The sequence below is a fragment of the Syngnathus acus genome, chromosome 19 (genome assembly GCF_901709675.1).
Source record: "Syngnathus acus chromosome 19, fSynAcu1.2, whole genome shotgun sequence".
NCBI classification, from domain to species: domain Eukaryota; kingdom Metazoa; phylum Chordata; class Actinopteri; order Syngnathiformes; family Syngnathidae; genus Syngnathus; species Syngnathus acus.
This window is the reverse complement of record NC_051103.1, coordinates 5892147-6162639: the sequence shown is the minus strand read 5'-3', so window position 1 is coordinate 6162639 and position 270493 is coordinate 5892147. Positions and strand designations below refer to the sequence as shown.

At 46.9% G+C, this 270493-nt stretch overlaps 31 protein-coding genes and 4 long non-coding RNA genes across 60 annotated transcripts in view; 17 read left to right on the top strand and 18 right to left on the bottom strand.

Moving 5' to 3' along the window:
• The window catches only part of nog2 (noggin 2), a 16975-nt gene extending 10194 nt beyond the window's left edge, over positions 1-6781 (bottom strand). The window contains exons 1-4 of one of the 2 annotated variants that reach the window (XM_037278551.1): positions 6448-6726; positions 4349-4400; positions 2064-2306; positions 1-1010 (exon numbers count right to left, since the gene is read on the bottom strand). The exon at positions 1-1010 is cut by the window's left edge and continues 979 nt beyond it. In XM_037278551.1, the coding sequence (XP_037134446.1) occupies positions 1-381 (381 nt within the window). In that variant the 5' untranslated portion in view covers positions 382-1010; positions 2064-2306; positions 4349-4400; positions 6448-6726. Of the gene's footprint in view, positions 1011-2063; positions 2307-4348; positions 4401-6447 lie in introns of both variants that reach the window. The other variant, XM_037278550.1, reaches the window with a different exon arrangement.
• A 3512-nt stretch (positions 6782-10293) lies between these two features.
• On the bottom strand, positions 10294-57810 carry LOC119138444 (ankyrin repeat and fibronectin type-III domain-containing protein 1). 3 transcript variants are annotated; one of them, XM_037278472.1, is made up of 24 exons: positions 57655-57810; positions 56572-56664; positions 49484-49662; positions 48706-48935; positions 28656-28696; positions 25628-25750; positions 21814-22033; positions 21444-21651; positions 19722-19919; positions 19102-19215; positions 18855-18952; positions 17865-17955; positions 16070-16177; positions 14206-14305; positions 14008-14140; positions 13826-13945; positions 13542-13757; positions 13294-13460; positions 13071-13221; positions 12822-12990; positions 12569-12735; positions 12295-12502; positions 11521-12236; positions 10294-11460 (listed from the first exon to the last, which is right to left on the bottom strand). In XM_037278472.1, exons 2-24 carry the CDS (start codon positions 56586-56588, stop codon positions 11158-11160), a joined length of 4077 nt encoding a protein of 1358 aa, XP_037134367.1. In that variant the 5' UTR covers positions 56589-56664; positions 57655-57810; the 3' UTR covers positions 10294-11157. The 3 variants fall into 3 exon arrangements, with proteins under 3 accessions (XP_037134367.1, XP_037134366.1, XP_037134368.1); XM_037278471.1 differs by lacking the exons at positions 56572-56664; positions 57655-57810 and adding an exon at positions 52650-53135; XM_037278473.1 differs by lacking the exons at positions 56572-56664; positions 57655-57810 and adding an exon at positions 52853-53134.
• A 3149-nt stretch (positions 57811-60959) lies between these two features.
• capn15 (calpain 15) lies at positions 60960-72115 on the top strand. The gene is given in 20 exon segments (XM_037278481.1): positions 60960-62498; positions 65719-66016; positions 66019-66189; positions 66191-66319; positions 66321-66488; positions 66490-66544; positions 66547-66594; positions 66597-67117; positions 67119-67313; positions 67967-68175; positions 68818-69001; positions 69073-69296; positions 69565-69690; positions 70090-70242; positions 70802-70963; positions 71031-71266; positions 71328-71497; positions 71565-71743; positions 71808-71892; positions 71894-72115. Coding segments are annotated over 20 exon segments (3591 nt in total). The 5' UTR covers positions 60960-62313; the 3' UTR covers positions 71987-72115.
• A 1084-nt stretch (positions 72116-73199) lies between these two features.
• On the top strand, positions 73200-76794 carry LOC119138467 (putative protein MSS51 homolog, mitochondrial). Its single transcript, XM_037278524.1, has 6 exons — positions 73200-73579; positions 73638-73787; positions 74705-74829; positions 74886-75452; positions 76081-76174; positions 76261-76794. The coding sequence occupies exons 1-6, from the start codon at positions 73422-73424 to the stop codon at positions 76457-76459; spliced, it is 1293 nt and encodes a 430-aa protein (XP_037134419.1). The 5' UTR covers positions 73200-73421; the 3' UTR covers positions 76460-76794.
• A 111-nt stretch (positions 76795-76905) lies between these two features.
• On the top strand, positions 76906-79241 carry LOC119138471 (putative protein MSS51 homolog, mitochondrial). Its single transcript, XM_037278532.1, has 6 exons — positions 76906-77058; positions 77372-77518; positions 77587-77711; positions 77785-78348; positions 78412-78505; positions 78577-79241. The coding sequence occupies exons 1-6, from the start codon at positions 77042-77044 to the stop codon at positions 78779-78781; spliced, it is 1152 nt and encodes a 383-aa protein (XP_037134427.1). The 5' UTR covers positions 76906-77041; the 3' UTR covers positions 78782-79241.
• Positions 79242-79346: 105 nt separating this feature from the next.
• On the top strand, positions 79347-83940 carry cog7 (component of oligomeric golgi complex 7). The gene is made up of 17 exons (XM_037278495.1): positions 79347-79798; positions 79919-80067; positions 80167-80283; positions 80350-80518; positions 80615-80697; positions 81033-81155; positions 81292-81490; positions 81554-81681; positions 81745-81899; positions 81979-82095; positions 82176-82241; positions 82345-82531; positions 82598-82738; positions 82808-82891; positions 82986-83100; positions 83176-83319; positions 83434-83940. The coding sequence occupies exons 1-17, from the start codon at positions 79633-79635 to the stop codon at positions 83598-83600; spliced, it is 2310 nt and encodes a 769-aa protein (XP_037134390.1). The 5' UTR covers positions 79347-79632; the 3' UTR covers positions 83601-83940.
• Positions 83941-85267: 1327 nt separating this feature from the next.
• On the top strand, positions 85268-91167 carry LOC119138445 (ubiquitin carboxyl-terminal hydrolase 31-like). Of its 2 annotated transcripts, XM_037278475.1 has the most exons (16): positions 85268-86049; positions 86526-86663; positions 86731-86819; positions 86910-87002; positions 87063-87198; positions 87271-87421; positions 87488-87668; positions 87773-87884; positions 87955-88049; positions 88135-88212; positions 88282-88411; positions 88477-88596; positions 88664-88889; positions 89003-89161; positions 89225-89377; positions 89448-91167. In XM_037278475.1, the coding sequence occupies exons 1-16, from the start codon at positions 85492-85494 to the stop codon at positions 90896-90898; spliced, it is 3870 nt and encodes a 1289-aa protein (XP_037134370.1). In that variant the 5' UTR covers positions 85268-85491; the 3' UTR covers positions 90899-91167. The 2 variants fall into 2 exon arrangements, with proteins under 2 accessions (XP_037134370.1, XP_037134369.1); XM_037278474.1 differs by having other exon boundaries at positions 87271-87668.
• Positions 91168-96993: 5826 nt separating this feature from the next.
• Positions 96994-101223, bottom strand: LOC119138473 (heparan sulfate glucosamine 3-O-sulfotransferase 2-like). Its single transcript, XM_037278535.1, has 4 exons — positions 100963-101223; positions 99903-100592; positions 97293-98100; positions 96994-97261 (listed from the first exon to the last, which is right to left on the bottom strand). The coding sequence occupies exons 2-3, from the start codon at positions 100355-100357 to the stop codon at positions 97482-97484; spliced, it is 1074 nt and encodes a 357-aa protein (XP_037134430.1). The 5' UTR covers positions 100358-100592; positions 100963-101223; the 3' UTR covers positions 96994-97261; positions 97293-97481.
• Positions 101224-105397: 4174 nt separating this feature from the next.
• lrrc4bb (leucine rich repeat containing 4Bb) lies at positions 105398-113568 on the top strand. Its single transcript, XM_037278499.1, has 3 exons — positions 105398-105849; positions 108843-109453; positions 109534-113568. The coding sequence occupies exons 2-3, from the start codon at positions 109211-109213 to the stop codon at positions 111517-111519; spliced, it is 2229 nt and encodes a 742-aa protein (XP_037134394.1). The 5' UTR covers positions 105398-105849; positions 108843-109210; the 3' UTR covers positions 111520-113568.
• Positions 113569-125711: 12143 nt separating this feature from the next.
• mybpc2b (myosin binding protein Cb) lies at positions 125712-139888 on the bottom strand. 10 transcript variants are annotated; one of them, XM_037278490.1, is made up of 31 exons: positions 139745-139886; positions 136362-136379; positions 135882-135905; positions 134649-134672; positions 133182-133205; positions 132574-132636; positions 132361-132509; positions 132173-132290; positions 132012-132060; positions 131694-131753; positions 131448-131611; positions 131197-131329; positions 130516-130640; positions 130314-130419; positions 130018-130187; positions 129782-129947; positions 129572-129678; positions 129451-129480; positions 129226-129368; positions 128493-128652; positions 128301-128405; positions 128045-128233; positions 127836-127970; positions 127562-127729; positions 127365-127453; positions 127102-127297; positions 126896-127035; positions 126667-126826; positions 126467-126603; positions 126158-126344; positions 125712-125799 (listed from the first exon to the last, which is right to left on the bottom strand). In XM_037278490.1, exons 1-31 carry the CDS (start codon positions 139767-139769, stop codon positions 125774-125776), a joined length of 3390 nt encoding a protein of 1129 aa, XP_037134385.1. In that variant the 5' UTR covers positions 139770-139886; the 3' UTR covers positions 125712-125773. The 10 variants fall into 10 exon arrangements, with proteins under 10 accessions (XP_037134385.1, XP_037134377.1, XP_037134378.1 ...); XM_037278482.1 differs by having other exon boundaries at positions 126467-126826; positions 139745-139888; XM_037278483.1 differs by having other exon boundaries at positions 126467-126826; positions 134649-134669; positions 139745-139888.
• Positions 139889-141652: 1764 nt separating this feature from the next.
• LOC119138480 (stonustoxin subunit beta-like) lies at positions 141653-142909 on the bottom strand. The gene is made up of 5 exons (XM_037278542.1): positions 142824-142909; positions 142709-142750; positions 142572-142634; positions 142361-142503; positions 141653-142282 (listed from the first exon to the last, which is right to left on the bottom strand). The coding sequence occupies exons 1-5, from the start codon at positions 142873-142875 to the stop codon at positions 141875-141877; spliced, it is 708 nt and encodes a 235-aa protein (XP_037134437.1). The 5' UTR covers positions 142876-142909; the 3' UTR covers positions 141653-141874.
• On the top strand, positions 142831-155590 carry si:ch211-234p6.5 (pleckstrin homology domain-containing family A member 4). The gene is made up of 26 exons (XM_037278492.1): positions 142831-142996; positions 148512-148645; positions 148702-148752; positions 150041-150110; positions 150177-150275; positions 150342-150414; positions 150497-150597; positions 150666-150784; positions 150847-151059; positions 151121-151367; positions 151431-151484; positions 151552-151650; positions 151832-151882; positions 151955-152035; positions 152098-152250; positions 152329-152427; positions 152504-152612; positions 152703-152770; positions 152859-152960; positions 153024-153108; positions 153195-153217; positions 153580-153708; positions 153825-154154; positions 154226-154332; positions 154432-154499; positions 154621-155590. Exons 4-26 carry the CDS (start codon positions 150042-150044, stop codon positions 155421-155423), a joined length of 3282 nt encoding a protein of 1093 aa, XP_037134387.1. The 5' UTR covers positions 142831-142996; positions 148512-148645; positions 148702-148752; position 150041; the 3' UTR covers positions 155424-155590.
• LOC119138483 (tripartite motif-containing protein 16-like) lies at positions 144464-148290 on the top strand. Its single transcript, XM_037278549.1, has 5 exons — positions 144464-144624; positions 146032-146094; positions 146181-146323; positions 146461-147325; positions 148143-148290. Exons 1-4 carry the CDS (start codon positions 144576-144578, stop codon positions 146860-146862), a joined length of 657 nt encoding a protein of 218 aa, XP_037134444.1. The 5' UTR covers positions 144464-144575; the 3' UTR covers positions 146863-147325; positions 148143-148290.
• A 656-nt stretch (positions 155591-156246) lies between the features above and the next one.
• Positions 156247-167920, top strand: LOC119138448 (liprin-alpha-3-like). 2 transcript variants are annotated; one of them, XM_037278478.1, is made up of 31 exons: positions 156247-156531; positions 157407-157585; positions 158464-159168; positions 160350-160451; positions 160605-160769; positions 160942-161016; positions 161107-161166; positions 161331-161459; positions 161663-161755; positions 161844-161896; positions 161981-162209; positions 162280-162363; positions 162446-162577; positions 162643-162705; positions 162815-162894; positions 163010-163196; positions 163265-163455; positions 163523-163766; positions 163838-163977; positions 164132-164280; positions 164348-164444; positions 164522-164603; positions 164670-164870; positions 164943-165005; positions 165349-165626; positions 165703-165800; positions 165864-166039; positions 166121-166189; positions 166254-166416; positions 166498-166566; positions 166659-167920. In XM_037278478.1, exons 3-30 carry the CDS (start codon positions 158821-158823, stop codon positions 166548-166550), a joined length of 3804 nt encoding a protein of 1267 aa, XP_037134373.1. In that variant the 5' UTR covers positions 156247-156531; positions 157407-157585; positions 158464-158820; the 3' UTR covers positions 166551-166566; positions 166659-167920. The 2 variants fall into 2 exon arrangements, with proteins under 2 accessions (XP_037134373.1, XP_037134374.1); XM_037278479.1 differs by lacking the exons at positions 156247-156531; positions 157407-157585 and having other exon boundaries at positions 158821-159168; positions 165349-165375; positions 165451-165626.
• A 1588-nt stretch (positions 167921-169508) lies between these two features.
• sncgb (synuclein, gamma b (breast cancer-specific protein 1)) lies at positions 169509-171587 on the top strand. Its single transcript, XM_037278552.1, has 5 exons — positions 169509-169823; positions 170426-170467; positions 170532-170659; positions 170783-170824; positions 170952-171587. The coding sequence occupies exons 1-5, from the start codon at positions 169703-169705 to the stop codon at positions 170958-170960; spliced, it is 342 nt and encodes a 113-aa protein (XP_037134447.1). The 5' UTR covers positions 169509-169702; the 3' UTR covers positions 170961-171587.
• On the bottom strand, positions 169640-170532 carry LOC119138495. The gene is made up of 2 exons (XR_005101158.1): positions 169964-170532; positions 169640-169885 (listed from the first exon to the last, which is right to left on the bottom strand). It is a non-coding gene; the product is annotated as an uncharacterized LOC119138495 (long non-coding RNA).
• Positions 171588-178347: 6760 nt separating the features above from the next.
• LOC119138492 lies at positions 178348-182080 on the bottom strand. 2 transcript variants are annotated; one of them, XR_005101155.1, is made up of 3 exons: positions 181959-182080; positions 180260-180371; positions 178348-178571 (listed from the first exon to the last, which is right to left on the bottom strand). It is a non-coding gene; the product is annotated as an uncharacterized LOC119138492 (long non-coding RNA). The 2 variants fall into 2 exon arrangements; XR_005101154.1 differs by having other exon boundaries at positions 181953-182023.
• LOC119138465 (double C2-like domain-containing protein alpha) lies at positions 181966-192689 on the top strand. The gene is made up of 11 exons (XM_037278522.1): positions 181966-182058; positions 184964-185325; positions 185747-185826; positions 186461-186535; positions 186872-186981; positions 187581-187707; positions 187980-188039; positions 190153-190343; positions 191151-191232; positions 191403-191499; positions 191702-192689. The coding sequence occupies exons 1-11, from the start codon at positions 182033-182035 to the stop codon at positions 191836-191838; spliced, it is 1347 nt and encodes a 448-aa protein (XP_037134417.1). The 5' UTR covers positions 181966-182032; the 3' UTR covers positions 191839-192689.
• On the bottom strand, positions 183152-189416 carry LOC119138490. The gene is made up of 6 exons (XR_005101152.1): positions 189164-189416; positions 188066-188201; positions 187566-187705; positions 184735-185334; positions 184006-184180; positions 183152-183753 (listed from the first exon to the last, which is right to left on the bottom strand). It is a non-coding gene; the product is annotated as an uncharacterized LOC119138490 (long non-coding RNA).
• LOC119138459 (kinesin-like protein KIF22) lies at positions 190765-204394 on the bottom strand. Its single transcript, XM_037278515.1, is given in 18 exon segments — positions 190765-190777; positions 200280-200522; positions 200601-200660; positions 200734-200934; positions 201064-201122; positions 201300-201474; positions 201545-201620; positions 201743-201863; positions 202098-202470; positions 202862-202882; positions 202884-202927; positions 202930-203071; positions 203174-203301; positions 203304-203318; positions 203392-203519; positions 203675-203736; positions 203738-203870; positions 203984-204394. Coding segments are annotated over 16 exon segments (1761 nt in total). The 5' UTR covers positions 203864-203870; positions 203984-204394; the 3' UTR covers positions 190765-190777; positions 200280-200492.
• Positions 193715-199866, bottom strand: prrt2 (proline-rich transmembrane protein 2). 4 transcript variants are annotated; one of them, XM_037278547.1, is made up of 5 exons: positions 198302-198514; positions 197457-197764; positions 197058-197347; positions 196794-196919; positions 193715-195282 (listed from the first exon to the last, which is right to left on the bottom strand). In XM_037278547.1, exons 2-5 carry the CDS (start codon positions 197701-197703, stop codon positions 195274-195276), a joined length of 672 nt encoding a protein of 223 aa, XP_037134442.1. In that variant the 5' UTR covers positions 197704-197764; positions 198302-198514; the 3' UTR covers positions 193715-195273. The 4 variants fall into 4 exon arrangements, with proteins under 4 accessions (XP_037134442.1, XP_037134441.1, XP_037134438.1 ...); XM_037278546.1 differs by lacking the exons at positions 193715-195282; positions 198302-198514 and adding an exon at positions 199761-199866 and having other exon boundaries at positions 196237-196919; positions 197457-197711; XM_037278543.1 differs by lacking the exon at positions 193715-195282 and having other exon boundaries at positions 196237-196919; positions 198302-198515.
• Positions 204395-204692: 298 nt separating the features above from the next.
• Positions 204693-206704, top strand: pagr1 (PAXIP1 associated glutamate-rich protein 1). Of its 2 annotated transcripts, none has more exons than XM_037278537.1 (5): positions 204693-204850; positions 205288-205495; positions 205594-205927; positions 206006-206097; positions 206258-206704. In XM_037278537.1, exons 2-5 carry the CDS (start codon positions 205306-205308, stop codon positions 206491-206493), a joined length of 852 nt encoding a protein of 283 aa, XP_037134432.1. In that variant the 5' UTR covers positions 204693-204850; positions 205288-205305; the 3' UTR covers positions 206494-206704. The 2 variants fall into 2 exon arrangements, with proteins under 2 accessions (XP_037134432.1, XP_037134433.1); XM_037278538.1 differs by having other exon boundaries at positions 204693-204907.
• A 140-nt stretch (positions 206705-206844) lies between these two features.
• Positions 206845-212024, bottom strand: tlcd3bb (TLC domain containing 3Bb). The gene is made up of 7 exons (XM_037278536.1): positions 211604-212024; positions 210342-210544; positions 210193-210276; positions 209895-210120; positions 209532-209627; positions 208801-208910; positions 206845-208650 (listed from the first exon to the last, which is right to left on the bottom strand). The coding sequence occupies exons 2-7, from the start codon at positions 210464-210466 to the stop codon at positions 208401-208403; spliced, it is 891 nt and encodes a 296-aa protein (XP_037134431.1). The 5' UTR covers positions 210467-210544; positions 211604-212024; the 3' UTR covers positions 206845-208400.
• Positions 212025-212441: 417 nt separating this feature from the next.
• maz (MYC associated zinc finger protein) lies at positions 212442-218625 on the bottom strand. 4 transcript variants are annotated; one of them, XM_037278529.1, is made up of 8 exons: positions 218461-218625; positions 217503-217628; positions 217188-217383; positions 216799-216905; positions 215338-215585; positions 215196-215259; positions 214744-214915; positions 212442-214680 (listed from the first exon to the last, which is right to left on the bottom strand). In XM_037278529.1, exons 2-8 carry the CDS (start codon positions 217542-217544, stop codon positions 214337-214339), a joined length of 1173 nt encoding a protein of 390 aa, XP_037134424.1. In that variant the 5' UTR covers positions 217545-217628; positions 218461-218625; the 3' UTR covers positions 212442-214336. The 4 variants fall into 4 exon arrangements, with proteins under 4 accessions (XP_037134424.1, XP_037134426.1, XP_037134423.1 ...); XM_037278531.1 differs by having other exon boundaries at positions 217512-217628; positions 218461-218624; XM_037278528.1 differs by lacking the exon at positions 218461-218625 and having other exon boundaries at positions 217503-218384.
• Positions 218626-219205: 580 nt separating this feature from the next.
• On the top strand, positions 219206-222016 carry LOC119138463 (tubulin alpha chain-like). The gene is made up of 4 exons (XM_037278520.1): positions 219206-219332; positions 220215-220437; positions 220549-220697; positions 220790-222016. Exons 1-4 carry the CDS (start codon positions 219330-219332, stop codon positions 221762-221764), a joined length of 1350 nt encoding a protein of 449 aa, XP_037134415.1. The 5' UTR covers positions 219206-219329; the 3' UTR covers positions 221765-222016.
• Positions 221932-233561, bottom strand: taok2b (TAO kinase 2b). 2 transcript variants are annotated; one of them, XM_037278477.1, is made up of 20 exons: positions 233006-233561; positions 232668-232808; positions 232513-232584; positions 232337-232438; positions 232130-232175; positions 231952-232048; positions 231750-231863; positions 231566-231657; positions 231407-231500; positions 231256-231337; positions 231020-231187; positions 230734-230940; positions 230419-230663; positions 230173-230350; positions 229964-230092; positions 229692-229895; positions 229388-229627; positions 225744-225956; positions 225488-225670; positions 221932-225366 (listed from the first exon to the last, which is right to left on the bottom strand). In XM_037278477.1, exons 2-20 carry the CDS (start codon positions 232797-232799, stop codon positions 224476-224478), a joined length of 3489 nt encoding a protein of 1162 aa, XP_037134372.1. In that variant the 5' UTR covers positions 232800-232808; positions 233006-233561; the 3' UTR covers positions 221932-224475. The 2 variants fall into 2 exon arrangements, with proteins under 2 accessions (XP_037134372.1, XP_037134371.1); XM_037278476.1 differs by lacking the exons at positions 221932-225366; positions 225488-225670; positions 225744-225956 and having other exon boundaries at positions 227113-229627.
• A 768-nt stretch (positions 233562-234329) lies between these two features.
• On the top strand, positions 234330-236262 carry cabp5a (calcium binding protein 5a). Its single transcript, XM_037278553.1, has 7 exons — positions 234330-234482; positions 234574-234623; positions 234699-234729; positions 234819-234962; positions 235056-235165; positions 235244-235391; positions 235523-236262. The coding sequence occupies exons 2-7, from the start codon at positions 234576-234578 to the stop codon at positions 235549-235551; spliced, it is 510 nt and encodes a 169-aa protein (XP_037134448.1). The 5' UTR covers positions 234330-234482; positions 234574-234575; the 3' UTR covers positions 235552-236262.
• A 634-nt stretch (positions 236263-236896) lies between these two features.
• On the bottom strand, positions 236897-238404 carry LOC119138477 (gap junction delta-3 protein-like). Of its 2 annotated transcripts, XR_005101149.1 has the most exons (3): positions 238197-238404; positions 237092-238072; positions 236897-237058 (listed from the first exon to the last, which is right to left on the bottom strand). XR_005101149.1 is itself a non-coding variant. In XM_037278540.1 (2 exons), the coding sequence occupies exon 2, from the start codon at positions 237925-237927 to the stop codon at positions 237142-237144; it is 786 nt and encodes a 261-aa protein (XP_037134435.1). In that variant the 5' UTR covers positions 237928-238072; positions 238197-238404; the 3' UTR covers positions 236897-237141. The 2 variants fall into 2 exon arrangements, 1 of the variants encoding a protein (XP_037134435.1); XM_037278540.1 differs by having other exon boundaries at positions 236897-238072.
• Positions 238405-238517: 113 nt separating this feature from the next.
• Positions 238518-246979, bottom strand: top2a (DNA topoisomerase II alpha). 2 transcript variants are annotated; one of them, XM_037278470.1, is made up of 35 exons: positions 246805-246979; positions 246136-246285; positions 245963-246056; positions 245813-245876; positions 245567-245712; positions 245350-245447; positions 245063-245275; positions 244811-244984; positions 244586-244690; positions 244363-244500; positions 244154-244292; positions 243919-244076; positions 243689-243814; positions 243508-243618; positions 243213-243318; positions 242998-243107; positions 242829-242921; positions 242632-242746; positions 242424-242545; positions 242169-242317; positions 241862-242093; positions 241657-241791; positions 241355-241555; positions 241091-241286; positions 240910-241001; positions 240691-240834; positions 240528-240611; positions 240226-240420; positions 240051-240153; positions 239801-239962; positions 239469-239640; positions 239339-239397; positions 239191-239271; positions 238889-239097; positions 238518-238808 (listed from the first exon to the last, which is right to left on the bottom strand). In XM_037278470.1, the coding sequence occupies exons 1-35, from the start codon at positions 246820-246822 to the stop codon at positions 238689-238691; spliced, it is 4614 nt and encodes a 1537-aa protein (XP_037134365.1). In that variant the 5' UTR covers positions 246823-246979; the 3' UTR covers positions 238518-238688. The 2 variants fall into 2 exon arrangements, with proteins under 2 accessions (XP_037134365.1, XP_037134364.1); XM_037278469.1 differs by having other exon boundaries at positions 244586-244984.
• Positions 246980-247257: 278 nt separating this feature from the next.
• nif3l1 (NIF3 NGG1 interacting factor 3-like 1 (S. cerevisiae)) lies at positions 247258-249292 on the top strand. Its single transcript, XM_037278527.1, has 7 exons — positions 247258-247300; positions 247596-248104; positions 248214-248361; positions 248435-248552; positions 248629-248767; positions 248832-248915; positions 248982-249292. Coding segments are annotated over exons 1-7 (1185 nt in total). The 5' UTR covers positions 247258-247298; the 3' UTR covers positions 249167-249292.
• A 767-nt stretch (positions 249293-250059) lies between these two features.
• Positions 250060-253574, top strand: lrrc3ca (leucine rich repeat containing 3Ca). Its single transcript, XM_037278541.1, has 2 exons — positions 250060-250452; positions 252169-253574. Exon 2 carries the CDS (start codon positions 252212-252214, stop codon positions 252980-252982), a length of 771 nt encoding a protein of 256 aa, XP_037134436.1. The 5' UTR covers positions 250060-250452; positions 252169-252211; the 3' UTR covers positions 252983-253574.
• LOC119138491 lies at positions 251454-256005 on the bottom strand. The gene is made up of 3 exons (XR_005101153.1): positions 255925-256005; positions 253640-253703; positions 251454-251524 (listed from the first exon to the last, which is right to left on the bottom strand). It is a non-coding gene; the product is annotated as an uncharacterized LOC119138491 (long non-coding RNA).
• Positions 254787-256787, top strand: LOC119138482. Its single transcript, XM_037278548.1, has 5 exons — positions 254787-254944; positions 255254-255435; positions 255930-256037; positions 256137-256277; positions 256384-256787. Exons 1-5 carry the CDS (start codon positions 254929-254931, stop codon positions 256603-256605), a joined length of 669 nt encoding a protein of 222 aa, XP_037134443.1. The 5' UTR covers positions 254787-254928; the 3' UTR covers positions 256606-256787.
• A 292-nt stretch (positions 256788-257079) lies between these two features.
• Positions 257080-263240, bottom strand: med24 (mediator complex subunit 24). The gene is made up of 26 exons (XM_037278493.1): positions 263127-263240; positions 262811-262941; positions 262653-262735; positions 262538-262576; positions 262390-262463; positions 262079-262302; positions 261880-261991; positions 261643-261793; positions 261459-261572; positions 261330-261383; positions 261184-261266; positions 261023-261109; positions 260767-260878; positions 260490-260632; positions 260367-260404; positions 260207-260289; positions 259924-260102; positions 259673-259772; positions 259258-259433; positions 258779-259043; positions 258498-258679; positions 258340-258433; positions 258158-258257; positions 257822-257902; positions 257582-257730; positions 257080-257360 (listed from the first exon to the last, which is right to left on the bottom strand). The coding sequence occupies exons 2-26, from the start codon at positions 262938-262940 to the stop codon at positions 257244-257246; spliced, it is 2970 nt and encodes a 989-aa protein (XP_037134388.1). The 5' UTR covers position 262941; positions 263127-263240; the 3' UTR covers positions 257080-257243.
• A 2676-nt stretch (positions 263241-265916) lies between these two features.
• kcnj12a (potassium inwardly rectifying channel subfamily J member 12a) lies at positions 265917-270080 on the bottom strand. The gene is made up of 2 exons (XM_037278523.1): positions 269708-270080; positions 265917-267734 (listed from the first exon to the last, which is right to left on the bottom strand). The coding sequence occupies exon 2, from the start codon at positions 267580-267582 to the stop codon at positions 266269-266271; it is 1314 nt and encodes a 437-aa protein (XP_037134418.1). The 5' UTR covers positions 267583-267734; positions 269708-270080; the 3' UTR covers positions 265917-266268.
• Between the last annotated feature and the right edge of the window lie 413 nt (positions 270081-270493).

Below are 270493 nucleotides of genomic sequence, written 5' to 3'. Positions count from 1 at the left end.
CCACAGCCACTGCAGGAATTTCCTGCGCGCCTTCTTGCCCACCTTGACACGCTTCCCGTAGGGGGTCTCGCCCAGCTCCAGCTTCTTGATCTCGTTGGGCATGGGGCCCTGAAGCTTGACGTCGGGCGCCGAGTGGTTGCCGAGCGCCGGCGCGGCGACGGACATGAAGTTGGGGTCGAAGTGGCTGCCCAGCTTTTTCCTCAGAGTCCTCTCGGACAAGTCCTGTTCCCGGGGGTCGTAATCCGGGTCGGGGTCCTCCTTGAGGTCGGGTACGGGCAGGTGGTCGCTAGGGGATGGACGGAGGCGAAGGAAGTGCTGGCACACTCCGACGTGGACGCACAGCAGCATGTAGAGGAGCAGCGGAGGGTGAGAACTGCCCATGGTTCCTCTTGGGACTTTTGTATTTTTTCTTTTTTTTTTTTTTTCCACGCACAACAAAATGACACCTACTTCAGAGGGGCCGCCTGACGCTTCATATATTTGACAAGTTCACCCACGGGCGACACTTTAAATAGACCACTTGACGGTCTGCCGGTGAGCGCGTCAGCCTCAAATGAATAACAAAAAGGTGTTTCGATGTCTTCGCCCGGATTCACTTCGGGCTCCTCTGGGTTGTCATGGTTACCACCGGGACGACTTGAAGCCGCGGCCAAACAGTCACTGGGTGACGGAGCTGCATGGAAACAGCTGCTTCCAAAAAGGTGCGCGGCAGTGAGGGCTGCGTTTTTACGCACGCTCCGCGCACTTGTCTTAGAAAAAAAAAATTCAAAAAAAGGACAAGTTGTAGTATTCCAGCCGGAGTCTCACGTCAAAAGCCCATTTCGCTCCAAACAGCTCACTCTTATTATTCCACGTAATAAGCCGCCCAAAAAAAAAAAAAGAGTTGAGTTCCCTTTCAATGTGTTCAAAGCTCCTTCTCATGCATGGCGAGAGTTCCCAAAATGTGGAAAGGCTGCGAGCAAAATCCTGCTTCTCCTTCTGCTCCGGTGGCTGCCACAGAAGCTCCCCCACTTGAGTGGCGAGTGCGCGAGTATGCAGGAGAGAGAGAGCGTGCGAGAGAGAGAGAGAGAGAGAGCGAGAGAAAGAGAGAGAGAGAGGTAGAGAGCGAGTTGGCACCCCTTCTTCTGAGCCGAAGCACGCAGCGTGCGCGGGTGAGCGTGTCTGTAAGCGAGCGGGTGCTCAGTCCCAAGTTAAATATCCCCCTCCGACGTTACAAAGTGTCAGAGGGGCCTGCCCACCCCGGGCCACTCTCACTGATTGACAGTGCCCCCTTTGGAACACCCCCACCCACCCACCCACGCCGAGCCCTCCCCTCGCAACGTGGAAAATGTCAGCCACAATCACAGACCCGACTGGGTCCTAACCGACGCGCCGCACTTTTTCATGGGATTGATTCGAGCTCGGCTTTCAAGTCTTGCTGCGAGTGAGCGAGATGCACGCGCTAATAGTTTCAATACGCTGTCTATATGCCGCTTGAGCTCCGAATGGATGGGAAACGTTTAAGGAGAGGAGGAAGAGGGTGGAGGGGGGGAAAAGGGGGCATCGCATTCCACCTTTGTTCATCAGGATTTGGGTCTACACAGGAATTGGCCCCGTTGAACTTAGGGGTCACAAAATAGGCGCGTAATTAAGGGCTATAAATGGCCAGGGATAACCAAACGGAACTTTTCCCATGCTAAGCACTCATTGTGGCCCATGCGAGGCTAATATGAATATAAAAGAAACGCTTTGCAACTATAGTCATTTTTTGCATTTTTTGGATGGTCTGACACCCCCCCTCCAATTAGTGAGTCCCCCCTTTTGGGTTGGTCACTAGAGGGCGTTCATCTAGCAGAGTGTGAATGGCCGGATGCTCTGTATGGGGTGCTTTCAGTACATGCAACTCAATTAAATGTCACTGTAAGACAACACGACTATATATATATATATATATATATATATATATATATATATATATATATATATATATATATATATTTTTTTTTTTAGGGGGGGGCTAGAACAGAAATTAAATTAATTTGTTTGTAAGCAATATTTAAGTCATAGAGGAAATTCCTGCTCACCCCTCCCTGGATGTGTCTTGGTGATCCATGGTGGCAGGGTAGACGGCTCAGTGGGCAGCGGGGACAGTCGGGCTGAGCCGGTTACTGTAGGACGGTCGGTGTCCATTGTCTTCCCTCCACGGGCCTTAGGATGTCCGCGGAGCGAGCGAGCCCACCCCATGGGGGTCAGCGGCACTCGCCCTCCCCTCGGTAAAACTCATAGTGAGCGGAGGAGAGAGGTGTGCGCTGTGGAGAATCCGAGCACTGCCAAAAAAAAGAATGTTTTTTTTTTTTCTGCCACAAAATGAAATAGGTATTGCAATTTGAGGGGCATGGGCCTGAATTTGATTTGAATATTTAATTTGAGCGGGCACCATCTCTCCTGCACACCTGGCGATTGACCCTCGCATACACATTAAAAAATGCCTGCTTGTTTTTCTAACCGACTCGCTGGGTGGCGTTCGATTTGGAGTAGATTGGGTTACTTTTCCCTTTCGGTTGGGTTAATTATTTTGACCCAACAGATTGGGTTTTAAATTTTTTTGGGATAGCCAGTGGAATCTGGCCTCACGTGTGGAGCTTCGGGAGAGAAGGTGACGAAAAGTAGGAGGGGGGGGGGGGGTGGCGCTGGTGCCGAATGGCAGTTTACTGTGGAATGGCTAATTAAATAAGACCATAAAAGGAGCCCGGTTCGCTTTAACGAAGCCCGCCGACCTCTGGCGAGCGGGGCCGGGCTGTCGGTAGGCAAGGGAGGGGGGGGACGGGAGGTCGGCGGGTTAGGTTCGCCGAAAATTGGGCTTGTATAACAAGAGGACTTAGCTCTTTGGTTTTGCAGTGATTGTTCACGCTCCCTTAGGTCTCAATAGGGCGCATGGTGAGGCTGCGTTGGAGGGGGCGGAGTGGAGGAGGATGGAGGGGGGGGGCAGCCCTTAGGCACAGATAGGACCCCCCTTCTCCCCTTTGGCTGTGAATGCTATACACACATGACACATACACAAACACACACTAACACCCCTATGGCTCCATACAAAGGACTCTAGCCAAGGTCCAGGCAGGAGCTTATCCAGCACGGGGGCACAGCAAGGGGCAGGCCTGGCCAGACTGGCTGGCTATGCCCACTGGGGATTGGTAGAATGGCACAGGGGGGTGGGAGGGACACTGACAGCTTGAAGAAGGAACGAAAAAAAACAAAAAACGTCATCCTTTGAGGCAATGCCAGATGAGAAGATAAGTCATTTAAGTGGAAAATAGTTCAAGCGGCCTTTAAATCACGTCAGCGGCACAAGCAAATACTTTCAATTGACAAATGCAAGCACATTTTGGATGCACAAAATTTGGATGCACAAATAAATGTCTTTCCATATCGTTGCCTGTCAATATTGCTTTGGTCATGTTCTCCAGTCCTTCTCCAGTTCTTTTCTCTCTCCCCCGTTTTGCTCTCGGAGCGCTAACCCAAAGCAGATGGTTCGGGTAGCGTGTCAAAAATCTGTCTTCCGTTAACGCTACTTTTGAAGCCCTTTCTACATTTTTGTCTCTCCCCTAAAAAAAAAAAAAAAAAAAAAAATGATCGCTAAGTTATTTATTTTTTTGCAAAATGGCCAGTAAACAGCATCAAAGTGTTTCTCGCTTTTACGATGACAAGCGGGCGATTAAAACTCTTGTCCAAGTCAGCGAGAGACTTGCGCCAGTCTGATGTAATCGTCTCCAAAGCGTGGCATGCTTTGTTTAGTTTCCATGCTGTTGTGATGGAGAAAATGTCTAGTTGCGATTCCCAGTAATCACGTTGTAGACGCCTTGTCGATTTTTTATTTTGGATTTGAGATTTCACGCGCAATCAATCACGTTGCACGAGCCAATAAAAAAGAAAACAACACACCCTGACTCCTCCTACTATTATTTCGACCGGCAACTCCGAACCGGTGTGACCTCATGCCATTCCATTACTCACATCTCCAAGGAAAAAAAACCTAAAAAAAAAAAAAAACCATGCCATGTTCTTTCTTTTTACTCATCATGTTCCCCAAGGAGCGATGAGGGTGGAATTAAATTGATCACCGCCTTCCGGAAAAAAATGGTGCATTCCGAAACGGCGGGAGGGCGTTCCCGCTGGTCTTGCCTATGGCAGGATGACATCATTGGCCCGTTGCCCGATTCCCATCGTTCACAATGGAGTCACTGTTGCCGTCTCCGCGGTGGCACAACAGCCGAGAGGGGACGAGCGGGCAAGACGGAGATAGAAAGCAACAAGGGGGGAAGGGGGGGGAGTGGAAGAACGTTTCCACGCCAAAGATTTCCCGTTGACTCACCTTTGCGGGAACAGTCCGAGATCTCGTGAAAGTCATCAGGTGATCAGTTAACCTGAGCATAAAAAAAAAAGCAATAAGTACAATTCATTAAAATGCAGCCTGGCAAATGATGAAGGCAAGCGAGGTGAAACCCGACCACAAGGCATTCCGTGCGACCGCAAAGCCATCGTGCCGCCGCCGCGAGCCCAAACGAAGCCGCTGACCACGACAGATGTTGCATGTGCGTTCTGTTGAGTCTGGAGCCAAGACACTTGGTAGACCGGCACTGGCTAACAAAAACAAAGCCAAGGAAAGTTGGTTCTGTTTAAAGCCGGGCGGCCGCTTGAACCACTTTAAAGACCGTCCTGAAAAATCCAGAAAGTATTTGTACTTTGGCCCTCCCGACTGCGAAGTACGCAGGAGGCCGAGACGGCGACGGCTTGCCAAGGTGCCAGGCAGAACTGGGACGTCTCTGGCAAATGTCTCGCCGACATGTGAGCGCGCACCGCCGCCCGGGGGTTGCCTCGACGCTTGGGAACCAAACGGGACGGGGCGGCGGTCCGACAACGGGCCGAGTGTGCGCCGATAGATAGTTTGTCTAAGGGATGTAGCAGATGTTGACTCGTACTGGTTTGCTAATCGGGAGCCGCGAGCCCCCGGAGCCGTCAGCAAACACCAGCGTCTGCCTTTCTTTCCCCCGGCCAGGGGGGGGGGAAGATGCAGGATGAGGTACGCTGAAGAAGAGTAATGAAGTCATGAGAAATTGGACTGGCTGGTTAAAAAAATCAAGAATAAATTCACAAATATAAATAAATAAAAAAATGGAATTAAAAATAAATAAATAGAATAAATAAACTAATAAATAATGATAAAATAACGCCTCCCTCGGACTTCAAGCTGCTTATGTCTCAATGAAGGATGAATGCGTCTTTTTTTTTTTGGAATGGGAACGACCAATTGATCAAATGTGACCTCATCAATCGCTCAAGAGGGAAACAGCACGGAACGGGCCACAAAAGACAACCTATGTGGCTTCAGACACCAGTCAGCATCCACGGGGCAGCAGACAGAGGCCGTTAAACGCATTCACACTCCAATAACTTTCACAAGTCCCGGACAGAAAGCGAGAGAGAGAAGTCGATCAACAAGGAGCTATTGATAGCCGACATCGAGAAGGCAAACAGAATCACAATTGTGGTTTGTGCCAATAACCTTGTTGACCTTATTTAACCTTGGATTTGGCCGGCCGGGGAGCTCCGAGAACAAGCGTGACCATTCACAAAAGAAAATTGGGAAATCCATGTTTGTGCTAGCATGAATATAACTATTGACATCTCGTCATTTCCATAACATTCGTTCCAATGACCAACCATCAATCCAAAGTCAGGCCGCGGACGGTCTGAAGGGCGCTCGGCCATTCGGGCCGCAGACCTGCAATGAAATATTTGCCTTTTTTATTAATCAAAACCACAATCATTCCTTAAGCTGAGCCAAGTTTTTTTTTTATTTATTTACCCGAAGCACAGCCTCACTAATCGTTTATTTTGCCTTCCCTTAAATGCGCTTTTTCAGATTTTTCCGCCGCCTTCTGGCTGCAGAAACATGTCAACATAACACTGATGTACAGTTTGCACATGTGAAATGAGCATTATGTTCCTACGGGCTTGGCAATAGTCACGTTGAACCACTGAAGTGTCTACGATATGCAAGTATGAACTTTCTCTACGTTTGCAAATACAAATGTCTCCTTAGAATTTATTTTCGCAACATCGCTTGTAATTCTCACTGTAGTTCTGGTGCAATTTCAATAAATGTTTTCATATTTTTTTTAATAGCCTCTTATTTACTTAATATCAACTTAAAACATCTGAAATAAAATAAAAATAAATATTTTAACCTTATAATAATCATAAATTAATAATAAATAATAAAAATAAATTTTACAACACTAACAAAAAATAGAGGCGCTCTTACAGAGGTGTCTGAGATAACGAGGATGTTATTTATGGTGAGAAGTCCAAACGTGTGGTCAGATTGAAAGCCATAAAGACACACTTGAAAAACCTCAGTCTGTCTAGTAACAGTGTGTGTGTGTGTGTGTGTGTGTGTGGTGTAATTACAGCCAGGTTCCTGGTGTGGAGCCCAGTACAAGTATCGTCAGTCTGTCTGTGGCATGCGGCGGTGCTGCCGACCTTCTCCCTCTCTCCTCTCCTCCCTTCTTCATTCCTTCTCCGTTGCCTCCTGCCATAGGTTCTAATGGCACGGCTGGCACCTTTCCAGACGATTTCCCCCGTGCGTGCATCTGCTGTTTACGAGCGACGTTAAAATGAGTCCTTCTCAATGCTCTGAGGAGATCATAACATAAAAAAAAAAAAAAAAACACCGTGTGTGTGTGTTGAAATTAGTGATCCTGCTGGCTCCAGATGCTGTTTACCTGTCTTGTTTACCGGGCCATCCCAGGGCTAAGTCTCAATGCTGCGTGTATGTGTGTCCGTCTGTTTCCACATCATGGGGACACACAAGTTGAACATTTTATAATACAATTTAAAAAAAAAAAAAAATGCATACTCACCCTGGATAACGAGTGATGGACGAGGAGAAGTGTTTTGCGGGGACGTCGTCAACAAAATAGAATTTGTTGTCGGGTCTGAAAATGACTGGCAGAGATGAATCTCTCTATCTGCCAGGTAAACACGCTGTGTGTGCGAGCGTATAAGCCCCCCCGCCGCCGCTTACTGCATCCAGGGGGATTTATTTGACCCCTTATTGCCAGCGGTGAGCCTGCGGTGGAGATGAAAGCATGCCTTCCCAGTGTGGCCCCAGTTTCTATAGCTATGGACACAGCCTCACACTGCTCGGGGACAATGGCGGGGGCCCTGCCACTCGCCCCCCCCTTTTGCCAGAGTCCCCCTTGGCTCCCCCATCCCATCCGTCACCGCAATCATATTTTCAAAACAATAACACAGCCTGGGGGAGTGTGTGTGTGTTTGAACTGGCGCTATGTGTTGTTATTTTTAGGCACGCGTTTATTTGGGGCCGGGTGTGAACATGCTTGTTTAACTTGTGTCAGGCTGGCTGTGGGCTCCTACAGTCACTTGTGAAGCAACTGTTTGCGTGCACACATTTTTTTTTCTTTTTTCTTCTTCTATGTGTGTGTGAGCCAGGCCTTTGATGGCGTGGCCGGAGCGTGCCTAATGTGACTGCTCGCCGGGGTGGGGTGACACGGGGCTCTGCGGCGTGGATGAAGGCGTTGAGCTTCTTGCCCTGGTACCGTCTACCCTGCCGTGGTCCAAGGCTCCCCCTGCAAACTTGAAAGGAATAAAAGGAATCCCCGCCCCCCTGACGCCAAGCCCCCCCCAACATGTTTTCACAAGACATGACATCATCTCGGGTTATGTTCAGTTTTCAAAAGCGTCCGTTGCGGAATGTGGCCTTCCTCCGTTTTGCTCCCGTTCTGCAAACCGTCCAAACTCGTTCATTGTTAGGCAAGCAAAAAAAAGTCTTTGAATGAACTTTGACCCTAAGCCATGCCAAACAGAAAATAACCGATGCTGCAAAATAAACCCGTCCATCTACCTGAAGGGGCGGAGCTACGCGTGATGATGCCTGGACAGAAAACGGAGGAATGAGAAGACAAAGAGAAAATGCAAAGATCACGTGACATTATTTACGCAGACATGTTGAGGATGAAACACAAACCAGATCAGGTTACACGGGAGGTCTTTGCTTTATGACACACTGGACCTGCAAGGTTTCATGCTTGTGATGCAATACCGGGTTCCAGAACAACGTTTGACTGCACGCACCTTCATGACAGCGCTGATGCTGAAGAGCAGTCAAAGTCAAGTCCACGGATATCTACACACACTTCCACACACACATTTTTTTTTCTCGTTTAATGGGCCGTCCCCGTTTGCCAACTGTTCCTTTGAGGGGGCCAGTGCGTCGGGTTGTCGGAGCTGGGATTTGGGAGGGAGGGTCGGTGCCGCTGGATCAGACAGATGGAGGGGGGGTCCGGCTCCATTCAGTTAGCTCTATGAGAACAACAGAGCCCCACTTCAAACAACAAACCACGCAACCTGCTGGCCCCGTCGTCTGCGAACGCACACAAAAGGCATACGCAGACACCCACATGGCGCAACACATGCCACCGCTCATGTGCTTTCGTTACAACCTGCGTCCATTTCATTAAGGGCGTCTTAAATGTTAAAAGACCCGAGCGAGGAAGGGGGGGGGGGGGGGATTCCAACAGCGGCCAAGCTACGGCGGCACAAAATAAACTTGTCACCGTTGTTGACGTCGCATCTGCGGCTCATCTGCTCGCTTGACGCACAGTGGGACATAAAAACGCAGGCTCCACCGTGCCCCCCCCAACCCCTCTTTCCCTGAGACCCGCACCCAAGACCCCCCCCCCCCCACTTCTTGAATTCACTGGCACTTCCAGAAAGCTCGGAGGCGCCAGCGGAGCGGGGCTCATCTCTTGGGAACAATGAGGCCAGATCTTCATAAAAACTTCAAAAAGGCCTCGCCAAGTGTTTTATAGGTGCTTTAAAGGTTTATGGGCCCTGGGGAGGGAGCGAGGGAGGCTAGAGAAATGAGTGATGCCGCAGCAGTGGCAGCCTTCACTTTTCCCACCCACTGCATACACACACGCACGCCATCACTCACGTACAAATATGCCTCGCAAATCTGCCAGTAAGTACCAGGCTGGAATCAGACGGCGGTAGGCAGGATGGAGTGAGCTTAGCTTTAGGGGCGGGGTTGCATTTGGGAGAGAAACAGGTGAGCCGTCCTTCTTTGGGCCTCCAAATTCCAACGCTGGTAAATCGACGGCATTTAGCGGATCTGTGCTGGGAAACACATGGAGAACTTTGCCACTGTATAAAGTGATCATCTACCGAGGGCACTGCAGAAGAAAATCGGGAAGCTCACAGTTGGGGGGGAAAAAATAACCCACATTGGGTCAAAAATGGGCGATTCATTTGTACACTACTCCAAAACTTCAATTGATACTGCCTGATTTGTGATGAGTCACCAAGCTGAGCGTGCTTCCCTCCATGCATGAATGACATGATTGACTTTTTTTTTTTTTTCAGGAAAGTTTGCTTTATAGCTACTCCGATATATGCCAGCCGGTTATATTTAGCTCGGGGCCTTCGGGAGTCAGAAGGTTTAAAATTAGGAGGTGCCAGAATTCCAGTACAATTCTTAAGTTACTGTCAATAAACAGCTAAGGGCTTAAAGGAGCAGTGTGTTGGTGTGTGTCTGTGTGTGTGAGATAAGCTGCATCAGACAATGTTGGTCTTTGCGTTGATGCAAGACAAATGTGTAAATCAGCCTCATGCTACACATCATCAAGATGTGTGTGTGTGTGTGTTTTTGTGCACATTAGTGTCTACAGGATCTGTTGACAGGGAAGCATGCGACATTTTATTTGCTCAGGAGCTGAGAAAACATGTGGCGCTAGCAAGGCGAGCGCTGTGATGTGAGCCTGCTGAAAGCAAGCTGGCCAGCCGAGCGGCTCCGGCTTGTCGTCGACGGCAACGCGCGTGCTCCAATCAGAGGGAACCAAAACGTTCGCAGGAACCGCGTGTCCTCATCGAGGTCATGGATGAGCTGCAGCTTAGCACGGCGGACCTTGGCCGAAAGGTGAGCAGCACCCAGGACTGGTCGCGTGTTGTCAAAAATCAACTGTCACGTGGACATCCAAAGGACTGGTCGCCGGTCAAGGTCAGGGCAAACATAGACAAAGAACAGACTGGTCGCCAAGTTCGGACACACAATGGAGTGGTCGCCATTCGAATGTGATGGCACACAAAGAAATGGAATGGTCGCCGGTTCATGACAAGTCGAGACAAATGATTGGTCGCCAGACAATGCGATGATGGCACAAAGAAATGGACTGATTGGCAGTCGAGAAATCACGTGTCGTTTCCCAAAAGGAAGCCACAAGAAAGTGAGCGGGATTGTTGTCATCTTCATTTATTGTTCAATAAAAATAGATTTTAGCAAAAAAGTGACGTAATGTCTCCTTCATCCTTGTAAACACGAGGCGAGCAAACACATTTACGGGACGGGACGCTCCTCGGCTGCGCGCCGTCTTTCCTTTACGTACGATACATTCAACACCTGCTCGGCTGGCTCCATTTGCATTGTTTTTTTTTTTTTTTTGCAATTGGCTCTCATTTAAAAAAAAAAAAAAAAACACTTAAAACAACAAAAGAAGCTAAGCGCTAACACATGAAAAGAAGCCAACGTTAAAAGCAAATAAACTATTTTTTTCCAACATACAGTAGAAGCACAAGAGCACACTTTTAGTAAACTTTGTAAACACTTTCCTCACGTGAGCGTCGTCATGGTAACCTCCTCCAGCTGCTACAATAAGTTTGCGATACCGCCGAGCATGAAAAAAAGCCTATTATGTCCCGAAAAATTGCTTGTAAACACGGAATGTGAAAAATGTCAAAGCCACAAAGGTTTTTTTTTTTTTTCTTTCTTAAACTTATTGTCACCTCTCTAAAAAGAAAAGCACCTTTCAAATCCTTTGGTGGGGGAAGGTTGCATTGTGGGAAATATCAAAACGGCAAAACACTGAACTGGTCCACTTTTTAGCACGGCAGGACACCATTTCAAAAGATGCACAATTGTTGGAAGATGCTTTGTTGTTCGTGGAAAAACAAAACAAAAAGTATTGCTTGTTGTTTTGAAACTGCAAATCCGCTGGTTTGAGTTTTTTTCTTTTTTCAAGATCCGACATTGGAGCTACAGGGTGTCGTCGTCAAAAAATTTCAGTTGAGAGTTTTCCTATTTTATCATTTGAAATAAAAACATCACACGGTAGTGGCTCGGCCGTGTTTGAGTGCGAGTGGCGAGTAGGCCTTAATGCGCACGCACAACTTACCCCTCAGCCAGGGGTTCTGCAGCTCCAAAGGGCAGAAGTCATCCTGCAGCCACTTTTCTCGCTCGTCCACCACCAACACCAGGCCAAAGTGCTTCAACTGCTCGGGGCCGTGGTAGGCGTCCTCTTCCGGATGGCCGCCGCCGCCGGCGAGCATTTGCCGCGACACCAAGTTCATCTCTTGCACCACCAGTTGGACCATCTCGCCCGCCGACGTGCAAGGAGTCACGCAAAGCTAGCAAATAAATGAATAAACAAATAAAATAAAATAAATCAATAAAATAAAAAGCATTACCTTGACACTGGTCTCCTTGGGAAGTCCCGTGCGGTACTGTGGGTACACTCTGAGTGTGGCGTGGGAGCCTTTCCGGTGGGCCGCCGGGCGGGGGGTGGAAAGCTGCTGGGTGCCGCTGTCCTCCGATAGCGTCCGAGCGGGCGGGCGCTGCTGCGAGCCGCGTTCGGCCGAACAACAGCGGTCCACCGACGAGGGCCTGTGCCAACGTTGCTGCGGCGAGGTGGCCGGCGAAGAAGCGTGCCGGGAGTACGAGTGGTGATTGGCGGAGGTGGCCGAGGGGAACTCCAGGCTGCTGGTGCGCACGCAGAAAGCCTGCCGCTTCTCCGTGATGTGTAACAGCTCAATTTGCCGACTTGGCAGGATGAAGTCGCTGTCAAAAAGTTCCGGCGGCCCCCGCCGCCGCTCGCCCCCGCAGCAGACTCCCCCTCCGCACCTCCCCAACTCCCGGCCTCGCTGCTGCTCCGAGGCCTGCAGGACGTCGGGCGTGGAGTCCCTCAGGGCTCCGTTCCCTCCCCCTTGTCCGCCTCTGCTGACTCCCGAGCCGCTGCCGTCGCTGCGGAGGAAGCCGCGGGGCTCCAGGGGCGCCGAGGTGGAGAGCGGGGACGGGGGCAGAAGGTCCAGCTCCCGGGGGCTCTGAGCCCGACTGGAGTCGTAATCACTGTCTGTGGTGAGGAAGACCTCGGAGGACCCCTCCTCATCCGACAGGCCTGCAAAGTCTGAAGAGTAGAAAGTTTGGATTTTTTACTCGAGACTGGAGAAAGACGAACGTCAGACCTGAGTGCTTGCGGCAAGGTTCCGGTGAAGGCGAGGGGGAGGGCATGAAGTCGGGCTGGGAGGAGATGGAGGTGGGCTTGTCAGGCATCACTTCCTTGGAGAAATCGATTAAGCCGCTGATGGAGATGCCTCCCGCGGGCTGTTTGTAGCGGGCGTACTGCAAGGCCTCCATGATCCACCTGGCGTCACGCCACACCTCCTCCATTTGCTGGCGGAATAAACCAAACATTAGCCACTTGAGTCCGAGGTAAGGAGCCCCGGTTATCTCCTGCACCTGAACGTGTTCCTGAAGCTGCTGATGCTTTTTTTTGGCAGCGGTGAGCTCTTCTTCCGAGAAAGCCTCCCTCAGGGCCTGCTGGGACATGAGCGACTCCAGCTCCAACATGGCCGACACCCGGCAGTACTGGCCGATGAAACCGGGGTAATAGACGTTGAAGTGGACTGGGCGGGGGGAGGGGAGAAGAGGAGACAGTCAACGAAACCAGTCCATCGCAGTGGATCCGATTTTTTTTTTTTGATACGCTCACCCAATTCAAAAATCTGCAGGGGCAGCATGAGGAAGCCGGAGCGGGGCGAGTAGGGATTATTCTGACCGGGAGCTGTGCACACTTCGTCGCAAGGAGGGAGCAGAAGAAGGAAGGACACCTTGTCCCCAAACTCCAACACTTCCTGGGTGTAGATCCGGAAATCTTGTGCCTGGAAACAGACCGACAACAGGTTTTTAGAATCAAGTGTTGCAGATTCAAATCTGTCCAGAAACGTGTTTTGACTCTAACCTGATTGCCGGGGACGTTGATGTGGGCGACCAGATCCTTGATGGCGCTCCTCAGATCATCCAGGAGTGGCCGTGGGCCGCTTTGCACGCCGGCCTCCGTCTCCATCGGCTCCTCCAGAAACCCGAGGGCCCGCAGCCATTGCCACTCCTCTCTGAAGCAACACACGGAGATTCTTGAACCTCCCCGACTCCATATTGCCAATCGACGACGAACGGATCCCAACCTGGAGACGTTATTGTTGTCTCGTATCTTGGTGTGACAGAGCACGTTGGGGAGCTTCTGAGGCACCAGCACTCTGATCTGCTCCACGGAGGTGCAAAGCTTCAAATAGCCCAAGTACAAGCCGGGAGACAAAAGCTTCCTGCTCCGACGGTGATAAGCAAGCTTCTCCTGTGGGCACAATTCTTATTGTCGTCTGAAATTGTCTGGGAACCACCCACAAGCCCCAATCTACTTATGCTGGAGACTTACGTGCAACGTGATGAGGAGCATGTCCAGAGCGGTGGGTTCCTCAGGTGAGGAAATGGACTTGCGTTGAAGCTGCAGTTTGCAAAGTTGCATCCAACGCACGCCGTCCAAGTTGGGAGAAGCGTTCATGTCCTTCAGGAGCACCAGCAAGGCGTTGCCGTGCTTGTCCTTGATGGGCTCGAAATAAACTTGACCCAGATCTTGCGTTCCCAGCATGCCCTGAGAAGACACGTCAGAAAGGCGTCGTTGGTGGATTTGATTTTTTTTTCGGAGCGCCCGAGGCCTACCTGGAGATGAGAGACGGCTTGGAGCATCTTGAGTCGCGTCTGCAGGGTGCACGAGCAAGACGACTGTGTTGGACTGAGACTTTGCTGCAACCAGGGGATCTCCTCCCACAAGTAGGACACCTTTGAAATGGGGAACATATCATCAGTGGTGAGCACCAGATGGATTTTAGGATGGTGTGTACCTTTGTGAACCAAAGGAAATCCTGCATTAGAGAGCTGGAGTAGGAATCCTCAACCTCCACGATGGGGATTTGGTCCTCGGGGGTCACTAAGATACTGTCATCTCTGTAGAAGATGGACGTCAGATAGAGTCCTCTGGAAAGAAAAATGACAAATTTCATTTGTGGACACCTTTTGTACAATCCGCCAAGCTCATTTACCTTTTGAGGCTTTTAACAAACTTGCTGTTGGGTTGAAAGAGATGACGCAGACTTTTGGAGACGGAATGTTTTCTGCCTTGCGCTGGAGCTTTGCACTGTTCTGTGAGGACGACAAGAATGAATCAATGATGTGTGTGTGTGTGCCTTTTTTTTTTTGCTTTTCAAAACTGCTGACAAATTGTAGCCATTACTCTGACTGGCTGCCACATCTCCTCCGGTGACAGGCTGTTACCTAATTGACAACAAACCTGACACGTTCAACAACACGCTCCAAAAAGTGGAATGTTTTTTGACATTTGCTACGCTCCGGTGGCACGGCACCATTTGACAGCCAGCGGCAGACTATGGGCCTTGAGGGAACCACTAGCTCTCAACTCCCAGAGGGACACTAACTGCATGTGTGTGCGCGCGTGTGTTTACCTGTGCATACTTAAGCCGCCGGGAGCCTGGCACGTCTTGAGCTACGGCCGTACGAGCGGAGCCAAGGAGCCCTAGTGGTTTGTGTGTGCGTGTCTGTGTGCGTCTTAACCCTTCGCCGCTCACTGACAGGGAGGTCAGTTAAGTCTGTGGGGACGTGTTTATTTTTAGTGGGCCTTCCAGGGGTTGGAGGCGAGAGAGGGAGGTGTGTGCGTGTGGGTTTGTGTGGGCGCCTGTTGGTGAGATAACGCACCTCCCAACTCATTAGACACCCGCCGCTGATTCCCTCCCCCCCTCCCAGGTGATCACCCCCCCCCCCCCCACGGGCCACTTAGAGTCAATAAATCCCCTCATTCAGGAGAACTAATTTTCCCTTCAGGTGAACGCGACGAGGTGGAGTAAAAACACCCCCCCTTCTCTCCATCGCTCCCCCGTCGATTCCCGGGCCTCGCGAGCTCGCCGCTTCAGTCGGCGCTTGACACTGAGTAAGACAGACAAGTCGGGCTGACTGCTGGGGTGCCAGTGTTAGTCAAGGCCTCTTTCACAGTTTAATTAATTGTGTTTGGACAAGGGGGCCAGGGCGGGAGCGGCTTGAATATTTGTGTCTGTTCCTGTACATGTCTATCTTTACGCGCACGTATATGTATGGACTGTACTGTAGACGGGAACGCGCCTGCTCCTGCGTGCGTGAGCCCGCTGTAATTTATGCCCGACTCCAGCCTAGCGCTCGTCTCGAACAAGAATAACAAACATGACCCGGGGACACGGCACCTCAGCTACCGTGGCTGAACTTTGGGAGCTCAATCAGCCCGTCGTCTGAAGAACGGCCCGCGCGCTCAATACCGACTATTATACCGAGTATCCCGAGTCGCGCTCCACAGTGGACAATAGTAAGTGTGTTCGGGAGAGAAAGAGAGCCGGACGAGCCCGTCAATGCTAAATGCGTAAAAGAGTCAGTGTGGACAGCTTTTGACACTTATGGGAGCAGCTTACAGCCGCCAGTGTTTGGCCGTGTAAACAGTTTGGAGTGCGCGAGAAGCCGATCTGCACTTTGTCACCGAGGGAGGTATTCGCCGAGGGGGGAGAGGAAGGGCCTGAGTCATGGAAAGATTGTTTTCCGAGATGAATTTTGTGCCTCTATCAAGGAATGAGTAAAAATACTTGTTGTTGGGGGGGGGGGGATTGCTGATGTCACGCTGCCTCCATCGACGCTCGGGAGTCGCCTCCACGTCGCAGGTGGAGTATATTTGCAGCTCTCGTGTTTTAAGTCGCTTCTTGTTAAATCGAATGCCGTCATAAACCCCCGAGGCGGATTAAAAATCACACGCTCATCCATAGTTGATTGGTTTAAAAGGGCTGCGGTTTCAAGTATGTAAATCACGGCGGCTATCGAGTGACTGCCGAGTCTTTCAGCAGCCAATAAATCAATCTCGAGGGTTTATTATACCGTGGCAGACGCAGCTCTGATGGGCATCTTTTATTTGGGCAAGCAGCTGGTCCAGAACCTCCTTCTGGCCTCTCTGCCGGGGAGCACGGCCGTCGACGTCCCTCCAACCTGCGGAAGGTAGAGCGGGACATCTTTTCATGATTATGAATTGCCAGTGAAAGTAACCCAAACCAGCAAATCACCTTTTTCTTTTTTTTTTTTGTCCCGGGTGAAACAATACATTAGGCGTGTCACGTTATCGCAAACCTTTTCCATTATGATTTAACGTCTGTATACGCTTTCAAGCATGACTTACCGAGGTCTAAAGAAGACATGTCGAACACAGCGCGAGCTCTTTGAACTGTCACATGAGTTATTAAGGCCTATCGGGTGTTACATTCAGTCTTTGTCTTGTCACAAAACTTCCCACTGCCCGAAGGACAAAACTGTCACTATGACAGATGGGCATTTTTTGTTCCAAATGCTAACATGACACGGCTTAGAACAGCCTGCAAGTGTGTGTGTGTGTGTCCATGTACTCTCTTCAATATGCTCCGAAAGAGAGAATGTGAAGGGACAGAGCAGAAAGAATACACTCACTATCAAGTTTTCCATTTTTGGATTCCAGTCAGATTTCACGGGAAATATTCCGTGGGAAATTGGATCGTCCCGAAACGAGACGTCGCCTTGTTTGTTTATTTGCTGCCTCACATTTAGGCGTCGTATATAAAAAAAACAAAGCATAAATATATATATATAGCCGTAGAACACTCGGTGCACACATGCAGATACACACACACACATGCAGGCACCACGGCTGGAACATAACACAACACACGTTCCCTCCCAAAGCAATAAAAACACAAGTAGTAAAAGGACATTTAGGAATGCATCAATGAAAAGTCTGTATGTCCCATTAAAAGAATACTGAAAATCTATTCACTATCTCGGCCTGCATTGGAAATCACACAGACGCACTCTTTCTCCCCCCCCCGCCCTCACAGAAAGTGATCCTGCATCCCTCGCTTGCTCCCTGAAGGATGTGTCAGCGATAAACCCACCTTCTCGGACCATCACGCACCACCCTCACCCCAACTCCCGCTCGCGGAGCCCCCCGGAGGGCGAGCGGGTCCGAAACACGGTGAGCTCTATTCCCGGAAAGGTGCCTGTCCAGACAGGACAAGCGGGCCCTTTAATGGGCGGCCGCGGCCCGGTATAAGGCCCCCACTGTTGGGGCCGCGCCGCGCGCTACGGCACAGACATGCAAATATTTCCAGTGGTAGGCCCAAATGGAAAACACAAACACGCTACATCGAAATTAGCTCGGAGCACGGGAGGAAGGTGGACAGTTGGGAAAAATAAAATGGAAAGCCCGCTCTCTCGGAGAAGACGACACTGCCGATGAGGACAAATGTGTCCCCCAGATGTGCCCGTAAATTGCCGATCGGGCAAAAAGCGCGCCAGCGCCGGCCGGCCGGCTACGCTGCCCTCAACACCTCAGCTGTCGCTACGCCGTTAACTTCTGGACTAAACCCGGCCGCGGGGGGCTACGGTTACACTCGCTGACGTCTGCGGCGGGGGTCCCGCCGAAGGTCCAGCTGTCAGCCCGGCCGATGATGTCAAAGCGACGTAAGGCGTGACGCTGGATGGCCCGATAAGATCAGTGACTCAGCTGTTTTTAACGTGTGGGAAAGCTGTGACGCGTGTACTCATCGGAGGTGGCGAAATTACTCATCTGACGTCTTTGAAGGGAAAAAAATGTTTTGGTGACCTCACGCTGATTAATATTGTGTTTTTCTGTCGGATGGAGACTTACTGGACGGAGTAGCGCAGGCGGGGGTCGAAGCGAGCGCCGGCCCCCAGCCCTTCATATTGTAGGCTGACACCTGGGCGTAATAAGGGGTCCCCTGGAAGGACAGAAGTTGGGTAAGGTCACACAATACACAAAAAAAGAACTATTTCGTTTCAACTGGATGACGTGTATCTGTGGCCAGTGTGCCGACAGCAGGCCTCTGTCCTTCCCTTTCTCAGCCAGATCAATCACAGAGCCGCCGCCACTTCCTGACCTCGCCTTGACCCCTGTCATGTGACAGGAGCGAGCTTCGGGGGCTGGCAGCGGGGTTCTTGGGAGGAGGAGAAAGAAGCTCTCTCTCTCTCTCTCTCTCCCACAAACAAACGGACGGGATTGTCCATTAGTCCACATGGGCCAGACATAAATCAGGTGGCAGTCAACCAAGCTGCTCTTTTTAGCATGTTGGTGGCACTTTGGCAACTGTTGCTTCTCAGTGGGCACAAGCCATTTGGAACACTCGCAAACTGGGCTTTGCCCAATTGTGTGTGCGTGTGTTTTGTGCCAGGTCATAAGTCTTCGGTTGGACCGGTGGCTACTTGAGTGGGCCGTTTGATGCGGGTAATAAAGAACTTCGGGGATGTTGTTTGTGTGTAAATAATGTGGGATAATAGCCCCTAAATTTCGAGCTTTGGCACCAGCAGCTGGAGGAGTGGGATCTTGCTAGTAGTTGTTTTTTGGTTTTTTTGGGGCCACATATTAAACCAGACTGCATTCATAGTTTGTCTGTTGAGAAACAACTTGCAGTCTTTTTGACAGAATCCAAGCCTTGATTTTTAAAACAGCAGGGGCCCTAAAACTGAACCCTGTGGAACACCATACGAGTATGCCAGAGTGGGCAAATACAAAAAGTGCCAACCCGGTCAACCATACAGGCAATAATAATAATAATAATAATAATAATATCCCATTTTGATTCCTAATTGAGCATAGTACAGAATCCCATGCACAACTTACAGAGGTGAGTCCAGTGATGTTATACTGCAGCACATTGGTGTCCTCCACCACCGCCTCTCCGAGCACAGAGCCGAAGGAAGGCGTGGAACTCCAGCTCACTGCAAACATCCACAATCAGAAACTCGGCTGTTGAATACTACTGTATTTTGTGGTTAGAGGGGGGGGGGGTCGGGGTTGCATTCGTCAAACACTTGGCAGCTTCTCAGACAACACTGTGACGTCGGCTCGATCCGGCACAGCGCCTGACCTTTGTATTTGGTAACCACAGCCGAGTTGACGCATTGGGGTTCCTGGAAATCAAGCGTTAGACTGGTGTTGCTGCTGACAGACAAGCGTGCTGCGCTAGGAGCGTCTGGAGGTTCTAAGTGGAGAAACACAAAGAGATACAAAACGAAGTTAGTCAGACGCACCGATGAGATCTTCCGCTCCGTACACGTGTTTGAATGGAGCCGGTTGGCCGTGCAGCGCCGCAACGGATCGCTTTAACGGCATCATTTGCTCGCTTGCACAACGCCGAGCTCGTTCTCGTGTGAAATTGGAGCAATTGCGATGGCAATGACGCAACGAGATGGAGATTAGTCTGAACAAGATCACATCAATTGGACATACGGAGAATATATCTATTTTTATTTATTAGTGTGCAAATGTTAGAGAGGAAAAATCACTTTCACATCAAAGTGTAGATTGGTTTGGCTTTAGGGGCGTGTGTGCGTGTGAGTGTCTGTTTTTGCGGGGTGGGCGTCTCCCCAGCCTCTAAATGTCTCATGAAGTGCCTATAAAAATCAACACACGACGCATATGCACATACACACCCACACGGCATCCGAGTGTGGAAGTCATTAAGTGGGCCCAGACAAAATAGCTCACTTGCGTGCTCGAAACCCGTCTGCATGCGTCTGAAGAGCCGTAGCCGCCATTCCCAGGCCTTGAGTTGCCGTTCCCGCTCCGACCCCTCCCGCTCTCCGGGACCGACGCTGCCCACTTGGGTCTGAAGCTCGGAAACACGCTGCTCGGCCTCCTGCACCAAGGTGGCCAGATGGACCGCTCGGCCTTCCGAGCTCACAACTGCAAAAAAATACAAATATTAAATTGCACATCAATTCTTCTGTTTTGTAACAATGTTTTTTTCCCCATAAAGCTGACTCGGACGAAAAAAACAAACTCGGTTAACCGCCAGAAAACCCGAAACACTCATCAATGAATGAAACAATAAAACATAACTGTGGGAAATTCTGTGAAGTCATTTTGCAGGCAACTTTTTTTTTTTGCCCCGATAAACGTTTTAACCGAGCTTTCCCTCGTCGAGGGATGACAACATCCACAGGGTTGTGAAAAGCGAGAGCGGTGGGCGACAATTGCTCTTCTCGGGGCAAAACAAAATGGTGGGAGCATACATTGAAGTTGCCGCTTTCATTTTTGTTTTTCCAGTGGTGGAACATTTTGATCTATTTAAATCATCAACCGCAGCGCCAAAGAGCTTCCACGAGAGGAATGTTTGGTCTCCGAGGGGCTGCAGCTTGACGAAGACAATGTGAACGCTCACCGCCGTTGATTTCACCCCAAATGAACCGAAACAAAACAGCAATATAGGAGCTGTGACACTTAGCACTTTTCTTCCTAGAATGGAGTCCATTTTGATTCCATTGCAATCAACGCAGAATTACAGTATTAGTCTGAGGAAAGACAATAGCGTATTGTCCTCCTTTCGCCGGCCCCTCCCTCACTCGCCGAGTGTTTAGGACTGCTGTGAGTCTGTGTTTAGTCTGTGTGGCCTGCGTTTGTTCACAGTGGATTCCACTGTTGAGCGTTAGATTCCACTGTTGACAGTAAGTTTAAAGCTCTGTGTCAAAATGTCCATCTGGCTATTTGATTGCGCCGCCCTCTTTGGTGTCTCCTCGCTGGTCGACGGCTCGGTCGGAGCTTTGATTGCCCCAACACACACACACACTTCAACTCGCTAATGCAACAGCTGAGGTTGAAGGTCGAGGTTCAAGCTAGGATTTACGAAGGGGCAGGCTCCAAAAATCCTAATTTGGGAATTCGGATTGCTGGGAATAGCTGCCGACGGTGCAGAAAGTTCCAAGACGTCCGATACAAATCTAGGGAAGTGTGTGTCGTGTGTGTGTGTGTGGCTCCGTACGAGTCGAACAGGCCAATCGTGAACAAAAGAACGGAGCGGCAGATTATGCGGATGACTACGCAAACACTGCAGCGCGATTAGCGCCACGCCATCGTTTCCAATCGAGCACAACACAAAGTGTAGCAAACACAAACGCACTCAACCGTGCAAATAGACACACGCACGACCACATATTTACAAACAAACACAACACACAGACAACCACACGAGTGACACACGAGGTGGAGTTAACGAACATGACTTCTTTGCTTCGAGCTATTTGGGAGAATGGGCGTTGTGCGTCCTCGGCGACTGTCGAAAACAAATCAGTCGCCGCTATTTGCTGTGTCGTGACCAAAGTGTAGCACGGTTGCTATAGCGACACTCCCCCAGTCAAGGTTTGTATGGATTCAGCGCTAAGCACCGTATATGTATGCATGTGAACTTTTCCGGCGTGTTCCTCGACTCACAGTGGGGGCTTTCTTTGGCGCCGGCGCGAAGCAACAGCTTGGCCATGGGCACGTTGTTGGTCATGATGGCGATGTCGAGGGGCAGGAGGCCTTCGCTGTTTGGCGTGTTGAGGTCCAGCTCTTCCAAGCTGTACTGGGAGAGCAGAAGCTGCACCAAGTCCAACTCCTGGTGCTCCACGGCTTCAAAAAGAGCTTCGTTGCTCTGGAACTGTGACACAGAGACAGTTTGTGGAGCGTTCAAGAGCGCTGAGTCGGCAATTCACACACCCACAGTGTTTAAAGCTGCAAAAGTCACCGGCGTGTCATGTTAGTACCTTCTTACCAGTCTATTTTTAGACAACAAGGTTGCGGTGATTCTTTTTCGACTTACGATGGCGGTTTTGCGCAGCCGCTCCTTGTCTCCTCCCCGTCCCGACGGCGCGCTGTCTTCCAAGGCAGAGGGGTTGGTGCTCACGCGGAACTTTCCAGACAAGTTGCGGTAGAGGCGGCGAGCCGCGCTTGGCGACGACAAGCTGGCTGACTTGCGGGCCGGGGTCGGCTGGTGGGCCTGGTCCCCCCTCATGGGCTGAGTCATCTCGCTTGAATCAGCCCTGCGAGGACCAAGAATCAATCATTCATTTGAAAAAAAGTATTCGAGGATGTAGTTTTATTTTGTGATTCATATTTGAGCTGACACCCACTTCAGTGTCACCTCTCGTGCGTTTCAAACAGATAAGCATCTTCTCCTGTCTCGGCGGCGGCCGCGATGGCGGCTATGCCGTCGACGAACGTCTGCTCAGTGGTGTCGGCACGCACTCAGCTGCTGAAGGAAATGTCAGCAGGAGCCTCCAGGCGACAGTGACAGACTACGCGATAGGTCCCGCCATCCCGAGCGGGAGGCGGCGGCGGGGTGGGGAGATAAATGAAGCCCTCAAGTGGGAACTTTCAACAGCTTCCTCTCCTTCCTTGCCGGGTCTCATTCATCTCCCCCTCCCACCCCTGACCAAGCGTCTCACGTTTCACATCTTCATCGGCATTCAATTAATCTGTTCCGGTGATTGTGACAGTGTGTGTAAATGACATGTACGACGTGTCGCGCATCTTTTAAACATAGCGGAAAGAGCGCCGATTCAAAATGTAAGCAAATCTGTTAAGTCGAGAACATCAGTAGGGCAAAATTATTGAGGGAAAATAAAATTATCATTTATATTCCCGCTCTGGATGTGTACGACAGCTGACAGCGGCCCGAGCCTTTGCAACAGGTCCGTTTTCACGGGGGCCGATACACCTAAAATACCCCCCCCCCCCCCGCCATCCCTTCCCGCTCTCTCCCATCCATCTCCACTAATCATCCATCTCCAGTAATAGACGCCTTATTTTAGACATCCTCGTGTTCCCGGCCGAGCCGAGCCGAACCTATTCCGGTGTTCCAGATAAAGCGTGGCAGGTATTTGGAATAATTTTTCCATGGGCCTGGCCCGGAAGATAAAACGAGATATATTTGTAACGCGTGTGCCGGTATCCCATTTCAAAGAGAAAGCCGGTCGGAATCCGGCCCCGGGCTTATTGTTATTTGCCTGAGATGGAACAGATGACTTTTTTTTTTTTTTTGTCGGCGGGACGGTGCCCCATCACTCTCTGACGACAAGTTTTTCAAAATCAAAACAGTGCTCGTCAAGCTTTGCTTTTTTGCTGCAGTTTCCATCAATCATGCTTTGACGTGGTGGAATTTTTAATCTATATTTTTCTAAATGCTATTAAAAATGTTTATGTTTTTCCCCCCAAGTGTTTAGCGAAGGTCTCGTGAGGGTGGCTTGAACGTTGCTTAAATGTTTGTATATACATTAGTAATGGCTTATTCCTCATTTTTCTGATTGAATTACATGATGGTGTTTGCTAAAATTATCCGTGGCTCCGACTTTCCACCGGTCGAGTGCGCTGCACTGATTTTCATTCCCAGTGAAGAATGGAAAGATTACAAATAAAGATTAGTCCAAACGAGCGAGCCCGAAAGGCAACGCGTTGCACTGGAACGACCGAGTCAACTGAAAACAGGCTGGCGGGGGGGGGACGAGGGGGGAGACAGTGAGAGGACAACGTTGCAAAACACACACACACACACATGCTGAGAGAGTACGCTGGCCGCTCTAAATGTGGCTTGTAGAAGGAAATTCTGAAATCCGAGTCTTGGCACCAGACAGACTGGAAGCAGGCAGGCTTCTGGACACAGAGCGCACACACACACACAAATACACACACAGAGAAAGAGAGCGAGAACGAGAGAGAGAGAGCAAGAGCACGGTGGGATGGAGGCCTTTATTACTCGATTCATTTAGGCGTCCGCTCTGTTTGGCTCTTATCAGCTTATAAGCGACGTGAGGCCAAGCTAACACGGTGACCTATGGCATCTCGTTCGCTCCGTCGGCATGGCAACACAACAAACTTTAATTTTTTTGCTGGATATTAAAAACGCAGGCATGTGTGCACCCCCCCCCCCCCACACACACACACACACACTTAAGCAACAGCATGTGAAGTTTCACTTAATGCGCCGGCCAGCCAAGACAATCAGAACGACTCCAACGTCTCGGGTCGCATTTATACGGACGCCGTTTTATGGAGCGATGTATCAGGTGCGTGTTTGGGTTTCAGCGTTGCGTTTCACTTCATCCCCCGAAGGTGTCTTTACGTGCGGACGACTTCCCCACATGTGACCCGGAGGTCACGTACCTGACCGGAGACATTTAAAACGAAATCACAGATACGCAGCCCTTTTTTTTTGTTGTTTTTAAATCAACTAACAATTCAGCGCGGTAAAACTTTTCCCGCCGTTTTGGCCCGAGCGGCGCATCTGTTGCCGGTCACGGTTATTAAAAGGGTAACACAACCTTGTAGGTATTAACTCATACATGACTCGCTTTGAAGTGTGAGCCGTGTGCATAATTGGAGAGCCGGAACAAACCGCGAAAGACGGGCGAGAGCGAAGGCCGGGCCAAAGGCCGCGTCGCGATGTTTATCTCTTTGCGCCTCTTTTTCCTATCGCTCTTTTTATCTTGTCCTCGCTCAATTTTTTTTTTTTCCGGCTCGGGGGGAGAGTAGCAGAGGGCGGTCAGTTGTATGTTTAACCTTTGAGGTGGGCCTGCTGTGCTGAGCAAGGCTTGCCACCTGTTGGCTCCATGTGTGTGTGTGTGTGTGTGTGTGTGTGCAAGCAGAGGTAAATCTCTTAATTTTGATGAGCAGAGACAGCGGAGTCGCCACGGGGATGCGGCCGTGGCTCATGGCTGATGTGAAAAGGGGGGCGGGGCATGTCGCGAGTCCACAAACGGCAGAGGCTCGGTGACACCGCGTCTCCCACGGGCGATTGAAGGCCCAGCCTGGGTGGCTCCAGGCCTTGTGTGTCTCTCAGTGTGAGCGTATGTATCACTCCAAAGGGGTCCCCCGCCTGGGCCGCCATATGCCACCCAGCCAGCGGCGGACGAGAAAAGGGGCGGAGGTGACCCTTGGCCGCCGACCCAAGCCGCCAGTTGGCCCGTTCTCTCAGTCACACGCCGGACGGGCGCCATGTTTAAAGTCCCACGGCTGTTTATCTGGGAGAGTGATGAAGGGTGGCGGTCGGGTGGGGCGCTTCGTTCACGTTTGCAATTTTGCAACTGTCTGTGGTGCTGAAGTGGTCAAATGCTCTGTTGAAGATTTATATCACCGTGACTATCACGCAAAATACATTCCCAGCTTTTCTGCCTCCATAAAGCCGTCTTCCTTATTCTATCAATGCCGTTATTTTTTATGATAGCCTTGACATTCCCTCAATGGCCACAGGCGGAAACGTCAACGAGCCACTAAATATATCGTCAAGCGCTTGAGCCCGCTTTACTGCCGAGGTCTGTCCGTTTTATAGATATCATCATAAACATTTTAGTCTTTCTCGCAACATGACTAAGCATTTAAGTGCTGATCGCTCAATCGTCCCTTATTTATGATGTCACCACAAAAAAAAAAAAAAACCTCTCGTTAAATCGCAATCCAAAAAAAAAACACGAGGACCTCACACCGCATGTACACTTGAACGCACGTACACTTAACATCGCCACGGACCACACATAGATTCCCGACATGAACCCCGAGACCACACAGCGAGTCCCGTAAGGTGGACAAACCAAAGACCTCCTAAGACCCGACGGCGGGTCCTTACGTGACTTTTGTCTTACCAATCCACGCTAAGAGAGCGTCGCCTGTAGGAATGCGCTCGTTCCGACGCGCTCTTCTCGGCTTTGGCCGGACGTTCTTTGAGGGAGAGACGATGGGTAAACTTGGAGATTCCAGACTCCGACCTTGTAAAAGAAGAAGAAAAAAAAAAGTCATTTTCTACTTCTTCTCAGTCAATTACAAACAAGAAAACAAAGCAATAAAAGTTCATTATTGATAACTCCGCACCACAAATTGGTGTAAAGTACTAAAACACATTGGAACGGCAAATTATTCAATCAATGTGAAATATGATCGTTTTTTTTGAAATATATTTCCGCTAAAGTTACGAAATACTGCAACAAAGCCAAAGCTCCCGGAGGACACAGAGAGTTGGAGACTGCGGCTTGTATTTTCCGAATCATTTATACGAGGGAGGGGGGGTCACAAATACATGTTAATCTACTCGAGATTTTTGCCAATGTTCCAGTTTGACTTTGAGCAGAAAGTAATACGGGTAAAGTAAACAAATGTTCCGTCTTGGCCATCAGGGGGCAGTATAATACATTGACACGAACAAAGAAGAGTTTCACAACTACTGTAAATCAAGGATAAAGAATGCCAAAGAGCTCTTGATGTGCTTTTTTTTTCTTTTCTCCCCCGTCCAAGATTTTAAACTCGATCCTTCTGGGAATATACTTCACACTGGCACCTGTTTGTGTATGAAGAAATTGCAAAGGGCAGCTTTCTCATTGAAATGACCTCATAGGCGGGCTTATCTGTTTGAACAACCCCTCCAGAACTCACTGCTTCCTTTCTCACTCCCACAGCCCCCCGCCCCCCCCCTCGACTGACCCTGTGCCAACGTCTCCAAAGACTTGGTCGACCTCAAAGACAAGGAGGCATATTTTCCAGCATGACTCACATAAACGAGGTGTGGGATTTTCATCAGATGGCAAAAGAACCCCTAATTGGTGGTATTAAGTCTGGACTCCTCCTTCAAGGGTTTTTTCTAAATTCAATTAGTACCGCTGGCTTTTCCAATGCCAGCTACTGCCATCCACGCTAATGCCCCTTGACATCAACAGTGGTTTAAAAAAACACAAATTAAAAAGAAGAGCGATTAGTTCGTCTCGTCGATGGTTATCGTTAATACTCGTCTTGGCTTACAGTCGGCTCCGTGTTTGGCCGCCGACCAACGCTTGCATTAAGAGCGCTGGGAAGACTTCAAACGTTGCAGATCAAGCACATGACAATCGGACGATGACTTCGACGGCGGCAGAATATGCAGCGGACATAAACGAGGGTGCGGGGGAATCCCTTTGAGGGAACATGTGAAGCAGGTGGGGGTGGGGGGGCTCGGACCTGGCACCGGTCCAAGCAGCTGTCCCGGGCCAACGTCCTGACAGCAAGCTAATGATGCAATCGCCTTGGAGGAGGAGAAAGCACCAGTCCGGTACTTGGTGGCAAATTTGAAAATGAGCCCGATTGTTTAAATTAGGAGTGTTGGAAGGAGTGATCCGTTGAAAACATGCATGATTCAGATAGATAGTTGCTTTTCTCAAGTATCTGAAAAGCAAAATTCCCAACAGACATCGGAGACCACTTCCAAGGTCATCCATCCACTTCTCGGCCTCTGTGTTATTTTGCAAAGGCAGCAATTAAAGCTGAGCTTCCTCTCCTGCCACACAAAGGACTTTGACCAAGCTTTAAACCCACTAAGCCAGTTTCCTTGAGAATGTGCGGCATTTGAGAAAAAAAATACCAATGTTGAGTTGATTCATATTATCAGGGGACACCATTATAAATTATCAAGGCAGACAAATAGCTGACCTCGTTTCAGCAATTATGGCCAGTGGCTGCGGACCTAAAACAACACGTTTGGAAAGGAGGAATAACAAAAGCTTTATTGCCAATATGTCTGGAACGGGCCAAAAAAGAATGGAGGCGCCCATCGGTAGAACTGTTAAACGCAAATGCGAGCGACCAGCGCGCACGCTCGCACGCACGTACGAAAACAAAGTTCAATTCAGCAACGTGAGCCTCGATACGTTTCATTAGGCCAACAAAAAAGTCTTTCAGTGGTCCAATCATAAAAGAGGCTATGAACGCCAGGACTCAAAGAAAGCCTTGTTTTCCATACGCCGTCCAAAACAAAATGGCCGATCTGCGCGTAAATTCATCCGGCGATAATAAAGCTGATGAACACAACAAATGATCAGAAACGGTAGCTCGGAGAGTTGGAGAAGGGGAAAAAACTTTAGCGTTCCACTCGGCTATGCTTAGGCGGCTCCGGATAATAACCTGGATGTAATTTGGAGGGAAAATGGCGGAGAGTCATAACAGTTATTACAGCGGTGAGAACCCCCTGCCGAACAAGTCTATAATATCGGCAACAATGAATACTTAGTATCCAAGATCAACCAACAATATTTCCAAGAAGCAGGCACTCATGCCATCACATTGTAACGACAGCCAATCGGATGGCGGGACGACCACAAAAATCTCCAGCTGGGCCTCTGCTCATAAAAACTTTCACTCCCGTTTGGTGTTTAGAGTTTACGAACCTCTTGTCGCAATTTGCAACATTTTGAGGTCTTGGTGGAATTCGACGCAAGTCTCTCTGGATCCGGTATTATGATTGCGGCCTTGAAAAGAGAAACACGCGGGGCACCCCCGCGCTAGCCCCGTCCAGCCACAATTGAGGACGGCGTCAAGATTCCAATCAGAGCCGAGCCAGCAGACTGTGGGGAAGAAGCCTACGTGTTTTGCATTTCATGTGAGCTCCAAAGAACTTTTGTTGCACGTCATTTATCTTTCTCTACGCACTGCAAAACTACGGCTAGGAACACACTGGTTTATGATTCAATATTATGGATTATGGATGTCATAACATCGTCCTCAGATAGTCAGCCAACAGCAGAGGCCTCAGTCCTGCTGAGTTTGCGTCATTTTCTACCAACGTTACCGCCGATTAAACCACAATGAAAAAAAGAAAAATCGATTCCATTTGCCGATACAATGACGATAACACAAATGAACGGGACTCACTTCTTGTGATGATTCTCCTTGCGATCCACCGAGCCCAGACTCTGAAAAGAAGAACAAAATAAACGTTAGAACCGGAAGATTTTGCCTCGTCTTCTCTCAAATTGCTGAATCGCGAATCGTCCACGTTCCGACTCGTGAAAATTCATGACGTCTCCCCCGTTCTGGACTTTTATTATGGTGCTAAAATGTAAGAAGCAATTACACGGCTAATGAAGCTGTCTCCAATTTTTTTTTCTCTTTTCTCCCAAGCGTATTTTGCACTGAAGATGTTTCAAAATAATAGGGACGGCTTGCTAGCACATAGTAACACAAACACACACCTCTGTGGATAAACGCATATTTTCCCCCTGCTGTCACCATCTTGTGGAGCTTTATAGGTCTCAGATGGGACACACGCTGAGGCAGACACACACACACACACCTACACGTTGACACACACAAGTGGCCTGAGGCTAAAGCCACTTTTGGAGCAAAATTCCTTCACTGCTTGGGATTTCTATCATGCCACAGTGTTGTGATCCATGACAAGTCCCACCAGTGCCAAGATGGCCGCAACTTTCATTTAAGCAGGAAGTGATGTAACGAAGGAGAAAGACAAATCGATATTGCAACATTTCAATCCACTCTAATTGTGTCACTTGAGTCTCGGCTCCATCAACTAAGTCCCGTGCTTAGTTACGGTTACTAAGGTATTTTCTTAGACGAGCAAACATTTTAAACAAAACGTAAAATTCCAACACATTCAGCATTGTTCCAAATGCGTCCATGCATGAGATTAGCACAATAGCATTTGGACTGCTAAGTGGCTTCAAATTCTTGTGACATGTGACTTGTGCAAAGCATTGTGGAGGTACTTGTCCTTCATTTGAAAGACAGCTGGATCAGCTTCTCAAAGTTTTTTTTTTTTTTTTATGCAGAACACTGAACATCACTGTCTAAAAATCAATACGATGAGACCATGACAATTCAATCATAACATGGTGATTTGTATCCGTGGCACGTGCCGAAACAGAACCACTTAGCAATTACGGAATCTATGATTCAGCAAATTCAAACATTGAAAACCCTCGAAGAAGATGCTGAAAAAATAAAAATATTAAAGTACAATTCAATTGAATACACCGGATATAGAGATTACTATGCATAGTAGTCACTTACCTTATTAGGGCATCTCAATTAGTGATGACACAATCATCAATTAGCCTCCCCCTAACCCCAAAGCTCAGTTACATAAATCCAAAGTGCCAATTTGGTTCCACGTGAGCAGGAAGCAAAACACAATTGTCATTATGAAATGCGAGTGCTGCCTGGCAGCCAAATGCATGCAAAGTATGAGCTGCTTATGCAAATTCTGCCTCCCTCCGCCGCAAATAAGATCCTTAAGCGCTCACTAGGAAACCGTTGACTGAATACCTTCACGCTGCCTCCGTTATTAACGTACCTGTTGAGTCTCCTCGCCTTTCAGCCCCCCCCCCCCCCTTCTAAAAGCGCTCTCGATGCGGTTCCGTTGCCACCTCTAATTGCCGTTCACCTGCTCACCCTCTTCAGCCCCGAGCCGACCGGTCGCATTTTCTTCTTCCTAGCGGTTTCTTTTTTTTTGGAAAAAGCTCGCCTCGATGGCGGCTGCAACCGCCACTGACTTGTTGTACTTTAATTGTGGTTGCTAGGCGATAAGCTTCTACCAATTCTGCACAGAGTGAAAACAGGGGGAGGACATGAGTGAGAGGATGGGGAGGGGGGGGGGGAGTGAGAGAATAGGTGGTGCTGAGGGAAGGAGGGTTGGAGGACATACTCATTATAGATACAGTTGCTGGAGGAAAAGGATGGAGGTGGGTGGGAGGGTGGGGCGTTCCGGTGGGATGAAGAAGTTGTGAAGATTCCGGGATGCGCTCTTTATTTTTAACCTGCAGCATTAAACTGGATTAACCACACAAACACGTAGGTGTTGCGCAATCGATAGATCAATACGATAAATCCGCCTTTCAAGTGGCTTAAAATGACCATGACATTGAAACCCAATCGGATGAGTTTCTGACAACACACCCGGATCAATTCCCCCCCCCGGTGACCTTTTTTTTCTTTGGTAGCGTACGTTTTCTATATCTGTACGTTTGACGGTCGGCGTGCTGGATGAGTCACGCGTTCTCGTGGTGGGCGCGCATACGCGGAAAAAGGAAAGAAAAACGGAGCCATCTTATTGTCCGTTGAGTGAGCGCCGGGGGATCATTAGTCATAGTTGGCGGAAATGTCAAACACGCCGGCGGGCGCTGCTGTGAAACACGACGCAGGAGACACCTTTTTTTTTTGTGTTTTGTTTTTGACATTTCTTGATGCAAACTTCGCTTTGATCAACAGCAGCGAGCCAGCGCAACGTGGTTTGGAAAGAAGATGCAAAGAAAAACAGACGTGAGTTAAAAGAGACAATGGAAAAAGTGACAAAAAGCGGCTGTCGGCAAAATTTCGCTGCTCCGAACCCCCAAAATACTTTTCGGGCATCCACGGCTTTATCGTGCTTCTACTCAGCCTTAACGTCTCCTTTGGGATGAATAAAGTGTCTGAGAAAAAAAAGTCACTGCTGAGCTAAAATAGTCCAAAAATAACAACAAGGTGTTTGAGAGTTTATGCAAGGCTTTCATAAGCCGGAGAGGTCAAAGAATTTATGTTTTATGGAACGCAAAGCGTAGTACGCGCCGTAAACGCACAATTCAAACAAACCCCGAAGACGGCGAGGAGGTGAGACACTGAGTTCTTTCTTTTGATTCCGCTTCATCCATTTTTCAGCCCGGTTATTAACATTAATTGCGACTCAGCGTCACGGTCAAACATCGGAAATGACACGTGGATTGTTCGGATCTTAAGTTTGTGTCGACTGACAGGTTGCTCTGTCTACCAGACCCGAAACACGTTCCATAAATCAACAGAGCGGCGAGAGATGCATAGTCAGCTATAAATCACCGCGGCGGAGCCACCTACAATCACACTAATGGCTCTGGAAGACGTGCTGTCATCCAAGCCATGATGTCACCGAGTCTGTGGCTGTTGATGTTGGTGGTGGGCCTGGGGGAAGGGGGGGTCCGCATACGCTATGTATGTGCCTGTGGTGTGGGCGAGGCGGGCCCGTCTGTTTATGTGGCTTTGCGCGTTGTAGCGGGGTGGCCGCCACGCGTGTGCGTATTCGCCGGGCCGTCGCTATACACTTTGGGCATTTACGCTGGACGTAGAAAAGTTACGACGCCAGATTTATACGCTTGCGGTCAGGCCCCGGCTTACAATGGGCGTGGGATTCCTTCGAAGAGAATCAAGCCGGCGGTTAGCACGAGTCTGCCACGTTTCCAACACTTGTTGATATAAATAACAGGGGACTCTGCGAAACGGGACACCCATTAATGTCTCCGCGGCTGATAATTGCCCATTAGATCTTGGAAGAGCGACGGATTGAGAGATAACTCAACGCCAGCCCGAGCCGAAGGCAACTTGTAATCGTAAAAAAGGCACGACGTGAAAGGAAAAGAGGGAGGGGGGGGGTTGCGTGTTTGGAATCCGTTAAGACGGGCTGGCGGTGCCCGCTATCATCCGCAGCCAAGTTCTTGGAATCGCAACAAAGGAAATGATGGAAGGCTCAAATCGGTGCCTAAAGTGGCAGTTTGGGGGGGGGTGGGCAAGTTGTGATCCATATCAAGTGAGCTTTGCACCCAAAATCACAGAGAAAGTCAGACGTTCAATTTTAGGGCATGGGACAAAAACAAAACAAAAAAACAACTAAAATAAAACACAAATCGAACATAAAAAAATATAAACCTATAAAATAAATAAATATAAAATATTAAACTAAATGTCAACTGTCGACTAGAATTCTCACGAGGGAATTTTAAGTCTGAATCCTAGAGAGTCACTTTAAAAAAAAAAAAAAATCCTCAGTTAATGAGCGAGTAAGAGGTCACATTATAGTAATTAGAAAATTGAATGATATTATTATTATTATTAGCAAAGAACATGGCAAGACAGCTCATGTGGTTGCAGTTAAAGGCTCGCCGGGCGGTGACATCACTCTTCTTAATCAGTGTTTTGCTCTGATGTGCGCCAATACGCCGAGATCTCTGCATGCCGACGGCCACGGCGCTATTTATTTTCCCTCATTAGTATTAAATGGCCCATCCAAACATTAGCCGTGGCCCCTGCTTTTAATCAGGGAGAGATCAGCTCAGCGCTGCCTCTGCAAAGTCTCTTAAGCCCAGCGCGGATGTAGCGAGACGTCGATACTAAACGCCGGGTGACGACAAGGACGTTGTTTTTGTATTTTTAGTTTTGTTTTTTTCTTTTTTTATTCATAGTTTTTTTGGGTATTTTTTAGTTTTTTTATGTATTTTTAATTTGAGAGTTTTTTTTTTTATATATATATTTTTTTCTTTTTAGTTTTGGCTTGTTTAAAAAATATGCACTGGCTCCGGTTATAATGATAATGATGATATTGATAATAATGACAGTTTGGTCTGGCCCGTTTGCTTTTTTCAACACTCTTGAATGTTTTATGACTTTTCCGAGCCAGACGGAGCCATCCAACTGGCGTATCATTTCACACTCGATGAGTTCCACTCAAAGCTCCCAAGTTTTGTGTTATTCCAGATTTCAAGTGCAACTGCCCGCGGCGACATTGAAGGGGTCAAACATGGATCAATTTGAAATCCAATTGTCTGGACTTTGGCGGAAAAAAAAATGACAGAACAATTTTTTTTCCACACAAGCCGATTCATTCACCGAGAACACATCCCGCCTGTCACAAGTCATTGCAAGCAGGTGCCCCGTTTACTGCTTAATTACACAATCATTATTTTTAGAAAATCCCCCCCCCAATAAAAAAAAAAAAAGCACATAGGCACCAAACAAGCATGGCAGCCGTGCAAACATCTGCCGCTGACGAATATGTTATGCTGCAACTTTCATTAGCTTCCATTACAATCCTCCACTCGACTCGGCATGGGCGGACAAAAAGTACTTGTGTGGCCTTTCCATAGGTTTAGATAAGTAGTGGGGAAAAAAAACACACGCTCAGACACACACTAAACAAAACAAACATAATCAAAAAGGTCAGGTTTTCACCCGCCCCCCCCTCCCCTCCTCTAATAAAATGTGGCAAGGTTGAAATATTTGCGTAGGCTTCCACAAAATAAATAGCAAGTCTATACAATGTCCTCATGGGTATAGAAAAGTCAACAAGTGCGTCTAAGTGTGACCTACATGATACACTGGCTTCACAGTGACTCTAATGAGAAATGCGAGGAGAGGGGAGGGGCTGAGGAGAATCGAATAAAATCCGATTTCAATGCAGATGACATCACCGCCGCTGCGAGGATCTGACTTTTTTTTTTTTTCATTCCACGCACGAGGCCGTCGTTTAGACAACTGGGGGGAGCCGCGACCGATTCGAAAGGCCGACCGATTCATTTGGCTTGATGTCATCGCCGCATTTATTTCATAGCCGGGGGAAAATATTGTCTCTGAAAGCACCTAGGAATGACGCTCTGGCTTGAAATCAGGTGTGCGGGCGGCAAGGTCACGGTAAAAGTTGCTGATACGCGTTGGGTGGTACGGCGTTGCTCGGGAATGCGTGTGCGCATGTGTGTGTGTGTGTGTGTCTTCTGTCCTCGATCCCGAGGTGATTTATTCAATTTTAATCTGCCGTGTTTTCTTTGGAGCATGATATGTATTTGGTCATGAGACATTAATAGAGTAAAAGACATGTTGAAAAATGAGCTTGAAAATGTGTGAGTCCTCGCCGTGTGCGCACGCGTGTGTGTGTGTCCTCGATGTGTGTGTGTGTGTGTGTGTGCGCGCACTGCGAGTGTCTTGAGGCCCATGCTGTCACTCAGCCCAGCTCGCAGGGTGGTCCAAACACTGAGCCCTCTTTACTCGCTCACACACACACACATAGAACACACACACACACACGCGTATGCACAGACACACACACGCATGCACACACAAACAAACAAACACTCACTAGTGTACATGTAATGACATACATAACAAAGTATACATAAATACATGACCATATATATGACCGTAATGAAGCAATCAAATAACCTCAACGCTTGCCCCTCTTCCTGTCCCAAACCAGACACCTAAATATACGTAGCGCCACAGGCTCCATCACACAGCATCGGGCGCAACACAGCCAGCCTTTCATGGCCCGGCTCTCCGAAAAACGAGAGCGTCCGTGAGCAACGTCAATTAGCAATTTTCTCCAACGGGATAAGTGGAATTAGCGTAGTGGGAATTTGAACTGGCTGACTAATAATGTTATTGGAAGCGCTAATAAAGCGGGACGGATTCGGAATGTGATGTTGCCTTTTTTTTTTTTCTTCGATATTGACTCATTTGAAAGATGCCTCGACGTTATGACTCCACGGTGACGGCAATTTGAAAAATCTCCAGTATTAACCTCCCCTAACCCCACTTAGGACTACAAAGCACGTTGGCAGCGCTATAATTACTAACAGAAGCAGAACGCGAGGCAAGGAAAGGAAAAACCAACGCTTGATCACGCGGCGGGGCCCCGAGCGAGCCGCGCCAAAGCGAGCGCCGCCGCAGGAATGCGCCGCCAAAGTCCATGGTGAGCTGTTTGTTAACATGTCAAGAGCTGACGGTTCTTGTAAGCCGTTACCGATCGGGACAAAAAGCTTTCATGTCTGCTACGCGGGCGGAGTCTTCATGTAAGCAAAGTGCGCCAAACCATCGCTTGATTAAGCGTTTAATGTTCATCTCCAGACAACAAGCCGCAGCGTCGTTATTTATAATATGACGTATCTGGATTATCACAGGGGGGGCGGGGCTAATCATCTTTCCTACATCTCCTGCAGTTCTTCTTGTTGTCTCTTCTTCCCGCCATGAAGCTCACATTTAAAAAAGACAAATATTCCGCATCAGCGCCGGCGTCGGCCGCAAAACGCTCGTAAAGCAAATGATAATACGAACGTCATCTGGTGAGCGAGCGTGCAAGCGTTTGGAGGTGCTAAAAAAAGCACTTTTTTTTTTTTTAATTGCTTCGTTCACTCTCTCCTTGGATGTAACGTCGGAGGCGCCATTGTGTGCCTGTGGCCTGTTTATAAGGATAACTGATTCACCCACTGCGGTTTGGCTTGGGGACTGAGTAATAGCGGGAGGAGGAGAAGGGGGGGGGGATATGAATGAATTTACAAACCGCCTTCTAACCGTTGATTTCTCCCATCATCCTCTCTACATGTTCCTTAAACGTCTCCAGTCACACTTTTCCACTGCTGTGTGTGTATATTTGTGTAAAGCCAGAGGGGCAGCCAACGTCGGCCGGCCAGGGGCTCATTTTTGTGGGTCATCCAATGTGTATCCCGACAGCTCCGAGGCGTCTCGGGGGCCGGCGCTATTCCCTCACTCGAGGGTCTCTCCAAAAAGGCTTTGCAATGAGCCGTTGCTTCGTCATCTCAGCGCGCTACGAGACAGCGCCGGGTTTTAAGTGCGTCTGCTTATTTGGAGCCTATAGTGAAAACTGAGGGCGGGGGGGCGAGGGAGGGAGGGGGGTGTGGTATCCAAAACTGGAATGAACATCTAAATTGAGTTTCATGGCTGGGTAAGTGATGGGAACTCTTGGACTAAATTGTAACAGTATCTCTCCAAAAAATGTCAAGGTTAAAATTGTCCGCCCGCCTGGCTTGGCTGCGGACGGCCGTGTTCTCCAGTCTCGCTCATGCGTGCTGGCTGTGGTTGCCATGGAGACCCGCAATATTACCTCGTCCGGGAGAAGGGCTTATTATTAAAACAGTAAACTAAATGGAACACACTAACTCAAATACGGCCGAAAAAATGAGCACGGCGATCTATGTTTAAATATTGGGCAAGATCGTACTACTTTTTTTTTTTTTTTTCTTTTTTAAGATCCATGACCTCATTTTATTTATTTATTTTTCTTTCCAGGAAAGGCAGCCAAGGATTTGACTTAACGACGCTAGAGTAATGAGCTATTAAATACAGTTTTTTTGTGTTTGACTTCAGGCACGGAGAACAAAGATTCACATTTTTTGGCCGCTCGACACATTTGATCGTCGGAGGTCGTTTGAATTTTTCGCTGACATAAGAGGGAGAAAAAATAAAAATTATTGGAAGAGAGTATGACGGTGCACGGAGACATCATCTGCTTTCATCTACGGACAAAAGTATCCGGACGCTGACACCCAATCTCGCCGACGACCTTCACTGACATCACAACACCTCACAGAAAACAAAAGTCCCCCCCGCTCATTCATATTCCCCCTTTTACCACCTCCAGGCCTCTCTGATTTACAGTGTTTGTGTGTCCAGAGATATCCGTGAACTGCCGGCTATTCTGGCTATGTCGGACACGGCATCAATGCCGGATCCCATTCGTGCACCCCCCTTGGCACCTCGCGGCGGGCTCCAATATCTCACAAAGTACGGTAACGGCGTCAAGTCCGAGATTTGTCTTAGGGAAGTGATAACAGGGAGGAATTAATTGCAACCGAGCGAAATTGAGCTTTGCGTTAGATCATCACTCCCCCTCTGTCTTCCCGAAACAAAGTCTTAATGCAAGACATACGCTTTTATACTCCTAAGATCGTAAATGACTCCGAGCGGTAGTCGCGCGAACGCCGTAAATCTTGACGCCGGCGAGCCAAAGAGAGAGAGAGAGAGAGGAAGTGCATTGAGTGAGAGAGAGTGACGGGCCTTGGAGATTGTGTGTTCCCCCATCACATGCCTTCCCTTCCAAGGCATTTGGAAGAAGAAATACCACAGCACAGTCTGTGCAGCGCTACAGCTCTTGTAAATAATCCCAGTCTGGGCGCCACCTCAGAATCCCGAGCCTGGTCTCCTGCCCGATGGGTGCCATGTCGGTTGGGAGTGGGCTGAGAAAGGAAAGACTGAAGTCAGGGAAGGGAGGGGAGGGGAGGGGGGGTGGGGGTGGCCTGCAATGTGCTCTTGCATCATCACTTGAGTGAGTGGAGGAAGCAGAGGATCGGCATCGAGGTTGACCTTTGGTGGGATTAAAGGGGCGCTTCCCCAAAAGTGTCTTGTCGTATTTTTTCCACGCTAACGGGAAATGCGTGATGTTTGGAACAAGTGAAGAAACTGCCCCCACCCCTCCCCTCCCCATTACATAGGATGCGAGCGCTGTCACTTGCTCGTGTCTGGTTCATAAATTCCAAAATAGGGAATGTTTATGGGCTAGACAAGGGTCTAATTGAGTACGGCGAGGAGGTCCCGCTTACGACAGGTCTGGTGCAGTTGAGAAGCAGACAGAAAGAGCAGGCCGCAGCCAAATGGTGTAAAAAAAAAAAAAAAGGGAGACGCTGATCACGTCTGGCCTTGTGCAGCTACTGGAGGTCATTAGTGGGGCGGAGGGAGGGCGGGAGGGAGGGCGAGACAATATTCCTTCTTGCGTCCAGAATATCGAAAACAATGAAACATTGACGTCTTAGCTGTGTGCTGAAACTTCACATTGCATTCTTGAGCTAAACCTTTGGCATTTGGACTTGAGTGGCTTATGAAAACCGAGAACCAAACGTCAGATGGCCGCGCTACGATGGAAAGATCCAATGTAGGTCAACATTGCATAACCGTCGCTGCAATGCAAACGGCATTTGGTGAAAACATCCCCCCGACCCAAATGAGGACAGTCCGAAAATCTTTCCCTTGGACCAGGGAGAAGAACTCAAACTGGCTGTGATTGTTCTCAGCAGTTTGTCAGCCTCTAGTGGCCACCTGGAAAAGGATCAAGCCCTGATTTTATGAACGATATCGTCTGGAGACGATTGATGATAATCTGTCGCCTCCCACGTTGATTCATACATGGAGCCATCCGTCTTGCTCACTCATGCCTCCTTGTGTTTCACATTTGTGCGTCCCGGTCCCCGTCCATCTGTCAGCACTATCTCGGAGGGTGACGGTGCGTACGAGACCCCCCGGGGAGTGACATCAAACGCGGCTATTTGCGCGGCTCCATCTGTCCACGCGTGATTTCGACTCGGGCGTCGCCAAGGGACGGCCTTCCCGCCAATGACGACCTCAGAATAAACACCGGGTGAGGTAAGGCGGGCAGAAGAACCGAATCGCCGTCCGTGCGGCCGTGGCTAGCCGGCATCAGCGCAAATTGTACTTGCATACCAAAAGCATGCCGACTCATTCTCTACTCGAGCTCTCAGCACCGGCTAAAACCCGCAGCCAACACGCAGAGCCCCGGCTGATCCCGCTGCCGACTCGGGCCTCCACGCGCATGACAGATGCCTCGGCTGCTGCGGTGCAGGCATTCGGAGCATCTCCTCCACCACCATAGGCATATTTCGGGGATGGGGGATTGGGGCCCGTCGCGGGAACCCAGAGCGTCCGCCGGCCTTAGGCGGCTCGCGGATAAAAAAGCATCCCAAATTGAATCAATAACCACCAGCCGCCGACTAATCCCGGCTCACCCTCGAGCAAACCGCAAGTTCAGCCCTACAACTTTTCATCTTTTTATAACCGCGCCCCCGCCGCGCTCAGGTGAGGCCATTTGGGCGCTTGGATATTCAGAGCAAAGGGGAACCAAAGGGCACGGGTCCAGGTAATCCTCGCGCAGACAGCCCATCTTTGGGCCGCACGGCGACTGGCAGCCGGAGAAAAGTGAACAGCTGATGTGGGTCAAGCCCAGCCACAGCACGCCAGACGGGATAAAGAGATATAAGCCCCCAACCGCCCAATACTCCGCCTTTACCCACCTCGCCGACCCGTGTCGTCCCAAAAAAAAACCTTTCATCTTCGAACCCGGCGGGTGCAAAAGCAAACTTTCCACTTAGGCTCTCTCGGGGCAGGGCATTGCGGGATTTAGAGAGAGACTTCCGCGCCCCGAGACCGCTGCCGGCTTAGCGGCAAAGCAGAAGGTTGTGCAAGTTTGACATGCAAATCCTGCCCGAGGAGCACGAAACTCAAGGCCACATATAAAAGTCAGAGCAAAGCTTGAAAGAGGAGGCTTCCACGGTGAGATAACGCAAAGCTTCAAAGTCATAACGGACTGTACGGGGCAGCCGGACAGTAAATCAAGCAGAGACTTCAAAGCTTGCCATGAGGGGCTCAGATATGAAGACGCAAGAGCATCTTCTGGCCCGAGACCAAGACAAAGGAGGGTACAGTAGTGAACCACGGCAGCCAAGGGAGACTTCATTAGTGAGGTCAGCGCCCTGGGGTACTTAGCGTAACACTGGAGGCCTATGCAGAGGTGGATATTGCATCTTTGCGATAACATCTCCCTACATAGGGGGGGGGGCGGCATCGCGGCATAAAGACCCCTGTTTTCGGCAAGTTTGAAATAAGGCTTTGTTCCCCCCCCCAAGGCCTCTGCTCACTTGCCCCCCCACCAACAGCAGCAGCAACACCAGCTCCACCTCCTCCGACTCCTTCCTCTTGGGTGGGCCGGAGACTTTCCAAAAAACTGAGCAACTTGTGTCTGGGGGGAAAGACACCCCCCCCCCCCCCACACACACACACACACACACTCTCCCCCATCTACGTCCCACACGGTTCCTTCTGCACATTTGCAGGCACGTGCGGGTTCTGTCAGTGGCATCCGCTGGCTTTTGGCCACTTCATTGTGGAGCGCTGTATAAGGGATGTGAAGCTCAATGACAGCTGGGGAGTTGAGGGGTGGGGGGGGGGCACATATCTCAGTGGGATGACTTGCCCTGGTCAAAGAGACCTCGGGGACACCTAAAGGAGCTCCAGACAACCACGGTACCTGAATGTAACAGTGGTTGGGTCTGTGAAGGTCTTCTGGCAGGATCGACATTATAAATATCCTGATGGGTTGCCAGGTAGGATAGACACGCGCGCCCCCAATTTATACCCCCATCAGCTGCTGGATTTATAGGACACTTAAAGCGGATCAATCATTTTCCATTCCCAGGTCTCGACACCTCTCATCGTCTCGCTCTCGCCACGCTTTTGAACCTGCAGTCGAGGGGGGGGTGCACCTGTGTTGCAGAAAGTGCACATATGCTTTTAATGTGGCTTTCACACATAGCCAAAGGTGGGGAAGTCACGAAGAACTTTTATTTACGGGACGAATCTTAAAAAAAAAAAATAGACGATAATAGACACTTTGGAGCGCCTTGTCGATCGCCGCGAGTGCACGCAATGTGCACGGCTGTTGGCGCTTAGCCGCGCGGTCAACTAGCAGCACGCGGCGCTTTTCATGTTCATTACCGCTTGTTTTATAGTGGAATATTTAAGTCTCCGGGCCTTGGCACGGCTGTGGCTATAGTTAGAGAACAAAGGGGAGTGCAAAGAGAGGGGGGGGTCGGGAGGGTGTGGCATGCCGTAAGTGTTGTGCGCGCACTTCATGGAAAGCTGGGGGGGGCAGACGGAGCTAAATTCAACTCATTCCTGTATTAATGGGAGCTTATGTGCCATTCCACCTTAGTGAAGAGGGCATTAGCCAGGGTGAGATCCACCTTAAAATATCTCCTCTCTCTGGTCTCCTCTCTTTGATTCTTGCGTTGTGTACTCGTGGCTTTGGCACGGGTCCGATTAGGCTTTGATGGGAGCCTGTTAAGTCGGCGGGTGGAAATTGCACGGCGATGCTCACGCCGTGGCTCGAGTACGATGAAGGGCTGCGCGCGAGATAACGCCAAGCCTTCGCTTCTGGAAGAAACCCAGTCCTGAAGATAAGACTGACTTTGAAGCGAAAAGGTTCTAAGAAATTAACTGAGGTCATTGTAATCTTAAACTTAATAGAAGGAATGAGATTGCTTCGTTACATAAAGCGAGCAGACGGATTGACTGCGGAGACTCGACGGAAAATAACGAGAATTAGCTAGATTCGCTTTCTGCTAAGTTTAGCGAGTTTTATGGATATGTGAACACAAATGGAGGAACAACACATGTAGACAGACAAAAAAACACTAGTCATATATTCTTTATCCTCTGCAAGGAACATTGCAGCCACATATATTTAACTTGTATCAATTTTAGAGGGGACGTTCATTATTTGCAACATTTTACGATATGGGGGTTGATGGCTATTTTCCTCCCCGGATACAAACGAGCGTTGGGAAAGACATTCATTGTGCAATGTGTGTGTGTGTGTGTGTGTGTGTGTGTGTGTGGGCATGTATGCGTGTCAGCATGCGCGCTGTGCGGTGGAACGAGGCGAGCAGTTATTAGTTGGCAGGGATAATTGGGCTCTATGTAGGTGGCATGACCTTGCTGTCTACAACAGGAAGGCCCAGAGCTGAGCGCGACCTCCACCGCTGACCTTACAAATGCAATACAGTGACCTTTCACCCCAGCCACATTAAAGAGAGACAGTGTTGTCTTTCTGCAGTCAGTCAGCCAATTAGGGGACGGGGCCCAAAAGAATCTTGCTCCTATTCTGCTTGCTCACTCATTTGCCGTTGTATCTCATTAAATTGTGACATGAATGTGCTTTTGAGGAGGGAAAATTCCAATTCGCTCCCTCTTGCTCCTCCACCTGTCACATATCAACATTTCTGTTATTGTTTAGTTGGGCGGCCGATTTGTCAATTGATTGAATTTGTCTTGACTTGTAATGTGTTCAAAAAAAACCCCAAAAAGACCTCATGTGGAAAAAGTGATTAGATTACGATTAATCGAGTGACTGCCAAGCTCTAATGGACGCAGGTATCTGCCAAATAGTCTGATCTTCTATAAAAGCCCCGAGGAAATAAATGAAGAGTGAAAGGGAGTGAGAGTGTGGTAAGCGTGTTCTTTGATGCCAAAGTGCGTTTCAAGTCAAGTTTATTTGTATAGCTCTAAATCACAAGCAGTCTCAAAGGGCTTCACGTAGACAAAAATTGACAATTATTCTCAAAGCATCCCCTGATCTTAAGCTCCCAAGTTTGATTCGGGTCGCTCGTGCGCCGGGTTTGAAAAGCAATCTAATGAGGGCACATGTGGGTGTGTGTGTGTGTGTGTTTCACACTATGCCATGGCGTCTAAGTAATGACAGGTGTGTGTAGCCAAGCCAGTGTCCACAATGTGTACATATGTGTTTGTTGGGTCATTAGCGCTGCTTTAAAGGCTTGGAAATGTGCAATAAAGCAGAGCTATGTAAAAACTCATCAAGGGGTGGGGGGGAACTGTTTGGCAGCCAATCCATCATGGAGACGCCTGCAATTCCAAAGGCGGAAGAAAAAAAAATATTTGGGATTTTTTTTTTTTTGGAGTATTTTTTATAGCCAACTTCTAATGATAGCATGACTTTTTTTTTTTTTAAAGCTATGGGGCGACTACGTTCTGCCCACCCCCGGCCGGCCCAGACGGCGTAACGATGGACATTCACAAGCAGATTGCGCCGCTGTTTTCTATTTAAGCCGCTGTATGACCCTTGACAACTAAACACCGTTGTCTCCCGAAGATCAGGAAAAGGGGGGGGCGAGATAAGCAGAGCGGCATAAAGGATGTTGAAAGGCAAACAAGTGGCTTCGACAAAAGACGGCAGACATGAAGAAATGGCTTGCGTGCACGCTGCGGGCACTGCCCAATTGTTTCAGCCTAATTTAATGGGATCAAACCAAGAGCGCAGGCCGCAGACGCAACCACGGCAATCTGCTGGGAAATCTCCCGTCTGATTGCCTGACGTCCCCGCAGTCAGTTGCCACGGCGACGGACGGGACACAAGGAGGGGGGGGGGGGGCACAGCAATGCTAAACAATGTGCGCGTCTGTTCCGGGCGCCGAGTGTCAATCCGTTAGCCCATCGGACGGGTGACTCGAGTCACATGGGTCAGATTTAAGTCGTAAACTAGCAGTTGGGAATTAGCCAAAATATTTGAAAGTCAACAAAATCTTTGCTGTCATTTATCCGTAAGTCATTTCAGAATTCCACCTGTTGCCGAAGCAAATTCATGAATATGACTAGTCCGTATATTATTCGACATGATTATTACTCTGCAGGAATCCAGGCCATTCCGACCGTACACAGGGGCGAAGGAGCCGAACCTCTTCAGGCAGTCGCTGTTTGTTGCTAAATGAAGGCGAGCATTCTTTGGTTTCCCAGGGAGCTGGGTGCCTGCCAGTCCCCCGGCCACTGAGTGCCATTTTATTAAGAACAAAATGGAGCCCCTATGAAAGGAGCCTCGCACTGAGCCTGCACAGGTCTCACTGAACTGCGCCTCGGCATAAACAAACAGCACCTTAAAGAGACAGGCCTGGCTGAAAAACGAGGAACGCAGGAGGTGCCAGGGAGACGGACGGCGACGTCTTTCAGCGTGCCAGCCGCCATTGTTCGCCGGTGATGCTGAGCGATGCTTGGATCGACCAGAATGGGAATCGGTGGAGCGCGGACCTCCGGGTTTTGGCAGGCGATCTGCATAATCCAATTCAATTGTGTCATTATGTCGGATCAAAAGTATGTCTTTGTTGCGGAAAACACACTCGCTCTTACAATTAGTCACACTCGCGCCAGACGCAAACACGCTCGGTACCGCGGGAGCCGAGCCAACATCTGTCTTTGATATCAGCTAACCTAAGCGCTTATGGTGGGAGCCCACCAACGCCACCGACGGCGTCTCGCGTACGTATTAAGTCTTCGGCGTCCAGTCAGACACTTTGGCGGGCCGCGCTCCATCTTTCCATCCGGGTCCGGCGAGCGCGTCTTGGTTTCTGAGAATGCCGCCGCATACCGCCGCGCGATGTGTGTTGACACAGACATGTGAGAACAGTGCGAGTGCGCGCGGTGGCTGCCGCGCTCCAAAGTGAAAGCCGCAGCCTCCAACCACATCAGAGGGCGGCGTGGGAGACGGAATGACAAGGCCGGGAACCAGCCGGCGTCTGCCGGCAGCCACACACGCAGTCGGGCTTACACGTTCGCGGGGTTTCCTGCACGTTTGAATTTTCAAAATGACTTTTTTTTTCCAGGCACGAACAAAAACAAATAGAATTACACGGCGAGTATTTAACGTCTGCTAGCTCAATGCTAACACGGAATGGGGAACGCCATAGACGGGCTTTTTTTTTGGGGAGGTAAATTCAAATACCTGCATTTATCACCCTCACCCGTGCCCCTACTGACACGCCGCGTCACGCCATCCCCTTCACACACACACATTTAACACCCGGCGTCATCGCACCGCAAGTCTTATTTGGCGGTCATCCCGTCGGCCAAGGATGCCGTCTGCAGGCTCGGGAGATGTTTGTGTTTGCGTACTTTCTCACACACCGGCGCTGACTGAGCACGGCGGCAAAAAGAAAAAAAAAAAAAGATTTGTTGAAGCTTTTCTATGTGGTGCCGCTGTCACTCAACAGCATGCGGGGGGATGAATGAACGTGAAAATATTTGTGTGGATTTATTTACTTATTTACTTTGGGCAGGGTGGGGGGATAAAAGGCGCATTACTTCATAGTTTATTCTACGACTCACTTGAGTTGATCACGGGACAAATACAGTGAGCGGCATTGTGTGTTTGATGCGCCGCTATCCGTCATCCAAACACTAAAGCCAGCGGAACGCCAATCACGGGAATTCTCACGCCGACACGCACACGCATGCGGACGTGCCCGAGAAAGGCAGCACAAGTGTAGGTCAGCCATGGGTGAGCGAAAGCTACAAGTGCTGTTTTTACTTGTGGTGGACACACATCAATTTCAAGGAAATTGCTCGCCCCATTATTGGAAAGTGTTACCGGAATGTCAATTAAGGGGGGAAGTTTTTAACCTCGCACCGCACAAATAAACAGTCTACCCCCCCCCCTTATTAAAGGCAGTGTCAGCGCAGACAGAGAGTCTGGAGGGGGGCCGAGGGGAGGCCGAGCCGGGACGGAGGACGGGAGGCCCGGGAAAAGGGAGACGAGGGGACAGGAGATTTGCTGCTCTCAAAGAAATGTTTTTGGCCCTCCTTTTGTGCCTGAGGGCCCGGGACCCTGAGAACCGCTCCATCGCCAGCCAGTCGGGTTCGGGCCCACTTGAGGATAACCCCAACAGGCGGGGATCTGCTGGACAACTGCAGATTGAGTCAGGTCAATGGAGGGGAGATAGAGAAGGAAATGCGTGTTACGCCGATGGTGGCTGATAGTGTAGGAGGAATTTGGGGGAAGGGAGGGGAGCGCGGGGGCAAGAAGAGAAGGGGGGGGTGGAGAAATCAATAGTGTTTGTTTTGTACTGGCTTCCTTGGGAAAACACGCCAGGCGCTAAAGAAAATAAATGAGTGGGAGGAAGGCGGAGTGATTGCAATCAAACACTTATCAAATCAAAATGGAAGATCTTTGGAAAGGCAAAGCAAACACAGACTGGTTGGAACCGAATAGGTCACATCGTCAGTCTCACCGCGCTTCTTCAGACTCAAAGGTGTCCGAAGCTTGCGGAGTTTTCAAAACCGGTAGCCGCGAAAAGAATGTGCAAAGAGAACGAAAAAGGGCTTCTGCAACTTGGCCACCAGGAGGCAGTGTAATCCAGACAGAAACAAAGAAGAGCTTCACAACTACTATAATTCATCAGTCATTTTTTTCCAGAGGATAAAGAATATATGCTTTTGAATATGGCAATGTCACGTTAACGCCACCGCGTGGATGCTAATCATTAGCCAGCCTATGACATTTCACATTGCATGATGCTAAACTGACTTTGTGAACGCACCTAAGCCTCTAAGATAGATCCTCGGCCATACTTCATCCAGAAGTGGGTGCTGAAGTTCAAACAGGTATCTTCTGGAGCCGACAGACCGAGCCTCTAAAACGGGACAGAGTGTGCTCAAGTGGCTCCGCGGGGTCTAAGTCAGCGAGCTCGTAGGCATGCCAAATGCCCTCGCATAGCCCGTGTGTCGGCCTCTGTTTGGAAAAGGGCTTGCCGAGAGCCCCCTTCATCAAAAGCCACCAACAGCTGCCGAGAGGCCGCGTGTTCCACAAAGCGTTTCACTCTTTATGGGCCGCTATTTCAGACGAGAGGAATTGAACCCAAAATACGAATTGAGTTCTTTCAAGAATCAATTCAAGTTGCGTTTCGGTCGTTTTGAATCGATGAATAATCGTCTTTGTGAATGGTGTTTTCGATATCAATCCCAAATATTTCTTTTCCGTAATGGTCCAGCCCTACCGCATACACAGAAGCGTAGAAGTCAAAGCAATTGGGCCGCAATCCTGCTGAGCCACCAGTTCACAACCCCGACTGTCAAACCCAAAGCTCAGCAGGGGAGGAATGCTGAGCGCAGAAAAATAAAATCACTACTTTTCTTTCATTTTCTTTCCCCCCCCTCTTGTTTTTAAGTCTCGCAAAGTGGCCAACAGTGCGGCTTCTCCCTCGCATGCTCTCGGCTTTTTTTTTTTTTTCTTTTCTCCTCGTTGCTGTGCATTCCGGTAAAAGTCAGGCAGATAATGAATGTCGGTCGGCCATCCGCGGACGAACTTTGGCTCCGATGGGGGGGCCGTGTTAGTCACCTCAGGATGAATGAGTCACCAGAGAAAGACCATTCAGGTAACACTTTTCACACATACACACAGGCACTCACATGGTCTCCTTTTTGATGGCATGATGCTGCCACGGTGTGGCCACTAAGAAAATTGAAGCAATTCATGCCTCCTATATTCTGTCTATATTGCTACTTAAGTCATAAATACTAATTGACTAATATAATTTATATATTGTATTATAAATTTTTACATTATTATTATTTATTTATTTTCTCTCTTTTTCAATCTAGGACGTCAAGCCTATCTTCCTTGCAGTGGATGAAGATAAGCTAAATGCAAATTTGAAAATCCGCACGACACCACGTCGGATTTGTGAACTCGATAATCGGCGAACGTTTTCTTACGCGCCTTGCCGCGCGGTATAACTAAATTGAGCTCATCAAATTTATTTGGGAGTCGATTCTCGCGTGGATTCCAGCCAATATTGTTCATCAATCTATTTAGGATGTCTGACTGCCTATTGAGTGTGTATTCTGTTTTGCCTGACAGAATTAATGGATGCAATCAAAAGTGTGCTCTCAGCCACGGGGAACAATGACAGCCCACGTCACGCTGACGTCAGCGAGGGGGGCAATCGGTGGCCGCTGATGTTTATACATTAAGTTAAAAACACGGCTCCTTTGGGGGGGGGGGGTTGTTATCTCACAATAAAAGCAAATGATTCGCTGTGCCTTGTAGTGATGACCCAAGATCTCAAATTGCCTCCTCTGGTTATATCGAAAGTGCATGAGTCATCGGCAAAAGCGGCGTCACAGCGCGCGAGGCTGCAAAACAAGCATGACGGAGGCTTTTTTGCTGTGTTTACATCCGTTCAATCAACAGCCGTGACACATGCGCGACACCGGCAAGTGTGACACTCACACGGCTCAAGGGGGGGGGGGGATAATTAACCGCCTCTCATCCGCTCCATTTTCCAATTAACCGCACCCCAGTACACAATTCTATGTTTCTACTTAATTACGTGCCACCGCATTAGTCCTCATTGTTGATATCGCCGAGTGTGCGTTTCAACATTAGCGCTGCTTAAGGCTGCCGGCTGTCCTCAACTGTATTTTTGTTTCCATTTTCAAGAAGGGGGAAAGTGCCATAAGGACGGCAACAAATATTCCCCTTGTGGTCACAAAAAATGGATTTAAAAAAAAAAAAAAAAGGGGACGCAATGAACAATAGAGAGGATATGAAGTCTCACCCCAAAACAACCGCAGCTCGTAAGATCAGCCGCCATGGCACCAAACTAATAAAATCCCGTCTGCTGATGAGCTCCTTCAATTTCTTTCCCGCCGTGGGGTCCGTCTTTAAATCGCGGTGAAGCCAAGTTTTAATCTCCGATATGAACTCCGTATTAGTAATCCTTTGCGTGTGAAGACGGAAACATTTTGTGGCTATAAAGACGCCGCACCGACTTGGAGCTACGCTCGGGTCCAATTCCACCTGTGACACCGGAGAGCCAATTACAAAACTCACGCTGCTAATGGAGGTCTTGGGTTACCTGATCGGGTGACTGAAAGTCGTCAATGTTTAATGCCAATCGTGTACTTGAAGTCTAAATGTTGGGCGTATTATTATTTTTAGGGCTATTGTTGCAAGATGGGTTTCGAAATAGAAGAGGAAACTCACAAATTTGCGTTTCAGCTTGGCCTTGCCGCCGCGGGCGGGCTTGTCCTCCACCGGAGCCCCCGAGCTGTCGTCGCAGTTCATGTCCAGGTGGTTGTCGGCCGAGATGCTTTTACGGAGGTAAGCGGCGCGAGCCCGGAAGTGAGAAAAGGGCGAGCGGGAGCGAGGTCTGGCTTCCCCTCGCTCGGGCTCGTCTTCAGCTTCCATGTCATCCTCCAAGCGCCACAGTTCGCCTGTGTAAAACAAAAAAGGAGAGTCATGCATAATTCACGGCGAGAAATGGCCCCGCTTTTTGCAATGTCGTCACTTTTGGATTTGCGGCAAGGGGCTCTCCGGAAAACATTTTGTCATTAAAGATTAACAATGCCGCAATCCCCTGCTATTTGTAGGGGTAGGGAACAAAACCTGCATTGGCACACGCATTAAAACCAAAAACAACAACAACAAAAAAAACTTTGAGTACCAACCGAAAGATAATGAGCAACAAGGGGAGACAGAAGCGCGGCAGCATGCATTACGGTCAATGACAGAGGTTGCTAGGCAACAAGGGGCCACGTTAAGTCTCTCGATTTTGATATTTGCAACGGAGCAGCAGCAGCAGGAGCAGCAGGGTAGGGGGGGAAAAAAGAACACTGATAGCTCAGGGCCATAAAATACAAGTAGAAAATATAATAAGAATAATAATACAGGACGATGGTGTTCCACAGGGTTCAATTCTGGCACCCCTGCTCTTTTCATGGTGCTGTACTTAAAACTTGCTCATTGCAGTGATTGCGCTTACCTTCAGGTGGCAGCGTGCAGGCTTTTGGGCTGCTGGTAGTGGGTGGGTTCTTTCTGCGGGGCGGACTTCCTCCAATGAGATCCGAGTGATGGACTCTGGACACATGCGGGGACTGGGGGATGCTGGGAAGGGTGCGGGACTTGGCCAGGATGGGTCTCTGCAACTTCCTTTCCAGCGACCTAGTTGGGGAAAAAAAAAAAAATCTGTGTCAAAAATTGCTTCTTTCAAGTCATGCACCCGACGTCAAGTCCGGAGTGGCTCGGTTGTTTTTCCAACAGAATGATTACCAAGCATGTTGGAAAACACACCCACACACACACACACACACACACACACACAAGTGAGTTTACTGTTAAGGAGCAACAAGAGAGCAGTTGTACAGATCAATCGTGAAATTACTTCCACTTCAGCATAATCAAGTCGGAGGCCATTTAGGAAAACAAGCAGCAGAAATTGCTTTTCTTTTATGGCCACAAACTCCCCCGGTGGGACGCCAATCAATAAGCACCAGCGCACCAACGCAAAGTGCTTTTCACGCTATGACAGTCGAATAATCTCAATATGACGTGGCATGTGTGTAAAATACATCATTTGGTGTTTTGAAAAATATTTACTGCTTGTTGCATTCCTTACTAGTCCAAATAATGCAGATTAAATTCAAGTCTGGTGTGGCAGCCCGATACGAAGCGACGTCGTTGTAATATTAACCCGACTGCACTCCTCCTCGGCTTGGAAGCTAATCTCACATATTCCTCTAAGGATAAAAAAAAAAAAAAAAGTCAACAGACATAAGACTAGCGAGAAGAAAGACTTAAGTGAATTAGTAGAGAATGAAATGCTTGAGTGTGCCTTGAGAGGAAACGTGAATGAGTCTGCAAGAGTAGCGCCGTGTCTCAGATATTGACTGGAACATTCCAGCCCGCTCAATTCTCTCGGACGTTTAGCTCAAGATGTATTTTACATTGTCCCTCTTCGGCGCTATCGGCTGAACTGACGTCAGCGTCTCCATGCTTCAGTGGTGACATGTGCCTAATGTCAGTAAGGTAGTTGTACACACACACGTTAACACACACACACATAAACATAAAGCCATGGCGTTGTAAACACCCCAAACGACACATCATGATGGACCCGCCTGCAGGCAGTTTGGATTCTCGCTCATGCAACAAACCTGTTGCTAAGCGACAAAACAAGGGGAAAGGAAAGGGAACGGGGGGGGGGGGCTTAAGTTGTCAGTATATAAAGTCTCGTCATCTCATTTTATAGGGCAATTTTTGTTAAGAGCTTCTCAATTGCGTTTTACAAAACTTAAGCTGGCACAACTTTGTTATTGTTGATGAGGATGTTTAGCTAGTTGTGTTTAGCATTAGCATTACACTAACGGTTGGTTGAAATCCACAAGAGGGATTTTTAGCTTTACTTTGACAGTAGATGTCAAGAAAGAGCTTGAAGGCTCTTCATCGCTTTTGCTTTTTGAAGCCGTGTTTTTTTGCCGAGGCCACTTTCTTGTGGTTTTCTTCTCTCTGGGTTTTATCTCGCTTGGCACTTGGCTGACAGCGAAGAGGCTTTCAAAGACTTTGCCTCAAATGGCCTCTCTCGCAGCCAGCTCCGATGTGCTTTTGCTCGCGTTTCCGCATGATGAGGTTTAAGTAGCGGCGCAAGTCGAAAATCTGGAAAAAAATAGCTGCCGTCTGAGCTTTGAACCGTTTATTGTATCAGTGAGTATGAGCAATCTAGACTCGCCGCTGTCCATGGTGCTGAATTTAGCCTCCACTACAAATATACATAGCCTGGCCAAATAGAGTGCATTTTTATTTACTTCTGGCTGGAAATGACATGGCGTGATAGTCTGAGCGCTGTCTTACGGCAAGACTTGCCCTTTTCCCGTGGAGCGAGCCGCTCAAGGTTGGCCGACACTGACATTATTCTAAAAATAGCATCGAGAGCTTTACAAAACGGATCATTTCCTGTTTTGACAGTTTCCAAATTGGAAATTAAAGAGCTGCTTTGAGCAGATGAGCGAGAGTAAAACGTGCACGCTCGGCCCTTTTGATTAAACATCGCTTATGATTCATTATGCATTCAACAACTTGTCTGTATTTATTACGGGGAGCACTTGGTGCTTTTATACTGCCAAGGCCACAAGTATTTTCCTTTTTAACGTGCAAATGAGCTCGTCCGCCTCTTTTGTTCATTCAACTATGTTGATAAGACACTAAAAATAACCCTGAAGGTGTTCTGAAAAGACATCATTAACAACCAAGAGCCTCTTCAAAGAGAATAAAAAATGAGAGCGCTAGCTTCAATTCGGAACGGCTCCTCAGCCTGGATGGTTTTTTTTTTTTTTTTTTTTATCATTGACAGAAAAGGCCAATTTGAACAGCGGGGAGAAGATACAGTCGGCGCGTGGGACGACATGTGTGACAGCTTGGAGCGAATGTACTCGGAAAGGCTCCTCTATTTTTATCGAGATACAAAAAAAAACACAAAAAAAACATCCGTGGGAAGAATCCATAGTAGTCGGCAGCAGCCGGCGGCGCGGATGACAGCACACATCCAACGCACCTCCACACTTACATAACACAAAGCTCACTTTCACGCGTGAACACACACATACACACGCACGTGAGTGTGTGTGTGCACACAGGTGTGGACCTCGCAAACCTTTTCGAACCACAAAGTCAGAGTTACATCTCGCCAATTATAATAGCATGACACAGCAATTATGCAATACAAGGTGCCCCAAGATGAATTTAGTCGCTCTATGACCGGCCATTACTCATAATTTGTTTGTTTTTATTTATAGTTTGCATTTAAATGAAAGAAAATACGTTTTATGGTCATTGGAGAGCATGATTTATTAGCACAAAAGAAATTTTATGAGTAATGAGTCCATTTTTTGGGAGACGCTGTATATTGGAAAAAAAATAATAATTACAACCCAGAGACGTATCGAATCGGAGGGATGGACACTCCTAATATTTTTTTTCCCCCTTCTAGGCACTAAAAAAAAACTTTGCATTGATAGTTGACTATAAAAACATCAACGTCAATCGTGATAAGAGATTTTGCATGATGGTTAGCAAATGTGCCTCGCAGTACTGAGGTTCAGTGCTTGAATCCAGTCTTAGATCATAAAGAATGCATGGAAAGCTTGACGGGTTACCTGGCCTCTGCCACCGTGCAGCAGTAGCTGCCACTCCGCCGCGAGCTCCTGCCGACCCGCAGCTCCTCTCGAGATTTGCGCCGATTAAAGTATTCAGTGAGTTTCCCGAAAGTCGCCATGGTTCCTTTCTAACGCTTGGGAGGGGGGGTGGGGTTAGGGGGGGGGTAGGTTCTGGTCCTGTTCGGCGCAGCTGCTTCACCAACCTGTGGCGTCTGGACTCACTCGGACCCGGATGCTGCGGCACGGCTCGGTACGGGCTGCGAGTTTGAGTCTCCCTCTTGCGCCATCGGCCTCTTATGCGAAGCACTCAACGTGCAGAAAAATGAGGGAAAAAAAAAATAAAAAGAGCAAACCTACCTCCCTCCCTCCCGCTCACGTTTGCAACTGCGCACACAGCCAGTCTCTCAAAATAGTAACGCTTGTAAGTGCCTTCCAATCGACATGGCAGGAGCCGTCGGCGCCCCCCCCGCCGCCCTCCCCCACCCCTGAGGAGACAAATCCAGACAGGAGGGAGGTGACGGATCAGCGGCGGAATAAAGCCGAGCTGCTTCGCCGCTTGTCCGCAAGCCCCATCTAACCCTCCCCGCCCCACCTCTCTCCCTCTCTTGTTTTTCTTGTCTGAGATTCTTTCACAGCGCGCTCTTGATGAGCACACGCGCAGCCTCGACCAATCAGCAAAGCATAAGCGCCGTCTCACGCGACAGATTCTGCACCACGCCGCCGGTGAACCTCCCACCCCAAATCCATATGCAAGGCCTAGGGAAATTAATTAAGTGCTCCTTGTAGTCCAAAAAAAAAAAAAAACGCTAGCTTTGTATATGTGTGATGACGCCAAAACACTAAGTGGCGAGCGGAACGGGGTAGGAGGGCTCCGACTAATTAGTGTCCCTGCGTCACTTTGAGTCGGCGGACACAAGTCTCATTGTTGTCCTTCACAATGTCATTATACTGCCGTCTCGTTTTTTTCACCTCGACTCACCTCCAATTTTCTTCTCACAGCGTCAGAGCGCCTTTGAAATTATCCAATTTAGAGGCTTCAATCAAAATATAAAGTTTATTGAGAACAAAAAAGTGGTCTCATTTGCGCAACCTCGATTCAGATGCTTTGAGGTTTGGTTGGTTGACGAGCCCTATCGGAGTTTTCTGCAAGAGTCGATCTTATCGATTCTCTTCTCCCTCCGCAGATTCATTACCTGCGTCTCTTGACGTGATTTGCTCCATCTGGCCATCCGTCTTGGAGGTAAAGCTGCCTGATTATATAGCCAGCATTGTGGAAGAAAGATGGACGAGGGACTTTGAGATTAAAAGGAAGATTCAGTCCCATTATTGCGCTGAGGGCGATTCGAACGTAAAGGCCCAATGAAAACGTTTGGGCCGTGCATCAGGTGGATTTTTTTTAATCTGTCGTGGGAATCCATTATGGTGATTTATCGTAATGAATGAGATTGCTGAAAGGAGCCATTGGCCATTCATAATCGTCTCTTTTTTTTTTTTTGTCTGGACTGCATTTGTCTCTCTAAAATGATTGGGGATGATGAATTAATCATGCAAGACTATTTGGCATCATGGAGCCCAAAACTTGGCTTAAGAGTGGCTTAATTCACGTGAGTTCCGCCACCTAAACCTAGAACGAGCGTATTTGGATAAACGCGGGCAACGCCTCGCGCTGACAAAAAATGTGACAGCGATATCGTAAATAACGAGGAGCGCTGATTCACTGCGCAAAGTGATCGCTTCCGAACTCCGAGGCGCTTGCTGACATGGCACAAACGCTCGGCCGCTCCCTCGATGTGACGCATTGGAGGGAAAACCGTGAAGGATGTCAATACCCGGCCGTTTGGGAAATCTCGGTAATGTCACATTGACAGGATTTGTTGTCGTCGCCTTTTACGGGAGGTAATAACAACATGCCGGCTGCATTTAGCCCAAGGCCGCGCTTGCATTCCGCCTCGGGCGGATTGCGATCAAACTGCAAACACGAGCTCATTCATAATGTAGCGGCAGTCTGGCCGAGATGCGGCTTGCGTATTTGTTTGGTTTATCGGTGCTGACGGCGGACAAGCGGGCTTGCGCTTCCTCCGCCGCGTTTCTTTGATTTGTCGCGCAGCTCGACCCCCTTGAGACGCACGTTTATGTTTCGTTCGTGCGCAGTGCGAAGGTTGCGCCGTGCGATTGAATGTAGGTGCCGTCAATTTATTGTATTGTTTATTTATTTATTTACTGTATTTTATTGCTGTACAATGCGTGAAAACATTGAATGACATCATGAGAGCATTTTGGTATACGCATTGTTGCCAGTTAGCTTGAAAAAAGTCAGTTACTGACTGATTGATTTTAGAAGTATTGTAACTCAATTAGAATACTTTAGTGATGTACTTTTAGCAGATACCTTGCTTAATAAAGAAACTTTTTTTTATTTCTAGTAACATAGACTACTTTTTTTTTTTTTTTTTGCTTTTAGTTGACAAATTAAAAATAGTGACTTTTATAGCTTGAAAATCCTCATCTTTGTTTATGTGCCCAGCAGCGAGGATTCATTAGGAAGGAACAAAACGTCACGTCAAGTAAATCAACCACATGACGGCGATCAGCTGGACATTTGCAAAACAGAAGCAGTGGTGGGCTTCCATCAAACGAGTGCGTGGGAGGGAGACAAGTCTCCTCCTCGACTAGGCCATTTAGTCACCAATAGATGGAAATGAATCGGAGTGTCGCCCTCTAGCGGATTTGTGTTTGCCAATCCACCGAAAACTCCACACAGCAATATGTGATGCCTCACCTCATCCAATTAACAGAACGGCCGATTTGAAGTGTGAAATGATTGTTAGGATTGGAAACTATCGTGATTAAATCATTTTTGAAAATGTGTTTCCTCTTTAAAACGACACAAACTGAGAGTGGGGCACACAGATAGCAGAAAGTAAATTGCTCCAATGAAGGGAAGGCAAGTGCGCACCTGTCTTGTGTGTGCATGCCTGGGTATATGTGAATGTACATGCATGGGTGAGGGGGGGTTATAGACCCCCCCCCCCCCTTGTTCTTTTCTCCCATTTTGGTGACTCATCGATGAATCAGCGCTTGCGCAAGTCAAGAACCGAGCTGTCACTTCATTGTTCGGCCCAACGAGGCCACAGGTTGGAGGCGTGATGTCACCGTAAAAAGAAAGAGAATCTTGGGGAGTGTTGACATAATTAGACAATGTGTCACACTCAGTATGACGTGAGGTGGGGGCGAGCTGGAGTCCAAATACTTTAAATGACGTGTATTACTGTGAGTACTGTAGGAACTAATATAATAAAATATTAGCTATAATATGAGCTATGCGGTTAATACAGGTTTTTTTCTTTTTTTACCATGTTGGAACTTCTGGGTAAGAAGCTTCTTATCCCTATTCACGAAAGCTCGACTGCAGTACCGGTTTGTCACCAGCAGAAGGTGCTAAAACACTTGAAAACCTGTCTTTTGGAGTTTAAACGCCTTTTATAGTTGGATACAGACTAAAAATGTTTTTCCATATAGCACCAGCGTAATATTCATGAACACAAAGAAACAAATCTGCTTTTTGAGGGTTATATTCAAGGTGAGTGTATTATTTGAGTGTGTTATTTTTTTTTTTTTAATGACAATATGATTCATGATATTGGCTTGTAGCTCACCAATGCGCTTATTTTTACAATTTATATCATAGTCCTGAGCCTGTTAAATCTAAGTCCATTCATTCCCAATGGCATTGGCTTGACTGCCACTGAACCACTCTATTTCAATAAAAAATATTCTCCTGTCCCGGTGCCATTTGGGAGCTAAAGAATGGGCAACAACAGGTCCAGGAAACCCCAAAATAGAGTCAGGAAGTGCATTTAGTAAAGCGCAATGAAGACATGGTCAAACTATACTTGCAAGCAAATAAAGACATACTACTTACTCAACGAGTTGCTCCATTGCAGCAACTCGGGGCGACGGTGGCTCCCCAGGTTTGTGATGGTATCTTTTCCAGTTTGAAATTTGGGATTGTCACCTAAGAAAAGTAAAAAGAACTAATTAGCATTTTTTGTTATAGAATGCTATTTACCCCCCAATGAGAGACAAAACGGAAACGTTACACTCCCAGATCATGAAAGCCAAGTCGTGCAAGAAAAAGTGATGAGTGAACACAACGTGTTTCACAGTGCAAGTTTGTGTTGGCAACAGGAGAGGATGCTGATGAAAAGCATGGCAACGCTCCACCGAGCTGTCATCTCCGAGCGCGCGTACTTGTGAAAACTTCCCTTGCACAAGAGTACAAACCAGTTCCATAACAATGAGTCACCCACTTCGAATGAATCACATGCATAGCAGATGATTGATATGCTTCATCCGCGATTGTGGGCAGCAAAATTCTCAGATTTTTTTTCGGCCTATTTAATTTAATTTCAGTAACTCTTTGTTACGTCCCACAAGTGGACAATAGTGTGGCTCACTCTCCATTGTGGAAGTCATGTCATTTCCACATGAGTGCCTGCTATAAAACAGCAAAGGGCCGACTGAAAGCATCCCTTTCCTGGACATGGCTGGGTCACAAAGTGTCTCATATAAACACAGGACACACCTTAGTCCAACACATTGCACATATCCCACACATTGACCCCCCCCCCCCCCCCCCCCCCCCCCCCCCTTGTACTGCAGTCATTCTTTTTACTCCTTTTTCTGTTTTGACAGGAAAAACTGGACCGTAACGTTCTGTGCACGTTTTGCAATTCGAAAGCACGTTTGTAAAAGTTGTTTAAGTGGAAGGAGAGATGTTGGAAGGCAGAAGTTGGCGTCTTTTGTGTACCCCCAACGTGCAGGGCGCTCGGTTACCCTTAGCATTGTCATGACAACAGTGTGTACGTAAGCGCAGAAAAGTTTGCCAAGTTGAGGTTAGCTTAAAAGCAAGTCTGGAGCTTTGTTGGGAGAAGTATTGACTTCGCGACAAAATAAAAACAAAGCGCTTTAACCCCCCCAAAAAAAGGTGTATTGACATTCGTACCTTACTTCATGCTGGGGCGGAGTTTCATTCGCTTTTAACAGCTGCGTTAAAATAAGAACTCGTCCAGTTTTCAGGAGTTTTGGAGAAATTGAAGCAAGTTTTCTTCACCGGCGTGGTAAAGACGCCGAGAGCCGTAAACATACGCAACATGTGGGGTCGTCCAGTGAGATTCTCCGCCCAAAATTGTGCTCGTTTCTAAGGGAGGATGCTTTGCCCCGCCCGCTTCACTTGAACCTAGGACATAAATCACGCCAACCCCAGCGGGCGCATGATTTATGTCTGCTGATTGATGGCCATTTAATTATACCATGGTGCAAAACTATTTCTAAAACTAGTTTTCTTCTACCTAGAAGACAAAATATACACAACTCCGAGTCAATTATGAAGAGTGATCGCAGAATGGACAATTATCCGAATGAGACGTTTAAGGTCCTCCAAGGGATCATTAGGGAATTTACTAATCCTTTGAACTGCATGGTTCAAACAACACGGGTAACACCAGTATTAAGAGATAATCCACATTTACAGAATAGTTCACATGCTAAATTACTCTTTATCCTAATTACATCCAAATGTCACCAGGGAGGGTTAAAAATAAAAAGATAGACTCTGGGAAATCAAGTTGTTTTGTGACATAACAATTACAAAAGCTATTTAATATATTTTACTCTACACTGATTGATTTAATGAAATAATGAAATGCCTTGGAGCAGTGATTCCGAAAGAGGGCCAGGTGTACCACTCGCAGCAAGAGTCCAGTGCTGATGTTCGAATAGTGGCTCTCAAAAAAAAATATACTAATAATAATACTCTTCTGTCAAACATGCTCACCAAGGTACTGTATTATAATGTGATGAATTTTTATTTTTATTTTATTTTATTTTATTTTTATTTTTTAAGCATGTGCTTCAGAAATATACCACGAGAGGGCGACAACGCAATTCAAAACATCCTCTCACTGTCAATTCACAGGGCATTAAGTATTTTTGCCCCGCAGACTGTGCTGCCCAAGTCAAGTCCTCAAGCGCCTCTCATCCAGTCTGTTTTAAGATCTGCCGACGACCGGACACGACAGCCCTGCTTTAAATCGTACCCGGATATTGTAGTGCATTGAACTCGGGAAATGTAGTTTTCTTTTTTTCTATTCTTGATACGAGTTTACGTACGCTCACTTCAGCTTCGTATGTTAATTGTCCTGTGCTACGCATTTTCTGTCCACTCATCTTGTATATATTGCGTAGTGATTCCGCTACCTTCTGATGCTGCTGGAGGTAAACCTACGCTTCTCATCACTTCCCTCTGCTACCTGTCGGGCTGTAAACATCGTCCGCATTTGTCCCAAATGTCTTCGGCGTGTTCGGGGAGCAGAGAACGTACAGCCCACGCAGGAAAAGTTCCTTTTTTCTGCAGTACAACTTAACCTCTCGATGGATGTGGAAAGTTAGCGCCGCGACGACAAAGACGGAGGACTCATCTGCCCTTCGCTTGGACTTGAGGTGAGCATTGCAAACGTTTGAATGGACTCATGGTGGTCAACTTCATTCTGATCTTCTGTACGGCTTCGATGCAAACGTACCGTCTTTGTTTACAAGGTCCTCCAGTAGTCAGCTGGCTACGCTGTCAAGCTAATGTTGGTGTCACTCTTGCACGATTCCTGGGTTACCACTTTGTCCACGATTAAGCGATTATGTGACTTTAATTCCAAATGCATTTTAAATCGTGCACTTTCTAAGAAGGTTGTGTTAAAAAAAGACTTGCAGCCATGCTTTTTATGACTCGTATGCAGATTGCATGACAGGGGCAAAGGTCACACCATACCTGTGTTTGTTTCCATCGTACCTGAGCTCGTTTACTTTAATGCAATACTCAACGTTAACGTAAATATGTTGCATTAGTGTTTTTGTGTCATTTGGTCTTTTGGGAGCCCAAGGCAAACCAAGTCAAGTTTTACGTTCACTTCCACACATGGTAGGTGGAGAAAAATCTCAAGTAGCTCCAGTTGCTACTAAAATCCATCTTGAGTAATAATTAGAGCTTTTTAATTCATTAAACAGTTAATCAAATTTGATAAAAATTGCAATGCTGCTTCATTTTTATGGGGACCACCGATACCAGCACCCGATACTCCTTGCCGGTAGTTGGCGCTATAGTTCGGTTTGACAAAATTGCCCTTTTGTCTAGTCTTGCAACGCCGAATATTTTGGCACATGAGAATCTTTCACCGGCTGCATCTGAGCCTGAGAAAAGTTCTCCAACAGGTGCTCTTTGTCTCCTTTTTCCAAGCGGCAGCCTAAAATGTGGCGTGAAATCAGCCTCCATCCTCTCCATGCCTGAGGAATACAAAATGAAATCCAACCTCTCTGTCTCCGCCCGTGAAAGCCGGGCAGCTGGCGTATCCACGGTGACAGGTGGCCCTCGGACAGGTGCAACGCGGACAAAGAGTTACAGTGAACAGTTTTTATTACATTAGCTCTCTCGCTGAGTTGTGCCTGACGGAATTAAACGCATGATTAGGGAAGTATGAGAGAAAGCCACAAAGAGCTTTTAGAAGTTCCATTTTGACCTCAACTCAACTTTTTTACATCAAGTAATTCCAAACAAATTAACTTCATTGTGTGGCACTTTCTCATTTTGCATTCTGCACAATATGAAGATCTGCATTGTTTTACTTGTCAAAGCAGCGAGGAGTGGATTTACCAGATTTACCAGCTTGAGTGCAAACAAGTCATTTAATGACGGAGCAGACTATGACCAACACGCCCTTTTCTTTTTTCCACTGAAACCAAGCCAGAGTTCCCGTCAAACGATTGCGAATCATCATTTCGTTTCCTAACTGAACTATATGAGGATGTGCCGGCAAATATGTGAGTCATGCTAACTTCTCGTTTTATAATCTGTGTGTGTTTTTCAACTGTGGTCTCTTCCGGGTGAACAATGAATCCAGTGAAGGAACCGAAGATTTGCAATGAGGTCAACAAAGTGATGTGAAGTGGAAGAGGGAGGCGAGAGGGAAAGTTTCAAGGCTTATCTCAGTAATGTGAGGGGACAGCTGGGTGCTGATGAGCGGTTTGGTTGCCACCATCTTCTTCTTAACCCTTTGCTAGTCTTGGAGAAATACTCGGGTGGTTCTTCTCGATTGACAGTCGATTTTAAAACGAGCTTTCGAAGATGTCTTTGCACTTGTTTGTGCATTTTAGGGCTTTCTCAAACACCAGTTGAGGTTTTATGGCACATTGTGGACCTGGAGACAGTTTCTCAGAGTGGTATGTTTCTACTTGACTTTTTTTTTTTTTTTTTTTTGTATTTAAGTGCTTTTTCCCCCCCCCTTAACAATGACTCAAAGCTCACAGTTGAGGTTTATCTCAATCTCTCTGCCTGCTTGCTTCGCTCTGTGCCGGTGGGGAGAGTGCGCATGCGCACTGCTGACTCTCCAGTAATCCGCTGTTTTGGAGGCGATCGCATCCGCGTCCCCTGCGCTCTCTGGGAATTCAATCATGCGCTGCGATGTATTGAAGCGGACGACGACGACGCGGGATTTTTAACGGGACCCACCCCAATGGAACCTTTTGAAACACGCGTGGGGTGAAAGGGGGGGGGGGGGGGAAGCGCTCGTGTTGCGTTCAAGGAGAGGACAGAAAAACCGAGCGAGCGAGGATGTCTGCTGGTGAAAAGACATCAGCGTTCGCATGTGCAGCCAGTAAAAGCTTCTACTGGGAAATAAGATCCTGTGGGAGATATTTGAATATTTAACTGCTCGCGGGTGCGTTCTGGACGTTTTCTTCGGGATGCGTGTCGACGCGCTGCCTGGGGATGCTTTTTTAAAAAAAATGATACGATCACTAATTGGTTAATTCTGAAAAGTGTGTGTCTGTGTGTTTATAGTGACTAATGCTCATGTAACAGCCAGCAGCAAACTGATCAGCTGACGTGATCTGGCATTTGCATTCTGTTTCTGACTCGTTTTATAATCGTCCACATCTTTTGCATGTGTTCTTAAATGCACTTTTGCCGCTTAACCGGCACAGAAAACATCCTAGCCTGGAATTTATATTGTTGAAATAGTTTTGCAAGGATCTCTTTGAGTTTTTTAATCTTTGGTTCCACTTGGGTGGAGGTCCGAAATACCTTCAGCGTGGGAAAACATTTCCCATTAGGATTAAGCCCACAGCTTTGGTCCAGCTGTTAAACCAGAGCACATATCTGAAAGATGAGATTCTGGAAAATTTGCATGCTTGTAGTTTTGCCCTCCCCAGAAAATGCAGCACATTGATTTGTCTCTTACTGGATGTAACTCAAGATCCTCGCCGTTATTGATTGTTTACAACCGTCTGCAATGTCGACGGCCCGGATGAACCCGGCGATAATTCCGAGAGGCGCTGACTGTGAAAGCGGCATATTTCTCTAAGACCGGGACCAAGCATGAACCTGCACGGACTGGTGAGGCATGTCCGATGGTATGCGGGAGGAATGAAGAAGCGGCGCTGTGGAGGGAAGCCAAAAATCAAAGACAATTACAAGGTATCGCTCTGGCAAATTCTCCGACGGACTCATCCAGGTGTCTAAGAACTTCCACAAAGCCTCGCAACAGATACCGGAAACTTCTCAAAGTGCTTCCGAGCAGCCCTTCCTCTCCGACCCGTCTTGACTATCGCCGCGGTGATGGGCAGCTCGGCCTCGTCGCTCACCGCAGAGACGGAGTCGGATCACGGTTTCCGCGGCAACCCCTACCCGTCGTCGCCCCCGGTGGGCTGGCTCAGGACTAGTCACAGCAGCCCAGTATGGGGCACCACCTTCATCACACGCCAGCAGCAGCAAGCGTCTCCACGGCCTCACCGAGAACGCAGGTAAGGGCCGTGGAACGTTTGGACCCAGTAGACACCAGGAGGTTCCAGGAGAACCGATCGGGAGGTGTCCCAGCTTCTTCGGTCCCGAGAATTAGGTGACCTGGATCGACTCAGATCAGGGGCTGTGTTCTCATGTTATTTTTTTTTTTCTATCTTGGCCTGCAAATCTGGCTGATCTGGATTTGTAAACCAAAATCCCCGGCCCCCCCCTTGGCCTCCACAAGCACAGCTGCACTTTATGGACTGTTTTGGCAGCGTCCAAGGGCTCTCCCTGAGGTGATTGATCCGAGTGTATTTGAAAAAGTCACCCTAGGGAAATTGATAGTCAGTAGTTTGATGTTAAGCACTTTTTGACTAGTTTTTAAGCTTAAAATGACTTTTGAACCAATCCCCCCCCCCCCCCCCCTGTAGGAATATGTGGGAGTATTTCCAATTGAGCTTGATCTTTTCTAGGTCGCATCAAATAGAGCGAGAACATATCGAGCGAGTTGTTGCCGAGTCACTCGGAGCATCACATCCCCTTTGCCGGTTATTGATATTCCCAGAACCCGATCACCAACAATGGATTCCATTATTTATTCAGCATGGGTCGCCTGGTTGGGCTTTCATCATTCTTAAGTTCCTCTCCATTTAACGCTGACTGCCGTGCAAAATGATTTTGCTTCTGATAAAGAATATTTATGCAGCAGCATCATTTCAGTCGCCATGATTGCTCATGACTCGGGGAACAGAAGTCACTCTTTTTCCTCTTCATATCGTCGATTCCGGTGATAGTTGTTTTTCGGCGTGATGGACGATTGCGTTTATCGCCCCTCGACTCCACGGGCTTTCCTTTCCCTTTTAATTGGATTAAAACTGTCCAGAGCTGGTCTGGAGCGCCGAGGCTGCTAGTCGTGCCCACGTCTGAATTAATTTGGTATCCCCCTCCCTTGTTGGAAGCCGATGGGTTCAGATCCTAAAGCTCCACATGGTGATATGTTTTTTTTTGCCACTGTGCACTAAAAGCAAGTCACAGTTTTCCCCTCTTTGTAAATATTCAAATATCCCAAGCTGTCTCCACGGCTGCTTTGCAAAAAAAAAAAAAAAAATGTGCATGAGTCATGAAATATTCACTGAGGGCAGTGCTAGAGGTCGGGGACTTCTTTCCGTTTGCCCCTTCTCTGAGCGAGATTTCAAATACACTCCTTGCGGGCCGGACGGATAAAATCCTGTTAATAGTTAATCGTAAGACCTTGCGCATAAAATATTTCCGCTCGTAGCCCAGCATATCAAACATGTGACGGTAAGTAGAATTGATAGCGCACATCGGTTAATCGGTAAACATTAATTGAAATCGATTGATCGTAGCAATGCACGTCGGACATGATAAATAGCTCCAAGTGTCGTATTGATTCCGTTACGCAATTAACGCACGGGGAGCCTTGAGCAAGACACAAAAGGATTCAAAATCGTGCCACTTACAAGTTGGACTGTCAATGTGACTCACCTAACGGCAGGCTGTCGGTTGCGTAACATCTCCCAAAGTGCTGACTCACGAGAGATTAAACTGAAGTCCAATTCCCAGAATGTTCGATTTCAATGAAGATTTGAAAACACAATCCCACATCTTTGTCATTTCATTTTTGTGGTGTTAACTCATTCACTGCCAACCCAGTTCATATCAATGGCACCGAATGTGTGCTGTCCAAACATCAATTTTCACCATGCTGCTCCATTTTGTGTTGGATTAATAAAGTAGAAAGCTTCTTTGAGGAGCAGGCCAGGCCTCCCCCCACCAGGCTCTCGGGCTCCCAGCCAAGTTTGGAAGGCAGTGCTAATGACTATCGCACAAAGGCCAAATGTCTCGCGGAGAAGCCGGCGAGACTCGGCTCACTTGATCTCGCTTCAGTATGCAGAGTGAATCCAAGTAGCGAGCGACCACCATTGTCTTCCATCTATTTGTAGTCTGGACTGAGCTGTGATCTTCCAGGGGGTCATCTATGATTTATTCCGACTGGAAAACCTCATCGCAAAAAAAAAACAAGATCATTATTCCGAAGGTGGAGTTGTGTCCCTCTCTCTCATTTTTTTTTTTTTTTTTTTGCTCCACTGTAAGATGTTGGCCGTCTGCCCGGGCGGATCTGCGACACTGAGGAGCTGAAGTGGGCACTTTTAGAGCAGCTTGACTGAACAGGGCCAAGGAGAAAAGGTGCGAGCGCGGGGGGGTCCCGATGTGCTCAATGCAGAAAGTCATTTTTTTTTTTAAAGTACTGTCTTGGGACCCCAAGCAATATTGTGACATTTTATTAAGTTAGGTGTCCCCTATAATGAGGTAATTAAATGTGAAAAATCCTCCGGAGAATGATTTTGAAAGTCCTGCAGACAGAGTGATAATAAATTTTCCATCCCTTAGCTCCAATGCCATGCAAAGCAATTGATTTGACAAAGTTGCCATGTGGCTGACAACACGACTTTGCTTTCTGGTCGTGGATGAAAGAGCCTGACAGTTGCGGAGATGGCCCACGGCGGGGGAGATGAGCTGTCATCAAAACATGAGGCGCTGACGTGTGGCTCCTTGCAGACAGACAGACAGGATGGAATTCAAAACCACGTCAACATACGATTACCATAAACAAATTTGCAAAAGTTAAAGCGACGTAAACAGCCCAAGTCGTATTCTCTCTTTGCTTGTTTATTTACGATCAATGAAAGACTTTTTTTTTTTTCCCTCCTCTTTCCCCCGGGCGAACCGCTTTAGGTTGGAGTGCTGACATCAGCCTCGGAGAATAAATACTCGGCTAATGGCTCCTGACATAATGTACTGGAACTACTTGGACCATACTTTGATTGTCCTCGGGCAAAAAAAAAAAAAAAGGCTGAGGGTGCACTCCAACCTCAGCACGAAAAAAAAAAAAGCATGTGACCGTCTGCAAATAGATTCCAACTCTTCTTTTAGAGTTGAAAATGACTCATGCATTTATCCCTGGAGCACGGTATTAGAATAATCCGATGGAGAGTTGTCCGATATATTTTTTTTTTACCTCGATTATTGTTCCTCTCCTCCATCTTGAGCTGCATTGCTTGACTCTAATCATGCGGCCATTGTGTCTGGATTTACTGTCCTCGCTGCTCTCTGGAAAGAGATTTAATTTTTGCTCCCCTGAACGAGGCAATCTTTCCCTCTCGCACTCCATTTCCTGTCCTCATATAGTCTCAAGTGTTTTTTTTTTTGTCTTTGCAGCCACTCTCACTCTCCCGGCTCCATGGCAGCCGCAGTGCGAGGCAGCGAGTGGTCATGCGGACGCTGCACCTTCTTAAACGTGGGCGGAGCACCTCGCTGTTCCATCTGTGAGGCGCCTCGCCAGAAACCTGACTTGAATCAAATCCTCGCCTGAGCAGTAGCGAGGAGCAGCAGCGTTGGGGCTTGCCCTCGCTGTACCCTCAACAACCCTCAGGGATCCAAAGCCTGCTCCGTGTGCGGCTTCGGACCGTCGGCCACCACGCCGGGCGCCCGGCCGTCACCCACCGTCGCCGCCACCCATCAAACGGTCTCCCCCCCTGCTCCTATCACCGAAGCCCCCCTATCGTCACGCCCACGGTGCTTGCAGAACCCCAGGTCCCGCTGAAGGAGGACATGAGACGCTCGGAGAGCAACGGGGAAGTGGGCGGCGGCGTGGAGAAGCAGCACAAGTCGGGCTGGGCTTGCCCTCGGCTGCACGCTTCACAACACGCCGGTTGCGCTGTCCTGCTCGGCCTGCGTGCTGACCCAGGAAACTGTCCCTTACCCCAAAATCCCCCCCGAGGCTTTAGTGGTACCAGAGGTTCGCACTCCCGTATTGGGTTTTCCCCGTGGCCTCGGCGGGGCCCGCCCCTCTGCTCATCGATCTAACCGATGACTCTCCTCCGGCTCCCTCCTGCGAACCTCAAGAACCTCCCCACATCCCGTCGTCCGCATTCACGGCTTTCACCTCCTCCAGAACAACCCGGTGCCGGCGAAGTAGACGAGAGGTGCCCTCCGACAGGGCGACCGCCAAACCAAGGCACCAACACTCCCAGTCCCACCTCTCCCCCAGTGCGAGCGTGCCCCCCCAGTCCGGCCCCCAGAGACCCGCCAAACCCAACACGCCCAACCCCAGGAGCCCTCATACCCCTGTAAGCGCCTCAGTATCTTAGAAGAAGAAGACCCCCAAAAGAATCACCAGGTCGGAGCCCCTACCTGGAAGTGCCCGGGCTGCTCCTTAGCGAACCCGGGCGGCTCGTCCAAATGTGAAACCTGCCGATCGTCGCGGGCCGGCGCCGACTTAATCGATTTAGGTTGCGAGACGGTACGCTTCACCCCGGCTAGCCCGTCCAGTCCGGACTTTAGCACTTGGGCCTGCTCCAAGTGCACCCTGCGTAACCCCACGGGTGCTCCAAAGTGCTCCGCCTGTGGCTCGTCCAAGCTGCACGGCTTTCAGGAGCAGCAGGCGGCTCTTCTTCGCTGCTGCGCGCAGTGCGGCCAGGTCCCATCCGGACCCGGCACGACGTGCTCCTGCACGCCCAACCCTCCTTCGTCCTCCACGGCTCATAAAACCCGCAAACACGGCCGAGGTTATCCTTCCTCGTCGGGCCTTCACGAGAGGCCCGGCCAGTGGAGCTGCCCCGGCGTGTACGCTGCTCAACGACGTTAAGTCCAAGAACTGCGCGGCGTGCCACACGCCCCAGCAGTACCTCACCCTTCGCAAGGTGATCAAGCCTCTGAAAAGGAGAGAGAGCATGCACGTCGAGGCCCGTCGGCGAAACGACGAAGGCGAAGCCAAGGAGCTGTGGGAGAACATTGTCAGCTTCTGCCGAGAGGTAAGGAAATATATCCAACACCTAAGTGTGATGTTGCGAAATCTGCCTCCGTGCGTGATTCCGACAAAAAAAACAGATTGTCAACGCCACCTCTGATATTTGGCTGCAAGCGAACCAGTCTGCCGGTTTGGCGTCTGCAGTGGAGGTTTTCATAAATACTCATCGGCACCTCCATCCATAAAACGTCAAAGCTCATTGGAGGGGTTAGGCGTAAAGCGCGATTGACCGCACGCGGCGTGCTACTGGCGACCTTGGACGATGATGACGCCGGTGACTCTTGTCTGCTCACTAATGCCGGCATCAAGGCAACTGAATTGAATTATGAGCCGAGGCTGGAGAGCAATCCATTTTCTTTACCGGGAGCTAGCGCCGGGGCACTCGCCCCCCCCCCCAACCCCGGCTCACTTCTCACACCACAAAATAGGAACCAGAGTGGTTGTTGTGTCCCGGACAAAAGGGTTTAGATGACAGATAGTGTGTCGGGTTAGGTATCGTGTTCTGTGTCGCGAGACTCTGAGCGGAAATCGTAAGCAAAAAAAAAAATTGGGCCTTTGAGCCAGTGTGACTGCTTTAGAGTGCCTCGTCGTCCAAGATGGAAAAAAAAAAAAAAGCCTCTGACTTTATCCTTCCCCCGTGTCCTTTCTCCCAATTAGAACACGGTGAACTTTGTGGACGACAGTTTCCCACCGGGACCTCGATCGGTCGGCTTCCCCGAGGGCGACAGCGTCCAGCAGCGAATCAAAAAGTGGCTCCGCCCCCACGAGATCAAATGCAGCAACACGAAAGACCGAGGCGTCAAGTGGTCCGTTTTCCGCACGCCGCGACCTTCCGACATCCTACAAGGGCTGCTGGGAAACTGCTGGTAAGCGTCAGAACGCATCACGAGCAAGTTAGGACGTTCCTCGGGCTTCGTCGTTTCACTTTGAGGTCAAGATTGCTGCCGCTTTCAAATAAGTGACGCTTCATCACACTAGGAAAAAAAAAAGTCTTAGCGTGATTAAAAAAAGGAAAGGGGGGGTAAGCATCATCCATTTTGCTCTGTTAAATAAAGCGTAAAAGACAAAAGAGACTGGAGTCGATCGCCTTGTTTTTCTTTCTCAAGACATTTCACCAGCACTGAAATTCAGCCTTGAAGATAAAGCGGAGAGCAATGGCAACTAACACAAAGAGGCGATGAAACAATAACAAAGGAAAAAATATGCTGTCAGAAAGAGATACCCGTGGAAAGACGTACAAATGTACCTGGCGGGAAGATAATTCACCAAAGTCTGGACATGTGCTTTATCTTCCTGTCCTTGTTTTGCGCCCTTTGGAGGTGCACACACATTTTTCACAAAGTCAAGTCCCTCGCAAAGTTGCACACAGCTTATCAAAAATAACCCTCCCTGGAGCCAAATTTTTCTCCCTCTCAAACCGGATATAACCCAAATTTGTTATCCACACACACACAACCTAATAAACCAGCCAACAAAAGTGGAGCAGAGATGTGCGGTTCTTTCTCCAGGTTCCTCAGCGCTCTGGCCGTGTTGGCCGAGCGTCCCGAGTTGGTGGAGAGGGTGATGATCACCAGGACGATTTGCACGGAGGGCGCCTACCAAGTCCGCCTGTGCAAAGACGGCACGTGGACGACAGTGCTGGTGGACGACATGCTGCCCTGTGACGAATACGGGTACCTCCTCTTCTCCCAGGTTCGTCGACGTGACACATCGGGGAGTGTCCAAAAAGAAATGGCGCGTAACGATTTTGCGGATGCTTTTAGGCCCAGAGGAAGCAGCTGTGGGTGGCGCTGATCGAGAAGGCGCTGGCCAAACTCCACGGCTCCTACTTTGCCTTGCAGGCGGGGCGCGCCATCGAGGGATTGGCCACGTTGACCGGGGCTCCGTGCGATTCTCTCATGCTGCAGGTCAGCTCCACCAACCCGCGGGAGGAGCCCATCGATACCGACCTGATCTGGGCCAAGATGCTCAGCTCCAAGGAAGCAGGGTAAAATGAGACAAAAGCGTTATTGCCGCTTTGATTTGCGTGCTTTCAAAGCAACAGCAGACAAATAAGCGGAGCCCCAAAGTGGCTTCGGTGATCTGAAGCCAAGCCTGGCGCCCATCCTGTCACGACAAGCTGCGGTACGTTTTAATAAATCAAAAAGCCGACCAGCCGGGTCTGTCACGAGGAGTTGGCCCGACCGACCGGGTCATCAACAAAATTGGCGTTTTTTTTTCTTTTGGTGCTTCATTGAGCTTTTTTTGTCACCTAGGTTTCTCATGGGCGCCTCGTGCGGAGGAGGCAACATGAAGGTCGACGACGCCGTCTACGAGTCTCTGGGTCTGCGGCCTCGCCACGCCTACTCCATCTTAGATGTCCGAGATGTGCAAGGATACAGGTAGGCTCCTTCAAGTCCAATCATTTTGAAAAGAATCATACAGTAGCTTTGCTCACATGAGCTTTTGAACATTAAAAATCTGTAATATCGACTTGACCTACATTTGACGTGTGAATTATTTATCATGACATCTTTGAATTGTGTTCAAACGGATCTTTTTGTGAATGCGCGCTTCACAAGTCGAGGGAAGGGATGGCTGGATGGAAATGGAGAGCAGGTGCACCTTTTACTGCAGCAGTGGGGTCCTTTTGATCAGCTGATGGATGAGTGGGGGGGGGGGGGGGGGTGTAGAGTAATGAAACACAATGCCGGCCGGCTTTTGCGACCTGTGAGAGTAAGTCGAGAGTAGCATAAAAAAATAAAAAAAAGGAGTCTCAGATGTTATTGACTCATTTGCAGGTTGCTGCGACTCCGCAACCCGTGGGGTCGCTTCTCGTGGAACGGCAGCTGGTCGGACGAGTGGACGGACTGGCCGCAGCATCTCCGTCACGAGTTGATGGCGCACGGGAGCAGCGAGGGAGTCTTCTGGATGGAGTACACCGATTTCATCAAGTAAGAGCTCGACTCTGCAAATGTCATCTGAGTACACGCCGTGATGGATGCGTGTGTCATGTGACCTCTGTGGCTTTTACTCACCATCTGCTTTTGGCACCAGATTGTTGTTGTTAACATGCACAAAATGGCCTCATTCCAGATGTGCGCTACAAGGATGTTTTTTAATCAACACTCGGCTTTTGCTAATGTTTCCAATAAGGTCATAAAAAAATAAAAGAAATATCTGCGCACTGCACTGCGTCATACTGAAGCCGTGTTTGTTATTCATGGAGCTCCTGTCTCGAAAAATACAAGTCGCAATAAGTCCAGGAGGAACCGAGGCAGCTGTCCTGTTTGAACGACTCCACCTGAAAAATGTGTTTGGCCCAGAGGACCCCATCTGTCTTTTCGCCTGATTTCCCTCTGACACGTAATCTCTCCGCTTTCCACCCGAACCAGCAGCCTGCGTCTGCCTGGACTGAAACAATAAGGGGAGGGGGCGAGTGACGAAAGACAACTCAATCACTCTTGATGCCTCCATATGGACTTTAAAGAACAATGTCTTCTCGCCCCGCAGGTACTTTGACTCGGTGGATATTTGTAAGATCCACTCGGACTGGCAGGAAGTGCGGCTTCAGGGATGCTTCCCCAGCAAGGCCAGCGGGCCCGTGAGCGTCATGGCACTCACTGTGTTGGAAAGGACGGCGCTGGAGTTTGCTCTCTTCCAGGAGGGAAGCAGGTAAACATGCAGTGGATGAAAATGAAAAAATATTACAGGCTGTTCTTGAGGACCCTTTTGTCGTCAGGCGCTCGGACACGGCCGACAGCCACCTGCTGGATTTGTGCATCATGGTGTTCCGGGCCTCCTTTGGGAGCAGCAACAAGCTGACCCTGGGTCGCCTGCTGGCCCACAGCAAGCGAGCGGTGAAAAAGTTTGTCGGCTGCGACGTGATGCTGGAGCCCGGGGAGTACGCCGTGGTCTGCTGCGCCTTTAACCACTGGCAGATGAACGTGAGCGGGTCGGGAGGACCGCCCACGCCCGGTGAGTCCGACAAATAATCGGCCGCCATGGACGCGACCTGACGTCCGTCCCTCGACATCAGTGTCCAGTCCAACCAGCGGAGACCAGCGTCGGCCCAATCAGGACTTCCCCGGCTACATCCTGGCCATCTACAGCTCCAGACAAGTGATGGTGGAGCAGGTGGAGGCGGCCGCCACCACGCTAGCCGACGCCATCATCCTCCTGACGGAAAACAAAGGCGAAAGACACGAGGTGCTCGTCTATGTCCACATTCAATGTCAGGACGTGCGCAGGAAGAGGAACGCTTTTGTCTTTTCAGGGCCGCGAGGGCATGACGTGCTACTATTTAACGCACGGCTGGGCGGGGCTTATCGTGGTGGTGGAAAACCGTCACCCCAAGTACTACCTCCACGTCTCCTGCGACTGCACGGATAGCTTCAACGTGGTGTCCACGCGCGGCAGCCTCAAGACCATCGACAGCGTGCCGCCTTTACACCGGTATGTGCTTTTGACTTTTTTCGGGGGGCACTTTTGGAAAAGCTTTCACCGTCTCCCCCTGCAGGCAAGTTCTGGTAGTGCTCTCCCAGCTGGAAGGAAACGCCGGCTTCTCCATCACGCACCGGCTGGCTCACCGCAAAGCCGCCCAGCGCCTCGCTGGGCGACTGGACGCCTACCAAAGCCACCCACAGCCCCCAGCTCACCCCGGACATCGACGGCCTGCACCGACCCAGGCCGCTATGACCACCGTCCCCCACTTGGCGGACTTCTCCGAGCGACGGTCAGACCACTGGAACGCCTGGGCGAAAAAGACTCCCGCGCGTCTGAATGTATCGGTCAACACTGAGTTTTCTTCTGGCCCCTCAGGACGAACGAGGGCGGAGTCGCTCGGCTCTCATGCCTGGCGGGCCGCTTTCAGTGTCAAATATGTGTGCGTACAAGCGCTGTATGCCGATGTAACTACTGAGCCATTTGCAGGACTTCTTCCCTCCATTTTCCGCCCAAAACAACCAGATGGGGGGGGCGGAGCTAGGGGACATTTACTGTATCTCATCCCACTGACAATATGGTACCAATTGAGCCAAATTTCTTTTTTTTGTCTTTCAACCATCCAGGTACATTTTATCCGTATAGTTTTATGCTGCATGTTTTAGAAACGTTCACGCTCTGTGTCTCTCTAACTCAGGACCAAACGTGTGTCATGTTGGTGACCCCGCCCCCTCCCATCCCCATCTTAATTGATTCACTTTTTGAGTGTTTGATTCATTGTTTTTTTTTTGTTGCCATTTTCCTTCCAGCCATCGTTTTATCTTTCAAAACACCTTGTAAATGTTTCTGTGATGTAAAGCGGCTGTAAATATGTCCCCCCCAAAAGAACATTCATATGTACGATGACCACATATTTGCACTGAGCAGCCGTGCAATTTAATTTATTCGGCTCAACTTATCGAACGAGTTGGAATGTGATGGAGCGAGGCCGCAGTGAATCACTTTAGATTTTTTTTTTTTTCTGTCTCATTGTCACTTGGGCTCTTGCTGGTGTCCCTCAGCCCCCCCCCCCACCTACCCTTTTTTAATCCATGTTTCAGTAGCGCCTCCTGCTGGTAGTTGCAAGAAGCTACAGCTACGGACAACACCCCCGTCCTTTTTAAAAACTGTACAGGTGCAACCCATAAGATGTGTTGTGTTAAAAATAATAATCAACTAAATAGATTTTAAATAAGTAGTAAAACCAACAAACAGGAACTTAACGCTGACAAAGATTATAGAATATTTTATCAATAATTTTCGAGGGTCGGGCTGTGAATATGTGTATAAATATGTATGTTTTAATATTTCAATCTCAGGTTCCAGTGGACCAAATAAAAGTTCTTTTTTTAAATTACGCACCGGACTTTTTGTTGGTTAGATGGATGAAACGAGATTTGATATAAAGACTTTTATGTGCATGACCCCCCCACCCCTCCTCACTTTGTCCTATCCTTTAAAAAAAAAAAAAAAAAGCTCCCTCCCACCTTGCCCACTCTCCCTCCCCTCATCATCTGCACTCCCACTTTAGACCCCAACATGTGATGATGACACCCCACACGAGGAGCTGTCAATCACCACAATCCTGAACTAAAGAGAAAGCAAGACCTCGGGACGGAATTGTCTGCAACCGAGAGATATTTTTTCAATCATGGCTTCCCAAATCCCGGCGCTCCCCCAGTCGTACACGCCAAGCACCGACAGCGTCTTCTCGGACCAGTCCGGGTTCTACTCTCTGGACTCCAACGTGACGGGTCTCTCCAAGGTGATCCTAAACAAGCTCAACATGAACGACTACGGACAATACAGGTAGATTTTATCCTCCCCTTTTTTTTTCTGGAGTCAATCAATTTCATTGGAATTTTAGGGCTGCCTTGGAAGGTAAAAGCAAAGGAATAGCATTCCGTAACTACAAGGAAATGTTCCAGAAGATGGAGGAGACCTTCAAATTCTGCACCGGCTGCAACAAACTTCCACAACATGTCGGAGAAGGCAACACGCTGAAGCGCTGTGTCAAGTGAGTCCAATCTTCAATCAAACTTGTTTGCCTTTAAGGGGCGTGGCCTAATGAGTGACATCACAAGCTGAACACTGTTATTTGCCACATTCTTTAACTTTGACACCATGGTGAATAATATTTGGAAGATGCCCAGGTGTAAATATAACTAAGACCTTCTGACTGAATCATCTCCATGGAACTCAGCAGCCCATAAAAGCTCACTTACTGAGGTCTCTTGTGTCATAACATCCCGCAATATGCTTTGCGGCCTACTTTTTATGACATCCGTTTAAAGCGAGATAATGCGCTAATCCGACAGCATCAAATTTATTTACATGATAGATTTGCACAACATGCACCTCTTGGTTGACTGTATTTTTTTTAAAGGATTCTTTTTTTAACGTTTTACCGCGTCGGGATCTTTTTCCCTGTTGGGAATTTGCCACCTGTTGCTAATTAGTAAAGCTCTCCCAACTGCATTGCTCTTGACACACACACACACACACACACCACTATAAATTGTCAGCTGCTCCTGCCTCTCTCCGCGGTCATTATTTCTAGCCGATGTTTAATGCTGATTCGCCAACATGCAATGAAACTTCGTCACAACATTTCTGACCTTTCAATTTTATTTCTTATTCCCTTCAGATTCATGCATGTGAAAATAGTATAAGCAAATCTTGTTTCGAGTCGCACGCCTTCAAGGATGTAAAAATACGACATTACATCACCGTCGTGTTCATTTAGTGTCAAGGGCGAAATTTATTTCCTGTCACAAACAAAGCCTTCAGGTTTATGCATGTGTGCTGTCACGCAAAGCATCCATATTGGATTTTATGACTCGGCTCACTCGGCCATCACTTATGTTATATTTACATGTAATTATTGTCAAACTGCTGAGAGTCATTTTTTTCTGTCCCATCTGGCTGCGACAGATGTTTGAACGTGTACTACTGCTCCAAGGATTGTCAAGTCAAGAACTGGCCTCAGCATAAAAATGTCTGCAAGACGTTGCGTCTGGTGGCCATCGACAGGCTGGTGGAGTGGCTGATGTTCACTGGTGAGGCAAGAAACCACTTCATCCAGTCCAAAAATGAAAGTCCTGCCTCCACACAGGAGACCTTCCCATTCCGTCCGAGAAGTGGTCCAAGTCAGCTGCAGAGGTGAAGACCTGGCAGGACTGGCTGGCCCTGCAGGAGGACCAACTCGCGCCACGTCTGGACGCCGTCCTGACCTGCGCCAACATGGCGTCCCTGTGGATGAACGTCAGCAGGCCCAGGCCGGACGACGGCGACCTGCGGGAGTCAGTGTGGCGCCTTCAGAGCGAGTTCCTCTCTCGTGTTCTCACAGTGGGCTCGGCCGTGCGGCACTACGGGCTGGACCCTCACGCAAAACCACTTACGATCCACATAGCCGGGGCATCCTTTAACGAGACCATGGAGGCCAGACTGACGGACTACGACGAGCTCAACAACATGTTCCCGGGGCACCTGGGCATTGAGGTGGTCATGGTGGGACCGGAAGTGGTGGCAGGCCCCAGCATGAGGCCCCCTCTCACGGCCTTTGGGCCCAGGAAGAGGGTCTACATCAGCGCCTACAAGGGCCTCTACCATCAGTTCTGGGAGGACGTGATCGAGAAAAACGAAGCAGCCAAACCAGACCTGGTCGTCGGATTTCATCCTGGTAGGTTAACTCGCCATTCAATTAAAAAATCGAACTGTTTGGCTTTGGCCACCTGGGGGCAGTATAGCACAGATACGGTTCATCACGATATCAAAATTTCTCAGTCATTCTTTGCAGACGATAAAGAATATATCTCAACATAGATGCTATTTAGCTTTAGTATTAAGCTCGCGGAGTTAAACGCATTCATTTGTTCAGCTGCCCGTATTTCGTGCATAGTTTTGTTTCGGCCACTCAACGGCAGCTGACATCCACCAATAACTTAAAACCGTATCGATCAAGGATGTGGGCGTCGAAGCCAGCTCAGGGACAGATAAGCAGGGGTGGATTTAACGTATTTGATTTCCACGGATGGCTCAGAGCCCAGGGGCCCGGTTGAAGGGCGAGCTATTCATTCGACACGCGGCCGAATAAATCAGCGCCAGGGCTAAAGTGACAACTGGCGGCTAATGTGAGGATGACGGATTATCCGGCAGGTTGAAGACAGATTTTGCCTCTCGTTTGTCAACAGGCGAGTATCAGGAGGTCACTGTGGATTTGCAACTGCTATGCAGGAATCAAGCCTCACATCTGTCACAGTCATTATTTTTGTCCTCTTCTTCTTGAGCTAATTAGACATCTCTTGCAGGTTTTCACGCCAACCAGGGTCTGGTGGAGGGTTGGCTCCCCACCCTCCTGCTGCTCCGAGACTACAACATCCCCTCCTACTTCACAGTATACAGGTCAGTCATCTGGAGTAAATTATAATCGTTTGAAATGTCAAATGTTAGTCAGATAGGACGAATCATTTTCCTGTTGGTTCCGACAGCGATATGGAGCTCAAGTACTCACTGCAGATCCTCCTGGAGTTGGAGATGGACATCAGGGAGAGCGGAGCCAATTCGTTTTCATCGCAGAAGCCAGAGCAGGTTCTGGCCTGCCCCAATAAACCTGCAGTGTACTGTAACTCGCACTACGTCGCTTTCCAAGGATTGATGCCAAGGGAAGACTTTAACGAGGCCAACTAAAGGATTTCGCGAATTAGATTCTTTTCCAGAGACAGATTTTTTTTTCTTCTCACATTTTTGCATTATGAATAGTCAAGTGCCTCCATATGCAATACCCTTTTTTTTTTCCAGGCACAGTTTATATTTTCCCATGTTACTGTATTTAAATGTGGCGTTAATGTTGCAATTTTGCATAATCCTAGTGTTTTTTATTGAACAAATTAAATGAAATGATGACGCATCTCAACAGAAATGAAGTTTATTTGGAGTAATTATGCTCGAAACGACACTGCCCTCTTGCGGTCACAACTTGTAGGTACGCACTCGTCTATTCTAACAGACTTCCAAACTTGTAAAATATCGCTCAAAATGCACCATCCAATAATGAACGTGGATATAAATGATTTTATTTGTAATTTGTTGTTTGATATAGCCCTTGTGTGACGTCATTTTCCAGCGTATTGGAGCATGTGTAGAGATGAATGTCAAACATTCAGAGGAGATGGATGACAGCAGGTGTTTGAAAGTTCTCCTCCAAGGCGTCGAAAGCGTGCAAGAAGGAAGAGCCTCGTGACCAACTTCACGAAAAATAAAAGCTTCAAAATGACAGAAAGTGTCAGGTATGACTTCATAGGCATTCAATTCGATTTTTTAAAATGTCATGTATATAAATAGAAGTCTTGTCCAAATGCATTTTCAAGAGTAGACCTGCAAGCTGGCCAGTTTTTTTTTTCCTCTTTAATAATACTTATAATCTTTATTTTTAATTTTTTTTGCTGTCTGTATCTCTATCAAATTTGCTGCTCTTCTAACCATATTTTCATTCATTTACCTTTGTGGGTTGTTAAGGCACTGCTTAAATGTCATGTGCTTGAATCTAAAAATAGCTAATGCTAGCGGGTAACAAACATGGCGAACACATTTTGTATCCAGAATGGCCCCACAGACTGTGAAGTCCATGGCTTTCCATTCCCAAAAGGAGATGTTTGAGAAAATGGAGGAGTCTTTTAAAGTGTGCGCGCAATGTGAGAAGAGCTCAGATCATCTGCCGAACCCTCAAAACCTAAAACGCTGTTCCAGGTAAACAAAATAAAAAAATCGAAAGACTCCATTTTGATTGTTATTCTATGAAGGATGGTTCTTTGCAGATGTTTGAATGTTTATTACTGCTGCAAGGAGTGTCAAAAGGGCAACTGGCTCATACATAAGAAGTTCTGCTCACAGTTGCGCCTGGCTGCCATCGACAGAGTGGTGGAATGGCTTGTGTTCAAAGGTGGGCACGTAAGACGAGTTGTTTGCGACTTCTGTATTCTTTTGAATGCAATACAAAATGAATGACCCAACAGGAGATCTTCCCTTCCCAACCGACAATTGGACAAAACCCGAGTCCGAGATAAACAACTGGGATGACTGGCTCGCCATGCAGGGTGATCTGACTACTCCCCTCCATCCCATTTTGACCGGAGCGAACATGAAAGCCTTATGGGGCGACGCAGGTAGGCCTCGACCTGAGGATGAAGACCTGAAGCAGTCCCTGTGGAGAGTCTGCAGCGAGTTCTTCTCCAGGCCTCTCACCATCGCCTGGGGGATGAGGCTGTTCGGCCTGAACCCTTATTCCAAACCTCTCACCATCCACCTGGTGGGAGTCGGCCAGAACGAGACTCTAGGAGCGAACTTGACAGACTATGACGAGCTCAACAAGATGTTCCCTGGACACCAGGGGATAGAAATAGTCATGGTGGGACCGGAGATGATAGAAGGGCCCATCGTGAGGCCTCCACTCAGAGCCTTTGGACCAAAGCAGAGGGTCTACATCAGTGCCTACAAAGGCCTCTACCATCACTTCTGGGAGGAAATGGTGGAGAAAGAGGAAGCAGCCAAGCCAGACTTGGTGGTCGGGTTTCATCCTGGTGAGAAGTCCTAACTAGCTACTCCCCTCTGTTCACTACCATCAAACGTGTTTTTTCCCCCAGGATTTGATGCCAGTCAGGATTTGGAGCAGGGTTGGCTTCCAACACTTCTACTTCTGAGGGATTATGAGATTTCCTCTATGTTCACAGCTCTGAGGTGAGCATTTGCAATGCTTATCTTTCTTCATGACATGCGACGTCCGCTAACACTTCTGGCTTCATCCACAGTGAGGCAGAAATGACCTACTCGCTGCAGATCCTGCTGGAATTGGAGATGCACATGAAAGGAAGTGGAGCCAACCCCTTTGCGTCACTCAAACCAGAAATGGTGGGCCCATGTCCCAACAAGCCACCCGTATACTGGAACTCGCACTACTTTTGTTTTCGAGGTCTACTAGAGACTGCTCAGTTTGAGGAACCAGATGAGGCCTAAGGGCCTCAGCTCTGTCTATGCCGTTCCGTACGATTAACTTAAACAAATTGAGTATTATTGATTGTCTTTGTCTGTTGTTCAAAAACATGAAATTCTTCAGTTGTAACTAATTAACTGTTTGATTGATTAAATTATTAATTGATTGACAAATAGTCAGAAATAATAAACCACCATGATGACCTGCTTTCAAATATACAACAGAAATAATTCATTAATCATATTCCATAAATTATATTAAATACACCATCTAATATTTTGGTGCAGCGTAGCTTTTTGCATTCGACTGAATAAAAAATAAAATGGAAAACGTGGAGGACTGAATGAAGACTAGTGTTAGTTTCTAGACGGATTTATTTTATTATGGCCCCTGTTAGCGCTGATTCTGTGGTTGGTGACAACTATATTTCAATACGATGTGACGACACAAATAATCAATAAAACTCATAGGTTTTATATGGCAGATGCTGTTCCAAAGCAATTCGATCATTTGTTTATTTTTATAATCGATGTGACATGTCTACAAAGCCAGCACCTGTTTCCTGGGGAAGGTAAACACTATAGTACACACCGGAAGTAGTTGTCATTGTTTACTCTAGATTCGTGCAGCAGTATGAGCGAGCTCTCAAGTGGTTTTTATTTCTGTAATATTTTTTAACGTTTCAAATTAACTCTGGAGGAAGCCGTTGCTTTGTTGGAACTATATTTGGTTGTAATGATAATCTCATTCTCCTGGGCTATTTATTTTATATTCGTGTCGAAACCGCTGTTCGGCAAAAACTAGCTCACCGGCGTTAGCCATGGCTCGATGACATTTAGCACTTTGACGTCGTGAATGAATCCAGAGGCAGCAGATGGATTTCTCAAAGTTCCTGGACGACGACTTTGACGTGAAAGACTGGGTGAATGGCGCCTTTAAAGTGGTGCAGAAGGATGCACCGGGGAAGGCGGATACACACGCTGCGACGCTGGTCATGAAGCTGCAGCTTTTTATCCAGGAAGTAAACAATGCAATTGAGGGTCAGTATAGCGCTTTGCTTTCTTTCTTGTTGTTGGCGACCAGAAAGTTGTGCACCGACGTGCAGACATTGTGTGCCTAACAAACATATCTTTAGATGAACCTGCTTTTCTTGTTTGTAGAAAGCAGCAACCAGGCGCTGCAGAACATGCCCAGAGTCCTGCGAGATGTGGATGCATTGAAGCAGGAAGCTACTTTCCTCAAGGAGCAAATGGTTCTGGTCAAAGAGGACATCAAGAAGTTTGAGCAGGACACAGTGCAGTCCATGCAGGTAATAGCTCCTCTGACTTGCAGTTTAAATACATCAATTATGTTTCAGATGTATGTAAGTGTTTTGGGATTATAATTTGTGAAAATAATCTACGTCCAGGTCCTGGTGGAGATCGACCAAGTGAAGAGTCGCATGCAAGTGGCAGCGGAGGCGCTACAGGAGGCTGATAAATGGAGCACACTCAGTGTGGACATAGAGGAGACCTTCAAATCACAGGTATAAATAAATCAATGGCATGTGTAATTTTTCCCCCCCCCAGAGACCATCAACCATGTCTTTCAGGATCTCTTAGCCATCTCATCCAAGCTAACCAGCATGCAGAACAGCCTGGCGATGCTGGTGGATACGCCCGACTACTCTGAAAAGTGTGTCCATCTGGAGGCTCTTAAAAACAGACTGGAGGCCCTGGCAAGCCCTCAAATAGTGGCGGCATTTAATTCCATGTCTGTAGGTAAGATAATGAAACCGATTGTTACCGATTCCAACTTGATTTGAATTATTTTTTTACTTAGTTTAGCTTTATTGGCCTCTTTGCCTTTTGGTGCAGATCAAGCCAAACTGTTTGTTAAAGTCTTCTCGGAGATCGACAGGATGCCGCAGCTCCTTGCATACTACTACAAGTGTCATAAAGTGAGTAAACAAAGACCTGTGGTTGTTTAAGCAAAAGCCCCACCGCAATCAGTGGGCGTTTAGCTGTTTCTTCTAATATACTTCGTGACCACAAGAGGGCAGTATAATACATACAACCATATTGGTGTTATTTTTTTCTGCAAAGGAAATTTGTTTTGTTGGATTCTATTATTTAAAGGTTTATAATTAGCAACAATATTGTGCATTTGCAATAAGCTAAGGGACTTGGTTTGTTTTGGTTAATTACACAACATGGAATTATCTTCTTTTGAATGTTTTTATGGTGTGAGTTTTTCGTGTGTACAAACAGATGTGATGTGTCTTCCCTACTGAAGGGCCAGATTGTGAATATGTGGCAAGACCTCTCTCAGAGCGAGCTGGGCCTGAATCAGCAGTTGTCGGAATTCTATGACACTTTGTTGTCCACTCGGCACGCTCAGCTCCAGTGGTGCAGCCAGGTAATTTTTATTTACTATTCGTAATTTCTATGAAAGTGGGTCAGGTGGGAGAATGCTGTTCAGAACCGCTATTTAAAATGGAACTGATTGATTCTTGGTGAGCCATTACATTGTCATGAACTCGGATGACCTCCAGGTGTTCAAGAACCCTCACGAGGTGGTGACGGTGTTGCTCATCCAAACTCTGGGCGCCATGGTGCCCTCCATCCCCATGTGCCTAAGCACGGCCATGGATCGGGCAGCTCAAGATGAGCGTCTCGACACCCTGCTGGAGCTCAACCACACTACGCTCACCTTCTGCCGCAACTTGGAAGCCGCCATGACACCGCACCTCGGTTTGTACTGAGAAGAAAGTAAACTACGCATGCTAATTGTAATCGCCTCCGCTGTGTTGCTAGGCGAGAACAACCTCCTGAAGGTGACTGAGCTCGTGTGCGCGCTCTACGACCCTTACAAGCCTTACCAGTTGCAGTATGGAGAGCTGGAGGAAAATCATCTCCTCATTCAAATCAGCGCCGTCCCCTTGGTGAGACATGATGACGTTTATCATGAATGCAACTTTTCCTTTCATCCTCTGCTCCATCCTCAGGAACACGGGGAGATCATCGATTGCGTGGAGGAGCTGAAGCACTCTGTGGGGAAGATGTTCGGCCTGGCGAGCGGCGCCGTGGACCGCTGTGTGAAACTGACCGACGGGCTCGGCGTGTGCGGCCTCCTCAAGGCTCTTAAAGCGCTTTTCACCAAGTAAATATTCAAAATGTTTTTTGCTTTCCATTTGAAATGGATCCCGCATCCATCGTCGACATTGTGTTTTCTCCCCCAGGTACGTGTCCGACTTCTCGACGACACTGCAGTCAATCAGGAAGAAGTGCAAACTGGAGGACACGCCCACTTCTTCTGCTTTCCAGGAGGACTGGACCTCATTCCAGAACTCAGTCAGGTTTGGGATGTTTAGTCAATGCAGTAACATCACTGATTTCCTACCAAAACTTTCAATACTGTCACATTGTCATTTTGCAGGATTATTGCCACGTGTGGCGAGTTACTGAGACAATGTGGCGCCTTTGAACAGCAGTTGTCAAACAAGTAAGTGATGAAAAACTAATTCTCAGTGTGGACTAAGATGGCTCCCTCTAGTGGCAAATAAAGAACAGTCTCCAATCCGGTCATGACTCAACCATTCCCATAGGATCATGGGCACGGCAGGCAAGTACCTGTCGGAGTCGTACAGCCCTCGCAGCCTGGCGGGCATCCAGGAGGCCAGTGGCGGCGAGAGGAAGGGCGCCACCAAAAATCCCTGGCAGGACTACAACTACCTCCAGAGGGGCAGCGTGGCTGAGTATAACAGTCTCATGGAGGTGCTCTACTTGTTGAAGGTGCGTCATATGAGATTGTGATGCATGACGTGGAAACTTGTACTAATAATCCAGTTTGTGTTGCAGGAGAAAGGCGCCGGCAACTCCAATCTCCTCGCCGAGCCCAGAGCGGCGCTGACCCGACTCAACCAGCAGGCCCATCAGCTGGCCTTTGACTCGGTCTTTTTGCAAATCAAACACCAGCTGAGCCCCGTCGCCAAGATGGAGGTCGGCTTCACCAGTGTGCCTTTGCATTTATCGTTATCATTATTTGTTGAAATTGTTTTTTATGTCCAGAGTCAGGAGTCGGCGGGTTTAGGAGAGAACTTCACCGAGGACCTGCCCACGTTCAGCCTGTCACCACAAGAGTACATCACAAATGTTAGTTCTGGGTTTTTTTTAGGTTACAGAGGTGCCTCAACCTCATTTTTGATCCATTTCGTGATGATGCACATGTGGCACCGTTCTCTTCTAGATAGGTCAGTACCTGATGTCTCTCCCGCTCCACTTGGAACCGTTTGTGACGCAAGAGGATCCAGCGCTGGAGTTAGCCTTGCACGCTGGGAAGTTGCCTTTTCCTCCAGAGCAAGGTTACTCATCTCCTCCACGTCGTTTTAGTCTCTGAGGTGCGTTTGTTTCACCCGACGGCTCGCGGATTCCCCCAGGCGATGACCTTCCTGAATTGGACAACACGGCTGACTATTGGCTTGGCTCCATCGCTCGGGCCACCATGCAGACATACTGCGAGGCCATTCTGCTCATCCCCCGTCTGAGCGCACATTCCACCAAGCAGCTGGCCACGGATATCGGTAAACAAGGCTGTGCAAATAAATGTTGTTTGCGCTAAACAAATTATTTACCAATGCCCGACGATGCCACAAGGGGGCGCTAAAGTGGTCACAAACTATTCATGTGCTCCTCAGACTACTTGAGCAACGTGATGGATGCGCTGGGCCTGCAGCCTTCTCGCAGCCTTCAGCAGATCGTCACCCTGTTGAGGGCCAAGCCAGACGACTACAGACAAACCGCCAAACAGTTGCCTCGGCGACTGGTGGCGACCATCGCCGCCCTCCGCTCCATTGACCACTAAAAAAAACAAAAAAACACTCTTCTGTTTTCAATGACACCGCTCTGTCCACTTTGGTATACCAATGCAGGGTTTGAAATTATTCTACGTTACTTATTTCTGCGTCTCGGCTTTACCTTCGTTTTTTGCAATACCACCTTATCAAATCAGGGTACGCCTAAGAGCATTTAACATCCATTGCATCAATTTATTGATTATATATTTTGCCAGTTCTATTTTTGGTGATCAACTATTTACTGAGCTTCATATTCTTATCGTTCTTTTTCATTGTGCACCATTCAAGTAAAATTATACAGCATCTTTTAAAGTATGTAAATGTGTATATAAAACATTTACACAGCATCATTTTTTTGTCTTGGTGAGACGTTTGTATTTTGATGACATTGAGGTATATTACTTAGGATCTTCATTTTTCTTTTGGCGTCAGTGCCAATATTTAGGCAGATTTTAGGTTTTGGACCAATCAGATTGCTGCTCTTGTGTTGCCATGGTCACCTAATCCACTCAGCGTCTTCAAAATATACTCGTGTAATTTAATCTATGTTAGGAATGGGAGTTTAACCAAACTAGTTAAACATCTAAGTCAATTTACGCATATTAATAATACATTCAGTGAGCTTTTCTGGTGCATATGATGTGTTTTGATATTTTAAGATTCTGAATTCCCCCCCACAATTTGCGTTTTTGAGTAGTACCATTTTGCTTTGCTTATTATTTGATCAGAGGATAAATCATATTTTCAGTGGGGGAAGCAGTGAATAGTGATTGCTGCTTCTCATGCTGACCGTGGAGACTGACGGAGTGCATGCATCATCCGGCATCATCATCCAGCATCCACCTGCTCCCCTCCAACATGGACCAGTGTTCGCCTGCGACGTCATCCGTCCCCGCCCTGCCCGCCTGCCTGCAGTATCGCTGCCTATAGGATGGACACGGTACACGGCCTTGCCACCGAGCCTTGTCCCGACCGGGAATTAATGGACTCCGAATACCGACCCGAGTGACACCCTAGCCCCCTCCCTCCCAAAACTTCCATCAGGGTGGAGGAGGAGGCCCGACTTGGAAGAGTAAGGAGGAGATGCGGGAGGGAGCGGCGCGCTTTGGAGCTCCGGTTGCCGGGTACCGACGATGATGACCGCCGCGGAGGAGCTTTAGGGAAGACAAAAAAACAAAATTCGGCGCTGACGTCACGCCGTGGGATGCCTTTTCGACCGGAGGGAGCCGCGCGTCGTTAAATAAAAGATGAGGAACCACCCCGACACCCCAATCTGAGGGTCCACATCCATGACACGAGCCGACGTGTCGTGTCCTCGTAGCCGCTGCTGGAGATGCTATGCGCGTGCGAGAGGCGCCCCGGTCCGAGCGGTTCTTCTTCTCCTCCACCTCCAGCACCACACGGTGTTTGTGTTTACGCAAGCGGGGCCGTCTGTCTGCTTTCACAACTAACAGGCCTGTAAGTGGGACATGCCCGGGCCCTGTGGACAACACGGCCGAGTAATGTCGCGCGTGGGTGCCAGCCAAGAGCTGTAAAAAAAGGATTTAAAGTGTTTGTTTTTCTTCGTTTTTCTGTAAACATCCAGCCATTTTGTTTTGACCTCATTAAGTGTGCTAGAGCCGCAGAGGCTACGTTATGGTAAAATAACAACAACAAAATATACATTTCATATTTTTCTATCTATTGTAGTGTTTTGTTGTTGTTGTTTATGACATGCATGCGTAACAATGTTGTTTTTGGAAAGTGGGACGGAGCCGGAGAAAGCTCACCTAAACTCTACTGGGAGAACATGCAAACTCCACACGGAAAGCCCGTAGCCCGGATTCAAACCTGGAACCTCAGAACTGTGAGGCAAACGTTCTAACCTCTCGTCCAGCACTTCACCGAAGAGCAGCCACCATGTCTAAAGTGGTCACTAACAAGGAGAAGAAATCCTTCAGCAAGAAGCTGTTCCGGAGGAGCTCGGTCCGCTCGGTGGGCAGCTTCATGAACAGAGTTCTCCGGACTCTCTCCACTTTGTCTCATTTTAGTACGGACGAGCAGGCGGCCCGCGACGACAAGGACGACGCCTCGTTGATCCCCACCACCACAGGTGGCTCGCTCCAGTCGGACGACAGCGACTGCGGGGGGTTCCCCTTCGGCGACAAGGTTCCGGGCGTGGCCGGGCTGAAGAACCACGGCAACACCTGCTTCATGAACGCCATCCTGCAGTGCCTAAGCAACACCGAGCTCTTTGCAGAGTACCTGGCCCTGGAGCAGTTCCGGGGCGAGGGAGGAGGTGCAGGACCCGAGGCCGGCGGTGGCGCCGATACCAAGGCGACTAAGTCCAACGGGGTGCAGAAGAAGTCCAGCCAGCAGCAGCGGGAGGAATCCGGGGAGGTGACCGAGCAGCTGTCCGGCCTGGTTCGAGCGCTGTGGACCTTTGAGTACACGCCCCAACACAGCAGAGATTTTAAGGTAGACTGTTTTGACACTCATATAAATTAGAAATATATATTTAAAAAAAAAAAAAAAAATCTAGGTGAGATGAAGCTCAAAATGAACTTAATTACTTTTTCCGTAACAAGCAACCCTTTTTCATCTCGTCTCCTGACAAATTCCTAATGCCCTCGTCACATTGTCTTCTGCACTTCTATTTTCATCTTTTCAATTGACATAAAGGGGAGACGAGAAGAAGCGAGGACTTTGTAGCGTCTGCTTAAAAGCGCTCCTATTTTGGGCTGGTTTTTTTTCTTCTTCATTCTTTGCTTGGTTGTCAGCCAGAGTATGAACCGTGTTGACGGCTTTTAGATGTTTTCTTGTTCGAGCGACAGCCTCAAGAAGCGTGCTATGACTGAGCGGAGTCAGAATGAGATTTAATGGTGCTAAGGCAAAATATACCTCCATCCATCCATCCATCCATCCAATAATAACTGTGCTCTCCCCCGCTGCAGAACGTGGTGTCAAAGAGCGCCCTTCAGTTCAAGGGCAACTCCCAACACGACGCCCAGGAATTCCTCCTGTGGCTGCTGGATCGAGTTCACGAGGACCTCAACAACATCATCCGTCCTGACGTCAGGCCCCCCAGGACGGTAAACAGCAAAAATCGACTACATGACACCAAGTCATTTTCCCATGTGCCCATTTTTGCCTTTGCAGCCTCCAGCGGAGAACGAAAACACTCCAGGAGAATCTGCCCTTCCGGTGCCTGGCTCTTTTGTGCAAGAGCTTTTCCAGGCACAATACAGGTAAAGTGTTTGCAGCTTTTATTGACGCGCAAACATTGACCGTATGAGCCGAGTGACACAATTTAAGTTTGTTTACGTTTCTGCTTACAGATCCTCCCTGACTTGCCCTCACTGCCAGAAACAGAGCAACACCTTTGATCCTTTTCTCTGCATCTCACTGCCAATCCCTGTACCTCACACGCGGTGAGTTCAAATCTATCAATAAATATATTCTCGCTTATTTTTTTTTTTGGGGTCACGCAGGCCCTTGTACGTGACGGTGGTGTACCAGGGCAAGTGCTCCCACTGTATGAGGGTCGGGGTGGCCGTGCCTCTGTCGGGCACCGTGTCCAGGCTCAGACAAGCCGTGGCCCAGGAGACTAAAATCCCGGCGCAGCAGGTACACGCTCCTCTCATGGCACACTCGTGGTTGGGAATAACCATCTGAGCACCCCCCCCCCCCCCCTCACAGATCGTCCTCACCGAGATGTACTACGACGGCTTCCATCGCTCCTTCTGCGATGACGACGACGACCTGGAGATCATTCAGGAGAGCGATTCTATTTTTGCCTTCGAGACGCCCGAGCTCTTCAGGCCCGATCAGATCCGCTCCAAGCGAGCCGGTACGATGAGCCCGTTATCGCCCCGATACCGATCCCCGATTTTTTATTCATTTGACTGCAATACAGGGAGTCCACATGCCAATCTCAACCAGAACAACTTGAAATTCGGCACGGATAACAATCGGTTGTCCCCGCAAATCCAGGAGGCCGGCACGCCGCCTCTCAGCCCCAATAAGAACACGGGGCAGGACGAGAAGGTGGTGCTGTTGGTGTGCAACCGAGCCTGCGCCGGTCAGCAAGGACGCAGGTACGTCCAGAGGGATCTTTGCATAACTGTAATGTTTTAGTCATTTATGAAAAGCAAATACTGCTTCAAAAAAATGGATTCACAAGACTGTTTTGGGGATTCAGGTTTGGGAATCCTTTTATTCTCTACCTGGAGCGTACTGTCACATGGGATGTACTCCAGAAGGAAATTCTGGAGAAGATGCATCATCTCTTGCGCCCGGGCGCCGTCGTGCAGGTACGTCCCGTGAAAGCAATCGGGTCGCTCGTTGAATGTGATTCCATTTTGCTGCTCTACGGTCCGGCAGGTGGGGCCCTTCACGTTACGTGTGGTGGGCGTCGTCGGGATCACGTATCTCCTGCCTCAGGAGGAGCAACCGCTCTGCCATCCTTCTGTGGAGAGGTAAGGCCGGTTACCACCACTAGAGGGAGCCCTGCTCCTTCTGTTCATTACATAACGCCATTCCGGGCATATTTTTATTGTCCAGAGCTTACAAATCCTGCGGCCCGGGTGGGCCACCTCACGTCAAAATTGTTGTGGAATGGGACAAGGAGACAAAAGATTAGTAAGTAAAACTTGGTTGGAGTGATATCTTGCACATCTTCACCACAGCAAATCTGTCATCTACTTCCAGTCTGTTTAAAAGAACAGAGGACGAATACATCCCCGATGCTGAGAGTGTTCGTCAAGCGAAGGAGCAGCACTTGCAGCCTCAGAGCTGCTCGCTGGCTCAGTGCTTCCAGCTCTACACCAAAGAGGAGCAGGTGGGCTCACGTCATCAACAAGTCCAAGACGTGAGATTTGAAAGGCTCTTATTTGTCCATTTCAGCTGGCTCCTGACGACGCCTGGCGCTGTCCACACTGTAAGCAGCTTCAGCAAGGCAGCATCAAGCTCAGTTTGTGGACGCTGCCCGACATCCTCATTCTTCACCTCAAACGCTTTCGACAGGTAGCGAGAGATTTTCGGAAATACCCGCACGGGAACAAAACCATTCATTTTTTTGGGTCTCGTATAGGACGGGGATCGGCGGATGAAAATGCAGAACATGGTCAAGTTCCCGCTAACGGGTATGGACATGGCGCCGCACATGGTGAAGAGGAGCCAGAGTAGCTGGAGTCTACCCTCGCACTGGTCGCCATGGAGACGGCCTTACGGCTTGGGTCGGGATCCCGAGGATTATCTTTACGATCTGTACGCCGTCTGCAACCATCATGGGACCATGCAGGGAGGACATTACACAGGTACCACATCCAGCCAAAAAAAAAAAAAACAAGACACCTGCTAACACTGCGCTCCTTTGTATTTACTTATTTATTTATATTTATTTGGATTTATTTATTTATTTATTCTGTAGCTCAGTGCAAGAACTCCATTGACGGGCAGTGGTATTGCTTCGACGATAGCGACGTTCATCCGATATCAGAAGAGGACGTCTGCAAGCAGACAGCTTACATTTTGTTTTATCAGAGACGGGCCACCATCCCGTCTTGGTCTGCCAACAGTTCTGTGGGAGGTAATTTAGTTTATTTCCGCTGTCAATTTCACGCCACGGAATAAATGTAACAATTGTTTTCAGGATCGACCAGTTCTTCCCTGTGTGAGCATTGGATCGGTCGTCTGATGGGAAGCCGTCCACCGAGCCAAGCCTCGTCGGGTTCCTCCAGACGAACCTCGCTGGCCTCCCTCTCGGAATCGGCCGAGTTTGCCGGCGAACGGAGCGAGGATGACGGTAAGCCTGCAAATTCCTCCACACAGGTGAGCAATTTATTTATTCTCGAGTGAATCTTTCTGGCGTGCAGGCCTATCGAGCCGCCCCGTGGTGAGAGGCATGCAAAGGCAGACCTTCTCCTCCAGAACGTCCATCGCCAGTCCGCTCGTGCTCAGTGAGAACGGCCAGAAGCCTTCCTGGTGCTCTGCTAAACTTCAACTCCGTTCTAACTCCCCCTCCCGCTTCTCCCTGGAATCCCACTCCTCTTCCCCGACGCTCGAAATGATAGGGGAGGTTGTCGATACCAATCTGTCGACGTCCTGCTTCAACGGTTCGCCAAAGCTCGGGGGTAAGTCCGCTCTCGCGGCGTCGGATCACAATCCCGGCAGTAAGCGGCTGATAGAACAGCTTCACCCCAAAGCTGCGTCACAGGCCGAGCCGAGGATCTCCTCGCAGGCCGGGGATAACAACAATCTCGTCAGCGGCGCCGAACAAATCAGTCCTCGACACGGGAGCACCGACAAGGAACAGAAACAAAGAAGTTTGGCCACAGGTGGCAAACGGAGCTCGGCAAAAACTGGAGTGGAAAGCGAAAGGAGCCCCAAGAAGCGTCCCGCCGCTTCTTCGACGTCATCCAGCTCGTTGTCTCCGGCGTCGCCTGCTGTCGTTAAGTCGCCGGCTCGAGCGCAGTCGAACGTTGCCGCGTCCAATCCGAAGGACAAAACCGATGGACCACCCAAAGTCAGTCGAGCCGGATCCTCCAGAACAGCGACGCCTTCCAAAAGAGGCCCAGCCCAAACTCAAGAGGGGTTGCATCCTGACTCCGCCCTACAGAGGCGGAGCGCTTCCCCGGGAAGTTCGCACCCTCAGAGAAGGACGGCCCCCAAAGGAGGCGGAGATAAAAGCTCCGCCTCAGGAAGGACTAAAGGAGCCGACAGGAGCGCCAGCCGGGATTCTTCACGCGCCAACGCCGTGTCAGAGAAGAAGATTAGCAACGGGGGTCCCTCGTCCAGGTCCGGTGCCGCTAATCGAGGGGAGGGCAGGCCGGGTCGAGCCCTGGAGAACAGGACGGTGGCCCGAAGCTCAAGCAGTAGCTCCTCCATGGCTAGTCTGCGATCCTCCAGTGTCGTCCCCCCGTCGGCCGCCGTGTCCTCAAAAGCCCTTCGAAGGAACAGTAAGACCGAGGAAAAAGCTTTGTCCTTCTTCAAAACTGCCCTGCGGCCCAAAGACACCCGCAAGTCAACAGACGGCGGGAAAGCCACAGACCCCAAAGGAAGTCTGGAAGACGGTGGCGGAGATGCAGCCACCAGGAAAGCCCAAAACGCGGCTTCGGAAGGCGCCGCGGCTAAGGACAAGGAATCGTCCAAAGGTTCCGCTGCGGCCAAACATTCCCTCCTGCCCTCCTCTAAATCCAAACTCTCGGAAACCACCAACCAGGCTTCTTCTGCAAAAGAACCTGCAAAGAAAGAACCTGTGAAAAAGACCATGGCGTCCAGGAAAATCCCCATCAACTCCACTCAGTCAAGCCAGAGGTCCAAATAAAAACCATCATCTTACTCTCCTTTTCTCGTGCAGCTCCAAATGGACATTTTTAGCCTTTGAGTGGTTTCCAGCTGCCATTCTCGTCCACTTTTTTTGTCCTCGACTTATTTAGGAATGGGTTTTACCAAAGCACTTTGTACGGTCGTGATGATTTCCAGGAACTGTACTGTACTGTACATACATAAGCATGGGTCGCTCATTTAGCCAAACGATTGCCTGGTCGTGTCCGTTAGCTTAGCCGGCCGGTCTTTTAAGCCTGGTTTCAAATTCAAAACGCCGGCGAACAATACTCCAACTTTTTAGACGAGCGAGTCAGTTTGTCTTTTCTGGACTCTGAAACAATTTCCCAAAACCTTTAGCTCACCAATTACCGAGAGCCAAATGTCAATAACAGTGCCTCAGATCAGATAATCATAGTATTTAATCGAAATGATATAACTGCAAGTGTTGGTAAATTTATAAATATTTATGAAGCAGCGAATATGTCATTTCAAGTAACACGCACCTATGTAACCTTAATCACTGTTTACATACACTCAATGTCGTTATCGTGCGAGGAGTATTTTTTTTTTGGAGGAGACGACGCGAGCATGTTCTTCAATGTACGTGTTTATTTAGCTGTAAAAACACATCTTTTACTTGCGGCGCCCACTTGTGGCCTCGGGGCTCTCTGACTGCCACGCTGTCTCGGAACATTCCTCTGAAAAGAACACAGGGTGTATAAAGGCCATACGCACGCGCACACAACACAACACGGCCATTCGGTCCGCTTGCACAATCGAATGAGATCGGATTTTATGTATCGTATTGGCAGGTGTTTCTAATATTTTGGGAGCTAAAATATGGCTAAAAGTAACATTTGACACAAGAGACAAGTTTTTTTAAAATTGCACCATGATTCAGCGTTTTTTTACATGGGTAGCTGTTTCTCCTAATTGCGATAATCGATTAATCGACAATTCATCGATTATCAAAGTAATCGACAGAATTTTAATAATTGAGTTGCCGTTTCTCCTAATTGCGATTAATCGGCAATTCATTGATAACAATAAATCATTTTAATAATTGCAGTTTCTCCCAATTGCGATTAATCGTCAATTCATAGATTATCAAAGTCATCGACAACTATTTTGGGTCCATTTTAAACAGTCGAGCATCTTTTTGCATCCGGTCTCATTGGCTTGTGCAGGTCTACCTAATCTAGTGGCCCCCCCTTCGTCCGCCAGTGAGATGGCAGCTCATGTGAAAATCGTTGCATGATGACTTGCTTGTGCATGCACTCAACTATGCAAGCAGCCTCTCGCTCACGGCCTCCGCTGAGTTTGACGACGTACAGCTCTTGGATTGTGTACATAGTATTTCTTAGTGTTCTATTTTTCCAAAAAAAGAAGAAAAAAAAAGAATAGAAGAAGCCAGCATCAGAGAGCATGTGAAGGCATTCTTTATCGACGCTTTGTTTGCACAATTACATTTTGTATGAATGTTAACCAACTGCTCATTTAATCTGCTCAGAAGTAAAGCGACTCACTTGAAAATTGTGTTCATTTTCTTCTTTATATGCGATGGAAAAAATACCCATGGTGTCCTCTGGGTGGCGCTCCACATTTTCCTGCAAATGCCACTTGAGGAAATACTTGCAATACTTAATTTGTCCCTGAACTGGTTACACGTATTATGAAGACGTATGGTGGCGTCGAATATCCTCCCATCGGTGAGCCCGACGCGTTATTAAACTACAGTGCTGTCATTTATTTAAGATGTGATTCAATTGTACTTTTATTAGTTTGGCCCCAGGCTGGCAGCCTTTAACCCTGCCTCTTTTTTTCATTCCCCCTCTTGTAATTTTCCATAAACGTCATCAATTTCACCGACTGCTTTCTCACCTTCCCTTCTCGCCTTCTTTTCGCTCCATCTCCTGGGGAAGTGATAAAAATTTAAAAAAAGATTGGCAGTGACACGAACCGTCCTCTCCAGACATCCGACGTTTTCTTTTTTGTTTTACTGCTGCAGAAATTGCTGGAATTAAAATGCTTGTCAAGAATTCAAAAAAAAAAAAAAAAAACACGCAGACCGCAATCTGGCAAGAGTCCGACTTTTCTGCCGCCATCAATAATCGTCTCCAGTTTGTCTGACGTCCAAGCGAGGCTCATTAGCGAGGCCTCATCGGAGGAATCTGAAAGTTTGATCGGATTTCAAGCGTGACATCAGCCTTGTTGACTTGTGAACTCGTGGAATTAGTTTGCACGTCGAGCGGCCTTTTGGCTTGGCTCAGAATTGTGCCCGATGCAATCTCGCCGTATTGATCGGAGCAATTGAGTCAAATTCGATCCTTATTGATGTCTCTTTGTTGCAGGATTGAAGATGACGACCGCCATCATCTTTGTGATTAGCTTTGAGACTTTTTGCATTCCAGAACTCACCAAAAAAAAAAAAAATGCATTTCATGTGCCTTTTTCCCAACATAGCCCAAATCCAAGATATAATTGCGTTTTCAGCATGCCATCTTTTTTCTTGAACCACCATAAAAGTCCAAAACAGATTAAATAATTCACTTGTTTCGGGAGCGAGCCCGTCAATTATTTCTCCCTTTCGCTCGAGTCCAACGATGCAATACTTTAGTTCCCTTTTAATTGGAGATGAAAAATCCAGTAAGCCTTGAGTGCGGGCGGCAAGAGAGCAGCTTTTTAGTCCATGCAATATACATGACGCGTCAGGCGGGACATCCACGACTGAATTACATAAACCCGAGCAGATGTACAGAGCGTCTCGGAAAAAACAAGTTGAACCTTGGAGAAAGATGAGTGCTTGAGAAAACATTCAGAAATCGCAGGATGCATATTTAAATATATATTTCTTTTTTCCTCACAGCCAGCCAGGTGGTTGTCGAGCAGACGGCCACGTCAGCCAACGTGCGAGGCCGCCATCATTGGCATCTATGCGTCTGGACCGACATCACAGGAATATTAAAAAAGATGCCGGCATGTCAATCATCACCTCCAATGTGTGCTTTCTCTCTCTCTTTCTCTCTCTTTCTCTCTCGCTCGCTCGATCTCCTTTTGGCTGGCAGCCGTGGCACCTCCTTGTATCTTCTATCATTAGAGGCACTGAGATGGAAGCTGCACGGGAGAGGAAGGCGAACACTTTGATGTAGTGCGCTTTCACGAAGGCAAATAACGCACTTTGATTTTTTTTTTTAAAAGCCGTCTTCACCCAAACATATGCGCTTTTGCACCCACATCCTGTCAAAAACAGGGCCTGACTTGCCACCCAGCTTTAAATTCTGCAGGCTTTTTTTGGCACGTGCGGTGCCGCGCGTTGACAAAAGTTCTTCCTTCTTCAGAGAGGAAGACGACTCCTTGTCTGTCCTGTTTGATTTTCTCGGGGAGATAAATGAGTGTTTGGAGAAACATAAAAGCTAATGAATTCATAAACGCCGTGATGAGCGCAGCTGTCTTCAGCATCTGACGTGCAATCTGAGAGAAGGTGCCTCGGGTGTCTGGACCATCCTCCACTCTCTTTGTTTGTGCATGTGTGTGTGATTTGGGTGCATGTGAGGATGCTCATGAGAACAAACAACAATCAAGTCGCTATGATTTTCACTGCATTGATACGCCCAATTAAAGAAAGTAGCGGCCCCAATGTGGCCCGCGGGCCACAGTTTGCTCACCCTCCAAACTACAGCGATCCGAAGTAGCAATTTTTGCCTCTCTTTTTGTGATGTCATCTGTCTTTTCCTCAGTGATACGGCATTGAAAGCTGCCTCACCCCCCATCAAGATCTTAACGCGCCAGCTCAGGTGCGGCGGGTCTGCGGTCCGGGGGGCTGCTGACACATCAGACACGTTTTGATTCGCCGTGGATGTGAGGCTCATCCCGAGGCAGCCTTGAGATCAGCCTTGTTATCCTCCTCGGCGAGAGGCGAGGCGCGCATCCTAATTAGCACGCGTCTCCTGGCCAGAACTCCATCGACGCGCCTGCGAGCTCATCAGCTTTGCCAGGCCGACTCGGTGAGTGAAACAAGCGGCCGGTGGGGCTGGACGGACGGACAACCTTTTCTTGGAAGACCCCCAACTTAAAGATTCAAATCCAAACCTGCGGCCTCAGATTTGCAATTTCCACATCCTAAAGTTTTGCTGCCTCCCCTGACAAAAAGATGACCTGACTTTAACTTGACTTGGCCAGCCTCATTTCTTCTGCTCTTTGCTTTCCTCACTATAAGCTCATTAGAGCGCATCACCTCCACACACCAACTCGGTGCCCTCCCCACAGACCTCGCTTCAGACTGCAAATACTTGTAAGAACTCGTATCATTATGTACTCGCGACCGCGACGCGGAGTTGTCAGTGCTTGGTTTTAATTTGGCTCCAAAGCCGCCAGCGATTTAGACCGCCGGGACATCCTGTCGGCATACCAAACGATTCGGAGGACCGAGCAGGGTTCACCGGCAAATGTCAGCCGAGGAACCTCGTTTTTCATCTTGCATCCCGAATAAAGGACGGCTCATGTTTTAAGTAGCACACCTTAAATGGAGCATACATGTGAAATGCAGGGCCATGCTAACACTTGTTAAAGAATCACTAAAAAAAAATAAGAACAACTCGAGGTTGGTTGTGAAAGTGTTTTTTTGCAAAGCTCATTAAAAGTCAGCGAGTAGCTGGTGCCGGCTAGTAAGTCGAGATGAAGTACATCTGGCTGACATTTGTGTGACTTTTAAACAGTTCCAACTTTGTCTTCAGACTGTCAATTAATTCATTTGTGGGGTTTTTTTGGTGGGGGGCGCTTTGACATGTTTTGTTCAGAATGTATTGATTTGGAAAAAAAACTGCCATTTTTTTCTGCAATGTATTTTCACAGTTATTGTATACAACTGCGGCTGAGCATCAAAAATGCTTAAAATAGTAACTTGCTTCTTCTTTCGGCGGCTCCCGTTCGTCGGCAAGATGCACGACAAAATAGCATCTATTTTGGCTTTTTTTTTTTTTTTTTTTTATAAATAAGCAAAGATATGATTTTGCATCATCACCAAATATTTATTAAACTAGCTCATTAGCCAAGGTGCAAATAGGCCACGTCACCAAGCTACCAAGGCAAAGAAGTTCCGACATTTGCATAGGCTGCCTCCTGCGGGAGTTTAGATTTGAAAAGTAAGCAAAGCGTGTGTGTGTGCGCGCGTGTGTGTGTGTGAGATTTGACCCGCAAGCAATCTCAGGAGGGCCTTGCGCTGGGAGAGTCTAATCAGACTCTGGCGGCCGCTTGTTCCCCAGGATTGCTCCTTGCCGGCCCTCAGGCCTAATTAGGACCCATGTGCACCATCCTCCCAAGTGCTCGCGGTGACGTCTGGTGCTCACCTGTGTGTGAATGTGTGTAGATGTGCTGGAAATGAGCCACTGGTGTGTAAGATTTGACGGCGGCAGGTGGGGGGGGGGGGGGGGGCATACACCTGGAGGTCACAGGACTAAAAACAAATGTGGAGGTTTCCGAGCAGTGCATCTTTAAATGAAAAATGTATATATATGTTATCATGCGTTCTCTAATCAATGCTTTACCGCAATATTACTGCAATACATGCTTGCTGTTTTTATGATGTACCACAGAAGAGAAAGGTTACGGCTGGGTCAGGAGAGAGGTTACAGCTGGGTCAGACAGGACGCGGCTTACAACTCAGCAAGTTCCTCTTTAACAAAGACCATTTCGAGAAACGACACGCCTCACCGCTGTCTCACACTCTCGATGGAACGACAAGCAAACATCACGTTTCCTGTTTTTATCACAGAGACAAAGAATGGTTGCTGATCGTTTAAATTCTTCTTCCTATATTGCCATATAAGTATGTAACACCTTGTGCTTTTTTGCTTACGAGGCAAAGCCCACATGCCTTCCCCCTTCCCTTTAGGGGCTTTTGTCTCACACTGTGGGTAGGGCAAATCCAAATAAAAAGAGCAGGTGTGCAAACAGATATTTAGTGTAGTGAGATTGTTGTAAGCTATCTGTACTGCACTCCTCGCGAGCATAGAATTAATATTCTGTCTCACTTCTGATTTTGTCTGCTGATACTTTTCTCTTAACAGTTATTCAGTCAGCGAAATAAACCTGACAGGCGCATTCTTTTTTTCTTTATTTGTTCATTTAAAGGGAAGTAGAAGACAGGAAAGAAGAAAGCAACAGGAAGTGGGGAAGGAAATACAGGTGACACCTTTGAGGCACGAAAGAAAGGACAATGTTTCAAGATGACCCTAAGAGACTCTTGTGTGGATTACTCTTGGGGAAAACTTTTACCAATTTTGGATGACTTGGAATCTGCTGCCTGAGCCAAGCTTGGAATCTTTCACCCCAGAAAGGTAAGTTGTGCATCTTTTTCTTTTTTCTCCCACTAACACATTTCACACATTTGTGACATACAAGCATAGTGAAACCAAAAGTTTCCTCGGTAACTTGTACTTGGCGGCCATTTTGACACCAGCTGATGAACTTGTTGCAAATGCTGAAATGACACCAAATGTGAGCGTAGAAGAATACTGACCACATTTTGGAGGTTACAATTTAATTTCATGATTGCCAGGTTTCAGAAGAATGATTTTCCATATCTACTCCCACTTAAAATCATGACCCACCATCTCGTAGAACTTGACGTTGAAGGGTCTGTAGAAGTCCCGGAGCTGTTCGATGGCGTCTCGGTCGATCTGGACGTGGGTCCTGCCCTTGGACTTGCCCAGGCAGCGAGGCGAGCCGCTGCTCTCCGGTTTCTTGAGGCACGGGAAGCCTTTGGTGCGGTTGAAGTAGAAGTGCTTGTCCGTGACGATGCGCTTGAGCCCCAGGAAGTCCTGCACCCGAGCCAGCTCGCCCGCCGGGTCGGTGATGAGCCGCTCGCCGCTGACAAAGTGGATCTGAGCTAGAGGGAAGTAGCGCAGCCAGTTCTCCAGGTGGAGGGCGTACAGCCCGATGCGAATGGCGTTCCAAGACGCGTCCACCAAGCCCAAAGTCTGGTTCCGGAAGGCCAGTTCCTGGAAGCTCGGCAAGTCAGGTGTTTTGGACAAAGTCTGGGTGTAATCCGAGATGGCTCGGGTGACAGGGTCGCGAACCACCACGATGAGTTTGGTGTCTCGGGACATCGCGGCGATTCTGTGCGGCGTCTCTTTCGTCACAAAGTAGCTCGGCGTTTTCTCCATGGTGAGCTGCCCTTCAAGAGTCCTTGGCATTGAAGCTCTGAAGAAAATCCCCAAAAAGCAAAAGGAGGACTTTTTGTTTACATTCACTTCAATTATTTATTTCAAGCGCTTTCTTTTGACGTGCTAAGCGACTCAAATACCGAGGACACAACGTCCTCTTCATATGGAAAATGGCAATAGTTTGACATTTTAGTGAATTACTTTTAACTCAAGAACAGAACTTGTTTGCCAGAGTCTCCTCTGCACCAAGATCTGTACTACTTAGGCAAAACTTTTCCCGGGACTGATTAAGACTTCAAATCCTTAGCTTAGAAGCTCCTTCTGGCCATAAACTCAGTTTCTCGCTGCAAATGAAGTGCACTAGCCCGTCACTAGAGAATTGTGTCGCACACAGCTCGATGGCGTAGCACGCTTCCAGAGCAATAAATCACCATGAAGGCACGCGCAATGCATCCGGAAAGCAGGTGACGAAGCTCGCTTCCTGACAGGTCGACAAAGTGGAGCACCGGAGTCTCCATGTTGGCGGCTACTTGATCTCAAATGGGTGAGAAATGTTAGTCGAATCCATTTGGAGAAAAAATAAATAAAATCACATTATGACTGCAAACAGGCAGGCTAACTTCCCACTAACAACCCAGGCGAATGACACAAAGCTTGTCTATCTGTCAAGATGTATCACTTCAACATACTTCCTTGACCTCTGTGCTCAAGGGCCACATTTTTTTTTTACTTTAATTGCTCAAGTCGTTTTTAACTTACTGTCACAACATCCCAAAACCAAAAATTCAATGTTTTTGCCCAGCTATGATTTAAAAAATTCGCTAAAAGTCCTGAGGGTTGTTGTAAACTTTCAGCTATCTTTAGCTTCACCTTTTAACTTGCGCAAAGCTAGGTCGATAAATGTCTCTCCAGCTCCACAGTTTGACCTTTCCTCATCAGACGCAAACGTATGTTTATGAAGGTCTCCCAAACCTCTCAAGTCCGAGCTAGCATTTGACCTTTTATGGCAGCTGACAATCACACCGCCAAAGAGCCCAATTATTGTCATCGGCTCGACGGCAAATCATTAACGAGAACCAATGTGCGATATGATTTCAATCTGAAACGTTGTACACCTCCAAAATAACTCGTTATAGATCGTGTGGGTTAGCCTCATAAAATGTCTGACAGGCTTTCGCCAAACCAAGCCGTTTAATGAGGCCAGACTTTGTTAAAGGGCCTTCATGTCGCAGTTAGGGATCGATAATCAACACATTCCCCAACTTCTTTGCGGAGGAAAGGGGAAAGTACAAGTTGGCTGACGATGGCTGACAAGTGGTTTAATTAACAGAAATAGTGGCAAGACTTTCAGCTCAGCTTCTCCTTTGAAAAAAAGAAAAAACGACTCAGTCGCTTGCTCACATGTTGGAAAAATCAATCTTACCTTTTTTTTATTGCACTTTTTATCTTGGGAGGGAAATTGACTGTGTATTTTCTTACATAAAGTAGCGATTCCAGTGTGATGTGAGAGATCATTATAGGAAAAGAATCCACAGAATTGGTCCTTAAATATTTATTTAACCCAAATAATGAATTTTTGATCAGCTATCCATACTAATGACAGGTAAAACAATTAAATATTCTTCCACAGGAATGTGTATCTATTTGTATATATGTGTGAATGTATTTATATCCATCCATTTTCTGTACCGCTTAAATATATGCACAGAAATATATCTTTAGATGCTTTTTCCAATATAGTGTCCCTTAAATAAGGCAACAGAACCATTATATACGCCATCTTAAATATTTAGTCAAATCAATATATCATTATATATATGTTTTTTTCTGTGACCTTACCTGTACCACTCGAACCCTCTGTCATAATGCCTGTCAAAGAAGTGCGTCTCAGTCCCCGCAGCTCTCACGTCCGGGTGGATCCGTATAAACTCCAGAACTGCCCTTGTTCCTCCTTTTTTCACGCCAACTATGATGGCATTGGGCAACTTTTTATTGCCGAACTTTGGGTGGCCCATAGGCGGGCTGGGCGTGTCGCTCCTGGCGTGAAGCGCAATTGAGGGCGGCCCCCCGGCTGCCTTCACCCTGGATGCCTCCACGGCAGACGGGGGTGGAGACGCGCAGCTTCCATCGGCTGGTAGCCTCCGATTGCAGCTCGGTGCCGGATCCCCCGAGACGGGCGGCATGAGGGGGTCTGCGTGGAATAAGGCGCAGTAACCCACGTAGGAAAGGAGCAGGGACAACAAGCATACGGATGTTTTTGTAAGCCGGCGATTGAAGACGAGCGCGCATGCCATCTCTCCATGGATACCAACAGTACATTTTTTTCTAATTAACCGTGCCTATTGTCTCCAAAGATTTGAAAATGTTGCATTCCAGCTCCTCTGATGCGCATCCAAAAACTTCCCATGTTGGGGTGTGGGAAAAAAGCCTCCTCAGAGTGCCCGGTTCTCGTAGCCATGGTCATGACGCACCGGGAGGGAAGAGGCGCGCAGTCTGACAACTTCGTCTAGCTCCGTGCACACACTCTAGCTATAAAAAAAAAAAAAAAAAAAAGTCAGTGACGTCGCAGCATCTTTGCATTAAACACGCGCTGGGCTCTCACTCAGACTTGACTCACTCCTCAGCAAGCGCCGAGCAGACACTCCAACAGAATATTTTCTGCATCAATTCAGCCCAGTGCAAAAATATCAATCGCAATTAGGACTTGTCCATTCATGACAACATATCATAGCAATCCATAGATGCCCCGCCGCCTTGTGGATGTATGCAGCAATTACAACATCACAATCTGTTGAGACACTCCGAAGACTAAAAGAATTATCTATTCAAACAACCACGTCGCATTGCTTGAGAGGAGACAAAAAAGCAAAAATACTAATCGCTGCAGCGTTAACCTCACCGATGCTATTTCGAGCCATTGCCGAAGTCAGCTAATATTTAGCTAGACTCGGTTAGTGCAAACCGCTGAATAACACAGCCGAATTCCGTTGACAGACACTAATTCCGTGACAGTGTTTTGCTTTTGGGCAAGGGCACCGGTCAGGTCATCCCTCTTCGTTCCCTGACGAGCGGACTGACAACCCCCGGAGGGGGGAAACGCCAAGATAAAAACTCCTAGCACACGGGGAGGAGTCGAGGTGTCACCGCACTGCTGCCGAGGGCGCCTGCGCCCAATCTCGGAGGCCTCTGATTAAAGAATGATTTATAGGGGCCAGTCGGAGGCCCCCCCTCAGCAATCCGTCTCGTGAATGAGATTTTTCCTCACAAGAGGGCGGGTAAATCAAAGCTCGGAGCGAGTAAGTACACGGCGCTACGATAGGAGTCTGTGATTAAATGTTATAATCACCTCTGCTGAGTGTGCAGCTTGTGTTTTCTGCTTGTTTATTTATTTTTTTATCAGGGACATGGATGCTTTAAATCAGTTTATCCTGAGTTCAGTTCACAGGGCATATGGCTTATTTTCAGCTATCACAGACTGCACAGTCGCAGTGGCGGTTTTATGTGGCAGGGCCTTAAGCACTTAGGTAGGCTACATAGTCTGACTCCTCTGCAGGACTAGTCGGTACAGTCTAATACAATAATATTATATAAAATAGTATAAAATGAAATATTTTAAAAATAATCTTTTTTATTATTGTTATTATTATTTTATTTATTATTATCTTATGGTTAAAATAATATTGAAACATTTTATATTTTATTTAGAATGATTTAAGCATGTGCTTCAGACCTAAACCACGAGGGGGCGACAAAGCAATTAAAAACCTCCGCTAACCCTCAAATTGGAGGGTTTCGGTTCAGTACTTTACGTGGATGTGTATTTTTGCCCCGCAGCATGGCTCTTAAAATAATGTATATTATATTATATTGTATTATATTATGTTATATTGTATTATATTGTAGTATATTTGGTTAAAACTCCATCCTACGATTAAAGTCTCTATTTGTTTTTTAACTTTGTTCTTTTCAAAATAATTTGATTTCTTTCCTCTGTGTGTTTTTCCTTTATCTCCCATTTGTCTGGTGGAGAATTCCCCAAAGCCAATTTTTCTCGCTGCCCACTGTGCCAACGGCTCAGCTCGTTTGTCAGCACTAAGTGTGGCCTGAGGTGGGGTAGATTGGGGATTCTTAGTGTCACCACTCTGATACAGATGATGCTCGCAGATTGATGAGCGATGGCTTCTTAGCAGAAATCATTCACGCCCACCCCATAAAGCCAACACCCTCCAAGCTCTTTTATCGAGTGCCGCTCTTTTTATTGAGTGCCGCTCTTGGGCACGTAAATGGACCCAAGGGGACCACCACGCTGCATAAAGTGCATCTATTATCTATCGGTGCAACCCTCTTGCAGGTGTAGTGATGTTTATCATATAGGGGACAATAGTCATCACTCGTGCTCATCTAAATCACTCAAATTTACTTGTGATTAAGATAAGTTGATTTTAATTTCTCCTAATGTGATATCTGTTTGGGGACCGGAAGTTAGGAGAAATTAGAATTAGGTGGATGAAGGGGGCCGTGGAAAGATTTGGCCAAAGCTAAAACTGCTACAACAGCACCACCTACCGGTGAGAAATGGATAACACCATTTTGTGTGAAAATACTGACGTTAGAAATGAAATGTATTTGCTGGCTGGCCAATCTTGAGATTCAATATTCTGCCTTTATAAAACTAGTGTTTCAAAACGATTGCCGTTTTCTAAATATCAGTATGTGTATTTATAGCTTCACATTTTAAATCGGTATTTATTACCTGAATCGACTAAATAGACTGCCATGTAATAACAGCTGAGGCAGAAAGATGAAATATAAATACGCTGCAGAAGCATGATCTATGAAATGCATCTAACTCCTGTGGGATTTTTTTCCGAATCATATGCTGATCTCTATAATGTGTATATAATGCCCTAACTGGATTCTGCTGACTCTGGAGATTTGCATCAGGCCTCCAGAATCCTTTTGGGAGACGGACATTCAGTTATCATTGTGGCCGTGACCTTTACTGCGCTCCATTATTAGATATTCACATATTATTTTATAATATTATGATAGCTTAAATGTAGCTTCTGTCTGACGCACTTGATCAAATGACTGTAATTTCACCTTGGAATGATACTAAAATATATTGAGCAATATACAATGAGGTTGAATGAGAGTGGTGAAAATGTGGAATGATATTGAATATTAGAATTTCAGCATTCGCACATTAAAAAAACAACACAGTAATAGTGGCTTGAAAGTGATTGCAACTCTCATGTTTGACCACAGGAGGACAGTGAAGGATCAAAATGTTTAAAAGGCCGCTAGCAAAGCCCTCAACATTGTCAAGACTGAAATGCTGCCCTATATTTTGAAATTTCAAAATGAACTGTTGTAATAGACCTCACGTATGCAATTCAATGCAGTTCTTGCAATAATAATAATGATGTGTTTGGTGTATGAAAGTACACACACACGCACACATACACCCACACCCACACCCACACACACACACACACACACACACTCAAAGTGAGTTCTCCTCTCCCAGACAGGAAATGATGTCAGCCCTCCGTCTCCAAGGAGATGGAGGCAGTTGCTAAGATACTGTGACACCGGGGTTTTTCCTCACTGTTGTCTCTCATCCTCCCGTATATTGCCACCACAAAATAGATACTTTTTCTCCCCCCACATTGGCGAGGGGATTGGAGTTGACGGACATGCGTACGGGCACCCTCCACCCCCCCTTCCATCCCTCCGAAACGCGCTTCACAGTGTGAGCCGCACCTCCGCGGTGCTATCAGCATGCCACATATGTCTCAGCGCGCTAGCATGTCTCTGCCAAATCCTCGTCGCCCTCCCTTTCCCGTTCCCCTCCCGTGGCTCCCGACACGGCGCTAAGTTGAAGCGCTTTAGTTTGCATCGGAAAAGTGTCGCGCGTTTGTCCTCTGCATGCAGGGATGACAATCCCCTCCTCTGTGCTTTTCATGTATCGATGACACGCAAGCAATACGGTCGTGATGTTTATTCATGGCGAACAAATGCATGTTCCTGTCCTCTTCTCCTCCTACAGATGCTCAAGGGTGCCATAGATGCAAGAGGGGGGAGGGAGGGGTTATGGGGGGTATCAAATTCAGTGTGCAATGACACAGTGAGGACACGGAGTGGAAAGCAAGGGGGTGGGGGAAGGAGGGGAGGGCCGGGCCGGGCCGGGGACTTGGCAGGGGCGGCGTGGAGTCATTTTAAATGGCGTGGCGGCCGGGGGGTGGCTGGGATGCTGGAGGGAGGGAGCTTGGAAGGCAAAAAGATGTACAGGGAGGAGAGCCGAGCGCTGAAAGGCGGCCAGGTCGGGACGCGGGCCGGATTGTGCGCTGAGATTTCAGCTGGGGGGTGGGGGGGGGGACAAGGGAAAGGAGGAATATCCTCTGCACCGCTGTGTGACTGGAAATTTAATAGAGAGAGAGAGGGGGGATGGGTAGACGAGAGGAGGAGGGGGGGGGGGGGCGAAAAGGCACAGAGACCTCATTGCTGTGCGGCTTTCAGCAAAAAAAAAAAAAAGCCAGCGCTGGTGAACAATGCTCACTACGGCATTCACAGGGAGGGGAAGTGCAAAAGGGAGGAGGGAGCGAGTGGAGGGTGCACATCTTGGGGGTCTTTGCTGAAGCATAACCGGTCTTCTGCGTCCTTTGACCTTTTAGTGCCGGCTAGGACGGAGGGAAGACGGGCTAACTTGGAGCTGACAGTCAGGAGGGCAGTCAAAGCACAAGAACTGATGAGCGGAGACACTAAATGTGTAGGGGCCAATTCAACACACGCACACACATAATGCTTTCTGCACTGTCTGCACAACAGAAATCTCTTTAAGTGATTTGAATCCAAGAGGCCGGATTAAGTGCATATCGACTGGGGAAAAAAAGTCTACCCACCCCTCACCAAATGTTTTTTTTTGTGAGAAAACCAATATCTATATAAGTCTGTTGCTTTAATTATTAACAAGTAAAGAAGTAAAAATAAAGTAGCTCACACAATGTTGCTTAGTCATGATATTTAGAGGTGGAGGTCACTACAATTTAACCATGAACTTCTGCAAAAATCAAGTTCTTTCCAAAGCAGTCAATCAGTAGTTACTTTCTAATCGAGTCAGTTTGCCCACCGCAACTTGAGTCATGACTAAAATATGTGTCAGCATCTTGCTTTCTCTTTTACAAGATAACTCATGCGGATGAATTGCTTGAATGGCTCCATGACTGCAGGTGTAGCCACGAGAAGCGCATCTTAGCTGCTCTTAGTGGGATTCAGAGAGGGTGACATGCGAAATGTGCGTAAAGACGCGGGCGCAAAAAAAAAAAAAAACTTGTGCGCAGCCTGCATGCGCGCCTTCTCCAAGGATGAACGGACGCGCGCATGCAACGTCGTCCTCCTTCAATTCAATGTGATCATTCTAACATCATCGTCTCCCAGTGGCCTTTCAACTGATGCTTTTTTTTTTGTCCCCCCCTCTCTCCCTTTCAAGCCTCCTTCAATTGTTTGTCACGCGTGCCTGTCGGCGTGGATTGGTGTAAGCGGCCGTCATCACCAGCAGCACCTCCGCTGCCGCCGCCGCCGCCGTGCAGACCCCCGCGTTGCGTTGGCGCTGCGGAATAGCCGACAAGACGAACAAGAAGAGGGCAGCTCTCAGCCCGGGAGACAAGCCAATCCATTTTGGAGAAAGGGGGTGAGGGGGGGTGGGGGGGAAGACAGACGAGCGAGCGAGCGCTGATGAGGATGTTGAAGGGAAAACATCGACGTTAGACTCCGCAACGCCGAGGTAAGTGCATGTTTGTGCAGGTGTGTACGTTTAAAGCCAAGGATGAAATGGCCGGCGCGTTGTGCGCGATGACATCCCGACGAAGAAGATTATCAGGTGGCAAATTGTGCAGAAGCTGCAGAGATGCATGACAATTTAGCCGGGATGAATAATTTAGACGCGCAAAAGGAAAAGCGGGGGTTAAATCAAAAAAAGCAAATGTATTATGTAAGCACATTTCATTGCCTTTAAAGAAACGGCCGAGGGAGGTGGGGTAGGGTGGTGGGGGGGTTGTGGGTGCAGTTGTCATTAAGCGGGTGCAAGCCATTTTGTAATGCAGCATGTGCAGAATTAGGCCTATTCAGAATTTCAATTGCGTTCTGGAGGAAGGTGCGCCGTATATGGTGAGTGCAGCTGCAAAGATGAATAAGGCCATTCTGTTCGATTGTGGTCCATATCGAAGGGGAGAGTGGTGCTCATCGCTGATCGAATCATTAAAAAAAATCGTTTGATTGTGATGATCGCCATGAAGCTGCATTTCTGCCTCCCCTGATTCCCACGTCCTGAATCAATCTAGTGTTGTCATAGTTACAGTAGATGATGTTGGCCCCGATGCACCTGTGTCGCTTTGTGTTCCATGCACACCATCATCTCATCGGGCCTTGTGATAGACCCCCCCCCCCCCCCTCACCAAAAACAACTCACACCACTTTTTTTTTTTTTTTTTCTTCCTCCGGCCTCTTCATAAACCTTAACGACTGTGTTGTGGGAAGGCTTGATGCAATCACAATGTGATTGGTTTGTAGCAATTGGTCAGCAGCTTGCAGCTAATTTGTCTTTTCACGACTGAGCGCTCTCTCAGGCCTGATCGAATAATCAATACCGACATTGTTGCAATCTGCTCTCAACACCAAAGAGCAACAAAGATAAAAAAAAAAAGAAGAGAGCGTGAGAGAAAGAGAGAGAAATACACCTTTGAGAATTTTCTTCAACGGGAGGGAGAAAAATAAATAAAATGCAGGCGTGTCAGCAATGTCATGATTCAACCATTACCCCCCCCCCCCTCCGGAAAAAAACGAGTTGAGTATTCTATTAGCTGAAGAGCATCTCATGAGATATAACTCGTCTCATATGGTGGAGCGATTGAGGGTGGCATGTCAAGGCAACAGGCTTTCAGTGTCAAGGTCTCTCTCTCTCGCTCTCTCTCTCTCTCTCTCTCGCTCTCTCTCTCTCTCCACACAGTGAAAGGTTTGTTACCTTGTGTGGTCCTCAACATGTGAATAATGTGTTTTTGCTCCCCCAAGGCTGTGGAAAGAAACCACACACCTACCAAAGCCGCTTAAATATCCCTCGTGTGTGGTAGTGCATTGAAGGAAGAAATAATCGACTTTTTTTTTTTTTTTTGGCCTGAAGGAAAAATGCATTTGCACCATTTTAGCTGCATTGCAAGAAGGCCGATTTAGAACCCTAATAGAATAGAACCATAAAAAAAATGCTGGGTTGTTTTTCTGAACCACCTGATTGGGTTAGTTAGAGTGAATTTTTTCAACTCATCACATTGGGTTGTGTAATCGGAAAATGACTCAACATGCTGGGTCGAATCGTCAACCTCGTTAACCATTTGACCCAATTTGGGTTCTCTTTGACCCAGAGTGCACTGTATGAATGCTGTCACTGTTTCATTGCGTTAATGGGAAATGAATCTCTGTTTTTCAACTCAGCCTTTTATTAGCTGTTGATTGGGCCGAAGCCTCCATTTTGAATCAAGCTGTCATGTGCGGGTCGCCTCCAAAAACAAAAAAAGGGCAACGGCACACAGGCGTCGCTCTATTTGTGTATCTGTTGTTGACAACAGTTGGTGTGATTCTATACAATGTGTGCCTGGATGAGGGTGTGTGAGAAAATCTGTGGGATGTGCAGAACATTTGAGGAAAAAAAAAAAAAAAACAAGTCTATTTTTAGCAAACACACTCCCTCATGAATTTCTTTAATAGCTGCTATAACAGTTTTCGGCTCTGTTTTTTTTTCCCCTCCTAGACTGATGATGACCTTGTAGATGTTATGATCTTCCAATTTGAATTATTTTTGCTCTCTGGCAAGCGCCTTTGCAATCTGTACCATCTAAACGCGGACATAAATATAGGAATAAATATTCCATTACATTTAAGTGCAGTGGAGCTTGTTATGTCTTTTGAGTGGCAAGCGTTCATCAAGCGCCGCTAAATAGAATAACGTGGAATGGGGCGCTGGACAGTAAAAACACAAGATGGTGAGTGAGCAGGTTGCCACAGCAACCGTGTTTCTAGGAGCCCATGCGTCGTCGCTGCATCGGAGAGGAGACGCAAACCGCCGCCATCGGAGCGTGAATGCGAAAACCCGCCGTTTGCTCAAGAGTAAAATTTATCACGTAGATTTGCACAAGGACGGCGACCGTCGAGTCGTCATGTCTCGAAAACATTTGCTCTTATCACTGCCAGGGAAATAACCCGAGCAATTCTAAATTTAGTGAGTCTGCTGATGCTTGCAGGCATTTCTGGTTGCCCCCAGAAAAAAAAAAAAAAAAAAGTGCACGACAGGCTCTCAAGCAAGGCTCTAATTGTGTGTCGATAATAATTCTAATTTAATTTAGGGTGTCATTTGTGAACAGGTTAATAATATTGCGGTTTTTTTTCCTTAATGATGTCTGCGTGATCTTAAATGAAGATTCATCCCATTGTTGCATTTGTTTTGGGGTGTCCATCTCAAGATGACAACATTAAGTTGAACGTCAAGAAAATGGCAGCTCAGCGTCTAATTGTGCTACAAGCCACAATTGGAAAGACTTCACAAATTGAAGTCTGACCTTGCTTGTCTCCAGCAACAGGACGTTGTAATATTTTCATAATTAAATTCCATCCTGGGCATCCTTGCATGAATGTGTTAGGCTAATATCTCAAAGCTGGCGCACTGTGCATGACTTGACCTCCTTTCTTTCTTTTTCTCCTTTTCTCTCTTCTACCCCATCCCCACCCCAGCCCCTCCTTCCACAGTGAGAAGAAACAAACATCCTCTGCGGAGAAGACCAAATTGCTCCCAAATATAATTTTCTACTAATAATTGTCATGGGAACAAAAAAGGGACATGCTCTCTTAAAATGACATGCAAGGAAGATCAAGGTGCTTGGTAGTCATAGAAGCGTGAGCAAAGTAAAATCTATTAAAGATAGAGTCTCTTTAATATAACATTACACCCGTCTTTCTAAATTATTGAGCAGTCGACTTGAAGGAGAAAAACAGCATAAGAGCATAAAATATGGACATAAAAATAAGCACTTAAAGTCCCCCTGTTAGGAGGTAATTTATAACATCATACGGCAGTAGGGGTGGGTCATGACTCAGTTGCCATGCGTGTTGTCATGGTGACCAGACCCTGCACCCCTTCCCCCCTCCTCTGGTTGGTCCACCTTTTGTTGTGGTTCCACAACCATGGACCTCAGCTGACAGAAGCGGCACCCCCCTGCCCGGTCCCCTGTAGCTGCTCCAATCAGGCCAGCCGCGTCATCTGCACCAGGAAGACCCTAGACCAAGTCCCGGACCGTATTTCCGAAAACACCAGATACCTCAATCTCCAGGAGAACACAATTCAGGTGAGCGCCACGTCACGTCGGGAGTTGTTGCGTTTTTGAGACGGGGTGCTACAAATGTGTGGCCGTGTTTCTGTTTCCAGGTGATCAAGTCTGACACCTTCAAACATCTGCGGCATCTGGAAATCCTCCAGCTCTCCAAGAATCACATCCGGCAGATCGAGGTGGGAGCGTTCAATGGGCTGCCGAACCTCAACACGCTGGAGCTGTTCGACAACCGTCTCACCGTGGTACCGTCGCAGGCCTTTGAGTACCTCAGCAAGCTAAGGGAACTATGGCTACGGAACAACCCCATCGAGACGCTGCCGGCCTTCGCCTTTCACCGCGTTCCCTCTTTACGTCGTCTCGATCTCGGGGAACTCAGGAAACTGGATTTCATCTCCGAGGCCGCCTTTGAAGGTCTGGTCAACTTGCGTTTCTTGAATCTCGGCATGTGCGGCTTGAAGGACATCCCCAACCTCACCCCGCTCGTACGACTGGAGGAGCTGGAGTTGTCGGGCAACCAGTTGGGGATCGTCCGGCCGGGATCCTTCCAGGGCCTGGTGTCTCTACGAAAGCTGTGGCTCATGCACTCCAAGGTGTCGGTGATTGAGCGCAACGCTTTTGATGATCTGAAAAACTTGGAGGAGCTCAACCTGTCCCACAATTCGCTTCATTCGCTGCCTCATGACCTCTTCACGCCTTTGCATCAGTTGGAGAGGGTCCACCTCAATCACAACCCGTGGTCGTGCACCTGTGACATTCTGTGGCTCAGCTGGTGGCTCAAAGAAACGGTTCCCAGCAACACCACGTGTTGCGCCCGATGTCACGCGCCGCCGGGCCTGAAGGGCAAGTACATCGGCGAACTGGATCAGAGCCATTTCATCTGTTACGCCCCGGTCATCGTGGAACCGCCCACCGACCTCAACGTCACCGAGGGCATGGCCGCCGAGCTCAAGTGCCGCACGGGAACCTCCATGACCTCCGTCAACTGGTTCACGCCCAACGGCACCCTAATGACCCACGGGTCGTACCGCGTCAGGATCTCGGTGCTCCACGACGGAACGCTCAACTTCACCAACGTGACCGTGCAGGACACCGGGCAGTACACTTGCATGGTGACCAACTCGGCGGGGAACACCACCGCCACCGCCGTGCTCAACGTCTCCGCGTCGGATCCCAGCAACAGCTACAGCTACTTCACCACCGTCACTGTGGAGACAGTCGAGACGGTGGGAGGCGGGGACGATAAGAACTCGGCCAGGCAGTACATCAACGAGACCTTCATAGATTTCCCGAACCCTACTGTTGAACGAGGGGTCTTAGACGGCATCACTATAACCCCTTCTCTCTCTTCGCTTTCCTCGCTGTCCCCGCGGGCAAACAGAGCCACGGAGAACGCCGTGACCGTGTCCATAATTGACGTAACTAACATTCCCGGCCTGGACGACGTCATGAAAACCACCAAGATTATCATCGGTTGCTTTGTGGCCATTACGTTTATGGCGGCCGTCATGTTGGTGGTCTTCTATAAGCTCCGCAAGCAACACCAGCTGCACAAGCACCACGGCCCGGCCAGAGCCATCGAAATCGTCAACGTGGAAGACGAAATCGGAGCCGGCGCCGGAAGCGGTATCTCGGGCGGGTCCACCATGAACGCCGGCGGCGGAGAGGGAACCCTGAGGATACATCATCCCGAAATAGTCAACCTACCCAACATCGGCCGTTCGGATACGTTGAACCACCACTACTACAAGACCCATCATTTCAACAACAACGTGATGGGTCTTAGTATCGGGCCCGACGGAATGGGATCGGGAGGAATGCACAAGAACCAGCAAGGCCAGGAAATCCCCATCTCCTGTACGCCCGTCCCCATCTCCACAGCCAATCTGCTCATGTCCTCGGGAAACGGCACCAACGTCAACCCGAGTTCAATGTCGCCGCCTCTGCCCATGTCTCTCCCGATGCCCACCATGGGCCTACACGGATCGATTAAAGGTTTCATGGGCCAGAACCAGAATCCCCAAATGGAGCCGCTTCTCTTCAAGGGGAACTCAAAGGAAAATGTCCAGGAGACTCAGATTTAAAAGCGCCGGTGGGACAGAGAGGGGATTCATGTTGGGTTTATGCTCGGAATGATGAGACACTAGAGTGCTTTGACTTTACGCCGGGAGACGGGATAGATGGGACGCGGCGGCGGCGGCGGCGGTGGCGGCGACACACAAACACAAAGACTCGTCCGTGACGGTGCGCCCAGCCACAGTGGGCCACTTGTGTCTGTCGTAACGCTCACGGCCAAGGAGATCAAGGAATGGACATTGCTACGATGTAAATCTGTGCCAAAGCAAATGTTTTTTTTTTTTTGCATTTTCTCCAAACTGTCTTGTCAAAGGGAAAAAAAAACGAAAAAAAAAAAAACAAGTCTTTGGAAGTAATCGGGCCCTAAATCATTGTTGGCCCGGAGAGATGGAAGACATGCACACTAGTACTTACCACGCTGAAGATGGCAGAGATTACGGAGATATGAAATCCGAGAGACATTTTTCTTCTCAAAAAGAAGCCACATTTGCTCTGAAGTGACTCAATAGACCCCCCCCCCCCCCTGAGGTGACAATAACGTAGGCATACGTAGATGGACAAAAAGGTACAGTGCAGTACAACCTACTGTGAAAACTCCACAAATTATATAAATATATTTTCATTTAAATATGTATCATTGCAAACTCGGACGCAGAGATATTTTGGGGTGGATGTATATTCGGGTAGAGTTTGTTTCTATGTGACTAACGAGCGGGGTCGGAGATTGGGGAGGTTGGTTATGATACATGTTTTCAGTTTGGCTACTTCTCAGAGAACATAAGGGCTCAATTGCAACACTCATTGTGAATCTTTGAATTGGCTTCAAGTCTATTTAGGTTGTAGTACAGTAAACGGCGATCTCTGTTTGACCAACTTCTGTCTGTTGCTTCAGTAGTACTCATTACGATTTTTTGTGTTCCGAGGGTGTATTATGTATTTTGTAACAGCCGGCTACTTGGTATTTGAATCGTATCAATTCTTACAATGCCATCATGTTCCAACTAATGTTTCACAAAAAGGACGCGGTATTCCCATGCAAAAACATGTGCGGCTAAAATAAAAGTGTTGACTTCTATGTGTTATTTCAAGCAGATCCGTAGCCAGGAATTTGATATGACCTCCTCGCTCATGGTGACTATAATCATGCCATAAACGCCGTCGTTAATGACGTTTCGACATCTCTCCGCAGCAGCAAAACGGACGGGATCCAACATCCCACCGAGGATGAGTAGAATGAATGGAAATGTACAGTATATCAATAATAACAATGTCTGGTTGTATGACAATTGTAAGAACTGCATTTTTACAGTGTAACTTTCATATGTTCGATGCCATTTGCGCTTCTCGCGTTTCAACTATGTATTTCTTTATTTTTGTTAGTTTGATATAATGTGTACAGTTGTCTAGCCATGTATCATTATGTGTGAAATAAATGAATCATATATTGGATTGTGACGGCTCAATATGGCAACCGAGATAGCAAAACGGGAGGAGTTCTGTGCTGAACCAGGAGTGGACGTATGGGTCGTGGTTCCGCCATTAGTCACCGTGCTAATGAAAGGTGTCATCTGCGCTATTAACATGTTCAGACAGGCGATTAGTCACTCCCCTATATAAGTTCAGCAGATGCTACAAAGGGAGTGTTTTCATGAAAACTGGAGGAAGGTGGCATTTATTTTTGGAGCCCTTGTATGAAATTTGTTTCGGTGAGGTGTTCAGTTAGATTTTTTTGGGGGTATAATGTTTGTTGCAATTGAGCACAGGCTGGAAGTGTGATGCAATTATTAATTCATATTACGTTTGTGGAATATGAATTCACCGCTCTGAGTTTGATGAAAATGGATGGGCTTTTTCTGATTAATTCATATTCCACAAACGCAATATTAATCTGAATACCGTGTTTGAATTAGTCCGGGCACAGAACGTATTGGAAAGAACATTTTTGACTTGACTTTCTCTTTAATGGATTAAAATTTGATCAAATTCGCTTCAGTGCTCATATATCTGGTTCACTACTTTGTCCCTTTAAAGTGAAAATAAAAAACTTGTAAATTTCACACATCACAGAGTATTGTTTACAATTTTGCCAAATTTAAATATTCGTTTTATTTGTGGGCGTGTCTGCTCAATTGGACGTAACCACGCCCTGCTTAGCTGTCAGTCAAATTCCACAACGCTTTCAAACGTAACATCTATATTTAAATTTTGAAAATATATATTTTTAAAGCCTCCACTGGTTGCAATGTATATTAAAGCATTGTTGTCAAAGAACTTTTCGCGTCTCGTCCAAGAGCAATTGGCGTTAGCCACCTGCTAGCTTGCGAGCTAACAAACTCCCGGGTTGGGCTACGTCATCTCCTCGCCAAGTGCTGTCGGTATGTCGGTGAACAAAACAAAGACACTTCAATTTTATTTAAGTAATTTATTTGCAAATCATTTAGTCCGTGTCTCATGCTACATGACAGATATGTGAGCACATTTATTCCATTTATTTATTTAGACGTCATTTAGCGTGTGACTCACACCGCATGAGAAATAATTGAACAAAAAACTTTCTACACGTTAGCTACTCCTAATGCTTTGCTTCCCAACATGTTACGATATCATAAATAATGTAAAATACATAATATGTGTAAATTCAGGGAATATGTATAGTCGGTGTGTAAGCATTGTTAGCTTTCTAGCTAATTAGGTCCACTCCAGTATACAGCTGGTCGATAAGAACCTTGAACATTTTTGAATTCACTTTTCAAGGTCTTAAAATATTAGAGTATATATATTTATATTGTTCAAACAAGACCACAAACACGATCTAATTTCTATGTTACCCAAAGGTTATTTTTTATAAACTGTTATTTCTCTTTAAACTGACATTTCTCTTCCATTTTAAGGCTATGGTTCAACATTTTGCATTTACTGAATGGCACAAAATGCACACAAAGAAGTTGCAGAGGCTGTGTCAAGTCTTATTTTGTACTCGCAGGTCCGTATCGATTACACAACATTGACAACTAGTCATAGTCGAGGTAATAATATGAGATGGGCGTCAAGCGAAAACCCACAAGACTCTGTTCTCTGTTATTAAAGGAACGTCAGAACGCCTTCCATGTCAACAAACACCAGCTCATCCTGTTCGACGCTTAACAGTGGATCTGTTACGCTTCGCCCCGCAGTATAATCTCACAAGTGGAGCAATCGATCAAGTGAGTCAAGTTGTCTCAAACGCGGCCAGGCTTCTTCTCAGACTGGCTGTTTTTGATCGTGCATCCCATTAAAACGCTGATGTATATCGCGGTTAATGCCCCTCCCCGACAGTTGCATCCAGCAAAACAAGGCTGAACCCACTGAGAATATAAATGAAGACTAAAGACAGAACATATGGCCGCTCCCTTGATGTGATCCGTTTGGAGGCCCAGTCGTCGGATTTCAAAGAGCATATGAGATAACGTCTCATGTGTGAGCGAGCAGTCGGTCTCTGCACGGTCGTCATGGTGCCGATGTTCCAACCTGAATGTTACCGTGGAGATTCGTGCACTTTGCCTGATGGGGGCTTGCCTTATTCCCGCTGAAATGTGATGATGCCGAAAGAATTCTGAACAATTTAAAAATGATTTAATGTGTGATTTTTTTTTTTTTTTTACAAGGCCCTCTTATAATGAAATAAATACGTTATCGCAGTGCATACATTCATAGGTTAGTCTTGAAGCTCGGTAATTTAATTTTATAAGCTGTTGGAAAGATCCATGGTTGTTAAAATTGTATGAGCGTTTTTAAATGAAACTCAACAGGTGAGATTGTCGAAAGTTGTCCCTCACTGTATATAATGACTTCAGTTGCAGTTCTGCTCTGTGTGTTCCATCAGATGATTACAGAGACTTCTGGATCATACCAAGACGAACGACCTTAAAGATATGGACTGATGTAGACTACCGGAATAACAAAACAGGAAATGGAATGACCTTTTTGCTCCCTGAAAGGTAGGAAACTGTGTTTCATAATATGAGAAATATCACCAATGGCTGTCTCTTTGCATCTGTGTTCATTTTATCACAAGGTTTCACAATGTCATCAAATGTATACTTTACTAAACAGCACTGCAGTAAAAAGAATGTAAACGAATTAAAAAGGACACAACAGGCAGTTATTGGTAACAAGGTTGAATCAGTAAAGAACTTTACAGAACTTTTTATTGCGAATCCTCAAAATGGCCCTGCCGCCATTTTGGGAAAAGCTCTTTTAACAGAAATTCATCATCAAAAGCTTTGTGGGTTGTCTATCTTATGAATACACACATGATGAGGTAAAATGACATTCCATAATATTTCATTTTATTAAATCAAACAGTAATGTTGCACTGCATCAGCTAAATGGCCATTGTGTTGCTCTTTTTAGGCTTCCTGCCTCGGATATCTGGTGGCCTGAATAAGACAGACTGTTCAGTGAGCCGTCTCAGCTCCTCTCAGCTCATCGGTGCGGCGCTAATGTGAGTCATTCTTCACAGAGGATAAAGAACATATTACCGTGAGTACCATTATTTGGTTGTCATTAAGATAGAATGGCTCAAAACTAAGCTATGTTGCAGAATTGTGCACAATTTGCCAACGTGCTGCTTATTGTGAATTGAGTTCACTTCTAGCATACAGCCTCAATAAATGCCCCTAAATATCTCTTCACACATATTTACACTCCCAGTGTGTTTTTTATGCTTCAGAAGTTGCTGTGTCGTTAGTCTATTTGTTTTTGACAATTAACACACAGCATCGGCACTATGTAATAAGTGCTACTTTTGGATAAACAGTACAAATGTAGCGGTTTTACACCAAATCTTGCTAGGCGGAGGTGCCAGCTGGCTAGTAAACAGAAACTATAAAGAGATTTGCACAACCACAAAATATCTGTTATTATAATAAAAGGATGCTGGCTTCTCCGAAATGTTTGGCCGTTCGACTGATTAAAACCCTAATTATAGACTTGTTGGCTAATACGCTAACGCCGTGATTGGAAATCAGCAAATTCAATACGATGACTCATTTTGGATATGCGATAAGGTGAAATTTGTACAGAAATGTGCGTACTCGCTGTCACAGCTTAAAGACTATATTTCCCCTTCAAATTCAATAACTAACGTCCCAGCTGCAGGCTTCTCGAGGGAATCCCCGGGCCCCCGTGGCCCGTCGACAGGCTGCACGGTCTGCGGGGAACCTGACACAACATCAACTCCGCCGCGAAGCCGAGGTGTCAGTCTGCGCTCGCGTCGGGAGCCATGAAAAATGCCAAAGCCGCTCACGGGCGGCTAAATAAGCGCAGGGCGGACATATTTGATGTGGTTGCGTGGGCTGAAGCAAGAGCAAAACATCAAATGGGGGGAGAAAAAAGAAGAATATTCCAGTTTATGCGAGGATGGAGCCCTGACTTGACTTAATTAGATGGATGGAAGACAGTAATTTAAGATGAATCACTTGCTTTTGAAATGATTGCGTGGACGTAAACACTTCACGAGGCTCACCTTTGCGTCAGATCGGCAGCGACAATTCTGCCTTCACAAAGATTCTATACTCACTGTTGATTGATACTATATAAGGGGAAATCGTTAAAAGCGACATGAATCTGGGTCACGGGACCAATAGGAAACTTCGGAGCCAACTTTTACTCGTTTTATCTTTAATGCTCGCAATATTACGTATGAAACCGCCTATATCACAATTTTGGTGAATTTGGGTAAATTTCCCATTTTTTTCTACAAATTTGTGTCCTAACATTAGTTCATTAGTTTTCTTTTTTTTCCCCTCGTTTGTAAGGTTACGAAAAAGATGGGACAGTTAGACAATGCAAGGTATAGAAAGACAGACCGATACGTTTCCATCTAAATAACTCTGCGCGGCGGCTTCAGAGATACATCCAGTGGCCACGCCGCTCGAGTGGACATGCGTCACTATCTATCCAGTGTGTGTCACAAGATTTCACAAGCCCGCAGAGTTTCTCGCCACCTCCGGGGGATGAAACAATCAGCCTGACCAACAAGGCATGTAACCAACGGGGGGGGGCTGATTGATTGTGCAAGCACACAAATGTTGCGGATGTGTGTACACGTAGAATGGTTACACTCGTGCTACGTGATGACAACTTGACTTGACTCATGTCACACAAAAAAAAAAAAAAATTGACAATTTGTCATCCGGTGAGTATTTTTAATTTTCCGGGAGTTTTATATTATGTTTTTATATGTCGTATCACTTGTCCTCTAATGCCTTTATCCTCTGTCGTCTACGTGATGAAGTGACAGCGATTACTCTCCCATGAATATTTAGTTTGCAGCAAACACAGCGAGCAGACACCTCGGAGTAATTACCGCAGGAATGTACAGTGTGTAGCAAAATGTTCCCCAGTGGATACACGCCCACACACACACACACACACTCACACACACTCGGGCTCAGTACGGATGCGGTTATTAGATTACACTTACTTGATTATTGATTTACCATAACGTCTGATGGAGGCGATGTCTTTACTCTGTATTCTCCCGATGCTTTTGGCTTTTATCGGCGCTGCGCATTATGTCGGAACATTTACTTAGCCCCCGTCGTGCCCCGGGAGTACGCTAGGTTTTTACACGGCTTATAAGAGCTTGGCATTTGGGGTAATTTGTTTGCTTTCCTGCTAATTAAATGAGGAATTTAAAAGCCCTCTCATGTATCTTGGGTCAATATGAAGCTGGAGATGGCAAACAGTTAGCTTAGCATTGTTATTATGCTGCTTGTATAGGCGCAAAGGTTACATCAAATCATGTTACCTAAATTGAAAACCTAACATTTTTTTTATCGTATCAATTGTGAGGAGAAGCAAGCATTAATAGAATCTTTTTTTTATTTTTGACTAATTCTAATTTACAACTTCCGTAGCTCCACTGTTAAACCTAATATTGGAAATCCACAGGAAAGCAAGCATGGGGGAAAAAGAAGCGGAAGAAAGTCCACACTCCTCGCTTTCCCATCCCGTCGCTGCCATCTTGCCAATTCTCCTTCGGTCCTAAAGAAGGACATTTAAGTCCCGTGGGGCAGAGGAATATTGACGTGGAGAGATGAGTTATTGATTGCCGGGGAGAGGACAAGCGAGACAGTTGACATGCAGCAGACTGCTCCACGTAGCAAACAGCATAAAAGCATCGGGCACTAATGACGGCATCTTAGATATGATCTGCATCTATTGAGTTTTGCTCCAACACGTGTACGGCGACAGAGGAAGGTGCTCGTCCCCTCTACGGCGCAGTGATGCGTCTTTACATGATGCAATGCTGCTTTCTTCTCAGGCCTTGTACTGTATGTGTGTGTGTGTGTGTGTGTGTGTGCGCGTGTGTAGCGATAATACAAATGTGTCCCATCCTGATCGAATGGGATGATGACATTGATGCGAAATAGCTTTGGCCTTCCCTTGGCTGCAATATGGTTCCCACAGAGATGCATCATCGTCTTGTCTCATGAAACACTTTGACATTGCTTTGTGATGATTGAACGCATGTGACGGACACGTGTGCACAGCTTTGCGTTTGTATATGATGACATTTCAACCCCCCCCCCAAAAAAAAACTTCCAGCGCAATATTTGAGCACGCAAATATATTCCCACAGGCTATTATGCAAATCTGGAAGCTGCGCATTATGCGATGCGACTCGAGAGTGGAGTTCACCATTGCGTTAGAATTAGCATTGTTCACACATCCGCTCATCTTTAGGCCTCTTTCTGCACTCCCCCCTCCCCACCCTCTCCCCGCGTCCTCTTCTTCCCGTTCTCGCTGCGGTGTTGCTATAGCAACAGAGAAATGTGGGAATACCGCCGTCCTTCAGAGTGCAGGCGATGGAGAGAAGTAAGGAGCAGTTGAGGATGCTTGTGAGGGAAGTGCTGTTATTAAAAAACAACCAAATTATAAACATTGCCCCCCCCCCCCTCCCAATATGAATAAGTAGTAGATGAGGGCAGGTGGGTGTCACAATCTCCCAGATGGATAACAGGACTCTGTGTGCGGCGGCCATGTCTCCGGTATCACGCTGGGCCCTCCGCGCCATTTATCCGACGATACATGTGTTCTGGACGTCTCCATTTGTAGTGAGGCTGCAGTTTCCATGACAACGTCCAGACTAAAATAGCTGCACATTCTCCTGCCCCTCTCTCTCCCTCGCTCTCTTGGCTCACGGTGCGCCGATAACGGTCCATCCCAGATTTTCGAAGCACCTTGTATCAGGATGAGCCGTCCCGTGCACGCTTTCCATATTCATTCACCGTATAGAGTCGAGCGCACGTAACCCCCTCCCCCGCACCGCCATCCCACTATCGTAACTCCGCCCACCCCCTATCACCGCAACACGTCCCGTTAACATGCATTCAATCCGTCGTTGCCACGGCGACGCGCTTGAAAATGGGCGCTATAATTTCCAGCAAAGGCAAAAACACTAGAGCCCAGTAGGATGGGAGTGTGTGGGGATTTATTTTTCTTTTGAGTGACAGACAGGCAGTGTTATAAGTGACCCTTCCGTGAACCGCTGGGTATCGAACGCCACCGTTTCATACTGTGTTTGTTTGTGTGTGTGTGTATGCGTGGGCCACATATGGTGATGCTGCTCCTGTCTTCAAGACCAATTAGTAGGACATGTGATAATATAACAGCAGTTATAAGCACATGAGATTATCATTATGGTGACAAAAATACTTCGAGAGTTCATACATGCAGTTTAGTCAGTTGAGCAATCAAATGACAAATGAATCATGTGACAGGATTGTAGCATTGCCATTGTTTCCACGGTAACCGTGACTCACATGTCTGGGCTCAGGTGACTATTCAGTGTTATGTACAATGTTTCTATTTTCCGCACTGGCTGAAAAGAAAATTTGCTAAAAGACAAACACTTAAAGATACAAGCACGCTGCAATAATTACAGTTGGAAATTTGCCGTCAAACAAAACCCCAATTGCGTTTTGAGCATTTGAGAGAAAAGAGATCATTGGGATTTGTTTGCTAAGTAATGTTTGCCTGGATTTTCTTTTGTGTCTTTCCCCATTCATGAAAACGAAAGACTCGCTCGGCTGTGTGTCTTTGTTTTCCATTCTTCGTCGGATGAAAGCGGGACAAACGGGATCTCGTCTGCTTTGAGAACAACTACGTTCGACTGACTGGGCCACGCTACATAATAGATCGTATCTTATCAAGCAAGATGTCAGCTCGCCGTCTTCACACTCAATAATCCCGTTGTATCCCAGAAAGCTGCTTTGATACTAACACATACTTACATGTGCGCCAAGTCGGGGAAAACACTCCGGGCTGTGTAATTCCCAGGCCAAACCCACAGCAGATGACATAGCACATTATAATGAGTGTTTATGGCCTTGGGAGAGTGTGTGCGTGTGTGTTAATCCATGTAGCCAGGTGGCAGCGTCCTCCCCGTGTTATGCTTACTATAAATTGAAGACTGCGGCGTTAAAGTGGCATCATCCAGCATGATCATCTCCTTAAGATCCCAAGCTGAGTCAAAAATGTCCGCCAGGCCGAGCTGTCATGTCACCGCGGGATGGGAAATTGGCCCAGACAGTGATTTGGAGTGTGCTCGGAGATGAAGTACATTGGTGTGTGCACAGAGAGGAGGTCAAGTCGGAGGGACTATAAAAGCTGGCTCCCCTTTTTTACTGGAACATGCACTTAATGCCAATGAAGATTTGAGATGTGCCGCAGTGCCTCCTCAAATGATTAAAAGGAATAAATATGTGAGGTAGACGCGTGGTTCTTGCGTTCAGACATCGCCGAGGAATATCTAGCACCGAGATGTGGAATAAAAATGATCTGGTAAACCTCATAAAGGATATAAAAGAAAAATGTAAAATAGGATTGAATGCATATGAAGCTTATGGCGTCTTATCTGGTATCGTGTTTCTGACGCTGGCGCTGATTACACTGTACTTTAGCGTTATTATGTTTGCACATTGTATGTGACAAAGGATTACTGTGAGCCCAAACTCAACCGCCATATCTCTCGCAGACACCACAGCTTTTGTGCGTAAACCTCTTTGCTAGCGCGATGGGAAAATAGTGACTCGGGAGTAAAAAAAAACAAAAAAACATTTAGGGGCTTTTCTTTTAAGGCAACTTAACTTACGCTGCTCCATTTACGGTGAGTGGTGCAAACCCGACCCTGTCCAGTCAAAGTCGTGTGTTGTGACCGACCCCCCCTCCCCTCCTAAAAGTGACTCGTTGTTACCCAAGCACGGTTATTTGTGTCACGATGACTTGTCACTGACTCAATGCACTCCCAAAGTGTCCAAGATGGCAGCGTTCTATTTCTGACCGCCGTCTCGGGGTGGCTTTGACTCCCCGTGGAGTCGCCGTGCGGAATTAGCCAGAAAATGTCGCCTTGTTTGTTCCACGTGACCCGTTTTGTGTGACGTTTCAGGTGGGCGCGCCGAGGCCATCGATCGAGTCACGTGGATCCTCACGGGGGTGCAAGTGTTTGCTCAACCCTTCGGGCTGCTCACCGAGGTACACGACTCACTCGTTCTGCAATTCAACCCCTCATTTACTTGACCAGAAAAAGGTCTCCAACATAGAAAGACGACGCATTGTTTCTTCATACGTAACGCTGCTAAATAGTCTGGAGAAGACGCCGAAGGCCCCTCAGTGACCCCGGCAAGTTAATGAACACGACTTGCCGCTGCCTTGGCCTTGTAATGAGCCACAAGATGGGAGGAAAGGCTGCCCCCGGGCGCCACGCAGAGTCCACTTGGCAGCATGCATGTTGCTTCTGTGTGCCCGCGAGGTCCGCACGCTAACTCGTTACGAGATGATTTCTCCTTCTTCCCTCCCTGACCCACTCGTTGTCATCCGTTTCCTCCCCCCCTCCCCGTCCATCCTGTCGTCGCCCTACTCTCACCCGCCCTTAATAATACGCAATTACCGGCAAAAAATAACAACTCTCCTTAGCACCTGTCACAGCCGATTTGTCTCCGGGCTTCCCGTCAACGTCTGCGTCGTCTTGAAATTTGACAAAGTGTAAGGGAGAGATAGGGAGAAAAAAAAAGAAGCTTTCTCAGCATCACGGAAACATCAAATCTTATCAAAGGGGTTTAGCGCACGTAAGAAAAAGTGACAACGTGTGACAGGGCGCTATATAGACCAGCGAAGGCTGATGTGGCAGGAGATCACAAGACACATCTTGAACAATACGCTCGCTGCTCTACTGAGCATTTATTTGCCGTCTTTGTGGAATAAATAAGAAAGTGAATAATGTGCATTAATGCAAATGTAGCCCTGCTGGCTCTCTCAAGTCTATTTACATTTTCTATAAAAAGACAGAGACAAACTAGGGTGTGCTCCATTTGGAACAAGACAATGGGAGCAATTTATTAGCAGCGTAAGCATCGCAAGTATGGAAGTCTCAACGTATTTCAGAGGCGGGAATTGGTTTGGAAGTTAAACAAATGAGGGACGGCACTAAAAGGGAGTGTTCCTTAAGAAGTCAAAACTGTCCAAGATTTTGGCCGCTGATGAGCGAGACCTTGGAGAGAGAGTTTTACCATCAGGTAAGACTCGTCCTTAATAGAATTTATCATAAGTCCGCCTCGGGCTCTGAACTTTTTAGCTCAATTTGTGTTTAATTTGCCACATCATTTACTGTGAGTCATGGGCCTGTCAGCTTGTGAAAACGTTCTTTTCTAAGCTTGCTTTTATCCGTTCTGAATGATATAATCAGCTATGTGGAGAGGAGGCCTCCCCTCACCCTCTCCTCTGCTGCCTTCTGATTTGAAAATGAACTGACATTTATTTAAAAAGGCCCAACGTACTCTCTGCACTTTTGCATATACGGTGCTAGCTTGACTTACAAGTGGCTCCACTTGGGAGTTGCTCACTTGTTTTTTTTTTTTTTTGCTTTGTGTTGGGTTCAAAATGTGTCAACATACCACTGTACTTGTATACTTGAAATGATCAGCACCTCCAGCAAACGTGTTAGTTTTCTTTCAGACAATGTGTCCTCTCTGTGATATTTTTTTTTTTTCCCCCCAGCCGCGGTGACTCCAGTGCTGCAATTTCTCGCACATGCTCCGAGATGCTAATTAACGATAGGATTGTATTAGATTCGCAATTACAATGAAAAGCTTTTAATTAAACGGAGTCCCATGTGCTGCCTATTAAAGAACCGGACCATCTTCCTGCGTTGAATGTTTAACACCCTCTGCTGGAAGCATAATACCTGGGATGTTAGTTACAGGAAGCACAAGGTTAAACTAACAACAATTTGTATAAGCTCCGCCCCAAAGGAAAAAAAAAAAGAAAGTTAATTAAAATATTTCAAAGTGTTTAATCAAGATTTATTTTCTGTCACTTTGCAGAGCGGGAACAAGTGCAGAGCAGGAACGGTCACTCCCTAACTGCCTTCACAAACTGTCTGGGAAGAAAATGGAGTGGGTCCAAGACGCTGCCAAGGTGCACACCCACACACACAAACATACATGTATGACATACTGCCATTTTAAAAGAGTTTTCTTTCTTACTTGCACCACTTCGGCGTGAATAGGACAACATATTGAACTGGTAATTAAATAGTTATGAAATGGGTGGATTCCAGGCCAGGTTGAACACTCTCATTCACACGTGCAAAAATGAGCATCTGTTATCTTCAGCGCGGGTCTAAAAATAGCCGGGACGCTCGAAACAAAGAATCGCAGCCGTTTGTAACTCTCCAACCCACACAAGAGCTCCCCCTCTTACGCTGCGAATCATGTCGTGTAATGTGATTACTAGCGGAACCGCGTATGTTAATGCGCTTGTGTGCGGAGGAGCCACAACTTGACCCTCCCACGCTGGGCCACCAAAGACGCTGTGGATACCCTGAAGAAAAAGAAAAAAAAAAAAGCTGGTCATGTACAGCAGTCTGATTCACAACTGGAAAGAGAAACTTGGGCATACTATATGTTCAATAGACGTTTTTCTTCTGACGTCAAATGGAAATTTTGGGACATTTCCGCGCCAAAGTAGTCCTTTTAGGAGTCATCAAGTGATTATATGATTGCCGCACAGGCTTTTGTTTAGTTCGGATTCAAGGTCAAGTTCCCCCAAAAGCACGTTAGCACTTCCGCGCAATTACAAGAGAAGACGCTCAGTGAGGTCAAGCGGATTGCATTAGCGTGTGTGAAAATCAATTTGCATTGTTGACACTTTATTAATACTCCATCTTGAAGAATTTCAAGTATCACTCAAAAATGTATATTACATTCATTTCTTTGTAGCATTATTTCGCGGCTCTATATTTAAAACTGTCTTTAAAGATGATGACTTTTTGGGCTAAACAGACTCTAAATATGAATTCACCATGTGTCCAAGTGTCCGCCATCTTGAATTTCACCACGGCCGAATTCCAAGTGTCCCCTCACCTCCTCCTTCCGCTGTGTTCGGATGACTGGACTCGCCCGTTGGCCGAGCCGGACGTATCCAGTGGCCCGCTCGCTCCGTACGCTGCCTGTCAGCTCTCGGACTCGAAGCGGGGGTCTGACGGGTGATGACTTGCGTCCGCAGCCTGGCGTCATGCTCTTGTCTCCTTGCGTGTTTAATTACAGCACGCCATGTGGCACTAATGGGCCCCAATGCAATTTGAGTAATTACGTTAGACTTGAGCGACAGCGATTAAATACAGCGGACCCTTGCAAAACAATCCATTATAGTGGACTCGGGCCTTTGATTTGTTCTGACTGACTTTTAATAGATTTCACATAAGAATTAATAGGGACGGAATTAATCAGGCGGCACGGCGCTTCAGTGAAATGCACATCGGCGTCACGACCCAAAAATACAGCTCCCAGGGAGGATAAGAAGCGGTTGAAATATACGACCCCATTTGGAAATCTCTCGATGACCTTTACCGGATCGATACGCGGGTGCCGCCGCAGTTCTTGCAATGGCAGGAGGCCTCCTTGCAGTGGCGCCGTTGCTCACGGCAGTATTTTCTCGGCTGTGAACGAGACGAGAGCTTTATGCTCCAGTGAAGCGTCGTATGGTTCACTGTTGTTTTATTTTGCACAGAAATAGAAATAGGACCTCACCTAAAGTCTTGACAAAATATATTGGTATGATGTAATTACAGCCTCTTTCCAAAACAAACGGAATTGTTTGCAAATTAAGGACAACCAAATCCCACACACACACACCAATAATTTCTGTTTATTTGTTTTTTTTCATGTCAATCTCTGACATTCTCTGAACGTTACTGAGGCGTTACTCTTCTTTTTCTTAATCCTGGTGCGGATCCACGGCAACTGTTGGAAGGCAGGACAGATGATTGGCATTTGTCCAAAAAATATGTTTTAAAAAAAAAAAAAAAATGCCATAAATCTGCATCCGCAACCACATTAGCGATAGCATTGGCAGCTAACAAGATGAGGCCAGCTGTTATTGATATGCTCCCCCACCACGCTCGGAAATCATTACTGGGGTGTAACTACGGGTGGCATGTAAATAGATTAGACCCGACTTAACGGATATGTCTTCAGTTAAGCATGTTTGCATTTCTGCTTCTTTGTTTTCTTTCGATATCTGATCAAGTCGCTGCTCCTTTGTAATATGACGGTATTGCTCGATAACATTGAAGTGAGTTCTCGCGGCATCTCTACCAACCTCGAATGTCCAGCTTGCACTCCACTTCGTCTTTGCCCAGCTCGTTGGTGGCCACACAGGTGTATTTGCCTCCGTCAAAGGGGCTGGGCTTGCGAATGTTGAGGGTGACCACGCCTTGGTAGTTCTGCATCAAGTATTTGGGGTCTTCACCAAGGATCATCTTGTTCTTCATCCATACGATCTTGGGCTGAGGAACGAAATCATGGAATGAGACGTCTCTGAATAGACGGTTGGAGACATTATCCTTTCCCACCAAAGCTATTGTCTGACTTGGACTCCACAGATCCTTTTTAAAACGATGGGCTATACCTTAGGGAAGCCTCTGACGGCACAGCTGATGGCAGCGCTATACCCGGCCACCACAGTTCTGTCCACAAGCGGCTGAGTGAACTTGGGCACGCAGGACATATCCATCTCGTGGTAGGGGTTTAGGTTAATCTGCAGACCTACGATACGTGGCGAAAGAAGAATTATAACCGAAACTATTTCAAGTACAGTAAGGTTCGCACCTGTCTTGGCGATGGTGGCCGTGTTCTTGCTTTGACGAGACTCCTCGCTCAGGCCGCACAAGTTTTCGCTGTAGACGCAGAACATGTACTCGTTGCCCATAATGAGGTCGGACGCCGTGCAGTGGGTCCGTTTGTTGTGCTCATAAATAGTGAACCATTCCTAAAGAAAGACAATACGATCGTCGTACACCTCGGTCACCTTCCTTTCCTTTTCCCGTCTTTGTCTCACCTTAGTCTTCATGTCGGCCTTCTGGATGGTGTATCCGGTGATCTCACAGTTACCGTCATCGGTGGGGGGGTCCCACTCCAGAGCGGCGTTGAATCCCCACACGTCGGACACCCGCACATTTAAAGGTGGCCCCGGCTTTTCTAATTGGATCGACGTAACGCAATCGGTGTTTCCGCAACCCCGGGACACGAAGAACGGGTACTTACCAACAACTCTGAGTTGGAAACTGGCCCTGTCCTCCATGTTCTCGATCTTTAGAACCAGCTCGTATGTTCCGGAGTGCTCTCGCTCTGCCGAACGGATGAAGAGGATGGTGTCCACGTTGGAGGTACGTACATTGATGGTTTTTGGGTCAACGGGTTGCCCGTCCTTAAACCAGTTTGCGACGGGACGTGGTTTGCCCTGCGAGACAATGACACTTGATGAATCTTGATTCTTATATCTGATTGTTTCTTTTTTTTTGTCTGACCTGGAAGGGGATGGTCAGGTTGATCTTTTCTCCCACTTTACGGATGTACTTTGTCCTCAGGTACCGAGGTAGGCGGATTTTAGGACGCTCTAATGAAGGTAAAGCCATTGAAAAGTCGATCCCATAAACATGACGTTTAAACCTTGAAGTCGATTAACCGGCAGAATCGACTAGTTGACTTAACTCCTCCGACTCACCCATGATCTCACGGATCGTGACGGGGTCTGACATGATGGCGGGAGCACTGCGCCCTGCAATGTTCACTGCCACCACCCTAAAGTTAATCTTCTCCCCAACAGGTAGGCCACGGACCACGTAGCTCTGTTTTTCACACAGGTCTGTGTTGGCTACCACCCACTCAGTATCTGTGGGCGGAAACAATAACTAATCAATACTGTATTTGATCTTCATCTCTTATTGAAAGAATCAAGTGTTATAACATCCCCAGCTGGTTGCGACAGAGATCCATACCTCCATCTTTGCAGTATTCAATAACGTAGCCATCCAGGCCCCCGGCTCCGATTCTCTCCGGGGCCAGCCACTTCAGGGAGCACGTGGTGTCCGTCACGTCGTTCACCGTCAGACGGGTCGGCTCGCTCGTCGGGGCTGAGCGGCACGGAAAAAGAAAGAGCCGGCGGTTCGGAGAGGAATAAAAGAGACGGGGCGGCCGCGACGCTTACCGATAGGCATGAAGGGCTTGGAAGTGAGACTCGGCTGGGACATGCCGATACTGTTGACGGCAAACACCCTCATCTCGTACAGGACGCCTTCAATCATCTTCTTGGCCTCGTACGTGGTTGATTCGTACACGTCAAAGTTAAGCTTTGTCCATCTGGAAGAACCTTGCTTCTTTCTCTCCATCAGATAGCCTGAATGAAGACAAACATCGAGACAAGGACGGAACATGTGTGCGTATTCCACGTCTCCGTTCTTTACCCTTGAGTGCTGCACCGCCATCAAATTTGGGAGCCTCCCAGATGATGGTGGCGCAGTCTTCTCCCACTGTTGTGCACTTGACGTGCTCGGGAGCATCGGGCACATCTGGAATTCAAACACAGCGCAGGTAAATATATGTGACAAATTGCTTCATTTGGAATGTTAATTTGAACAAATATTGCATTTACTTACCTATTATCTTGATATTCAGCACAGCCTTGTCTTGCCCGGCTGGGTTGGTAACCACGATGGTGTAGTTGCCCTCGTCCTCCCTCTCTGCGCCCTCAATGACGAAGCAACTCAAGTCCTTCCTGCTCTCCACTCTGACTCGTCCAGAATTCTCTGTGATTGGCTAAAATACAGGAAATGGCACCTTTTTAACAGGGATGTTATTTTTTTCAAGTATTATTCATCAAGTATTTCTCACTTCCTCCATTTTCATTAATGTGGTATTAATATGAATATGACATTATCCCCATTGAGTCGGTGCTAGTCTCTGAGGGAGAAGAGTGGAAATACCATTTGTAAGGGAAGAAGCAGGGCTCATGTTTGTCCCAAAGCTATTTCGGAGCAGCTAACTAGAGAAGCTCGAGGGCAGATCAACTTTTGTGTTTTACGACAACCGAATTTACTAGCGCTGACCGCCGGCAGCTTCAGTTACATGACCGGTCCGTGTAAGCATTGCGAGAATCAGACGTACGGCTAATAGTCTTGCAGTGCATGGTAAATGTAAACCAAAATAATAACCATATTGGACACAATCAGTAAGTCCGCTTCAGTGCGTAGATGCCAAACATGTCATCTTGTAACAGGGCAGGGATATAAAACTTATTTTGTTCGCAGGCCACATTCTAGTCATGGTTTCCAAGAAACACGAAGCAGACTGTGATGCAGTGAGCCCATTGACGACCTGACACATCCTTACCTGGTCGCCTTTGGACCAGACCACCTTGGGTGCTGGTTCTCCAGTGATCTCCGCGTCCAGTCTCAGCTTGTTGCCAGCCACCAAAATGATGCTGTTTTGGGACACCATGTTTCCGGTGGTGTCCAGGTGGATCGTTGGTGGATCTGTTTGGACGAATCAAATGCATAAGAATCATAAAAGGCTTTTCCCTTGACAAAGGAGGAGAGGTAACAAAAGTTTATTTACCCTGCCTGGGCACATAGTCGATCTTGATTTCTGTATCGAGAGAGAAAAAGAGAAGCTTTAATGCCGTCTGCTCATGATGAATGTATCCCCATCACCTCGCTAATGTTTCTGTTTCCCTCACCCAGGAAGTTGAGTTTGGCCGAAAGTGACAGAGCGTATCCATCAGGAACGAAAGTGTAGTCTCCGGCATCCCCCGGCTTCACGTCGTCAATGATCAGACGATGAAACCTGAAACAAGCAGGAGAGACGTGCGGATGGAAGGACAATTAATTAAGGTGTGTGGTTTTTCTTTTTTTTTTTCCCCCTCTCACATCTTTACTCTCATGTGTACCTTCCGACGTGTGTCATTTTGATGCGTTCGCTGGGCATCACTTCCACTCCATCCTTGTACCACTTGCCTGTGACCTTTTCATCAGACACCTCACACTTGAACAAAGCCTGCTCGGTTGCCTTCACCGTCAGATCAGCAATGTCCTGCAACACTTCCAGTTTTTTTTCTGGGCACATTGGAAAGCACAAGGAAAATATTCATCCGAGTCAAATCCAGTCCAACCATTCCTATAATACCTTCCACCTCCACCTCTCCTTTGGTATGGCCCCCGTTTGTCCAAGCATGGTACATTCCGATGTCCTCCAATGTCGCTTCCTGGATGATGAACGTGTGCTTCTTCCCGTCTTTCTTAAAGCGATACTTTGTGGATGCCGTGCCCTTTACAATTTCCTCATCCCCATAGAACCTGGAAGAAAATAACAATTTGATTGTGCTGCTCCTTCATGATTTTGACAGTACATTTTTCGAGCCCATAAACAGAAAAAATTCATTTCCTCTCGTCAAACTTAACCGATACTGTCGTTATACTGACCACATGACATGGGCGCCCTCCTCTGACACCTCAATCTCAAACTCCACTCTCTCCCCTACCACCACGTGGTAGTCATCCATAAGCTTGGTGATGGTCACAGGTGGTTCTGGGTGCATACGATACAGTAGCAAATTTAGAGTCCTCAAAGTATCAGTATTGTCGTATTTTATAGCGTCACCGCACGACCAAAAAGTGAATGTACCTTTGACGAAAACCTCAGTGAAACTCTTTTCTTCGCCCACCACACACTCGTACTCAGCGTCATCAGCCAGGGTGGTCTTGTTGATGGTGAGCGTTCTGATGTTTCCATTTGTCTCCATCAAGTACCTTGAAAATAACACGAGAGAAGCCGGTCCGTTTATTTACCAACAAATATACTAGTGAATGATTTGCGGTTAACATGTTATGCCAGTCCAAAAAACATAGAAATATATTTCAATTAAATGATAGAATTGTATTGTATTGAATTATATTGGGAGCCAATGATAAACACATTCATCAATTTCAACATTTCTTATAGTGTGTATTTTTCTATGATTACAGGTCTTATTTTATCAGTATTAGCCTACTTAAGGCATAAATGTCTTGCCTGTGTGACTTACTATGCCCTCTGGGAGCCTTCTTACGACGGCCTAAAAATAAAATGTGTGGATGGCAGCATCGGTGGAAAGTTTGACTTTGCGGCGTCGATAATTTTAGCTGCGCATTTTTTTTTAAACACTGCCCATCAGTCGAGCTCTGTGGCTAATTTACAATCTCATTTTGCTGTCCGTCTCTCCGAGTATATTTTTCCCGCTGGAAGTTTAACACAATCTAAAAAGAAATGGCACTAATAAAAAGCCATGCATCATGATTGAGTATGTTGGTGCTTTTATGTATGTACTTGGCAGAGGGTTTGATCTCTTGGCCGTTCTTCAACCATTTGACCTGCGTGTTGGGATCCATCACCTCACACTTGAGGACGATTCTTTTGCCTTTGTCCACGGTGTAGCAAGATTCCATTTTGGTCAGGAAAGCTGGGAAGATGGAGATGATGGGAAATCACTTGTCTTGTTTCTCTTCTGGCTGTCTTTGGTCTCATTGCGCCTACTTCAGATGCTCTTGGAGTGTCTATTCACCCTCCACCTGACTCACCCTCGCTGTGCTTGGGCTCCACCCTCATCTTTTTCAGACGTTTCAGCATGCCCCTCAGGTCGGTAATGCCGTACTTGAAAGCGATTTTCTCATATTCGCTCGGGTGGGCGCTCTTCAGCAATTCCCATACGTCGACCTCCTCCTCCACCTTTTCAGGTCTCTTCCTGTCAATCATGGAAAATAGTTTCATTTTAATGACACCGAGTGTGAAGATGTGCTTCCTAGTGGAAGCAAAGATGTTCTCACTTCTTGGCAGCTTTGAGAAGAGCACTGAAATCCAGATCACCGTCATCTTCGCCGGCATCCCTGCGTGGAAGGAAAACACTCGCTCAGTGAGCATAGGACTCGTGTCACATGACTTGATTTAGACTTGGGTCGCCAATTTTTGAGACTTGGAACAGCAAAGATGCAGATTAATTACCATCATGTCAGAATCATGCCTTGTGGGGACTCCATTTGACTGACTTCATTTTTGTAATTGCTAATTTAGTCCCAAACCTGGCAAAGACGGTTTCGAGTTCCAGGCCTTCACTCGTCACCCCCTTTAGAGAGAAATGCACTTACGCTCTCTTGAAGGTAGACAAAATGTCCGCATGCTGGTCTTGCTGGGAGGCTGAAATGAGAGAAGTTGCCGAGACGGCACATTAGGGCCGGATCAAACCAGAACATCAGTCGACGTGGAATGCGCAGCAGCCTCGGCGCGACCCGGCTCGGCTTTCACCCACCCTCCACGGCGATCTCAAAGCTGGAGCTGTCACATTTGTCTTTGGATGTCACTTCGCACCTGTAGCCACCGGCGTCTCCGGCGACCACTTTGTTGACCATCATTTCATAAGTGTAGATCTTTTACGGGAGAATGAACACAAGATGGAAAAGAGCTATCGTCTTTGTACGATTGAAATTTTGGTCGCACCTTTGTCTCCCTGTCATATGTTTCTTTGAACTGCATGTGTTTCCCAGCCTTGCTGCTCAAATCCATCCACTTTCCCTTCAGCCATTTCATCACGGGTTTCTTTACCAAGGAGCTCGAGTCAACCTTGGCAATGAGGATCAAATCCTTTCCTGTCATCAGCAAACACCGGTCAGTAGTGTCAACACCTTTTACAGTGTGTTCTATCCAACTAACCTGCAATAGCGGTCACATGATCTGGCGGCTTCTCCACGAAGAGCCCAGTGAGCTCTGTCACCTCTGAAATAAAAGTACAGATATTTCATTATTTTTTTTAATCTGATCACGTCTGCTCTCTATGGAAACAGAAGACGACACTAACAATGACCAAACTGCGCAGCAACATCAAGTCGTTTTTTTAGTGACGTAAAAAGTGATGAAATACGTGTGTTCATCTTACAAACAGTCAGGATTAAAATCCAACAACAAAACTTTTGAAATTAAACAACGCACACATGACTAAAATTCCGACAACAAATGAATATTAAAAAAATATATACATTTAACATGTAGATGGCACCTGTGCAACATAAAAAGTTGGATGCAGACGCTTAAAAAAAAAAAAAAAACCAAAAACATTTACCGTAATTTCCGGACTATAAGTCGCGGTTTTTTTTCATAGTTTGGGTGGGGGGGCGACTTATACTCAGGAGCGATTTATATACATATATATGGGGTTTTTTCACTTTTTTGGGCATTTTATGGCTGGTGCGACTTATACTCCGGTGCGACTTATAGTCCGAAAATTACGGTACATGCACTGAAAACTTAAATTCCAAGCTTACCGCCCCCTACAGCCTTCACGTTAGCTGGGAGAGAAACAATTTGCAGTTATACCAGCGCTAAGAGTAAGTGTGAAATTTTGAGTGAATGTACCGCACAGTGACAGCCCCCCACCCCCCCCCCCCCCTCCAAAAAAAAAAAAAGAGATGTGTGCTCTTGTAGGTAATCATGGCTGTTACGAACACAAAGGAATCAAGCGGGTTCATTTGCTACACTTTCTAATCATCACATTTGGGATAAAACATGTTATTTGATATCAACTGGAATACTTCTGTAAGACTGAGGATGTTGGAAAGCAAGCATTCAATTGTTTTCATTGTAAATCGCTTACACGCCATTGGGAATGTTTTAATTGAAGCTTAAAGAAGTTGCCAGTTGGTTCCTGCTTCATTAGCCAAACTGCGCTTGCGAATATAACCTCAACCCACATACTTAAACTTTAACCCCGTGGGACAGGCTTTAAACAACCTCGGTATGTAAGTTCGACCAACTGTCTGCCCTTCGAGAACAGACGGCTGGTGCAATTACTTCTATGGAGATCAAACAAACATAGCATAAGATGAGAAATCCTCCTACGTGGAGTGTTAGGAGTGACGCAAGAACATCGAGCGACATTTAGTAAATCTTTTTGAAGCGCTGTCAAAGTTGACGTCACACTTTTTTTTGCAAACTCCACCGTCAAACCCGGATAGTATAACAAAAACACTTTTAAAGCATTTCCTTAAAGGTTCTCCGTCCCAAAGCAGGATAAGGTTCGCCTCAGACCCCATTAAGCGACAAATCCCACTTCTTGGGTTTCACTTGTAAAACCTGAACTGAACACATCTCGCAGCTTGTCTGCAACGCACAGTAGCAACTTTACTTTATGTATCATCTTCTTAGCCTGTTGAAATATGAAATGACGCCAGGCCTCCTAGCAGCAGCTGTCAGTTTGGCCGCAGTGCGTGTTACAGCATTGCTACTTTAATCACAGTCCTGACAGATGTATTAAGAGTTTTCAAATGAATAAATACCCAAAAGTCATACTATCTAGTATCTAAATTGTAGAGTAGAGCCGGCTTAAAGTATAATCAGGCTAAGCACCTGCATAGGGTCCCACAACCACTTCAGGGCCCTCCAAGACTCAATTAACAATTATTATGGAATATTGAGTTTGAGCAGCATCCCACAAGTGTCCACTTCACGGTTCACGGCTGCATTTAAGGGGAATGAAAAGAGCCACTATGACTGGCTCTGATTGAAGTCGACTGCAACCACTCTCACAACGGCGCAGCACTCCCTCGCCCAGATATGCTGGCCTGTGATTGTCTGCGAAATTACAAATGATACTTTTAATATGATATTCAGTATCTCAATTAGTGCTTTATCACATAAAATAACATTTTGCTCGGGGCCCCATGGAGGAGAAATAATAACGTTAAAAAAACAATCATCTCCGTTACACCAACGAACCGCCTTCTTTTTCTTACCATCCCAGTCGGAGTCAGAATCTGCTGCAGACAAAGCGAGACGCAAGATTAAACCGAACAAAGTGACAAGGAAGCAAAAGCACAAATTGTCGTACAACGCTTGACGTACACACACAAGCTTGTTTCATGCTCCATCACAACTAACATCTGTGGATGAAAAGATGCAAAATGCCTAATTATCTTGCAAACAAAATGCATATGACAAAAAAAAATGGCAATAGGCACTGTTTGGGACATTTCACTAGGCACACGTGTACCCTGTAATAATAAAACTCAATGTGACATTGAGAGGTAGCCAATTTTCTTTACGTTTATCATTGTGGCGACTTGCTAATATTCAAGAAATCTCAGTCGTAGACCAAAGCGGTGTATATAATGACATGTATTGTAGAATCCACTCTAAAATCAGTGCAGATGGGAAATATCTAGTATTCATTGGGGTACTTAAGACAGACACCTGCGGCACACCTGCAAACAAGTGACCACGGATACTCTTCATGCTGAGAGAATCGTGTCATTTCCACTCATAGACCAATGTACTGTATGCACTTCTATATGAATACATTATTTGTTTATGTGGACGGGCACGGAGTCATGTCTGCGGGGGGTACGTCTATAGACATTTAGCATATTGTGGAATCGTCTACTGTATGTGATCAGAATTTTAAAAACAATTCCAAGAAAGTGTGTCAATATTCTTTTCCTGGAAGGTGCCGAGCATTAGCTTCCTGCTTTGGGGCTGCTGCGTAAACAAAGATCATCGTTAACTCGAAACAACCTGCCCCACAATAAGATGTGCTTATTAATGAGCAAGTAATTCCCTGAATGCCAGCAATGAATAAAAACAGTGAGACAATAACAAAAAACCCCACAAAGATGTTTTAACGGTCGTCTCGGCTTCATTCCGCTATATTGCAAACATGCTAAAAAAAATGCTAAGTTAATACAGCATATTGGGATAATAACTAAAATCGTGCAAGCAGTCGACGCGCTAAGAAATGCAAACGTGCGGGAAAAAAATTCGTCACTGTATTATCCCCTTCAGTGGCAAAGGAAGTGGTTGACCTTTGCCTTATCCTCTTCACTCTGTAATTTACTCAACATATCATCGGCATTATTCAAATAATTACCGTGGCGGATTAGCTCAAATGGTTTTCGAACACTCAGTGCATTTCAAACATGAATACCACTTATTCATGTTTTACAGAGAAGAAAAAAAAAAAAGGCCCTCACCCTCTTCGGCTGGCTCCTGTGGGGCTAAAATTAGCAGATTTTTATTTTTTTTAGTGATCGCTGCAAAGCAAATGCCAAGCAATGCACAATGTGGAAAACACAAGTTAAGAGGTTTCAACAGCTGAGCAAATACAGTTCAAAGAGGAACACACACACAAAATAAATAGTACATCTCGCCAAGGATCACACGAGGCTTAGCAACATTTGTGTCAGCGGGTCCTCTGTGTGCTACTTCCGTGTTATCATTCTTATTAAGTATTTAAAGTCTGACAGAATAGAAGGAACAAAACGACAAGCTGGCAAATAAACAACATCGGCGGCAGTCAATTAATGCGGTCAGAGGCCACCAGAGGCGGCTCGCGGCCCAACGCCGCAGAGGTGACAAAAGTGAAAATGTGCCGACTATAATCGAGTGAGGATGTGATAATGAAAGGCGCACAAAAAGGTCAGAAGGTAAACGGAGGCATGCGGGTGACTTACCGGGCACATCCGCTTTCGCTGCAGGAGGAGAAACACAGGCGGCACATGATTAGAATGCAGCGTTTATGCTTCCTAATGCTATAAAATTACCACAAGACAACTCTGCAAATCATTTTTATTCGCTTTTATGTACAGTCAATCAACTCTATTTATAGATCGGGGACCAAGTTAGAACATCCGTAATTGTCTCCCACTCAAAAACATTTGTAATAGAAATGGCGGCAAAGCACTTTTTCTTTAGAGAAGGCTATGGCTTGATTAAATAAAGCTGCTTTCATGATGGCGCCACAGCAATATGTTTATATTAGACATGGCTTTGGCCTCAGCCCAAAAAAAAAAGATAATAGAGGTCCAAACAATAATGACATCAGTATCGAGTCAGCACATAGTGACATAAAAAAACAAAACAACAGATCTCAGAAGCAAACCAACTTTTATCCGAAATTCAAACCACAAAGTCAACACGCTTGTTGAAATATCAAATATTATCCAACTGGCTTGTAATTGGTTATGCTAACACAGATCTGATTACATTCCGTCCACCGTGGAAGAACCAATACGGTCCTAAATAGGATCCGTCGCTTTCACAAGGTGACAGATGTTCCTATCTTGTCTTAAATAACATTCTGCGTGACACTGACGACGTACGCTCATAAATCCAGCGGACATTCTATAAAATATTCACCTTTTATAACGTCTTAACCTGTGACACGAATTTAAACAACGGCTCATCGTGAACTGGAGTTCCATGACAGGCGCGACAGGCGAGGCTCAAGTTAGCTGGAAATGGAAACGCATCAAATACCAAACTCCCCTCTGAGGGGTCAGTGCGGCAGCCTGTAAAGGTCAGCGCCGGTGTCTCATGACTTCCCAAAAGACAAGCCGTGCGTGTTTTTTTTGGGACCGTTCCTTAAATAGCCGCACAAATTTGACCTCGCTCTGGCATAAATTTACGCCATTGCGGTCGCAAAGATGTGCAGCTGCTCGTCACGCCGATGTACGGAATGTTCTCCTTTGGAGGAATGCCCTGATTCTGTTGCATTCATGTCAGAATTAACAACAAAAAAATAGATATGTTATCTTTCCGGTGTGTTCTTCATAGCATTGAGATGAAGTAAGAAGTAAGCCGCAGTAATACTAGCCAATCTTTTCCAATCTATTAGCATGAAGCGAAAACTTTGTTGTTGTTGTTTTGAATACACATCTTATGTTTAGTAAAATTTGGGTTTGAAGCCTATTTTTGAAAATGCCTTTGCTATCTGACAAACAAGCAAGCGTCTATGTTGTTGCCACGGCAACAATGTTGGGCCAGTCGGGAAACTAGCATGTGATGCTAATACACAAACATTTAGCCGATTGAATCTCATGTTTGCTAGTCATTTAGATGTTTTGTTTTTTACAGACCAGACAACCCTAACATGGAGATTAAAATCTTCAATATTATTCATTTTTTAAACTAAACATAATGCTCTGAATTAAAATCATCATTATTATTAAAACTAAAATTATTTTAATCTTTTGTCCTCATTTGATGAACTGACTTTACTCGCAGCGTATCGCAGTGCGTTGAGTGTAATGGGACCTGCTGGTAGTTGACGGAAATTATTAAATAGGAGTTAATTGCCTTTCTATTTATGCCTCGTTTTGAAGTACGGCCAATTTAAGGCTCAGCTGCGGGCGACGCTTTGTGGACTAAACAAATGAAGGCGCTAATGCAATTTGACATTGTGGGGCTTAATGTGAGAAAATGAATTTCACTTAAAATGATCTTCTTAATCATCTAAATATAGATTTGCATCCAACGCTGGGTTTAGTGGACCACTTCTCATATATGTTCTGCTCGCTTAAGTGTAACAGTAATTTGGTGTGCTTTGATGACATTTCATATGTATGCATTTATGATCCCAGAGCGACATAATTATTTAAAGAGAGCTAAATCCGAGGCGCGTCGAGCATGATGGGAACCTTCCGAGTCGAGAATGATATTTTACATCCTGATTTATCTCAGCCGTGAGCGTGCAAGTGTTACACTAGCTAACACGCTGGCGTGTGTGAAACTCTATCAACTTAAGAGGATGGCGAGGGAAGGGGGGGGGCGAAAAGGTCACGGGTTACTGAGGATTATTTTTGGCTGCGCCTCGAGGGTCGGAGCTGGCTGCAAAAGGAAGGAAGCGTGATGGGGCATTTTAAAAAAAAGTGAAACGTGATACCATTCTCATACTAATCTTGAGAACTAATCGTTTGCTTCAATATCACATTTGGTGCATATGTTCAAAATCAAACATTCGCCGATGATCCTTTGAGACCTTGGCAGTTGAACCTGGCTGGGTGGCGCAGATGTCCGGTCAACTAAATTCAAACGCACTTGGCTGTATATGATTAGTAGGCATATAGTTATATTTCGGGGCTAATTATTAAAGAAAAAAAAAGTATCAAGATGACAGAAAAGTCCAGTGGGAAATAATGTGCAAAGTCCATTATGTTCCCAATCATAGCAGAGAGGATGTGGAGGGATTAGATGTGGAAGTGGGGAAGGGAGGGAGGGAGGGGGGGAGGCTCAACAGTGTTAACACAACCTTGGCCTGTAAAACTAGAATCATCCCACATGACAATTTCTCATATTGGATGATTTAGAGCCTCTTTGGGTCAAAACGCAGATAACAGAAAATCTTTCATTACACACTTAACTATAATATCCAAAATTTGTCCCCAAAAAATTAAATCCAATTTCCGCTTGGATTCACACCCAGTCGTTATCGCCATCATCTTTAGTAAATGGCATGAAGTGACACCAGTGATGTCAAATCAGAAGAATTAAACATGGCTGGTATCAGAGTCAGATCGTTAACTTTGCATACTGCAAAGCTAAATAAATATGTATGATTAGTACCGTTGCAGTCATTAGTCTGCAAGATCTCCAGTAAAAGACCATTTTATACTGCGCTCAATATAGTTTAAAGTGGAACGATTTGATTCGATGCACCCGCAAACGAAAATCCATCACATATTCCCATAACATAAATATGAATCAACGCTCAGCGACCCAACAGACATGACTTCACTACCACTAAACATCATTCATGAGTAACTCGCGTTTGGATTTGCTGATCCATAAAATCCCTCACAGAAATTTATTCCGATAATCGGCAATAAAAATCGACCCGTTTTGGGACCCGAGCCCAAGTTTTGGGAAGCCTAATTCATTCTATGGCAGCCTACATTTTTGCTACCAAGCCACTTAAACGTCCTTTTGGAAGTTAATGTAATGATTGTGCTGACTTCCCCCCCCGAAAAATCTCACAGCAATATTTGAAGTTAACAACTTTCCAAAACGCATCTCAAACAGCCAAAATGGAAGCAAATATTTTTGCACATGGGCGTACCTGCAGGGACCGTCTTAGAAGGCATGGTTTATTCCCGTGTCTTCTCTTTGCTGCCGGAAGACTGGTGGCGGGCGGCTAGCTTATTCCTTTTTATTTGTCTCCCCTCGCGTTGTTATTCAAAGCTCTCGTGGCACTCGAGTCACCCACACCCCCACGCTGTAAGTGAGAAGCAAGGAGGCGGGCGGCACCCTAAAGCACTTTCAAGACAGAGCGTAGGAAAGGTGCGCTCAAAAAAGGAGGGGAGGGGGGCTTCAGTAAAGTCCTCAAATCGGTTCGGAGGTTCAAACCAAAAGTTCTGGACTTAATTGTACTCCAGTCCATTTTGACACAAACAGGTGGTCTATCTCTGGGAAGGGTCAGAGGTCAGAAATGTTGGGAGGTGGGAGCGGTGCAGCTTTGTGTTTGATATCCGAAATTTAAGTATGTACTAGGGGTGTAAATCGCGGGTTTTGTAACGATACGATGATATATCGATACAAAGAACCACGATACGATATTTGCCGATATCTTAAAGCCTGCTGTGATTCATTCACGATACCTCACGATATAGTGCTCTACGATCGATATAGAACAATATCCTGATTTATAACAATTCATACGCAAAATCAACAAGGTACTGCAAACTCTTTATTTAGGAAATTACAAAGTGCTTCCAAACGAATGACTTGAAGCCCAAAGGGGAGCGATTTTCCTCGTCTTCTTGGACAGACACTAGCCATAGCACCAGCCCAGGAGCCGCGTAGTTGTCGGCTCCCCTTTCACGTGCCTGCTCTGCTCACAACACAACACGCCGCGCACTGCTCCCGGAAAGAGGAAGCAAGCAACAATGAACTGGATTTCCAAATAAAGTCGCGTCTAATGTCCGAGGTCAAAAACGGGCGATATAGATCGATGTTTACGTTTAGCATCGATGCCAACAAATCGTAGAGCATTATATCGATGAATCGATGTGTATCGATGAATCGTTACACCCCTAGTATGTACAGTATATCCCGGAGCCGGCATTTTATTGTTCCATAGTCAACGGTAAAGATACAAGTTATCGCCCTCGCAGGATTTTACTATTTTCCATGAGGAGATTCGCCCAAGCAAGGCGTTGAGGGGCCTTATTGACACGCCGCAATAAATTGCCGCGCTTTACGGCCTGCTTACAAAACCGCGCCATCATCTGATAAGGATGTTGAATTGGAGGACGGATATAAATATCCGTGGACTTTTACAGATAGCAAATGTAAGAGGCAGACGAAGATAATTTGTAGCCAAGTGCAGCATTTTGTTTTGCCCGCAGTGACAATAATCTAGTCTATATTTTTGACCTTGTTTTCACAGCTTGGATTGCCACAGTGTTGGCAGTCTTAGCCTTGTTTTGGCATTGAGCCATATTCAAATAAGGTTGAGGGAATTTAATATATTAATGTGATATTAATCATAATTTTCCATTCCCTAACTTACTTCATTATCTGCATTTTTATAATTCATGAAAGCCCAAAACTTCCACAAATTCAAATATCTTGTACAGAAATAATAAATAGCATATTTATAATTATTTCTATATTTGTTTGATTGTTAAAAAATGTATTTATTTACTTAATTTCAATATTTGTGTAATTATTTCAGCAGGTTTTTTGGTCCTGCAGACGGGTAACTTAAAAAGAGAAAGCTCCATAATTTATTATCTGACACGATGCTGCCCTCTTGTGGTTGGGTATATTTGTTACATGACTTTCATGGGGTCCTCGGTTTACGATGGAGATACGTTCCAGGGTTGACGACGTAAACCAAATCGCCATACTTAGTCATCATTACAGTAGATATTGATATGATCATGCAGAATAATTTGTTTTATTGGCGTACAACACAAATAATGTAAAGACACACTGACATCACACATTACTACAAAAAAAAAAATAATCTAAACCACAACAAATGTTTTACACAAATAGCTTATTGATCAATAGGAATATGTAAATACAACCGACACTAATCTGGAATCTATTTGAATTCATTAGATATGCATTCATCTTGAAATGCTGGAAAAATATATAAAAAGATATTTAAATATATATTAAATGTGCTTACACAAACAGCAGCTTCTTGGTGAATGCAAATGGCCACATACAAGGTCGAAGGTCATTCCTTCAAAGTGAGAGTGCATGAGGACTTTTGTCCAACCCAGAACCCAGGCATCATCCTCCCCTTGAAGGAGCTTTTAAACCGCTGTAGGAGTCTCACCTCCCGCTTGCCCTCGGCCTCCTCAACGGCGTAAAAGTTGACCGCCCCCGCCGGCTGGTCCAGGTACACGCCGATGGTGCTGTACTGGGGGACGTCCCAGATTTGGTTGTCGATGCCGTCGAACCACACCTGGTAGTGGGATCCCCCCCAGCCCAGCCCCCAGGACTGTTCATTCTCGCCCAGACCGCAGGGTCCGTCCCGTCCCCTCCGCCCGGCACCTTCGTAGGTGACCCCGGCCACCACCCAACCGGAATACTTGATCTCCCAGTAAGCTCGGAAGCCCAAGATTCCTTCTTTGCAAAGAACCTTAAAAAAAATGCAAAACAATGAATTTGAAATTATAGAAGAAATGTTTTGTTATCTTGTCAAATAGTTCAAACCAACCTGCGGTGTATATTCATATCGCTCCGGCCTGTCCAGTACCGGACAAGTGACATCATCAGTCATTCGGAACACTTTGGAGCCGCCGTCTGTTATCCACAGCATCTTATTGGCTGTTTTATCATCCAGCGAAAGTTTGATCCAGACTGTCAAATGTGAGAAGAAACATCCCAAATTAAAAGGACAGTTTTAAAAGCCAGTCTTCCATCCTTACATTTAAGGAGCTCGGCTCGGCATGTTGGTTCTGGGACGTTTGGGTCATAGTCAGGAATTTTATCTGAAAAATAAAAACATGATGGTGATGATAAGAATAAGAGGAAATCCATCAATTGTATTTTGTTTGCAACTCACCTTGAAGAGCAGCCACATTTTTTGACCCCTTCCCTATTTTCTCAATTAAAAACACACATAGTACATTTGATTATCCCAGCGGCATTATGAATGACACCGAATGTGCTCCCTTTACCAGGTCTGCAGGCTGCGTGCAGGATTCTCGTACTGGGCGTGCTGGTTGGCATCTTGTTGGATAACGACCCTCACGTCTGTCAGCGGCGCTCTGCCTGGATCGCCCAATGTACCATCTTATATACACGGCGGACAACACACCCTCCTTTTGGTAGGATCATCACGTTAACGCCGGTGAGTACCCTCTTGACTTTACTGCAGGACATTAGTTTGAAATCACAGTCTTATACTATACGTGACCCCTAGAGGGCGTAATAGTGACGTTTCCACAAAATGTATTTTGGTTGATTGTCGAAATATATTTAGTGACACTCTTTATATCATTTCGCGTTCACAGAAAAAGAATTGTACTGCTGCTAGAAAATGGACGGGACAGATGATTTGAATAGAAATGCAAACAGATTTGATTATTTACCTAATGTCTCATTCAGAGGCGTAGCCAAGCCGGGGCGAGCCGGGGCGGTGCCCCGGTTAGGACTCCCTGCGCCCCGGTTGAAAAAAAATCAAGCTTTTTCGATTCTTCATTTTCATGCCGTTTTTTTCTTTTGGTCTTGCGCGAATGTGCTTGCGCTATTCTATGTGCGCGATGTTATCCATTCACCGTTTGCCTCCCGGACCCGGATGTTGTTTTAGCGATCAGCGAACGGCGTGGGTGATGTTCGATTTTTTTTCCTGTGGGCGTGCGCCCCTACTGGAAAAATTCCTGGCTACGCCTCTGGTCTCATTGAATGGCATTGATTCTATGGGATATTACCGCTTCCCAAATCCTGACCTTCACTGTCCCGAGCAGCAAGAACGAAGGTCAAAGCATTTGATCCCGGATCACGTCATCTGTCAGCGGAGCTTTGAAAAGCGCGTGTGTTTTTTTTTTTTTGATCGGCCTATAAAAGGAATAAAGCCACATAGACGCACGCATGCTTTGCCGCTGTCAAAACATTCCAGTGAGCTGGCCCAGATTTATATGTCATGCTTCGCATGCTGCTCTCGTGTGAGCATCCAGAGCGGGGCGGGCTCGCCTTGACTGCCAACGGGCCAAAGTTGTAAAGGGTCGGCCAACGCAACTTAAAGAGGAGCGTTTTCGACCGCTCGCGTGTTTCTTGGCTAACGCGACTCCTGCGCAACATGAAAGCGATAGGGCCGTAAATGGCTGACGCATCTATACTGTGTGACCTGCAACCATGTCAGTATTTAGGTTATGTATATTTACCCCACTGTACTGTACATGCACTTGCCAAATGTACTGTGGAGTAAAACTCTGGCTATATGCGAGGGATAGGCGCTGAGCCTTAAAAAAATTCCCTCCACCACCATTTTTTAAAAAATTTGAGTTGGATTAATTTAACATATTATAATGATAGGCTCCAGCACGCCCGCAACACACGTGAGCAAACATTTGGTTGTGTTTTTTGTTTTGTTGTTGTACTTGGGCGCTATCACGCATGCCAAAGTCATCCCCCCCCCTCCTCCTCCTTGCATCAGTGCTGACTTAGTGCCACGTTTTAAAGGTCGGTGATGCTGGAAAATGTCAGGGTATTTTAGCCCGGCCCAACGGGATGTCCTCGCATCCAAGCGTCGGTGTTTCCGTTTTAAGAAAACCACGTTAAAACCCCGATCCGGTTACGCGCCTGGGTATTATTGCCAATTCTGATCTCACATTATAAGCCGGCAGCGCCGCGCGTGAGCGGGTCGCCTCTGTGGCGCGTTCAAGGTATATAAGAGCTGTCACTCAGCGTAGAGCAAAGCCACTCTCAGGATGCCTACCACTGACACAATCATGTCAGACACCTGGAGGTCAGACAATGGTGAGCCGGATTTTTGTCTTTTAGCACAGCTTGATTCAGGCTTGTTTTTCACTGGCTGATGTCATGCTTGTCATTGTCACCACGCCCTAACGCTTTCCCTGACTGGCGTACGCTGGAAGGATTTCGCAACAAAAGAAGAAAAATACACAACATAACATTAAGGTTTGGCTATTATTGCTATTGGCTGTTATAATATTATGTGGTCATTTTTTTCAAGGGACGCGTTTCAAGATTTTCAATGCGTTTTAATGAATGATCATTTGTGTGGCGTGAAACGGCATCCACGGGTATAATAGCTTAAACTTGTAAATATATTGAAAGTGACTCTCAGTTATACGTTAATATACCATGAACTAACACATGTTCATCTGAACGGTGGCAAAATGTTTCCGTTGCGAAATAGATGACGTCGAATAGTTTTGTAGTCACCCAAGGAGGCGCTCGCCGTGTGCGGTTCATGCGAGGACAACTTCAAGTTATTGCCATCACTTTGACAGCAAACAGGTGTCTTGACAGATAAATATCAGCTTTCGGGGAAGCGATAAATTCAAAGATAATGAGACGGTTATTCGTCATCATCATTACGAGTTGTATTTATTTTTCCCGGAATCACAGCTCTGAGCTGGTGTGAACGTCGCGACGTGGCGTGGCTGGAGCTGGTAAATAAATTTTCAATGTTGACATCTTAATTCAGTCAGGATTAATTGTCCCCACTTGATCTCCATCCTGAACTTGAAAAACACGGCCTGCAAATATTATTAGCAGCCAACTCCTTACGTAACATTGTATAAATCTTATCATCAATGTGATCAAGCATAATATGATCCCTTTTGATATTTAATTACGGGATTAACACTTGCAGTCCTTGGAATAGTTTGCAATCGTTCATTTGTTTTGATCCATAGATCAAAATCATTCCGATTGCTACCATTTACATTTTACCATCCATCAAAAAAATACTTCAACAACGGCGTAAGATAATTGCCGGCAGCCGTCAAAATTCAGTATAATGTTGTTGTGTTGTGACAGAGACAGATGGCGTTTTGCAAGCATACATTGGCTCGCCTTCCCGCCATCTGTTAAGATGTTAAACCAGAAGACTGTTTGAGCCAAGTCCATTGACCTTAAAGCAACTCTGAGGCAAAGTTGTATCTTCAAATAGCCCGGTGGTGCCTGGCAACCCTTTGGCTGGTACGCTGCCGTTGCCATGACAACCACGCCGCCGTTATTGAAATATCGGTGGAAGAAAATGTGGCGGGAAGGGCAGTTTGCGCGTCGCTTTTATGTGATCAAAATAACATTTCCATCGCTTTGCTAACTAACATTGTGAAGTGACTAACCAAAAAAAAAAAAGACAAATTATTGAAATATAATGATATTCACCAAATCTGTAACATCCCTTCTCAGAAAAGAACCCAGCCTATGACCCCGATATGCCTGAGCCAAAGAGCAGAGCGGATCTAATCAAACGTAGGGACAACAATTTTTTTTGTTCTTCAAATAATCAAAAGTGTTTATTACCTGACAAAAAAGAAGTATCTTTCTGTACCTGTCAGACTGGATAAACCTTTCCTTCGATGCGCGGACGGCCAACAAGGTGCTGTGGGTATCGCAGGGGGGGGCTAAGGTGTCTCGCATAACCGATGACGTCACTTGTCCCGTCTTGGAAGGACCGGAGAGATTTGAGTACATGCCCCAGGTACTTGGCCCAAATGGCCAAAAGAGCTGAAATATCACCACCTTGTGGATTCCAGTGCCACAAAGCGGATGAGTTTTGACATGATTCTAAAACACAGGCAGCAGACTTTGAATTTTCTGTCAACTCCGTTCCAAAAGGTGCTTTGCAAAGAGGCCATCCAGGGCGTACGGGCCTACTACGAGGTGCTGTGTTCCGGCTGGGTTGTGGTCGGAATAGCCAGCGAACGTGCCGGCAGGAGGAACAGAGACGGCTCCTGTGGCCTCGGGGACAACGAAGACTCCTGGTGTCTGGGCTGGAGCGGCTCCAGTTATCACGCCTGGCACGACGGTCACATATCGGAAATCCGAGACGTTCCCAAGTCTTCCGTATTAGGCGTGTACATCGACCACCCCGCCGGTATCCTCAATTTCTACGCCGTGCAGGAGGTGGGGCAGGAGGTGACTCTCCTGAAGCAGATTAAGAGTCCTTTTTATGATAAAATGATACCAGGTGTCTGGTTGGGGATACATTCGGACTGCGATATACGACAACGCGACTAACTTTACAGATCCTACGATACGCTCACGTTTTAGATAGTAAGCCGCTGTGCAGTATAAAGCTCCGTGTTTTTTGAAGAAAAAAAAGAAAAAAGTCAACTAATGGCCTGGTTCAGAACATAATTAAAGATTGATTTGATTGTGTATCATGTTTGACTATTATGCTCATTAAAACAATCCACAGTCCGCTAGCCCTGCCTGTGTTTCCAATTTAGGAAATATATCCAAGCTGCAGCATGATCAAAGATCTCGATCCATCTGAAGTCTTAATTTAGTGGCTCATCTTGTTGACAGCACTTTGCTGCTTGCGCCACATGGAAAATGATTACCGCATCACGTGTCATCACTTATATCCTGACTGTATGTATGTCAGTCAAGTGACTCCAATGGCCCTTGACCCCCTGTGGAGAAGACGCTCCACTGACCTCACCGTCTGGTTTTGAGACTCCCCTTGGGCCCCTCCCCGGTCTCCTCCCCGCAGAGGTATATAAAAGTCCAACGACGAGACTGTGCACCTTCAATTTGCGTGAATTACAAATGTCTTCAGCTGTTCAACGCACGTACATTGCTCAAGATGCCATGGTGTTGATTTACATCCAACAGCAGCTGTTTACATGATACAGAGTTAAACCGACTCAATACAAACCGCTGGCGTTCCACAAGACTCGCTTCTCATCCCCCTGTTTTTTTTGTGTTATACAAATAATTGCTGTAATTCTGATTTTTCTACTGCGTTAGGGTAGCGCAACGCTCGATGATCAGATGAAACCTGAGTGGACATCGCAAGCCACCTCTAATCACGTTTGCCATGCCGCTGCGGCGCTGACCTATATGTTCTGTACATGTGAGTTTATTCCAAGCATGTGACAGACAGCAGTAACTCTACGCTTAACGTTAGGGGGTGGACGTCCTTTACGACATAAATAGGTACAATTCGGAGAGAAGGAATGGCCCGCTTTTCATACTTGGGAACAAATACTCTCATTGTTATCTTAACTTAGGCGCCTTAGAGGAAATTGTGGACATGTATGAATAAAGATGCTCATTCGTTTGCATGTCGGTGATCATATTTGCACGTTTCATGCCAACACAGGCTTGATGAGATGGATTCAGTAGCTGCTTTTGAAGTGACTGTGTTGTTGTAAGGAATACGCAATTTAATTGCTTGGGTGCTTTGAACATTTCTCAAACATTTATTCTGCATGCTTTTATGAATCTTTCACTGTCAATCATAATCATATTTTATGCAATGAAATCATTCCTCCCTGCAGCCTCAAAAGTAGATTTCTATTTTGATCATGCATTATTAGCAATAACCTTGCACAGACAGCAAAGACTTGGAACCACTTTGTACAGTTTGTAAACGGCGCCCTCTGCTGGACATTTAATTTGTCTTTAGTTGAGGGTTAAAACAAATCAAATATTGAACAAGTTTATCATTACGGTGTTCAGCTGCACTAGCATTTATCTTGCAGCCTTTGTGCTTCTTTTAAAGTTATTTGTTTAATGATAGTAAACTTCAACTAGAAGTGGCAATTGTTTCGTATTCACCAAAATGCTGCTCCGAGATGACATTTAAACAAAACAGTAGCTCACAATAAAGAACTGACCAGCTGTGTTTTTTTTCTCCCCATAAATTCCTTTGTCACAAGCCCACGCTCAGCAAAAGACAAGAGCCTCTGTGGCTGGGCAATGCCAGAAGGGATGAAGAAGCCCAAGAAGGGGTAAAGGAGGAAGACGCTGACAGTGCGTCCAGAGCGAGAAGAGATGTGCAGACGCTGATCAGGTAGAACACAAAGCCAGGGAGATCGGACATAAAGCTTATGTCGTGTCTTTTTTCAGAAAGTGGACCAGCTCAAAGTGGGACGCCTGCCAAGTGGCACAATTAGTCAGGTATGACATATTTATTTATTATTTTGATCTGGACGTGTTTAGATCTCAAGTAGTCAGAATTGAACCAATTAAGTGATCTTGGCTAATTCCACCTTGTTTGGAAATGGGTGAATTCAACCAAATTTAACTTTATAACATTTTACTCCGCAGTGTATTCAACATTTTCACAGTTACGAATAGTTTTCGCTGCTTCATTTATTTGTAAATGTCTGCAGCGTGTGGGTGGAGGACATGCAAATGTTTCCAAGTCCACAAAGCTCACTCTGTGCGCCGCGCACACTTTGACGTTTGTCCTCTCCTCCATCGTCGCCATCATCATCATCTCCCTTTTGCATTTCAAGTCTTCTTGACCCCCTTCTCCTCCTCCCTCATTATCGAGAATTTGTTGCAAAACTTCAACAATAACACCCTCAGAAATGATTCGCATCTCTTTGACTTGACAAAGATGCGATTGTTGGGAATCATTTAGTCCGTGACTGACTTGAAAGGAGATTGTGGTTGGCAATCAGCTGCTGTTGCACTCAGATTGTTTTTTCTACATCTTTATCTTTTTCAAACAGGGTCAAAAGTTCGGGACTATCCTGATCTATACTCCCTTTAAATACAGATAAATATTCTTAATAATAAAAAAAAAAGCTGATGCTCATGTTTCTTGAAATTAGCCAGAAAATAATAAACAAGTTTGTATGATTATTATCATCATGATCATAATGGCCCTCAGAAGAAAAATAATCTTTTAATATGAAATAATTGAATAAGAATCGTCATATTAGTATGAATCACTGTGGTTACAAATTATATTTGTATAATATTTCACTCCTCGGCCGTCCTCATTCCTCGAGTTTGGGATACATATTCCTCGCCGTCCCATCCCCTAGACGCTGCCAGATTTTTTTTTCCCCCCCCCACTCACACACACACACACACACACACACTCCCAGTCACCCGGGCCATGCAGCTGTCACCTGTCACTTCCGTGGTCATATAGTGGAGATGCTGGCTGGCCCAGAATAGAATAAGTTGGAGAATGTAACTGCAAGTGGGCGAGGGCGACTGCAAGTCAGAATGAACGGCGGCAGGAAGGACAAGTCGTAAGGCGGCTTCGGGGTGTTTAGCGTGGGAATGCGTCAAAGTTGCGGTAAGGCCTCGTGCTTAAGCCGGCAACCACACATGAATACTTGATTCGACTCTTTCGAACTCATCTTGTAATAAATGATTAAAAAAAAAATCAAGGCAGGAGTTGATTTTATGAATGTACGCTTAGTCATTTTTCATGAAATGTCTGCAGGATGGATGAGCACGACCGAGTAAGCCAAGCATCCAGCGTGGCCACCATCTCCTACTTTCCTGTCAGACGGGTCGGTTTCAATCCATTACGCTTTTCGTTGTATTTTAAAATGTGACACTATCATCACACTGTCCAGGAAAGCGATGGCAAGCTGCAAGCATTTGGAAAAAGGTGTCAAGCCGTCAAGAGAGACCCCAACTGCCCCGTGGTCATCAGAGGATGGCTCAACAAAAAAGTTTGTGTTTTATACCAGCTCAAAGTAACTCAAATAACATGATAGCATTCATCTTGAACTTTACAGGACAGCAGCGGATTGAAATTATGGAAGAGAAGGTGGTTCGTCCTCTCCGACTATTGTTTGTTCTACTACAAAGGTAAACATTTGTTATCAGCGGCAGATGTTCTCGACGATGAATCGCACTGGCTTTTGTTTACATTTTTTTTGCTGCCAACCAGACAGCAGAGAAGAACCCGTGCTGGGCAGCATTCCACTGCCCAGCTACAAGATCTTATTCTGCACGCCGCGAGAATGCAAGAACAGGAAGTTCACCTTCAAGGTAACTTTTATTTTATTTGTATGTTATTTATTTATTTATTTAATCAAAATGTCTAAATGCTAACCCAGGTGGTGCACCAGGGAATGCGCTCTTATTACTTCAGCGCTGACACTCAGGAGGACATGCTGGGTTGGGTCCGAGCTCTCAGTCAATCTGCTACCATGGAAACGGAGGGCCCCATGCACAGGTACAGAGGGACGCTCTGACAAAACATTAGGCAGAATGTCATCTTAATCATAATCTTTGTAGGCGCTGTTCAAGCTACCAAGATTTCACTCAGATAGGCGGCAGCACGGAGTCAGTGATGGACCTCCCAAAGTCCCCCTCGGACGAGGAGGCTTGTCCAAAACCGAGACACGTCAGCAGAACTTTCAGTGAGCCCAGTCATCTGAGCGGGGGAAGGATCGTGACGTCAAACCCGGAGCCGATAGGCGGGAGGAGCGCTCGTCAGAGGAGCTCGAGGTTGTCGCAAAATGTCAAGCAAAGCTTGAATATGGTCCAATTGAATCGTTTCTTTGCGCAGCCCTTCAGCGCGAACTCCGAGCCCGTGGGGTCCAAACCGGGAGACGGATTCCTTCCCTTTCATCCCGACCACCAGGAGTCATCTTGGGTCTCGCTCTCACACACCGGCGGGAAGGGCGGACATTCGACCTCAGGGTGACTCGGTGTCGGTGCCCGACACGCTCTACTACGCACCCGCCTCACCCAAGACAGAATTCCGATCCGCTCCTCCCACCCCGGTCCCCGAGCGGTGGCAGAACATCAGCAAGGTTCGGCGACATCATATTTGGATTTCACAAGCATTTGAATATTTGTGACATTTTTGTTTGTAGCCTGCACCTGTTTACGGATCTGTGCATCACGCTGGGCGAAGACCTTTAGGAAAGGTGATGAGGACACACTCACCGTCTTTTCGTGTTTTATGATTGATCTCCATGTGGCTTCCTTCTTCAGAGCTACTCGGCGGGGATCCACGCAGACTCGCTGCCCCCTTTGCCGCCCTCGTCTCGGGCCGCACATGCGCATCACCCCCCTCACCGCAGCCATTTATCTGTCAGTACATTTGACGTCGGGTCTACTAAAATGTGCCTATGTGGTAGTTTCAATGCTTACGTGTTGTAATCCAGTCACCTCCCAGACTTTGTGATGTCATAAATTCAATTCCTTTTCTCATATACATTTTTGCAAGATTATTATTATTATTATATAATCTCAAGTGTTGCTGTTCTTACAGCCTCCAAAGTCTGAGCCAACACAAATCCGACCTCTTGAAAGTGATGCTGACGTAAGTATGTGTATATCCTTCTGGGCTCGGATCTTTTTATTTATTTATTTTATTATTGTTATTTCTTTTCAGGCTGTGTTGACAAGGTTGTGTGGCTGTGACAAGCTTCTGCAGTCTTTGTCTGTCGAACTCGCCCAACTCCAAATGGACAAGGTCGCTAGTTGCTAATATGAGATGATAAAAATATGTTTTGACGGTGAGTTTTCTCTTTACAGGATAGCGTCCAGTGTGCCTTAGAGGTGTTGCGCTTGCAACTGGAGGACTGGGGCAGCCGGGGACCCGGTTCCCATGAAGAGGTCCTGACCCAGAAGGTTATGCTGCTGGAAGAACTGGTCACAATCCGAGCCAGAATGTGTGACGTGTCATTGGTATGCAAAAACAAAAATGCAGGGTCGGAATAATAATGCCACCTCTCGTTTATATTTGCCTATGTGCTTGCCTTTTAGGAAATGGAGGTTGTGTGGAATCAGTATGAGAGAATGGAAAGTGAACTTTGCGTTTTTCGTTCGCACCTGCAGCACGTTTGCAACTTTGGGATGCCGCAGGTATGTTTGCATTTACAACCACCTCATTATATATATATTTTTTATTATGTTCTTGTTTTCCCTTGCTTGCTCCCAGGAGCAGTCTCAGGCCCAAAGAGAGCTCTGGATGATGGAGGACATTCTCGCGGGGTTAAAGGTGAACAGGGAGCATTTCCGCTTCCTGCTTGGATTCCGCAAACACCACAGTTAGTATCGGTCCTTCTCTGTTAGTTTATCTATGATTTAGATTTGTCATTTTGTGCTAACTTGACGTGGTAACTTTGACTCACGTTCAGTGTTTGAGTCCTCGGGTCCGCATCCCGGATCTCCTGGTTCTGCCACCGAGATGCCTCACGTGCCACCGGTAAGGCCTCGGTGTTTCATTTTGGGCTATATTTCGCTTTTATTCGCTTTTTGACGTCCTCACATTTCATCCCATGTCTGAATCCCAGCAGCAGAATGTGGAACAAGAGCCACCAATGCGCCCGCCTTTACCCCAGGAGCTACTGGAAAGCAAAAGCCAGGACCTCGGCTGGCCAGAGTCCTCATATGACGTGAGGAAAAAGCATTTAAGAAGCAAATTTGCCAGTTTTTATTTTGATGGATGCGTTTTTCAGGGGATCTACGCCGACGATCCCATTCACGGACGAGGCAAGAATCCAGCTGACCGCCTACGTGTAAAAGCACACAAGGATGCATCTGGTTCGAAAAGGATTTTATTGTTTGTTTTATTCATTTTCTTTTCTTCTTGTTTCACAATTTGTCATCATTTTTCTCTCTTTCTCTAGCATCTCAGGCAACATCAACCAAGGTTGGACTGCTCATATTTTCCACTGTGCTGCTTTATTTTGGCTAATGTGCTCCCAAACACATGTCCAAATATAGAAACACTCCAAAAGTCTTTGTTATCGCAGCCAATTGGAAATTCTTTGATTCTATCATCTCCCCTGCAATTAGGGCATGTTGCATTACTCGTGTTGGCCGGCAGAGGGAGCACAGGAGCTGAGTGGCGCCCCTCCTCTCCCTCCCTCCCTCCCTCCCTCTCAGGCCCCTTCTGGCACCTATCATACTTTGCTCACATACATATGCACACATGGGTACATTCACATGGGCACAAGCACATGCTCACATGTGAAGATCTGCACAATTCTAAGTCGCCCGCGTCGCCTTTAGAAGATGAAGATGAGCGAGGAGGAGCAGATGGAGAGGATGAAGAGGAACCAGGAGAGGATGACTAATAGGAAGAAACCTCCCGTACCCTCCGCAGCTGCCAAGACCCAAAGTTCAGAAACACAAGAAGAGGTTTGTAGGCTGATCAAAAAAAAAAAAAATCAGATTCCATACCCGTGTACACTCACCGGACGTTCTATTAGGTACGCCTGTGCATTCTAACAAGCGCCAATACAATGTCTGTTTAGTCTCCTTCTCGGGCCCCCTTCCCTTTGAGGGTGACACGTGTGGTTACCACCATGCTGCCGTCTTCCCTGGTGGCCCGGCGGGTTTCCGTGGAGGATCCCCCGCCAGAGGTCCAAGCCCCGCTGACCGAGCAGCTATGCCCGCCAGAGCACGGTAATAAATCCGAGCCGACAAAGCCCCAGCAGCATCTTGTCACCAAAACAAGCCGGCCCGCATCCGGGAGCTCTGAGATGGAGGCGGACGTGAGCAGAGAAGCTTCTGCAAAAACATCAAGTTCCGATTCTCGTGAGCCGTCGGAAGCTCCCCGAGATGGTCACAGTGCTGAAATGAAGGTGATTTGATTCCATCACTAGATTTGAAAAAAAAAGACAACACCCATGACTCATTGTAAACGCTCGAACAGGCTGTTGATGGGCCCTCCGACATGGACCCTGGCCTCTGTATGAGTCCTGAGCAACGTGAGGCCAAACTCAGGCGTGTGGAACGTATACGCCAGCAAATCATACAAAGGTGCCATGTCTTATATAAAACAAAACAGAAAAGTTTAAGGCTAGCTAGATTTTCTGAAGAACTACAAAATAAAAATCATCTGATGTATTTTTTTTTTAGTGCCATTACACCAGTCAAGCACGAGGGACGTCTCCATGACTCATCAGGAAAGCAAAAAGCAACATCAGGTACTTACTGCAGTTCACATTTTTGCTCTTTTGTTGCGGATGAATTTGTTTTGCTGGTTCTCCGTACTCAGGATTCCCAAAACATACATGCCCCCGTCAATCACACATTTCTATTCCTTAGATCAGGAATCTAACTGCCAGGCAAAGACGTTCCGAAGTTCTTTGAGTTGTGTTCCTCCACGTTCTCCCGCCCTTGGTGCGACATCCCAAGTTGAGAACAGACAAAAGCAACTTGTTGACAATGCAAAGAGAGACATCAAGTTTGGGAGCAGAACGCAGCACAAAAGTTACAATCGCACCAAAATCAAACGGCCGCCGTCGCCGCATCACGTCACGTCCGTGACGCTCTGTCAGAAAGACGCAGGCGAGGACGGTCGCCAATTGGACGGTACCGAAGATGTCGACGGAGAACATCCGTCTTCCGACTTGAGATCCAAGTGGTTCCTCTCCACCAACCACCGTCTTGAATTTGCACCGCCGTGCGACCCTGATCTTGACATCAGCGCTGAGGAGAAAGCCCGCAAGGAGGACCAGCCAGACGAGGCCAGCGACTCCGCTACCATGTCTTCCGCGGTTAGCCAGAGCTTGGAGAAAATGAAAGAAAACCACTCGCTCTTCTATAAGATCGCTTGCGATATCAGCATCTCCGATACGGACATCACCAAGAATGACGGGAACTCCCCGGAGGAGCTCGTCATCATCGAACACGAGCTCGGTAGCGCATCCGATCAGGGCGGCAAGGACGGCGAAGCCAACCAACCGGTAGTCCAAAATGGCGGGACCAAAGAGTCTGAAGAACGAAATTTGGGCCTTGACCAGAATAACTCGAAGACTCCATCCAGCTCCATCCACAATGGAAAGCGTGTCGGTCGGACCGCCTCTTTCCAAAAAGCAAAAGTAACCGTTTTTAGGACCAGTTTGTAAATCAAATCATCTTATTTCCTGTCAAAAATATCTGTTGGACCATGAGAAGGCTCAAAATCACCGTGAAGATAACAATTCTAACCTCAAACAATGGATGGATATCATTGTTGTATCTTAAACATCCTCATTAATAAAGATGCCGTGCACTACATGGAAAAGCCCCCCCCCCACCCCCACTCCAGCTCCTGATTCATTTGCACGTTATATCTTTTTTTTTTTTTTTCAAAGGACGTCCCCTGCTGCTGCTCCCTAAAAAGACCTGACGCAGAATTTAGATGGAGCCCCTCTGAAGAAAAAAAAAAAAAGAACCCTTTGCTTTGTCACTTTAAATCCTTGCCGAGTCTTAGTCGATGACATCATTGTCTGCGAGCACATTACATCATCCCTTCCCAGGCTTGCTCTCTTAAAGACAGCACCACCTTCTGTTTACGCAGCTGCACACCTAAAGTCACACAGAAATGATAACAACATCAGCATATTGAGAGCAGGCCCGAGGTTATTATTAGATTCTATGCATGTGCCCAGATTTTATTTTGGAGCATTGCAAAGCTAAAAACAGGCCCACAAAAAAGAAATCTATTATAATGATATGCAAATAAGAAATGCTGACTGTAATCAAAGTTCTATTCAAGTTCGAGTGGATATTATGATGTGCCCCCCCTCCACCCCCGGCCGCCATAGTGTTTTAATGGGGTTGTGCACAGGGCACCGCACTGCAATGCATTAGTCTGTTTGCAAATAAAATGTCTGTCACTCATTTTGCGCCCCCCTCCTTCCACGGCGCATCGGCGTGCGCGTGATTGGCCCACGCGTGCACGCGCATAAATCACAGGGATGCGGAGAATGCTGAGAGAATGTTTCTTTAAGACCCATTACCTTCCAATCCCACCGAGAGGGGGGGGGGGTCCGTGCTAAGGTGGTGTAACGTCACTCTCCCTCCCTGCTCCTCTTCCTCGTCGTCGTTTACATGTGGGGAAAAAAAAGGGGGTGGGGGATACACACATTAGGAAGAGTGGGGCTTTTCTCGGATCCGGATGAGGGGCGCCGACCCACGCAAAAAATGGACCCGAGGACTATTTAACGGCAAAGCAACACCGCGACGGATATGGTAAGGATGCAAGTTTGCAGCGAGAGAGAAAACAATGGATGCATGCACACAAAAATGTATAGCGTGTGTGTACGTGTGTGTGCTGTCACCAAATCACAGACAAGTGTGCGGTGTGTGCACCGCCAGTCAAAGCTACTTAAATGATAAGCAACTAATATCAAATAATTGTCATCAGAGCGGAAGCCTTTGCAGCGTTACAGGATTGAATTATTGGCTATATTTAAAATGTGAATAGGGCCTTTGCTTTAAAAAATGAAATTCAATGCATTGGACATTTTTATGCATTTCTTTTAGCACCGTGACGTGAGCTCCGCATGATGCACGCCATGCATGCATGCGTGGTTTTATCGTGATGTTTGCCATAAAAGGTTCGTTTAACACCCCCCCGACCCCCCCTCCCTCGCGCGCGCACATTGGTTGTTTTACTAGAAGAATGCATTCGAGGGCTTCCTCATCTATGCAGCCAACGATGGAGATCATTGTCGTCCTGTCATCTCGTCATTCTTGTGCATGTACATGCTTGTGTATTCTCGGGGGGGGGGGGGTTAGGCGTGTTTGGTTCGGTTCCGGGTGTTTTCATCCCCACAAAGCAGCTGCCGACAGTCACTTATCGATTCCAATGATGCGTTTCTTCACCCGCGGGTGGGGTGGGGTGGGGGGCGTGCACTTCAATGGTATTAGAAGTGGACCGAATGAGGTTCCTTACTAGTTTTTGGGCTTTTACTTTGGAGTTGCAGATATAATTGACTGGTCATGTTGGAGGCTGGGAAGACCCCCACCCCCCTCCTTATGTTTACTCCGCACCAGTTTTGTGTCGACCAATGTCTTCATTCTGGATGTGAGTGATTATAACATGGCTCTTTTGTGTCTTCTAGGAAAACTGGGGTTGAGGTCAGGGCTTTTCCAAGCAGTCCTTTATGGACATTGCTTTTTACATTGTGCCCTGGCCATGCCAGGACAGAAAAAAATGTCCTTCCCATCAAGTTGGAAGCCGAGTTGTCCTAACTGCTAGTCCGGCTAGTGTCTGTGTATCACTTCTGTCATCCAGGTCAAGGTAAGGCGCAAATTTCGAACGGAGACAATCTGACTTTTGTTGTCTCCAGATTTTTGTCTGTACAGCAACTCAGAGTAGGTCCATCTGTTGTTTGTTTTGCAACAACTCCCAATTCAAAATGTCTGGTGTCCACCTCCCAGGCAAGAATAAAGTGCATTTTAAATAAATGCAGCAAGTGCAAGCTCTGTTTTGCATCAGCGAACCATCCATCAACAGACTTTGTTTACTGGGGCACACAGTGAAGATGCCAAGTGCTGTTAGCCAGCGCAACAGCACGAGAAGCTAATTCATGGATGGATGGATGGATGGATGGATGGATGGATGGATGGATGGATGGATGGATGGATGGATGGATGGATGGATGGATGTCCATGTAGCAGTTCATGGGACAAAGAATTGCTTTATGACAAGGCCCCAAGCTCACTGACTGGCATGTTTATGCTGAATATGTCTAACGCTCTTCTGGATGAGACAGTGAAGACTAAGGGAAAAAAATAAAATAACAGTGTGCACTCTATTAATGTGCAATCCATTGCATTTTTGGCCACGGGTTTGCACAGTGACACAGAGGGCCGTAATCAGCGTGAAAGGAAATTCCAGATCGGAGCAATATGCAGTACTGTAAGTCACAACAGCAAACGCTGATTAAAAGAAGATAAGTGGAGCGCGATCGCATTTTCAAACCCTTACGTCAGATTTTTTTTTTTCATTTCTTGTCAAGAGGAAAATGGGAAGATCGATACCGTTGTAATGTCTCGCCACAGTATGAGGCTGCGGGTTAGCTTAGCGTAGCACAAAGAAGCAGAGGGGAAGTGCATGCCGTCTGTATGTTGTAACCCGCTGTAAGAAATGTCTGACTTTTTGTTGTTGTTTTGCAGCGATTGCACTATGTTGTGAGAAGTGCTACCTTGTGGATACAGTCAAGGAGTACATCCCCTTCCTCAAGCTCAATATTTCTCCACTGACTCTCCCCCATTACTGCCCTCTGCTCGTCTCAGCCACCCACGGAATGATTTCCCCGTAGAAATAGTTCCAAAGCATTCAGAGACGTGCAGGTTTGAGGCCTAAATAGAAAAAAAAAGAAGAAAATATGCTCACTAAAGGGATTATATTTCTCCAGAAATGTAAAGTTTTACATTTTGAGCATCATATTATAATCCTCCCTGCAATCTCATAAAACCCAAGATTTCTTTTTTCTGCACACCTTCAGTAGTTGACTCACACTCTCCGGTCTCATGATGATGTGTGAGGTGATGCCCACCATTTCTGAGGATGGGCGAAGCGGCACGACCGGGGGCGCCTCCCCCCCGGCCGGACCCGGGGTGGGAGGACCGGGCGGTGCCATGGGAGCTGGAGGAGCAGGAGGGGGCTTTAGCGGGAGGGATATCCGAAGCGGGGGAGACGAAGGAGGCAGCACGGGCAACCTGGAGTCTCTGATGGTTAACATGCTGACGGAGAGGGAGAGGCTGCTGGAGAACCTGAGGGAGACGCAGGATAGCCTGGGGACGGCGCAGCTCCGCCTACGAGAGCTCAGCCACGAGAAGGAGTCTCTTCAACGGCAACTCTCCATCGCTCTGCCACAGGTACGACGTGCGGTCACAACATTAGGTACACTGTGAGGTGCCGCCATGTCCTATCACAGTCGAGTGGGGGATGAGTACTCGGCTGTCAAGTGAGCTCATACGAGCCTTTGCGGGTGACAGTTCAAGCAGCGCCGAGCAGCACGCTAACTCAATGCTCAAAAAAAAAAAAAAATCCTCCATTGCAACCTCGCTAATGTTTGAAAGTCCCTCACTGATTTTGTGTAATCAGGTCTTGGCGAAAAATATTGCTGGAAGATATTTGCAAAATGGTGGAAGCCCAATTTGAATGAATAGTTGATAGGAATCCCCCTTAGAGGATCTGCTGATTAATAATGAGCGTTATTTGACTTTTTTTCTTCCTCTGGCTAGGAAGAGCAGCTTTAGTGTTTTCCTCCAGGATCAATCCCCTCTTCTGACTGTGTGTGAGGCGTTTACAGTTTTATGAATGTTTTCAGGCTTAAACTTGAACTTGTTCATTTTTTAGTGCCTCCATTTTTTTGCAATTTATCATAAATTGCGGATGTTGGAGTTCACATTTAATAAAAAAAAAGTACGGGATGGAAAAAGACAAAAAAGAACAAGGAGGGCCAACTGAGAAGCTGAGCGTCATCCAAAGCAGTCCCAAACTGTGTCGCCATCTGCGGCCACCTCTCTTTGGCTCCTTTCTCTTCTCTCATTGAGCCGCCGCTTTGGTCTAGCTTTCCAAGCACAAAGACACTAACTAAAAACATCGCATATCACACATAATGCGGCCTTGGATTTGTTTTTTGAGACTCATTAATCAGAATGAAATACATTGCCGATGCACAAGTTTGCTGCGTGAGAAGACACGGTGTCCTCGGTGGTGTTGTAGAATGACACATCGACACTGTGTTCGTCGGGTTTCTATTGGGGGGGGGGGTCTCTCGTGCATTCCAGCGTAGGGCCATTGTGTAACCTTGTGATGTAATGCATCCATGTGTTCACCAGGCAAGTGGCGGAAAATGTGTCAATTTATGTTGTTTTACATCAAAGCTTCGTTTCCATTGCGCAGCTTATGTTTTGTGTAACTGTATCGGAATTATATTTTTATGTTTGGCCCGGGTTGTTGTCATCCCCTAAAACACACATCCTCCGACGTGCCGTTTAGATGGTTTGTTTAGTCCCCCCCCCACCCTGAATGCATCTCTTGTGTTCGGCAGGAGTTTGCCGTGTTGACGAAAGAGCTCAACGTTTGCCGGGAGCAGCTTCTGGAGAGAGAGGAGGAGATTGCGGAGCTCAAGGCGGAGAGAAACAACACGCGCGTAAGATGTTTAGCAGCCATTTTGCCCATAACACTAAAAGAAGTTGGGTCAAAAATAATAATATTTGGGCTCATTTAAAGCCAATTAATGGGCCGATTTGAACCAAAAAGTGACCCAATTTTTGAGGTTCAATGAATTTTTCCACGCCGACAGTTGTTGCTGGAGCACCTGGAATGCCTGGTGTCCCGTCACGAACGCAGTCTGAGGATGACGGTGGTCAAGAGGCAAGCCCAGTCGCCAGCGGGGGTCTCCAGCGAGGTGGAAGTCCTCAAGGCCCTCAAGTCTCTCTTTGAGCACCACAAGGCTCTGGATGAGAAGGTGGCTCAAAACGCCTTGATACTCATGGTTGCACGACTTTATAATAATAGTAATCATGATGATAATAATAATTGTAATAATAATAATAATAAAAATATTAATAATACAAATAATAAAATATTAATTATGATAATAATTTAAATAAATAAATCAATAATAATAATTCTTGCAGGTTCGAGAGCGTCTCCGAGTGGCCCTGGAGAGGGTGTCCATGTTGGAGGATCAACTAGCAGCATCTTCTCAAGAGGTAAACTCATATCACTCCGCCTCCCGAGCTCATCTCAATTTCCCCGTGGCCAACTAATGTTGACCAGTTGCTCTGTCTCCTTCTTTCTAGGTAATCTCTTTACGAGACCAAATTAAAAGGCGTCAACAAGGGGTGGACGGCGGGAAAGATGTAAGGGAGGGTTTTATGGATTTCGGTTCCAGTTGTTTTGTTTTTGTTTACGTGTTAGTGACCAGTAGTTAGATGGGTATCTGGAGTGTGATTTGGACTTCTTATCAAATCTGCTGTTCCCGAAACCTTCCTCACTCCTGCTTTTGTTGTTGTCGCCACCTCAGCGACTCCCCAACGGCCCCGCCTCTGGCCTGGAGGACAGCGAGCTGGAAAGACAGCGGGAAGTGGAAATAGAGCGTCAGAGAGCCGAACTCTCCCAGCTAAAAGAGAGGCTGGCCCTCATGTGCCGGCAGGTGAGTGAGTGGCTGCTACTCAAAATTCATACTCAATGATTTAACAATAAAATGACAACAATGTTCAGCATTTGTAATGAATCATAAAAAGCGTATTTGTAGTGAATCACCGCCACTATTTATTTACACTCAATGCCGGGGGAGCGAACACTGACTCACCTCGGTCGTCGTCCTGCCTCCGTCCGTTTGTGGCATCTCGTCAGGTTGGCGAAATTGAGGAACAGCTTGCGGCCGCCAGGAGGGAGGTGACAAAGTCGGAGGAGGCCAATCAGAAGCTCCAACGGGAAGTCAAAGAGGTCTGTCCTGAGCTCCTTTCACACCGGAAATAAAATGTCCTTTTCATTCACAATAAAAAAATATGAATGACATCATCTGCTTTTTTAGGCCCTTTGCCAAAGGGAGGACATGGAGGAAAGAATTACGACACTGGAACGCAGGTAACCGTTCAGCCACTGACAAGAATTGGCGGCCCAATACTTACGTCCAGATCATGCGGTTTCATGATCCGGTGTTGTGCGCAGGTACCTAAGCGCTCAAAGGGAGGCCACGTCCCTCCACGACATCAAGGACAAGCTGGAAAACGAGCTAGCCAGCAAGGAGTCCCTCCATCGGCAGAGCGAGGAGAAGAACCGCCAACTGCAAGAGCGTCTGGACGAAGCTAAGCAGAAGCTCCAGCAAACCCTGCAAAGAGCCGAGACGCTGCCGGAGATCGAAGCGCAGCTTGCGCAGAGGGTCGCCGCGCTCAATAAGGTACTTTGAAACTACGCTTGGATATTTTCTCATCGCTTGCGGAGACAAATGATTTTCTGTTTTCTTTTAGGCGGAAGAGCGCCACGGTAACTTTGAGGAGCGACTACGGCAAATGGAAGCTCAACTAGAAGAGAAGAACCAAGAGCTGCAGAGAGTACACATCACGCCGCTGCTTCTTTGGTTACGGATAATTCTTCCCCATCCGGTGACACGTCATTTGTGCTTGCTCCAATCAGGCGAGGCAGAGGGAAAAAATGAACGACGAACACAACAAACGTCTCTCGGACACCGTCGACAAACTTCTGTCCGAGTCCAACGAGAGACTTCAGCTGCATCTTAAAGAGAGGATGGCAGCGCTGGAAGAAAAGGTAACCTCGAAAATGTTATAAAGTACTCTTTTTTTTTTATTCACTGCACTCCTCCCCTTCACTAGAATGCGCTCTCGGAAGAACTGGCCAATATGAAGAAAATCCAGGATGACCTTCTTGCTAATAAGGTACTCAAGCCGTCACGTGGAAGGTGTTTTCCTAATCCCGAACAGCCTTTCAAGATTTCCCGCTGAGAAAAACAAGGTGATATCCGCGACATTCTACTCTGTATTCCAGGAGCAGCTCCTTGCTGAGCTGGAACGGATCCAACTGGAGCTGGACCAGCTGAGGGGCAGGCCCGGCTCATCTTATTCCAGGTTTGTCATAATGAAGCATAAAAAAAGAAAAAGTGATTTATATCACACGCAGTCGCTAGCGGATAACAAAAGTATGCTAGCTGGAATAACAAGCGGGTTGTGGGTGTCTCCGTAGGGCGGGCAGCGTGAGCTCCCTTCCGTCCACCTTGTTTCGAAGATCCCTTCCGGGGAGCGCCTCGGAGCTGAGGTACCCCCAGGGCGGGGGCTCGCTCCCGGCCGGCTACAGCAGCTCCTCCGGCGCCGTGGTGGTCAGGCGGACTCACCGCGGCCGCTGGGGGCAAGCTCGGGACGACTGTAACAAGGTTCGAGACGAGCTCATCTGGACGGATCCGTTGTTCTCTACGCTCCTCACTCTATTGTTTCCTTCCAGTATGGCGAATGGGACGCCGGTAGCATGATGGGTCCGGGTTTCGAAGGCGCGGAGGGAGTCTGCTCCGACGACGACGACGACAGGGAGACTCTGTTTGGGTCAGAGCTGTTATCGCCGAGCGGGCAGACGGATGTACAGACTTTAGCCATTATGCTACAGGAGCAACTGGAGGCCATCAACAAGGAGATTAAGTATGCGGCTTTAATTGCTCTTAAGGGGAACGCCGGTCGTAATTGCTCTCGCCCATTGTTGTCGCAGGCTCATCCAGGAGGAAAAGGAGAACACAGAGTTGAGGGCGGAGGAGATTGAGAGTCGGGTTAGCAGCGTGGCACTGGACGCGTCCTCCATTCTGCCTTCCTCGCTCGGAGGACGGGACAGTGTCGGCCGGGGATACATGACCCCCTCCATCACCTCCTCGACATTAGCGTCTCCTTCACCTCCGAGCTCTGGCCATTCCACCCCCCGCCTACCACATTCTCCCGCCAGGGAGACTGAGCGACTGGTACAATGCTTGCTCAATCGCATTTTTACAAAGACATTTTTTTTAATGGAATGAACTCTTCCCCAACGCAGAACAGCAAAGATGGCGAGGAATGCCGAGCGCTAGCCTTGATTGACTCCAACCCTCCCGCTGTCCCTCGAGCCCTGCGACTAGACCGGATGACACACACACACCCAGGAGCCGGTCTGGATGATCACAGGGAATTTCGCAGGTAAGAAATTTGGACTGTCAGATCATTCAGGAGGTCCGCAAAACAAAAATATATATATTTTGCATATTTCAGTGGGGGCCAGTGCCCCAACCGCCCCCCTCTAGCTTCCCAGGAAACAAAATGTAACAGTTTAGTCCTTTGTGGTGTGTTTTAGTCTCTCTGCTGATGGGGCCATCACCGCCAGCCAGGATTCCCTCCACAAAGCCAGCAAAAAGAAAAGCATCAAGTCCTCCATTGGCCGTCTTTTTGGGAAAAAGGAAAAGGGGAGGATCGGTGCTCCTGGACGCGAGTCTACCTCTTTGGGTGCGTAGCTTCAGTGAGAACATTTTCTTTTGCGTCGGACTGAACTTTATATCTGGGAACAATCCAGCCTCAACACCGTCTGATGACTTGGGCCCGGCAGACCCATTGGGTCTGGCTAAACTCGGGACAGGAACTGTAGAAAAAGACCGGCGAAGTAAAAAGAAGTGAGTCATATTTTTTCCCCCAGTCATCTTTTAAAATTGCCATAAGATTTTGATTTTCATTTCCACTCCCTTGCCAGACACGACCTGCTCGAGGAGGCTTGTCGTCAAGGTTTGCCCTTCGCCTCGTGGGATGGTCCGACGGTTGTCACGTGGCTCGAGGTATATTTTTTTGCGTGTCACTGGATAGTTTGTTTGGCCTACAAAACCTTTGTGCCATTTACGCAGTTATGGGTGGGAATGCCGGCATGGTACGTGGCGGCGTGCCGCGCCAACGTGAAGAGCGGCGCCATCATGGCCAACCTCTCCGATACGGAGATCCAGAGAGAGATCGGCATAAGCAACCCGCTGCACAGGCTCAAACTCCGCCTGGCCATCCAGGAGATGGTTTCCCTCACCAGCCCGTCGGCGCCGGCGAGCACACGCTCGGTAAGACTTGGACGAACCCGACATTGGTCTTTTAGCGTCGAGGGACTCATTTTGCATTTTGAATGGTGACAGTCGACCAGTAATATTTGGATGACGCACGCTGAGATGGAGTCACTCGCCGCCGCCACTAAGCCAGTAAGAATTTAATTTCTTTTTATCATGTTACGGGCCCTCCAGAACCGGATTTGAACAGCCCTGTCATTCTATAAAAATGCCTTTCATTATTTTGCCGTTGCATCAACGTGACATTTTGTTTTCTTTTTCTTTGTCTTTTATTAGGACCCTTACTGCTCCCTTAAAATCTGTGCAGTTGCCATTTTTCCCCCCCCTGACTAATTGTCACTAACAAAAACATTTCCTTCTTCTGTCTTCCTTCCCCTTTCAAATGCTTTTCACCATACACAAATGCACACTTTTCCTCCTTGTGCACCTTTCCGTCTCTTTTCTCTTTCACTATTTGCCCATGTCAAACCGCAAGGAGCAGAAAGAGTTCAGCTGGGATCAGGTGAGCCGTTACTACCTATGCGATGATTTTTGTCAAACGTGCCGAGATATTATTATCCACGTGTCCCATCTACAGATTCTGGCTTACGGCGATATGAACCACGAGTGGGTGGGGAACGAGTGGCTGCCTAGTTTAGGTTTACCCCAGTACCGCTCCTACTTCATGGAGTCCTTGGTGGACGCCCGAATGCTCGATCACCTCACCAAGAAAGAGTTGAGGGGCCAGCTAAAGATGGTGGACAGCTTCCACAGGTGAACGACGGGTGACTTTTTCCATCTCCCCCTGATTCTTCCCGCTGTGTCCTTCAACCTTTCTGAATTCCCGTAGGGTGAGTCTTCATTACGGCATCATGTGCTTGAAGCGCTTGAACTATGACAGGAAGGAGCTGGAGAGGAGGAGGGAGGATAGTCAGCATCAGAACCAAGGTGATGACCAATTTCTTGGGTTTTGTACACCACGCGGCTTCATTCCGATGTGTGTCTACTCAGATGTGATGGTGTGGTCCAACGAGCGGGTGATGTGTTGGGTGCAGTCCATCGGGCTCAAAGAGTTTGCAGACAACCTGTTAGAAAGCGGAGTTCACGGAGCTCTGCTGGCTCTGGACGACACCTTCGACTACACCGACTTGGCCCTTCTTCTGCAGATACCCAATCAGAACACGCAGGTCCCCAACAATAAAATTAAAAAAGAGACACGGGTTCTTCTTCCAGTGCCTTACTGGTGAGCTCATCTTCTCGGTTTGCAGGCAAGGCAGATCTTGGAAAAGGAGTACAATGCTCTCATCTCCATGGGAACGGAGAGGAGGCCCGATGAGGTAGTGGTGGAAGAAAGGTCAAACAGTGGCTGTTACGCCTGATGACCGAAATTGTCTTCCCCAGGACGGCACCAAAACGTTCACGCGGTCGCCCTCGTGGAGAAAGATGTTCCGGGAGAAAGACCTCCGCGGCGTCACCTCCGACTCTTCGGAAACGTTACCGGCCAACTTCCGTGCCTCTGCGATCTCGACACCTTCTGTCACCCTGAGGAAAGTTCAGAGTGAAGGTACGTGGGGGGGGGGGGGGGGGGGGGGCATCAACTTGTCGATAAATTGTTGATAAATAACAACGACCTTCTCGCCATTAGTGAACTCGGGTCAAAGGGGGGAGTCGGCGTCAGTAAGAACATATTCCTGCTAAGATAAAAGCACATCAGGTGAGCTTACTTTTGGGGTCTTTTGACATCACCGATCAAAGCTCATACCGATGTGTTCTCCTTCCTTCAACCGCCGTCCGGACCTGAGGAAGAAGACACAACCGGAGCCCGGGAAGTGACATTGGAGTTAGACATCTGAAAAGAATCAAAGACTCTGAGTACATGAGGTCAGATGATATTATAATGAATGGATGCCTTTTGAATCATCTCTCTGTCTTTATCTCTCAATCCATTGTTGTGGCATGATGCTGTTTGATTCTGTAGAAAGTGACCAACGCCTATTGTGAATTTAACTTTTGTTTTTGGAGTGTGCAATGGCAATACTGACACATTGAATTTATAGTTTTGCAAGGGGAAATCGGCTCCTGTTCAGAACGATGCCTTCAGGTTGAATTGGATGACAATTGGATAAATGATAACCAACTTTTAGCAACATCCCACTTCAGGATGGTGGTAAGCCATAAAATATACGCCAGAGGCACAAATGCGAACAGGACAGTTTAAGCAAAAATACGAGATTTGTGTTCATATGCATGCCGAAATGAAACATTTTCGAGTGAACGTCTGTCATCTAATGATGTGGAAGCTTGGGTATATAAGAAGTTTGTAAAAGGTGTGTATTTTATTTTTATCATTTTTTTATGACAATTGCTATTGTATGTATGTACAGTATGTATGCGTGTAAACTATATGTTCATTTCATACTTTGTTTGAAGATGGATGTTACTTTCAGTTTAGCTTAAGACAAAAAAATATCTTTTCAAATTACGAACAGTCAAGATATGCTACTCGTTTGTGTACATTTTGGAAAAACAGATTGTCTTATGGGTTAAGTTGATATTAATGAAGAGTAGTGATGATAATTGAATATATTATGACAACAATAATGATGATTGTAAAAGCTGTAATAGAAAAAAACAAACCAATCTGTATGATGCTTCTGAAAGTTGTTTTTCCCAATCGGATTTGTCATTTGAAAGTTGGGGTAGTGCAGAGTGTGTACCAGGTGAGAACCCCAACGCCACTTTTGTTTCCGTGGCGACGGAGGATAGAAAACCAGCGTCTTCAGTCCTGCAAAACAGTGGAGAACACTGACATCTAGAGGCGTGACAGCGTAATTGCAGAATTAACGGAAGCGCTCTAGTTGAGCGTCTTCAACGCCTTTTCCCGTGGGATAGGATATTGATTTAGACAGCAAAGAAACAAATATTCGTGACGATTCACATTTTATTGGACGCAAAGTTAGTATATGGGCAGAATGGGTCTTAAAACAGTCTCTCAAACTTTGGTAACTGTGGAACAACGTCATGTGGTCATTGTAACGTGATAAAATTTTAACGAGAAAGTAACGTCACCAAGTGGTCACTCTTCTTTCCCGGACGTGGGTTTTCATATTAAACAATTCACAAACAACTCCAACAACCTTTAAAGAGCGACAGATCTTGAAGAACCAAATAAAAACATTTTGATTAGAAATAATGTTATAGTTTTTCATGCATGCCTTAAGAAATTATAATCAAATGACATGCGTGGAGAAGATAGTTCCTAACCATTTGTGAACGAACAGAAGAGGAAAATGAAAGATGTCTCCAAAGTAGGAATCCATCTAAGCAGAGTGAAAAGTCATTTCTCCAAATCAGGTTGAAGTTGTTTGTCAACAGGTTGATGTCAAAGAAAGTCGTGAAAGAGTGACATGATTTTATTTGGAAGGTCAAACCCAAAAAGGTCATTAGGATTGGCGAACGTCACATCCGACACGCAGGTGATTCCAATTGGAGTCGCAAAGAACCTCCGCCGACCGACTGACCGGATGCGTTGGCTTTACCGCGGGTAAGTGTGCACACGAGCAAACGTTTGCCTTTTGTTGCAGTTTGTCACTCATCCAAAGACTTTTCCAGCAGAGGTCGACAGAAGCCTTCCTTCTTTCTCTCAGGTGAGTTTTGTCGATTGCAGTGTAACGCGGTAGGAGCCACAAACGGCTGTTGTGCTACTTGTGTTGCTGCTGCGGTGCTGTTCGTGTTGCAGCTATATTTAAGTATATCTAAAGTGTGTGTTTGTTTCAGATGTGCAAAACTTCGTGTACGTTATCACAGTTCATCAGCCAGCCAAACTCGTATATAGAAAACTTGAGCCAGGATTCAGAGCGTCTTGCTCCCTTTATTTCCATTCAGTGTTAAACACGAGTGAAACAACAAAAACACTTAGTTTCTTCTACGAGTATTCTTCTTCGAAACAATAATAAAGTTGTCCAACAAAACAACGCGAACGTCTCTTAAACTCATGCGTTGTCAAGTCGCATCAACGGAAATATGCGCAACTTCCGGTGTATTTCAAAATAAGTTTCCGCTTTGCTTCCGAACGACAAATGACTCTATGTATGCTTTCTTACATAGAAAACATTTCTTAGCATAAAATATACATTAAATAAATCAGTTTTAAGTACACAAACAATTCTAACATCAAGAAAACAATTCTGAGGGCAGAACAGGGTCTGTCAAGTATTTCCATAGTCGTAGACATAACAATTGATAATCAAACGGATGTTGGATTTTTCTCTTGCATTGCATCTATCAAATTAAACACCATTTATTATATTTCAACTGCGGAGTAACAAACATCAGCTGTTCCGCTCCCCATTTGACCAAATCAGGTGCACTCAAAAGTAGTTGCGTTATTTTGCCAGTAGATGTCACTCTTGCCATTATTATGACTGTCTTCTGCGTTTGATTCGCACGACACCATCTAGCGACTCAGTACCGTAAGCAGCAGGGGGGAAAAAATCAAATCAGACAAGCGTGCAAAATACTCCAAACGTGCTTGGCAAAAAAATAAAAATAACGAGTGGTGGTTGTGCACTGTTAATGACGCGGGGGGGGGGGGGGACAGGGGTGTTACCGATGACGTGAAAATGCTGCAGCATCTCTCCACCTCGTCCGTCAAGCGTACGCAGCTGCCGGCTGTTGCTTCCCTCCTCCCTTTTTACGAAATCCAGCAGGCAAGGGGCGGAGTCGAGACCTCACCACCATCACGCACACACACTGACATCTTGCATCCCGCACTCGCCGCACGCTCACCGTCAAGCATCTCGCCCGAGCGTCCGCAGCAGGAAAGCTCAGCCGTGTCGTCCCGCCTCAGGATGGATGCACTCATGAAGGGCTTCTCCATGGCCAAGGAGGGGGTGGTGGCTGCCGCTGAGAAGACCAAAGCCGGCATGGAGGAGGCTGCGGCCAAGACCAAGGAAGGGGTGATGTATGTCGGTAAGACAACGCCAATGGTGCTGCAGAGGCTGGTTAACGTCTCGCTTGCGGGATTTGACAGGCTAAAAGGAGATTTTCTGCTCTGTTAAATCAATGGTGAGAATTTGATTCGCAATAACGTCCTTGGACTATTGAGTCACCTCTCAAGGTTACATGGAGGCTTTCTTGGCCTTCTCTTGAAGGAGGGGGGGCACACAAGTGTGGGTTACAACGTGAAGATGAGGGAGATAGGCACTGCGTCACCTCATCCATGTGTCGCTTGCGTGCCGCTCCGATGACTTATCACTTTCCACTCGGCCCCTCTCCCACTGGTAAAAAAAAGCGGGTGGGGTGGGGGGGGATTACATGCAAAATGCACCAATTATATGCTTACAACAGTCAATCCGCATGCTTTGATGCTCGTCTTTCGGCAATGCCACACGAACACGCGAGCGGAGGAAAAAGAAGCGGTATCGTTGCGTCGATTTGCGGGAGTGTGTACGATGCAGCAGTGCGGGTCCGCGGGCGGGCATAAGGCCGGCATGTGGCGAGGGGCTGCTTCGTGAATCCGTTTATTTAGAAAGTGGATTGGTTGAAACTTTCTCTTTGCTTCTCTTGGTCAGGTAACAAGACAAAGGAAGGCGTTGTGTCGTCAGTAAACACCGGTAGGTACATTCACGCGTGACGGAAGCTTTTAAGAGCTGGCCTCAAATAAAGTCTCCCTCCCAGTGGCCAACAGGACCGTGGACCAGGCCAACATCGTGGCGGACACGGCCGTCAGCGGCGCCAACGAGGTGTCGCAGGCGGCCACGGAGGGCGTGGAGAACATCGCCGCGTCCACCGGCGTTTTGAATCAGGTGGGTTACCGTGGTGACCGCATCCTCACTTGGGGGACCGTTGATCTCACAGCTATTTCTCTCCAAGCTGTTTGTTTGCATCTGTAAAATGGCCTCACCTGAGCTTTTCTGTTCCCCCCTCAGGGAGAATATGGAGGGATGGAACAAGGCGGCGAAGGCGGAGAGGTAAGATGAAATATGGAACTACATTTTTCTTATCAATTTCAATTCAGATATTTCGATTTGAGATGAATGACATATTTCATCCTTACTCAGATTACTTTGCTTGACTGTCGAATCTCTCTTCTATCAGGGTTATTAGTTCCTGTCAGGGCCCACTCTCCAGCGGCCCCTCGCTCCCTCCCTCCCCTTCTTCGCCCTCGGCCTCGCTCGGCGGGAGTCAAGGTGGTTTTTTTTTTTTTTCTTTCATTTTATTTATGCATTTTTTTGAGACTTTCACCGGAACCAAACCCGTGCGGGTGGAACTCTTCCGGAAGCAGCATCCCCCTCGCCTCCCATGTCGTCCCCATTACGCGCCCTGATCCTGGAAACAAAACGAGACACACATGCATGAGACACACACACACACACACACACACATACACACCTTAATTGGCAATAAAAAATACGAGAAGAAAAGGCTTTTAAATGAGCAATAAAGAATACGTCACCATAAGACTTATTTTTTTTTGTGCACTTACCTCTTTGCATGGCACCATCACGGAGGAAGCTTTAATGATGAAGTTGTTTGGCAGCATTTTCACACCAAGTGGGTGTCAGCGGTAACAAGTGTGTGTTCTTCCAAGGCCAGACATGAGACGACTGCATGATGCCTTATTAAGCAAACTGTCACACACGCATACAAATAAACACAGTTTAAGTTGGCATCATTGCTGATTTTATAAAGTGTAAAAGTGAAATAAATTTTTGTCGTTGATGTTGGAAACCACTTTTTGGTTGGTGTCTGCCTTTGTTATGAAGTGTAATTTATTATACTACACAAGATGTAAATGGCTATATGAAACACCAATTATACAAGAGATTACAATCATACGCGACAATAGGATATAGTTGATAACAGTACAAGAGTAGTCAAGAGTCACATTTAATTGTAAATGACAATCATTTCTGCAAATCTCAATGGAATATATCTGGTTATTCACGGCACAGAACACTCAGCAGGGGTCGTCACTCTCCAGCACAGATTTAATGGGGCTATAATTCGTTCTGCATGCAACCCATGGGAACATTTTGTATTGCAAGTTATTAAATGTAATGAGGATGTTTATATAGAAGGTAACATGGATATAATACAAAAGACAATGTCTGTGCCACTTTCGATTTATTCTGTGCAGAAATACTTAGTTTTACAAATAGACAGAGTTGACAAGCGTCATTTAATTTATTTTTGCTAAAGGTTGTAGTTGGTATTTCAATTTCTGCGTCCGGTTTTCCCGGAACTACAATTTTGTCGCCCCTTCTGTCAGTGAACATCTCCAATGATAAAGCTTTTAAATGTTAGCCAATCACCAGCGACATCAATATTTCCTTCCGCCAATAATAATCCTTGTTAGTGTCATGTGGTCGAGCAATGCGGAAATAAGACAAGGCTCTACAATGTCTTTGCATGCTTTACGTTTGTCTCTGTGGATTTAAAATGTTTTCGATTTCACTCGGTAAGACTAATAGTTTCCTTGACAATATAAAATAGTGTTTCATTAATGAGTTTATCAGTAATCTTGTCGCCCGGCGGTACGTTTAACATGCTAGTTACGTGAAGTGTGTAATCGTGCAGGTCCAAACTCCTTGCATGATTTTCATTACATTTTACAAATGACATTTGTAACATTAAACTGTAACAATATTTATGAAACTGTCTTCAACTCTAAATAAAGAACAATTGCATTAAATGATGATTTTAACGCCCACATTTGATGGAATGTGCTTGTGTGTTCGCCAGGAGCCTGAGCCGCTCTTCAAAGTGTGTGCAGAAAAGTTGATCGAGGAGCTGCGCATGCAAAAACAGTCTGAGCCGCATCTCATGGAAAACAAGTGAAGAACACGTTAAAAAGGCATGCAGGAAACATGAACGACAACTTATCTCACTTCTGCTTTCTTTTATTGTTGGAAGAAAGATCAACGCTGGTGTAAATACAACAAATGTATGTTATAACAGCTAGAATAAAATGTTTGAAAACTGTATAATGTATAGTTTAATGTAGTTTTAAATAATGTGTATGCATATATACGCCTAAATATTGTTATCCAATATATCTACTGCAATTTCACATTGGATTGCTGGTTTGAAATGTACTTTTAATATTATTTTTAATAAACATTTATGTTAAAACTTGTCTGGTGTTTTATTCCTTGTTTTCATATTCGCCAATTAAAACATAAAAATCTGACATTTGGTTAACTGCTTTATATGACAATATGTGTATGTATATCTACTGCAATGTCACATTACTTTTATTATTATTATTATTTTAATATACATTAAAAACCTGTTAAAACTTGTCTGGTGTTTTATTCTTTTTTATTTTTTTGACATTTGGTTAACTGCTTTATATGACAATATGTATGTGTTTTACGTTGTGTAATATGTGTTGGTGTTCCCCAAAATAAAGAGCAAGTAGTCAAATACACATTCTTGACACGTACAAACAATGCATAAAGTTATTAGGTACACCTGAAAATGGTGGTGTACCTAATGTAGTGTCCGTGTGACGTCACAGATTAACCAGCCAATCAGAAAGTGGGGGTGAGGGCGGGTGTGGCACTTTTCACTTTCAGTTAAGCTTTGGCCATGATTTTTCCCTAATGAACTGGCCTGTTATTAGGTACACTTGAAAATGGCGGTGTACCTAATGGTGTGTCCAAGTGACGTCACGGATCAAACAGCCAATCAGAATGTGGGGGTGAGGGCGGGTGTGGCACTTTTCACTTAAACCAGGGGTGCCGACCTCCAGTCCACAAGGGGCCGCGTTCCAATATGTTTTCCAAGTGACCCTCGTTAAGCGCACCTGCGTGAAAACTTAGCTCCTTTCACGTTCTGCAGGAGCTAAAACTTTTCACGCAGGTGCACTTAACGAGGGAATCACACAGACACTCCATTAGGTACACCGCCATTTTCAAGTGTACCTAATCACAGGCCACTTTATTAGGGAAATATCATGGTCAAAGGTCACAGGTGTCAATCTCTAGTCCTCGGGGCCGCGTTCCAACATGTTTTCCAAGTGACCCTCGTTAAGCGCACCTGCGTGAAAAGTTTTAGCTTCTTTCACGTTCTGCAGGAGCTAAAACTTTTCACGCAGGTGCACTTAACGAGGGAATCACACGGACACTCCATTAGGTACACCGCCATTTTCAAGTGTACCTAATCACAGGCCACTTTATTAGGGAAATATCATGGTCAAAGGTCACAGGTGTCAAGCTCTAGTCCTCGGGGCCACGTTCCAACATGTTTTCCATGTGACCCTCGTTAAGCGCACCTGCGTGAAAACTTTTAGCTTCTTTCACGTTCTGCAGGAGCTAAAACTTTTCACGCAGGTGCACTTAACGAGGGAATCACACGGACACTCCATTAGGTACACCGCCATTTTCAAGTGTACCTAATAACAGGCCACTTCATTAGGGAAATATCATGGTCAAAGGTCACAGGTGTCAAGCTCCAGTCCTCGGGGCCGCGTTCCAACATGTTTTCCAAGTGACCTCGTTAAGTGCAGGTGCGTGAAAAGTTTTAGCTCCTGCGGAACGTGAAAGAAGCTAAAACTTTTCACGCAGGTGTGTTTAACGAGCTCCCAAGACGACACTTTCTGATTGGCTGGTTGATCTGTGACGTCACTCGGACACTCCATTAGGTACACCGACATTTTTAGGTGTACCTAAACCAGCCCTCACCCCCACTTTGTGATTGGCTGGTTGATCTATGACGACTCCTTGGAAACCTTAGTCGGAAACCCTAACCCTAGTTTTGAAAGCCTAGTTAGAAACCCTAACCCTAACCCTAACTCTAGTTTTGAAAGCCTAGTTAGTAACCCTAACCCTAACTCTAACTCTAACTCTAACTCTAACTCTAACCCTAACTCTAACTCTAACTCTAACTCTAACTCTAACCCTAACCCTAACCCTAACCCTAACCCTAGTTTTGAAAGCCTAGTTAGAAACCCTAACCCTAACCCTAACTCTAGTTTTGAAAGCCTAGTTAGTAACCCTAACCCTAACCCTAACCCTAACTCTAACCCTAACCCTAACCCTAACCCTAACCCTAACCCTAACTCTAACTGTAACGCTAACGCTAACGCTAACGCTAACGCTAACGCTAACGCTAACGCTAACGCTAACCCTAACCCTAACCCTAACTCTAACTCTAACTCTAACTCTAACCCTAACCCTAGTTTTGAAAGCCTAGTTAGAAACCCTAACCCCAACCCTAATCCTAACCCTAATTTTGGAAACCCTAGTCGAAAACCCTAACCCTAGTTTTGAAAGCCTAGTTAGAAACCCTAATCTTAGAAACCCTAAAAGTAGTTTGAAAGCCTCGTTGGAAACCTTAAGCCTAGCTTTAAAACCTAGTTTGTAACCCTAACCTTGGTTTAAAACCCTAGTCGGAAACCCTAACCCTAGTTTGAAACCCTAATTAGCAATGGCAAAACTCCTTGGAAACCCTGGTCGGAAACCCTAACCCTAGTTTTGAAAGCCTAGTTAGAAACCCTATTCTTAGAAACCCTAAAAGTAGTTTGAAAGCCTCGTTGGAAACCTTAAGCCTAGCTTTAAAACCTAGTTTGTAACCCTAACCTTGGTTTAAAACCCTAGTCGGAAACCCTAACCCTAGTTTGAAACCCTAATTAGCAATGGCAAAACTCCTTGGAAACCCTGGTCGGAAACCCTAACCCTAGTTTTGAAAGCCTAGTTAGAAACCCTATTCTTAGAAACCCTAAAAGTAGTTTGAAACTAGGGGTGTAACGATTCATCGATACACATCGATTAATCGATTAATCGATATAATGCTCTACGATTTGTTGGCATCGATGCTAAACGTAAACATCGATCTATATCGCCCGTTTTTTGACCTCGGACATTAGACGCGACTTTATTTGGAAATCCAGTTCATTGTTGCTTGCTTCCTCTTTCCGGGAGCAGTGCGCGGCGTGTTGTGTTGTGAGCAGAGCAGGCACGTGAAAGGGGAGCCGACAACTACGCGGCTCCTGGGCTGGTGCTATGGCTAGTGTCTGTCCAAGAAGACGAGGAAAATCGCTCCCCTTTGGGCTTCAAGTCATTCGTTTGGAAGCACTTTGTAATTTCCTAAATAAAGAGTTTGCAGTACCTTGTTGATTTTGCGTATGAATTGTTATAAATCAGGATATTGTTCTATATCGATCGTAGAGCACTATATCGTGATGTATCGTGGATGAATCACAGCAGGCTTTAAGATATCGGCAAATATCGTATCGTGCTTCTTTGTATCGATTGGCAAATCGTAAATCGACATTCTGGCCATGTTGTGCTTATTTATTGATTTATTGATTGATTGATTTATTCACTGCTCTTATCTATTCATTGTATGTGTCTTCTTGTTTTTACTTTTTGTATTGTTTACTTGAATGTTTTGTTTGTCCGTGTAATGTCTTGTCACCGTGGGATAGTAGGAAACGCAATTTCGATCTCTTTGTGTCAGTTGACATGTGACATGTGAAGAAATTGACAATAAAACAGACTTTGACTTTGATTATTATTATTATTTTCATTAAATAATATATTATAATTTTAATTAATATTGGGCTTTTGACTATCCTTAATAAAGCGGTACATGTAATGACGGCAAGCTACCGCGAGATGGCAGTGCCCCCATTCACTTGTATGTAACCCAGCGTAAAATGAACATGGCAATTTTCACGTCCGTCTTCTATGTTCAGTACACTACCAAAAAAAAACGGCCGGATTTCCCCGCCCAAATGGCAGAATGGTTTATAACTTTACCCGGTGTTCGGGAGACTATGGTTCGAGCCCCACACGAAGCGGACTTTGAGCTCAAGTTTGCATAGTGTGAGACTCGAACTCGGTTCTCCCGAACATAAGGCAAAAGCAAAAAAGAAATGTGTACTTTTGAACGAATCGTTCACTCACGAGTCAACACTATTTTGTACTTACCCAACCCGCGCAGAACGAAGTACTTACTGAACTCGAAGTGAAAGCGGGGCGACCGCCGAGCGCGCCACGTTCGGCGAGCGGCTCCATCGCTGCGTTCGAACACCACAGATCCAGAATTCGACTCCCCACCCCTGCGAAATGTGCTTAGCACGAATGTACTAACGCCTGTCAAACTTCTCCCCGCAGCACTATCTGCATTGCATTGCGCGCTTCTCTCAACAGGGAAAGAAATAAGGCAGTAACTCTTTAGAAGTTTAGCAAGTTTTTTTTTCCTTTTTCATTATTTGCTTGTCTAGGCTGTTCTAAAACACCTGTTCATTTTCCTCTTCCGTTCATTCACAAATGGTTAGGAACTATCTTCTCCACGCATGTCATATGCATGTCATTTGGACTTTTACTCACTCATTCCAGACAGTTAAGCTAAATCATATAAACTACACAGGACAACTTCATTTCATACTTGAAAGTCAAACTTTGCTGAACGTTGACTGTTGTGACATTTGAAATCAGCGTTTGGCTCCTGAGCAGCTCTTCAAAAGGCTCCTGAGCTCCCCCACTAACCCACACTGGCTCACCAACAGCGTCAATGATGGAGACGGACATCTGTTGAAAAACGATGCCAGACTAATTCCCACAGGTGAAGCGTCCACTTTTAGCAACCATCAAAGCCAATGTGACTGTTTGGAGCTGAAATATCAGGAGAAATCAAATTCATTTATTTGGTTTGGCATGCAAGCATATGTAAGAGGGTGCCCTCATGACCAGCCACCCACCCCCCCGCTAGCTCCGCCACTGCAAACCTGGTTTAAGAACAGGGGTGTGCAAACTTTTTAGAACCAGCATAAATCCTTTCATTCCACTGTTGACTGTCGGCTCCCACAATGTCGGCTCCCAGACGCATGACGCACATCAGCCAGAGCCTGGAAACGACCTCGCCGCCTCATCCGCATCCTCGTTCGACGTGGCCCGCACCAGCCGAGCGAGGGCGCCAGTTCGGGTGTTGCCTAGCAACTGGATGGTGGAAAACAATCTAGGCCTTCAATTTAGGGATTTAACAGTGAGCGGGATTATTTGAGCGCACGAGGGGGAGAATCATAATCAGGCACAAAATACTCACACGTGGAAAAACGAAATGTGCATGTTCATTGAGCAGCAGCAGGGGACCCAAATGAGTTTGGGCCCAAAAGTCAAGGAAAAGTCAAAAGGATTTTTCTTCTTTGTTTTAAAATGAAGAAACAAAACTTTCAGTCTTTATGCTAACATATTAGCATCCAAAATCACAGTGCTAAAAGCAACTAAATTGACACGCTATTAATACTTTCAAATCTTAACCCGAGTTAAAACCGTATTTGAATGTTCCTCTTGTGCATGATGTGGTTAGGTAGCGTGGGCGTACCTAATAAAGCGGCTGCGCGTGTCATCATCCAACGGGAGTGAGGCTGCCACCTGTGACCTTTCTGACCCTTTAAGGCAGAGCAGCATTCCCACGATAAATGCAATATTACTTTGTTGTTATTAATGTTCCGTGCACCACCGAGCTAGTAGTGCTCTTTTTTTTTCCTGGCTCAGAAATGAGACAGTTTTTCATTCGAACGTTGTCCTCATATTAAACAAAGACGTCGGGGCAATTTCAACAAGTGCTGCTTGTTTACCCTGACAGGCTTTTAGAGTGCTTATCACATTTCGCAAACACTAAAATGATGAATTTGTCTTTTTATTTTATCCGTCATTATAATGCGTCCATTAATCAATAGAGCGGACCACCGCTATTCAAGGAGGACTGAAAAGAAAACAAAATACACACATAATTGACACCAAACAAACATTTGCTGTCTGAGCTTCAAATACAAATCTGTCACACAGGCGCACAAAATAAAAGCCGCAAAATTACGAGACTATTGTGAAACCAATGTATCCACAGAAAGAAAACATTTGCATAATGGGCAGGAAGATAAATTCTTTAGGAGGGAGGGGGGGGGGTGCACATATATGCTGAACATGTTCCCCAGCCCTGGGCGGGAGCCATTTTCCATACAGACTTAATTAAAAGTTGTTTAGTTTTTTATATTGTAAGTGCACCATCTGTGTAATAACATCAGAAAGACGGCAGACTGAAAACATTTGTTGTTGAAATGCCCTTTGGAGTGTTTTTGCATACGAATGGCGGATGGCCACGTGAGCGTCACCCGAGGCTGCGTGTTTGCCCTTTTACGACACCGCCGCGTTCTCGTTTGGAAAAGAACATTTTAGCAATTTAAACCTCGGTCTGCATTCGTTAACGAACCCTGACCTGCAAATTGCCATTTAGAGCGCTGCAATGGGAAATTTTCACAATAATCCTTTTCTCTGAATGGCCTTCAAATCGGTTCGAAAAGAGTGCTTGAGTTCTTCTCAGTGTATAATTGCACAGTCGGGGATTTTTTTTTTCTTTTTCTTAGCCACAGCGGTTAATTAATTATCTTAATGGTCAGTAATACTATACGGGTGAGACCTCCCTATTTGCATGCAAAGTTGTCAAGTAAGATAATCACCATTTGTAGCGTACGCTCATCACAATCCATCTTTGTGCTTTGAATCGTAAACGGGGAAAAAGCTGCACACTCGGCAGAATATTCCACCAGACTAATTGCCGCCGTTTGTCTTTTTAAAAATGATTCAGTGTTGTCATCTGAGCTGCTGCAACACAAACAAACCTTTTATGATTTGCCACGGTAGGACGTGTTGAACTGCCGCTGGTTTATATGAGGTCAAAGTTTCTTTGGTTCATCTGATGATCTTTTTTTTTTTTGTCTAAATAAAAGAAGCTTTCTAATAAATACCCTTGGGCCTCGAAGGTCAATTTGAAAACAGTCCCCGTTGCTAATACAGCGATGCGAAATAGAACAGTGAAGAAATTCGAGGCACATATTTTGTTACGTTGAGCTGAAATTAGCCAGCTGACATCAAAACATGAAGTTCCATCATATGAATTTGTTCGCGCCATTACTGAGATGATACTCATGTACTGCTCGGAGAAGTACGGCGCGTGCTTAATATGCACGTGCAGAATGACTTTGCTCCCATTATTGCTAATTTGTTTCCTCACAACAAAAGCATTGTCCCTGTTTGATCGGGCGGAAAATAACCATTGTCACATTTTTGCTATTGCGGCTGAAACACAAGTTTGCGGTTAATTGCCACGGAAATACGTTTTTATTGCTTTTTGATCACGGCCGACATTCAAGCGGTGCTTGACGACGACAGCGTAATTAAAAGCGCGCAAAGTTGACAAGCTTTCTTGTGTAGATGGACGTCAATGTGTGGGATGTGTTTTGACTATTGCGTCGCAATTACTTTTTAAAGGTCAGCCTTGAGTGTAACAAATACAAAAATTGAGTGTTTACCTTTTCAAACTCGGCGCATTCACATGATTCATCCAAGGACGTCGCTTTGAACAAATATATGCTTGTCACTCGGTTTCATACTTACCATTCAGTCCAACTTGTTCTGAAACCATGCTTGTAAGTCAAAACACTTGTATCTCAAGTCATTTCTCCCGATGGAAATAATTAGGAATGCCGTTCATCCTGTTCAGCCTCACCTGAAAAAAAAAATACAATAAAACATCATCATACCACTAGAAGTAGCACATTGTGTGCATCTGTAATGAGCTCTTCACTTGTCATCGACATGCAAATGCAGTGTGATGCAATGCTGGAAAAGCAGCGAACCCTATAAATAAATATAAGCCAGTCTGAACATGTGGATAAAAATGTGTGTGTGTGCGCGCGTCATGTTGCTCTGGAGGGTCTTGTGCCTTACACCACCATGTTAATGCAGTCATGCATGGCCGTGCCATGGCATCAATTTAATGCAAGCAAAGCATACATGACTGGTGTGTGACCGTGCGTGCGTGTGTGTGTGCGTGTGTGTGTGTGTCATGCTTGACTTGCGTGCATCTGCAGAGGAAGGACGAAGAGGATGGAGAAGCTGGTGAAGCAAAGACTCACACATAGGGGAACACGATTAAACGGAAACATAAATAAGTCTGGGGGGGGTGAGTAAAAAAGCATATTCACTGTTTTGGAAATGTTTTGAACCAAACAATGCTATTAAAAGGCCCAAATGAGTCCACAAAGACACTAATTGGTGTATGCGGGGACAAATAGCACGTTTCCACTTGTCCATCACTGACACTGACTCAAGAACACTGAAGCCTAATTATATGGAGGAACTATTCGTCTGCAGAGAGCCAAAGCGAGAATATGCCGAGTTTTGCTTAAAAAAAGCAAAGAGGAGACAAACGATTGGAACTTAAATCATATTTCCCCACTAAAATGAACAGAAATACTTTTTTTTTTAATGAGGGAAATACTGGTACTCTATAATACTGGACTGTGCATCATGATTGTGACTCCTTGGCCACCAGGGGGAAGTATAATACCATCATGAAAACACAAACAAAGACGACTTTCACAACAACTGTAAGCTACAGGAATGTCGTTTTACACAGAGGATAAAGACTATATGCCTGTGAGTTTGGTCATATTATCGTACTAGGTTGATATTTGAAAGTAAAAGCAGCCATATAAGACACAAACTCCAAAAGTGGCCAGCGACAGTTGAGTCATTAGCGACAATTAAGAGAAGGAAAAACAAATTGTGTCATTAAGGAATCATTTGCTGCCAAACCAAGCCTGCAAATGACTACATTTTGATAAAAAAAAAATCATAATTGACCCCTTAAATGATTTCTTTTTTTTTTTTTTTGTTGCATTCTAATTTCTGGGGTCGAACTTGGATTGATGCCTAAAGAATGTACAAGACTTGAATAAATTAAATGGGCAATTGGATAATTAATGAGGTGCCTTCTTTTTTTTTTAGACGGCATTTAAGTTTAATTAAACGCAACCTGCGTGTGGCACTCTTGAGGACCGACTCCCCCGCCGTGTCGCTCGTCCTCTCTGTCTCTCTCTCTCCCCCCCACTTCAGCCCCTCCACCCTTCTCCAGCATGTTGCTCTCATGCCCCGCCCCTCCCTCACCTGCTCCTCATGCTCATCACAATTTGAACTATAAGCGCTTTGAATATTTCACCGTAAAGCGTGACCCGCCGCCGCCGCTCCCTCCTCCTCCTCCTCCTCTTCCTCTCCTCCTCCTCCATCGACTCTGCGCTACTCTCACCGCCACCTGTTAGTCCATCCGTCTCCCTCGCTGCACTGTGCTGGAATCCCCTCCTCCTCTTCATCTTCTTCTTGTCTTTTATGAGGAGTTTCACTCTTGCTCGGAGGTAAGTCGCCGCTGCCTTGCATTTGTTGTTGTCTTTGCATACATGATCTGCAACAAAATGAGGCGAGGGAGTCAAGAGAGAGGCTGGCGGACGCTCTTGTTTGAGCCCGCAACATGTGGCAGTTGCGTTGGTACGCTTTGCCCGCTCCTCCACACACACTTGCACACATTGCATGAAGTTTACTCACCCTTGGCTCTAATTGACAAGAGCTGGCTGGAGCACCGCCTGATCCTCAACTTGTGGCATGTGGCTGCCGGTGGTTTTTTTTTTTTTTTTAAGCTGGATGCCTGCGTGGGGGAAACTACAGCGGAAGGGGGGGGGGGTTGAATGTGTGCGCTGCAGGTGCACCAACATGACTGACTTTAGAGTTAATGAGAGGTATGGATTTAAAAAGAGGACATGGTGGGGGGGGGGGGTCCATGCTTGCTGTGTGAGTCTGATCGAAAGTGAAGGCGCTAAAAGAAGAAGAGGAGGAGGAGGAGGAGAGATGCAGCGCACAAATATTCTCCTCCAACCTATAACCTCACCATCTATACATTAGCGATTGTGTAACGATAGAGCCACAGGGCTGATGCTTCTTCTGCTGCTTCTGCTGCAGCAGCTGCTGCTCTGCACAACTTGCGCATATAGAAATGATGCAAAGTACTAAAGGGTCAGCCAACATCATGGCCTGTTTGCACAGGAGGAAAATAGACAATGCAAAATCGATGCAATCTTACACGGACTATACGTAACTTGTTTGGTACTGACTAATAACTGGTTTGTGCTTGGGTCTAGTAATGGTACGAGAGCAGCACGGTAGATTTAATGGCGTCCTCAAAGCCCAATGAAGATATTCGGGATCCTCTTCCTTCCAGAATCGTTTAAAGCACCGCTGCCAAATCTACTTCATTAATGCGCCTTTGTCAAAGAATAGAACATCATCTTAACGCCGCCCTCCAGATGATTGAAGCCATTTTGAGTCCAAGGCTGAGTGAAGACTTTTCCCCATGTGACGATGAAAAGAAAGGATGAAAGCGGGCGTCACGCGAGCGATCAATCGGCATCTTGCTGGGAGCTTCCATTATTTTTTTTTTGTTCCCCCCCCCCCCCCCCCCCCCCGCCCCCCTCCTCCCGGGAAGCATCAGGCCCTGCGGCTAAGTGTGTGCTCACAGCCACATGTGCCACTGACTGAGCACATCACATCAGCGCACACACACAGTCGCATTGTCTGAGCGTGCATGCGAATTAATGAACTGATGCAATCTTCGTGTTGCCTGGCTTTTTGGTGCACCTTAAGTTCCACTTATCTTCTCATCAGAGTAAATACATCTTTCTGACATCCATACCTGGACTGTTGGAACTTAAAGGTCATCACTTTACCTCGACGTCCATGTCGGAGCTTTTTTTTTTGGCACATGTTGCACACTTTGCCGCTCCCGGATGCAAATCTGCAAACGAGAGACAACACGTATGTTAGCTAACCAATCAACAGCCATCTGCACAAATGAAGAGCCAGCGTCCTTGTCAACACGCTCTCAGTCAAAAGAGTCAAAGAAGCTTTGGGGGCTGGCAGCTGGCACGTTGCCGTGCGCCTCCCCGATGATTGTTTCATCCTCAGCCAAGGAGACGCCGGCTGGATGAGCTGTGACACGCGCGGCTCGCCGCTCGCAGCGCCGAGGCCGCTCGCCTCCGTGACAAACGACCCCGCCGACCCTGCGGAAGGTCAACGAACTGCAAAGGCCTCCAAATGGGTTTCACACATTATGACTTGAAACTTTTTTGGACAGATAGCTTGCTCAAACAGAGGTTTGCTAGCTTGTTATCATCTGTATGCAAAAACACTTGCAATTAATCCATCACTTTTGTTTTTGTGGCCCGAGTGTTGTGTTGTGGCTCTTTGGATTGCGTCCATTATTTAATGCACAGGCCTGCCAAAACCAAACTGGGAGAAAGTCTGTGACTCACCTCATCTGTTTCAAGTCTACCAGGTTTTTTTTTCTTTTTTCTTCTCTCACACTAAACTCCTGAGATATAACACCCCGAGCATCTCGCTTGCAATCGATGGATGCTGCAGGTGGTCCAGAGGGGGATTCATCGAGCGCGGAGGAAACAACGCCTCCACCGGGGGGCCAGCTGCGATCTGTTTTTACAAAACAAAAGCCTTCAGATGTTTTTTCTACGCGGCCCCCTCTTGTTTATTTAAGGACCAGCACAGACGCAGCCGGCCCGCTCGTGGTCAACTCAGCTCTCTGCCAGCACGACTTTATGTAACCGTCACGACATTATAGCGAAGCCATATTCAGTAGATTCCATCCCATAATCACCCGATTGTCTACGGAGGATTTTGACGACACGCTGTAATTTGACGGCGGAGGACGTAGGCTTCAGGCAGAAGATTTGCGAAGCATAATTCTTCCTCTTTCATCACAGAGCCTGAAGTGATTTGCTCGTAAATGGAAATGAGGGCAAAGCATCTGCTGTTTCCGACAAGTAACTCACGTGAGGAAAAACCTCCGAACAAATAAAAAAACGCATCCGGAAGAAATCCCCCCCAATTGGGAATTACGGGGAGTTGCCAGAGCAACACGATTACGACGTAACTCTCGTGTTCTGCTGCATGGCGGTCATTTAAGACCTCGCTAATAACAGCTGTGGGAATGTGATATCTGCTGGGTGGAGGATAATTGACCATACCTGCGGCATTGAATGCGATATGGAGCCGAGCGCTCCCACGTGTGGCCCAAAGTGCCTCAGACACCGTCCTGAAAAGAAGATCAAGAATAAAAATCAGTTAATCAGGCTCTAATCATATATTTGGACCTCGTGGTGACCTTGTGCTTGACTTGGAATGAAATAATGGTCATTGAATTTGGTTTGGTGGAGAAAATGAATTGAGTTGATGACTCTTCTTTTTTCCTTTCAGTCTTTCGACCTTCATCCCAATGACGGTGCGGAAAGGAAAAACTTTAGCCGTCACCATCCAGGAGCACATGGCCATCGACGTCTGCCCGGGACCGATCCGGCCCATCCGGCAAATCTCCGCCTACTTCCCCCGTCTCTCGCCAACTTCGTCCTTCTCGGAGCCGCTCTCGCCCAATCAGACGGGAGCAGCCGGGGTCACCGCCAGTGGAGCCGGGGCGCTCAGCCCGGGCCGCGCGGGAGACGTGAGCGGCGGCGGGCTGTTGTCGCCTTTGTTGGCGGCGGGAGGCGGCGGTGGCTTGCTGTCCGCCATGAGCAGCGTCGACACCTCCATCGAGGTGGACAGCTGCGACAGCGACGATAACAGTGAGTCACCTGCAAGTACAAAAAAGTGAGAAAAAAAAGTGTACTGTACAACAAAAGGACAAAAAACATCTCCCTCATCCATTCCTTCTCTGCAAAAAGCCGCTAAATGGGTCTTACGAATGTCACGGCCGCCGACATGATACATTTGTCACACATGAGGCTCCGAAGAAGAACATCACGCTTTAACGCATGATGTTTCCTGCATGCTACTATTTTTGAATCTAAGGACTCGATCGCGTTCAACCCTCAGGGGAGTCGACACAGGCGATGTGCGTCATCACCTAAAATAAAATAAAGATCATATACGGTCCTGTAATCCTTTTAAAAGGCACACGAGGAGGTGTAAGAAGTGAATGTACATGAATCGTATTCGCAATCCAAACAGATCAATTCCGTCAAATCAATTGTCATTTTTGAACAGCATCTTTGGGCACGTTGGAGTTTGACCTGCTGTATGATCGAGCCACCAGCTCCTTGCACTGCACTGTCCTGAAAGCAAAGGTAAGCCAAAAAAAAAAAAAAGAGTTTCCCCATCGGAACAAATTAGCGGCATTGCAATGCATTGGGAAAAACGATTTGCTAGTCGTAGCGAACGGTACGAGCTAATCCATCTATTGTGCCTTCGGGTACTCAGCATCCAAATAAAAAGGAACATAAAAATCCAATCAGGATCAAAGGCGCTTCTCCTTATTCTGGTTTTTGGGCCTGCTTGCATGTCATTTGAACACATTACAAGCATTGCATTTGTTTCGCCGCCACTTTGATGTGGGACGCCCTCGCGGAGCCGTTGGCGCGGCTGTAAAATGTCGATACCGGCAGATGAAAGCTTGGCAGATTGTTGGCAACGTTTGGAATAGATGCGTTGAAAGGTGGTCACATGTTGCGTTTTGGCGCCGGTTGAAGTGTCAACACTAATTAGGAGGGCGATTTTTGAGTACAGTAAAGGGAACAAATGCCCATAATGTCTGAAAATTAACAAACAAAAATCATAAAAAATAATGGAAAATAAAATAAATCAATAAAAATAAGTTACGAAATAACAAAAAAAAAAATAATGCAAAATAAAATGAATCAATAAAAAACAAAAATTCTAAAAAATAGAATAAAAATGTCCACCTCTCTCTGTCTGGGCAAGGGTCTGAAACCGATGGATTTCAACGGGCTGGCCGATCCCTACGTCAAGCTGCACCTTTTGCCGGGAGCCTGCAAGGTCAGAATCTTATTATGCGATTGTACGTGCCGTGTTTTTCTCTAATTCAAACGGAGGCGGCGATATTGCAGAATATTACACGCAAGCTTACGGCAACGTTCCGGCTCTCGCTATCCTGCCTGATTAGGCTACACTCGAGCGACTTAGAATGGAATTGATTCGTATCAAAACGGAGTGCACCACTCTATTCATTTGCTGCCTTAATCATATCATTTGGATTTTCTTGTCATAAATAATTTAGACCAAATAGAGAACAGTGACTCAATTGATTTTTCTAAATGTTTTCAATAAATTGCACTATTGCTGTTGACTTTTTTTTTTTTTGGCATCCTGTAGGCCAACAAACTGAAAACCAAGACTGTCCGTAACACTTTGAACCCGGTGTGGAACGAGACGCTGACGTACTGCGGCATCACCGAGGAGGACATGTCTCGCAAAACGCTGCGGTAAGCTTTATTTTGATGTCGGCCGTCCTCTGAGGCCTTTTATGTCTTGCGTTCGTTCCCCACCGCTGCCCGGCGGTATCAGTAAAGATCTCCCCTGGTTCCCGCTCTCTTTGTCTCGCCGTGACAGATTGGGGTCACGCTTAAGCACCACGGGGTGTTTTTATTTCCTAGACCACCACCCCCTCCCCTCCCCTTTCCATTGCCACTAAAGGTGCGAAAAGCTGGGAATCGTCATGTCCACTTGGATGATTTTCCCCCCCCGTTATAGACAGTATATATCAGCGCCATCCATCACGTCTCGTTCCATCGCCCTTTTCAAAGTGCCTGCAAAGCGAAGATACTTGACTTGATATTACCTGCGAGCTTTGTCACCTGTGTCCCGGAGCAACATCCAGGCCCATTTACGTAATAACATCTCTCGAACATCACGGCGGACAGAAATGCTGCAGCGCTTTTAGTCGCCATTAATCTTTAGTTTGGATACAAAGCAGCTCGTCTCGTTCATATTCTCAAAAGGCGGAATCCCATTTGAGGCAAGCTGCTCTCCAGCGCTTCAGAACTGTTAGATTGGAATGAATTCCTACCTCTGTCCTTTCCAGGGTGTCCGTCTGCGACGAAGACAAGCTGACTCACAACGAGTTCATCGGGGAGTCGCGGGTGGCTCTGCGCCGCGTGAAGCCCGACCAGACCAAACACTTCAACATCTGTCTGGAGCACCCGCCTCCTGTGAGAAGAAAAGATATGCTGAGCGGGACGGGTTCTGTCAAAAAATAGCCTAAACTTGACCTTGAAAATATTTTCTACCATGCTAAATGCTGTCTTGCTAGCATGACTTAACAAAACGTGATGGCGCAAAATGAGAAAAGTGTCAAAGCATGTTGGGAGGCTGAGTTAGAGCGGCCCATCAAGCATCTTGTGAGACACCGACGCCCGCCTCGTCGTTTTTCAAGCCAGCCATTCCTCAGACCTGACTTTTTTTTTTTTTCTTCACCCTGCAGCTGCCCTCGCCCACGGCCATGAGCACAGCACTCAGAGGCATCTCCTGCTACCTGAGAGAGGTGATGATACACTTTCTACCACTCACCATGTTTAGTATCTCAAAGAAGTTCGCGAAGCGTTTCCCGGCTGACTGATCTCGTGTCATACGTAGACACGCTCAAAGTCACACCCGCTAGCAATTCGATGAACGAGTAGCAAGGGGTGGCTGGATGTCGAGAGGTCTGCAAGACAAAAATTGGATTTTTATAAACCCACGACATTCTTTATAAATATTGATTATATGTTCCTTGCAGGGAACAAACAAAAAACAAGGCCTGGCACTTGGGAGGACCGAGCATATTTCAAGGGAGTCCAGTGCCCCTGCCGGCCCCCCCTAGCTCCACCAGTGACTACCATCCCACTGTGTTAATGTTGGTGTTCTTTTTCTCCGTGTAAAGCATTTTCCAAACACTGATCTGACTTAGCGTGGATAATTTAGTCGCCTCGATGTTTGTCACCAAGCTGCTTCATTGATTCTGGTGATTGTTTGTCGTGACGCTCATCCGCTCCCCCTCACAAAAAGAAATCATTCCCATTGCTGCGGCGGCCATCGATGCCTATTTGCCTCTAATGAGTCCCTCGCTATCGACCTGTGAAGGTCCGAGCTGCTTTATTAGCACGCGCGCGCTGCAAATTAGCATCTCTAATTGTCAAGCCCATCAGTCAGACCAACAACCCAGCCTCTGCAAAATATGGGAACTTCTGGAGGATGGAATTGCGAGAATGGAAGGCGGAGAGACAATTAGCGAAAGGAGGATGAATGTGAGCCGCGCGGCATATTGATCACTTTACTGTGTGTCCTGCTCTCGCCTGGAGATAAGACTTAATGAGAGATGGAGCGATACCGAGCAAGTGAGAGGCTGAAAATACACATTCTGCTCGTTGGGGGAACTGCAATGGGAGCTCCCATATATAATCATACCCACAGATAACATACTTTACGTGTGTGCGTGCTTCTGGCCAAGCGGGTGAGTCACGCTCTCCCACTTCGGCCATTTTCCTCCACCTGTCACTTTGGATCGTATCTGTCGCCTGGCTTGTGTGTCAAAAGCTTCCGTTTGCAGTCATCCATGTAAAGTAGTCGAGCCCAGAGTCATAAACAGCAATAAAATCACGCTGAGCTCGGAAGCAGACGGCTCCTTACCTCTCCCGACTCGATTCTTAGTGGAGATGTGAGGCGGCACCTCGGCTAAATGTCACCCTCGGTGACATTTTCAAGTCCCTGGGAAGATATAAATACAGCTTCAAGTTTGACACATCGCAGAGAAGCATGTAAACAACCCTGACAAACGTGAATAAAATAAATATATTAAAAAAAATTAAAATATATACTGTAAATGAAAACACGGACAACGAGGCGCTCTAATGTGAAGGCACACTTGTGTCAGGGAAACGTATCTTTCCGAAACAAAACACTTTAAACCGCCAAAATACTTTTCAATTACAATGTACACAGGATGAGTTGCATCCCTTTTATGCCAGCGTTGGATAGTGTGAAAGTGCTAACCAGAATTTGGTTTATTGCCACTTAAACGTTTCGCACGAGAAGACATTTGTTCTTGTATATTGTTGCTGGTAATAAAACAACCAAATGCTAGGAAACTTGTAGACTAAAGTGTGTCGTTGAAAAATATTACTGCTGTCGCCAAATACTGGGAAAGTGTGTCGCTGAAAAATGATACTGCAGGCGCACACTCGCTCAAAAAATACATCAATGCAGCGCTCCGACCCGACATACAAAGTCGATATGTTTTTTTTTCTTTGTTGACATCAAAAGTAATCCCTGTATGTTTGAAGAGTGAACTCATAAAACATATCAATATGAACTGACCAAGGCTACCTCATGCAATAAAAAATTCTCATCATTTATAATCAATACTTTCCGAATCGTTGAAGAGGAGCTGCTTTGACAAAAAAAAGAAAAAAATCCAGTCGTGTTTTATAACTCTATTAACTCGAGTTTGACGTGGCGAGACGACAAGAGCCCCATCTTATCTGCACAATGCGTCGGGAAAATCTGAAATATGAATTACAGTGGGCGCCCGTGTTACGCGACTGCATTACTTTTGATTACATGCGGGACTCCCGCGGCTCAACCTTCTGCTCCTCTTCTCATCTCCTCGCCGCTCTCAGTGGGAGACGGAGCAGCAGAGAAGTCTGGAGGAGCGAGGCCGTTTGCTGCTGTGCCTGCAGTACGTCCCCCCTGCCGACGACGGCGAGGGGGCCGGCGAGAGGGCCCGCGGTGGGCTGTGCGTGGGCGTCAAGCGCTGCGCGCACCTGGCCGCCATGGACGTCAACGGCTTCTCCGACCCCTACGTTAAAACGTAAGCCTGCTTTCTATGAGGGCCACTTTGGTGGGTTCAAGGGTCAAATTATTCCCCGAGGGCTACACACGTTTTTTACTCGGGAAGGCCCTGGGGTGGCCAAAGCAGGGACAGCCACAAATGACTTATAGTATCACTATTCCGTCACAAATGGATGTCCGATCCGTCAAGATAACGACGAGAGATGACGGCTGCTTTCCCACAAGTGGGCGCCATCACCATCATTCGTCAAGTTAACAACGGGGGTCTTGTGTGGAATGTCACTCCTCAAAAAAGGAGTGATGGACTCCGCAGTCGGGGTCACACCACGGAGCAGACGCCGGGGTTGTTAGTGCCACGACCGTCCCCCCCCCCCCTCCCCAAATGGTTTGATTACTCGGTGATGAAGGGAAAGCAATACCGCACGTGTCAGCGAGGTCAGCGAAGCTCTTCCGCTTGACTGATGCACTCTGACAGCGAGGAGACAAATGAGCACGGAAATCTTCTGGATGCCACACTTTGTTTCTCCAGGGGCTTCCGGGCTTGTTCCTGGAACGATTGGCAAAAAAAAAAAAGCGCTCACAAATAAATACACACTAATAGTAATTTGTGCCTTTTCAACAATAATACTGCTCAAGTATTTTGGAGTAGCTGCTGGTGTTGGCAGTGGTCTAAAACTACAAGAACTGATCCCATCTCAGGAAATCCAGGGATAACGCGCTTAGGCTTTCCATATGCAATCAGCTCAGGAAAATCATTGCTATTCCTTGCAGCAGGTGGACAAGTCGCAGAGGACGATGATGCTGTCACACTCTCTCACTCTCTCAGGTACCTCAAGCCAGACGTTCAGAAGAAGTCCAAGCACAAAACAGCGGTGATAAAAAAGACTCTCAACCCGGAGTTTAATGAGGTACGTTCATATGCTTAACGCACGGATGGGCTCATTTTTGCCGCCGATAGTCCTCAGACACGCTCAGCCGCATCGAGAGCCAATTAGTGTTTGCACGGGATCATCATGCCGCTTCATTACGGACACGGCGGACAGGTTTTGGCAAATAACCTTTTGCTCCGTCTTGTCAGGAGTTCTTCTACGAAATCTCCTTCTCGGAACTCGCCGCCAAGACGTTAGAGGTCACCGTGTGGGACTACGACCTTGGCAAGTCAAATGACTTCATTGGTGAGTTCCAAATTGTGCACGACTGTGACATCCCTCCCTTCTCCTCTGGCAGCGCTTGTAAACAAACCCTAACACAAGGTTTGACATTGTGTTTTGCTAAATTACTCAGATAATACATTTTAAAAAAAAAAGATAAAATAAAATAAAATAAAATTCAAACACACCTGTGAGAAAATGTCTGTGGTGTTTCTGTGATGGTCAGGTGGCGTGTCCTTAGGCTGCCACTCGCAGGGGGACACCCTGCAGCACTGGATAGACTGTCTGAAGAACAAGGGCAAGAAGGTGGAGCGCTGGCACACGCTGACCAACGAGCTGCCCGGCGCCACTTCGCAGGAATGAGGTCCGCCGCGTCGCTCAGGACTCTGCAAGCCAACACAACACATGGCAACGGAAAGCAAAGAATGAAAGGAGACTTTTCTGCATGAGTGTCCACAAAGGACTTCATGAAAAGTAAAAGGCATAAGTCATTTTCCACGCCACACCTGATTATCTGAAAAGTCACAGCGCTTGGGAATGACTATGAGAACATTGTGCCAAATGGAAGCTTTGTGCCTCCTATTAAGTGGGACCATTTATGTTGATCAAATAATAGCGCATGAACATCTCGCTCGCAGTGCCAGAACGCTTCCGAGGAGCTTTAAGTCGACATTTTGCAATTATTGGACTGTGTTTTGATGGGCTGGTGGCGGCACGCGCTGCTGAAGGCCTAATAAGATGGAAAAGGAGAATCGGTTCTTCCACCTTAACTTCTTGTCAATTGTTTGCATGTTCCGTGTCATCAACCCAAAAAAAAAAAAACACTGCTGCAGGATGACATGCTTGTCGTTGCCAGTTGCACTCTTTTGATCGCAAGATTGTGTTCATCCTATTTTTTTTGTAATGTGCTTCAAGTTGTAAAATGTGTCAATGCAAATATTCCAAAGTTATGAACTTGGCCATAGCTTTGTCTAAAGGAAACGATTTCTGTAATTCACATTTAACATTCAACAAAGCACACAACATTGTCCAAAGCAGCTGCTCTTATTTGTGGACGGCGCAAAAGGCAAGCTGTACCGTTTGTGAGGCATGCAAAAAAAAATAATAATACAAAAATTGTAAGTATATATCATATATATTACTTTTTGGGGTTGTTTGTCTTCTGGGAGTTGAAGTGAGCATGGTTTATTTATTTCATAAATGGTTCTTATGGATTTGCTTTGTGCATCCCTCTATTTATTTCCATACTGCCAGTAAATCCAATACTGCCCCTCAGAGGACATAAAATGCAACTGCACCCCCCCAACAAAAAAAAAAAAAACATGCAAACGCTGATCTTGACTGTCTTGTTGAGAGTTTGACCTAGTTGACTTGTGTGCGTAATATTGTGTCAACACAGATGCACACACTGATATGAACGGGATGTCATAAAAGCACAAATAAGCAGCATCACTACAACTACAAGATTCAATCTGACATGTTTGTGCAACCAGCTGGAGCCGAGGCCACATGGGGCGGGGTTAATAAGATCAGCTAAATATTTAATGAGACAGTAGTGAGACAAAATCCGTTTAAAAAAAATATATATTTCACTCGGAATGGGAGCCGGCAGCTCATTTGACATCCCATAATTGTGTGTAAATCACAAACATTCAATTAGAAGGCCATTTCTCGTGCAGATTGGAGGAACACACCCTGCTCTGATGTGAAATCAGTTCAAAAGTGCAAAAGTTATTATATTGCTAATTATTTTAAGATATCATTGAAAACGGTTTTGTATTTGTGTGCTAATTTCTTGCCGGACAGAGGATGCCGGCGGCCACCGAGCGGCCGCTGATATGAGCCAGCTGGATTTAATCCTACTGACCCACTTAGTGCTTTATGTGGACAAATGGGAGCGGCTGCAGTACAGTAAGTAGTGCCTGTCAAATTAGCTGACTCACATTGCCTGTCAACATGGAAACACAGCCCAGGGGGATTTTTTTTTTTTTCTGTTCCCTGGAAGATCTTTTTTGCCACTCAAATCATTTTATTTTTTCTTCAACATGTTGTGAATAATATGTTAGCATTAAGCTAGTAGACTTTTGTTGAAAATGTTGGTATTTAAATGTGAAATTTTCATTTGGGTTATTTGTCCACTTTAGCTGTAGCAAGCACGCTGTGGCTCTTTGGAGAAATGCACAAGTCCTAAAATATTTGGCCTCTATAATGCAGATTGTGAAAAACAAGTAGCATCCACCTGCATGCATTGTGTCTTTATTATAAATATACTGCATAAGTATAATATTCCAAAGTGACAATTCGTGGTTCATACATGAATCCGAAAAAATCCCACGGCATGCCAGTCACTACAAGATAATCAGAACAGAAGCCAGCTGCTAATAGGACGGCTGGGTCAACTATTAGTCATATCACGATCATTGAGGATTATATCAGCAGAATATACCGCTACAACTCAAGATTACTAGATCAAATATACATGGGGGGGGGGGGGGGGGGGGGGGCTGTTGGCCTTGACAGGAGGCAGGAGTCGATTGTGTAAGGTCGGTAAGAAGCCAGTTGGTTTGCATCACAGTGACAATGGCAGGTAAAGGAGGAAGGAATACACAACAGAGTGAGTGCAGGCCTCACGAGTAGAAGATAGAAATACGCAATCACAGCTCGGCAAAACATGCACAGACCGATTTCACCCAAGCTGAACGTCTCCATGACTGCGTATAGCCGAGAAATAATTTCATGGGCGTTTGCAATGTAAATGCATCGTTCTTTAAAAAGCTACCTCGTGACCGAGCAGCAGCGCACGCAAGCTACGCTCACGACGTGGATGGCAATCACCCGCCACTCCTTTGTTTACAAAGTACACACGCACCCACACACACACGAGATCGTGTACAAATATTACCAAAAGATAACCTGTGACCGACACAATTTGAATGTTAAAGCGCGCTCACTGGCCACTTTGTTAGGGACACCTGCATCAACTCAGGACATTCAATACATGTTACTAGCAAGCCACAGATACCAACACGTTAATTAATTAATTAGTAGTGGTTATACTAGTTGTCATTTTTTGAACCAAATTGAGTTGTTTTTTGTGCTCAAGTGGATTTGACAAAAAAAAAAAAAAGATTGAATCTTTGCTCATACGGAATGTCCTTGGAATATCGCAGGTGTCCCTAATGTGTCCCGAGCGTGTCCGTTGCTACAGTTTCAATGGTGTGACTCACAGTGCTTCAAAAGGTGGCAGCGTTAAGAAGATTGCGGAATGTTTTGGCCCTGTGATAACAATTGAGACTTTTTTTTTTTTGGCACTTATGTTCTCTTTTACTTTGCAAGACAAGACTCGCATCATCTCTCCGTGTTATCGTGGCAGTCTCAGAACAGGGTGATGGAGACGTTTTGTCCTCCAGGGTTGAGATGGTGACGGGGCGGGGCGAGTGGAGTGTCTCCGTGTATCAGAGGGGATTTGACATGCTTGCGAGCGCGTCCTGGGATCGCCGCAGCCGAGATGTCCAATCGACTGCGACTTCAGGGACCAATCAGTTTGTCTCCATCCTCCAACAATAAACTGGCGGACGTTCCCAATCCCTCCCACCTCCCCTTTTTTTTTTGCATCTTGTCTTCCATGAGCAAAACAGACTTCTCTAAGATCAGAGGGGCTAGAAAATAAGTGGCTGAGTTTGGTTTTAGTCGCACATCCAGGTAACAACTAGATGGTAAAAAACAGGCGGTGCAGGTGCGGGCCGGTCGGGATGCGGCTGCCTTATCCCGTTTCATCGCGGGATGAAACTCAGGTTTTCACATTGACTAAAAGAAGGAAAAGGAAGTGGGTTAGTTGGCCAGCTGTTGCGCAACTGACTGGCGGTTATGACACATGACGAGGGTCACTGGGCTATCGCTCTCATATGGATTTTTTTGCCAATTTGGATATTTGGCAGAAGAAGAATCCGATAACGGATTAATCAGCCAATTATTTAAAAAACATTTAAAGAAAAAAATATTTGGGGGGGCCGGGTCACTTACGACAAAGTTTACAACATTACACAAACATTGCATTCAAACATTTCCCCCCCAAAATTGAAGTGGCTTGGGTATGGAGTTAATTAATCTCCAGGCACCACCACCAAAGGGTTGCTCTGTGATTCAGACCCCTAGTACAAAAAAAAAAAAAAAAAATCTAATTTTAATTTGGATGCAAATACGCGCGTCTCCAGTCCCGATTCATTGAATGAACCGCGGATTCACAGATGTGTTATGAGAATCCCTTTATTAGCCAGATACAAGAACATACATCATAGGTCGGGTGGTACAAGGGGGATAACAGGTAAGGAATGAACCGCCGACTACACTACACACACACAGACACACAACTCGGAAGCATGCAGTCGTTTGGTTGCAGGAGGTAGAAAAAGATGTCAAATGAAGACGACGACGGAATTAAACAGTGATGGAAACGGGAAGTAAAGATAATATATCGCTAAGATGAAAGTTCTTAAAACGGAATACAGTGAATGGAGATTCAGGCTCTGTGCAAATTGTTTATTTTTTGGTGAGAATGTGCGTAAATATGTTGTCTAAACTTTGAAAAATTAATTGCAAACAATTGACATGCGCGCACTCAGCCCATAATGAGGCACTCTAAAGCGGCTACGCTAGCTCCGAAGGCCCCCTGGGGTTTGATATCATTCTTATATATATATATAAATATTTTGGTCAAATTATTAGAGTAATATTGAGTCAGCTACGTACTATTTTTTTTTTGTCTTTTGTGTCATAACGGATCGTTTCTGTAGTTGATGCGATAGTGGTGCCATTAAAATGTGGATCAAGCCAGTTAAGTGCCTTCTTAATGGGGGCTATTTATCACGACAATCTGTGTTCGGGGAAGGTAAGTACCTTCTTTGGAACGGGCATGCGGCATATAAAAAGGCCGTTGCAAGGAAATGGCTTGCTGGGGCTTCAATGCCAAGTGACCGGGTCAATAATCATACACAGTTATGACATGGAACTATTAACACAGATTAAGAAATGAGGAAGGACTATGTCAACAAAAAAAGGATGGAAACAAGACAAAGATTGCATCACACTGAGTGGATAATGCGGCAATCCAGCTCATTTTTTGCTCATTTGTTAGAGTGGATCGCTGTGGAATAAACCATTTGAGTCAGGTGGGGGCTAACTTTTTCCCCTTCTAAATATATTTTTTGGTTCTCATGTGAAAAGGTTTATAGTAGTGGATTGGCACAAAGAAGTTAAAAAAACAGTGGAAGGGAGAAGAGAATGGAAAGGTTTTAAAGGTCAGATTTGGGGACACTCACTGGCGAGGTTGACAATGCAGGCGATGAAATGAACTCCCTCCCACTAGCGACCCATGGACAGCATCTTGGCACGCGGCCCAGACGCACGGCGCCGTCCAGGTTCCCTTGCTCCAGGCTGTTCTTGGACTGGGAGGGAGGAGACAGCGGGTTAGTCATCTGCCAATGGAGACCACTTTTCCTCCACTGGTTGCCAAATTATAATGGATAAGGTGGCTCATGTTCATATGCTTTGATTGGGTGCCAAATAAAAGGACAAAGTCTCACCATGATGGAGTAGACAAAGCCCACAATGTTGATGGGCCACACGGGGCAGAAGCAGGCCAGCACGGAGAGCAGGAGGTAGTCCTTCACCTTGGTGCGGTCCAAGGGGGGGTTGGTGGCGATGCTGGAGTGACGAGACAGCGAGGGCCTGGGCGAGAAGGCCGTGTAGCCGATGGAGCCCGCCCGGCTGCCTTTCCGGGTCTTGGCGTGGTGCGGGTACGAGATGGAGTGCTGGCGTCGAGGAGGTGACGGGACCACAGGGGAGGCGCCGTCGCCGGCGAGGGCCCCGTTACCTGAGGGACAAAAAAAACAAAAAAAACATTGCCTTTGCATTGACTACACAACACACACAAAGGTTTGAAAATTTGCATTCAAATTTGCCCCATTCCCATCACCACTCACTGCTCCTGAGTTTGTCGTTAATGACGATGACCAGCTCGCCTTTGGACTTGCTGCGTGGGGGTCCGGCGCCGGCCGGACTGCTGCTGCTGCTGCTGCCGACGTCGCCGCCGCACGGGAGCTGCTCGCCCACGCCGAGGGAGGGGCAGGGCATGGCCACAGACACTTGGCTCAGCTCGGGCTCCTCCTGGTCCAGCAGGGACGGTCGCTCCTCTCCCGGCCAGGCGGAAGAAGACGACGCGGGCATCATGTTGACAGCTGTGAGGATTAAAAAAAAAAAAAAAAAAAAAAAAAAGAGGCAGATGGTGTACCTAAGAGGACAGAGCAGAGGTGGAAACCAGCAAAAAATCTGTGATTAGATAAATTTGCAATGACCAGGGTCTGGTTTATTTATGTCTAAGGCCTGGCTTTTTCCTTTTTTTCCATAAATTCACACATTTTCTCCACAATGCTTTGCTGAAGAGGTTGAAGCAGATGATTACGCGCAAATTAAAAATAACAATATTGCCATGACGACAAATGGTGAGATACAAACAAGCCAGTAGAACACACACGCACTGTATATACACAACAGAGTGCATGTGATAAAAGCAGCCACGCAGGTGTGCACACAACAACATATGTGTACACACACACACTAACAACACAATAAAGGACAAAGCCGTGATGGGGGCTGGGAGAGGGGAGCGGGACAATGGACCAATCCTCGCTAATTAGCTCGCTGCTTTTAATACACTACCACGGAAAAAGAATAAGGGGGAAAAACAGGGGGGGTTCCCCGCATCGTCATCCTCACCCGTCTCAATATACACAAAATGTGCCTAGTCAGGGAAAAACAAGAAACTGACCTTTTGTTGGTATTCCGTCGTTTTGTTGTCAACACGATAGCGGGGAGACGGATATTGGCATCGCACGTTATTTATCCAAGAATGAAATTAAGAGAAATGTTGACGTTTGTGCGTTTGCTCATTTGAGCAGAGGGCATCCGTGTGTGAGGATGAAGACAGGGAGGAGGAGGAGGATGCTTGCTTGTTGGGCTTGGATGAGGGAGGGAGGGGCTCCAGCATGCAGGGGCAGGCCAAAGAGCTGGATGAGGAGGGGGGGGGCACAAGTGAAAGCAGACAATGTGCTGTTGTTTATCGATAACATTCATTGTGCCTATCGATCCGTGTCAGACAAACGCAGGGATCGGACCATTTTAATCATTTTTGGGGAGGATAGTGTCAAATGTGATTCGCCGGCAATAGTGTCTTCCATCTTGCCGTTGCTAGGGAGGATACGTTGGATTTCCCCATCCACCTGTCCAAGCATCGTATTACAAAAGAGAGAAAAGGATCACGAGAAGACAGATGGAAAGAGAGAAAGAAAGTAAGAGAAAATAGAGAAAAGGGGAGTAAAGATAAAAAAAAAAGGAGACACTCCTCCAAAAGAACTATGCAGTTGGTAAATCAGCTCACGCTGAAAAATATAAACCACAATAATTTCGTATTTCAGCTTAGACACCCAGTCTATTTAACACATGCAGTTAAATGAGACATAACTCAAGTTTATACGACAAAATGAATGAACAATAAAAAAAAGGGGGGAAATTGTTTCTAGGCTAGAAAAACAAGCAACCAACTACTTATACATCGGTAGTGAACGTGCCTCATACAAAAATACATCACAAGGAAGGTCGTTGTCACATTTGAAGCAGTTGTGTAAGGATGCATCCCATTTACTTCACGTCAAGAATACAAAAACAACATCGGACGTGCTGGGATTTAAAAAAAGCTTAGTGCGCCGTCTTGTGGGGTAAAAGAGTAACTACAGCAGCAGCACTTGTACGTCAACAAATAAAGCTTTTAAATTGTTACGTAATGGCAATTCCATTATTTAGCAGTCATTCCATAGTCGGGGGATAACTTAGGCGCCAATATCATATACGTTTGTTGTTCTTGAGAAAAAGTAAAGCAGAAAAATAAAATAGCCCACGTTAGGTTTATCCAGTTCAAATATTAATTGCATTTTATTTACATGGATTTGGTCACCTGAAAGCCACATTTTCAAACTATTGCTATAAAAGAACTTTTATTTTAAATGAAAGTCGTTTTTCGTGTTAATGTTTTATCAAATTACTGAAAGGTTGCTAAAAAAAAAAAAGCGGAGATAGCATTTCTGCTTAACATTTGGTATTAGCTGCATCACCTACTCGTCAAGAACAAACAGCTTGTTTGGTTTTTGTCTTTTTTTGTCATAATTAAAAGTATTGTGTTAGTTTGGCATCTCTAAACAAGGCAGAAAAATATTGAAACATATAAGACTTACCTTTGGGCTATTAAGGCAGTCCAATAAACTTGGTCTCATTTCAGCTTAGTCGCATTGCTCACTTTTTTCCTGCTTCCCTCTTGGTCGAAAAGGATTGAGCTACTGGATTCCGGGAGATAACTTCAAAATACAAATAATATTTTAATTGCAACAAACAATTTCCTTGACTTCATACTTGGTTTGCCCTCCGACGAGTTGGGTCAGCTGTGGTAGGGCATTCCAATCAACTGAAGGCGCGTTTGGAAGTTTACTCCAAGAGTGGATGCGTTTCGAGAAAAAGAGTGCGTTCCACAAACGGCCAGAGAAACAGTGCGCGCCCGGTGATTGTTTCCGAGCGCGCCCGAAATTTACCATCACAACGAGACTGTCAAGCTACAGAAACAGCAAGAAAAAAAGGGATAATTTTAAATAATTCTAAACTTCACGACAAAGGTTACAAATACTTCCAAACAGAGATTTTAGTTTTTTTTTTTTTTTTAATATTTACATTTACAAAAAATGTCACCCAAAAAACATGACATTTCTTTTTGGGGCAAACTGAGATGGGAGGGGGGAAAAAAGGCAAAAATGTCATTTTCAAATAAGGCTGCAGGCAATATGTTCAAAAAAGGATGCGCGGTAAAAGCCTTCCAGGTGCAATGCAAGTAGTTTCAAAACAATATTTACAGAGTCACATTTCAATACATTAATGGATATTACAATCCAACCTTCTCCTAAAAAAAATGAAGGTGATTACTTTCCCATCTCACTCAAAAGGTTTGCCTGAAAATAGAAAGAGCAAAATATGAACCCGAGCTCACGTCAACAGGTCAGAACAGCATACAAAAGTTGTTTACTTGCCTTCAAGAAGGTGGAAAATCTTTTTTCTGTCATCCCCTCAACTTGAGAGAGCTCTTCCAACTGCGTGAAGATGGCCCGACATTACGAGTAGGACGGACAACAAAGCAGTGGAGGCTTCGCGGCTCGTACGTACCTTGGAGAAAACGCCGTGGAGCTCCCTCCAGCCCAGGATGAGTTTGGCCTTCTTGTCGCCGATCTGCTGCAGACTTTTCAGCTCCTTAAGGGAGCCCGTGTTGAGGATCTGGAGGATCTTGTGCCTGGCCTGGTCCACGACCGATTTGTCCAGCTGGGCTTCCCAGCTATTCACCATTGCATTCTCTTTGGCGCCCGGAAGCTGAGACAAAACACACAAATGCAACACTCGGTCTACTGGCTCCCACCGTGTCCACAACTATCAGAAATTAAAACAGGGTGCTGATCAATAATTCATCTGAAACGACATTTTTCCAGGCGGGACGCTGACCTCAGCGCGAGGCGGAAGCGTGACGGCCACTTTTCTCCTGATGGTAAGCGGCTGGCACACTGCAAAAGTGGAAAATCGCAAATGAAGGTTACCTGGCGGCCGCACCGCCATGAATAATCCAAATGGATTCTATTTTAGCAGTGACTGCTCAGAGAAGTGAGTAACAGCGTGAGGTCCACTTGCTCAATTGAAGCACATTTTCTCCGCCACCCAGCGCTTCCATCGCGACGACTTACGGTGATCCTGCAGCGGTCGGACCACGGCTCGCTGCAAGTTGCCTTTCATGACGTTGGCCTGTTTTTCTTGCAGAGGCGCCGTGCTGCTCCTGAAGATGGGCTCCTGACCGGAACCTGACTTTGCCTTAGCCAGCTGAGCGAGGAGCACGCCCTTTGTCTCAGAGTCTCTCTGCTCCTGTTTCAGGATGAAGGCGAGTTACCTGGGTTTGCTTTGTTTGCGAGCCAGATCCTTCAAACATACTGACCCTGTCTTGGTTCTCGTAGCACATCACCCGCTTCTCCAGAGCAAGCAGCCTTTCTACGAGTGACGGTTCTGACAGACTGAGTGTGCACAAGCAGAAGACACCAACACGTAGGTTGACTGACAGATGATTGCTTTTTTGCTACCCAGAGCTCAACAACACACAAATGAATGTGCTCAGCGGGTGCGAGCGTTCTCGCACCTGCAAAGTTGAGTCGATGGCGAGGTAGAGGCCTCCTGCTCAGTTTTCTTCTCAACCCTCTGTTTCTTTTTCTGAGGCTCTGTGCCAGGCCGCCCGGCAGACCGAGATCCGGTCTGTTTCGCTGGAGAGAAAGACAGCCCAAAAAAGGTGGGGGGAGCACTTTAGTATGCAGGGCACAGAACAAGAGCGACACCATTTGTCTGGATAGATGCCACAGCATGATTTCAGGCCGCATTGCAGTGCCGGAAGTCAAGCATTCATTTCTGACTGAAGTCAAATTGAGACATGGAAGCGAATGAGATAATTTTCAGACCAGTAAAGTGTAAAAAAACAAATAAACAAAACCCATGCATACTTTCTTGGGTGAAGGGCCTGTTGACGATGAGCTTGGACTTGGCCGCAAAGTTGAGCGCGCTGACCGTATCGAAGCAATGCTCGTACTCGGGGGCGATGTTGACGATCATGAGCGAGTGCGCCGAGCCGCCCAGCGAGTCCTGGAGCAGGCGGGTCAACTTGCTGTCCCTGTAGGGCACGCGCACCGAGGCGCCCGACTTGAGCGAGTCCACCACTTTGCTAAGAGTGAAGAGCGACAGGTTGATGGCGCCGCTTTCTTTGAGGCGGATGCCCCGGTTGCCCGTGCGCCGGTTGTCCTCTGAGCCAGCCAGGTCCACCAGGTAGAGTTTGCCCGTTTGTTGGCGGCGGGGGAGGCAGTGCTCGGTGCGCACCACCTTAATGAACAAAAATAGATGCGATTGGCCAAACAGGAAGGCAAGTAAAGGAACAAGGACAATTAATACACACACATAGCAGACACCCGCTTGTACCTCTCCCAGAAAGTCCCAGAAAGCCCAGCAGTTGCTAATGAGAGCATCACAAGAGAGGGTTGATTTTAGCACCAGCTACCAAATCCTGGCCTACTGCACAAAGGCCACGACCTGCTTAAGTGCTTTTTCAAGTTTCGCATAAGTTTTCTTCCAAGGGCTACATCGATAAAATTCTAACAGATGATCTGAAAAAGAACTCTTTACAAAATTCCCCTTAGCTTGGACACCTTGTTTTCATTCAGGCCACCCAAAAGGAGATTCAAGAATGCAAAATAGCCAAGTGGTTCCACTCAACCTTTATGAGGAGGACAGCGTGTGCTGCGACTGGAGCGCTCGTTGACTTTGGTGGAGGCCGTGGTAGCTTGAGGTTGGCCGGCACAAAATGCCGTTCAAAGTCCGAGAAGGACGAGATTATTGTGTGCGTGAGGCCCGGTATGAGGATGTTCTTGTCTTTGTCCTCCCGGATGGGCAAGTCCTGGGAGTTTGACGACATAAGATCCAGCACCTGAATAGTGGCGACAGAAGGCAGCAACATTTTGAATGGATCTGGAAATATGAGGTTCACTGTAATATACAAAGGAGTAAAACTGTGGAACTCCAACCATACCTTCTCATTGTAAATTTCTAAATACGACATTCCAATGGAGTAGTCCCAACCCTCATCCTCAGCGCTGACCAGATTGTAGACTTCTCCAACAGCACGAGGAATCATGCCAGGCTGAGCTGAACTGCCCACATAGTGTTCGTCTTGCCTTTGGATGAGAAGAAAAAAACAGTTCACAATCTCTAACCGTAACACGCCTTAAAATGGGTAAGGGAACATACCGGCTCCTGTTGGCCCGTAGGCAAAGACACTAACATTCTGGCCCTTGGTAATGTAGGGCAGAATTGGCTTTACGGATGACAGGAAGACCTCCTCTTGTGTCGATTTCTCTCCATGGAACACATCAAAACTTCAAGACAAAGCGCATCATTTTAAAACAGATAAAGGTGTCAAGAATACACGGACACGTTTTTATTTCTCAATTTCACTGTAGTAGTTCAGAGACCCCTGCTAGCTGATTTGTGTTTAATATAAGGTTTTGATCAATGACAGATGGATACTTACTGGTATTTTAGCGTTTCTGTTGCATTCCTCCAGTTTACAATCTCCAGGTTCTGAGAGTCCAGGGCCTCTCACACAAGGTCCCGTGTCTCGCTCGTCTTGTTTGTCCATAAATGGTCGTAGACGCACCGCAACCTTCACTTGGGTGGTTTTCTTGCGTCCACGGTCGGAGACAGACACGCGTTGGGCCATGTTTTGACTTCAGGATGATAAGTGCAAAGAGGGCAAATTAGTTATGAGGCAACGAAATATTAATAAAAACGTCGTGGTACAGCTTTTTATTTTATTTTTAAGAAAATGCTCGGCTTTTACCTAGCGTCTAACGGCTAACCCACGAGACGAAAGCCACATAGTATGGGTTGACTCCAAAGTTGAAATATGAAAACGTATCAATCTCTTACCGATGTTCTCTACAGAATCCAAGAAAGGAAGCCTTTATTGTCTTAAAGGGCGTCCTGAAGTCGAATTCAGCAACATTGTATCTGCCACGCTTTAACAATGGCGAACAGGAAACCCAAACAAGCTAACGGAAATATTTTCAAATCAGGGGGAAACGATAATCAGCCAATCGAAACGCTGGCCAAAGGAGCTACGACATGAGGCCAATCAGAGGCCGCTAAATACTCGCCTCGATAAAGACAAAATGAGCTCAAAAGAATTATAAACAATAATCAAAGTAAAATATACTGCTTCACATTCATTTACATTCAAATTATTTGTGGGCGAAATATATTCTGGCCAAGGTACGCCATGCAGGAAGTGGCGCCGGATGTAGATTTACAAATGCCGAATGGGGCGCACTTTCGAAATAAACTGCCACACGAAATGTCCGTCCCACAACAAATTTAGTTACACCACCGTCTGGGAAAAGACACCTATTTATTTACATTTTATAGGCAAATTCTAATTTGTGGATATTAATTTAAAAAAAAAAAAAAGTGGTTGTGTATGGGATTCAGTAAAAACGAATCCCCGCCGCACTTTCGCCACAGCGCCGGCTAATCCACATGATTGTCAAGTCTGCGCTCGTGTAAAAGTCAGCGGGTTATTCTGTCCAAAATGGCGCTTTGTTTACGTATGTGTACTGTGGTGTAGTTACAATCATGATTTTTGCCAATGTCATTCGTCGTCGGAGATAACTTCATCTAAGCTTGCAGCAACGGCATCACCTAGCTTTCGGTAATGACGAGCCAGCGCGCTAACGTTTGTTCTGCGTCACTGTCCATTCAAAACGTGGTATTTGCCTGGAAGTTTCTTTGTGTCAATGCAATTTGCTTATGTAGTCGCTTTCCGCTTGTGTATATGTTAAATGCACGAGGTTCTTCCCGAACCTTTCCCTATTCCGTCTCACTGTTTTGCATACGCCTTTACCAAATGTTCCTGCAAAGGTCATTACATTCATTCACTGACAGCTATTTCAGATCTAATTTAATAGTCTTCTAAAGTGTCGTTTTACTCACCCACCCCACATCCAGATCAACAAATTAAAAAGTAGTGAGCTGGATGGAGGGCAACCCTTACGTGTTTTTCTGTGTTTTTAACGTCCCTAAGTCCTACGAAGCTGCGTAGATGCACAAAACACCTGTAGTTTACTTTTTTTTTTGCCTATTGCTTAGAATTTACCTTATTGAAGAATGCAGGCTGAGGCCCCAGGTGTGGCCCTACGTGAGGGCATCCAGGCTCTCTGTGTCCAAGAGGCAGAGAGTAAAAACGAAGCATGCAAACAGGAAGAAGGCACGAAACAACCGGATGCCGAGATGATCGCTGCACCGGTGGAGAACGCTGCCACCATGGACGACAAAGGTCAAGAAAGTGAGGCAAATGGTACGATAGTTCCCGCGACAAAATTGCATTTACAACAACACCCACACAACATTGAAAATTGCTAACAAATGTGTATTAAGTTAATTTCACCTCCCCAGACCAAGACACAGACAAGATGGAAGGAGAGGAACACACAAACGCACCTCAGTCGGTGGCAGCGGTGGAGGACGAAGAGGGAACGCAGGTGGCAGAGAAGGACGGCGAATGGGAACTGGTGTACAGCGATGAGGAAATGGAGGACCCAAAGAACTGGATGCCGCCACCTGCTGAGATCAAGAGACTCTATGAGCTCCTGGCCAAGGGCGAGATGCTGGAGCTCAACTCCGAGCCCCTTCCCCGAAGGCCGCCCACGCCCGAACGCCCCCTTTCGCCCAAAAGGGAGGAGGAGGAAGACGAGGCTGAGGAGAGAGAGAAGAAAGAGAGGGATCTCAAGTTAGTATCATTCAGGGCTAGTTTAGTTTTCAGGGATTATGGATTGACCGTGTTTTTGTTTTGTTTTTTTCCCCTCAGGCCACCAAGTCCAACTGAGTTTGACTTTAATGAGGAGCATCAATTGCAAGCCACCCCGAAAAGTTCTTTCATTAATAGACGTAGGACACCAGGTGAGCACTCCACCCAAATTTTATTATCTATGGAAAGCGTTTGGAGTAGAATATTCAAAATGTTTTCCATGAAGCTTCAATGCTGGAAGGACTACATGGAAAGCTGAAATTCTCCTTTGGGTTGCATTGTTGGTTAACTTTGAACCTTGGCCCCGCGCAGGGTCGTCAGCTCGCTCGTCCGTGAAAAGGGAGGCCAGGATGGACAAAGTGCTGTCGGACATGAAGCGCCACCGCAAAATCGAGGAGCACATCATGCGCACGGGCCGAGATCTCTTCAAGAACGACAAGAAGCTGGAGGCGGCGTTGTCGCCCAACAGCCAGAAGGAGCGAGACAAGGAACGGGAGCGAGACAGCAACCCCAATACCATCTTCTCACCTAGGCAGAGGAGATACTGAACACGATTGTCCCTGTACATTTTCCGAGGCGCTTTTTCATTTTTTCTTTTTCTTTTTAATGATACAAGCTTTGTATGTTTTCTATGTTTTTGTATGATGGCAATAAACATGCTAACCTGAGACGACCGATGACTTACAGTTGGGTGTGTTGTTGACCAAGTAGTAACATTGCAGACATTAGAAGTTAATCATGTGGATAATCAATAAACAGAAAAAAAAAAAGTAAATATTTAAAGCACTGCAGCAATCACAAATGGTGGCGCAACATGTAGACACAAATACTCACAGGCATATATTCTTTTGCCAGGGGTGTGCAGACAATTAATAGGAACAAATAAATACAACACGTGAGACAATCAGGACAGAGAAGTATATTTCCGATTAAGTTTGAGTAACATTACGGCCTTCACATCAGGCTCCGAAGCATCGAGTATAATACGGATGCATAAATATGCATTCAGAACCACAAACCAAATAAATAAATAAATACATACTTACAAATAAATAAGCATTTGGTGGAATATACGGTACGTTCGGGTTGAGCTGGGGCTGAAGGGAGGGGTGGGTAATGTGTTCGACATGCCCGGTTAGTATTCCAGATGTTTTGGCACGCATTTCTCTCCTTTTATATATTATTATATATATTTTTTTTAGCCATGACCCATTTCCAAGGGAGTGCAGCTGCAACTTTAAAACCAACACATTAAAGTGACTAAGCCAGCCGGTCTGTTTAAAAAAAACAAAAAAAACAAACCAAGGTTCATAGAACCTGCGGTGCAATTTGCACAATGTAAAAAGTCGCAAAATAAATACATAAATTAAAAACACTGAAATGGATAAATGTTTGTTTTTGTGACTCCGGGCTGCGTGTAAATTACGAGGGAATGTTTCCCCACAATACTGTTTCCCCTTCAAAGTGCAACATGGCGGGGGTCCCTTAATAATGCCTTTTGACAATATTAGAAATGACCATGCGCGAGATATTTTGGCCAACTGAACAAATATTTTCTTTTAGCTCAGCAACTCCAGCGCCCATCCTTTCAAAGTGTGCCCTGTTGCGTTTGCGATCATCGGAATGACGTCGTATCTACACGTAGCTGCGCGAGGGAATCGGGGCTCGTTTGTGTAAACCGACGGAGGTGAGGCGTCCTTGATCAACACTAAATGAAAACATTATTTTTTTTAAAACGGAACACTGCCCTAACACTGACATGGAAATCGGCGCTATGTACACCCGTCACATTTGTCCCCGTCTCCTCTGAGGATGAAAATCAAACAAAGAGCAAAATTGTGGAAAAAGGGGGATAAGGCAGCAGAATGCAGTCCTACGAGATGATCTCCCAGTCTGTGGGTTGCTCGTCCATGTTAGAGTGACAGTGACTACATAGAGGATACAGAGAAACACTAAGAAGCCGGAATTTCCTTCAGCAGGTTTTTTTTTTTTTTTTTTTGGTCGTCTCGGTTGCTATAACTGCCATCCGTCTACAGCAAATGTTCTAACATACACTATAATACATTCCTACGGACCTGCTCTTCCCGCGAGGTCACGATTTGATCTACATGAAGGAAAAAGGTGGCCTATGCTTTGCTATACATCCAGGCTAAATCCTCTCAGGTCAGTGCGCGTTCCTTCCTGTCACAGTGCCCCGATGACATCATCAGAGAGCGACAGCACTCTTGTGTTTACGCCTACAAAGTGAGAGGCTGAAGTGCTTGAAGGCCAGCAAAGCCGACTTTCCCGGCGGTTGCTGCGAGCGGCCTGCAAAGACTCCAGCGCTATTTGAGGACATCGTCTGTAGCCTTTTAACCTTCGCCGCTTTGCTACTTGTCTCCCCACCCCGTGACATTGGTACATTCGCCTCCCCCCCCACGCCCCCCTTTCCTGCCACGCCCGCCCCCGACTCCTCTCAGTGGGTGGCCAAGTCGGGCTCGGCGGAGGGCACTCGGAAGCCGTTGGCTGACTGGGCCGCCGCCGCGCCGCCGTCCGTGGTGGCCGCGCGCCGTCTCTGGGAGCGGGAGGTGCCCATGAAGAGTCGCAGGGCGCCCCGACAAATGAGACAGAACCAATAGAGCTGCGGCGCCATGAGCAGGGCGGCCCCGAGGTTAGTGTGCCAGGGCACCGACAGGGGGACCAAGTGGAACGGAATGGAGGCGTACCTGCACCCCGACAAAAGGAAAGACACCAAGGGACGTGTTGATTAAACGCAAACGGAATCCCCACCCTTCCCCTCCCCTTTTTCCGCCGCATATGAGAGACTCCCAAGCTGAGCGTTAAGAGAAGAGAGGCGGGAGGAAGAAAAGACGTACCTTCCATAGACGTAGTAGAGGTAAGGGAAGAGGAGGACTCGACAGATGAAAAAAGTGATCAGCATAAGAGCCCCGTTCACTTTGTGCAGGAGTGTGTGTTGCTGTTTGTACTGAGAGAGGGGAAACAAGAGAGGGCGGAGAGACAAAGAAAGAGACAAAGAGAAGCCAGCGGTTTGCCATGAGTGGACTTTGGCTTGGCCTCCCCCCACCCCCACCTCCCTTCCCCCTGCATTGAGCGAGAGGGCCTATAGCCACTAACGTCACGGCTTTTTGAGCTTATCAGCGACAGCTGACAGCCCGAACAAACGCAAAGGGGTTAGGGTGGCGTGTGCAATGTTTACTCAAGCAAAGGGCGTTACCAAGTGATGTTTGGAAGGGCCGCTCGTGTTAAGGGACAGTTAACATATGCGGATTGCATGCTGAGGATAAGCAGGGACGGGCGCCGCCCGGGTGGGATAAAGAGAAGGCGGACAACGACATTGGCAAAAGCAGAGGATGTTTAACAAGAAAGACACGTTTCCACCAAATCCTGTTCTCCTTGGTATGGGTCAGAAAAGGTGAACAGGAAGGGTCGCATCATGTGAAAATGATCCGTCGCAATCGCGGAATTGAATGAAAAGGCATCTATGCCCTTCACGTAGCGTCCTTGGTGGTGGAAACGTGGCTCTCTCGCGCCACGTGCGTCCTTTTGGCACAGCACCAGTGCAGGGGCTTGGCCAGCGTCCACCTACCTGGATGAGAATCTTTCCTAAGCAGACCGACGGAGTGCTGAGCTCGGCCATGAACATGATGCCCTGGAAATAATCTCCCTTTCCTTGACGCACAAACTAGAGGGGGGGGGGGGCGAGACGGACAGAAAATCGTCAGCGGGCCAGAAAACAATTACACCTCGCACTTCGCACCGCTTATAATTATGCGGCACTGTAAATACGCCTTTGGCAGGAGTCACCAGCTTACAAAAATGTATGGCGGCTTAGCTGCTGCAGAATTTTCTATGTGAAAATCTCAATACAATTCTCAGCATGTAAACAATATAAACGCACCACGGAGCGTTCAATTTAGCATCTAACGCACGGAGGAGAAAGGGCGGTTACCACAGAAACGGGGAAGCAGACGGTAACCATGACGACGTGGTGTAACACCATGAGGAACTCGCGGCGCAGGTAGCTAGTCAGCGCCGACGCCACGTGCAGGGGGGCGGCCGAGGCCTCCTCGTGCCCTTTGACCCTCAGCTTGTACCAGTAGCACATGAACATGGCGTAGATGTCGTACACGAAGTAGGGAACGGCAAACAAGATGTAACTGCTGGTCAGCCAGTGCCTGAGGGGTGCAAGAAATGGTTTGGTTTGTGACCTGCACCAAACAATATTGCAAGACAACAAAGGGACTCACTGATCCTCGATGATGTCATCGCAGGAAGAAGCGATTATGTAGCCGGCTGAAGAAGCCATGACCGCCTGAATCGACGACACCAACCTACAACGGAGACAACCGGCGTGAAAACAAATGCTGACCCAGGAAAAACGTCAATCTTTCCCAACCTTGCCGACACGATGACGGCGTCGCCTTCGCTCCATCGCAGCGCCGGGATGGACTTGAGACACTGCTTGGACAGAAGGAAGAGGCCCGGAAAGAAGACGGAGCCAGCAGCGAGGATGGTCAGCATGGTCCCACGCCGTCTGTCTGAGAGGCAAAAAGTTGGGAGGGCAATCTGGTCCTGGAGATTTGTTGCTCTTTCTCCTCCCTGCAAGAGGTCAAAGAGCGACAAGTATCAGCATGTATCGATCGTGCCGAGTCCAACAGGAGGAAGAACTCAAGAGAAGTGTTGAAAACAATTTACGCGTTATGATGGGCATGATTAAAAAGCTCATTATCAAATTCCTACAATCAACTCAAAGACAAACTGAAAGTCAATCGGTGAAGTGATGTCATCAGCATCGCCGCATTCTGATGACAGTAAGACCTGCTGTCCCATTTATTGAGTCGGGTTTCCAAGTGGTTTCGCTTCCACTGGACAGCTGACTCATTAAAAAGTTGACATCCATTAGCCACATGCACATTGCATCACAGAAATTGTGCTGAAAATTCCTGGCAGCATCATCTTGGACTATGGATCCGAGACTTGTTACGGCAAAGGTTGATGATTCAAATTTGACAGCATTATATCTGTATTTACTGTAGGTATCAGTAAGGTAAGTGAAGTATGACTTAACCCTATATGAACAATGTGCATGTAATTCGTGTGGAGATTGTTTATTTTAAAATGATGTATTTACCTTCACCTAACTCGGCAAGCTACATACAAAGAACAATTAAATGATCTACCATTTGATGGTAGAAGCTCCATAACTTATCTGTGCATACACTTTATATTTGCATTTTTGTTTGGGATTCTGTCGTTTGATTTTTTTCCATCCAAAGTGTCAAATAAGTGCCTAAATTTGGAAACAATGCAACAGTGCAGGTCATTTGTGTTAACAATGACGCTAAACCCGGCGGGCTAACATTAGCCAATGTCAACCAGCGAGTCCCCGCCGGCTAAACATGCTTCTTACTTTACAAGTGGGATTTTTTTTCATAAGGAATAAAAACGAGGCTGCACCAGAGACGAGGCTGTTAACGTGTTAAAGGTGTGGAAAATATGTTTTGTTACACACTGTGGCGACACTTTACTTGTTATTTGTTTGTAGCAGTTAGCACTAGCCGCCGCCGAGCTAACCCGTCGCCGCTAGCAGGCAGGAGTTCGGTGCACATGTCTCGAGCGGGGAGGGAGGAAACGGGTCAAAATAAGACGGATATTTACACAGAGGCTTTGGTGGCGTCCAGTCAGCGGCCGCTTGAAACTCGCGTCCCGCGGAGTAAAGCTAGAGTGGTCCCGGGGGTCTCCGCCGCGACGATCCACATGTTTTGTGCGGCCACTTGGATGCCTGCAGGGTTAGCAGCTAGCCAGCCAGCTAACAGCTAGCTTGCAGCAAGTTCGATCGAAATCAGCAGCAAGCTCACTCGCTCGCACAAGTATGGACGCATTCAGCGATCAATTTGTATAAATGTCTAAGCAAACGCACAAAAATAAAATCTTTGGGAGGGGATTGTCAGTCGTCGAAGGAGCGGTCCGGTGCCCGTGTCATTGCATCTGTTGTGTGTGTCGGTGTGTGTGTGTGTGTGTGTCTCGCTCTCTTGCTGCTGTTGACTCAACAGTCAGCGGACTGCTGCGCCAGCTACTTGCTAACAGCAGCATCGAGTCATGACGAGGTTTTGCAACACTCGCTGTCTCCCCTACTGCATTTCATTTTCTCCCCATGCATCCACAGTAGCAGCACCGCCGCAACTCACGAACCCCAACCTTGCATGGAGCCACAGTCGATTCTGCTCCATGGATGTTGTTTGCACGGGTGTCAAAAGTACTTGTCAGATTCAAGACTTAATCAGCGGTCCAAATGTTGTTCCCCAATCCTAACTCATTGCTTTTCAAAATATTGCATTTTTATTCCCCTCGCAAAGAGATTAAAACCGAGATTAAGGCAAGATTACGAGCAGTGATGCTGGTAAAGAAAATTCCTGGATTAAAGCATATTAAACACAAATGCTTACATTTACCGACTTCTTTCTTTTTTGTTAGCGAACAGATGAAAACAACACAGTGCATGTTTACCCATTTTACTTGAAATTGTCCAAATTACAAAACAAGAACATGATCTCTACCTCATCTACAAAATAACCGAAATTGTATGACTGTAATAAGCATCTTTTCTCCCCCTCTGTTTTTGCACTAACCTTTTGGACATGCATACTGTTGAGAAATATAAAAATATAAATATAAATACATCCCATTAATATTCTTAATGAATCCCATGACTATGATCTGATCATCATAAAATGCAGTTGAGTATGATAAGGCATTAAGATTTATCACAAGAGCCGTACAGATTTCTAGAGGTATTTTTTTTCTCTTAGTGTAAATGTAAAATTATTGTTTAGTACATGACAACTTTCCTCAATAGGAAGGAAGGAAGGAAGGAAGAACACAGTTTAAACACAACGCAAAAGCAATCAACGGTAACATTCACTCAAAACTGAAAAAGTACAAAAGCAGAAATTGTTGTTTGTCAACTTGCTGTGGCGCTTCTTGACTTAAAGCCCTTCCTCCGCGACACCGGCGAGATCCACGTCAAATGATAAAAGTTTATGTTAGGTGCTATACACTAAATCTAATGGCTAACATTTACTCGTTGGATTGGCAGGTAGAGAAAATAATAACAGGAAAAAAAGAAGAAAAAAAAAAAGACTATGGCAATAACAGTTACAATCAAACAGATGGCCAACAAGGTTCATTTTTTAAAACAAAATCAACATGTAAATATTATTGTTTACAACCTTAGTGAAAGCACTCAAAGTTCATTTTGCGCTGAGAAGCCGATTCAGATTGCTTTCATGCAAAAGTTTTTTTTCTTTTCTTTCTTACAGGTGCAAGAGTCGCAGTATCAAAAGCTTGAAGTGTTGATTCAAAGTCATCGTTTTTTTTGTTTTGTTTTTTCTTGGCGCGACCCGGAGAGGAAGACTTTAGCGCAAGAAAACTCATTTTCATCCTCACAAACCAAACGACGACAGTGAGACCTCCAAAGTCGTTTTCGAAATATGAGTCCAAACCTAATTTCTTCACAGGAACCGCATCTCGTTTTTCATTGAACATCGCAACTGATCCCACGTCAGGTTGGATCAACCTTTGGAGGTTTCACTGTAGGCGCTTACAAACTGCACTTGGTTGCCGCGGCGTTATGCAAACTTGCCCAAAGCAACACAACAGGAAGTAGCAAAAATATTTTTTCCCCTCCATTTTCTGCATGCTGTTTCCAGTTACTCCTAAGTGCAGTGCGAAAGGGCCTGCGCGTTGCTCTATGGCGCCCTCTGTACTCTGTACCGAGAAGTATACCGCCTACAATGCCATACCGCTAATTACTAAACTAATGTAACCACTTTAGTATAAAGATTTGTTGTTAAAACTCTGAACAAACAAGCTAACATGCTAAAGAAGCCCTGCCTCGTCCACACAAACACACAACTTCCCTTCTAGTTTTGTTTTTTTTCCTCAGTGTGCTAATTCTCATTCTTAACACAAGCACTAAATATTTTGAGTCAGTGAGCTTAAAAAAAAAATCTAAGAAGACAAAAAAAGAGGTAAGATCTGCGCTGGTGTGAGTTAAACAGAGCAGCCAATGCTAAAGGTGAGGGCGAGAGAGGAGAAGTTCTTGTAATTACAGCGACGGACGCGCAGGAGAGCAAAGTTGTCATCAGTCGAGCTGGATGCGAGGATCAAGGATGCTGGCCCGTGTAACTATTTTTTATTTCAAACAACCTGCCACTGTTTAAAATTATTATTAGACATCCAAGCTCGTCTGAAATGCAAGTGTGTCGAAATGCAACGTGTTTCTGATGCTCCAACTTTGACCGATTACTGTAAACGGATTAGCATGGACGCATCACTTCTCTTACCTTGCCCTCTTTTGATTTCAAGGACTTGAAGTAATTGCCGCCGTCGCTAACTCTGCGACTGCGGCGCCGCAATGCTCGAGCAGTCCGTGACCAGCAGGTCCACCACCGTGCCGCCCGTGACGTAGACGGTGGGCGCCGTCACCATGTTGCTGAGGGAAATGGAGCTGCTGGCGGCCACGTTGGAGGTGGCGGGGCTCTGGGCGCTCTGGCTGCTGCTGTGGGTGCCCATGTGGCCCTGGAGCTGGGTGGGCGTCTTGCAGTGGACGCCGCATAGATGGCAGACCAGCACGCCGCCGGACCCTGCTCCGCCGAACCCTCCGGGGCTGTCCTTCCATTCCTGGCCGTGGTGCTTTTGAGCGTGGACGCGCAGGTAGGTCAGCGTGGTGAAGCCTGAGAGGAAAAGAGTGCCAAATGACATCGGACGCGACAAAGTCTTGCTTAGCGTGGACTTACTGCGGTTGCACAGATGGCAGACGTGGTGCTGCGACTGGTTGTGCACCCTCATGTGATCCGTGATGTAAGCGGCCGACAAGAGCTTGCCGCAGATGTGGCACGGGACCTTTTCCTCGTGCCGAATCATGTGCGCGCGTAAGCGGTCCTTGGTGGCAAAGCTGGACTCGCACGTCTGGGTCGGACAAAGAAACGGAAAAGGAACGTGTAATGTCAATAATGTGACCCATTATTTCAAAAATCATAATTCTTCGACTAAAGAAATATCAATGGAATTATCAAAGCAGAATATTCGGCAATTTCGACCTTGAGCACAGATTTTTTCCTTTCCGGTATTTTCATCTTTATGATGTGGCGATGCTTTATGACTTTCAGTTCACAGCTGAGTACTGTACATTTCTTAATATTGCAGATTTCCACCAATCCCTGGTAGATCTGGATCCTAGAGAACATACCGGGCATTTGAAGGGCCGCTCTGAGGAGTGCACCTGTCGCACATGACTGTTGAGATGGTCAGGTCTTGAGATGAAAAGAAAGGGGGAAAACACTTGATCACATCCATTTTGATCACTCTCAGACGGCGGCCATGTTCCTCACCTGGAGAAGGCTTTGCTGCAGTGGGGGCAGATGTAAGGCTTCTCCACGCCGCCCTGGTGCGAGCGCACGTGGTGACTCATGCGGTCCTTCCTCTTGAAGCGCTGCTGGCAGATGGGACAGGAGAAGGGCTTCTCGTCCGAGTGGGACAGGCGGTGGCGGTTGAGGTGGTAAACGTCGCGGAAGGCTTTGCCGCACGTCTCGCACGCGTGGTTCTTCCTCACCGGCGTGGGGTTCTGATTGGCCGGCCGCTGAGGGGAAAGGCGCGTAAAAACATGCCATCAAGAGTTCAGAGGCAAAACAATAAAACAAGTCAGAATGTTGAAATCATGCAAAGACACCCATGTTTAGTTTTGATTAACAAACAGGCAAATGTGGAAGGGAGGCAACTGTTGAACATCTTTCATCCAAAACGCTTCTTCAATTTTAAATTCCTTCAAATCCATTTTCAGAACCAGATTGGTTTCAAAATTTAGAACTGAAGTAGCATTTTGAATGAAACGTCTTCAAACGCCAACAAGAGGCCAGTTGCCTCCGATCAACTTTTGCGCATTTCCAAAACCTGCATGACTTGGATTCATATTAACAGTTCCTCGTCGCGTGAATATTTGGTCCGAACGTTAAGAGTGCTTCTTTTTTGTTTGCGGAGAACATGCAGGGGAGCGTGGTGGTGACTGCTGGCACGTTTCTTAAACTTGGCTACGGGGATGGAGTGGCTTTATGGTCCCTCGTTCCTTCACGATGACTTGTAAAGTGGATCCAAAAAGTCTACACACCCCTGTTCACATTAAAAGATATGTGACTACTACTAAATAGGAAAAAAAAGAAAATACTTTAGCAAGGGGAAGAAAAAAATAAATGTGGTGGTACTTGAGTTTTTTCCCCTTATTGGGTTTGAAAAAGTTCTACTTCGTACTCACGGTGGAAAAAGCTTTGCAAAGATTTAGCTTCCCGTTTTAAAGCTGCCATTTGCGCAGGGGGTGTGCAGGCTTTTGCTATCCACCGCCGCCAACCGCAACACACGGGGGGAGGTTTTCAGGTGACAACGCGAGGGCCCAAGTCGACCATCCCCGTGGCTCGCGGTTCAAGAAACAACATGCTTGAAGGTTCGGGGTCAACAACAGCCATCCTGGCCTGACCCACCTGTACTGTCGCCCCTGTGGCCATGACGACAGCAGCAGGAGGCGGAGCATGGGGGTTAACACTAGCCATTACGTCGGGCATGGCAACCCCTTCACCATCCTGACTACCCAGATGCGGCTGCTGGGCACCCGTCAGCACGCCGGCAGGGGCGAGAAGGGGGAGGGCGGAGAGGTGCAGCAGGGTGAGGGGCACTCCGGAGGTCCTCTCCGCCCTCCCTCCAGCCCCCACCGCCATCACCGACGGGACCACCGTGAGCACCTGGCCAGCGGCTCCCTCCTGCACCCCCTGCGCCTGCTCCCTGGCCCTGTCCTTCATGCGTACCCCTGTGTGGACCGATTGGTGCCGCCGAAGGTTGTAGTTGTTCTTGAACTGCTTGTTGCAGATGGCACAGATGTGCGGCACGCGGCCTGGCCGGGACATGGGCTTCACTGCGCCGAGGGAAAAAAAAAAAAAAAAGACTGTCAATAACTTCTCCAATAAAAGACCCCGGTTTGCTAAAACCACTAGCTTAGTAAAACTAATGTATTGGTATGTTTTCATTTGATTTATTCATATTATTGGAGACACAGGTGCAGAGGAAAAAAAATATTTTCTAATTTTTTTTAGGGGCGGGGGGGGGGGCATAATAATATGTGCTATTCACATGATTTTACGATAGTAGTAATCATGACGGTGGTGGTTTATGTGAAGTGATCAAGTCATTGGTGTACCTAATGAAGTGGCAGCAGGGTGTGGATCAGCTCCATGGACCTCGATGGGCATGGGCTCCTCTTTGAGCGCGGTGGTGTCCACGGTGGAGGGAGGCTGAGCTATGTGCTCGGTGGGTGGGGTTTGGGGAGAGCTCGTGTGGACCGACATGAGCTCCGATTGGAGGCCCCCCTCCACTTGGTTTTGGGTGGGAGCATTCTGGAGAGACAAGAAGCCATCATCACCAAAAGTGCACACTACTCGCCACTGCAGCATTGCTGATAGTTGCTGCCACTGAGTCCAATTAAGAATAACAAGAACAAAAGAGAGGTTCTCACCAAGCCTACCTGGAAGAGGAAATTGCTCCACGCAGCATCCATTTTGCACCACTGAGATGGAGATTATAAAATCAGCTCCTGGTTGAGATCGAGGAGGGCAGCTTTCGCATTGTTTTGGGGTCGGCCCTCGAAAAAGAAATGACCACACCCAACGTTGAAAAACAGAATAAAGCAACGGTGGGTCTCAACCAAAAAACGGTGAAGAGAAAAGTGGTGATGTCAAGGGGGCGGCATGATGCGGTGAAACCAAATGGGCGCAACAGTGGACGCACGTAGGCCGGGTAGCACCGAGATGCCTTTCGCCCTGCAGATTCGGATATTTGACTTGGATTAATTCAACGAGAATCAGGCCACCGCTAAAAAAAAAAATCACATTAGCTCGACTTCCCTTATAAGCCCACGTCGAAATTTCACAAGACTACACGTCCAAGCCATCCTGCGTGAAATAAAAGTATTTTTTTGGTGCAACACGGGGTTATAAGACACGTATCTGTCAGCCCGTCAAGACATGCTTTGTTTTAATGAGTCAATCTCTGTTTTCCCAGCTCGTCCGTTAGGCCACTCGGGTGTTTGTCGAAGCCTCGCTATCGGAGTCAAGCCGTGGCCCGAGCGAGCGGCGCTCTCGCCGGGCCGCGGCCCGTCGCCCCACCTCGGCCGCTCAGCCGCGAGGATGTCATCTTTCTTTTTTTATCGCCCGCTCTCCCTCCGCCCTCCCTGTGTCTTTCTTCCTTTTCTTTTTTAATTCCTCGTTCTTCTACCCCTCCTCTCCTTTTCTCGCACCGCTATGGCCCACTCGTTCTTTAAAGGGATAGGGCTTCCTCTTCGGAGCAACCCCCTCTCTCACTTCCGTCTCCCGCGGCCTCGAGTCCGGTCGGTCCTCCCCGTCCTCGCGGTCCTCCTCCCCCACCCTTCCTTCCTTCTTTGCCCGGGCGTGTCGGCTCACACAAAATGCACTCACGGTTTGTTGTTGTCCTCCAAACCAGCTAGATGGGACCGTACGTCGAAATAAGACGGTTCCCCCCCGCGTCTCGGAACCAGCACCGCCGCCACGACTTTTTTGGTTGTTGTTTTGTTTTTTTCATCAACGACCGAGCCTCGGACCCGTCTTAAAGGGCGGTGCGCAGCGATCCTCCCGTCGGCCCGCAATAATGATGTCAGAGTCGCATATAGCACAATGGAGAAAAGGCGCAGGAACTGCGTCGTATTTGGATCGTCTACATTACAACCAGCGATTTGTTAGCTATCTGATCATGAAATTAAATGCAGTTGTTAGTCAGGTCCGGTAAAACATCATTTCTCTCTTTTTTTGCACAAGCTACATTTTGGAAACATGTGTCTTGCAACAGGCATCAGATTTCAGTCAAAATTATGTGTGTAGTACGTGTATTTTATTGGCAATGTATTTATAAATAAAAAACGAATCGAGCACAACTATGTAGTTACTACTATGGTTACTTCACTGCAGGGTTAAAATCTGAGCCAAATTAAATCTACAGTGTATCTTAGATAAATATTATTTCCTGTCACTAACTATCAAGCTTTTAGATCAGAAACCCCTAGATAAGACTCGAACAGTCTATTAATCATTAAAGAAACGTCCAAGCTATAATTTCACTTAAGTCACACGAGGCCTTAATCGGGTTTACATGTTTACGAGGAACACGTGAATGCAGCAGGACCAACGGACCGCTCGCGAGAAATTCAAACGTTCGAACCTAGCCCCGCCCCTGGCTCAACTATAAGTACTGGTGCCTCTTTCCCTCCGCAGAGCACTGCAGTTAATTTCTTCAACAGACAACCTTACGTCAGCGAAGAAAAACTTCAAACATGGTTAGTGGAAACCGAGGAACTAATAATAATGATGCTATTAATATTAAGAGGAATAATGTAAAAATGACAATTGAGTGTCGCAGTAAAAAAAAAAAAAAAGAAAAAAAAGAAACTAGCAACTTCGTCGTGTTTAATGTTATTTACAATACTGTTGATTTAAACTTGTGTGGTTCAAATGATAAAATTAGTCAATTCTGCGCAATTCTTTAAAAATGAAAAATAGTGCGTCATTTCTGTCTGGCGAGTGAACGCCTAGGCCAAAAAACGCCTTCGTGGTTCAAACTGACTGGGAGAAAAGGGTTGTGATAACCCAACGATTACCCCTCTTGTTGTCTTTAAATGTGTTTAATGCGTCTTTAGCGACTAATAAACTTGTTACGTATTTAAGCCTTCCTCTTACCAGGCGGTGAAGCCACAAGTTAATCTTCCGCCTCGTGCAAAGTGCGCCATTGGATGGCCGCATGTCCTTGAACGTAACAATGGCAGAGGAGGCAAAATGTACTTTATTACTTTGATACTTTAAGATAATAACAAAAGTAAAATGTACAGCCCTCGAGTATTTGAATACGTATCGGGTGAAATCAAACTACCAAAAAATTAAGTAACTGCTGACTCACTCGTGAGTTGTATATTTTAAAATCGGTCAGTGCGATCACGTGACTGGCCTGGCTCATCTGGATTGGTGGAATGGACTACCGGTTCCATTGGATTGGATGAAACTTCCATGGACGACAGCAGCCTTTTTAATATACCAAAATTAAATACATTTAAAACGATATTTAATTATTCTACAAGTTACTTAAGCAAACTTGGCATGTTGATATGTGACAAAGTTATAAAATCTCAAAAATTGATTTTGTCTCATCTACTCTTCCCTTACAGAGAGAGTGTATTTCCATGCACGTTGGCCAGGCAGGCGTCCAGATGGGCAATGCCTGCTGGGAACTGTACTGCCTGGAGCACGGCATCCAGCCCGATGGCCAGATGCCCAGCGACAAGACCATCGGAGGCGGCGACGACTCCTTTAACACCTTTTTCAGCGAGACCGGCGCTGGCAAGCATGTCCCCAGAGCGATCTTTGTAGATTTGGAGCCGACCGTCATCGGTATGAAGAACGTTTCACTCCACCTGACATGAAACAGCAACATAATAATATGTCAGTGCTTGTGTCAAGGGAGGCCTGTGGTCTGAAATCAATTTTCCTTGCGCTCTGCAGATGAAATCCGCTCAGGGACGTACCGCCAGCTCTTTCATCCTGAGCAGTTGATCACTGGGAAGGAGGACGCGGCTAACAACTACGCTCGCGGTCACTACACTGTCGGAAAAGAGATCATCGACCTGGTCCTTGATAGAACTCGCAAACTGGTAAGAATTTCTGGTGGAAATAATTTTGGCCAAACGATACTTATTTGATTAAAAAAAAAAAATCTTATTTTCATCTTCCTCCTTTCCCCCAGGCTGATCAGTGCACAGGCCTACAAGGATTTCTCATCTTCCACTCCTTCGGCGGCGGAACGGGCTCGGGCTTCACCTCCCTGCTGATGGAGCGCCTGTCGGTGGACTACGGCAAGAAGTCCAAGCTGGAGTTTGCCGTGTACCCCGCCCCCCAGGTGTCGACGGCGGTGGTGGAGCCCTACAACTCCATCCTGACCACCCACACTACACTGGAGCACTCAGACTGCGCCTTCATGGTGGACAACGAGGCCATCTACGACATCTGCCGCCGGAACCTGGACATCGAGCGGCCCACCTACACCAACCTCAACCGGTTGATCGGGCAGATCGTGTCATCCATCACCGCCTCGCTGCGCTTCGACGGCGCCCTCAACGTGGACCTGACAGAGTTCCAGACCAACCTGGTGCCCTACCCGCGCATCCACTTCCCCCTGGTCACCTATGCACCCGTCATCTCTGCCGAGAAGGCCTACCACGAGCAGCTGACGGTGGCCGACATCACCAACTCCTGCTTCGAACCGGCCAACCAGATGGTCAAGTGCGACCCCCGCCACGGCAAGTACATGGCCTGCTGCCTGCTGTACCGAGGCGACGTGGTGCCCAAGGACGTCAACTCGGCCATCAGCAACATCAAAACCAAGCGCTCCATCCAGTTTGTGGACTGGTGCCCCACCGGCTTCAAGGTTGGCATCAACTACCAGCCTCCCACCGTGGTTCCCGGCGGAGACCTGGCCAAGGTGCAGCGGGCCGTCTGCATGCTGAGCAACACCACCGCCATCGCAGAGGCCTGGGCCCGGCTTGACCACAAGTTCGACCTGATGTACGCCAAGCGCGCCTTCGTACACTGGTACGTGGGCGAGGGCATGGAGGAGGGAGAGTTCTCCGAGGCCAGGGAAGACATGGCCGCCCTGGAAAAAGATTACGAGGAGGTGGGCACCGACAGCCTGGCGGACGACGAGGAAGGCGAAGAGTATTAGCGCGTTAGCGCGCCCACGGTCAACATGTTTCCTTATTTGTGTTCTGGCCTGCTGCACACACTGCTAACAATCTTTTCGAAGATTTGTGAAATACCAGGCTGTCGTCTGTATTCTGTTCTCTCTTTTGTTCCATGACTGAGAAAGCACATGATCTTATAAGGGATAAATGTGTTCATATCAATTTATTAACTTTAGTCTAAAGCACCCCATTTTGTTTCCAACACCCGGAATACTTGATTAAAATGTTCAAAATACCTTGCACGTCTCGCCACTTCCTTCTGCTTCTGCAGAGATTCACACTTGACAAGTCGTCCACGCAGGACACAACCCAGCATGTTGACAGCTTTTGTTTCATTGAGGAGTCTTAACGCATGCATGCACTGAGATTCTGGTGTCAAAACAAACAACGGCGGCGGTGAGGTTTTCCTTTCCGATTCAGTTCGTTTAGACCTCCAGGGAAGGTTGGGGAAAGGACCTTTTGGACCTCAGCAGCGTCACTGCCGCCGGCTCGGAAGTGACCCGGCCGGCGGCTCGGTCGAGGCCTGGCCCTGTTCATGTGTTCTCATTTTCATTGTCCTCCTGTGCTTTGTGTAGTCCTGAATCAAAGTAAAAAAAAAAAAAACACTTGAAAATTAAAAACTGTAAACAGCCTGTAAACATTCCAGTGGCCAAAAAAAAAAAAAATTGGAGGTCAGAGTTCACGTGAGTCCACGTTCCTCTTCTGTATGTGATGTACATGCGACTCACCAAAAAATTAGGGATCTGTTTTGGAGTGAAATTTCAAGATGAACACAGAATGTTAGCTTTAAAGGTTAATCTTATTTGACCTTTTGACCTTACCAATCAAACCAATCAGTTTATAGTTTCAAAGAGTGTCATCAGCAGATCGCAGCAGAGAGACTGTGGTGCATTTAATGTCATCCTGAAATTTCACATACAGCGAAATCGGCCAGTAGCCGATTGAACGGAGCACCGCTAATATAAAACAGATAGAAATTCAAATTTTATCATTCAGACAAACCTGAGGCCATTGGCAGTTTTTGTACGCTTGTCAAAAAGCCATCACTGTTACAAATTGCCACCTGGAAAGTTCTGGCGGAGTTCGAAGGGGGGGGGGGGGCGGCGGGGGCATTGGCCCCTCTGAAAGTTTTGAAGTGTGATCAACTTTTACCTGCACCGATTCGAGGATGCTCAGAAGATTAAATTATCAATGCCGATGGCCTCACGCTTGTCCGGATGACTCCTGAAATGAAATAGAAAACGCATGAATGTATATTCAACAGGTTGCTGTCGTGTCTTTTGATTATTGTCATTCAAAAAGTGTCATCATGACTTGACTTCACTGGTCTACACACATACATAAATCATTAACAATTATCAATAACCCCCTATTAATAATCATTAATACCTCACACACGAACCCGACAGTATATATATGATTTTTTTTTTTTTTCTTCTTCTTACAGCTTTTTAACCGCAGGTTGAAATAGTGCGATGATACGACGACAGCTACAATCAATCAGGATTGCCTACGGTCATATTGACAACTCTAGAAAATGCATTTTGGAATCATTTGCTCTGAAATCTCGGAATTCAACACTGATTTGAATACAATACCGTATATCAAAATTACTCGTCGGCATCTGCGCAACTCTATAAAACCGGCTTATAATATTCCACATAAATATGTACAATATAGATCCAAAAAATGTGGCGCGGTGAAACGGTTACATTACTTTTCAAATATGTTTTGGTGACGCTTACGAATGTCTTTTGCACATCGAGCTCATGCATTGAAGTGACGTCTGTTAAGATACTCTATACGTCATGGATGCCTGAATGATTAATATCTTCCTTCTTTGTTACACTGCTTTTCTCTCTTTACAAACATTCACTTGTGGTCATCAAAGACACATTTTGATGACATGACATCCCTAAAGGCATTGGTGACGTTCCAAGCAACATTTTTCTTTTTAAACCCTACACAAAAAAATTATTAAATTTCTTTTTTTTAAATTAGCCTCAAGTAGACTCATTTTAGCCACTCTTTTGTTTTCTTCTTGGTTAAATTAACGGTGCTTATATATCTGGACACTACATACAAGTACAGTGTGTACACCAAAAACAACAACAAAGTGCCTCATGTTCTTCCCCAGCTGTCTTCTCAGTTCCTCCATTCCGACACAGAACATCATAGAAGACGCAGCTGCCCAATCTGCAGCTCTGATAGGGAAGAGAGAGAGACAAAAAGTCCTAAAAAGTATTTAAAAAAAAAAAGACTATACGACTTGTGTTACATTCCTCTCTCCTCTCTCCCACCCTGAGTGGATAAAGGGAGCAGGATGCAGCTCAAAATGGGGCCTGGCTTTGTCTCACGTGTCCACCGATGTCCTCGTGGCCTAAGGCAGGCAAACTGAGATTGGAATGAAGCTCCTGTTCAAAATGGTGCCTTAAGTTACTCAGAATTAAAATAACAGTTCTTAAATATGAATATAATCCAATTAATTTAGGTAGTGATTCTTTCGTGTACCACTAGAGGGAGCCTGCGTACTACTAGCGGTACTCGTGTCACATTCAGAATCACAGATTTTTGGGGTCTCCAATTGTTTAGTGATTAACAGTATTCTCTAGTATAAGTGGGGAAAGTTGGGGGAAAATAACATCTCTCGGAAAAGTGTTCCTGAAGCCAAAAGGTTTTGAGGACTCCGAGATTAGGAGTAGGAGAGGTGCGAGCCGTTGGAGATGTGCGAGGTGACCGAGGTGCTCCGGCTCAGGACAGCGTCAGGCCCGGCGGCCGCCCCGGGTCCCCCGCCGGACGCCGTCCTCCTCAGAGGCTGGGGGCTGTTTCTCAGCGCCATCAGACTGGGGGCGGCCCGAATACCTCCGTAGACCGCCCCCTGCGAAGACGAGGAGGAAGACGAGGAGGAGGAGGGGCCGGAGATGGACGGAGGGGCCGGGGGTGGCGGTGGTAGCATGGCGAGGGACTGAGAGGAGGAGCGCGAGGGCAGGTGATGGGAAAAGGGCAAGGGGAGAGGATGGACCAGATCTCCGCCGGGTCCCCGCGCTCCGGGCCAGTCCCTCTCCTTCTCCCGTTCCCGGTCGTGATCCCGCTCCCGTTCGCGGTACAACTGCGGTGTGCTCTGGTGGTGGTAGTGCTGGGGGAGATGGTGGCGCTGGTGGTGGGAGGAAGACGAGGAGGACGACGAAGCGGAGGAATGGGGCGAGTGGTGCGCCTCCCTCCCCCCGTCCCTCCCCATCGCCAGCGCCATTGCCAAGTGCGAGGAGGAGGAGTCGCTCCGTCGCTCCCCTCGCTCTCCTCCGCCACTGCTGTTGTGGCTGCGTCGCGACGGTTGCGGCATGGCTGCGGCCATGGGGTGCACCCCGTGGCTCCAGTGGCTGGTGGAGCGGGGGGCCGGCGGCGGCGCGTTAGGGTAACCCTGTTTGGAGTAGGCGTCGCCCGGGAGGCCCGTGAGGGTCAGGCCGGTGAAGCCCAGACGTAAACTCTCAGAGTCAAAGGACTCAATTTCACTAGCCTGACGTTCCAGGAGAGTGCGGATGCGCTCGGAACGCTCGTTCTGAAGGGACAACATCTCCTCCTCGATCTGAGGGAAGAAAATGAGCGGGAGCCGTGAGTGATGCAAGACATAGTAAAAGTGGCATGCACTATAAATATCCAAGATACTGGCACGGGTGAAAAGTGACATCGTGCTGAAAAGTTCTGACCCTCTGCTCCAGCAGCGCCCGTCGGATGGAGACCCTCTGCTCCAGGTCTTTGACCTCCCTGTCGTGCTGGGTGTCTGTATGGATCTTGATCTTGCTCTGGTAGGCGTTGAGCAGCTCCAGTTCCTGCTGCAGTTGCATACGCAGCACCTTGTACTCGGCCTCCTGCGTCTCGTCCAATCGCAGCTACAAAGAAGACCAAAAAAAGGGGAGGGGGAGTTATTTAAGGATATAAAAGGAATATGCTTTCTTTACTCACAGCCTGCGTGGACAACATATCATTGATGGAGTGGTCGTACTGCTCGGCCAGGATGGCCAGCTTCCGGGTCTGTTCATCCTTCAGGCGCTTCAACACGGCCTTGTGGTCCGATTTGGGGGTGTTCTCCAGAAGGTGGTTCCGCAGGGCTTTGTACTGGCGGGTTTGAATCTTGCACGTGTCCTGGAACTGCCGCTTGATCTGCAGCTCTTTGGACTGCAGGATGGAGAGAGAGAGGGGTGGGGGGGGTGGAGAGATCCAGGTCTAGCATGCATCATTGAACATGGGGATCTTGGAATAATCAATTTATTTTATAACAATAAAATTTTTCCAATCAACCAATTACATAAAACTAAAAATGTTATGTGAGCGTGTTTAATTTATTCGTTCTTACTTGAACTTTTTTTTTTTTTTTTAATACTTTTTATATTAATTCTCAAATGTTTTAAAACTCAAAATAAACAAGAAAAAAAGTGACCACGATGACAAAAAGGCTGATGTTAGGGAGCAAGAACACAAATGACAACAAAGGAAACTGAAATCATAAAAACAAACAAGACAATGAGTTAAATAAAGCTGAATTTATTTTACTGTAAAGAAAAATAGGACAGCTTTTTTTTAAGCATGTGAGCAACAGCCAAACGTGAATTTAAAAAAAAAAAAAAAAAAAAAGAGGCTGCCAAACATCGCACTCCTGCTCTTGAAAGAAATACTGCTTCAATTTGGTATAAAACTCGCGGTGATGCGCTAACAACACAATACGAACATGTAAACGTACACAAAGGAACAGGGGACAACTCAACACACAAATGGAAATCAATGGCAAATAACTTAACAAATTAAATATGACGTGAAATGTTTCAAAGGAAAAAAAACCCAAAAGCAAAGCTCAAACTGTTTCCCCTGAGGGAGTTTTGCTTTTTTTTTTTTTTTTAACAACTTCTACATCACATACAGCTGAGATGTCCTCGCCAATATGCATGACGCATTTGAGCTTATTTTGAAATGTACCCTGTCGCAAAAAATTTACGCCTTCCCACGCCTATTTACCGTTCGGAATTTATGATTTTTGTCTATTTAGAATTTTTGGGGAAGAAAAAAAACCCCAATAGCATTACTTTGGTCTATCTGGTAGCATCTTTGGACTGTTGTCGCCATCTTGTGGCACCTATAGGTAATTACAATATACTACAGCCCTTTTAAAGATCCTGTTAAGTGAAAATAAATATATCTTTTTTTTTTCTTTCTTTTTTGGTCCAACCTAATAAACGTTTTCTAGTCCTCTTTGGGGGGGAAAACGACCATCACTTCAGATTACATCTAACTTCACATTCAGGAAACGATTGTCTATATGGCTTCATATAATAAAAACACATCAAATATTATACTTCAAATATCCAATGTTCATTTCAGTCTTCCCGTAAATTGTTTTTTAAAGCATTTGTGCAAATATTTATTTCAAAGGCACTCAACGGCTCTACGTGACTAAATCAAAACTCAAAGTTTACATGGTAAAACCTAACAAGATTATCGCATAAACAGCAATAAAAATTGAAATTGGACTCAAATAGTAGCTGATATCTGCTTTTTTTTCTTCTTCTTGTCACACACTAGATTTGGTCGTGACATTTATTGCACGCTGTGACTGACTAGTGTTTGGTCTCGGGCGAAACGTTGTCCGCACTTAACTCCGTCATATTTGTTCCAAGTATAAAGTAAGAACACCAAAATGAAATAGAAACAAAATTGCACAGACACGATCAAAAAAAAAAAAAAAAAACTTCCAATTGTCTTACAAATGAAGAACAAAACATGAGTGTAAGGAACTTTTACAAAAAGCAAAATAATGAAACGTTAAAGCCCGATTTTGGGTGGATGCCTGCGTGAACTATAACACATGCGAGTGCCCACGTGCACCTTTCTCTCTGCTCTCATCTCCACGGCCGAACCTTCCCCCTGACAAACCTTCCCGAGGACGTTCTCCGCAGAGCGCACTCCCACCGGGTGTCGTCGCGGAGTATCCTCTCCCTCTCCGCTCTACGCCGCCTCTCCATCTCGCGCCTCACTCTTTCCCTCAGCCTGGCTTCCCTCACCTCGCGGGGCAGAAGTCGGGGCAGCCTGCTGGGCCGCCTCGTCTTCAAAAGCCCGGCTCGCCTCAACCGGCGATCGATGCCGACCGGAAGCTTCTGGATCAGCTTGCCGGCGAGATTGAGCACGAGCGAATTGGTCAGGTCGGCGAGGACCCCGAGCGGGCGCCGGACAAACTGCCTCACCCAGCGGTTGGCCTGCGCCAGATAGGAAGGCCGCCTGCGGCGAGCTTGCTGATTTAAAGGGAGGCTCTTGAGGGGGACGGGGATTTTGGAGCACCGCACCCCCCAGTTGCGCCCCGCTTTGGGGAACATCTCGTACAGGCTGCGCTCGGCCACGCCGCCGAGAAGCGACTGGCACACGGCGAAGAGCGGGCGCGGCAGGCGGAAAAGCACACGCATGCACAGCCGGTTGACTTTGCGGGGGCCGCGCTGGAGGAAGCGGCGGGCCGGCCGCACCACCAGCACCACCAGCAGGTAGAGCGAGAGGAAGAGAGAGGGCGAGGTCAGGAAGGAAGCCGACACTAAAATCATAGGCACGTAGTACATCCCCAAGCTGAAGGAGAGCCCCAAACTCATGAGGCCGCTGGCCCACAGGCTGAGCGACAGATAGGAGGAAAAGGAAAGCGAAAAGAAGGAGCGCAGAAGGAGGTAAGAGAAGAAATGGGCCAGGAGGGCCAGCTCGGCAGACAGGATGAGCGACCCGAGCGAGGGCGGAGGAGGCGAGCGGCGCAGAGACAAGAGGAAAACGCACAGGAGGAGCAAGGTGAGGCCGCAGGGCCGGGCGGCGGCCCAAAGCGACAGCAGGAGACACAGCGAGTGAGAGAAGAGCCACGGGAAGGATGAGGGCGGAGGAGGAGGAGGAGGAGGGAGGGGGACGTTTGCGGCGGGCTCCAGCTCCTCGGGGACCTCTGGGAAGTAGAACTCGGACAGGTCGTCCAGCTCCTGCTCGCGGGCGCGTCTCATTTCCAGAGACAACGTGTTAATGAGTTGCTCAGAGGGGCAGCCGTCGGCCACGCCTCTGCCTTCCTCCTCCTCCTCCTCTTCTTCTTCTTCCTCGTCCCCCCACTGCTGCCCTTGCACCTCCCTGGCATCTTCCCAGCTCTGGAGCTCATCGGAGCCTCTGCGCTTTGGCCTGGCGTCACGCTCGGGGTCAGCGTAATGGGTGGGAAGGTCACCCTCTCTAAATTGTGCCGGCTTCTCGTGCTCATCAAAAACAACTTCCTCCCCCTCTCTAAATTGGGCGCCATTTTGCCGCTGAAGCCCTTCCACCTCCCTCAACTCTTCCCAGCCTTCTCTTGCCTTCATCGCATCATCGTGTAAACATTCGCTGCCCTCTGCTACCGTCTCTTTGGTCACGTGTGGCTTTTCTAACTCCCCACCGTGGTTCTCTGTTGTCTGACTCGCTTCAACTTGCCAGCACTCGCTTCTCTTTGGCTCTACGTCATCATGGTGTACAGATTTGGTGCCTTGCTCATCTTCCTCGAGCTTTTCTATCTGTGTCTCCTCTGCCAAGGCGGCACCGGGGCCATCTGAGATCTGGCTCTGGTTGTCACTCACTTTGAGGCTCTTGGGCTGCTGTCGGACCTCCACGGCGTGCTTCTGACGCAGCTCTTGCTCACGCCGCTTGTTGTACTCCATCTGGTTGGTGAGCTCCGTCTGGTGCTGGGTGCGGATGAGCTCGGCCCGGGTACGCTGCACCAGACTCAGCTGGCGGAACTCCAGCTCCTGCGTGGACTCGTGGTGGCGCAGCAGCATGGCGCACTCCAGGTCCTTCAGCGTCTGCTTCTTGTTCAGCTCCTGGTGGACAACGGCAAAGGCGATCACCGATGAAAATTGTCCTCGAGCTCACTCTCCGGGTTACCTCTCGGAGGAGATCCTGCTCCAGGTTGTGGCGTGCCAGCAGCATCTTCCTCTTGTACTGGCGACTCTGGAGCTCATAATACTGCCTCTGCCTCCTCAGCAGTCCCGACTCCTCCTCCGCCTGGTGCTGCTGCAGACACTCCTTCTGGTGCACCAGCCACTCCTGCTTCTCCCGCTTCGGCGTCGACTGGTTCTCGTTCAGCTCCTTGAGTGACGGATGGATCCGTTTCAATGTGTTGAAACCGGATGTAAATATAAAAGCTGGCAAGATACCTCTTTGAGTTGCTCTTTGCGTTGCCGATACTGTCGTTTCTGCGACTCCAGCAGACCGGTCAACTCTTTCTTTTGCTGGCCGAGTATGTGTTGCTGGAACTTCTTCTCCTCAGTCAGGACCGCTTTAGTCTGTGGAGCAAATAAAAAAAAAAAAGTCTCGCTCTCATCCTCTCACTTCCGGAGCATTTCTCAGGAATACAACAAGTCACCTCCTTGTCCATGATAGCCGAGTGCTTCTTGCACAACTTTTCACCCTCCATAGAGAAGCTGTTCCTCTGGTTCTCCAGTTCCTTGTCCAGCCTCAGCTGGTGTTCATCCATCTCTGCTTTGAGCTTGTTTTCAAGACCCATCAACTGTTTCTGGTGCTGCCGCCGCATACGTTTGTACCTGCAAGGAGCTGTATTCTAATTTTGCTCATTGGGTTTTGATGCTGTTTTCGCATATCGCCGCTTTACCCGGACATCTGCTCTCGAAGGGCCGACCCCTGCTCGTGTTCTTGGATCTGGCGGGTGACGAGCGAGGCGGTCCGGATGGTGGCGAAATGGTCACGGCCTCGACGGCGCCTCCCCCCTCCTCCTCCTCCTCCTCCTCCCCCCCCTCCTGCTCCTCCGCCTCCTGCCCCACCTCCACCGGCAGAAGAGGCATCTCGCTGCAAGTCCACCTCTGGCTGGTAGGGGTCGTCGTAGATGTTGTCGTGGCTCTGCGGAAAATGACAATAGCGGACGGGTTGAGTTTAGCTGCGAGCCTCCAATGTGTACGTTTGGACTGACCAGGGGCTTGTGCAGGACGGAGCTGTTGGAGGTGACGGTGTGCTCGCCCTCCTGCATCATGGCCATCTCGCCGCTGTCGTCCGAGCCGTCCGCCAGGCTGTTAACCGAACTGCTTTGGGAGCTGGCGCTGATGGACATGGACGGCAGCGAGTGGGAGCTTTCCATGCTGTTGACTGTGCCGGTGCGCAGCATGTACTGCTCCACGTCCTGAAAAGGGTCGATGATGAAAAACATGATGTGTTTGGCTGTGTCAATTGGAAAAACTGATCTTTTTTTTTCCCCCTACCTCTTCTTCGTCAGCCCCTTCTGGCGCCGGCCCATTGTGTGCCTCGTGGAAAAGGATTTTCTTCATCTTCCTGTACTGAAGGTTGTCCAGCTCGCGGACAGCGTCCTTGGTGCGCGCAATGAGGTCCATCACGCTGGTCATGGGACGCTCTCTGCATAGGAAATGGTGCTGGAAGGGAGAAATGGGTTGAACAAAATGGAGGGCTTACGATAAATGAGCTTTGTGACGACGTTCACCTTGAGCAGCACGTCGGAGGTAGGTCTGTCCTGGGCAATCTTCTGCAAGCACGAGTCCACAAAATTGCGGAAATAATCGGACCTAAAAGACAAAGCTGGTGTTTGAAGGAGCCAATAAAAATGTTTGGGGACACACACACACAATACTTACCAGTGATTGGACTGCAACACGGGGCTTTCATTCTGTGCGATGTGGTATAAGGCACTCATAGCATTCATGTTGAACAGAGGAGGCTTCCTTTCGGCTAGACGAGGACAAAGCGGAACAGTGAGATGAGGACGCAAAAGGCAAACAAAAAATCAATCTTACCCAGCTCAATGCAGGTGATGCCAAGTGACCACACATCCACCTTTCCGTCGTATTGACCCTCATCCATGGCCAGGATCACCTCGGGTGCCATCCTGCACGGAGGAGACAAGACAAATATTGAACCACTTGCCGCTTTTCCCCTCGACAGATCACGAGAGGCCGCGCGTGATATGAAAGCTCCTACCAGTAAGGTGTTCCTACAAAAGAGTTGGCCGGGGCGACGATGGAGGCGGAGCCAAAGTCGCCCAGTTTGACCTGACCAGGCTCTGTGAGCAAAATGTTTCCTGCTTTCACATCCCTGAGAGAAAATGACAGCTCAGCATAATGAAGACAAAGGTCGCACTAAAACGTGAGCAAATCCACTGCAGATTGACAAAGCGGCGTACCGATGAATCATGTTGTGCGAGTGAAGATAGACCAGACCCTGCAGTGCACCGTGGGTAATGGCGGCTATTTCCACTTCCTGGAGGGGCTTCTTGTGGACTAAGTGAAGAGATGTCACAGGATGTTAAGCTTTGAGTACGCCGGCGAGGAATCGTGAGCAACGGGTTCCTCCCCTCTTACCTTCCAGAAGGTCGGAAGCCGAGCCCAAGCAGTACTCCATCACCAGCTGGCAGAAAGAGAGAGAGGCGTCTATGTGAGCCAACGATGCTATTTTTGGCTCAACCAGAGCGACAATAACATTCACGGTTGACCCGGTGGAGCGTTTCCAGCTAGACACGTAAAATAATTTCAAAAAAGCAGCGGGAGAGTGTGCAAGCATCGGCTTACCCATGCCGTGTGCTCCCTCAAGTAGCAGCCGTGGTACTCGACCGTGTTGGGGTGTCGCAGTTTCTGGAGGAACTTGACTTCCTTGATGATATCCTGCCATTTCTAAAACGCAAACACAAGTGCCGATTGAGCCAGCATGACATACGCTTGCATGCGTTGGTGAGCGCCACTGTTACCTCATTGGACTGTTTGCCGCTGTAGGACATCTTCTTGATAGCCACCACTTCATTGGTGCGGATGTCGTGGGCCTAATAGCCGAACAGACGATGAGTGGCAAAAAAAGTGGTGAGGGGGGAAAAAAAAAAAACAACAACACTGAAACACAACTCACAAAGTACACAGCTCCAAAACTCCCATGTCCAATCTCCCTCAGGTCGGTGAAGAGCTTCTCAGGATCCTCCCTGCAGAAGAGCTCAGCCACCTCCGGGTCCTTCAGGCTCCCGGCCCGCACACTCGAAGGCATGACCAGCGCCTGGGTGGTCAGGATTTACACAGTAATGTTTATAAAAATCCAAAAGTATATGCTACATTTACTGGCACATTACTGATGCTCATCGAGAGATGAACAGACATCAATTAAACACTTCAATGTTGCTGCAACACGTCAGAACACACGATGACTCAAAAGGTTTTAATGTCTTAATTTAATTATTGCAATGCTTTTCTTACCGTGGCTTTGGTATCCACTGTAGCTAGCCAAAGCTAGCTAACTGGCCTGGATGGAAAAATGTAGGTCTCACTCCCCCTTTATGGTCCCCCCCTCCCACCCCCAGTGCGCCTACTCAGCGCGAGCAAACTGCATTTTGCCTGCAGACACCGATACTCAAACTTGTCGCCATCCTGACACTGCCGGGGGAAATCGGACAGAATATTGCAGGCGACATGAATGAAAGCGGCCCATGGAGTGCGCTGGTGACAGCTAGCTGGCTGGTTGTCAAGCTAACGGAGCTAGCGGCGACAAGAGCGGCCGCTATCACAATCGCACGCTAATTAGCGGTGTCGGTAGTTAGCGATTCTAGCGACATTAGGAGCCAATTGGGAAGTCCGCATCGTGGAATGATGTCATAAATCCCCGCGGGGTTGCTCCATGTTCCGCTGGGTGCTGTCACGGGGGTTAATGGCTTTCTTCCGCTGTTCGCCTTCTCCCCATTTTGCTCGACATTGGTTTTTGTTCAGTACTCCGTGATGGCGGAGGAGCGGGTGGGAGAGGAAAAGAAAGCGGAAGTTGTCTTCTTCGCCGTAAGCAGCCTGAGCCGTGTTAGGGAAAACACCGCCCTCGTGTGGTTTAACTATGAATAGCAATACAATGGGCCCCGTTTGGCACTCATGTAAGAATTAAAATAAACGTGACAGAAACATAAAATGTTAATTTTTTATTTGGGGAAAAAATATTGAATTCATATATAGATTATTATGGGGATAGCCAGCCCCTATTTTAGGGTTAAAACGCTTATTGGCATCAAATCACCTCTTATTCAACTACGGATATCTTTATTTTCCACTGCCCATGAGACCTGGAACGACCTCTCGGATGTCCAAGTGTGTTTGGTCTAAGTGGGGGCTAAAAAAATAATAATCGCAAACTCATTGCATAGCCCAGCGGATTATGTCGTTTATGCAACAGATTATTCTCTTTTTTTACATAAGAGGAAAGCAGGCAGAGGTGGAAAGGTCACAGATGGGAAAACACAGAGCTTAGCCAGTTAATCAAGACTAACATGTGGATCCGCACTGATGGAGGTTAAGTGGATAATTTAAAAAAAAACTTAAATTATTCATTCGTTGAGTTCTTTTTTTTTTCAAAGAGAAGCAAAAATCAACAGTAAATTTGAGTATCTGTCAAATTCGGGTATGAGAAGCCCTTTGAGACGTTTCTGTGATTAAGCTATATAAATAATGTTGACTTCACAAAAGTATTTGTACTTCTACTTGAGTACAGAGTATTTGATCCACCTCGCTTAAGCCCGCCCCGCTGTCCTGCAGTCACTCTGCTGACTCCTCCCAGCACATGACCAAGACTGGGCCGCAGCATCAGCACCCTTCATTGCATCATCATCATCTTCATCATCGCAGCATCCAGACGGAGTGACGGATTTAAACAGTTGAGGTTGCAGATGATGTGATTGGCTGACAGCACAAGCCGAAAGTGAGTGTTAGTTCACTGACCCTTCAGTCAGAGAAGTTATTTATTATCTAGTATGCCTACTGATAAACATCTCGATTGTTTTCTTTGACAGATATGAGCTTGGGACAAGCGTGCATTTTCTTGCGAGGCGGGAAAAATATTGTGAGTATATTTGTAAAGCTGTCCCTGTCCATATATGCTTGTTCACATTTTGCCATTTTTCTTCCGCCTGTGCAGTCAAGGGACCTGGCCGACGATGAGATAGAAGGTAAGCCGCATCAACATACTTTCTCAGCGGCGGTTTTCTGGTTCAGTGGCCGTGCGGCCGGCTGAGGGATTTGGTGTTCTTTTGTGCAGAGCTGCGTGATGCGTTCAATGAATTTGACAAGGACAAGGATGGCCTGATCAGCTGTAAGGACCTGGGAAACCTGATGAGGACCATGGGCTACATGCCCACCGAGATGGAGCTCATCGAGCTGAGCCAAAACATCAACATGAACCGTGAGTTACATAGCATCGATTAATTAACACCCTCATGGTCAATATTAAAATAGTGTCATCAGAAAAAGTTGATGATTTCTTTTCATCCTGCAGTTGGTGGTCGAGTGGACTTTGATGATTTTGTGGATCTGATGGCACCCAAACTTCTGGCGGAAACAGCCGGCATGATTGGCGTGAAGGAGTTGAAAAACGCCTTTAAAGAGGTCACACCTCTAATTTCATTGTAAAAGAAAACCATCTTCATCTAAATTGCACCCTGACCTGCTCGTCTCTTTTTCTAGTTCGACGCAGACGGCGACGGGGAGATCACCACGGAAGAGCTGCGGTCAGCCATGATAAAGTTAATGGGGGAGCACATGAGTCGGCGAGAGATCGACGCCATCGTCAAAGAAGCCGATGACAACGGAGATGGCACAGTAGACTTCGAAGGTACAAACATTCTGGCCTTAGGAGTGGACTTGAGTTTGCTTCCATTTAACCAAATATCAGATCCCCATTGAAATGAATTGAAACGTGTGTAATCCGTTCTGGTCTGATTTCATTTTGGCTGTCTTCCACAGAGTTTGTCCAGATGATGTCGCATCAGTGACTTTGGAGGTCAACCGACGACTCACCTCTGCGAATCATTTTGTCCAATCCCGTTCAAACTCCTCACGCTACTGTTTATTTTGTGCGTACTGTATTTAAAGGGCTAAACAGAGCGTGTCGGTGGTAACCACGGTACAATTATATCTCATATAAGTAGACGCAGGTGCAATAAATGAAGTAGTTTTAGAGTATCAGTTATGTCAATTTGATAACATGCCACCCTCACGAGAAAAAAAATAAAATTGCATAATATTGGTTGTATAATAGAAGCAGTGCGATGATCTATGGATGTTCCGGTGATGTGATTTTGCAAAATGGAAAAAAAAAAAATGCATTATGGCAGATGAAACGTTTTGGATTAAGGAAGCACATCTGCCTTGGATTTGGAGGAGCGTCAGGATAAAGAGATTGGAGAAGGCCGGCCGTTTGATAAGAGTCCTCTAAAAGTCATCTGACGTCACGCTTCCTTTCACAATTGCTTTTTGGGAGAGAAAATGGAATCCGAGTGTCACGATGGCGTGTAGGAAGCACGCAAGGTGAAGTAACCCGTGGCGGACAGGCTGACCTTCCGACACAGATGAATCCAAATGGAGCCATTTAATTTGGAGCACATCTATCATCTTCACTATGCTGATTAGATGTGATGGCTAATATGTTACAAATCCATGACCTGGCATGTGGTGGAAGCAATAAAATACTTTTAGTAACTCAACTTGACTTGTATTGAGAATTGACACTTCTCCCAAAAACAGTGTTTTAGTTTGCATTCCATTTGGCAGGAGCGACTGATTAGTGATAAACAAACACCCCGTGACGTAACTTTTGCTTGATCCCCTCCCTGATCCATCTAACACGCAGCATCGACCTTTTTAATCCCCAGCAACCTCTCAGATGGAGCTTGGGTGCTGATGCGGCTACTCTGGTCAGCGCGCATCTGACGGGACTTTCAGTCCAAGCCCTTGCAGAGGTCACCTGGAAACATCCACGACCTTTCCACTTTGTTTTGTTGCAACCATCGCATGTGCTCAGATAATCCGAATAGTTCTCAGAACCGGCTGTCCTCTGATCTTTTGTTACTTGAAACTATTTTTTCGTAATACTTTACTTACAAAATGGTGTTATGTAATGCAGCAAAATTCAGCAATGCAATAGCTGCTACTCAACATGTTTTTATTTTCCCCCGCTAAGCCCACCGAAATTTAAGTTAAGCCTCTTTGCTTTGACTGAGCCTCTGAGCAGGAATGCATGAATGAATGATGGATGGATGAACAAAACATTTTCTGGTAACCTGTAAAATGCAATTTAAAAACAATATTCAAGAGAGGAAGTCAAATTATCTATTTTTATTTTCTCAAGAATTGGGAAGTTGATGTTTTTCTCTGATGCCGCTGTTACGCCGGAAGTCAAAACATAACATTTGAGATACGCGACGCCACGGCCCAAAATGATATTCTCAATGATTCTCAGGAAGGGCGAAACTCAAACTAGTCAACAGTGAAAGCCATAAAAGACTAAAGCAGCAGTCTTAACGTCGTGTTTTTTGTTTCCTTGTCTTCGCCTGGCGTGCCAACAACGTGTTTATGACTCATAGTCACACCACAAAAGTCTTGCCGTTTATCTTTTTGTCATTTCTGTAATTGGAAGCTGCTCCATTCCTCTTCTTGCGGACCTTCATCCTTGGTCTCCCGTTGCCAAGCGTGCTTTCCGACACTGACGGTGCCCCGGGTTTGTAGCTGTGGGCGCTGAAATGCTTTCGCCTGCGACAGAACCACTTGACGGAGCTGTAGAGAAGTTCCAAACAGCTGGAGAAGGCGGACAGGACCCCGACGGTAAAGTAGAAAACGAGGAAGACGGTTTTCTCGGCCGGGCGCGAGGTGAAGCAGTCCACGGTGTAGGGACAAGGGAAGCGGTCGCAGGGATATTGGGCCTCCACCTTGAAGCCGTAAAGCCACCACTGGCCCACCAGAAAGCCGACCTCGGCGAACAAGCGAAAGGCCACGTGGACGATGTAGATCCTCTGGAATTTGCGGTTTTCTCGGTAGCTTGGAGTCCCCTCGGAGCCGCCGGGTTTCTTGTTGTGGTGATGCATGGCGTACGTGATAAAGAGCAGCGATGGCGTGGCGATGAGCACGATGTGAAAGACCCAAAAGCGGTACTGGGAGATGGGGAAGGCCTGGTCGTAGCACACCTGCTTGCAACCCGGCTGGAGCGTGTTGCAGGCAAACTCCTCCTGCTCGTCCTCGAACATGTCACTGGCCACCGTGCCCAGGATCAAGATCCTAAAGATCAACATAAGAAAGAGCCAGAACCGACCCAGCATGGGCGAGTGGGCCTGGAGGTGGTCGAAGAGTCCGCTGAGAAAACTCCATTCCCCCATGACTGTGCAATTTTAGGTCCTCTGCCAACGAGTCCACTGTCTCAATCTGGTCTCCGCCGGCGATTGCGAAGTACCGAAACGCCTTTTTATTCAGGCTGAGAGTCATCCCTCATCTAACATTTACACCGGTTCATATTCCAAAGGTCTAGAAACGAAACACACGAGGAATAAAACAATAAAGGGATGTCAAAGATGACGCCAGCTTGCTTTCGGTTTAAAAAGAAAACAGAAAGAAAGCTTTGTCTGAGATTGTTGACAAGTCAGCCTACCTTTCACGTCCTCGCCAGCCTCGGAACTCCTCATTTTGGCCAGAGTTGTCTTCTTCCCCTGGAACTTCTTGCCTAATTGACAATGTCCACTTTCCAATCTTGACAGGAAAAGGCGCTGACTGGAGGGTGCAAGCGCTTGTAATTGAGCGGGCGGAGGCACTTTGCTCAATTCCTGTTTGGGCCTATTTGGCACTGGTCACATATGACGCAGTCTGGCGGTGCAAAGAAAGAATTCCTCCAGGCAGGAAAAGCCTGTTTGAGAGCACAGGATGGCAATCTAAAAATATTTATAGCTATGGGACATGCAGAAGACATTCTGTAATTTATTCTGAAAGCATTTCAAATAAGGCAATGTTTTCTTCTTTATTTTGGAAACAGTAAAGCAACAAAAAAGTTAGAACAAGTAAAAACATTTAAACATTACCGTTTCAAAACTCAACATAAAATCATGTTGAACAGTAAAATACAAAATGAGAGTAAATGAACACTGTTTTAGTCAGACTCGGAATCGGAGTCAAAGCCGTAACAAACGGGCTTCTTAGCTCTGCTGAGCATGTTGCGAGGTGGCACTGGAGCAGCATTTTCCTCATCGCTCCACTTGCTTGCTTTTTTCTATCAAGGGAGAGAAAGCGTTAGCGTGGACGATCGTGTCGATGATAGGTGACCCCGCCCCCCCCCTTTCAGACACAAACCTTTGCTACTGCGGTTGATTTGGCCTTAAGGCGGGACTTGAGGTCCGCCACGTCACTGTCAGAGTCACTTTGGATTTGTTTACGTTTGGGGGCCGACTTGGCCTTCTGCACTTTGGGCTCCGAGTCGCTGGAGTCAAACGAGGGAATACTCTTGGACGCTGAAGGTTTTTGTTTGGACAGAGCATCCATGATGGACGGCTGCTTAACATCTGAAAGAAAGAGAGAGAGAGGAAAAAAAAAAAAAGATTGAAACACATCATGTCATTTGAAAGCAAATTTTCAATCGTGGACTGTCTTCGAACCTGCAGCTTTCTTGGGAGCAGCCGCTTTGGTCTTGCGCTGAACTGGAGCCTTTGGCGCAGCCTCTTGCTTGTCTGACTGAGCTGTCAACGATCCATCGATTAGAACGTCCAGATAGTCAAGCATGAGAAAACCGGAGACGATACTTACCGATCGATTTGCTTCCAAGTTGTTTCTTGGCTGTTGATTTAGCCTTTGTCACTTTCTTCCTGTGGAGGACAAAATAATACATTGGCAGCAAAATCTATCAAACCGCCACTCTTTATTGTCTTCTACTTACGGTGGCTCAGGCGCTTTGGGGGAGTCCAGGTCACTTTCATTCGAGCCGTCGAGGTTTGGAGCAAAGCTATCGTCGTCATCGTCGTCGCTGATGGCACCAATCCGTTTTTTAGCTTTAATCTTCACGCAGTCATCAAACTCATCATCGCTATCAGACATGTACTTCTTGGCGACTGAAAATAAAAAGTAGCATATGAGAGTAAGGTTTGACGAGCGGGATAATTTGTAATGTTATTTTCTATCCTTTTTTTTTTTGGGCCAGCCATTTTGACACCTTTTCCTTTCTCCTACCAAGTAAAAAACAAAACAAAAAAACAACCACTAAATATATACCTTTGGTCTTGCGTTGAATTTTCTCTCTTGGTGCAGCAACATCCTCAACCTCCATTTCATTCTCAGACCAGCTCTCACTCTCCTCATCCGATGTCAGACTCTTCTTGGCCTTCTTGGCAACCGGCTTGAAGTGAAGGGTGGTCTGCTTGCCCGTCTTTGACCCTGCAATAAAAACGAGGCACAGCACAGTAAGTATGGAATGGAATCCAATTTCAAGGTTTCTTTTCTGTAGTGGAGCAGCCGTTCCCACCTTTGCCCTGTGAGCTTGTTTTTAATTTCTTTGCCAGGGGAGGAGACAGGTCATCTTCTTGGTCACCATCCCCAAAATCTATCTTTGTGTTCACGTCGTCGGTCTGCAAATGCACAATTTAGAAATGTGTTCCTGGCTCTGTCAAATTGGGACTCTCTTGCCTAAAGACTCGGACCTTGTCTTTTCGGCTTCTCTTGAGGTCGGCCTTCTTGCTCGCCTCGGCTTTCATGGCACTGGTGATGCGCGGGATGATGCGGCGACCCTGCGGCGTGGGCAGGGTGACCACTTTGGCCTTCATCTTCACCGCTTTGCCTTTGGAAGTCTTTGCCACGGGCATCTTGGCATCCTCCTTCTCCTTGGCTTCAACGCGCTGAGGTGAAAAAGCAACGTTAGAATTAAGTCACAAAATTAAGGTGCGGTTTTTAAAGTATGATTTCTTTTCACTTTTTTTTTTTTTTTAATTCAAAGAGTGATTACATCGAGTTCTTCCAAAAACGCAGTCAGGTCGTCTTCCCACAGGCGCACCGGAGTCTTGTTGCTCAGCACGTTCAACTCTGTCATCTGCAGCGTAGTGGCGGCAGGACGAAAAGTCAGCAAAAGCACCAAAAGATGACATTCAGTGTGCAGGCGAGAGGCTCACCTTGGCATCTCTCTGCCTGCACAGCTCCTCCTTCTTCTCCTTGGTCAAGTACCACATGGGCATGCTTAGCAGGTAATTGTAGTCGGGACCGCTGGTGTCCTCCTCTGGAGCTTCCTCCTGATCCTCCTCTGCTTGCTCCTCATTCTAAATGATGCCACAGGCTATTTATAGCACGAAAGTGTAAATAAGACCGAAAGAACTTTCTTCCTGGGGCTTTACCTTGCCGCTACCCTGTTTCCAAGTTTTGACTGGGTCCGAGTCGTAACCCATCTGCTGCAGCATGCGAATCAATTCCTTCTTTGGTTTGTTCTCTACAAGAAGACACGTCATGTGAGCAAATCCAAACTCATCCGCACATACACACACACACACACACACACACACGGTAGCAGCCACATACCAATGACCAAGGTGCCCTGGATTTTCTCCAGGATGAAACGAGCCTGGTTGGTGAGCTTGGCGCTCTCTGCCCCCAACATGCCCGCCAGCCATTGCTTTCTCAGGTCGTAGTACGACAATCTCAACTTGAAGAAGTCCTTGAGGATTTCCAGCACAGAGTCGTACTTCTTCAGGCTGCCCGCGTGGTCAAACAGAACCTGAAAAGGCAAACACATGAATAAAGTGGCTCCACCCGCGGCGATACTCTCGCAGTTGCCGAACGTACCATGGACTTGCAGGTGAGAGGATTTTGCAGCTTGAAGACTTTATGGAGGCCCGCAGCCTCCATCTCCAGCAGCCTCTCTTCGGTCATCTTGATCACGAATCGGACAGTGACGTCGGTGTGGTATTCCTTGTAGTCTGTGATAATAGGGGGATTCTTCTCCGTGCCGTTCAACATGGGTTCCAGAACACTCTCCTTGTAGGTCTGGAACAGAGATAACAATTTTTTTTTTTTTTATGGGGCACTTGATGATTGTTGTGCCAGGTGATTTGTAATCGTGCTGGCACGATTCGGCGGCGACGGACCTGCGTCCAGGTTTTGACAGGCAACTCTGAGATCTCAATGGTGGTGGAGTCAAGGACGGCCAGCTCTCCGCAGACCATGTACTGGTTTTCCATCAGCTGATCAATGGTCCCTGTAAAGCCTTTGTAGTTTGGGAGCTGGGAGAAGACAAAAACAATAAGCACCGGCCGGGGGCACCTTAAGAAGATCGGAAAACAAGTGCCTCACCATGGGTAGCAAGCCCTCTCCGTTGAGCATGCGCCTAACGTTGGCGACAATCTCCCGGACGTCGAAGTTGGGGATTTTGCTGGCCCAGCCTGTGCCGATCCCGTCCGAGCCGTTGACCAGCACGGTGGGAATGATAGGGATGTACCACTCGGGCTCCACGCGCTGGTTGTCGTCATAGTTGTTATTCAGCAGATTGTCGTCCACCGGCGGGAAAAGAAGGCGGGCCAGAGGGCTGAAGAGTTGGGAGACATTGATCTAGCACTGCTCCATTTTGCGACTTTTCCAAAAGTAAACGTCGACTGCTGACCTGAGCATGGTGAAAATGTAACGGGGGCTGGCGGAGTCCTTGCCGCCGTGCAGCCTGGTCCCAAATTGGCCAAGAGGCTGCAACAAGTTCAAGTTGTTGCTCCCCACGTAGTTCTGAGCCAATCCGACGATGGTCATCATCAGAGAAGTCTGGAAACCAGTGAGAGAAACAGAGTCTTTGTTCAGTCCATTCAAAATGATCATAAATGCAAAAGCATATTTCCACACGCGGCCAAATTCAGCTCGTGCCAGTCACCTCGCCGTGATGATACGCTGACATCTCAGCCACGGAACCAGCCAACTGGGCCACCTTCACTTCCCGTTTGTCGTTTCGTTTGAAGCAGCAAAACAGCACCTTCCTCTGGCCTGGCTTCAGCCCTGAGACAAACCCAAAACAAACACAAACGATCAGCGGCGTTTCCAAACTTCAGGATGTTTCCGAAAGGGTGGCGACATGAACCGACCGTCCGCCAGGCAGGGAATGGACCTCTCGTTGTCAGCGTTGGAGAAGAGTACCAGCTCCTTGTTGACAAAATCGCCGTAGGTGAGAGACGTGGTGGACTTGCCGTAGAGATACTCCTGTGGACACGGAGCAAACGGGTCATTTCAAAGCGCTTGCAAACTTGTTGGTAAAATCATGAAAATAAAGTTAGTGGTGAACCTCAGGCAGGTTCTGCTCCTTCCGCTGGCGTCTATTGATCATGAAGTTGGTGAGCCAGTCTTTGCGTTCCTCCACTTTTTTCTTGCTAAAGGCCTAGCACAAACAAGAGTTTATTAGTTTGGGGGGAATTTTTTTTGTTTTCGGCCAAATTAATCATGCCGCGACTTACAAGGGTGATGGCTTCATCGTCTTCAGGCCCCGCGTATCTAAATGGAATACGGTGTCTCTGCATGTCAGTAAAATATTCCTTGGCCTCCTGCGATGTGCTCGTTCCCAAACCTGATTGGACAGACACCAGATTAGAAAGAGCGGCAGAGCCCGCGCCATAAAAAAAAAAAAAGCTTACTTGTCTGGTGTACTACCACACAGGGCTTTGTGACAAACCTTTGTAGTATTTGATTTTCCAAGATTTGTAGTTGGACTGGCTCTCCTTCCACTCGTTGAACTCCGGGATACTGTAGAATGACAACTGCGTTTTCTTGTGTGTTGCCTGAAGATGGAAATGAAAGAATTGTTTTTACTTTCTACAAACATTGATTCGAGCGCGTTTACTTTTCGTGCCATTTTTGATCGGGGAGCAAGCAGTAACATTGCTTCGTGTTGTAAAAGACATTTCAATGTTTATTAAAACAAATTGGGGGTTCTACGTTTTAGACAGCAGGGGCCAGTGTTGACATACTTTGATGATGGGAGTGATGAACTCTTCCAAAAAGTTGTGGTGCAGCAACGAAGGCCAGTTGTAGTGGATGAAGTTGATCAACAAACCTTTAATGTGGGAGCCGTCTTGATCCTGTCGCAAACATTACGAGAGTCGACATTAGTGGCGGATTTGGTGGTGGGGGCGTGAGAAGAAACCAGACCTGATCCGTCATAATCATGACTTTGCCATAACGCAACGTCTTGAGGGACTCTGGGTCACTGTAGTTCTTTTTGTACTGCAGTCCGAGGATCTTGATGAGGCTGTTGATCTCGGCGTTCTCCATAATCTGCCAGAGAAGATGCATTTTCACAAGTGGAAACGTAGAAGATGCAAAAGTATGTGTGAAAGGCAAGCAAATTAATTTGAATCTCAACTGCGCCGAAGCCTGACCTGCTTGTGTGAAGCTTCTCGTACGTTGAGAATTTTTCCTCTCAGAGGGAAGACGCCATATCGGTCTCTGCCAATCACGCCCAAGCCAGACACGGCCAGAGTCTTGGCCGAGTCTCCCTCGGTGAGGATGAGCGTGCAGCCGAGAGAGTTCCTGCCGCCTGCCGCAAGACGAAGCCATCGGGGGACGTTAGAGCGGGCCGCGGTGCCGACTCGTGGCGGGCGGACAAAACGGTACCTGCGTCGTTGGCGTCGTCCAGCTTGGGCACGCCTTTGATTTTGGTCTGTTTGACTGCCGAGCACTTCTTGTTGAGCTGCAGCTGAGCTTTGAACTTCACCCAGTTCATAATATTTTCCACAATTCCGCAGCCGGTGGCCTGTTACGGAGGGAGGCGAGTTAGCAAACACGAAAGAAGCTCTGCGAGGACGAAGTGAGCCGTGCTTTACCTGTTTAACGAACTTGTCGCCGAGTACGCAAGTGGAGCCAAAGCTCTTATGCTGCAGAGTCATGTTCTCTTTGGTCTGAGAGTCAAACGTGGGATTCTCGATGAGGCAGTTGACGAACAGCCACATGTGGTTTTTCACCTAAATGGGGATGGAAACAAATCAGGGTCACTTGTCGACATCAACGATGCCTTCCATTACCGATGCAGAGCACACAAACTTTTACCTGGAAAGGTTTGACCGTCACACCACCTTTGTTGTTCTTCTTGTTCACAACATCAATGAGCTTGCTCACCACCTGATCGGCCACGTAATCGGTGTGCCTCCCGCCCTGAGGTTCAAGGACAAACGTAAGAACCGAGTTGTCAGACGACCCCAAGCAAGTCGTTGGAATAACCAGTGCAATGTATCCAAATATGTGGACCGAAAAGGAACCTGATCTGGCGCGTACCTTGGTCGTGGCAATGCTGTTGACAAAACTGACTTGCTGGAATCCCTTCTCGCTCACAGTGAGGCAGACCTCCCAGCGCCTGTTCACGATCTCATGAACCACCGTCAGCTCTTTGCCCACCTCGTTCACTTTGTCCTTCACGTACAAGTTCACGTAACTGCGGAAGTCAGTGACCTGCGATGCAAGGTAAACAAGAAAAGTTGTGTAAAATGTGACATTGAGAGCAACTAAAAAGACATGATGCTCCCTTACAGGTAGCCTCTTGCTGTTGAAGAACACACGGACACCCTTGGCACTACCAGCGATGTCGTAGGCCCTCCTGGTCATCAGGGCCACTGTGTCTTTATCCAGGACCCTCATCTTGAACTTGGGCAGATCGGGCCGAAAGGTGATGCAAGTAAAATCATCTCCGTCAAACGATTTGATGGTAGCATCCCCGGCCTTGCTCATGTTGTCGTACCATGTCTGTGCAAAGATGAGAATTTGTGTGAAGTGACTTTTGAAGAAAAGATTTGGAGCCTGTCGTATTTGTTGGGCACCTGTCGAAATGTCTTCTTCGATTCTCGACAGGCCGTCTCAACTGTGAACTTTGTGCTGAAGATGTTGCACAGCTTGGCACCGTATCCATTACGTCCGCCTATAGAGTCAAAGTCAAGTGACGATTCCTGGAATCATTTCATGGCCCCACTGAAGCAAATCATGCGTCAATCCTGTTCCCCGTGTTTGTAGTAAAACAAAGAGCATTGCATGACCTACCTGTCACTTTTTTTTCATCGTCGTCATAGTTACTAGAGGTGAGGAGCTGCCCGAAGATGAGAGCAGGCACAAACATTTTCTCCACCTTGTGCTCCACCACCGGGATTCCCTTGCCGTTATTCCAGATGCTGATGGTGTCGTTTTCGCTGAAAGGAGGAAAAACTATGAACACAATGCATTCTTAAAAAATATTGGTGGGCGACTGCTGGGGTGTGCCACGGTAAACTGTCATAGTATCATACTCACACGTCAATGTTAATTTTGATGCAGGACATGCGCTCATCTCTCTGCTTGTTGTCCGCAGCATTTACTGTAAGGACAAAAAGGATTACTTGCATGAGAAGGCAAATACGCAAATGACATTTTCCTTTAAGACCATTTCAGCTGTTTGCTTACCAAGAATCTCATCAAAAATCTTGTAAAGCCCCGGCACGAATGTCACATCCCGGCAGTTCATTCCAATGTCGTCGTCATCATAAACCCACATTTGCTGAGGAAAAAAACGGAAGCAGGTGGGTGGGTGTGCATGCATCCATCAGATCCATCTTGGGACTTGAATCAAGTCTTACCTGGGTGACGGGCTCGACTGAGCCGATGTATGAATCAGGTCGGAGTAATATATGTTCCAACTGTGTCTTCTTCTGATAGATCCTTTCTACTGATGTGTTTTTGGAATCCTTCTTGGCCTTTTCCACTGGTTGGTTCGCTAAGAGCTTTGTCTGTTGAAGACACAGATTCAGGTCATTTTTAGTACTTGTATTAACACATACGTACACAGTAATTAAACTAGATGTGAAAACCACAAACACTGATTCATCTACCACTTTACCTGCTCTTCTTCTCTTGTGACTTTTGTCATTTGGTTTTGTTGTTTTTTTACAGTAACTGCGATAATATCTATAATGGGGTTCATTTTCATCTTTTCCCAAAACACTTACTGTGGTACAATTATCATTTGATACATGGGAGGCGCCATTTTGTCCATTAGTTGGCCAAACATCGTAAACTAGTAGTTAGACCGTAAAAAAATTAATACATTTTCAAGTCTTTACAAAAGGTCCTTACATTAGCATTACGTTTGTTTATCATTCGTCTTAGACGTCACAAGCCGTAAATGGGGTTTTTGTTTTGTGTGTGTTTTTTTTTTTTTTTTTTTTTACGTAAATGTTAACGTAATCTCGCTCGGCAACTTCAGCTTGCAAATTAACGGTCGAGTTCGACCGCTAAATCTCAGTTACCTTCAGTGGTACATCCATTTTCGCTAGCGATATCCGTGCGGCGTCGACTGTAGAAAAATGAAGAGTTTAATTTAGAGTGAAATAAACACGAGGACAAGAAAACACAAGGATGACGACCGAAAAAGAATGGAGCCGTGTGTTTAGGAAAACCGATGTTTTCGGCGCCAGTTTCTAATAGCCAATGAGAAGGTTCGTGTGACAAGCTCCTCCAATAAAAAGCTAGGAACCTAGTACTTTGTTTTCAAGGACCAATCAGCGAAATGACCCGCCTGTGAGCAGTCTTAACCAATCACATATATGTTAAGTTAAATTGGGTTAAAAGAATATCTATCACCATTTAAAGTGCCACTGATTTTGCCAAAATGTTCAAAATATTTTAAAATATTTTCGTCTCATCTCAGCAATCAAGTGTCGCAGCAACTATTAAACTGACCAATCAAACGCAAGCTTGCCGTGGCGTCACCGGAAACCGGAAGTGTTACTCCCCACTTCCCATGTAAGTAAATATCTGCATGCATGTCTGTCTGCTTACCACCGTCGTTAAAGTATTTTAAAATATCTATTATTACAAATAAGCATGACGAATGAATCATTGCTTCACCTTATAGCTAGCAAATCAAATTTGCCACAGCCAGTAAGGTTGCAAGAAAATGTACAATGTTTTGTAATATATAGGGGAAAAAATGCACTCTACAGTATTACACTGTAATAACAATCACAGACAGACTATATATTTGGTGATGAATTGAGTAATTGCTACTTGAGGTACAAGTGCATTTCTGTCCTCACAGGTCTCGCTTTCTATTGACGGGATGTAAGACCCTTCCAAACATATTTCTATCGCAAAGCTCCAGACGCATTTGGACCAGGTCCATCCCTCAACCCGCATCCTTTGGTTTCCGCTCCATCCTCCCCCGCTATCATTACGCTCTCCGCCCCAGCACGATGGAGCTCAAGGATGTTGTAAAGGTTTTGGAGGATCTCGCGCCCCTCTCGCTGGCCGAGCCGTGGGACAACGTAGGCCTGTTGGTGGAGCCAAGCGAGCCGCGGCCCATCAGAACCATCCTGCTGACCAACGACCTCACCGAGGCAGTCATGGAGGAAGCGCGGGCCGAAGAATGCGATCTCATCATCTCCTACCACCCCCCGCTCTTTCGACCAATCAAACGTCTGGTCCAGAAGGACTGGAAGCAGCGATTAGCTATCCGAGCTTTGGAGGCCGGCATTGCGGTCTTTTCGCCTCACACGTCCTGGGACAGCGTTAGTGGAGGAGTTAACGACTGGCTGGTCAGAGGACTTGGTGAGTCGGTGGAAAATACAGCTAAAGTTGCAAAGGTTTGGAAAACAGAGTAAACATCAGTTATAGTGAGATTTCTGAGTCCGCCTTGTGGTTCTCTTTTTGGTTTCAGGTAGCGGTCAGGTGTCTGTGCTCAATCAGGCCTATGTGGACATGCCTTACAGTCACATTGTGGAATTCCAATGCAGAAATGACACATTGGATGTTCTCCTGGCGGAACTGAACGCTTTGGGTGGAGTATTAGTACAAGATCCTCTCAGGTTCCGTACCCATCCTAACGCATAAAACCATTGGGCAAACACGTTTAGTACTTTTTATTTGACTTTGCAACAGATGTGATGCCACCAAGACTCAAGTCAGCCTATACTGCAGCGGTTCAGTTCTGCCTTCAGTTTTTGACAGAATCACACGATACATCGACAAGTCCCTCCGCATTCTTAAAGCAGAAAAGGTGAGTAGTACGTTTGTTGAATATTTTGCAAATAGCATTGGAGCCTCCAATCTAGTTTTTTTTTTACTTCCTCTAGCCCCCTCGAACGGGCCACGGTCAGGGGCGACTCAGTGTTTTGGATGAGCCGGTAACCGTGGCAACTGCTGTGAAGAAAATGAAGTCCCACTTGGGTTTGCGGCATGTCCGTTTGGCCCTCGGACTGGGATGCACGCAAGGTGAGGCGGCACGCGAGCCAGGCATCACAATAAAAGTTTTGCTTACTTTTTGATTGATTCCCAGAATCCTTTGTGCACACTGTGGCTGCGTGTGCGGGATCGGGAGCCTCGGTGCTGAATGGCGTCCGAGCAGACCTTTACGTCACCGGTGGGTGGACTTCCCTTCTCTGGAAACAAAAGTGAGCAATTTTAATTATGCATTCTATGACTTTAGGTGAAATGTCCCACCATGAGGTGCTGGATGCAGTTGCCACGGGAACCAGCGTCATCCTCAGCGATCACAGCAACAGCGAGCGCGGCTATCTGTCCGTGTTCCGAGAGAACCTCATCGGGAAGGTTCCTGCTGATGTTGTCGTGATGGTCTCCAAGGCTGACAAGGACCCCCTGGAGGTTGTGTGAAGAGTCAAGGGATTGTTTCTATACTGTCAAATGAATCCATATTCTCTATGGATTCATCTTCCAAAATTGGAAGATTATGGACTATGTTGTCAGCAATAAACCACCGCGGCTCATTTGTTGAAAAACCCGTTGGTCTGGTCGCTCGTATCTGAAGCAAAACAGCGTTTTTATTCACTAGTCAATTAATGAATAGAAAATGGAACGGCCATTTGTTTGAGCGTGGAATAGCTTCACCATATTTCTCTTTACGTGAGTCCAACCTGATCCTTAATATGTTTTTTAATGTCCTCTTGACTATTAAGCCTGATTAAAATAGCCAACAGTGATTCGATTAAAAGCGAGTCTAACAAACTGACATCAAATCCAATTGCTTTCAGCTCTTCTTTGTTTTAGCACACCTTGCAAACTATCTTCACCATTAGGAAGAATGCCCGAACTGATCATAAATGCTGGCAATTTAGAATTGTACACAAAGTAAAAAGTTAATCATCCATCGTAAGACATTCTGGAAACACGGAGTATCGATTGTAATTCCACCAAGACCTCATGAGTGGCCGCCTGGCAAACTCCTGCAGGGTCAGCACAGCTGTTTTAGTACAATCGATTGTTTTTCCTCATAAAGGATGTGGAGATGTCCCGGAGAATCTTAAGACCTGACCGCAACAAGACCACAATTCAACTTTGTGGTTAAACAAGCCTTTTTGGACACTTGTATTCTATTTGGCATCCAGGGCGTGAGCAGGAATCTTATAAGGGAAAGGCTATAGTTCGTCTACTTTGAAGGAAAAGAACAATAGCAATGGCACTTGACACGTGAGCTAAACATAGGGTTAACATGACGCTATTTAGCGCGCGTTAAATAGCGTTGGGTTCCACAAGGGGGCGTGGCCTTTGCCGTGCAGCCACCTGCTGCGTGCAATACTGACCGAAACGCCGAAATACTGACAGAAACTCCTGGAAAGAAACGCCGTGAAAGTGGGGAAAGCCCTCGAGAAGCATTTGGCAGCCAGGATGGAAGCATCATGCTGCGCGCGTGCACGCTGACTCATTTGCATCGCCCGCCTTTCGCACCCATGTTGGACGGGGCGCCTCCCCGCCGGAGCGCACAGGCACCAGCTAATATGTTGCCTCCTCTGGTTGCGTGGAAACTAAACGGGCGAGCCTTGAACTGCTGTGGAAGCTTCTCCGGCGGAAAGCAACCGACAGCAAGTTTAATCAGCTTAATGGTGTAAGAAAAATCCGAAGATGCGGTGGATCATGACGAGGAGAGGAAGAGCGCCACAAACGTGAGTATTTTGCACATTATTTTATTTTTTAAATCATAGCTGCTTCATGCGTGACCAATTCGTCATGCATTGTATTTTATTTGAAACATACAGAGCTCGTTTGGTTCAATTAGGCTATTTCAACTAATTTCCCATTAGTGCTGCATTATGGGTGCAGTGAGTTTGAATGAATTGTGCTCACTTGATGTGGACTGACTGAAGTAGACACATGATGAGGGATGAGCAGCATAATCAATCATCCCCAGCTATTATTTATCAGACTAGTCCAACACTTGCGTGTGATTGCACGGGACACCGTGAAAATATTGCCATGCATCCTTGCTTCAAATCACTGGAAGATTGAAGCTCCACTGAGGGCTTTGTGAGCGGATGGAGCTGAGAGCTTTAAAATAAGATTACAGCGTGGCTTCATAAAACCTGATGATGTCAAGGCTGGCTCGTGCCCCCTCCTCATTGATAAACAACAGCGCGGTTTATTCATCATTCCCGAATCCGCTTGGCCGATTTGAAATCGCCGTGCATCGGGAATCGGGCTTTCTTCTCCTTATGAGGCAACTTTTGGATGCAAATATTTGGTATGTCAATTAAATGACGTCACGGAAGTAAGGCGCAATTCATTAAAAACAATATTTGTCCGTGTCGCTCAAATTGTATTTATCACCTGAAAATCTTCTATGCTAGTGATGTATAGTGACAGGCTGGACAATTCAAAGTTTGGCCACTAGAGGGCAGAAGGTATAATTAATATTTAATTACTATGTATCAACAGATAAAAAGAGTGCAGAATTGAATTGTGACTAGTTTGCCTTTGTGTTGCTCAAGCGGAACACTATCGCATCGTTGCCAGCGCACCCGTATCCTCTACCCCACCTAGCTAAACGTTATTTGATACTCGCTGAGCGATCGATTACATTTTTTTAATCTTTCTAAGTGGATTGTGCTCATTGACCGTACATTTTGAAGCAATTAAAGACCCACCGGGTGAGCTGTGGCGTTGCACATGGTCTTAGTTTACCTGAGGCGGGTTGGATGGTTTTCTGTGACGCTCATCGAGCTGAACAAAAAGACCAATCTAAAAAAACAAAGAAAAAAAAATACATGTCAATCACATAACTTCAGATGATTCTGTTTACTGTTTAATGCTAACCATGTGCATATTTGAGCACAAACGGCGAAGCAACACGTATAGACAGACAATCTAACAGGCATATATTCTCTATCGCTCTGCAAGAACTGACATTTCAAGTGCGTTACCGAAATAGACGTGCGCTGTGGGAACGTCAAATGGAAAAGGGCGTAAAAAGGACCGTTTGATCCGTCGACTTGCCAGGAAAAGCAATACGGGTGCAGATGTTTCGCCTCTGCGACGAGCGCGCATCAATCGAGATGCACGACGTCCCGGTGGAGCTTGTGAATGCCACCTTTGTCGACTCGAATTGACCTAGTTTTGGGAAGCCAAACGGTCTTGGGTTTCAAATTAGACAGCGATTTTGATATTAACGATATTTTCCGTGAAAACCATTAAATAGAACACATCTCTCCACTCTGCGGTACTCTTCAATGAGCGACTCGAATGATATCTTTTCTTCTTCTTCTTCTTTTCAACTGACACTTCACAAATCCAAACTACAGTAGCAGAGAAGGCCATTTTGCTCTCAATCACTTCAACTCAGGCGCCACTGCTGACGTGTTGTTTTGTTCGGCGCCCGTCTTTAGGCTCAGCGGTGGCAGGGGCGATTAATGCTGCGACAAGACGCCCATGGCGGCCGACTACATGGTCATGTGCTTGCTGCTGCACAGCCTGGTACTCATGACCTTCTGCTTCCACCACGCCGCCACCAGCTGCTCCAAACACTGCTACTGCTCCGAGAGCGACGGCGGCAAGACGGTACGCTGCAGCAATCAGCGGCTGACCGACATCCCGCGGGACATCCCCAACGACACGCGACGAGTCTACCTGGACTTTAACCTCTTGACCTCAATCCCGGCCAACGCCTTCTCCGGGTTGTCCCACCTGGTGGAACTGGACCTCTCGCATAATGACATTAGCCAGCTGCAGCCGGGCGCCTTCCGAGGCTTGAGCTCCTCGTTGCAGTTCCTTGACCTTTCCGCTAACAAGTTAGTCCATTTCGACGCTGACTCCTTTGAAGGCCTGCGGGCTCGGGCGAATTTAACCAACAACCCCTGGCATTGCGACTGCAACCTCCAGATGGCCATGCCCCGCGTGGACCTGGAGCCCGTGTCGCTCACCGGCATCGTGTGCCAGACCTCGGACCCGGAGGAAATGAGCGTGCAGGGCCTGGCCTTCCTCCTGGAGCCGGACGTTGACTTGTGTGTGGTGATGAAGAGGACTACAGACGTGGCCATGCTGGTGGTCATGTTTGGCTGGTTCACCATGGTCATCTCTTATCTGGTCTACTACGTCAGGGCCAACCAGGAGGACGCCCGCAGACATTTGGAGTATCTCAAGTCGCTGCCAAGCAGGCAAGCAAAGTCGGAGGAGTCTTCGACCATCAGTACTGTTGTTTAGCCTCTCCGACATGTTTCCCGACTTTTTCGGCAGATCTATTTTCTCAACTCTAACATGGCGACGATTTGGTGATGACAAAGTAGGGCCTGGAATTGCTGTAAACAAAACAGAAAACTCGCACGGAGGGAAAATAAAACATCACTTACGCATGATGAGACGTTAATGAGAATTTCATCACTGCTCTGTACTCAAGATTTCAAAAGATGTGCCTCCGGGTAGCACGCACGCCAGTACGCCCATCAAGATGGAGCCGCCTTTACTTTCAAGTTTAATAAGCCGCGCTAGCTGCGCTAATTGTCGCTAATACATTTCTTTGCATGAAAAATCAAGCGGAGGCAAAGCACCCCACATGAATTATTCATCTCTCGGCGACCTTTTAGTACTTTAAGCGCTCGGATGCTTCACGGGTAGGGGGGGGCATGTTTTGTTTGGGTCAAACCCTTTTACAACATTCATCCGTATATTGTCATTAAAAAGATGCCTGGAAGTGTTTTGTCGTTGTGTTTGCGAAGGAGTGCATGATTGCCAGCTGTCAAAACAAACAGGAGAGACGCACTGTACCTGCTTAACATAATAAAAATGCTAATATTGATTGACAGCCGGGCCTTAACTATATTTGCGCAAAAGGAGGAATTATGCAGCAATTCTTCATCTTACCTTGTTTTGCCCACATTCCGGAATGGAATTGTTTTCAGACGCTGTCGTCTGCAGCCAGGCTCATCTGTGCACAGAATACATAATAACTTTTGATCACAATGTCTGGAAGAATGTAACAAAATGTTTGGTTTTACTCTGACAGGGTCAAAGGTGAGCTGGAGCCCAATGAGAGTATTGTCGTAAGACCTGACGTAAATGTCACCGGGTAGAGGTTCATTTAAAATTTGCCCCTTGGGCTCGAGTTGCATGCTAGCTTAGCGCAGCGGCGTGAGTGTTACACCTGGGGGGTGATTGCGTGCACACGAGTGGCGATGATAAGGTGACACGTCAAATAGTGGGGGAGCGCCACCCTCTTTGGGGATTGGGTTGCAGGGGGAAATTGCTTCTAGCCACCTTTGTGACATGAGGAGAGGATTCATTCAGGCTGATGTATAAATTTACCACCCTGTGTGCAAAGAGGCAGGAAATGATCCAGTTTCACGTCATTGAAACTTAAAACTATGGATTATTCATCTTTTACAGTGATGTGAAAAGCTGTCATACAACATTAAAAACATTTGCAGAACAGCTAAGGTTTAGCCTGCAGTACGAATCTCTCCACTAGAGAGCGCTCTCGCACTGGTCAGGTCTATTCGTTTTTTATTTTAATGCAGGCTTTGACTATCACTTGAGTGGCCCACTACACATCTAGTTATCTAACTACCCCCCAAAAGCAGCCCACTACCCCATGACATTCTATTATTTTTATTTTTTTCACCTACAATGAGCTGGGATTGGCTCCAGCACAACCTAATAAATAGCACTAATGGATGAAATTGACCATACTGTCTTAAATCTCAATCTTTATATTGACATCATGTCAAGGCTATTTTCACTAAGGAGTAGAAAGGAATGATTTCATATATAAGGAGTTAAAGTAAAAAGTTGCTGAAAAAATAAATACTCAAGTGATACCTGGAGGGGAAAAAAAAACTTAGGTAAAAAGTACTTTGTTATTTCTCACCGCTGATGTTGGTAATTTAGTGAACACAATGAACAATTACCCTTTGACCCGAATATCAATATTGCTCATCAGTTTCCAAAATTGGCCTTCTCCTACAAATTTAAAAGGAACTCTGCAATCACTGACAATGACACGCTACTACGAGGCGAGTATTGGGAAAGCCCAGGAAATCTCCACTGCTTGCCACTCATATATATACACGTTACGAATGACATTGAGTGTGCTCAATCAATCAAGTGTGTAGACTTGAGGTCACTTCTCCAAAAACATTCCCCCGGTTGACGCCATGGACATCCTGATTGGTGAGTAATGACGTCAGGTGGCTGAAACGCTGCCATCCCTTTCTGGTCACAAAGTGTTTTAATATTTTTAATTTTCAGTCATTCGGACTTTTTTTTTTTAAAAAGGGGAATGTTTGATATAGGTGTGTTTTGATTTCATTATATTTTTTAATTTTATTTGACATGCGGGTTAGGGTTACGCGATCTAGGAGTTGGCAGCTACTCTAGCCTGGAGGAAGGCAGCACATAAAAAGACAACTCCAGCCTTTCGCTGCACGCCTTTTGACTTCCACCTTGTTAATCTCAACATTTTGGTTATCCCCCTTGCAGTTTTCGCTCTCTTCCACATGGCCAGGATTGCGGGCGCCGCGCCTCTACCTGAGGTTTGCGCAGACATGTGCGCACTTGTTGACGGGGCGCAATTCCAAGCGCTCGTCCGGAGGAGCCGCACTTTAACCGAAAAGATCCTGCTTGCCATTCCTGACGCGTACAGATCGAGCATCCACGACGAGGTAAGAAACTCTTCGTCTTTTCCTCGCTGCTATCTTTATTATGAGAATGTTAGCAGGTTGCGGATCTAATTGGATTGTCGCACACGCAAAACTGTAACGCGACTAGGCATTAATAATCGAGCTCTGGTCAATCGTCGGATTCATCGCTGTCATTGCCTCAAAAGATAAAATATGGAGTCTTTTTTAATATTGCTCCTACTCAATTGTTGTCCGTGTTTCCTAAGAATTTAACTCACAAGTATTTTTACTGTCTATATTTGAATTTCACGTCTTGAAATAACGGAACTTTTTAAGGATAAGCGCTGTAAACAAAATAGACTGATAGAGGCAACCAATAGTTTAGAAAATTGTATTCTAAGATATAGTAAATTAATCTATCAGAACCCTTTTTCAATGAAACTTCATTTAAAACTTGTCATCTCAAAAATAAAAATGGCCACTGAATGAGAGTAAAATCATGTCGTAACATGTCTGTACTTGTTTCCTCACCTCAGACTCTGAAGTTGAATTCTTCCGAAAACGTCAGGCTCGGCACAATGGCGTCCAACATCAATTTCCCAACTGCTCCTGTGATCAAAATTACTTCGGAAAAAGTTCCCTTGGTAGGAGAGCACTTTTTTTCCCCTTGATGGTGTTCTATATCATTGTGCTTATTACAAAAATGTATTAGAATTGAACATCATTCCATTTGCCTGATTCAGGAGAGCAGTCTGATACTTATGCACGAGGGCCTGCAGCAGCACCAGGGCTTGCTGAGCTCCATCTCACCTCACCTAGAAAACAAGCAGAGAGCGACCGACCTCATGAATACGGTCCGAGATCTCGCCGTTCAAATTAGCAAGGTAAAACATTCGCATGGAGGCCTCACTTTGAGATCCTGCCATTGACAAATTTTCTGTTTGCCATCTTTGATGATGCCTTCACAAAGTACAACGTGTCTCGCTGCAGATGTTGCAAGGTCTCCAGACAGATTACGTCCTCCAGACAACGCCGAGCCCCGTGGCCTTGCGCCTGCACGGTGACTTTGAGGTGCAGGTGGCCGCCCACCTGACGTTGGTGCAGCTCCAGTCGCTGGGCCAGGATGTCCATCGCTTCCTCAGGGGTCTGGACAACAGCCAGCCGAGCCAGCAGGAGGAAACGGACAGCGATCTGCTGACAAATCTGAAATAATCTTTATTGTTATTATTTTTTTAAGTATTTATTAAAGCGTTGAGCCATTTATTTTTTTATTTGCTAAAACAATTCAATACTGAATATATTATTTATCTATTATTTATACATTATTTATGGAATATTTTTGTATGAATGCTTATAGTATTTATAACCTGTCCTTCAATAAACCCTTTTCTTAATTCCTGCCTCTTTGTCCAGTGACTCTGTGGTTTTGAAAAGGGATGTTGGACAACAAGATAGTAAATTGAGTGAATTCGCGGGAGCAACGAGAAGGATGTTCGTGCCTTACGGCTCTTGCGGCTTTCCGACAGGAAGTGTTGTAAGCGTTTAGATGACTGGTGTTGACCGCAAGCGTCACTCGTGGGATGATGAAAAGGCTCCCTCAGAGTCATGTGATGACTCCTCCAAACATGTGACCCTGCACCTGACTGCGGGATGATGCAAACGTTAAATAATGGACAGGAAAGAGAGGAGGATCTTTTTTTTTTTTTTTTTTTATGTCTTGACAAGTTAGTAAAGAGTAGCAAACATTTAGAAACACAAAAATGGGCGATATTGTAAATACTTGATGAGTCGGCCTGCTTTTGAGTACAACTTCAGGATGAACCTAAAATGGTAGTTTTGTCGTTTTACTGTCACAAGGCAGCGATGGCTTTGGCTGCCACTCTCCGCCCTAGCGGCAGACTCAAGTCGGTGACAGCCAGGACCACTTTGGGTTTGGCCAGAGCTGGAAGCTTCACTAGCTCAGAGACCTGCAGGCACAGAAGAATAGGGGCGGGGGGGGGGGGGGGGGGGGGGGGGGGGGGTGGGAGAGAGAGAAATGAACTCATGCAACAAACCACAAAGGAATTCCAAACATCTGTCGAGTCAACCTCATTTTTCAAAAATAAGCACTTAATTCAGCTATTTTCCAGTAAGGTTTGTCCCGCCCTGCTACTCCCTCCCCGTCCACTACTTGTCTGTCCTGACTCACCATTGTAAAGGGCATGAACTGCAGGATGCTTCCACGATTTCCCTGCTCCAGACACTCCACGCATTCCTCCATGAAACTATGCACAAACTGGGTGTGAGGCCCGGCCATTTTGGAGCCCAGGATGGAGGAAATGAGGAGGAAAAGGTTGGCTGAGGAAAGGGAACCGGAGCTCATAAATTCTCAGGGATGAAGTTACATCATTGTGTCTGCGTTTATATTTTTGACACGATATCTTCTCACCCAGCACGCGGTTGAGCGGCTCTCTCATGTTGACAGTGTGGAGCTGGGAGGCAGAGAGGAAGCTGCTCATAGATCGATCTCCTGCGCACAAAATACGTCCAAAAAGGAAAGCTCGAGGCCAGGAAGTACCAGCGTGTCGTGGCCGTCACAATGTCATCGTTACGCAAGACTTCCGCTGGAGACTGAAATTCCTAAAATTACCTCATGAGACACGTTTCGGTTTCTCATTGAGAAAATAGCACTACGAGCGACTCGGTTTTGGATCGTTTTTGTTTCGTGCAAATTACTCGAATTCCACGAAATGGAAAGAACTAGACAAGATGGCTGGCTACTGACCTGGACTGGAAAGTGCGACAGGCTCGTCCTCGTTGGAGCTGAGAAGACGCATGAGCTTGGAGGGTTGCGTGTCGTCCAAAGGAAAGAGGTTGCTGTAATCCTGCGAGGCCCAAAAATCCCCGTAATTGACACACAACATACATGACGGTAACAAGGCGTGACTCATCCGCTACCCGCTTCACCTCGATATCTTCTCGCTGTCTTCTACGTTGATGAGCCGAGGAGGAACCTTTATGGTTGGACGAGTAGGAGCTGAGCGCGCACCACACGGACAACCTGAGGAAGCATCGGGACTGGGCTTCAACACCAGACAAAGAAAAACGACAAATGGTTGTCTTACTTGGCCAGAGCTTTGCCAGGCGGGTCCACCAGGCTGTGCCAGTGGGCAGAGTCGGTGAGCAGGTTGGGCACGATGGTGCCCAGCAAGGTCAGGGTGATTTGCTGACTGTCCAGACAGAAGATGCTGTAAAGCAACTCCACCACTCGATGGGCCCACTCCTGGCGGGTTTCCTTGAGCAGCTCCTAAAATTAGATGACACGTATCAATATGACCGCTGCCTATATTTATCTCCACACAGGCATGGTGAAAGTTTAGTAAGCTTTCTGGATTGGCTCACCTACCTTGACCAAATTATTGGTGAACCAAAAGACACCGCCCATGTTGAGCAGACTCTGGAACAGGTGCAGCGCTCGACTGTCCACCCAGCCTTTGCGCAGCACCGCTTGGAACTGCTTGGTGAGGGCGGCCCGGATGGGCTCCTTGGCCGGCAGCAGGTTGCGGTAGGGTATGGGCTCCTGGCCCTCCATGGGGGGCCGCAGCATGGCCGCCGTTTGCTGGAAGACGTCGGCACACATGTGCTCCATGATGGAGCTCATTATTATCACGCTGGGGGGGAAGCACAACGGGAGAGGGTCCAAAAATTTTTTGGGGAGTACAATGTATTATGCCATTAAAAATTCACTACAAACATTTTATTTGGGTATTTCTGGGAAGCTGGAACACAATGGCCCTTCTATTCATTTCAATTGTGAAATATGATTTAAGAATCAATTAGACTTGTGTTTTTAATACTGGTGGAGTCAATTGAATGTGTTTCTACCGTTCGCTGTAAAACTGCAGCGTGTTTTCGCCATAGAGCGGAGTGACGAGCTGCCGTATCATGGTCTGAGGCTTTTCCCTTTCGTCCCGCCCCAGCATCCTGACGTGGGCCACCAGCCACGCCACGGCACAGATCGCCATGCTGCAAACTTTGCCCTTAATGTTGTCAGTGATCTTCTGCAATCAAAGGAGGTGGTGGTGGTGTCAAAAAGAGGAAGGTGCAAGTGAATGGAAGAGAGTGTGCATCCGCTCGCATCCGCTCTGAGTCATAGCAAAACTTCAATGGAAGAAGGAAACGGAGACACTAATTAGACAACCCTGGGTGATGTCATGCTTACCACACAGTCACTACTCACTTTCCGAAGAACATCGTGCTTACTTGCGTGACCCGCTGAAGAGAAAAAGTCGGGACAAACCTGCACGGCCTCCACCGACAGCACGCCGTTCTCCCAGGCGTTCAAAACTTCCAAAATGGCCGCCGGGGTGCTGAGGCAGATTTCATGCCATTTGACTTGACTGTAGGCAGAGAAATTTAGAAGGGTGAGCCACGTGAAATAGAAGTGATAAAAAAAGTACAATGTTTCCTCGGCAACCGTGCGCCCGGGTTAAAAATGGGACTTCGCTGTCATGCAATCTGTCTAACCCGGAAATTAGTTTTGCAACCCACACAAGCTTCATCTCAGAGGAGTTGTTGAGCAGGGTCACCAGACTCTCTACTTTGCCCGGCTCGGGCCTGAAGCACGGGTGGTCCGGGTTCAGAATCTTCCCTTCTTCGGGCATACACGTTTGCAGCCATGTCTCAAAAAAAGGCGTCTCCCCTGAGGGACTGGGGTCGGACAGGACCACCTGTTGGAAGGAGACAACGCAAAAGCAGATCTAGCTTTGCTAAATAAAACGCCTGTGGCGCCATCTTGTGGCTGTGCACTGAAAACGGATGTACAAGTGCTGACCTCAGAGCCGTATGTCTGCACCACGTGGCAAAGCATCAGGAAGGAGATGTCGAAGAGCAGGGCCCGAACGGATGCCGACTTGGCTGCGGAAGGATAGGAAAAAGTTTTTAGGACCAAACACATAAAAAAAGTTAACGCATCGAGTCGTTATTGTACTCACATCCTTCGCCACTGATGTGCTTGGGAAACTCATTCAGCCTGTCAACAAAAACAATGTCGCTTTTGTGCACAACTTACAAGCAACATGGTGTACCTAATCAAGTGTCCGGCACGTGTTACTCACTTGATAAATTTCCGTGCGAAGGACTTGAGTTTCCCCGTGGCTGCTGCGGCGGCCAGGAGCAGATCCAAGCTCTTGCCCGACAACATGTGGCCGAGGACACCCAGAAGGCCCTCGGGAGATTTGGAGTGGTCGGCGTCCACCGTCTAATGGGCCAAAACGGAAGTAACACAAAATATAATTTTTTTTATTATTATGAATAGTGTACATACTGCACACTAATTATGTGCAGTATGTACACTATTCATAATAATAAAAAAAATAGAAAAACCCGCTTTACCTTGAGAATATTGGTCACGGTGGGCTCAGCTCGGAGGATGAGGCCCGGGTTGGGTTGGATATTTGCATTCTCTGCCGTTTTCAGTTTTGGGCAGAACTTCCTGTCCTCGGTGCTGAATCAAAGGTGCAGAGGAGTGGGGGCGGCGGATTGGGCGACAGGTTCGAGGGAGGAAAGGAAAACAAGAGGGGGGGGGGGGTGATAGCACATTAATACTTTGGAATATAAAGATCAAGGTTAGGACAAGAGGACAGTGTACCGTTTGGCTGTGAGAACTTCTGTGTTGGCGTCGGACAGGAGGCCGAGCTTGTTGCACTCTTGGAGCAACATGCCCAAGCAGTCGCAGCTAAGAGGAAAATGATTTGGTGTTTAGGATCACAACTTCTTTCCATCGTCGGGACGGGAAGGCGGCACACTCACTTGCATCGTTGATCCGCTTTGTCCAACAGTGGCGTCAGTTTGAGTAGGTACTGAAAGGCGACGTTCACATCCTCCGTGAAGTCCTGCGAAAATAAATGTCAGATCTTACAGCCTCTAAAAAGGAGAGCGTCCAAACGTGGTTTCACCTGTCCTTTGTCACCCTGGGGGTATTTCTTCAGCCGAAGCAGAACTTGTGGAATCTAGAGATGGAGAAAGAAGAGACAGTCACTTATTTAGAGGACCTCATCTTGCCATCAAATGAGTCGAGCGTTCACCTTGAGGAAGGTGAAAGCGGTCCATTTGAGCTCCTCGGTGCCCTCTGGTGACTCGATAAGGCCGGTGAAACAAGCCTTCCAGATCTCCAAAACAAAGAACGGACTCGGGACTTTCTGCCGAGGACCGATTTGATCAAAGTTGTTGCGAAATAGTTTTTTTTCCCAGCTGAAAAAATGTTCTTACCTGCATTCTCTTGATCATCATCAATTGCTCAACCATGGGCTGCGTCTCCCCCGTTAAATTCATGGTCCCTTCCAGCATGATGAAGGCGTGGATGGACGGGAAGGAGGCGTGCAGCAGCGGGTCGCACTGCACGGACAGCATCTGCGGGATGCTGAAGATAAAGTCGTCCGTCAAGAGAAGCTCAGGGAGCTTTGCGTTGACATTTACATAGGAAGGAAAAAAGGAAGCGAGGCGTACCCTTTCACCAGCGACAAGCTTTCCTCCAATTGCGTCCGCAGCGTTGGGTTCGATATACAGCTGAGCCCGTCGCTCACTTTAAGAATGGCTTGCTCGACATTACTCCAGGAACCTTGCCGAGAAACCAGAACAGCAAAACATCAGCATGACATGAACGGCAAGGTGACAAATTGGTTAGGAGTCTCCCGAAATGGGAGACCTTGGTCTTCCAGACGGGCGATGTGCACCAGGGCTCGGTTCTTGGTGCTGCTCATGAGTTTGTGCAGCCTCTCGCGGCACTCGGACAGACAGGCCTCAGGGGCGCTCAACGGACCCGGCTCCCTCAGGTTCTCGCAATAGTAGGCGCAGCCCTGCAGCAGCCACACCGCCACCCCGAGGAGGGCGCGACACAGCCCGATGCATTCCTCCGCCTTCCCGTGACAGCTTCAGAGTCACACACGACGCAGAAAGGGGAACCGAGTGAACGGCAATTTTTCTTTTAACATTTCTTTTCAGGTCACAGTGACTCACGTGAGGCGATTGCAGAACATGTCCATGATCTCCAGGAGAGACTTGACGCACAGATCCCGAGAAAAATCATCAAACTACGAGAAGAGGGACACATTTAATGATGAAGATTTTTTTAAACGAACTCGACAATGGTTGTTGAGGTTCTTACCTTGCTAATGGCCATGAGCACACTTGAGTAAGACACCATCTAAAGACAGAGAGAAGACAATCAGAAGATTGCAAATTTACAATATCTTTTTCAAGCGTTCGAGTTTATCGGCTACCTGTGAACTTATGGCGTATTTGAGGTAGGACAAAATAAGTGGGTTAGGAGATGGACCAATCAACGCCTGCTCCGTTAATGTCTCTGGAAGATACACAAAGAGGAATACAATGCTCACAATGTTTAATGGCCGTCGTAAATAGCAATGATTGTTCCAACCTGCGAGGTTGAGATACTCCCATGTTGCTCCCTTTGGAAAGTTCTTCTTGATATTTATAGCCCATTGGTAGTCACTCCAGCGTTCCTTCCAAGCCTGTAAAATGGCTTGCTTCAGGTTGACCACCTTCATTCTAGCGAGGAGAAAATGGCTAAAACAAGTTGGAGACAACAACCACAATAATAGGATCCAATTTTATGCCTGAATGGACGCTTGCGCATCGCTCGCTGCATTCATTAACTTCTTGAGGTATGATAACGTGATAAATATAATACGAGATTACCCATTCGAATTATGGGCCATTCATTTGTTCCTTACCTTGAGTGATATGTTTTCAAATTCGTAACATTTATCTGGTTTTAACTCTCGGCGTCAATAATACTCAGATATCGAGCGCGAGCGACGCCATTTTGCTTTCAGTCATGCAAGCGCTCATTGGTCGAAGAGGATAACAATATCCTCTACGCTGATTGGCTAAATTGAAGACAATAGTAACAAAACAGTTCATATATTTGACCGCTGAGTGTCGCCCTTTACCACGAAATTGGGTAATTTGGCAAAAATATGGGTAACAAAGCATTGAGGAAACTTAGTCATATTTCGACTTTTATTTATTTATTTTTTACTCAAAGAAGCTCCTAATGCAATTACAGTATTTGTGTCAGTTGTGTCGACTTCTACAAGTAGTATTTGAAAAGGTTGTTTTGGAAGAAACAGTCACCTTCTCTGAGCTCTGCATCATTGTTTATAAAGAGGCATTGTACCCTATTCAAACCACAGACACTTTTTGAAGAACTTGGATATCCCATGGAGGCAACAAAGGCGCCTGACACTGGAGACGTCCTGCTGGCAGGAGATGGACCCCTGTGTCCTGGCACGGTGAAGGCAGGTAGGCCGTGGCAAGCTGATGCACTGTTTAGAGATGTCTTATCTCTTTTCCTTCCACTGGGAGATGAAATTGAGAGGGGTGTTGACAGAAGAACCTGTTGCGCCATCTCCGTGTCCATTCTCACGCTTTGGACTGATGCACTTTTGTTGATTGAAGCTTGCGTCAGCACAAATACAGTAATTGTTGGTATGATATGAACTAAAATAGATTCTTTATTGCTTTGACTAAATGAAGGGGGAAAAAAAATATGGCCAATATGTGTTGCAGCAGCAATCTGTAATTCTAAAAGCTTCATATTTTGCATTTGCTTGCACATTTTAGTGGTGTTTTGAGCCCTACAGTATAAGATGCACTGCTACCTTTAAAGCAAGCAAGCAAACGTTCAGCAAACAAATGAAGAAACTCTGAAGAAGAGACTCAATTGTTAGAATCCATCTTTTATATTTGGCCCAGATGAGGATAATCTTTATGGAAGGTAATCCAAACAAGTGGCTCATGACTTGCCTTAATTTGTATTTTTTTTCCACACTGCAATTGACTTTCATAACATCTGTGAAAAAGCCCCAGTAGAAGAAGAAATAGCATTTTCTGTTATCCATCTGTATCTCAATTTCTGGGTAGTTTATCTCAACATGCCCTTGATTGTCCGGAACCTCTCTGTGTGTCTAATTATTGTGAAAGCTACACCGCTTTCATATCACACAGCGGCTATTAAAAGTCATCTCGTTTTCCTCAACAGTGATCTGAGAATCTATTGTGCTCATTAACACCATTAATCCGGACAGAAGCTTCACTCGTCGTTGTCCTGAAGTGTTACATAATGAAACTTGGTAGAGGGCTTTAACGTGGCCTCCGCAAAAAAAAAAAAAATGGATACAACGACCCATTGATCTGTCGAATCCTCTTGTTGAGTTCAGCTTTGCCTAGCGGGGTTGCTTGTGTGTCATCGTGATTAATTGATGAGCCTTCTTGAATAATTGGCCTGAGACCATGGAATCATTTGGCTGTGGTGACATCAATCTTAAAGCACCCTTCATGGTGATGTATCACCTTAGCAACCACATTAGTTGCAAAAGAATAAACACGCAAACAGGAAACACATTTTTTTCCCCCCACTTTATTTTATTGGAATGATTTATGTGACTGAATGAAAATCGAAAGCCCGGTATGCAATTTACTGGGCATAGGAAGACTTCTACAGAGGTCAAAGTTATTTTCCAATCATCCCTTTAAGAGAAATATATCATTTGAAAATGTGTGAAATTTAAATTCAACTATCAAAGAAAAATGACAAAATATATCAAATCCACATTTCGGCCATTCTTTGTTGATAAGGTGTCGAGACAAAGCATTTAAATCCTTCCCAGAAGGCAATGTGTGCTTGTTCTCTGGAAAAAAAAAAAAATTGTGTCATAATTTTACATTTTACAAAGAAAATCATCACTTGATCAATAAATGTCACGAACCTAAATCAATGGAAGGGCTGACGAGAAATAAAAACATTCTAAACCGACGTGACCAATTTTTCATGGTCCTTTCCTGAGCTTTCAGTTCCTTAGATATATCAAATATATTCTTATAAAAAGACTTTTCATATTATTGCCCGACACTCAAAAGTAAATCTACTTTCTAATCTAATGTCAGATATATTTTCTTTTCTTTGCATTGTGTTCGAGCATTATTTCGCGGTTGGAAGTACGTATGTCAAAGAAAAGGAATGTACAGTAATCTAGTCTTGTACTGCCCTCTTGTGGCCTAAACTGGACACTACAACTGGTTTTATTTATCGTGAAAACATAGCAGCATACTGGCTCTGGAAACTGTGCACTATTTTTTTTTAAAAAGCCGCGAGGAAACAAAATCAAAGGTGTGCTTCTGTGTTTATTGCTTCTACCCAAGATTTGGTCCAATAAAATTCAATCTTTTTTAATATAATCAATTATTTAATAGGGTTTTATTTTTCCTCCTGATATTATGAAAAATATGCATAGATTAATTTTGGAGGAAATACATCATGAAAAAAAAAGTAGGGGGTGGGGTTGTTATAGTTTTAGTCGTTTTAAAACTTCTAGAATCAAATAAAAAATAGGAAATAAGGGGAAAAGTCTGAAAGTGAAAAATGACACATTAAGGTGCTTATTTTGAAATGTCGCCTTCTTCGGATCACAACTCGTGACGTTGCAGTCAGGTATTTTTTTTTCCTCCAATGCCTCGCCGCATCTTCAATTTGATATATCTAGCAAATGATGCAAGCAATACGAATAGAAGAAAAAAAGTTGATGGAATGCATTCTACTTTCCTAACTTTGAGACAGCACACAGACTAGACCTTAACTAAGAAATGTATTTACACCTTCAATTCAACAATTGGTTATATAGCTCATTAGTTTTGTTTCCACACTCAAAGTGACCGCGTGAAAAAAAAAAAAATTCAAGTTTCCACAAAGGAAGAAGACGTTTCCTTGATTGTGCTCATTCCTCGCCGCCATTTCTTAAGCTGCTTACTTTTTATAATACGTCCATTCTTCTCTCTCAAGAGTTTCCTATGGCACGTTGCATCGTTCTGCATCCGTCATATTTCCGATTCTCTCCGATAAGACCTTTGATCCAGAGTCCTGGTGGCTTGTAAGCGTTCAAACTCGTGCCGGCTGTTCCGGTCCGGACTGAGGTTTGCCAGGGCCATATTGCCGCCGCCGAGATCCTCCTCCTCCTCCTCTTCCTCCTCTTCCCGGTTGAGAAAAGCCAGCTCGTTTTCATAGCAGAAGGAGTTGGAAGTGGGAACGAGAAATTTGTTCTCCAGCATTTCCTTGGCACTGCATCGGGGGGTGGACGGCACCTCGTAGGTTTTGTGGAAGTGAGCGTAATCCACCTTGTAGAGGTTCTTCTCTTCAAACAAGACGGGCTCAAACCTGTGTCCCCAAAGGATCTCGGAGGCTACGTAGGAACTGCGCGCCTGAGCGGTCATGGCCGTGGCTTCCACCATGCCCTCCAAGATCACCACAACCTCAAAGTCAGACGTCTCCAGGTCTTGTTTGCTGATCCCAAAAAGGGGGCTGGTCTCGTCGATCTCGTGGAGGATGGTGATGGGCGAAACCAAGAAGATCCTGTCCAGGCCTTTGTCGAAGCCCACGTCGATGTCGATCTGGTCCAGGGGGATGTACTCTCCTTCGTCGGTGATGCGAGGCTTGATGAGCTGCGCCCTGACGTGGGCCTCCACAATGTGGCTCTTGCGGAGGTTCCCCACCCGCCACATGAGACACAGTTTTCCATCCCGCATGGCAATGACGGCGTTGTGGCTGAACAAGAGCGTCTGCGCTCGCTTCTTGGGCCTGGCCATCTTGGCCATGATGGCGCCGATCATGAAGCAGTCGATGATGCAACCCACTATGGACTGGAACACCACCATGAAGACGGCCACCGGGCATTCCTCGGTGACGCAGCGGTAGCCGTAGCCGATAGTGGACTGCGTTTCGATGGAGAAGAGGAAGGCGGCCACGAATCCGTTGACTTGCAGGACGCACGGGGTGAAGTTGTCGTCTCCGGCCGGGTTATCCAGATCCCCGTGCAGCAAAGCGATAACCCAGAAGGCCAAGCCGAAAGCCAGCCAAGATAAGACGAAGACCAGAGTGAAGACCACCAGCATCCACCGCCAGCGAATGTCCACGCAGGTGGTGAAGATGTCCGCCAGGTAGCGCTGCGACTTGTCGTCCATGTTGGCAAACTGCACATTGCACTGGCCGTTCTTTTTGACGAAGCGGCTGCGGCACTTGCGGCGCGTGTGGATCTTGCCGTTGCCAAAACCGTTCATGCCGTGCATGGTCGTGAGACGGAGGCCCTCCTCCTCCGAGGACACGATGCTGTAGCGGTTGATCCTTCCCACGCTCATACTCCCGCCACGTCCGGCTGCGGGATGGGCGCAAACCGGCCGGCCATGGAGTCCCGGCGTGCGGTCGAGACCCCTCGCGGCTCGATCACTCGGAACGTCGCATTTTACTCGGCCGGGAAGCTGGGAGGGATGCTTGCGCTGGAATCCGGTCCCTAGAAGGAAAAGGTTGTTTCATCATTTGTTTTGCCAAAAGTGAATCTATTTGTTTACGGTGCATCAGCTGCATGCCGTGCAGATGTGACAAATCCAAATCCTCTGTTCTTTTTTTTTTTTTTTTGCCGTCCCCAATTGCTCATTGTCCTTTGCAGCAGACTACTTTTGAGTGGAGGATGCTGTGCAACTGTGCACGCTTACGTTAACTCCCAACGGGCCGCTATGTGTGCCACTTATTCCGTGGACACGCAGTAGCAGATGCCGCATGCTGGGATGGAGGGAGAGGGCGGGGCTGGGGGGGACTCTACTTGACCCCATTGTGTACAACTTGGCGTATTTATCATTTTGGGAGGATGCGTAACATTTATATCAGCATTGCTTCATGACCTGAATGATGTAATTATATTCAAAGTGTTGGAATGATGTCATGCTGGATTTTGAACCTCAGGTCAAGGGGCTTCTACCCACGAGAGACCAAACTCCGCCCCCCATGGGCACAAACAGCTTTTACCGCCTGTGTCTGCCTGATTTGGGCCCTGAAGGGATCACTCATGTGCACTCCCAAATCCCACATGCCCGGCCGCCTGGCCTTGGGCCAAAGTTGCCCAAATCCGGATCTGCAGTTTCCCAAAGGGGGGGGCTTCTACTCGGATCAGGTACGGTTGCGCCCCCCAGATGAAGATGCTGGATGACGACTGAACTCAATGAGTGACCTGAGCAGCCCTCCCCACTCTGTCCATCATAGCAGTGTCGGGTGTCCACTCTATTGCCTGAATGAAAGTAAAACCCCTCTGGGAGTCTTTGGCATCATTAGATAATTACTTGTGTCATCTCTACTGATCACCTGCACCCCTGCAATTTGGTATGCTCTTTAAAATCAAATTCAGTGTTTCCCAACCTGAGCTGGAATGGAAAAATAAATTATATAATGCGCAAGTCGAATTATTTGCTCGTCGAGTCTTCCTAGCCTGTTCTCAGGGGGCTTTGAGAGCAGCTTCCGCGAGGGGAGCCGAAACCGCTGATTAGGATGAACAGAACGCATAATTGGCTGTGCACAACAATGGCGGCGATTGGGAGGATAATGAAGTGGAGTGGGAGAGGGCACTTCAACGAGCGAGGAAACTGAGATGAGCCGCTACCACGAGGCCATTGTTGAAGGAAGAGCCCCGGGCGGGCTCGGGTCAGGTGGATTTGCCTGGGTCTTCTCAAGTGACCCGCAGGTATTTTCCTATTAAAAGCCACAGCGCTTGAACATGTCGTCACATATACGCGGCTCACGATTTTGCATGAATCGTTTTTGAGATTCAGTCTGACTCCGCCCCTCCGCGCCGGGGTCTCGTCACAGGTGGCCCCTAAGAGAGGTTCTGGTGAGAAGTGCTTATTAGAGAACTGAGTCACCTCGTGTCATTGCAGCAGCTGTTGAATTGTATGTTGTCGGGTATGAGGGATTATTATTTTTGTTTTTTTGCAAGATGCACCTGTCGCCGCTCCGCCGATTCAACACCTGACTCTCCTTTCAATGATCATTCCCGAGCTCTTTATTTATTTTATTTTATTTATTTTTTATTCCAAAGGTCTTTATTTATGCATCCGGGATGACGCAAGACCCCTCTTCATTTGAAATAATATTTTTTACAGACTATACTCGTTTAGATAAAGTTGGATCCTTTTTATTTTTTTTTTAATGACATCCATCAGAGGATGTCAACCCACCTCGGCCACTAAAAGTGGGCAGAGATGAAAAGCAGGATGAGGTCATGAGGCTATCTGGCCGCGCTGCATTTGGCTCTTCATTCGCTTTGTTTATGCCGTTCGAGAAGAATATGCAACAACACTCAGCTCTCAGGTGTTATACAAGTTTGTTGCATTGAATCACTCGAAATGGTCCACTTGGGAGATGAGTGCCTAAAATGCTGGATGAATTATTTGCTGCACGGCAACTGATTGAACACGCTTCATTTTCATTTCTTACCTTTCTTTTTACCAGTCGTCTGCCAGGCCGCATGTAGAACGAAACGAAAGCATCTTTTATTTTAGTCCACTTCCCGAATCAAGCGCTCCATCATCCTGAGCTTTCAGTAGGCTTGGGCTCCCTTTCCGGTTCTTCATCCTCGCTTGGTCGGAAAAAAGGCGGAGAATCGGATCGGGAAAATCCACTCTGTCGAAAGAAAACGAGTTGCATCAAAACAAAAAAGACTGACTTTTACATCCGTCCAATCCTTCATGTGTTCACGTCAACTTCTGCGATGCCGAGACAAGCCGTGAAATTGTCTGAGAGTTCCTGACCGCTTATGAAGTGAACATCTCTCTCTATCAATCTTTGCGATCCGATCTCGTTGGACTGCCTCTCTCTCTCTCTCTCTCTCTCTCTCTCCTTTCTCTCGCTCCCTCCCCACAAGTGTCACAGGAGCTGCCATTTGCAGCCTACCTCTCTCTTCTCCTTCTCTCTATCTCTCCCCTCCGCCCCTCCCTCCATCATGGCACCACCAGTTGACATCAACTTGAAGCATCCCTCAGAAAACGGAGGCTGACAATCCCTCCGTTGTGTCCCATCACACGTGAATCTGAAAGTAAATAGAAGCCTGTCCGTTTTTTTTTTTTTTTTTTTCTTAAACAAAGACTTCCCACATAAAATTAAGAGGACAGATTTTCCTAAGCCCATCTGCTCTGCTCTCGTTATCTCGCCTTTCTTGAAAAGAGCTTATTCGCCACCTTCTCGCTTCAGGTCACCATTTGTAATATTTCGAGACCAAAAAAA

Coding starts and splice junctions, on each gene's coding strand:
- LOC119138463 (XM_037278520.1), top strand. Junction 220,438..220,548: donor TTTGGAGCCGACCGTCATCG/GTATGAAGAACG, acceptor TGCGCTCTGCAG/ATGAAATCCGCTCAGGGACG. Junction 220,698..220,789: donor TTGATAGAACTCGCAAACTG/GTAAGAATTTCT, acceptor CCTTTCCCCCAG/GCTGATCAGTGCACAGGCCT.
- LOC119138467 (XM_037278524.1), top strand. CDS start 73,422: ATGGCTTCCCAAATCCCGGCGCTCCCCCAGTCGTACACGCCAAGCACC. Junction 73,788..74,704: donor ACGCTGAAGCGCTGTGTCAA/GTGAGTCCAATC, acceptor TGGCTGCGACAG/ATGTTTGAACGTGTACTACT. Junction 76,175..76,260: donor TCCTACTTCACAGTATACAG/GTCAGTCATCTG, acceptor TGGTTCCGACAG/CGATATGGAGCTCAAGTACT.
- sncgb (XM_037278552.1), top strand. CDS start 169,703: ATGGATGCACTCATGAAGGGCTTCTCCATGGCCAAGGAGGGGGTGGTG. Junction 169,824..170,425: donor GGAAGGGGTGATGTATGTCG/GTAAGACAACGC, acceptor TCTCTTGGTCAG/GTAACAAGACAAAGGAAGGC. Junction 170,468..170,531: donor TGTGTCGTCAGTAAACACCG/GTAGGTACATTC, acceptor TCTCCCTCCCAG/TGGCCAACAGGACCGTGGAC.
- cabp5a (XM_037278553.1), top strand. CDS start 234,576: ATGAGCTTGGGACAAGCGTGCATTTTCTTGCGAGGCGGGAAAAATATT. Junction 234,730..234,818: donor GGCCGACGATGAGATAGAAG/GTAAGCCGCATC, acceptor TCTTTTGTGCAG/AGCTGCGTGATGCGTTCAAT. Junction 235,166..235,243: donor TGAAAAACGCCTTTAAAGAG/GTCACACCTCTA, acceptor CTCTTTTTCTAG/TTCGACGCAGACGGCGACGG.
- nif3l1 (XM_037278527.1), top strand. Junction 248,362..248,434: donor TTAGTACAAGATCCTCTCAG/GTTCCGTACCCA, acceptor ACTTTGCAACAG/ATGTGATGCCACCAAGACTC. Junction 248,916..248,981: donor AGCAGACCTTTACGTCACCG/GTGGGTGGACTT, acceptor CTATGACTTTAG/GTGAAATGTCCCACCATGAG.
- cog7 (XM_037278495.1), top strand. CDS start 79,633: ATGGATTTCTCAAAGTTCCTGGACGACGACTTTGACGTGAAAGACTGG. Junction 80,698..81,032: donor ACTACTACAAGTGTCATAAA/GTGAGTAAACAA, acceptor TCCCTACTGAAG/GGCCAGATTGTGAATATGTG. Junction 81,682..81,744: donor AAATCAGCGCCGTCCCCTTG/GTGAGACATGAT, acceptor CTCCATCCTCAG/GAACACGGGGAGATCATCGA.
- LOC119138483 (XM_037278549.1), top strand. CDS start 144,576: ATGCCTACCACTGACACAATCATGTCAGACACCTGGAGGTCAGACAAT. Junction 144,625..146,031: donor CACCTGGAGGTCAGACAATG/GTGAGCCGGATT, acceptor ATCCCTTCTCAG/AAAAGAACCCAGCCTATGAC. Junction 146,324..146,460: donor GATTTGAGTACATGCCCCAG/GTACTTGGCCCA, acceptor CCGTTCCAAAAG/GTGCTTTGCAAAGAGGCCAT.
- maz (XM_037278529.1), bottom strand. CDS start 217,544: ATGGATGCTGCGTGGAGCAATTTCCTCTTCCAGGTAGGCTTG. Junction 215,586..216,798: donor ACCAATCGGTCCACACAGGG/GTACGCATGAAG, acceptor CTTTCCCCTCAG/CGGCCGGCCAATCAGAACCC. Junction 214,916..215,195: donor AGCGGCCCTTCAAATGCCCG/GTATGTTCTCTA, acceptor TGTCCGACCCAG/ACGTGCGAGTCCAGCTTTGC.
- taok2b (XM_037278476.1), bottom strand. CDS start 232,799: ATGCCTTCGAGTGTGCGGGCCGGGAGCCTGAAGGACCCGGAGGTGGCT. Junction 231,338..231,406: donor GTGTTGCAGTCCAATCACTG/GTAAGTATTGTG, acceptor TTTGTCTTTTAG/GTCCGATTATTTCCGCAATT. Junction 229,628..229,691: donor AGCAGGATCTCCTCCGAGAG/GTAACCCGGAGA, acceptor GTTGTCCACCAG/GAGCTGAACAAGAAGCAGAC.
- kcnj12a (XM_037278523.1), bottom strand. CDS start 267,582: ATGAGCGTGGGAAGGATCAACCGCTACAGCATCGTGTCCTCGGAGGAG.
- prrt2 (XM_037278546.1), bottom strand. CDS start 197,703: ATGATGCCCGCGTCGTCTTCTTCCGCCTGGCCGGGAGAGGAGCGACCG. Junction 197,348..197,456: donor TAACGACAAACTCAGGAGCA/GTGAGTGGTGAT, acceptor TTTGTCCCTCAG/GTAACGGGGCCCTCGCCGGC. Junction 196,920..197,057: donor GCTTTGTCTACTCCATCATG/GTGAGACTTTGT, acceptor CCTCCCTCCCAG/TCCAAGAACAGCCTGGAGCA.
- LOC119138471 (XM_037278532.1), top strand. Junction 77,712..77,784: donor GGAATGGCTTGTGTTCAAAG/GTGGGCACGTAA, acceptor ATGACCCAACAG/GAGATCTTCCCTTCCCAACC. Junction 78,506..78,576: donor TCTATGTTCACAGCTCTGAG/GTGAGCATTTGC, acceptor CTTCATCCACAG/TGAGGCAGAAATGACCTACT.
- LOC119138482 (XM_037278548.1), top strand. Junction 255,436..255,929: donor GATCGAGCATCCACGACGAG/GTAAGAAACTCT, acceptor TCCTCACCTCAG/ACTCTGAAGTTGAATTCTTC. Junction 256,278..256,383: donor TCGCCGTTCAAATTAGCAAG/GTAAAACATTCG, acceptor GTCTCGCTGCAG/ATGTTGCAAGGTCTCCAGAC.
- top2a (XM_037278469.1), bottom strand. Junction 242,747..242,828: donor AGGAGCAGAACCTGCCTGAG/GTTCACCACTAA, acceptor CCGTGTCCACAG/GAGTATCTCTACGGCAAGTC. Junction 242,094..242,168: donor TACATTTTCACCATGCTCAG/GTCAGCAGTCGA, acceptor CCAACTCTTCAG/CCCTCTGGCCCGCCTTCTTT.
- LOC119138445 (XM_037278474.1), top strand. CDS start 85,492: ATGTCTAAAGTGGTCACTAACAAGGAGAAGAAATCCTTCAGCAAGAAG. Junction 86,664..86,730: donor ACGTCAGGCCCCCCAGGACG/GTAAACAGCAAA, acceptor TTGCCTTTGCAG/CCTCCAGCGGAGAACGAAAA. Junction 87,199..87,270: donor CTAAAATCCCGGCGCAGCAG/GTACACGCTCCT, acceptor CCCCCCTCACAG/ATCGTCCTCACCGAGATGTA.
- LOC119138444 (XM_037278471.1), bottom strand. CDS start 52,768: ATGGCGACTTTCGGGAAACTCACTGAATACTTTAATCGGCGCAAATCT. Junction 48,936..49,483: donor CTGCACGCTGCCACCTGAAG/GTAAGCGCAATC, acceptor TGTTTTACACAG/GCGAACTGTGGCGCTTGGAG. Junction 14,141..14,205: donor TTTGTTAAAAGCCTCAAAAG/GTAAATGAGCTT, acceptor TTTTCTTTCCAG/AGGACTCTATCTGACGTCCA.
- LOC119138448 (XM_037278478.1), top strand. CDS start 158,821: ATGATGATGTGTGAGGTGATGCCCACCATTTCTGAGGATGGGCGAAGC. Junction 161,167..161,330: donor GGGTGGACGGCGGGAAAGAT/GTAAGGGAGGGT, acceptor TCGCCACCTCAG/CGACTCCCCAACGGCCCCGC. Junction 163,197..163,264: donor CTCGGGACGACTGTAACAAG/GTTCGAGACGAG, acceptor GTTTCCTTCCAG/TATGGCGAATGGGACGCCGG.
- si:ch211-234p6.5 (XM_037278492.1), top strand. CDS start 150,042: ATGGATGAGCACGACCGAGTAAGCCAAGCATCCAGCGTGGCCACCATC. Junction 150,785..150,846: donor ACGGAGGGCCCCATGCACAG/GTACAGAGGGAC, acceptor TAATCTTTGTAG/GCGCTGTTCAAGCTACCAAG. Junction 151,368..151,430: donor GGTGGCAGAACATCAGCAAG/GTTCGGCGACAT, acceptor TTTTGTTTGTAG/CCTGCACCTGTTTACGGATC.
- lrrc3ca (XM_037278541.1), top strand. CDS start 252,212: ATGGCGGCCGACTACATGGTCATGTGCTTGCTGCTGCACAGCCTGGTA.
- pagr1 (XM_037278537.1), top strand. CDS start 205,306: ATGCAGGCTGAGGCCCCAGGTGTGGCCCTACGTGAGGGCATCCAGGCT. Junction 205,928..206,005: donor AAGAAAGAGAGGGATCTCAA/GTTAGTATCATT, acceptor TTTTCCCCTCAG/GCCACCAAGTCCAACTGAGT. Junction 206,098..206,257: donor TAATAGACGTAGGACACCAG/GTGAGCACTCCA, acceptor GGCCCCGCGCAG/GGTCGTCAGCTCGCTCGTCC.
- LOC119138465 (XM_037278522.1), top strand. CDS start 182,033: ATGAGGAGTTTCACTCTTGCTCGGAG. Junction 187,708..187,979: donor GTCTGGAGCACCCGCCTCCT/GTGAGAAGAAAA, acceptor TTCACCCTGCAG/CTGCCCTCGCCCACGGCCAT. Junction 190,344..191,150: donor TCCGACCCCTACGTTAAAAC/GTAAGCCTGCTT, acceptor TCACTCTCTCAG/GTACCTCAAGCCAGACGTTC.
- lrrc4bb (XM_037278499.1), top strand. CDS start 109,211: ATGCGTGTTGTCATGGTGACCAGACCCTGCACCCCTTCCCCCCTCCTC. Junction 109,454..109,533: donor TCCAGGAGAACACAATTCAG/GTGAGCGCCACG, acceptor TTCTGTTTCCAG/GTGATCAAGTCTGACACCTT.
- tlcd3bb (XM_037278536.1), bottom strand. CDS start 210,466: ATGCTGACCATCCTCGCTGCTGGCTCCGTCTTCTTTCCGGGCCTCTTC. Junction 210,121..210,192: donor GATGACATCATCGAGGATCA/GTGAGTCCCTTT, acceptor TGCACCCCTCAG/GCACTGGCTGACCAGCAGTT. Junction 209,628..209,894: donor TCTGCTTCCCCGTTTCTGTG/GTAACCGCCCTT, acceptor CCCCCCCTCTAG/TTTGTGCGTCAAGGAAAGGG.
- LOC119138480 (XM_037278542.1), bottom strand. CDS start 142,875: ATGCCAACCAGCACGCCCAGTACGAGAATCCTGCACGCAGCCTGCAGA. Junction 142,751..142,823: donor GCACGCAGCCTGCAGACCTG/GTAAAGGGAGCA, acceptor TGTTTTTAATTG/AGAAAATAGGGAAGGGGTCA. Junction 142,283..142,360: donor GATATGAATATACACCGCAG/GTTGGTTTGAAC, acceptor ATTTTTTTTAAG/GTTCTTTGCAAAGAAGGAAT.
- med24 (XM_037278493.1), bottom strand. CDS start 262,940: ATGAAGGTGGTCAACCTGAAGCAAGCCATTTTACAGGCTTGGAAGGAA. Junction 260,879..261,022: donor GAAGTTCTCACAGCCAAACG/GTACACTGTCCT, acceptor CCTTTGATTCAG/CACCGAGGACAGGAAGTTCT. Junction 260,633..260,766: donor CCGTGACCAATATTCTCAAG/GTAAAGCGGGTT, acceptor TTGGCCCATTAG/ACGGTGGACGCCGACCACTC.
- LOC119138477 (XM_037278540.1), bottom strand. CDS start 237,927: ATGGGGGAATGGAGTTTTCTCAGCGGACTCTTCGACCACCTCCAGGCC.
- mybpc2b (XM_037278482.1), bottom strand. CDS start 139,769: ATGCCTTCTAAGACGGTCCCTGCAG. Junction 130,188..130,313: donor GAGGGCGCCCATGTCATGTG/GTCAGTATAACG, acceptor ATTTTCTTCCAG/GTTCTATGGGGATGAGGAAA. Junction 126,345..126,466: donor CCGTCAGAGGCTTCCCTAAG/GTATAGCCCATC, acceptor TTCGTTCCTCAG/CCCAAGATCGTATGGATGAA.
- LOC119138473 (XM_037278535.1), bottom strand. CDS start 100,357: ATGGCATGCGCGCTCGTCTTCAATCGCCGGCTTACAAAAACATCCGTA. Junction 98,101..99,902: donor AGAGGGTTCGAGTGGTACAG/GTAAGGTCACAG, acceptor GATTTTCTTCAG/AGCTTCAATGCCAAGGACTC.